Genomic DNA, 209,334 nt, shown 5'->3' on the forward strand with positions numbered 1-209,334 from the left:
TTATTGGAAGTTGTCCTCTTATCGTCTCACACACACACACACACACACACACACACACACACATACATACATTATAGTACATACGCACACACTTAATTCATTTTTTTGCAACTTTTTTTAAGATTTATTTATTTATTATGTATACAGTATTCTGCCTAGATGCATGCTTGCAGGCCAGAAGAGGGCACCAGATCTCATTACAGATGGTTGTGAGCCACCATGTGGTTGCTGGGAATTGAACTCAGGACCTCTGGAAGAATAGTCAGTGCTCTTAACCCCTGAGCCATCTCTCCAGGCCCCACTTAATTTATTTTTAAGATGGGGCTGGGTATGATGACACTCACCTATAACCCCAGCACTCTGGAAGCACTCTGAGTTGAAGGCCATTGTGGTCTACGTAGCAAGTTCCAGGACATTCAGAGCTATGAAATGAGACCCTGTCTCAAAATAAAATAAAGATGTTCAGGGGTGTCGTGCTGCTTATTTTTTATTGTGAGTTTGACATGGCCTAGACTCACCTTGGAAAGAGGAACTTCAGTTGGAATTGCCTTGATCTTATTGATCTATTGGTGGGGCCTCGCTGTGAAAGACACTGGTGGTTGTTGGGGGGAGGGCCTATCCACTATTGGTAGCACCATCCCTAGGCAGGTTGGTCTGGGCTCTTTAACAAAGCTGGCTGAGAATGAGCCAGAAAATAGGCCAGTAAACAGTATTTCTCTGTAGTCTTTTTCTCAGTTCCTTCCTCCAGGTTCTTGCTTTGAGTTCCTATCTGACTTCCCTCTATCTTACTTCCCTCTTTGGTTGGGTATAGTGGTTATCAAGGAGACCTTCAAAACTATTTAAGAAGCATGCCTGGGCTGCTTTTTCATTGGCCGCCAAGTCCATCAGGAAGTTGGTGCTGTCTCCATCCTAGTCCAGATCCATGTAGGAGCCAGGTATATGCTAACATGCCCTGCCTGAATATGACATACAAGAGGAATTGAATAATATGTGATTTTCGAAGGTGGTTGGTAGCACACGCCTTTAATCCCAGCACTGGGAGGTAGAGGCAGGCAGATCTCTGAATTCAAGGCTAGACTGATCTACAGAGCAAGTTCCAGGACAGCCAGGGTTACACAGAGAAAACCCGTCTTGAAAAACAAAAAAAATGTGACTTTCATATCTGCCTATTTTCACTTTGCATAATGTTTTCAAGGTTCACTCATGTTGTGGCACTCTATTCCTCATATTCTTCCTCTTCCTCTTCCTTTTTCTTCAATACTGGGAACAGAATAAGAATCCAGAGCCTTATGCAGAGTGGTGGGTAAGTGCTCTCCCATTGAACTACAAACCTAGCCCAGTTGAGAACATTTTATATAAGTGGATTTATACAGTGGCAGGCTGCTGCATCTTGGGCTATAGTGAAAGCCTGGATGGAAGAGGTAGTCTAAACTGGCAGAGGTCCTGGATTCCATCCCCAACACTGGGGTTGGGGGAAGAAAAGGAAGAAGTCCTGACGACAATGGAAGACACTGGAGGACTCCAGGCAACGGTGATGGTGCAGTGGAGTGTGACACACAGATGCTAGGCCATTTGAGGCCAGCAAGTTTGTCTGGACTACAAAGTTATAGGCCAGAACAATGGCAAATAAAGCTAAAAGCAGAGACTGGGCCTGTCCAGTCCATCAAAAGCTTAAACTCAGGGGGTCTGGGGTGGAAATAGGAGGGGGCATGTGGCAGATACAGCAGGATCTTCTCTTCCCCTAAACATGTCGATGATATCTATGAAAGTCCTGTGCAACTACAGTGATACTGACAAACACATCCACATCTCACACACATTCCAGTCAGAAGCATGGAGACCTGTTGGGGGACACGCCAAAGGCCACACAGAGTTTGTGTTTGGTAGGGTCCAGTGTTGACAGCCTTTGAACATGTTTTCTGTCTCCATAACAAGTTGTATATCTGAAGTCCTTTAGACACAAGGACTGTATGGTGATCATAACAAAATCCTGCTTTTGAGAAGCTTGGAGGGAGGGGACATCTGGAATGTGAATACTGATTTGTTTTTGTACTGGATAAACTAGGGAGATAAATTGGCATTTGTGTTGCCCATTGGTCTTCTGGGAGACAGCATTGTGAACCAATTTGCAGAGATCTGTTCCTTTGAAGGTGCTGATAGAACAGCTGATGAGCCTACCAGCTGAGACCAAAATGAGACTCAACAGTGATGACCATGAGGCCAGCACCAGAGCCACCTTACCAAATGTGCAGATATTAGGGGCATTCCCTAGAGCCAAGGCCAAGAATTAGGGGCTAAGAAGAAAGACCAGTTGCATCTGCAGAAGCAAGGGCCTGCCTTAAGCCCTAAAATGTGACTCCTCACATGATCCCACTGTGATCGCTACGTGGGTGGAGCTTGCAGCTCTCCAGCTCTGAGGTGTACCGTTTACAGAGCAACCAAGAAACACCATTACACCAGGACCATATATAACCTGTCCAGAGAGGCCCAGGGCCACCTGTCTCTGTGGCTTTCTCAATTTATGTGGAAGATGGAAGAGGGAGAACGCAGCCCCTTGTTATCTCAGGTGAGCCAGCATCTAATGGCCTAGTTCAGGTTGAAGATGTTTCTTAGTCCTATGGTCTGCCAGGAGGCCCCTGGACCAGGTTACAGTCGACCTGACTCCTGGCCCCACCCCCCAGTATAGCTGTGTGCTAGGATTTGTCATTAAGCGGATGCCAATGGGTGACCCTCTCAGATTGGGGTGGGGCTTCACTAATCAGATGGCTCCCCTTACTGATGGCTACACTTGGGTGCTAGCCTCAAAGGGTCTCCTGTAGGTCTAAAAGAAACTCCGACATTGGGCTCAGGAGCAGGTAAAGGCAAATGTCCTTTGAAGTTGAATGTGGTCATTTCCATGGCCTCAGACAGTCTTTGTGTTGCCAAGTGGCTCCAGCAGTCTATCCATTTGCTCTGAGAGACTCCAGCTGACAAATAATCTTCATATATTCTGCTTCAAATTCGGGATAAAAAGCCATCCACACAGCTGGACTAGCACGAGTGAAGTGATGGGACTGACTGATGGGACTGACGGAGATGACATGGGACCCTTGCCTAGACACCTGGTTGTAGTCTCTTCCAAGTCAAACTGTCATATTAGAAAAACCATCTGGGCGGTGGTGGAACTCCCAGCACTCAGGAGGCAGAGCCAGGCAGATCTCTGTGAGTTCAAGGCCAGCCTGGTCTACAGAGCGAGATCCAGGACAGGTACCACACAGAGAAACCCTGTCTCGGGGAAAAAAAGAAAGAAAAACCAGGTGGTGGCCGGGGAAGTGGTGGCACACACCTTTAAACCCAGCACTTAGGAGGCAGAGGCAGAGGCAGGTGGACCTCTATGAGTTCAAGGCCAGCCTGGTCTACATAGTGAGTTCCAGGACAGCCAAGGCTACACAGAGAAACCCCGTCTTAGGAAGAAAAAAGAAAGAAAGAAAGAGAGAGAGAGAGAGAGAGAGAGAGAGAGAGAGAGAGGGGAGAGGGAGGGAGGGAGGGAGGGAGGAAGGAAAGGAAAAAAAGAAAAGGAAGAAGAAAATAATAACCAGATCATGAGTGGGGTTTCCCCACCTCCCTGTAGAAGGCCTCTCTCATGTCTACCTGCTCAGCTGAGCCACCTGATAGGTGATGTTTTCCCTGCCTCCTAGTCTACTGGCTGCTCCTCTCCCTGACCAGAAAGCCAGGCAGGCAGGATCCAGACAGTCCCTCCCTGTATCCTCCACACTAGGTCAGGCATAGTATCTATACATGGCCTAGGTTCAGTTGGTGGGTCTGAGGTGGTGCAGAGAAACCAAGGCTGATTTCACAGAGGACGGTAGAATGGTGGTCGCAGGAGCAGCTTCTCGTCCCGGGCAGCCTGCATTTCTGGTTTGGAGAGGAAAGTCCCTCCTGTGACTATACAAAGTCACTGCTGGGGCACTACAGTCTGATGCAAACAAAGAGACCATTCCAAATGCAGGGAAGCAGACCCACCCGTCACTCTTCTGCTTGTGGGAATAACAGAAAGCCTGGGCAAGGGCGTGGAAGAAAGGAAGTGGGTGTACCTTTTTTCTTTTTATTATTATTATTATTATTATTATTATTATTATTATTATTATTTCTAGACAGGGTTTCTCTGTAGTTTTGAAGCTTGTCCTGGAACTCATTCTGTAGATCTTAGTGGCCTTGAATTTACAGAGATCCTCCTGCCTCTGCCTCCCAAGTGCTCGGATTAAAGGCTTGTGCTACCACCGCCCAGCCTAGGTGCATCTTTTAAGTGCTGTCCTGCCTAGTCTTTACCATAGACCTTCCAGGGTGCTGCCATCACACGGCTTCAAAGGAGGTTGACCTCATCTCTACCTAGGTAGGCTAGGACCCTTCACTGCCCATCTGCTCCCTGCCTAAGCAGGATGAGGCCACAAGTTCCCAGGCCCCTAGCTATCCAATTCTCCCTCCCACAAGCTCCCTCCAAGCCCACCCCATTCTCTTAGTTCCTCTCCAGTGACGCCTCACCCCTTGCTGGATGTCACAGAGTCTGAGTGGCTGAGAATTCATCAATACATCCAAGTTTTCTTTCTGACTGCAGGGTACTGCTGGTCAAGCACAGCCACTCCCCAGGAACAGTCCACCTACTTCAAACATCCCAGGTCCAGCACTCCGGGAGGATCAGGTAGGGACCTGGGGTTGCAGATGCTGTCCTGGCGTAAAGCACCAGGCCTGGAGGGAAGGCCAGGCCTCCTTTCTGCCACTTTCCACAGGAAGTAGCTGTGTCAAGTATCTGACTTTCCTCTCCAACTTCCTCTTCTCCCTGCTGGCCCTGTTGGCCCTGGCAGCAGGGCTCTGGGGCCTGACTGTCAAAAGGTCTCCAGAGGGTGGCTGGGGTGGAGCCTTGCCGACGGACCCCATGTTGGTGCTACTGCTGGGAGGCCTGCTGGTCAGCTTGGTGACCCTGTCTGGATGTCTGGGTGCTCTCTGCGAGAACAGCTGCCTACTGCGCTTCTACTGTGGAGCTGTCATCACCTGCCTGGCCCTGGAAGCCCTGGCAGGGGCTCTGGTGGTGGCCCTCTGGGGCCCACTGCAGGATGGCCTGAAGTATACCCTGCATGTGGCCATCATCCATTACTGGGATGATCCAGACCTATGCTTCCTCCTTGACCAAGTCCAGCTGGGGTTGCAATGCTGTGGGGCAGTTTCCTACCAGGACTGGCAACAGAACCTGTGAGTGTCCCCGTACTCCATACGTGCAAGAGAAGGGGTGGTCTGGATGCCTCACTCACCCACTTGAGCATGCATGCATATACATGTGTGTGTTCTTGTGTCCACACACAACCACACGCCTGACACTTCTGTTTCTACATGCCTGTACACAAGTTTCCTTGTGTGCATACAAATGCACTCTCATATATCCCTTTTGTGTAAACACAAAACAAAGTCTCATCCTGAGGCACACACAGGCATGCCAATGTGTGCACTTACTCATTAGGCCATGGGCCTTAAACTTGAATGAGCCCAACTTTTGGCCAACTCTAGAGCCCAGACTCAGCTTCTCCTCCACGATGTCCCTCCACTATGAGGATCTAATGAAGAGGCCAAGCCAGAAGATACTAGGAAAGTAATTTTTTTTAAATCTCAGGACATCTCAGTGTCAAGAAAAATACCGTAGGTTAGTTCAGTTCATGACTCCACAGGTCTGTATGCATGTGTCCTGTGAGTGTGACTGAACTTCCAATTTAGGCATGACACAATATTTTATGTTCTGCTCGAGGATCCCTGTGTTGTCTACATCTGCCAATGCACAGCCACCCTGAGCCACGCCATAACAGGCAGGATAAACACTGTGCTCCCTCCCTGAAGCCTCTGAGGCTAGTTAATATCAAGGGATGGAAACCGAGGAGGCTCTAAGAACTAGTCGTTTGTTCTGAACATAGCCTCAATATATGGCGCCTACCATGCTCCTGGGATCCTACAAAGCACCCCTTCTAACCCCCACTACCCCCATCTTCCCCACTTCCCCCCACCCCCACTCCCCGGTTTCTGGGAGAACCTGGTCACAGAGAGTACACTGTTGTTAGTTGTCAGGGCCTGGTGAGCAGCTGAGGTTCCTTAGCCACCAGGGGGCTCCTCATAGCTCTGAGCCTTTTGCTGCTGCCCACTAACACCCCTTCTTATTACAGCCCATTCTAGACGCTTCTCTGGGGACTCCGTCTACTTCCTCTCTGACACTGCCCGCTCAAGTAAACTCACAGTGGAGATGGGGCAGGGTCTTCTTACCGCCTCGCCTTCAACTAAACATTTCATTGCTGCCAAGATAGATACCCCACCCAATCCCCAACCCCTGTCTGCAAGTACAGAGGAGTGTAAGCACTGTGATTTGTCCTGTGTGTGTGTTTGCATGTGTATGTATATGCCCCTTCATATGTACACAAGGGTGCGTGCGAGCGAGTTTGAAGGCAGGCCTCCTTTCCAGGACTAAACTTTGTATGCCTTGCAGGTACTTTAACTGCAGTTCTCCCGGGGTACAAGCCTGCAGCCTTCCTGCCTCCTGCTGCATCAACCCCCAGGAAGAGGGAGCTTTGGTGAACACTCAGTGTGGCTTTGGGGTGTTGCACCTGGACCAGGATGCAGCTGGACAAGTAGTGTACCTGCAGGGCTGCTGGCCTGTGCTGCAGCAGTGGCTGCGAGGGAGCACGCAGACCTTAGGCAGCTGTGTCTTCACTGTTGCTATGATTCAAGGGACAGAACTCCTGTTGGCTGCCTGCCTGCTAAGGGCCCTAGCTGTCCAAAAGGCAGCAAAGGACACAGAAGCCGGCCCTCTGTGAGGTGCCAGTACCACCCTCCCCACTAAGCAGAGATGAAAGACCCTGGTACAAGATAACTTCCAGGCCTCTCCTCGTCTTCCAGGAAAGGTATCAGAGGTCCCCAAGGAACAGACTCCTGGACTCCACTCCTGGCCAATGCCTCTTTGCTACATCTGTTGGTCCCACCTATGTACCAAGAACCTTAAAGGGTCTTATTAATAAAGACAAACCTGGGCCTGGAGAGGTAGCTCAGAGGTTAAGAGCACTGTTTGCTCTTCCAAAGGTCCTGAGTTCAATTCCTAGCAACCACATGGTGGCTTACAACCATCTGTAATGAAATCTGGTGCCCTCTTTTGGCCTGCAGAGATAAATGCAGACAGAATATTGTATACATAATAAATAAATCTTTGGGAAAAAAAACAAAAAAAAACTGAAGCCAGGTATTGGGGTGAACACTGAAAGATCAGAGAGACAGAACAAGCCACATCCAACCTCACCTTGCCAATTCCTCAGTTGGTCTTGTTTCTTCAGACTGAATGCCTCTGAGTCCTCATCTGGAATGAATCTCAGCTGAACAGCTGCAGAAAAGCCTAAAAGCTTAACCAGCTCTAGTTCCTCGTCCTCACACCTTATATACCTTTCTGCTCCCTGCCATCTCTTCCTGAGATTAAAGGCGTGAGTTACCATGCCTGGCTGTTTCCAGTGTGGCTTTGAACTCACAGAGATCCAGACAGATCTCTGCCTTTGGAATGCTAGGATTAAAGGTGTATGTGCCACTATTTTCTGGCCTCTATATCTAGTGGCTGTTCTGTTCTCTGACCCCAGATAAGTTTATTAGGGTGCACAATATATTGGGGAGCACAATATCACCACACACCTAGACTGACTCTATGCTGCCTCACTCCTGATTTCTCAGGACCCATCAAAGCCCATGAGTGTCTTTTGCAAAGGCTACCATGGTCTGTGCCTTCCAACCTCAGCTACCTACCCTGATCTGACTCACACTGACTGGCTCAAGATTCCCATTTCCACAGGACTGGCTTCTCATGGGCCTCCTCCTGCTTTCTGGTCTTTGGTGAGATGTAGGGTATGGCTCAGGTCATACCCTGTAGAAAGCTTCTTTTGGTAGGAGGAAGACTTATTTATTGGTGTGTGCATTCATAGTTGCATGGTAAACTATAGATTTCATAATGACCGGGATTGTCTTCCTCAAGTCAAGATGGAGATTATTCCTCATTTCCCAGCTAGGGTTGAGTATGGGCAGAGGGCAGCCCAGTTCTGATTTCATCTGTAGAGTTAGCATGGTCAGTCTGTAAGATGAGTCTTTTTCTTCTCTATTCTACTTTCTTTTCCAGACAGAGCCTCATATATTGTGGGCTGGCCTTGAACTCCTTATGTAGCTGAGGATGACCTCCTGCTTACAAGTCTGAGATTACAAGGGTGCACTGCAATGCCCAATGCACAGGGTCCTTCTGAAAGCCATTTTCTGCTCATTCAATGGGATAATCATATGCTTACCCTAAGTATTGTGGGTGCTTTGGGGTGCCCTACCTCTCTGAGTGGAACTCTCAGGTTACTGGTGTGCACAGTGTCAGCCCAGGCTTAGGATGGACTGGGCCATGGGGCTACTCATTAGGTGCAAGTGTTTAGGTTTCTAGTGTTTGTCCTTACCTACCTTCTTGGAGAGTCTGCTTCACTGACTATGGCCACCAGGAGTGAGGGTCGGGGCCAGGCTCATACATCCAGTACCTGTAGGCCAAGCCTCTGTGGAGCATGTGATTTTATGGAGTTTTTTCTTTCTCTCTGCTGCCAATCTCTCCTACTTCTACATGCCCCGAACCTTCCTCCACGGTTCGGATGAAGCAACCCGTCCGTAGGTGCCACGCCCATCAAAGCACCCCAGATAAGCAAGGATATGCTAATTTTATTTCAAAATAGGGACAAGGGACAGAGTATGTTGGGAAGGTTGGTATAATGGGTGGAGTAACCTCGGTCTCTCTCACTACATCACTCCAGGACAGTGTCCCACCCCAAAATACCCATCTGGAAGGGTTGTAGGACAGATGAACCTTCTTACCCACAGAAGGCAGTTCAGGGAAACATTATTGGGGAGTCCACTCCTGCATTCCAGCCACAAGAAGGACAGGAGGTAGGGCTGGGTCCCCTCCCTTCTTTCTTCTGACCAGGGACTTCAGGTCAGCAGAGTGGCCTGTGGGAGGCTGCAGGCTCTGGTAGCTGGTGTCAGGGCATGAAGTTGTCTCACCTGGAGGCCAGGGACAACCTGGCTAGGGACTCATGCTTGGGCTTGGGCAGGGGTCCTGGACAGGGCTTACAGAGGGTGGTAGGGTAGAGTGGGTTTTCAGCAGGCTCCTTCCACAGGCCTCACGTAGCAGGCATTGACTAAATGATGCCGTACTGAGCCAGCTCATGCAGCTCCAGGTGGTTGAAGGCCTCCCAAGGGCAGATGACAGTGATGTCTGTAGGAAAGGTGTGATTAAAGAGGGCTCCACAGCCCTAGTACTGACCACCCCATTCCCTGTTGTCTTGCTTTCCACTCCCAATAGAAGCCATGTCTGCCTAGGATGAGAGTCTAAACTCTGGTTGCAACTCTTCCTCCTAGGCAGGAAGCACCAAGTTTGTCTTCTGGGTCCTGACTCTAGTAGAGAGGAATGTGGCAGGCCCAAATGGGGAGCTCATGGACCTTTTGCCAAAGTTGGAGGGATCAGCAAAAGTTTCTCCTGTGCCTAAAGATTCTACCCCCATGGAACAAGCCCTCTCAGTGGGTTGTGATGTTGGGAGACGAATAGAGGACAGGATGGGAGTCAGGCTAAGCAATAAAGAGAGGAGCCTGGGACCTGTGGGGGTGTGTCTGAGGGATGCAGGGCAGTTAGGAGGAACATCCCGATGCAACAATCCTGAGTTGTCATACCTGTTCCCAGGCCTTCCATTCCAGGGATGTCATCTCCAAACCTGCAAGGACAGAATGGTCAGGGATGATGTCTCCAGGTCTAGATCTAGCCACCCCTGGAGACCAGACTGAAGGCTTCCTCCCCAACATCTGCTATGCAGCAGGGTCTGAGGGCTCCCTTCCACTAACACAGGGCTAGTGTGCTTCCCAGAGATTCACAGGCTGAGGACCAGGAAAGAAAGAATATGCCCAGGTACACATAGGCAGGCACCAACACAATGTTGCCTGGGTGGATTTGGGCTGTGGGTCTCTATAGGAGTATGACATGGAATGTGTGAGTGAGTGTGAGGGTGCTGTGTGTGTCTCTCAATGTGCCAGCTGTGGTTTGTCCCTGAAAGGCACACATGCTAGAAAGTAGTCTTCAGTGTGCAACAGCATTGAGAAGTGGTAGGTCTTTAAGAGGGCTGCCAAGCAGAGAGTGACTGGATCACAGGGGAACATCACTATGGATTAATGCCATCCTCACAGGACATGGTTATAACTCTGTAGATGAGGTGGCTATCAGGGAGAGACTGGCTCCTCTTTGCTTTCTAGTTTTCTCTGTCTCCATATGATCTGGCTCTTTCACCAGCACCCCTGCCACGATACCATCCTGTAGGCTGTGATATAGCCACAGGGTCTTCACCAGAGCTCAAACAGGTGAGACCACCTCTCCTGGAACTTTCTACCTCCAAAGCAGTGGGCACAACAACTCTTTCAGCATAACATGTCCAGCCCCCATTATTTTGACATAGCAACATAGAATTGGCCAAGATGTTGTCTATAGGTGTTCACATGTAGGTGTCTGTGTGTGCACAGCTAAATGTGGTAGGGGTGTACACACATTCCTGAGGAGATTCAGGCAGTCTGCTTTCCAGACCGGCCGGGCTGCATTTACACCTGGAGTAAATGATAGGCCCTTGGTTCCCCTAAACTCTTGAGGCCCCAGTTATCAGGAGGAAGACATACAAAAGAACCATGGCCGGAGCCTAACCCCAGCCTCCACCTTGTCCTCCCATGCAGCTCGGGAAGAGTACTCCTTGTGGGAAAGGCCCCCTCTGCTGTTAGGCTTACCCTTGGACGCCTTTCTTGGGGGGCTTGCTCTTGAACTGCCTGGTTTGCCGTTGCTTAAACTTAGGTGGTCCTTTCCTGGGGGTAACTGGTCCTCCCATAACCCGTGTGGCTGACCGAATCTCGGCCTTGGGTGGCTCCAGGTTCATGGTGAGGCTGTCAGAGACACTTCAGTGACCCTTAGCTTCTGGACTCTGTCAGGCTGGACTGTACTCCTCATGCAGGCTGGGGCAAACCAGACAGATGGATCCCCATTAGCCCTTGCTCTTCCCTTCCAACCTTAGGAGCAGAGTGCCTGGGTCAGCCTCCTCCTTTCCAGAGAGCCACCTGCCAGCTCCCCCAGGGCTCCCTAGCACCCTCCTTCTTCTGGTACCATCTGACACCTCCCACTGGTAGCAGCCACACACAACTCATGAACTCCCTTGTGCCCATCCCATACTCCTAACTCACATCAAACACACCCCTCCCCCACAACATGTCCCCAACCAGGACTTTTTACTCCCTGCCCCCTTCTCATCCACTGGAATCTGATCTGGCCATATCACTCTGTGGAAAGCCTTCTGAGGACTCCTGGGATGTTGAACAAAGAACACTCCTTCCTGATCCTGCAAGTGATCCCCACAGCCTCTTAGCTTCTCTTCCAGGTGACCAGCCCCAGGCTGCTTCCACTAGTACCAGGTCCCTTCTCAGGAAGTCCTCCTCTGATGCTACCTCTTGTCATTCCGTATTCCAGGTCCTAATTTATGTCTTCATATCACATACTGGCCAAATTCCTCATTTATTTACATATGGCCCTTTAAGTATGTTTGTTCATATTTATGTACTTGCTGGTTTTGGCTCATTATCTATCCCTTGGGGTTGGACTTGTTGCTGATAATTAATAATAAATGCTCCACAAAGTGGTACACAGACATGCCCTAAGGAAGGGGCCTGTCTTTGAACCAGAAACAGCTGAACATGGTACCCCTCACTTTCATGGCTCCGTTTCAGAGGGCCAAGCCAGAAGCAGGTCTCAGGGAGGGCAGTTACACTAGGATTGTTCCCTTAGGCTGCTCACTAGCTCACTGACTTGGGGCTTGTTCTTGATTAGACATCATCTTAGGGCTCTGGTGTGGCTGAGTTGCCCTCTGCTGCCCTGTATCAGGCCACAACCCAGAAGACACTATACAGGATGATTCCTCCTCTTCCTAAGAGCTCTAAGCCCCAGTGACTTTGGCCAAGGACAGCACAGCTTCCTGTAATCCTATTAGCACCTGAAGGAGACTCCTAATCTCCCAGAGTTTCTAGGAAGCTGTATAAACCTCACATGCTGCTGAATACAGGTAACCCAGACAGGAGGTGCTGTCCCAACCCTTAGGCATCCCCTTTTCAGAGTCCCCTTTTCTGCTCTGGGTCCTATGTGGTATAGTGTCCATCCAGCCTTAAGCCACCGTCAGTGGTCTGTTGGACTGTCAGGGCTGAGACTCGTCAGCAGATAGGATGGGTCTGTTGTAGGCAACATCAATCTCAGTGGCTCCCCCTATCCTTTCCTAGTTACAGCCTCTATCTCTGAAGCTAGCAACAGCCTAGGAACCAAGACTCAGGAGCTTAGACCAGGCTTCTCAGTCCCCGAGGATCCATCCCTTACTTCCCAGAGCTAAAACACTTCTCTAGCCAAAGGCCATGAACCCCCAACAGAGCTCCAATGATCAGTGCTGTCTCCATGGAAACCATGCCTGAGATGCCCAATCCATACTGACCTGAAGCTGGTGCCATTCAGTTACATGATCAGGTGGCTGGCTTTGGTAAAGCACTACCATTTGATATTGTGGAGAAGCAGGGGAGGTAATTGGCAGAATGTCCTCTCCAAAGGACAGGCAAAGGGGACAGGCACCTGAAGACTCAAAGCTCAGCAGAGGCAGTAAAAGCCTGTTGGCTTCCCCCATCCCAACTCTGAATGAGCAGACACCTGGCTGTCAGAAAGGGCAATACGATGGGTCACTACTCACCAAACACTGGACAGGTCTCAGGGAGCCTCAGGTGCCAGTTGGCTGGACCTGGGTCAGCAGAGCACTGGCCTAGGAATTTATCCTTTTCCTGGTGAGCAGATTATGACTGTCCTCTCTGATGCTACACTAATGAGATTGCTGGGCCTTGAGGGAGCCACCACTGACTGGGATGCTGGGGGTGGGCAGGAGGGGTTCAGGTACAGTCAAGGGCCTGAAGGAAGGACATCCAGTTCCAGAAGGTGGTCAAGAAGGGAAGGAGAAGTATTATCTTCACCAGCTGTGCTACTATGCCTCCAGAAACAACAGGGCCATCTTCCAGAAAGTTCTTGCTTGGGCTTACCCCTCCCTCTCTGTCCCATCTACTGAGGAACCTGTCTGTGGCCCTTGATACTCTATGTGGCAGCCCCTATTTCCCCCCTTGCCTTCCAGCCCTGTCTCTTACATTCCAACCCCAAGGCCTCTGAATGTGCCCCAGTGTCTCAGGGGCCCCGCTAGGCTAGGATAGGATACCTATTTCACATCAGCTTTTTTTTCTTTACACTCATTTGTATGTTTGGATAGAATTGGTTGGGTTTTTTTGTTTTTGGAGACAGGGTTTCTCTGTGTAGCTGTGCACCTTTCCTGGAACTCACTCTGTAGACCAGGCTGGCCTGGAACTCACAGAGATCCTCCTGGCTCTGCCTCCCGAGTACTGGGATTACAGGCATGCACCACCACCACCCAGTATGAATTGGTTGGTTTTTGCTGTTGTTTTGTTTGTTTTTTGAGACAGGATTTCTCTGTGTAGCTTTAGAGCCTGTCCTGGAACTCACTCTGTAGACCAGGCTGGCCTGGAACTCACAGAGATCCACCTACCTCTGCCTCCCAGGTGCTAGGATTAAAGGTGTGTGCCACCACCACCCAGCTAGAAATCATTTTTTGTTTGTTTGTTTTTCTTTTTAAAGACATGGTCTTATGCTGTCCCATGCTGGCCTCAAACTGTAGGACGGTCTTGAAGTCCTTGTCCTCCTCAGCCCCCAAGTGCTGGAATTATAAGCATGTGCCGACACAGCCACCTCTGCATGATTTTGTGTTAACCTTTGTCTTCTACACTGGAGTGGTAGGAGAGACATGTTATACTGCTAGTGTCTGGCCCACTATGGAGCATTTCACAGATGCATAGTGGTAAGTACCTGGGAATAAAATGGATGGATAAGATAAGATGCAGGCCAGTGTGACAGAGTCTGAGAACTTGAGTGCCACATACCCAGAAGCAGACGTGGGCCCACTGCAAAGGGATGGCCAATGACTTTTCTTTAAGGGCAGCTCATACTGCCTGGCTTTACTGGCCTTTGCCACAACTGTCAAATGCTGGAAATGCTTTTTTATAGGACTCACTGGTGTTAACATTTCCTGGAGATGTGAACAAATGTCTACCTACACTAAGTATGGCACACTCCTTTAATCCCAACACTCGGGAGGCAAAGGCAGGCAGATCTCTGTGCATTCAAGGAGTTCAGGACAGCCAAAGCTACACAGAGAAAAACTGTCTAGAAAAGCCAACCATCTTTTGAACCTCTTTTCAGAAGGAAATATTTCAATCCACAGTAAATAGCTACACAAAAGTCTAGGATCTAATAGATGTGGTCACTGTTATGTTTAACTGGGCCCAGACTCTGCTGAGTACTTTGGATAGCATGCATCATCTGTCCAAGATGCCAGCCTAAACTGTCTTCTGTCACCCACTAACAAGTGCCCAGACTTTCTGGTCTTAGTTTTGTCACAGATCTGTGTAAGATACCAAACATTGAAAAAGCCTTATTTATTAGCTTAAAACCAACAGGAAGTCACTCTATAATCCTAGCTTTCCCCTTAAACAAAGTTAGGTAGGTACAAATACATTTAGGCTCAATCCTTGCTTGTGCCTTGCAGCTAATTCTGGAGCCTGATGCCCCAACTGCATCTAACAGTATTCAGACCTCTAAGGGATGACCCTATGCTACTACAGGGAAGAAAGAACATCCCCCCAGGACCCAGCAGGAGACAGGGAGCAGCTAGGCCCCTCCCACATGATGGTTTTCATTTACTACACAGATGGGAACCAGAGCTTACTGTCAGCAGAACATCCCAGGTACACTGGTGCTTGGAGGTGCTCCCGTCACAGGATGCTGAGGGAGATGAGGGTTTTAGTTCATCTTCACCAATGAAGAGAGCTGTGGCTGCTCAGCAGACACACAGCTAGCCTAGCTATGCTTTCTTCGACAACACAGGCAAAGGGACAACACAACTTGGTTGTCACAGGGAATTTATTCAGAGGTGAAGTTGTTACACAATAATTTCTATTCCTGGTGGACATGTGGAATCTCCCAGACTCAAGAATAAAAGTGGCCCTGCTGCTTCTAACGGGTGGCATCTGTCTACAGGAAGGAGTCCCAGGTAAACTGGCTCAGCCTCTACTCTGTGTTCGGAGCCGGATCTCCATTCTGAGGAAGGCCTTGAGGTTCTCATCAGTCACATGCTCCTCTAGAATGGCCAGGGCCTTCTCCCCACCATCCTGGTAGTGCCTCAGCAGGGCTTCTGCATAATCTACCCACACACAGTTAGGACAGCCGCTCATGCAGCAGTTTGTGGGAGGCTGGAGCTCAGGTGACAGAGAGTCCGGGGGTTTTATGAGGTTTTCCGGGGGCAGGGAGGCCTTCGGTTTCCTGTCATCCTCTGTACCCATTTGGAAACCTTCCCTGTGGTCCATCCCCAACTTTCTGCAGCTACCAGAGGCTTGCACTGGAGCATGGTGTCTGTGGAGAACACTGTGTCTTCCTTGGGGAAGACTCTGGCAGCGGTCCCAGCTGGAGAACTGTTGTGTCGCCTGTGAACATGGGATAATCAGTGTGACTCTCCAGGAAGCTGGGAAGGCATTGGCAATGTTCAGCCTTCCTAGCACTGGACCAGTGGCTCAACATCCTTCTCAACCTCCTCACTCCCTGCAGGACCGTAGACAAGTTATTATATTTCACTTCTGTGTACTGATTCCCTGTCTGTGAAATAGACACACTGGTTGGTATGAGAAGACGTTTAAGGGCGTGGTTCAGTGCCAGGCACTGGGCCTGAGCTCCAAACGACTGCACGAGGGAACAGCTTTAGATCAGACGACTAGATCGAGGACTGATCGTGGACAGGATGAGGCGAAGGCCCTAGAGCCGGCTGAGCCTCATCAGCCAGTTTTAACTCAGCACTTGTCTGACGGTTCTGACTATCCGCACCCTCCTCAGTCCTGCATCTTCCTTCCATCATTTCACAAGAGAAGCTCAAAGGATATCGGGTCACCCCACTCTCCGCCTCTAACGCCCCAGACACTTGGGTCTGACGTTCACCCGTGACCCTGGTCACTAGCTGGTACTCTGCCCGCTAACTCATCTGGGGCCCCAAACTGAAGCAAGCTCTCAGTGAGCGCGCTGACCGTGACTCCTCCAAGGGCTGGCTGGCCTCCCAGACTCGGGACACCCCGGCTGTGCGACAGGCTTCCGGCAACCCAGCCGGGGCACTGCGGCCCGAGCGGGCCGCGAGTACTTGCCCAGTAGCAGAGCTCAGTTCCTACCCGGCCTCCCCGGGACAGGCTCTGCAACAGCATTCCCATAGCTAGGGCAGACGCTGAGGACAATGAATTTGGGAAGGCGCGCAGGAAGCGGAAGTGACGTTCATAGGGCGGGGTCTTGCAAGAGGGCGGAAATGGCTTCGCGCAGGGAGTCCTGGAGTAATAATGGCAGGGTCTGGACGCGCAGCCGTGGCGACCGCCCGGTCGGCGGGTCTTGGAGGCTCGGGACAGCCGCACGCGCGGCGGCGGCAGCAGTCGCAGGGCCAGCAGCGCTCGGCCTCGCAGACCGGACGGCGCGGGTGGGTGCGGTCCCCAGGAGAGGCTTCGGCTGGGAGCTCTTCTACATAACTCAGGCCAGGCCCGTTCTCGGCCATGTGTTGAATGAACGGTGTCTCAAGTTTCTTGTGAGACATGTTCTGGCTATGAGGCCATGGCTGCTGCCTCCCTGGGCTTCCCCAGCGCCTTTTGCTTTAGCAAGCTGAGAAAATCCAGTTCAAGGCAGCCTGGGTCAAGAGTGAGGAGAGGACCAACACATGGCCCAGCACGGCTTCTTTACAGGCGTAATAATGCTTATTTTGTTTCTGCTTATGTTGTACTAGGGAAGGGTCTCACTCCTGGGTTATCTTTCCAGCAAAGAAAAGAAGAAAGTGAATTGCAAGCCCAAGAACCAAGATGAGCAAGAAATCCCTTTCCGACTCCGAGAGATTATGAGGAGCCGACAGGAGATGAAAAAGCCGCTCAGTAACAAGAAGAGAAAGAAGGAGGGTATGTACAGCCCTTGCTAGGTGCCAGCCTAGCTTTGTCTGTACCCATCCAGTTGCCCAAACACTTAGAGGTGTTTGAGGCAGGGGTGCAGAGTATGGGAAGGAGCCCTGAGAGGGTGGCACAGCACTGACTTCACAGCATCGCTTCTGTACTTCACCACGCTTGCACTTTTGAGTTTGTTTGTTTTTAAATTATGTACAGACAAGTGTGACTGACTGGTCGGGAGGAATGTGCGTGCAGTTGCTATCAGAGGCCAGGAGAGGGTGCTGGATCTCCTGGAGCTGGGATTACAGGCCTTTCCTCCCCAATGTGGTTGCTAAGGAGCCAAACCCAGGTCCTTGAGGAGTACATATTCTTAATGACTGAGCTATCTCTCCAGTGGAACTGGTGTGTTTTTTATTTTGGAGACAGGGTTTCTCAGTGTAGCCTTGGCTGTCCTGGGACTCGTTTTGTAGAACAGGCTGGCCTTGAATTGAGGGAAATCCTCCTGCCTCTGCCTCCAGAATGGCTGGGATTAAAGATTGGGTTTTGGTTTGGGTTTTGTTTTATTTCGAGATAGGGTTTCTCTGTGTAACAGTCTTGGCTGTTCTGGTACTCCATTTGTAGACCAGGGTGGCCTCAGACTCACAGAGATCCACTTGCTTCTGCCTCCTGAGTGCTGGGATTACAGGTGTGCACTCCTGTAATGCTGGAACTCTGGTTTCTTTGTTCACCTGTGTTGGCAGTGGACCTCTTTGACAGGAGCCAGTGGTCATAAGATCATATCTGTAGGGCTGCTCTGTACTGAACATTTTAGATCTCTGCTTGTCCTTAAGCCTGGCCCTCCCTTCTTGTTGCCGTAGGAGGGAAATGGTCTGCTTACCTGTCACCAGCTTCTTTGTCCTGAGCTTCATCTTACACCTACTCTGGGTGTCCTTTATCCTCAGCTCAGGTGGCTTTCAGGAAGACCTTGGAAAAGGAAGCAAAGGGAGAAGAGCCAGACATCATTGTCCCCAAGTTCAAGCAAAGGAAGGGAGAGTCTGATGTGGCCTACATACAACGCATGGAGCAGGAGGCCCAGCACGTGCTGTTCCTTAGCAAGAACCAGGCCACTCGGCAGCCAGAGGTGCAGGCAGCTCCCAGGAAGGAGAAGTCTGAACGGAAGAAAGCGTGAGTTGAACCTGGAGGCCTAGGGCTGTGGGTTCTGGTGACAGGAAGAGCTGGACAGGAAGGGCACTTGAATACCTTGGGTGCACTGCTGTAGGAAAGTGGAAAAAGATAAACTTGCTGACTGCTACAGGAGAACTTGCTGGATGCTAAGACATTATCCCCAAGGAACTCACCTGTGGAATGACAATGTGAGGCTGACATGCAGCCTGTCACCTGCTCTGTAGTAGGTTTATCTCTAGTGTTCCTCTTGGTTTGAAAGAGACTTGAGTCTGTCTTGTTTGTGCAAGTTGTGTGCTGTTGTGCCCTGGTGCCCTTGACTGTAAAGAAGAGTTTATGGCACTGTCATGATGTTCTGCTCTTGTATCATCCATAGGGATGGTGTCCAACCAATAGAAGCCCACCACAAGCTTGAATCCCCTAACCTACTCAGTCACTTCCTGCTCAGGCCACCCCTGGCTTGTGTGCAGGCAAAAAAAAAAAAAAAAAAAAAATTATTTATATGTACGAACCACAACTTTCAGGGAAGAATCAGCCCAGAATCCAGAATTGCTTCCTTACTTTCTTTTTTAAAAATTTTTTGAGACAGGGTTTCACTGTAGCCCTGGCTATCCTGGAACTAATTCTGTATATCAGGGTGGCCTAGAGCTCAGAAAGATAAGCCTGGCTCAGCCTGGGCTTTCATTGAAGTTGAAGAAAAATTCCAACCATGCATGGGTGGATCATGCCTATAATTCCAAGATCCAGGAGGCTGAGGTTTGGAGCCTGCTGTGAGTTCAGGCCAGACAGGGTCTCAAACAAAAAGATGACCAACAAAAATGGCTACATTGCCTACTTTTCCTCCTCATCAGTACAGGAAACATGTGTCCTTTTTATTCTGATGAGATTGCTTTCTACTTCTTTCTTTTTTTCTGGGGGGGTTGGGTTCGAGACAGGGTTTCTCTGTATAGCTTTGCGCCTTTCCTGGAACTCACTCTATAGACCAGGCTAGCCTCAAACTCACAGAGATCCGCCTGCCTCTGCCTTCCAAGTGCTGGGATTAAAGGCGTGTGCCACCACCGCCTGACTCCTTCTAGTATTATAGTCACATGAACCAAAGCCCAGCCTAAAGCCACAGTGGTTTCCAAATGCTCACAAAGAGGTAAGGTGTGTAAGGTGTGATCAGGGTGGAGGTAGCACCCACCTTTAATCCCAGCACTTGGGAGGCAGAGCCAGGTTGGATCTCTGTGAGTTTGAGGCCAGCCTGGTCTACAGAGGAGTTCCAGGAAAGGTTCCAAAGCTACACAGAGAAACCCTGTCTTGAAGGAAAAAAAAAAAAAAAGAGGTGTGTGTGTAACACATATGGTACTTTGCAAGGCCCTTTTGACCCAATCTCACAACTGACATTCAATATGGAGTGCATTGTTCCAGGTAGATCCATGGATCCTAGCAGTGTGGCCATGTTCACTGTAAGGTACTTAGTTAGCCACATCCTTGCCATCCTTTTGTCATTGTTCCCTGGAGCTGAGAACTACTGACTGGTGTAGCTGAAAGTTTTCCTGTGTTCCACCCAGTCCGCAGCCGCTCAGACCCAAGTAAACACACAGAGGCTTATATTAAAGCTGCTCAGCCATTAGCTCAGGCCTACCACTGACTAGCTCTTACACTGAAACTCAGCCCATTTCTGTTACTCTATATGTTGCCATGTGTTCCTTGGCTTTCCCTTTGTGTCATTACATGCTGCTCTGTGGATGGTGGGCTGTCGTCTCCTGCTCAGCCTTCCTTGTTCCAGAATTCTCCTTGTCTGCTTATCCCACCTGCCTGGCTACTGGCCAATCAGCATTTTATTAAACCAGTGTACAAAAGCATTATTCCACAGCATTGGAAAGCCTGTTGGGTGCAGAGCATGGGTTTGCCTCCTATCTCCACATCTTGCAGTCCTTGAGGGCAGGCTGACCTTTGCTGCCCCTAAGATGGAACAAGAGCTTAGAAGTCTGAAAAGCATGTACTTTCCCCCAGGTTTCAGAAGCGGCGACTTGAAAAAGCCCAGAAGAAAAAGGAGGCAAGAGCCGTGGAGAGACTAGAGCAGGAGCTGCTAACAGGTATCTCTCCCCAGGAGGCACAGAAGCTGAGGCCCCCATGCACTTCACCTGGTCTTTTCCTTAGATCTGCTTGGTGGCACCTCTGGACTCTTCCAGGCTCACTACTAGTAGGCCAGTGGTTGAGTGAGTTCTGAAGCCCCCAAGAAAGGGAGGGTGGGTAGTGAGTCATAAATGGTACGGGCTCTGTGAACAGCGGGCTTCTTTCCACTGTCTTTACAGATACTGTGAAGTTTGGAGAAGTTGTGCTGCAGCCCCCAGAGCTGACAGTCCAGCCTAGAAGGAGCATAAGCAGAGATGTGGTATGTGGGGACCAAGTAATGCAGGGAGTGGGGATCAGCAAGGTCCTTCCTACTTCTGCTGGGGAATAAGTGTCCTGGCCCAGGACCTTCTTAAAGGACTATTAGCTGCTGGACCAGGCAAAGCCTTTTGTCATCTTTGCTAGCTCAGCTTGTGCTACAACTTTCTTTCCTCAGCCTGGCAAGAAACCGCTAATGCTAAAGATGCTTTTGGGCCCTGGTGGTGTGTCCCCGACTCCAGCCACCTCACTGGCCCGCCAGCGGATCCTGGGGGAAGAGCGGGCACGGGCTGTGCAGGCTTACAGAGCCCTGAAGAAGCTGCAGCGACAGGAAGTGACGCCTGCACAGCCACCTGGCAGCTCTTCTCAGAGGAAGCTCCAAACTTGTCTGTGATTCAGAGACCCAGGGGTCCAGTCCCCTGGAAACTGGCCTGGGAGCTGCTAGACCTGGAAAGGGAAAGACAGCAGATGCTTGTCTCTGGATAGGGGCCTGAGCATAAGCTTTCAATATGGGGATGGGGTGCTTTTCTTTCCCCTTCCCCTAAAGATCACCCTTTTAAGAGTGACCACCTATGAATCCCATCTCAGACAGGGCATGTTTCCTCAACACTTGCTTAGACACAGATGGGAGAGCTGGTGTTTTCCCTGAGCCTAGTAGCTTCATTCTGAAACGAGACTCAGGGAAGACAAGCCAGGACCACTGTAGAAAGGACTCAGTTCCTTAATCCAGCTGATTACTGAAGCTGCTGATGAAGGGTCAGCCTTGTGTCTTAAGAGGCTCCCAGGGTTTCAGTGCAGTGCAAGGCAGGGACTGGGCAAAGCAGGCTAACGGCAGTGGAAGAGCAGGTACACCCAGGGCAGGTGTATCAGTCAGGTACCTGGCAGTCAGCACCTTCTTTGCCTGCAGAGGTCTGTACAAGAGGCCAGAGCCCCAGTCTAGGTTTGGTTTGGATAGAGATGGGGTGCCGGCACTAGCTGAGCACCTTGAGGTGTACACATAACAGCCAGGTTTCAGGGGTAGGAGGGGGCAGAGTAGTTACACCAAGAGAGTAGAACAGGTCCATGTCCTGCATAACAGACCTCTGGGAAATAAGGCAGGCCTTCTGAGAGGACCAGAGTTGGAATCTGGTTGAGCATGTCTCCCGCAGTACCAAAAGAGAGGGAGTACCTGATACTAAACTCACCCAAACCTCAGGAGTGTGGTGCCACCCAATAATCCTGGCACCTAGAAGGTAGAGGCAGAAGAATTGGGAGTTCAAAGCCAGTCTTGACTACATGAGACAGTATTTAAAAAAACAAAACCACATGTAGACATCAAAAGAACTAGGGTTGGCCCTCCTGGGGAAGCATAGTCTTATTAAATTTGCTCTCTGATACACTCAGTCCCACTCAGTGCAGGTCAGTGTGACTGGGGATGAGTGTTGAGACACACACCCACAGTAGCATTGGTCACCTGATTTCCTGCTAAGCTCAGGACTAGAACCAGGGCCCAGAGCCACTGTTATCAGAGCTGCAGGCTTTTCTGTTCTTTTCAGAAGCATTGTGATCATCCACTTAAAGCACAACTGGCCAGTTCTGTGAACTGCAGTAAAGAACTCTGGGTAATTGTATCTTAAAGAGCCCATACCCATATGTACTTTAGGTATGTCTTTAAAGAAGCCCACACCTACGCTTTCAGGTTTTATTTTTATTTTTTGGTTTTTTGAGACAGGGTTTCTCCGTGTAGTTTTGGTGCCTGTCCTGGATCTCGCTCTGTAGACCAAGCTGGCCTCGAACTCAGAGATCTGCCTGGCTCTGCCTCCCGAGTGCTGAGATTAAAGGCGTGTGTGACCACCGCCCAGCGGTATTATTTTTTAAAAAGATTTATTTATGACATATACAGTGTTCTGCATTGGTCTTAGTAACTGGCTACAGGTTCTTCTCAGCAGATTTAAGCCCAAATCGGGTACTTAAAGATTATCAGACTGATGCATGGGTCAACCTATTAAACATTCTCAACCAAGCTTTTTTGACTAAGATGACAGTCCTAGCACAATGCTACCACCTCTCTGTGCCATCTGTACCTCCTATGTTCACCTGTGGGAACTCATACCCCTGTACATGTCTTTGAGTAATAAAAGTTCATTGAACAAATGAATCAATGAAAACACTTGTTTCTGGTGAGGTAAAACCTCCCTATCTTTTTTTGGTTTTTTGGAGACTATTTGTGTAGACCATATTGGCCTCTGCCTCCCAAGAAATGTTCCACCACACCTGGTCCCCCCCCACCCCATCTTTTTTGAGAGAATCTCTTCTGACCCCAGTGTTGCCTAGGTTCTTCAACCCCTGAGCTCAATGTAATCCCTCCACTGTGGTCTCTTGAGTAGCTCGAGCCACAGGCCTATACTACCACATCCTGCTGGTTTTTGTTTCTCACGTGAGACACAGCTCAGCTCTTTTTTTTTTTTTTTTGGAGACAGGGTTTCTCTTTGTAGCTTTGCGCCTTTCCTGGAACTCACTTTGTAGCCCAGGCTGGCCTCGAACCTAGAGATCCACCTGGCTCTGCCTCCCGAGTGCTGGGATTAAAGGCGTGTGCCACTACCGCCTGGCAAGACACAGCTCTTATACTCACTTCATGAACTTTATATATATATATCATATATATATTTTTTCCTGGAGAACATGGTCAGGATATCAGAAACTCAGAAGGGCAGAGCTTGTACTACAAGAAAGATCTGGTCTCAGTGGAGCAGTACAGTCAAGTTCTCAGGCTTAGGTCCAGAGTTTGCTGGTGGGAGTCCAGCAGCACTTTTATCTAGACGGCAAGAAGACACCCTGCCACCTGCAGTTCTGTCCTCCCAGTTTTGGGAACAGTCTTCAGAGGCAAGGTGACAGCAGTGTCTGTACGGTGTAGGGATGCACTGGGCGGGTCTGTTTCTATCGGAACAGACCTTCAGAGGCAGCTGTGTCGCTCTTGGTCACCTAGGCACTGGGTGGGTCAGCCATAATTCTCTATCTTGCAGTCAGCTGTTGCTCCTGGAGCCAGAGAAGTACTGTTGCCAAGCCAGTGCCATTCCTGGCACTTATTTCTGCTGTGGTGATGTTCTGCTTGGCACAAGCAATGATGTCTGGAAGCCTCATTAATGACTTTATTTCCTCCGTGGTCATGTGACAGGGAAGGTCACTGTTGTTAAAGAAACACTTCATTAGAAGGTGACTGCCACAAAATTTACCCTACCCGGAAGTTGCACCTCCCCATGTGGATCCCATGCTCTAGGCTGAAGTCAAGGACAACAACTCCTTGGAACATCCTGTCCTTCATCAGTCCCTAGACCCATACGTTTTATTGAAGAGTATCAGGACCGAGGCTTTTGAAAGTTCTTCTGCAGAAAGGAGACCCAAGAGCTGCATGCAGGATGCAGAGAGCTGGGTGGGGTTAGAGGCATCCATCACGAACTAGGGAAAAGGAAACATTTGCTAAGAAGGTTTTCCTGACCAATCCCTGTAGTGATATATTGTGTACCCTAATGAAATTTGCCTGAAGATCAGAGGACAGAACAAGCCACTAGATTAAACACAGATGCCAGGCAGTGGTGGCACACACCTTTAATCCTAGTACTCGGGAGGCAGAGATCCATCTGGATCTCTGTGAGTTCAAAGCCACCCTGGACCACATGAAATTGATTCAGTCTAGGACAGAAACAGGCAGGCAGTGGTGGCACACACCTTTAATCCCAGCACTTGAGATCTCATGCCTTTGTTTGGGAAGCACACATGCTTTTAATCCCAGCACTAAGAAGGAAGTGATATGGCTGGTCGGAGAAAGGTATATAAGGTGTGAGGAGACAGGAACTAAGGCCTTTTCAGACTGAGGAGTCCTAGAGGTGAGACGTGGTAGTTCCTTTGTCTCTCTGACAAGTGACTCAGGAAGAGCATACAGGACTTTTTAAATGATCATTTAGGACGCTGGAGATTGAATTTAGGGCTTCCATGTGACTAGGCAAGCACCTTGCTGAGCTGCAGGCCTGGCCTCAGACTGGCTTTTAAGCAAAAAGGTTTTGGAAACCCAGCAAAGGGAGTTATATGAGGATGACTTGGTGTCACTGGTGCCTTTTTAAGTACATAAAGTCTACACCTCTGGCCATCAGTTCTCCATCCCAGAATTTGGAACCCTTTCCTCGTGGGGATGTGACCGACCATAGGGATATAGAAATGTTGGGCATATTCAGGTACCAAGCCACAGAACAAACAGTGCCTTCAGCAAACCCTCCTGGAGTCTGAGCCCTGCTCAGGAGCTCAGACCAATGCCTAAGAGCAAGCAATGTAGCCTAAGTCCTGTTTCCTTGAGCACAATCATCAAAGACCCCAAACCCTATCCCATATAAAGCATGGTCCACCACTTGATGGCTCAGGGAGACGGGCACACTGCTCCCAAAAGAAGCTCGAAGTATTGACTCACCAGGAGGGAATGGCAGTTTCCATAGTAACTGGACCAGATGGGGCTCATGCAACCCCCGAGCTCTCGGATGGTGATCTTCCTGTGGGCCACGATGTCAGTGAGGTTGGTGCCCACCTTTGGGAAAGAAACACGACGCACAGCGACCAGTGTAAGTGCTGTGCCATTGTGAATTCCTAGCGGGCAGCTGCTCTGCGATGTGTGGGGAGTGGGGGTGGGGGGTGGCTAAACCTCGGTAGTGACCACCGTTCAAGCCCTTGAGCAGAGCTCGCCACCAAGAGCAGCTGCTCTCTGGGGCTCCAGGCCAATGCCAACCACAGAGATGGGCCCTGAGGGTGACAGTGAAAAGAGGGAAGGTGGGCTTCGGGTCCTCTGCAGGGTCAGCGGTTCAGGTCGGGAGTTCTCTCCGGAAGGCAGTACCCAACCACTGACCACGGGCACTGCGGCTTCCGCCTGGAGAAGCCCGAGGCGCTTTCTAAGTCGCAAAGGTAACTGAGAGAGTCAAACCTGGGAGAGGCGGACACCTACCGTGGGCCGCGTGGGCGGAGGCTCCCCCAGGTCGCCCTCGCCATCTCCCGAGCTCAGCTGTTCGGGTGGTCAAGGGCATGAGTGAGGCAGACGACGGAGTTCCCGTGCCGAATAACCCCGGGGTGTCCCCCGCCCTGCCGGGGCCCTGCCCGCCCACACGGTGCGGAAGGATATTCTGCAGGCGTTTCACCAGCAGGGTCTTCCCGACTCCCGCAGCCCCCAGCAGGAGACACATCCCCGGGCCCAGTCAACTTGGCACCCAGTATCTTGGAGCTACGACGCCGTGAGGCCCGCCTCCCCTGAGTTTTCATTGGATAGCCCTCGCTTCCAAATTGCTCATTGGTTAGTCTCACGGTCCAATGGACGCTCAGAGTCAGTGAGCAAGCGCAAAGCCTTGCCTTGGGGCCGCTGTCGGGGTGGCGCGGTGACGTGCGCTTGTGCGCGCAGGAAAAAAAAAAAAAAAAAAAAAAGACGGAAGCGGAAGTTGGGGGGCGCGTCAGCTCCGAAAGAGGGAGCGCCCGCGGCGTCGGTCCGGAGTGGGGTCGCCATGGGGCGAGGCAGTGGCACCTTCGAGCGTCTCCTAGGTAACGCGTCGGCCAGCCAGCTTGCCGTCAGCCCTCTCGCGCACCCGCCAGACGCTGCCTCCATAGGTCTCGGGAGCGGGCCGGCCGCTCCGACCAGCCGTCGGCCTCCGGGGATCACTACACCTTTCGCAGGCCTCGGGTGTGGCGTCGGGGTTGTGCACCGCGACCCTGGGTTCCAGGGAGGAATGCTCTTTGGGAGTCCGCGATGGACCTCGCTTCCTCCGGGTCCGACGCCCCCGAACCGATTGGGCCAAAGTCCTGAGTCATGAAGTGTATGACTCAGATCTCAGCTTCATGCGGGTCCTTTGACCCTAATACCAGCACGAGGGGTGGAGTCGATGCTGCCCTCAGACCTTTTGAGGCCGTCGGGGACTGCCTTCTAGGACCCCAGCCCGCCCCATCCTGCTTATCCCTTGGGCTCTGGAAGTGTCCCTGGGTTTAGGGAGACATTTTCTCTCGTTGAAGGTGTTTGTTGATCCTCCTGGAGAGTGTAAATTTTAGGAGGGACAGTGGGTTTGCCATGCATGCCCCTTCCTCTCAATAAAAATGTCCTGTGTCGAGGAACAAGAGACAGGGTGCCACCATAGTCTGCTCATTTGCTTCCTCCTGAACTAAGGTTTTCAAGGGGACTGTAGATGAAACATTGTCCTTGCTCTCACTTCTGGGGAGGTTGAACACTTCAGGTATGAATCCAGTAATTTGCTGGATCAGTAACGAAATCGGTGTGTCTTGGGATAGCTCTTTCTTATAGGAGGGAGGGATGTGAAGAGTGTTAGCTGGGGAACCCTTGGAGGTTTTGTTTCACCCCTCCACTTGGAGGGGAGTCATAGTCCCTCATCTCTCTAGTGATTGCCTGGCTAAGAGCTAATATAAAGGACAAAACATCTAAATGATGAGACTCTGAGGGTCAGGTGACCCCATTGAGAAGCAGCAGTGCATGACATTTCAAAGTGCCCAGCAAGCTGTGATATAGGGCATCCACTTCCCTCTATCTTTAAAGGGGATGGAGGTAGTGCCTATCTCATTAGGTTCTGAGGAATTAAGAGTTTAAAATGATAGCTGATAGGGAACAAGCACAGCAGCCCTTGTTTTCTAATTTTCACATTATTTGCTTCTTGCATGTGAGGACGCCATTTGCAAAGTTGTCAGTGAGCTTCAGGAGGATTTTTGGATGGGTTCAGCTGTTTAACAAGAGGGAACTTGCTAACCTGGGAGCCACCTAGGAAGCACAACACAATGGGCTGCTTGAGTGATATCTCTCTCTTTTAGACAAAGCCACCAGCCAGCTTCTGTTGGAGACGGACTGGGAGTCCATTCTGCAGATCTGCGACCTGATCCGCCAGGGAGACACACAGTAAGTGAGGGGGGCCTGTCCTGTAAATTGAGGGGCAGCCATGTACGATGCTGACATCTTTTGGTGCCCACTCCTCTTCCAAGATCAAGTTGACCACAAGAGTTCTTTACATAGACAATTGCCTGGTCTGCATCCTGGGTGTTTTATTTTGGAACAATTAAAGCTGTACAGTTTGTAGATACTTAGAGGTCTGAAGGATGGTATATGGAAGGCTGGGCATATAGTTCAGTTGGTAGAGTATTTGCCCAGCATGTAAAACTTTGGGTTTCATCCCCAACACAGCACAAACCAGGCATGATGGCATTGCATGTAGTCACAGCACTTGGGAGGGAAAAGCAGGATAAGAAGTCCAGGGTCGTTGGGCGTTGGTGGTGCACGCCTTTAATCCCAGCACTCAAGAGGCAGAGGCAGGAGGATCTCTGCAAGTTTGAGGCCAGCCTGGTCTACAGAGTGAGTTCCAGGACAGCCAGGGCTACACAGTGAGACCCCATCTCGAAGTCCAAGGTCGTCCATAGCTACACAGTGAGTTGGAGGCCAGCCTGGGCTACATGAAACCCTGTCTTAAAAAATAAATAAACAGAGATGGTGGAGAGCTTTCCTCATCTTACTGAGATGTTCCCCCCTTCCCTCTTACTGCTGTTAGTAATGCTTGTTTTTCTCTTTCAGAGCAAAATATGCTATAAATTCCATCAAAAAGAAGGTCAATGACAAGAACCCACATGTGGCTTTGTATGCTCTGGAGGTAACTAGAACCCTGCTGCAGTATCTTTTGGTCTCACACTCAAAGATTCTTTTCCTACCACTATCTGACAGCCACGCCCAATTTCCAGGAACATAGTGACCAGTGGAATCCCTCTAGCACTAAGTACAGTTGTGAGCATTGCCACTGAGCTTGAGCATGCTTATGGGAAGAGAGGAAGTAGCAGAGATGCTGCTTCTCCATCTGTAGTCCAAACATACACCCTTGAAGGATGAGATGGCAGTCACCTTTGACCACAAGATATTACCAGGGCCTGCAGCCTGTCTTTGGGTGCTGCTTGGGATTACTAACAGGTTGAGTGGGCTCAGAGGCCTGTTGAGGCCTGTCTTCCAGCAAGAGAAAGGCCCTACCCTGGACACAAGCTAGGCCTTTCTCTTTCTTGGGATTTTTAGGTGATGGAGTCTGTGGTAAAGAACTGTGGCCAGACAGTCCATGATGAAGTGGCCAATAAACAGACCATGGAAGAACTAAAGGAGCTGCTGAAGGTATGTGTCCTGAGAGAAGGTGGAGCTAGCTGTACTGCCAGCTCTTGTAAGTGTTTGTGGGCCCCACAGCAAGAGGAGCAGTGAGTGTGCAAGAGGAGGTCCCTGTGAGTAGTCTGTGTGTCTGGCCTAGGCCTGGGGAGAGACACCTCCAGGCTCATGTGCATGAGGAAGGCACTATTCTTCTTGGGCCGGGGAAGGCTTCAGAAGCAGGGCATGGGGCTGAGTCTTTCAGGACTGTGGGCAGAGGTGGTCATGGAGTATCTGTGTAAGTAGGAGCTTGGGGAAGAGGTTTGGAGTAACACATCCAGGGGTGGGAGAGATCTAAGCAATGAAGGTGCAGAAGTTAAAGTTAGGTGTGACAGAGTCAAGAGGGCAAAATGGTAGAGCAAGGAGCTTCCCCAGGGAGGCAGGAAGGGAGCTCTCTGGATCCATGTGAGATTGTCCCCAGGACCACCTGGGGGTTGTGATGTGGATGGTGATACAGCTGGGTTGGTGGGTTGGGCAGAGTGATGCTGTTTCATGTGACACAGCATCAGGCTTTGGTCTCACAGGAAGCTCCACCCTCAACCCATGCTGCCGAGAACCTGTCTCAGTCACTGAGCTGTTAGTTGGGCCCTTCTCACTTGGGGCCTAAATCAGACCTTGCCAGTTGATTGCATAGCCAGAGGAGGGCAAAGCATCAGGAGCCCCCTGCTCTTGTGTTAGCACACTTGGTTCTGGTATCCTGCAGATGCACCAGGCTGCTGTCACGACCTCCCTAGGAGAGTGCCAGTTGTGGACCCCAATTGTGGAACTGTCCCATGGAGCAATGGAGAAGGGAATACTGTACATGTGCTCATACTCAGGAGAGTTGCTCCTGAAATTAGATGGGTGCCTGGCAGCCACCCAGGGACCCTCCTTGGCCTTTGTGCCAATTGTCTCTGTTCAGGGCCGTTGGTCTTGCTAGATGTCTCTTCCCACTGAGACCTCAGACACCTCTCCTGCAGCCCTCCCCACTTCCTTCTTGCTCCACAGAGGCAAGTGGAGGTTAATGTTCGGAACAAGATCCTATACCTGATCCAGGCCTGGGCACATGCCTTCCGGAACGAGCCCAAGTACAAGGTAGTCCAGGACACATACCAGATCATGAAGGTAGAAGGTGAGTTAGAACTGCCCCAGCTCCAGGCTGCAAACAAGACCACCGGGAGCCTTAGGGCTGCTCTGCTAGCAATAAAGCTAAATCATCGTCCCAGTGACAAGGGGCCAGGGAGGGTAGACTGGTTTTCCCTGAGTGATTGGCTGTGGGACTAAGGAGGTGGTGTTCCCCAAATCTTGGAAAGCCCTATGGAGAGAGGTCAGGCTCTGATGAGGTCCTGCTTTTTACACCTCCACCCAACAGGGAGACAGTAGACTATATTTTCAGGCAGGAAACAGTAAAGTCTGGTGACAAGTATACTCAGAGTGATATGCTTCTTAGGGTAGCACAGGATGAGCAGTCTTGGAACACCTCTCAAGTCAATACAGTGGATTCTAGGAGTTCTGAGCAACCCCAGGCTCTTGGCACATTTTTTATTTTGTTTTGTTTTGTTTTAATGTGTATGGATACTTTGCCTGCAGTGTATGTCTGTGGACCACATGCATGCCTGGTGCCTCTGGAGGTCAGAAGAGGGTGCTGGACCTCCTGAGGACTAGAGTTACAGATGGTTGTGAGCCACCATTTGTGTGCTGGGTCAAACTGGGGTCCTTTGGAAGAAGCAGCCAGTGCTTAACCACTAAGCCATCTCTCCAGTTCTGCCTTGGCACCTTTTGTAAAGGACTCCAGTTCAGACCCTGGGGTCAGAGTACACTGGACCTGCTGGAGGGACAGAAGAGTGGTTCATGCCAGAGGAGAGCAAGACTAAAATGTACTATTGCTGTGTGTGAAGCAGGAAGTCACTTTCTTTGGTACACAGGATTTCTCTGTGTGCTAGTTCTGGCTGTCCTGGAACTCGATATGTAGACAAGGCTGGCCTCGAACTCACTAAGATCCACCTGCCTCTGCTTCCCAAGTGCTGAGATTAAAAGTGTGCACTGTTGCTGCCTAATGGCATCACGAACCCTTTTCAACCTGACCTATGGTAACAACTGCTTTTTTTTCTTCTAGGCCATGTCTTCCCGGAATTCAAGGAAAGCGATGCCATGTTTGCTGCTGAAAGAGTGAGTTCTGGGTCAGCCACTGCTAATCAGTCTTAGAAGCTCTTTCGGGGAAGGAGGAGGGAGGTCCTGGGACTTGGTAGGGATGGCTCATGCCTTTTGTCCCAGCATTCCAAAGGAGGATTGCTGTGAACTTGAGGACACCCTGTGCTAAGTATGTAATGAGACCCTGACTCAAAAGAAAGAAAATGTGAATGAAGCCTTGGGGATTTAGCTCATTGTAAAGCTTTTGCCTATCTTGAAAGAGGTGGTTCAGGGTTCAGCACTCAGCAAAGAAAAGCCAAAAAAAAAAAGAGAAAGGACTGGAGAGATGGCTCAGTGGTTAAGAGCACTGACTGCTCTTCCAGAATTTCTGAGTTCAATTCCCAGCAACCACATGGTGGCTCACAACCATCTGTAATGAGATCTGGTGCCCTCTTCTGGCTTGCAAGGACACATGCAGGCAGAACACTGTATATTTAATAAATAGATCTTTAAAAAAAAAAAAAAAAAAAAAGCAGTTGTTCCCATAGGTCAGGTTGAAAAGGGTTCATGATGCCATTAGGCTGTAGCTACTAGGTTTATGTGGCTAAAAAAGCATTTAGCCTTGGAGTGTGCTTCAGGGGTAGAGCATTTACTTAGCATGTACAAGGCTCTGGGTTTAATCTCTAGCACTATTTTTTTAAAAAGAGAAAAGGAAGGAAAGAAAGAAAAAATAAGGGAGTGAATTCCTTTACACAACCTTAGAACTAGGCTAGTTGCAATGGTGCACACCTTTAATCTCAGAACTTCAGAAGACGAGACAGGCATATCTCTGTGAGTTTAAAGCCAGCCTTGCCTGCACAGTGAGTTGCAGGACAGCCAGGGCTACATAGAGACCCTATTTCAAAAATATAACAATAACATGAAACTCCACATCCATAAATCAGGATTATACCTTTGACAGGAAGTCTGTTAGGAGAAGGTTCTTTTTTCAAGCAACTTAACCCTGAGTCATGTGGTTTGGGCTACTGATTTGGGGAGCTTGGCACATTGGGACCCTCTCTGGATGCCTTTCCTATCTGGGACATGGGGTAAGTTCTGCTGTCTCTGGCACTTGGAAGGGAATGTTATGTGATCATGATTGTTGTCCCTAGGCCCCTGACTGGGTGGATGCGGAGGAATGCCATCGGTGCAGAGTACAATTTGGGGTGGTGACCCGTAAAGTGAGTACCCCAGGGACTTAAGTGCTCAGTTCCACGCCCCCGCCATCTTCTCAAAAAGCCATGCTCCTCTTGAGTGATCCTGTCCCTTCTGCTCCAGCCTGATTGTTTTGGAGGCAAATCCAGCTAAGAACTGGTTGGTACTTGAGGCAAGAGCTTGGTATTTGGCCTCTATGATGATCAGTACCCTTATTTGAAGTTTGCCTCATGGGCAAGGCACAGCTTCACCTTGGGGATCTGACATCCCAAGCTTAGGCTGAGGTCTGACTCAGAACCACTACTGTAGTATTTCTCCTGGGTGGGGTGAAGACTCATTTCTTCTTCTTCTTCTCCTTCTCCTTCTCCTTCTCCTTCTCCTTCTCCTTCTCCTTCTCCTTCTCCTTCTCCTCCTCCTCCTCCTCCTCCTCCTCCTCCTCCTCCTCCTCCTCCTCCTCCTCCTCCTCCTCCTTTTCCGTTGAGTGTAGTTCCAGTTGTTCTGGAACTAGCTCTACAGGCTGGCCTCGAATTCACAGAGATCCACCTGCCTCTGCCTATTGAGTGCACTGCCCTGCCTGTTGTTTAATCTTAATTCCTTCTTTTTTTTTTCCGTCCAAATGATGGCTGAAATTAAGTTTCCTACAAGTCTCCATCTCTTTTGCTCTGCTTGTCCTCGTCCCGTCCCTTCTGCTCCAATTGTGACACTGTTCAAGGCAGTTCTGGCTGATGGGCAATCAGTGTAACCGTAACCAATGTCACTGGACCTGTCCTGCTTTATCTCACAGCACCACTGCCGGGCATGTGGACAAATCTTCTGTGGCAAGTGCTCTTCCAAGTACTCCACCATTCCCAAGTTCGGCATTGAGAAGGAGGTGCGCGTGTGTGAGCCCTGCTATGAGCAGCTGAACAAGTGAGTTGTAGACTCCCTGGGCACTCCGTCATGCTTCATGGCTGTAGACTTCACAGGCTCTTGAAGTACTGTCAGAAGTGTTAAGAGGCAAGCCCATGCAGCTATACCAGGCAGCTCCACCATCCCAAATTCTAGAACAGGTGGGTGGGTAGGGTGGCATGGCCCCACAGTAGCCTAATCTACATATCAAGTTCCAGATCAGCTAAAGTCTACGTGAGACCCTGTCTCAAAAGAACAAAAACATAATGCTTACAGAAAAGGGGCAAGTATAGTACAAAGTGTGTCTACGTGTGAACATGGAACTTGTGTGCAAGCCCTTCACTTGGATTTCTCAGCTGTGGTTTGTCTGATCAATCTTATCTTTACCCATCTCCCATCTTTGTGTCTCTATGTTTCTATTTTATTCTAAGTTTTAACATTTGTTGGGGTTGGGAAGGAGACATAATTGCGTGTGAATGCTAATGCTATGGTTGGTGTGCCTATGGAGTCGATTCTCTTCCTTCTGGGGAACAAAATTGGGTCCATCTTGCTTGCTCTGCAGGCACTTTACTCCCACTGAGTGATTTTGATGGCCCTGAAGTGAGTTGTGTGTCCTTCATGGTCCTTTATGCTTGAACATGCCCAGAGATGATCTGAGGAGTCGGTGCTGTATTGTCATAGGTCATGTGATGCTGTGTTGCTAGGCCCTGTCCTGTGGGTATTCCAGTTTGAGCACAGATTTTGCTGAAAGAAGCTCTTTTGCCTTAAAATGGGAAGGGCCGGGGTTGGGGATTTAGCTCAGTGGAAGGCCCTGGGTTCAATCCTCAGCTCCAAAAAAAAAAAAAAGCAAGGGCCTTGATCCCAGTTGAGTCTTAGCCTCGCCTTTTGCACAGTGCTTTCCATCTGTGAAATCCACCCTTGTTCCACAGAGGTCCATTTCCAACCATTGTTTCTGTAATGCTGGCTGCTTGGCTTCCTTCTTCTCCTCAGTGTGTGTAGACATGCTTTAGTGTTTTTTTTTTTGTTTTTTGTTTTTTGTTTTTTTTTTTTAGAAAAGAGCATGTGTGGGTTGGAATCCTGATAATGCTATATACATGTGCCCCTCAGCTGCACTTTGTGGAGAAATCTCTGATCTGTCTCAAACTCCAAAAAATCCCTGGCCTGCCTGGACCTTGCTGCCCTTCCTGGCATCTTCCGAGGGGAAGGCCCATTGCTGGTCATGGTAGATGCGGCAGGCAGTGTCTAGGTGCCATAGAAAGGTCCTTGCTCAGCTCAGCCAGGAAAGGGTTTGAATTGCCATTTCCAGGAGAGGAACTGACTTAAGCCAAGTGACCCACTCTGTTCTGCAGCTGGCTGAGGGGCAAGGGTCCCTCCTGCTGTTCCCTGGAGTGTGCATGTGGAGCCACATGTCCCTGTAGGACCGTTATTGTTGGTCTTTGGAGATGGTGTGAGGGAGTCCCTAGGAGGCTGGTGTCAGTGTATGGTCACTTACAGTGTCTCACCTTGGCTGCAGGAAAGCAGAAGGAAAGGCTGCCTCTACCACAGAGCTGCCTCCTGAGTACCTGACCAGCCCTCTGTCACAGCAGTCTCAGGTACGAGGCCCTCCTCGTCCCCAGAACACCTTTGCCCCTCTTCCCTGGGGCCTTCCTCAGTCCACCCTGTCTGTCCTCAGCTGCCCCCGAAGAGGGATGAGACAGCCCTGCAGGAAGAGGAGGAACTACAGCTGGCTCTGGCCCTCTCACAGTCAGAGGCTGAGGAGAAAGAGAGGATGGTAAGCCATGGGACCCTGTGAGGGCCACCTTGAGTTTCCCCAGATGCTTGGAGAGGAGGTGTGTGGAGGCTCTCTTCCTTAGCCTGGGCCACATGCTCCCCTAATGATGTCTGTTCCTGGTTCTGCTTCAGAGACAGAAGTCAGCATACACAGCGCACCCAAAGGCAGAGCCTACACCCCTGGCGTCATCTGCACCCCCAGCCAGCAGTCTGTATTCCTCACCTGTGGTGAGCCATGTCAGCTAGGCTGGCTTCTCTCTTTCCAGGGATCACCAAAAGGGTTCTGGTTTGGGGCTTTCTTATAGGGGTACAGAGGACACCAAGAGAGGCCCCTGCCAGGGAGATGAACCTTCCACACTTCCTTTCATCTATTAATTATTACAGATCTCGCCTTTTGGAGATGCACCTCACTCCACCCTCAGTCACGTAAATGGGGAGTGAGATGTAACAGACTTAACTTCACCTGGGAACTCTGCGGAGCTCTGTAGAGTAGCCAGCCACAGATGGGCCTGGAGCTAGAAACAGACCTGGTACCTGCTGGTTGAGGAAACCCTTCCTCCTCCCCAAATTTTGAGTACGGTCCACACATTAGGGCTTCATTAGAGCTAGGCACAGTGATGTTAACACCTGTGCTAGGAAGTCAGTAAGGCCTGGCCGGTACTGCCCTGTACCTTATAAAGATTTTAGTGATGCATGACAGTTTCATAACTCAGGATCTTAAGAGTTTATTGCCAAGAAGGAAAGTGGATGCCAGCCCCAAAGGACCTGTGAAGGGAAGGGCTGGCGGTGCCAGACAGGTGGCTAGAACATTGGCCAGCCCTGAGATCTGCTGTTATTTGGTGCCATCCGGGTTCCTGTCTGAATGACTGCTTGGGGATCACATCATTGCCTCCTTCATCCTGTCATTCCTCAGACTCTGCTTGTCTCCCCAGAACTCATCGGCACCTCTGGCTGAGGACATCGACCCTGAGGTAAGCGGCACAGTGTTGGATGTTGTACTCTTCTGCTTCCTACCTCACACCAGTAACTCCCTCTCCCTCCTTTATTGCTTCACAGCTTGCACGGTACCTCAACCGGAACTACTGGGAGAAGAAACAGGAAGAGGCTAGGAAGAGCCCCACACCATCTGCACCTGTGCCCCTTACGGAGCCAGCTGCCCAGCCTGGGGAGGGGCATACAGCCCCCAACAGCATGGTGGAGGTCAGGCTCCTCTGCACTCTTGACTGTCAGTCCTTAGGGCAAGGTATGAAGCTGGCCAAAGAAGCCCTTATTCTCTGATCTCTTCCAGGGCCCTCTTCCAGAGACAGACTCTCAGTCCGTAACTCCCACCAGTGGCCCCTTTAGTGAGGTAAGCTCTGTGTCCTGTCCTGGTTGGAGGGATATGTTAGAGCAAGGAGTCTCTCAGGCTCCAGCTGCCCTGAGGTCCCCAGTGTTCCAGAGAAGCTCAGAGGAGGCCCTCCCTCTCCCTCGACTTCTGAGCTGTCTGCCAGTGATACCCAGGCAGGGGTTTCTCCCCAGCTCTGAGTTGAGGAACGATGTCATGGTGGATGAGAGTCTCAGTTTGTGCTTTGTTGTTTGTGTGAGGACCAGGGACAATGGTGATTTTCACTTGTCAAGCAGGTTAAGGACTAGATCAATTGTCCGTGCCAGGCTCTAAACACAGTGGGCATCGCCTGCCTGCCAGCCTGGCACCTTCACAAGGATGCTTCCTAGGCTTAGGAGGCAGAGTGTTCACCCCTGGCGTGGTGGTACTCAGCCATCTACTTCACATCTCCAGCAGTACCAGAATGGGGAGTCAGAGGAGAGCCACGAGCAGTTCCTGAAGGCACTACAGAATGCTGTCACCACCTTTGTCAACCGCATGAAGAGCAACCACATGCGGGGCCGCAGCATCACCAATGACTCAGCTGTGCTGTCACTCTTCCAGTCCATCAATAGCATGCACCCGCAGCTGCTGGAGTTGCTCAACCAGCTGGATGAGCGCAGATGTAGGTGTCCCAATGCCTCCGGGGGTCACTCTGGAGCCATGGTGGGTGTCACGGGTTTCAGCTCTCACAGGCAGTCATCTTGTGAGCCCTACTCGGTGGTTAACGTAATTGTTCCTGGGTCTTGTGAGACCCGGGGCTCCTTGCCCATACTCCACTGAGGCTCCTGATTCCTCCAGAGAGTGCTCTTGGGCAGCGGTCCCATTGGTGGAGCCTGCTCTGCTCCTTTCCAGCTATAGCCCAGTGCCAGCAGCCCTGCTCAGACAGAGCGGAAGTCCATACCAGCTAGGCCTCCAGGCTGTGAGAGATCTGAGCTGCCCTGTTCTTTGCACACAGTGTACTATGAGGGGCTCCAGGATAAGCTGGCACAGATACGTGATGCCCGAGGAGCTCTGAGTGCCCTGCGTGAGGAACACCGGGAAAAACTGCGCCGGGCAGCTGAGGAGGCCGAGCGACAACGCCAAATCCAACTGGCACAGAAGCTGGAGATCATGAGGCAGAAGAAGCAGGTGTGGCACCTGACTTGGCATGTGGGTGGGGAGGCCCAGGCTAGCCTGACCACTACCTGTCTGTTGGCGTTAGGAGTACCTGGAGGTGCAGAGGCAGTTGGCCATCCAGCGCCTGCAGGAGCAGGAGAAGGAACGGCAGATGCGCCTGGAGCAGCAGAAGCAGACCGTCCAGATGCGTGCCCAGATGCCTGCCTTCCCCTTGCCTTATGCCCAGGCATGTGCTGTCCACCCCGCTTTGCCCCTCATGGGCCAAGGACAACGCCACTGACTGTTGGCTCTTCTTTGTCTCTAGCTCCAGGCTATGCCCACAGCTGGGGGTGTACTCTACCAGCCCTCAGGCCCAACCAGCTTTCCTGGCACCTTCAGCCCAGCAGGCTCAGTAGAGGGCTCCCCAATGCATGGTGTGTATATGAGCCAGCCAGCCCCAGCCACTGGCCCCTATCCCAGCATGCCTGGCACCACAGCAGGTAACCTTGCTAGCTTACAGAGGTCGTGAGACTACTACAAAACATTGTCCAAATTCTCTAAGTGAATATATTTCTACAGTTGTTTTTTCCTGTCCATATGGAAACATCTGTACATATACACACACAACTTCTTTCCTGATCTCTTTTAGAGTGAGGGGCAGGCAGATGAAAGCCCTTCACCCACAATGCATTTCCTAAAATCAGGATGTGTTCACAGACAGGAAACAGTGGATCATAGCAGGTCATGATCACACACTGCCCCAGCGAAGACTTCTGTGCTAATAGAAAAGCCCCTTGTTACTGTATCTGTCAGCCTGTCCCACCTTGTTCTCTTCTGAACACTGCACATTCTGTTTTGTGCTGTGTGGTGCTGACCTGAGCACCTCATGAGCACTGTCCTGAAGTTGGCAAGTTGCCTTCAGTTTGGTTTGTCTGATGTTTGTTACTTGCTTATGCCATGGACTACACCTTTAGTCAAAAAGGCACAAGATGGAGCTTTGGCATGTGAGGTACATTGTGTTGCTTAGTTGCTGCTATGGGGCTGAGGTGGGCTCAGCAAGCATCTCATCCCTTCTGTGGGGGCTGAGGTGGGTTCCACAGTCATCTGTTTCCATTATCAGGTGTCATTTTAGAAAACATCTTGAGATGGCAAATCCGTTGGTACTCAGATCCTGGATCTTCAAAGTTTTGCTTGAACTTGTGTTTGCCGAGTAGTACCTTTCTCTTAGCCACCATCCTTCCTCTAGAGGAGGTACTTTCCCTTCTCTGCCCTTGTCATTTATGTAGGTATAAACTTGTTAACATTTTGTTCAAAGGGGAACAGTTCTTTACTGCTATAGACCGGGTTTCTCTGTGTAGGCTTAGCTGACCTCACAGAGATCCACCTGCCTCTGCCTCCTGAGTGCTGGGACTAAAGACATGTGCTACCATCACCCAGTTGTTTTCTGAGATAGGGTCTCTCTATGAAGCCCTAACTGGCCTTGAACTCATAGAGATCCACCTGCTTCTGCCTTCTGTGTGCTGGAACTAGAGGTATGTGGCACCACACCTGGCCAAGTTTTATGTTTTTAATTATATGTATATTTGTGTCTTTGTCAAAGTATGTGCATGGGAGTGCAGGTGCTTTCAGAGGCCACAAGAGGTAGTTGGATCCTTTGGAGCTGTAAGTACAGGCGATTGTGAGCCACCTGACATAGGAACTAAGATCTAAACTTGAATCCTCTATAAGAGGAGTGTGCTCTGAGCCGGGCAGTGGTGGTACACACCTTTAATCCCAGCACTTTGGAGGCAGAAATAGGCCAGCCTAATCTATTGGGTGAATCCCAAGACAGCCAGGCTACACAAAGAAACCCTGTTTGGGAAAACCGAACAAACAAACAGAGAAGAGTGCTCTTATATCTGCTGAGCCATCTCTCTATCCCAGTTTCTGTTGACTTTAATGCTCATATTATCATTGGTAGGGCCCATGTGAGTCTGCCAACCACTTCTGTAACCTTTGCTAGCCTGTCACCTTTTGACCAGGTCAGCTTAGTACTGTGCTTGGCTTGTCCATTCTTTGGATCTCTGGGATCCTGTTTCCTCTTTGTAGGGATAGCCATTAGAAGCAAAGTCTCAGGCTATGTATGGTGGTGTACAGCTATGATCCAACACTTGAGAGGTTGAGGCAAGACCTGTGTTCCAACAGACAGTAAGACTTGGGTTTTTAGGGTGTGTTTATAGTTTCTAGGTCACAGAGGACTTTGTAGAGTGTGTCTATGTGGTGTGCAGACTAAGTTCACTCTACTTCTCATCCTGACAGCTTGGGGTCTCCTTTATTGTCCCTGATATATTTGTTCATTTCTGTTCTACATAGTCTTTCCTGGAGTGTTAGTCTGGGCTACTGTAGGAGAGAGTGTTTGTCTTTGTTTCTCTTGTCTAGATTGTGAAACTCCAAGTTATGAGATTCAGAATTCTCATGTCAACTCTTCTAGTCCCTTCCCTTCACTGTGACTAGCCCTTGTTTCAATACAGTTTGAAGCGTGGGGCTGTAGCTCAGATAGAGCACCTACCTAGCATGTACAAGACCTTGGCTGGGTTCGGCCCCTAGCACTACCAAAACAAAAAGAATTAGGTTCTTTTTTTTTTTTTTTTTTTTTTTTTCTGCTTTCATTTTCTTTTAGGACCTACTTTCTCCCTGATTGGCTTTACCTACCTTTTTATAAGAATGTGAAACATGTACTTGGTTCTGAAAGACACATCAAAAGGAGAACCCCTGGAAAAAGCATTCTCTTCTCTCCTTTTTTTTTTTTTTTGAGCTGAGGATCGAACCCCCGGCCTAGGCAAGCGCTCTACCACTGAGCTGACTCCCCAACCCGAGCACTCTTTTCGCACTGTCATTCTGAACCACCTCACCTTTTTTTTTTTTTTTGAGCTGAGGATCGAACCCAGGGCATTGCGCTTGCTAGGCAAGTACTCTACCATTGAGCTAAATTCCCAACCCCATCAGCTCATCTTTCTTGTCACAGATCCCAGCATGGTCAGTGCCTACATGTACCCAACAGGTGCCTCTGGGGCACAGACAGCCCCACAGGCCCCGGCTGGGCCCACCACCAGCCCGGCTTACTCCTCCTACCAGCCCACTCCAACCCCAGGCTACCAGGTATGTGGGCAAGGCAACTAACTCCCTCTCACCTGCTCCCAGCCCTTGCCTGTTCCTTCATTTCACCCCTTCCTTCCATAGACTGTGGCTTCTCAGGCCCCACAGAGCCTCCCAGCCATCTCCCAGCCTCCACAGACCAGCACCATAGGCTACATGGGGAGCCAGCCAATGTCCATGGGCTACCAGCCATACAACATGCAGGTAAAGAGACCTGGTCTCTGCTGGGCATATGAGGGGTTAGCACAGGACAGGTCCTTCCATCTTGGGCTTTCTTCAAGCCAGAAGGATCTGTGTCTCTCTTGTCACAGTCTACTCAGTGTTGGGCTTCATCTTACTCTCCACAGAATCTCATGACCACCCTTCCAGGTCAGGATGCATCTCTGCCAGCCCAGCAGCCCTACATGGCAGGGCAACAGCCCATGTACCAGCAGGTGAGTCATCTTCAAGCCGCTTCCCCTGCTTCCTGTGATCTCTTGCACGAGGTTTATACTCGGGCTTTTTCAGCTGTCAGAATGGGGACATGCAAGTCAGTGCAAATACATACACCCATATGTGTGCATAAGAGAAGACAGATTTACAGGAGCCTCATGAGTGCATTGGCAGTGTGGGTAGCAACTGGAAGTCTACTCTGATAAGATGAAGCTTGTTCTAAACAAAAGCTCTTGTATGTGAAAAGAAGAGTGACGAGGTCTGTCTGCTCTTCCTCTCCAGATGCCACCCTCCACTGGCCCTCCCCAGCAGCAGCCCCCTGTGGCCCAGCCACCGCCTACACAGGGACCGCCAGCACCGGGCAGTGAAGCCCAGCTCATCTCATTTGACTGACTTTGAGGCGGCACTCACCATCCAGAGTAACACTACAGTTCACCAGAAACCACTTATGTGTCTAACCTGCCATTTCCTCCCCACTACTGCCCTGTAGTGTCCCTTCTCCTGGAAGCAGGGGTGGGCCTTCACCCTTGGCCCTCTGCCCTGCCCTCAGTGGTCTGGTTCCTGTCACTGGTTCCCTGCTTTGATCCTGATGCAGTCTGACTTTCCCTGGGCCTGGGACTTTGCAGGGCAGGTAGGACCTTCTCTGAGGAGTGCCCAGGTGTGTTGGAGCCTGCCACAGGTGACTGCTGTGAGGATGCTTAGCCTGTCCCAGAGAGCCTGATGTGAACTATGGGGTGTCCAGGCATGGCTCTGGTACCCGGAAAGAACAGCAAGGGTGGAGGCTTTAGGCATCTCTAGCTTCCCTACTCCTCAGTCGTCATCTCCCCAGTGCAGAACAGTGATAATAAAGTGTATTTCAAAAGCTGTCCTGAGTGTTTAGTGGGGCAGCAGGCTCAGTTTTGGACCAAAGTGGGAGGTACTTGTCGCTGCCAATAGTCTGCGTCAGTTCTGCAGTTTGGGAGGTACTGGTTGAGAAGTCTTAGATGTCTCCCTGCTGGTGGGGACTCTTGTATTGACTCACGTGGCACAGGATATCACTCAGCAGTTTTTAAAAAAAGGTGGGGGGCAAAAGTGGGCTTTTACAGCCTTAATGGGTCCAAACCACTGCTTAAGGTTTCAGTTCTCAGTATCTCACCCTGGAATACATTTCAACCTGATTTCTGGTGAGGGCATTGAAGCCCTAAGTGTTGCGTCTTCCCTGTCAGCTAAGTGCCTGCCTTGGTGGAACATGCTTGCGCCTAGTAAAGAGCACCCCGCATTGGGGAGGTGTTCCAAGCTGCTAGAACAATGGACTGGGCCCTTCGCTTAAGCTTAGGGAACTGGACTCCTTATATCGCTAATCTCTTGGACTACTGAGCTGAATTCATGGGTCTACACGGGCGAGCTCCGTATGTAGGGGCGCCTGTGTATTTTGCGGGAGAAACAAAGGGGTTCCCCACAGGGTTTTCGCAGATAACCGCTAGTCCATCTCTACTTCCGGGCCCAGACTGCGCCTGCGCGTCGCGCCGCCTAGTGCGTAATCAGGAACCAACCCAGACTAGAGCAGCCGTCCTCGGCTCCAATGCTTGGAGGCATTGCGGCTAGAGCGGCCCGTCCAGCTCGCCTGCTCCTGGCTAGAGCGTCGCTTCCGCATAGAGCCGCGTGTGACCTTCCCGCCTGCGGAGCTATGCTGCCGGCGGCGGCTAGCCGCCTTTGGGGGCCGCGGCTTGGGCTGCGGGGAGCTGCGCTCCGCCTTGCCAGGTATAGTGGGGGGTCTAGAGCACTGTTGCCGGGACGGCGGGCTGGAGCAGGTCCGAAGGGAATGGGTGGCGGGCGCATGGCCACCTTCTGCGGCCCGCTGGTGAGGTGTGGAGAGGACGGCTCGGCCTGGGCGACCTTGGGCGCAGGTACCTTTTGTCCCAAGCTTCCCGCCCCTGAGACCTATCGCTGTGGACGGCAGCGTAGCCCGAGGCCGGCACTTTGCAATGCTTGGTGCAGCAGAATGCACCCGCTAGGTTGATGTATTTCATTCAACCAGAAGCCTGCTGTTTCATGCAGGATTACCGGCATAATCCTTTGGGATCCTGACACTCTTTGGGAAATGTAGGGAAGCTTTGAAGGCCCCCTAGCCTCAACTGGTGAATTTTGGGCCCAGTTGTGGCGGACTGAACATATGGACCATTTGTGCCCTCGGGTCTCCTCAGTCTCCCCCTTTCTGACGCCAGTTTGCATGGGGGTCTAGGCAACAGGTCCCCGGTGTCTGTGCAGCGCGGCAGTTGAGGAGCAGCAGCCAGCGAAAGAATGAAGCACTCGCCGGTGCACCTCTGGATAATGCTCCCAAGGAATATCCTCCCAAGATCCAGCAGCTGGTCCAAGATATCGCCAGCCTTACTCTCCTGGAGATCTCAGACCTCAACGAACTCCTGAAGGTATTGGGAGAGAGCTCCACAGACCAGGACTAAGGTCCCTGTCTTCTGTTTGTGTTTTGGGAGTTTGGTAATTTGTCAAACCAGGGTCAGAGGTCCCTGCCCATTCTGGATGTGTTTCAGGAGTTTGGTAAATTGTCAGACATGCTTTCCGAGATGCCAGAGCCAACAGGCTTGTGCCTCCATTAGAAAGTACATTCGGGGTTTAACAACCGGCCACTGAGACTTCTCTTCTATCCTACAGAAAACATTGAAGATCCAGGATGTCGGGCTTATGCCAATGGGTGGCATGATGCCTGGTGCCATCCCTGCTGCAGCTGCAGCCCCTGAGGTGAGCCTAGGCAACAGGAAGAGACATTTCTGTGTGCCTAGTTAACTGTTGGCCTCAACATGTGGCGCATTTCTCTAGTTCCTGCTTGGGTCTGCAGCTGTCATTACTGTGTGCCCTTTGTGGGCTCCCCTGCAACACTTCTGGGAACTCCTCTCTGCCAAAGGCATGCAAGATCTTGTTCTATTTATTTATTATTGTACATATGTGTGAGTGTACATGTTACAGCACATGGGGAGAGGTCAAGGGACCTCTCTCAGGATCAAACTCACATCCACTCACATCACATTCTCTACGCTCTGAGCTATGCTGGTTGGTAGACATTATTTCCTAAAGAAGGAAGAGATGAATAGTAACATCAAACAGCAGAGTCATGAGCACTACTGAGAAAGTAGGCAAGGTGCAGGGATGTGTTGTTAGATGTTAGAGTGCCGGCGTCCCATAAAAGGTGTGCTTTGGGTTGGCAGGCCAGTAGGAAAGCAGCTTAAATTGGGTAGAGGGCTGGAATTTCAAGGAAGGCCTCCACAAGGTGACGATCCTGAATGAAACTTGAAGGTGTTGAGAAAGAGAAAGCAAGGCATTCCTGACAGATCTAGCTAACAGAAGGTTTCCGAGCAATTTTTTTGTTGTTGTTTTTGTTTGTTTGTTTTGAGCTGAGGATCGAACCCAGAGCCTTGCGCTTGCTAGGCAAACGCTCTACCACTGAGCTAAATCCCCAACCCTTGTTTTTGTTTTTTGAGACAGGGTTTCTCTGTGAAGCTTTGCGCCTTTCCTGGAACTAACTTTGTAGACCAGGCTGGCCTCGAACTCACAGAGATCCACCTGCCTCTGCCTTCCAAGTGCTGGGATTAAAGGTGTGTGCCACCCCTGCCCGGCTTTCCTTTAAAATCTGAGTAGGGTCTGGGCGTGGTAGCACACACCTTTAATTTCAGCATTTGGGAGATAGAGGCGGGTGTATCTCTGAATTCTAAGCTGTCCAGGACTAGATTCGAGTCAAATGTTTTGTTTTGAAGGTTTATTTTCATTTATGTGTGTGTGTGTGTGTGTCTGTGTGTGTGTGTGTGTGTGTGTCTGCCATAAGTATGTGGGTCCTTAAAGAGGACAGAAGAGGGTGTTGGATTCTTTCCAGCTAGAGTTATAAGCCCTTGTGACCAGCCTGATGTGACATGGGTGCTGGAACTAAACTGATGTCCCTCCAAAAGAGCAACATATTCTCCTAACCTGAACTATTTCTAGCCCAAACTGAACTTTGCTTTTTTGTTTGTTTGTTTGTTTGTTTGTTTGTTTTCTAGGACAAGGTTTCTCTGTAGCTTTGGAGCCTGTCCTGGAACTCACTTTGTAGATCAGACTGGCCTCAAACTCACAGAGATCCACCTGCCTCTGCCTCCACCACCCAGCCCAAACTGAACTTTGGAAGCAAGGGTAGGATTCATTGTCTAAGCTGGAGTACTTTTGAAAAATCCGTTCTGTGCAACCCCAATCCAGTCATGCCCCAGGGCTGAGGTGGGCCATGAGGTCTCTATATATCAGATCAAGAGGACCACGGCCCACTTGTCCCACTGTGAGCTGTCTTGCTATAAATGTTGTCATTTAGCAGCCATAGTAGCACACGCCTTTAATCCCAGCACTTGGGAGGCAGCAGCAGGCGGATCTCTTGAGTTCGAGGCCAGCCTGGTCTACAGAGTGAATTCCAGGACAGCCAGGGACATGGAGAAACCCTGTGAGGGGTGGGGGGGGGTTGTCATTGGTTATTGACACATAGGTTTTGTTGGCTGAAATAGTCCTGATTTTCTATAACTTTATTATCTGCAAAGCATTTGTTATTCTCATAAGTACAATTGCTTGTTACCTGTGCGTGCTTACTGTTCATATGGAAGCCTCTCTTTTTCAAGTACCACTCACCTTATTTTGAGATATAGTTTCTTGGTTAGCCTGGTGTAACGAGCTTTTTCTGTCCTGCCAGTCAGCTCCGAAATAATGACATGGAGAGCTGTTATTATGAAAGCTTGGCCTTAGCTTAGGCTTGTTCCTTTAACAAGTTCCTTAAATTAACCCATTTATATTAATCTACGTTTGTCACATGGCGTTATCTCTCCTTCATCTTGCACCGCCTATTTCCTGTTCGCATCTTCTGTGCCCCTAGATTCCTCCTCTTCCTTTCCCCAGGAATCCCGCCTATACCTCCTTCCTAGCTATTGGCCATTCAGCTTTTTATTACACCAATTACAGCAATATATCTTCACACGGTGTACAAATACCCCACAACAGTCTGGAACTTGCTGAAAAGGCTAGGCTGGCCAGCCAGTAGGCCCTCAGGAGCCTCCTGTCTGCCTCATTGGTGCCAAGGTTACAGACACAAGCTGCCATGCCGGAGCTCAGGAAATCAGACTTAGGTCTTCACACCTGCAAGGCAAATGCTGCTTCATCAACTGAGCCATTTACTCAGCCCTATCAATTTTAAAGAGGTAAAATGAGCCAGGTGTGGTAGCAGACACCTTTAGTCCCAGCACTCAGGAGGTGGAGGCAAGTGGATCTCTGAGTTTGAGGCCAGCCTGGTCTACAGAGCAAGTTCTAGGACAGCCATGGCAACACAATAACTGTCTTGAAAAACCTGGGGGGATGGGGCAAAATGTCAGAAAATAAAGGGAATGTGAGTCTTGTTTCAGGGTCTTACCCTGTGGGGAGATAGGTGCAGATCTAGATGAAAGAGTAGGGTCTGATACTCAGGGCAACCTGCCTGGTACAGCTTTGTAGAGGACAGAGCTCAGAGTATACTTGGATCTTACCTGCAGCTCCTGGTGGGCAGCCCTTACCCTATCCTTCCTCAATTTACCTCTTTGTTTCCACACCCTCAGGTGACTGAGGAAGAAGACATCCCCAAACAGAAAGAACGGACACATTTCACTGTCCGTCTGACAGAAGCAAAGCCTGTGGACAAAGTGAAACTGATTAAGGAGATCAAGAACTATGTCCAGGGCATAAACCTTGTGCAGGTGGGACCCCATTCCCCTTCCTAAGAGCCTTCCCTGTGTTGGAGCTGAAAGGAAGGCCTAGGCCTCCCTTGTTGGGCTTTGTGATGAGAACTCAGTACCCCAAATGTTCACTGCTGTCTCTTCTAGGCCAAGAAGCTAGTGGAGTCCCTGCCTCAGGAAATCAAAGCCAACGTCGCCAAAGCTGAGGCTGAAAAGATCAAGGCAGCCTTGGAAGCAGTGGGTGGCACTGTAGTTCTGGAGTGACACCCCCATTCTGAGGACTTTTGGACTGGGGTCCCTGGGACCTGGGCAAAGGCCTGCTCACACCTGCTTCACTCCCAGGTGGTGTGTTGGGAGCAACAGCTGCTGAGGCTGGTGACCGAATTCTCCTGGGAGAAGGACAGGACGGACCTACTGTGGTGGGGAGGGGCAGTTGCAGCCTGAGAGCTCTCAAGAGATTGCCTTGGGAACTTGTAAATGAACACCTCTCTGGTGGCTACTGAGAAAATACATTGTTGAGGCTGGGTGTGTACAGTGAGTGGTGTGTGTGCTCAGGGCTGGTGGTATAAAGAGTCACCTAGAGGCGTGTGTGTGTGTGTCTGTGTCTGTGTGTCTCTGTGTGTCTCTGTCCCCGCACGCGCACACGTGCCCTGGATCTTCCCCAGGCTGTCTGCCCCTACCACTCCTCCCTGTTGGCAATGTTTGAGGGTCTCCAGCCATCCAGTACTTTTCCGTTGTGCAGGGACCTATCCTCTGGTCCCCACAGTGGGTTGTGTGCATATTGGCACAGCAGATGGATATGGAACTGGAGTTTGGCAAGGGTGGGGTGGGGTGGGGTGGGGTGGGGGATGATCTGAGATTTGGATGGGGAATTCCATTTAGCTACTTGGAATTTTAAAAGTAACAAAGTGTAATACTGTCCCAACCTACCAAGACAGTCTTGGGTCCAGCATCACTCCAGTTGGGGGGGTGGGGCTGAGCTATTCACCCTAATGGCCAAGGCAAGGAGGATGTATGTGCAGAGAGAGGTAATCACACTTAGCTTTCAGGATGGGAGTTCTGGGGAACCCACCCGGCTGGGGCAGGGTGGCAGAGGGGGCCTGTGCTTGCGCATCTTGCAAGACCCTGACTAAGCTTGGGGTGAGTCACCCCACATATGGAGTAGCTATTTTAGTTCCTAGACCTCTAGGCAGAGTCTGGGAGAGGAATCCTCAGTAGTGTTTGAGCACTTGGAAGAATTTTTGCAGTTTCTCTGAGAGACCATAAGAGGGCAATGTGCTCCGCAGTGTTGCTTTGTGAAGACTGCCCGAGATCGGTAGCCACACCCAGCTGTGGGCCAGCCATTCACCAGCACAAAACTAGGAAACTACATCTTCCCTGGCTGAACTCCTGGCCTCCATGAGGATTGCTCATGGCCACACTGTTCTGGTTAATGATTCTCTAGCAGCACTTCAGGGCTGTCACCACAAAGGTGGCTACCAGGAGGCCTAAAGCATGACCTGCCAGATCCCAGTAACACCTGGGGCAGGTAGCAAGTGAGCTCTACAACTCCAGGTTGGGCTTGTCATGTGGCCTGGAAAGTGCACCTCTGCACTGACTATCATCTTAGCCAGGGCCAGAGTTTCTAGTCAGTGGGTAGAGTGACCTTGACCTCTTTGGCCCTTAAGTTAACCTCGTTACTCTGATTTTGGATGCTTTTCTGGCCATGTGCTTAGAAATCTGAAGGCAGGGCCCAGGAGAGATGGCTCAGTGGTTAAGAGCTGCTCTTCCAGAGGACCTGGGTTTGATTCCCAGAACCCACGTGGCAGCTCACAACTGCCTGTAATCCCATTTTCAGGGGATGACACCCTCACACAGACATACATGCAGGCAAAACACAAATAGATTATAGAAAAGAATAGATTATAGAAAATAGGTTATAGAAAAGAGGCAACTACAGCCCCTAGCAGGTGGGTGACTCAGACTGAGGTAAAGCACTTGACTGGTATGTATAAGCTGAGTTTCTTCCTAAGCACTGCAAAGCAAAACAAACCTGGGCCTTTAACTTGACAGGTAAGTACATCCCCGGTCGGGCCCTTGATTACATAACTGTGTGTGTGTTGAGGGAGTACCTTCCCAATAATTTGAGGCGGACCTGTGCTGAATAGTAAGAACTTGTCTCAAAGATGAGATTTTAGTCCTCAGCTCCTGGCTTTCATTCCTCTGTTGGGGCTTGTCCTTGCTCTGTACCTTGTAAGTTTTCTCCTGTGGGTTGAGGTCCTCTGACCCAGCTTTCAAAAGACGGTAGTCTAAATACATACATCTGTAGTCTGGTCATCTCCATTCTGATAACATGATTGGACTGCTGTTGGATTTGCACCAAGTGAGACCAGACAGCTGTGGCCATAGCTTTGTTCCTGTGCTGTGTTGGAGAGCCTAGGTGGACTTGGACATTCCACTATTTCTGTGAAGATGAGGCACACGTCTACCCTGACCCTCAGTTCTGTAGCTCATGATTCTTAGATGTAGCTTTGAAGGTGTTTCCAGTGTTTTAGATGCAATGTCTTAATGAGCACCAGCCAGGCTTCCTCTGGCTTGTGACTTCTGCTCTGCCTAGAAGTTTTCATCTAGTACCTCTCAGTATCTAGGTAGGGCTAGTCTGTGTAGGCAAGACCAAAGGCTGCTTCTGGTCTCACGGTCAGCAATTCAGCTGTTCATTTCCCCAGCCCAGAGTGGCTGACACTAGAGTTACTAGATGCTGGCACCTGGAGACCTACCCAGCCCCCAAAGTGTGCGTGTTGCCCACACCAGCTGCAGGAGAGGAATGGATCCAGTGGGAAGTGACCCTAACCTTAGCCCTTGCTAGGCTTTATCCTCAGGTGCAGTGTACCCGTGGGCATAAGGAGGAATGCCAGGACAGAATAGCCCCAAGTGAGGTGCCAGGAGATCCTCCGCCATGTAACAGGACACAGGTCTTTTTCATTCATGTGACCAGACTTAAAGCAGCCTTGGGATTTGGAATTCACTTTGCCTAGCAGGTGCACCCGTGGCCTAGGAGCACATGGATTTCTTTGCCCATTGCTGGGAGGTGGAGATGAGACCAGGCAGATTGGAGCTGCCTCCTAGGAGCCTGAGCCAGTAGCCAATCATGAGGAATTCACAGCTCAGAACCTCCATGGTGGCTGCTTAGAGCTGTGTCCACAGCAAGGCCTGAGCTGAGTTGCGCTTGGCAAGGACTCCCTGGGTGTAGGCATGGGGGAGGAGCACTGCTACTCTTTACTAAGAGCCTTTTGTCCCTGGTTTCTATTTAATTTGCAAGCTGGCCCCAGGAAGGTTTCCATCCCCCTCTGCATCTGGGCGGGGGCTGGGGGGAACAGAGGTTCCTTGCTGCAACACGTGTCCTTCGCCTGGGTAACACACGAGTCAGCACCAGGGAGCAAGTTCAGACTAGGGTTAGGGCTGGGAGGCTGGGAGGAAACCAGCCTCCTGATGAGTGGAGAATGGCAGAGCACCTTCGGATCTGCGACTCAAGCCATAATTTAGAGTGGCGTGGCCATGGGCTAGCTCCAGAGGTTTCACTGTCGTCTCTGGTGGGCCCCCTACCTCTGCTAGCAGCGGCCGCTTTAAGAGGGCGGGCGGAGTCCATCAGGCCCCACCCCTGGGGCCGCGCGGGCGCATTGGCTGCACCAGGCGCGGGCGCTCGGTGGCACTTTGAACCGAGTGTCAGGCGGCTGGAACCGGAGTTGTGGTGCTGACTGGGGTCGGGCCAGGTCGCTTGTGCTCTGGCCATGGCCGAAGCACGCTCATCTCGCTGGTACTTTGGGGGACTGGCTTCCTGCGGGGCCGCCTGCTGCACGCACCCGCTAGACCTGCTCAAGGTGAGGCTGTTTCCAGGCCGAGCGAGCGCGTAAGCCCCAGTCGTTGGGGACCGTCCCGGGCCTGACGCCTGCTGCGGCCGCCGCTTGCCTGCGCACCCGTTAATTAGCGCCGTAATGCCCACGCCGGCCGGAGCCGGCCGCCCTGCTCTGCGCTGTCCGGTTTGGGCCTGCGGGCGCCACTGACGCTTTCTTCCCAGTAGGCAGCAGGGAAACCCCCGGGGACCCTCTGCAGATGCTTTTCTCAGGTGACAGGCAGCTAACCCTCCGAGGGGACATCCCCGCTCCTCAGCTTACCAGCTGGTGTCCCCAGTCTTTATCAGATGGCTGTCTGTCCCGCCTCAGCTCTGCGCTTTAATACCTGTGTGAACTCCACTCTGAACCACTCCTCGGCCGGTTAAAAGTTGTGGGTAGAGTTGCAGGGACACAGGTGTTGAAACCTAAAGACCAGCCTGGTTCCAGCATACCAGCGTCTCCTGGTATGGTATGGCACCACCATCTGCCTGTGCCTAACACCACCAACTGTGGGGGGCGAAACGGGGCAGTGGGCCAGGTGGAGGTGTGACCTTGGTCATCTGCTTTGGGCTACCTCCGCTCGAATGGTTGCTATGTTAGGATCAGCACACCCCCAGGTGAGCGAGGAGACCCCATTCACTGGGCACTGCCCAATAATACTGGTCGTCTCGACACAAGAAACAAAAGAGACTGCCGGGTGGTGGTGGTGGTGGTGACGGCGGTGGTGGTGGTGACGGTGGTGGTGGTGTCAGTGGTGGTGGTAGTGCAGCCTTTCATCCCAGGACTCTGGCGGCAGAGGCTGGCAAATCTCTGAGTTCCAGACTAGCCTGGTCTACAGAGTGAGTTCCAGGATGGGCCAGGACTACAGAGACTCAAAACACCCCCCCACACACACACACCACCACCACCACCACACACACACACACACACACACACACACACACACACACACACACACGGAAAAAAAGAAACAAACGAGACACGTGGGTTTGTGGTTTTTTCCTTTAAAAAAAAAAAAAAAAAAAAAAAAAAAAAACCCCCGCTTATATAGGGCAGTCTAAGACAGCACTCTTCCTGTTCCCCAGGGCCAGCCCCGGGGAATTTTTTCCTGATTCTGTCTTACCACAGAGAACAAATATTTCTATTGCTGCTACAGGGTGACCCGTGGACAGAGCGTTTATGCCACTTCCCTCACACCCTACATTAGATTGGCCCCTGAGGTTTGACCTGATGATCTAGCCTCAGATAATTTCTACTACTTCAGACTTTCAGGATAGTTTCTGTCTCTGCCTGGGGACCATGTTTCCTAGGAAAAGCAGTAGCTCTTCTTTGTTGTTTATTTGTAGCCCAGGCTTATCCTGAACTCTTTATGCAGCTAAAGCTGGCTTTGGATTCCTGCTCCTTCTGCCTCTACTTTCCAAGGGTGGAGATTTCAAGCGTTCATTAGTGCTCCCAGCTAGCTTTTCTAGTTAGTAAGAATGCTGGCCACTGGGTTCAAGCAAGGACTGAAACCTCACTTGGCATACAGATGTTGAGCCCCTGGACATCACCACTGCAGGTGGTGTCACAGCAAGGGTACTAATTGCTTCTTGAGGTTCTTTTCCTTTACTGGATCTACCTGTATCGGCAGCCTTCTCCATCATGGAGGTCAGGCTAGATAGCTAAATTAGGCGTGGACCCTGGAGGCCTCACAGCCACCCCACTCCCAGCCAGTCTTCTTGGGTGTTGACCACTTGTGCCATGAAAGTCCCAGATGGTTGTTTACTGTCCAAGCTCCCTTTGGGCTTCACTGCTTCTCAGCTCCACCCCAACTCAGGTGGTCTCTTGGCAGAATGGTGCCTGGGGGGGATGAAGAAAGGTTGCCGTGGAAGCAGGGACACTCTTGTTGGACCCATGCCAGGACACAGTGCCCGGCCCCAGAAGAGGCAGTGGTCAGGGAGTCCCAATGAGGACTGCTCACAGAGACCACTTGAAAACTTGTGTGGATTTTGTTTAAGGCAGGATCTTACTGCACTGCAGCCTGTCCCCAAACTCATGATCCTCAGGCCTCAGTCACCTGAGTATTTAGGGTCACATGCCTGAGTTACTATGCCAGCTTTAAAAACTTGTTCTGAAGTTTCTTGGTGTGTCCACTTTGCCCTGGCTTGGTCTTCTCAGAGCCACTGCCCCCGGATAGGCCTGCACCCCGTCCCTCTGAACCCACATTCTGGAAGATGACACCCCTGTTGCTGAATCCAAAGCCCCTGTGTCCTCACCATCTTAGGTGTTAACCCGTCCCCTTTTTGCATGACTGTGACCATGCTTGTGGTCACGTTTGGCTGTGGGCAGACTTCTTTGGGGTCCACCAGTACGGGCGTGGGAGTGAGGTAAGGCCCTGAGAACAGTAACTGTCGTTACTATAAAATAAAAGAGGGAGCAATGACAGGCCTGAGGCCCTTTGGGGCCCCTCATCGTCCCGCCTTAGTGCCCTCGCCATTAGGCATGGGTGCTGACAACCGAGCCCACAGCGTGTGGACCTGGGAATAACCGATGTTGCAGTTACCTCCACAGAGCTTGTATGGAGGCCTGAGCAGCTGTCTCATTGCCTCCTTGTTCCTGCCAGCTTGTGGCCAGGTCAGAGCTCGGCTCTGTGTGGACACTGCGTGCCCTCCCTGCCTCCGCACAGGTTCACCTACAGACACAGCAGGAGGTGAAGCTACGCATGACGGGAATGGCACTGCAGGTGGTTCGGACTGACGGCATCCTGGCACTCTACAATGGCCTGAGCGCCTCACTGTGTAGGCAGGTGTGTTCACAGGTCTTGGCTCTCTGTCAGGGCTCGTGACCCACAAAGTTCTCCCTTTTCTCTTGTTGACATCAGCTTCCTAGGTCTTGGCACCAGCCTCTCAGGTCCTGATTTTGGGGCTCAGTCCTGTGAAGGAGACTTAGGGAGTCCTAGATACTTTCTCTCCCAGCTTCAGATTTATTACAGAAGAGACACAGGGTGGGTATGGGCAAAGGTCTGCCTTCCACTTTCAGATAGGAAAACTGAGGCTAAGGACAGCCGGGGACAGCGCCTCTGGGTTTGTGAATTGGCTGGCTTGGCTGCTTGCAAGCTCGGTAGCTTCAGAATGGCTACTCAGTGTTCCAGGGCCCATGAGGTAATGACTGGGCTGGATAGAGTGCCCAGTCCTCTGAGCCGGGCCCCCTCCCCAGATGACCTACTCCCTGACTCGGTTTGCTATCTACGAGACCATGCGGGACTACATGACCAAGGACCACCAGGGGCCTCTCCCCTTCTACAACAAGGTGTTGCTGGGCGGCATCAGTGGTGAGCACTGGGTAGTCAGGGCAAGGGCGGGGCAAAGGCCCAGAACACAGGGAACCGTCACATATTGGCCCTGGCATTTATATCACCACAGGTTTAACTGGAGGCTTCGTGGGGACCCCAGCAGATTTGGTCAATGTCAGGTGTGTATGTGCCTCTCGTCCCCCAGGGTCAAGGGCTCTCCTGTTCCCAAGTAGGCAAGCCCTTGCTCAGGTTACTCCTGGACTCTGGATTGCACTCAGCTTGAGGCAAACCACTCAGACTCTAAGCCTGGTTTTATGGAGGAGCTGAGTCCCGTGATCCTACCCTAACTTCGGTAGGCAGTCCTGCACTGTTGGCTCCAGCCAGTGAGCTGACCTGGCGCCTAGGGGCTAATGTATGTCCAGCAGCCCACCCCTCCCGCCTGTTCTTCTACTGTTTCAGGATGCAGAATGACATGAAGCTGCCTCTGAGCCAGCGACGAAAGTGAGTAGAAGATGGGGCTCGTCCCAGTGGGGACAGTGGGGGTGAGAGGCCCAGTCAGGGAGGACCCCACACAGCTCTGCTGTGACTTAGGCAGGACCCCCATATTACTTATGGGTCCGATGGCGTGGGGAGCTGGCGGCTTTCGAGTGGAAACCATGCACAATTACCCTGGGGTCACTAAGTGTGTCCCTTGGCCCCTAAGACCTTTAGGTTCTTTGTGGGGAGAATCTCACCAGGCTGGGGGCCAGTTCCTACACTTGCTTTCTGGAACCTGCTGACACCAGGACTGTCATATAGGGCTGGGCCTCTTTGTAGCTGAGGATAGCCCAAGTCAGATATCTTTTAGTATAGGGGCACCCAAGCCTCAAAGCCCATAGGGAGAGGTACACAAAAGAAGGGGTTCACAGCCAGGAGGCCTGGGGTAGGAAATGGCCCTCCTTTCCCGCCCCAGGCCAGCCCCAGGGGCAACATGGGCTTTGGGACCAGGGTCTTCTGCAGGAGCAACATGGGCTTTGGGACCAGGGTCTTCTGCAGGAGCCCTTTGCCCTCCCTAGAAGTGTCTATCGTACCTTCTCAGCATAGTCTGCATCACCTCACTTTTCCCTTCACCCTTGGGGATCCAGGCTGTTTCTAGTGCCCCTGCTTTTGCTCAGGCTGTCTTTGAACCCCAGATCCTCCTGTCTTGGCTTCCACAAAGCTAGGCTGGGCCAGTTTCTTATTTTTATTTTGGTATAAGGGTCTCATTCTATAGTACTGATTGACCTTGAACTGCCTACTGAGTGCTGAGATTACAGGTGTGAACTACCTACCAGGCCTGGATTCTCCAGCCAAGAGGGCAGGTAATAATCTAGTGTTCTGGAAGCCACAGCAAGCCTGGGAGCCTGTGCAGAAAATGGAACCTCTGTCCCAAGGAATAGCAGAGCAGACCACAGACAAGCATGAGCCCACAGGGTTCATTTCCTCAGTGTTTTTCCGTGGGAAAGGTTTACAGGCCTGTGAGATACCCCTGTTGAATATGGTGCCAATGCAGGAGTCCTGTGGCCCACAATGGGGGTGTGGCTTTTCTGGGTCCTAAGGCACACCCTGCAGAACCAGGTGGATGTGGTAAATCTCATTGACCTTCTTTGCCACCGGCAGCTACTCTCATGCCCTGGATGGTCTGTACCGTGTGGCCCGCGAAGGTGAGAGGAGAGGAGTTTTACATTATTGTAAATATGCATTCAGTGTATATGAGCTGGTGGGCTTGGGGTGGAAAAGCAGCCTGAGGAAGCAGGCAGAGTGGGTAATGACATGCAACATAGGGGTGGCTGTTGATGTCACCTTTTACTTCCTCCTGCAGAAGGCCTGAAGAAGCTCTTCTCGGGAGCAACCATGGCATCCAGCCGCGGGGCCCTCGTCACTGTAGGCCAGGTAGGGTTCCTGTGCAGAATGGGGCTTGTGGACAATATCTCTGATCTCTGACCTCTATTCTCAGGGATCACAGAACATAGCAGTGGGCACTGGGAACCTTGGGGAGATACCTGCTCTCCTGGAGAGGGGTGGGCACAGGTGGGCTCAGCATGCAGCTGGCAGACCCTCACCTGCATGACCAGGTGTGGCAGTGGAGGTGATTGCAAGTGCTTGCTCACTGCCAGATGTCACCCTGGACCTGTCTACTCTCCCTGGATCTGGGAGCTCTTCCTTGGCCATAACTGTCCCCGCTCCTACCTACAGCTGTCCTGCTATGACCAGGCCAAGCAGCTGGTCCTCAGCACTGGGTACCTGTCTGACAACATTTTCACTCACTTTGTCTCCAGTTTTATTGCAGTAAGTGTCCCAGCATGGTTGGAGGAGGATAAGGGCAGGTGGGGCACAATTCAAGGAGCAGGCAGGGTGAGCCTGGTGCAGCCTCTCTGAGGCCATGTGTGGGATTCAAGTTCATATGTTAGCCCAGGCCAAGATAATTTCTGTGTCACCTCTCCTGGAGACACAGGTCTTGCAGCCCTGAGACTCCCGTGTGGGGTGAAGGGCTCTTTTAAGGTAGCCTGTGGGTAGGCATGCAGTGAGGCTTTGGGAGTGTCTGAAGGCCCATTGGTGACTAGTTCCCTCCCTCAGGGCGGATGTGCCACATTTCTGTGCCAGCCCCTGGATGTGCTGAAGACCCGCTTGATGAACTCTAAGGGTGAATATCAGGTAAAGACTGAGCTGCAGGCCCCAGGGCTGGCCAGGGTTCCTGCCATCTACAGCCCTGCTCTGTGACCTTATCCTGGAGCTGTGTGTGCTTCCCACTGGGGTATGGAGGCCTAGAGACAAGGCTGTTGTCCTCTGCCCCCTTCTAGTTGCTCAACTCTTGGTAGCACTTGCCTCAGGGTGGGGCTGTACTTTTCCAAGGCTTGGCCTTGGTTTTGCTTTAGACCAACCACCAGTTAACAGAAGAAGCTTTTCACACGGTCGGTAGAATCTGGCCAGTGCCCTGAGAGCCGATCTGGTGGAACCTATGTGGCTTTTACTCTTCTGTCCTGTTGATGTCACAGCCTGAGTGCGCTGCCTTCATTTTGGCTCCTGCTGTGTTCCTGGGAGCACTCAGAGCTACCATGCCCTCCTGTGCCTGGAGGGTTCTCCTGTGTGTTTGAGTGTCCCTCACTGTTTTGTAGGGTGTTTTCCACTGTGCAGTGGAGACCGCAAAGCTTGGACCACAGGCCTTTTTCAAGGTGCGTTGGGGCAGTGAGGATGGCGAGCAGCTGGAGGTCCACTGGGCTGGGTCTCCCTGGACCTGACGTCTCCACCTCTGGTGTCTTTACCCAGGGCCTCTTTCCTGCGGGCATCCGTCTCGTCCCCCACACTGTGCTCACCTTCATGTTCCTAGAGCAGCTCCGGAAGCACTTTGGCATCAAAGTGCCAACCTGACATCACCATGGACACCTGGGCCAAGCTCAGTCACTGTGCTGAGCTCCGTGGAAGAGTGGAGGGGAGTGGACTCCCCTTCTTGGCCTGGGTCCATGTTCTACCCCAGCAGGCCTCTGTTCCTCCCACCCTCGGGCTGGCTAGGCCTTCTGACCCTGCCTAGGCCCATGCTTACTTCATTGGCCTTTGTCCCTTCCTTAGGCCCACTGGAGTGGAACCTCTGCCCTGCTTGCTCCCAGGCTCTCCCCACTGGGCTTTTGCCCTGCATTCCCACCCCATGATTCACTCAGGAGAAGAGGTCTGGTCCAGGCTGGTATAGCTGTTCCCACCTCCCTGGCTGCTGTGCTTCCCTGATCTGCCTGGTAAGCAGGAGGAAGCTGACCACTTCCCGCTCCCAGCCGGCCCTCTCTACACAGCAGCTTCTACCCAAAACCTCAGTAGTATGGTAGGGTACAGAACATGGCAGCTTCTGCTTACCAATGATTAGAGCGTGCACTTTTGTCATGAGAGGGACCATCATGTCATGTTCTTGAAGGTAGTGCCTTCAGGAGAGGGAGCAGGCAGCACGAACCGCCAGCAAATGCCATGACAGTGGAGTCCAGAGAAAGTGCCTGGGGTTCCCATGCACACCTCCTGCATTCAGCCTCGGCTGCTTTTGGTCAGTTTCGCTGACTCCTCCTGGGTCAGGAACGGGCTATGTCCCTCCCTTGCCCGGCTCCCCTGCGGGTAGGGAGGCATGCTGGCAGAGCTGGAACCATGATGGCTTGTATGTGCCCTACAGGGACTTGTCTTTCTAGTATACGGCAGTGGTCACCCCTCACCATCCCCCAGGCTTCAAAGCAGCCTGTTTTCCCCCAGATGGGGTTGGGTGTATCAACATGAGTTTGGGCTCTATACCCATTTCCCCCTCACAGTCCCCTCAGCATGGGGTCCTCACCCAAGAGGTGGCAGTGGGCCCATGGGCACTGTCTGCACCCCTCTTCAGGATCTAATAAACCAAGTGGCCTAAGAGACCGTCATGTCTTCTCTACATGCTCCTCACCTACTACTCCAAGGCACTGGCTGTTCCTTTGAGCTCTCTTGCTGTATAGGACAATGCATCCATCCACCAAATCAGGGCCACCTTTCTTCCAGAGGGAGAGACTATGGGAAGCTTTAGAGGTCAGTAGGAAGGGAGAAAGGGCCACCTTAACCGACAGCAGATGCCTCAAGTCAATTCCTATGCAGTTGGCCAGTGGCCAGCAAGCCCAGGAGAATTAAGGATGCCCTGGGTCTGCAATGAACGCAAGCTGACTTGAGAAGCCCAGGGTGTGGCAGTGCACGGGCCTAAGTGGGAGTATTCCAGATATATAAGCAGGAGCTCCAGGGCCACTCTGAACAAAGCCGATCCTTGCATCGGAAGAAATGCAATGTACTCATCTTCAGGAGCCCCGGGCACTGTTCTATCATAAACACTTAAGTGGACATTCCGAAAACAGGACATTTGCCAGAGGTACAGCTGTAGTTTGTTACACTCGGAAAGTGTAATGTGAGCTGGAAACGATACGTAATACTCTTGAGAATCCAGAGTACTTGATAACTGAACTATGAGGGTTTTAGTCTCTACAGTGCTAGAGGTTTTACTAAGGGCTTTACTAAGTAAACACTGAACTACATTCCCAGCCTTGCCTATGTACTTCCAACAGGAGGGTCTGCAGCCCCAGCTGGCCTCCAGTGATTACTAAGATGACAAGTGTGGACATGTTCAGTTTAAGAATTAGGTTTGTGCTGGGTGTGGTGGCAGCACCGGACAGATCTGAGTTTGAGGAGAACCTGCTTTAGATAGCAAGTTCCAGGCAGCCAAGGCTGCATTTTGAGAGACCTGCCTGGTCTTAGGGGGGGGGAAAGGTTTGTGCTGTATGTGGCAGCTCATGCCTGGAGTCCTGCACTCAAGAGGTAGATATCACCAAGGGTTACAAGTACTGGCTACTGACTGAAGTCCTGACTCAGGGTGGGGTGGGTGGGGTGGAGAAAACTAGACTGGGATCCCACCTGTTGGCCACAGCATCCTGACTAAGCATCCTGCCTTGGAGTCTGGCTGGCTTTCAGTGTGAGGTCAGAGTCACAGATGGGCAGGACACTCTAGCTTAGAAGCCCACTCCTGTGGTTCCCCAGAAGATCTGTTTCTCCAGACCCCAGCCAAAAACTGGCCTAAACCAGAAACCACTGACTCTTCAAGCTCTCTAGATAATGGAGCTCAGAGTAGGTCTTATCCATCCCTGGGATCGTGGCCACTGGGGAAGCCGATGACACCTAATCACTGTTCAACCCTGCTCAGCAAAGCCTCCCTGGAGGCGAGAAAGTACCCAGTCTGGTTTGGTGCGGTTAGGCCTGGCAATAAGCCCAGCAGGGCAGGGTGCATAAAGCCAATCCCTTTGAACTGGCAAGCTCCAGGTAGGTCTAGTGAGACACTACTGTAAAAGGTGGAGAGAGAAAGACACTGAACATTGACCTCTGACCTCTAAACATACACACATGGGCAAGTTCACCCTTACATACACAAAAGCTCTTCAATAAATGGTGCCATGAAAGCTGCCATGTATTCAGGGATGAAGTTGGCTGCTTACCTCACACCACATACACTTATCAGATCACAGACCCACAGGCAAGATGTCAGATATGGGGCTGGGGAGATGGCTCACTGGTCAAGAGGTCCTGAGTTTCCATGTCAGAGGGCTCATAACTGCCTGTGACTCCAGTCCCAGGGCCCTGATACCTTCTGGTCTCAGGTTCTGGCACATGTGGCAAACACACACACACACTAAAGCTAAAAGACAGCAGATAGAAACAGCACTGGTAGGAATAAGTAAAAAGCACCCTGCCCATCTTTGGCCCTCCACAGCAAGTGGCTGGCCACACTTTGCCTTTGGTACAGACTCTCTGGGGGCCCAGCCCCAGGTGCCAGTGATTAGGTCACTCTTGCTTCTGATTGGTCTGGAGTTAGAAGTGGAAACAATGAGGAGGCTGAAATTATGATTGACTATAGTCACTTTGGAGTGTTTGCTGTTGGGGTGTGTGGCTTCCTGGGTCAGGTGGTAGAGCAGTCTCTCGGAACCTATAGCCTTACAAATGGTAAACCCAGTCTATCCCTAAGTGTACTCCAGCCCTCTTTTGTTTTAAGATTTATTTGTTTGTTTTGAGACAGGGTTTCTCTACGTAGCCCTGGCTGTCCTGGAACTCGCTCTGTAGACCAGGCTGGCTTTGAACTCAGAGATCTGCCTGCCTCTGCCTCCTGAATACTGGGATGAAAGGCATGCACTACCACCACCACCACCAAGCTTTAATTCAGTTTTTTAAAAGTTAAAAATGTCTCCCCTGACCACCAGGCAGAGTTCTAGTACAGCCAGAGCTGTTACACAGAGAAACAAAAACAAAACAAAAAAATTAAATGAGTCACATAGACACTAGACCACCCAAGGATCACTGCTCTCCATGTGGTGGTATCTGGTGAGTCTTCAATAAGAATCCATGTCTGAGAACATCTAACCTACTCTGGCCCTTTGAGTTAGATTCACATGGGATATTAGGTGAAAATTTATGTCAACACAGAGGGTCTGAGGTTTAAGTCCTGGAGTGTCAGGGGAGCTGTCTTTGCCAGCTAATTCAGAGAGAGTGTAGGGCCACCAGGGTCCTCAGCCTCTGAAGCTCCGGTCTCCCTGGAACTGTTTATCAATAAAGATTTTATTATTGTTTTAGTGTTCTGTTTTTGAAACCAGATCTTGCTATGTGTGTAGCCTAGGATGGCCTGGTATTCACTATGTAGCCTAGACTGACCTCAAAAAAACATCAAGCCAAGCTCTGAGCCTTCAGGCTCCCAAGCCTAGATCTGTTACTTTTTTTTTTTTTTTAAGATTTATTTATTTATTATGTATACAGAAGAGGGCACCAGATCTCATTACAGATGGTTGTGAGCCACCATGTGGTGCTGGGAATTGAACTCAGGACCTCATGAAGAGCAGTCGGTGCTTTTAACCACTGAGCCATCTCTGCAGCACAACCTGTTACTTTTCTAGTTTCATTTGAAACAAGGCATCTGTCTTAGTTAAGATTTCTATTGCTGTGATGAAACACCATCACCAAAAGCAACTTGGGTTTGTTTGGCTTACACTTCTGCAACACTCCATCATCCAAGTCAGGACAGGAGCTCAAGCAGGGCAGGAACCTGGAGGCAGAGCAGCTTATTACTATAACTCCAGCTCCAGGGAACCTGACACCTTCACATAGTCACACATGCGGGCAAAACACCAATGCACATTTAAAAAAAAAAAATAGCCAGCACAGGAGCCTTGAACTCCAGATCCTTCTTCTGCCTCAGGCCCCATGCTCTGGGATTACAGGCATGTACCAGCACTTCAAACAGTGTTATCAATAAGGTTTATGTTGTTTGTTTTTTGATGTTAGGTACTATTGTATTTCTGGGGCCATTTATCTCATACAAACAAAATAGGTACTTATTTTAGAACATAGTTTCAATCCATCATGGTGTATATAGTATGGGTGATCAGCTCCTATTAGTAGCAGGATAGTGAGGAAAGAGTAAAGGAGCCAGGACAAGATATAACTCCAAGGATTTGACCACAGTGACTATTTCCTCCAACCAAGCTCCATCATTCACGGTCCAATTATTTCAAATTAGTACATTCAAATATTGAATACCCTCATAGATTAAATCATTCATTAGTTCCAAGGTCTTATGATATAACTGTCCTTAGCTACATATCCAAAGACATGTTCTACTCCCCAGGTGTTTCTCACTCTAGTTCAGATCACAATCAAGATCAATCAGCAGACTGTCAATCTGAAACCCAAAACCATCTTAAATGCTAAGATTCCACCTCATGACTAGGAAAGATGTCAATCTCACGGGGCAACCCTTTACAGGCAGCAAACACTGCTTCTCTTCTAAGCAAAGTGTTTTCAAATGAGTGAAGAAAATTGCAGTCCTGAGTCTGTGATGGACACCAATGTCTGAGGTGCTCTTCCGACTCTTTCCTTTTGTCCTAGAATAAAGTTTGACTCTGTTTTAGTGGCTCTGACTTCCTTAAGTTTCATTATACATTCTTTAGCCACAACTTTTACACAGGATATTCTAGCCAAACTGTGGGAATCTTTATGCTCAGCTCTATAAGGTTTTTTTGTTTGTTTGTTTGTTTTTTCTTTCCAGACAGGGTTTCTCTGTAGCTTTGGAGCCTGTCCTGGAACTCGCTTTGTAGACCAGGCTGGCCTTGAACTCACAGAGATCCACCTGCCTCTGCCTCCAGAGTGCTGGGATTACAGGCGTGCACCACCACCGCCCAGCTCAATAAGGTTTTAATGTGGGTTTTGTTTTTTTTTTTAAAGATTTGTTTTGTTGGGGTTGGAGAGAGAGATCAGTGGTTAAGAGCACAGGCTGCTTTTGCAGAGGACTCACTGCAAAAGGACTCAGGTTCAGTTCCCAGCACCCACGTGGCAGCTCACAATGATCTGTAACTAGAGTTCTGGAGATCTCACACCCTCTGGCTTCCTTGGGCACTAGATATGCATGTGGTACATAGACAAACATACAGGCCAACTACCCAAATATGTAGTGTTTTTATTTTATTCTTTTTATTTTATTTGTTTGTTTGTTTATTTATTTATTTGTGTTTTTTGAGACAGGGTTTTACTGTGTAGCTCTGGTTGTCCTGGAACTCACTCTGTAGACCAGGCTGGCCTCGAACTCACAGAGATGTGCCTGGCTCTGACTCCTGAGTGCTGGGATTAAAGACATGCACTACCACCACCTGACAAATGTTTTTAATTTTTAAATTCATTTTCAACCAGGCATGATGGCACACGCCTTTAATCCCAGCACTCAGGAGGCAAAGGCAAGTAGATCTCTGAGTTCAAGGCCAGCCTGGTCTACAGAGTGAGTTCCAGGACAGCCAGAGCTAGTGAGACCCTGTGTCAAAAGTTTTTTTTTTTTTATTTAGCTGGGCAGTGGTGGTGCACACTTTTAATCCCAGCACTGGGAGGCAGAGGCAGGCGGATCTCTGTGAGTTTGAGACCAGCCTGGGTTACAGGAAAGGGTTACACAGAGAAACCCTGTCTTCAAAAAAAATTTTTTAACTTATTTTTGTGTTTGTGTGTTTATTTGTGTGTGTGTACACACATGTATGTAGTTCCTGCAGAAGCAAAAAGAGTATATTGAGTTCCTGTGGAGTGAGTAGCCTGATATGGAATTGGGGTCCTCTGGAAGAGCAGTATGTACTATTAACTGTTGTGACTGTCCTCCAAGCCAAACAACTACTATTTTAGGAATTCAGCTGTGTCCCCACTTTGCAAAACGATCCCAACTGGGCTTATTGATCATTTACATCTACAGAGGGTCAGGGAGGGTCATGAGACCCTCATCCAAGTAGCACCTTCCTAGCACCTGTTTATGCCATGATGCCTTAATTACCTGAGGTCAGGGAGAGGCTGACACATAGAGCAGGGTAGACTAGAAGAGAGGGACTCCATATGTGTAGCTATGGCGAATCCTCCATTCCTGCTGAGTGGCTGCTTAGAGGGAGGAGCACCCACACTCCCATTAGTGACCTTGCACCTATACTCTACAAGGAAGCCAGTAAACTCACTGGTCCCTCAGAGTGAACTTTGACAGAATCATCCCTGGTTTGTTGTTGAATAAATGTTGTTCATGTCTTCCCCAGAGAAGGAATTTTAGCAACAACTGCTGAGCAATCTCCACAGGTTTTAATTATTTTAAATATTTCAGTTTTAAGCTGTGTGTGTGTATGTGTGTGTGTGTGTGTGTATGTGTATTTGTGTGTATGTGTATTTGTGTGTGTGTGGTTGTGTGTGTGTGTATTTGTGTGTGTGTGTATTTGTGTGGTTGTGTGTGTGTGTATGTGTGGTTGTGTGTGTATGTGTGTGTGTATGTGTGTGTGTGTATTTGTGTGTATGTGTGTGTGGTTGTGTGTGTGTGTATGTGTGGTTGTGTGTGTATGTGTGTGTGTGTGTGTGCGTGCATGCGCGCGCACGCACATGCGCACACACATGAGTGCAGGCACCCTCAGAGGCAGCTGACCCCCTGGAGCTTGAGTTACAGGTAGTTGCAAGCTGCCTGATGTGGGTACTAGAACTCAGGTCCTACGCAAGAGCAGTCCTTGCTCATAACTGTTGAGCTATCTCTCCAGACCCTTCTTTAATTTATTCATTTATTATGTATACAGTGTTCTGTCTGCACACCAGAAGAGGGAACCAGATCTCAGTACAGATGGTTGTGGGCCACCATGTGGGTGCTGGGAATTGAACTCAGGACCTCTGGAAGAACAGCCAGTGCTCTTAACCTCTGAGCCATCTCTCCAGCCCCCTTCTTTAATTTTTAATCTTTTTTATTATTTATTTATTGTGTATGGGGATGGGAAGGATGGGTGACTGAGGTCAGAGGACAAATGTCATGAGTGTGTTCTCTCCTCCTACCATGTGGACCCCAAGAATTGAACTCAGGTCCCCAGGCTTGATGGCAGATATCTTTACCTGCTGAGCCATCTCACCAGCCCTTGTTGTGGTTTGTTTTTTGAAACAAGGTCTCTCTATGTATCCCTGGCTGACCTAGAACTCAAGTAGAGCAGGCTAGCCTCAAACTCACAGAGATTCACTTGCCAAGTTCTGAACTTCGCCAACGCTGGAATCAAAGGCATGTGCCACCACACCCACTAGAGTGCTGCGTCTTTTGCTGCTGCCCAGTAACACCTCTTACTGAGACCAACAGGCCATTCCAGAAGGTTCTATGGGAGTTCAGGCTATCTTCTTCCTCTCAGACCACACCCAGATCCTTGCCATCAACTCATGGCAGTGTCATGGAAGGGTTTCCTTGGAGTGGGGTAGCTCTTCCTCACTTCTCCCAAGGTAGCAGCCACCATACTGGTTCCTAGGAATTTCCTTCATCACACTAAAATTAAAAGAAGAAATGAGGGCTGGAGAGATGGCTCAGCAGTTAAGAGCACTAGCTGTTCTTTCCAGAGGTCCTGAGTTCAATTCCCAGCAACCACATGGTGGCTCACAACCATCTATAATGAGATCTGGTGCCCTCTTCTGGCCTGCAGGCGTACATGCAGGCAGAACACTGTATACATAATAGGCCTTTTTTTTTAAAAAAAAAAAAAAAAAAAAAAGGAGAAATGAAAAACAGATGAGGTAGGAGAAAGCCGTGTTCTTCAGAAAAGTATTTTACACAAGAGAAATTAATTCCCAAGAAATGTGAATGCCTTGAGAAGGTGAGCCCTGTGGATTCCTTTGCTTCTGTAGCCTCCTTTGCCCCCTTCCCCGACTCTCTGCTCTTCTTAACTATGGATGAAAGGAAGATCAGGAAGGAGTGGGTATGTACTGACTCCCATGTCCTTGTATCGTAGCCCCTCCACTGTCTGACCTCCTCCCCATGTCTAGAGGTGACCCGCACAGCAGAGGCTCCAGGTCTGTCCCTCCTTTCTCTTCCTGATTCGCTCACATGGCACCCTTCCAGGACACTTCTGGGCCATCAGCACTTTTCTCCTACTCTTGTGGCTAGAACTTCTGTGTTCTTTGCAGATAGACCCTGGCATGCCACCATGGCCTTCCCTGGTGGAGCCTGGTCTTCTTCAGTGAAGTCACCTCAGGCCTTAAGAGGCTTTGCAGGACAGAGAAGGTCTACATGGCTTCCTGGAAATCATTGTGGGGGTATGCATCAAAGAAGGCTTATTCAGATGGCTCAGAGGTTAAGAGCACCAACTCTTCTTCCAGAGGTCCTGAGTTCAATTCCCAGCACCCATATGGTGGCTCACAACCATCTGTAATGAGATCTAGTGCCTTCTTCTGGCCTGCAGTCAAACATGCTGTATACATAATAAATAAATAAATCTTTAAAAAAAAAAAAAACATCCACAACAAAGAAAGAATCTATCACTTTACTATTTATCTTGAAAGTTAATCTTATAAGGAACCTTAAAGGCATCAAAAACCTAAACTTTTATGCATAAAATAGTCAGCTGTTTCTAGATCCTTAAGATCCCACTCATCAATAGTTTTTTGTGTTTTTTTTAAGATTTATTTATTCATTATGTGTACAATGTTCTGGCTGCATGTATACCTGAATGCCAGAAGAGGGCACCAGATCTCATAACAGATGGTTGTGAGCCACCATGTGGTTGCTGGGAATTGAACTCAGAACCTCTGGAAGAGCAGCCAATGCTCTTAACCTCTTGAACTATCTCTCCAGCCCTCATCAACAGTTTTTTATATCATGAGATTGAAGGCAGAAATGGGTACAAGGAATTAATTGTTACCTTTGGTCATCAACCAACCCTAACAAGAAAATATGTCAGTTAGTAACAGTTGGGCTGCTCTGTATTTTGACCTTAGCTATGTGTCCCTGTGAACATTAAATTGTTTTCTGGAATTTTCCATCTTAAGGCTATTATCAAAACATCTGATTTTACCTTAAGTTATTATGAGGCTTTGTTTCAGCTAATTTTGCACATAGAAACCTTTGACTGTACCTTTTAGCATTAAGATTAAAAGAATTTGAGCCAACCTGGCTCCTGGGACTCAACTGTTTCTCATAATCATTAACTTGAACTATGATCCCTGCAGCTCCCTAGGTGAAACTCATAGTCCCCATCTGTGCAACACCTTCACTCATCAAAACTGTATAAGCCAACACCACCACTATCAATCAGACAGTACAGCTTAGGAAGAAAGCCATCCACACAATAACAACCCACAGGTCAAAAGACATTCCAGGGTCTATAGTCCCAGTGCCCCATCTAAATGAGATTCTTGGGGTGGAGTAGGGTGGAATGGGGTGGGCTGGGGTGGGCTGACATCCCAAACTTCAACTGCCACAGGCTGCTCCTCTGACATGGCCACTGGCAGTCATTATTAGCCAGCAGGTAACTACACAGCTTGTTTGTGGAGGCCCACAAAGGTTTTCTAGAGAGATCTGAGCTTACCTTACCCAGCAGGGCTGCATTAGAGAATTGCTTGACCATGTGTGTGGTTTCCAGGTGACTGGAAAGGGTCTGTGCTTCGCTGAGCTGGGGGAGATCTTTTGCTCCACCCCTTGGCGTTCCTATAAAACTTTAGAGGCTGGTGGATAATGATGCAGGCCCTCCCAAGCTATCCTGTCTTTCTATATGTCTCTCTTCCCCTCTATCCTTCTATCTAAATATTTCTCCCTCCTCCCTCCTCAAGAGTACCCCGGGAGGCTGGGCAGTGGTGGCACACGCCTTTAATTCCAGCACTCAGGAGGCAGAGGCAGGCAGATCTTTGTTGAGTTCAAGGCTAGCCTGGTCTCCAAAGTGAGTTCCAGGACAGGCTCCAAAGCTACAGAGAAACCCTGTCTGGGGGTTAAAAAAAAAAAAAAAAAGAGTACCCTGGGGAAAAAGTGGGAGCGGGCCTCCCACACTTATTCAGGATCCCAATGTAGCCCCGAACCTTTCTTAGGGTGAGCTTTTAAGTACAAAAACCGTGTACTGGGTTGACATTCTTCAGTTGACAAGAACAGTTAACCAGAAACAGAAGCCAAAAAACAAGATTAGTACATTTAGAGACTTCCCCAGAACTTTGGACTTTGATAGATTAGGTTTTGTTTTTGTTTTAGCAGTCTGTGTGCTGAGTTTTATGGCCTGGTGGTACTTCCATAATGGAGTCAGTTGTGCTAAGGTCTGGGAGCCTGTTACAGAAATGACTTGGGTGCTCTTCATGAAGTCACCTACCAGGTTCCTCCCTCCTCTTCCTTCCTTCCTTCCTTCCTTCCTTCCTTCCTTCCTTCCTTCCTTCCTCCCTCCCTCCCTCCCTCCCTCCCTCTCTCTCTCTCCCTCCCTCCCTCCCTCTCTCTCTCTTTCACCACAGTTTCTCTGTGTAGCCCAGGCTGTCCTCGAACTCACAGAGATCCACCTGCTTCTGCCTCCCTAGTGCTGGGATTACAGCCGTGCACCACCACTGCCCAGCTTGACCTGTTCTTTCTTGATAAGTTGTTTTAGGAAAGGCTGGGTACTCTCTCCTGGAAGCCTGTGGCCCTGGAACCTTACTGGGCCAGCCCCAGCCCTCTCCAGTGTCCCTTCCAGTGAGGAGCGTGAGGACTGTACACAGGCTGAAGAATTCAATTCTCTCATTTGTGTTGTTTTGGTTGTAATTCTTTTCAAGGACAAGGTTTTACAAGAGAGCCTGTCTAACAACAGAACAAAAAGCAGCTTCCTTTTTATTTTTTCCTTTTTTTTTTTTTCTTTTTTTTGTTGCATAAACTCGTTGATTGCTCCAAGGTATGGTTGAGGTTGGAATGTTTTTATTGTAGATATGAGTGTAAGTACTGCCAGAGGCACCTGGAAGAGTCCAGAGGGAGAGAAAGTAGTAGACTGAACACGGCCAGCAGACTGGACCTGGTCATGACAGGATGGGTGAGCAGAGCCAGAGAGGAAGTCCGAGAGTTCAGGCAAAGAAGACCAAGAAAGAGGGGCCAAGACAGCGTCTGGCCAAATATCAGGGTTGTATAGGAACGAGACGCTGGAGGAGGGAAGCCCATGACTGGAGAAGCTGAGAGTGGAGGGCAGGCTGGGGAGTGCTGAGAACAGCCAGAATGCCAGCATGGTTCTATGCCAGCAACAGGTACTTGGGGTTCTGAGAGCCTGGAGTTCAGCATGTGCTTTAGTACTAGGCACCACAGGTAGCCATTTGTCTTGAGTTTCTTTTGAACTGCTTTTGGGTCTATCCTGTGTATCCCTAACTGATCTGGAACTCACTACATAGACCAGACTGACCTTGAACTTAAGATCCACCTGTCTCTGCCTCCCAAGCACTGGGATTAAAGGCATGTGCCACTATGCCTGGCCTCTCCTTTTTTCCCCTTAAGTTTATTTATTTTATGTATACTCAGGTGTTTTGCCTGCATATGTCTATCTATGTACCATGTGCATGCCTGGTGCCCGTGGAGGCCAGAAAACAGGTTGAATCCTCCAGGACTAGAGTTACAGACAGTGGTGAGCAGCCATGTGGGTGCCAGGAACTGAGCCCAGACTCATTGGAAGAGCAGCCAGTGCCCTTAACCACTGAGCCATCTCTCCAGTCCTCAGTTTCCCTTGTGATCTGTGAGGCAGTCTCTGCATTGCCCTTAGATGTTTGGAGATGCCTTTCCTGCCTCCAGGGAAGAATTTTCCTGGCAGAAAGTCCTTTCCAGGGGCTTTTGGTCTTCACTTACGGTCTTTGCTCCCTAACCATTCCCATCTTGGTCTGTTTTTTCTGTGGTCCCTATAAATGCCTCTGCCTGTTCCCTCTTGGGCTGACAGGAGACTTCGGGTCTATCCTTGGCTGTCCTCTGTTCCATCTGCTGTTGATTCAGACTAGCACCTCCCCCTTCTGGTTCTTTTTCCTCTTCACCTCCATTAGGGTGGTCCTTCCCAGGTGACAAGAGGTGAATTGTAGCGACCCAGTCTGCCCTTTGCCTGTCACTTGAAGCTGTCAAAGGCCAAGCCTAGACAACCTGCTGCCCTTAACTGGTTTCACTTAGATTCCAGCTGCAGGCAAGGATTTGCCGAATGAAACAGCTTGCTCTGTAGGGAGAGAAAGAACGGGAAAGCAGGAAGGGAGAAAGGTGGCTGTGATTTCAGTTATGTCTGTGTAGGGAAGTCAGGGAGTAGAAACACTGGGAAAACAACCACGCCTAGCAAGAGGATTAGGGCAGAGGGGACTTCCTCCTCCTCCCACTGTGGCCTGGATCTAGGTGTGCTGTTTGCCTGTAATCCCTAACCTAGAGGCCAAAGCAAGAGGATTAGGAGTCTAACCCTCATTGGTGGATTGGAAACCCCTGGACTAGGTAACAGCCTAAGGCAGTGTGTAGCAAAGACCACTGGGGAATCTGGCTGTAGCGCACTGGCCCCGGTCCTGGTTAGTGTCGGCCTGGTGATATCTGGAGCTGGGAAGCAGTGACTCAGCACCTGTCTTAGTCACGGTTTCTACCACCTTCAAAGATACCATGCGTAAAGGCAACTCGGGGAGGAAAGAGTTTACTTCAGCTGACAACTCTTAGGTTGTCACAGTCTGTCTCTGAGGAAAAAGTCAGGGACCTGGAGGCGGCCCTGGAGCAAGGTGTCTATTGGATTGCACTCTACAGTTTGCTCAGCTTGCTTTCTTATACACCTCATTAACTGGGTGTGGCACCACCAACAATGGGCTGTGCCCCCACCCCCATCAATCACTAATTAATAAAATTCCCCACAGGCTTACCTACAGGCTAATGTTATGGTGACACAGGGTTTTCAAAGCACACAGTTTGTCTCCTAGGCTCAGGCCAGCTGACAGCTGCTGATGTCCTTAATGGTCATCCATGGTACTGGCATCTCAAAAATGCTGGGGTTTCCACTGCAACTAAGACCATGCCTTCACCTGACCTCTCATGGTGCCAAGCCTCAGCTGCTCTCCATGATCCCTCATATCTTCAGAACCAATGTCTTGGGGCACTTGGGAGGAGGCACTTGGGAGTCAGTGGTGGCTGAATCTCTGTGAGTCCAAGGCCATCCTGGTCTAGTATCGAGTTTCAGGCTAGCCAGAGAGCTACATGGTAAGACCCTGTCTTAGAAAACAATACTACTTGGGAAAATCTTTTACATGACCAAGTTTGGCTGCCAGCATGAGATACAACCTTCACCTGCTCTGGACCTCAGCTTTTGTGTCCTTGCCCTAAGGAAGTATTCACAGATTTATGACCTCAATGATGATGGTCTTTTTATTTGTTTGTTTTGAGGCAGGGTTTCTCTATTTTGAAGTCTGGCTGGCCTTGGACTCAGAGATCCATCTGTTTCTGCCTCCTGAGTGTTGCTGGGGTTAATGGCATGATCTGACCAGATTTTTTTTTTTTTTCAATTTTAGCTTTAGATTTATTTATTTAATTTAATATGTATGTGGGAACACCCACAGTTCCACTTGTACATGAGTGAGTAGTCATAACAGATGAATGAATAAATAGTGTAGCACGAGAGAGAGAGAGAGAGAGAGAGAGAGAGAGAGAGAGAGAGAGAACATTCATGGATTCTAGAAGTAAATTTCAGCTGTCTTCCTTAATTGGTCTTGGTCTCCACCTTATTTTCTTGACGGTCTCTTCTGAACCTATAGCTTACTGAATCAATAGACTGATTGGCCAGCACACGCACTGAGGACGGCCTCCTTTCTGCCTCCATAGCTCTGAGGGTTCAGATATGTGTTACCACGCTTAGCTTCATACACAGGTGCTAGGGACCCACACTCAGGTCCTCTGCTTGCAGAGCTGTAACTAGTTTTCCTGCCTGGCCCATGGTCAGGACAAATCTCTCTCACCCACCTGTCCCACAAGCCGCTTGGACCCAATCAAACACACAGAGACTTATATTGCTTACAAGTTGTATGGCCTAATGGCTCAGGCTTCTTGCTATCTAGTTCTTACATCTTAATTAACCCATTTCTATAAATCTATACCTTCCAACACGGCTCGTGGCTTACCAGTATCTTACATGTTGATACTCATGGCAGCGGCTGGCAGCAGCTCCTGACTCAGCCTTCCTGTTCCCAGAATTCTCCTCTCTCCTTGTCCCACCTATACTTCCTGCCTGGCTACTGGCCAATCAGTGTTTTATTTATTAACCAATCAGAGCAACACATTTGACATGCAGACCATCCCACAGCACAGAGTGAGCACTCTCCCAATGGCTCTAGCTTCCCAGCCCCACTACTGATTTCCTCCCAATATTGTGGTTTGCTTTTTTGAGATAGGGTCTTACTATGTAGCCCAGATTCACTACATAAACCAGGCTTGGTTGATCCTCCTGCTTCTGCCTCCTGAGTGCTGGAATTACAAGCAGGTGCCACTACACCTAGCTTAGTAGTGAGGCTTGAACCCAGAGTTTCATATGTATGAGGCTAGGTTTTACTACACTCAATCCCAGTCTTACAAAGAAGTGGGCCCTGCCACCTGCTACACATGCATAAAAAGCATGGACATTGTGCACAAGAAGCCAGACACAGGACACATGTGTGATGCCACTTGCAGGTCCATACACTGTAAGCAGACTTTCTTTAGACCACCAGTTCCCAAATAATGACTTGGAGACCTCTTATTAATTATGAATGCTTGGCCTTAGCCTAGGCTTGTTCCCAGCTAGCTCTTAAAACTTAAATTAACCTGTTTATATTAATCTACATTCTGCCACGTGGCTCATCTCTCCTCCATACTGTACATCTGACTTTCTCTGTGTCTCATTGGCAAATCCCAATCTCTCAGATTCTTCCCAGAGTTCCTATCTCTGCCTGGAAGTCCCGCCTATCCTTTCCTGCCTGGCTATTGGCCATTCAGCCCTTTATTAAATCAAGCAGAAGATGCCTTGGCAGAGACACATCTTCACAGTGTACAAAATGATTACCCCACAATAACATGCTAAGAACTACAGAGAGTGTCCCAGGCAAGTGTTGCTTAAGGCTGGAGGAGGTGTGAGGCAGGAGGTTGGCAGCTGAAGGGTAGGAGTTCTTTCCTGGAGTGATGAAAAGTTCTACAATTGACTGCAATAACCTGGTTAGGGGGCACACACCTGTAATCCTAGTACTGAGGGGGTAAAGGCAGGAAGATCTAAGCCATCCTGTGCTATACAATGATACCCCATGTTAAGAAACCAGGAGCCAAGTGGTGATGTCCCATGTCTTTAATCCCAGCACTTGGGAGACAGAGGCAGGTGGATTTCTGAGTTCAAGGTGGTCTACAGAGTGAGTTTCAGGACAGCCAAGGCTACACAGAAACCCTGTCTCAAACAAAACAAAACAAAACCCAACAACAACAAAACCTTTTTCCCTTTTATTTTATTCTATGTGTATGGGTGCTTTGTCTGACTATGTCTGTGTGGCACTTGCAATGTCTGGTGCCCACAGGGGCCAGAAGAAGGCATCAGACCACCTGGAACCTGAGTTACAGGTTCCAGGGGAACAGAATCCTGGTCCTCTTGAGCCCCTGGAGCTAACAGCTGGGCCGTCTCGGTGACTGCTTCCTCCCTCCCTGACTCAATAACCCTTTAATTACGTGTTTAGTGGCTGTCAGAGCTGGATGGGGAGGGCTGAGGCCAATATCTGGTGTCCACACTGACACCTACTGGAGACTGGGTGTCTGACCAGCAAGCAGGCCGCCACCTAAATTTAAGGACAGTCTGTAACTACTAGAGTGGCCTCTGGGTGGCAGCCACGTAGCGTCGACTGGTCTGTAGGCAGCAGTTGGAACCGGACTGGTCAGGGCAGATGAGGAGGTAGCCCTAGAAAGGGTGTGGCTCAGGCAGATGGAGGTATGGCCTACACTCAGAGGTGCCACGCTAGCCAGGCCCAGGAATGGACGTGGCAGTCCAGGGTCCAGACTGAAACAGGAGCCCAACCCCAGGCTGGGACTCAGAGCTGGGCCTGCTCTGGCAGAACACGGCCTGTTACAGGTGGAGCAAGGAAGATCCAGCCAAAGTTGGAGAGTTGGCAACGTGTTTTCTGGGTTTGCTTGGGAGCATCAGCAGGGCAGAAATACAAAAGTACAAAACTTTGGGGCAGCTGGGGATGTGAACAGAGTAAGTTCTAAGGCAGCCAGGGCTATAGAATAAAACAGTCTCCAAAGGAAAACAAAACTTATCTGGGGCATACAGATTCAGAGGAGGGATCAGCAGAAGAGGGTGGGCCAGGCCGCCCTTGGGATCTAGAACTCAGGCCTGTGGGGTGGGTGACCAGGAGCAGTGTTACCTGAACACTGGGTCTGATGTGAGTACCAGGGTGTCGTTGGTGGGGGACAGAAGCAGAAGCCAGATGAGTCAGCTGTTGTACTGATTAGTTTTTGTAAACTTGGCACCTGGGAAGAGAACACCTCAATTGAGGGAGCAGCTCGGCCTTGATGGTGGGTCCTCTTGTCCACTCAGTGGGACATCTTGGGCTGAGTGCTGGCCTGGCACTAGAGCATCCTATGTCTCCTTAATAACAGGCATATGAGCCCCCACCCAAAGGGTCAACTCAGACCCCTACCAGGCTTAGCTGGGTGAGACTAGTCTCTCTGTTAAAGCACAGAGTCTCCTCAGTGCATGTCTGGACCTCTGATGTGTTTCTGGAGGGCAGAACATCTGCTGGAACCCTCTTGCAGCCCCTTCCTTCCTCTATGTAGAGATGTCAGGAACAGCACCCAGAAGAACGCTGTTTTCTCTGCGTCACCTCCTCCTGCCCAGGATCTTCCCCATGTGTCCTTCAGTAAGTCGCAGAGAAGGGCCCAGGGAAACTCCTGGGAAGAGTACCCTGGATCCACCCCCATCCCTGGCAAGACACTTTGGACAGCTTGTGTTTGCACATTCAGGCCCCCACAGCTGCTTATTTGGATCACCCACTTCCCCTCCCTCCTGCCTGCCAGTCCCTGGGATTTCCCAGCCTAACGGACTCAGCAGAAGAGTATGTGACCTTAACTGGTCTACTCTTGGGCAACTCAGAACTGGGGGGAGGGAAACACTTCCTCCTGAAGCATGGAAGCAGGCAGAGAAAGATAACATGACTCCTGTGGTAGCCCAAGAAAGAAGCTAACACACAGAGCTGACAAAACAGTGAAGAGGCAGCCAGGGCCCTGAACAACACTTTTCTGAAGCCCACCTCAACTCATTTAGTGCCATGAACTATTTCTCCTTCCAGCCAATTTGAGGTGTGTTGCTAAAGACTCATGACCAAAAATGTCATAATTCCCATGGCCTGTGCTCATATGTACTCGAATTGTTGGTGACTGTAGGAGCATTAAGCCCCTGGGTCAAGGTAAGTTACAGAAATGGCTTCTCCTCTAGCGAAGACTGAGGACACAGGTTGAGCTGCGTGTTGCATGCCAGGCTGTGTGTGTTGCTTGGTTCCAAGGCTCAGCCTCTGTCGCAGGGCTACCCTGGCTTACCTTTACCTGTTAAAAATAATCTTTTTGTATACTATGAAGATGTGTCTTTGCCAAGGTGCCTTCTGATCGCATTAATAAAGAGCTGACTGGCCAATAGCCAGGGGTGTGGATCTGGGAGGAGATACAGGAAGGAGTGGGAGGTTAAATCAAACAAAATACATTGCATGAAATTTTCAAAAAATTAATACAAGCTGGGCGGTGGTGGCACACACCTTTAATCCCAGCACTTGGGAGGCAGAGCCAGGTGGATCTCTATGAGTTCAAGGCCAACCTGGTCTACATACAGAGAGATATCCAGGACAGGCACCAAAACTACACAGAGAAACCCTGTCTCGACAAACAAACAAACAAACAAAATAATAATAATACAAACATTATATTTTAAATATCTCTTTAAAAAAAACAAACAACAACAACAACTAGCCAGGGTGCTGGTGCACGCCTTTAATCCCAGCACTAGGGAGGCAGGTGTATCTCTGTGAGTTCGAGGCCAGCCTGGTCTACAGATTAAGCTACAGGACAGCCTAGATCAAAGGCATGTGCCACCACAGCACCCACAGGGAAACTCACAACAATCCCTGTAGGTCCATCTAGTTCCAGAGAGAGGCCACAAGGACTTAACTTCCTTGGTACAGCCCTGCTTTCTGAAAGCTGTAATGGAACCTTCTTCTGGGACCACTCTGGACAGGTCACCTCCCACCTCCAGATCTTTAGGGACCCTGTCTGTGAGGGTTCTAGCCTCCTGCCACAACAAGGCTCCACCTACCTACCCCATCCCAGCTGAGGATTCTGAGGCAGGAGTCAGTGATTTGACCGCTCTTTGTCCCCATTGCATTTCCTGTCTCTGCCAAGCTTTGGGAGGATTTCAGGGTTAGGAGTATGGAAGTCACTCAGGCCTGGCCCCAGGGGAGCTGAGATGTTGGAGTGGCCCCTGGAGCCTCTCAGGCTGATTAGACCTCAGGAAGTGACAGTGTCTGGAACAGTCTAGGAGCCCTAGATGATGCCTCTATGGGGGAGGGGAGACTGGCCAGCAGTCATGGGGTTTGGTTTCTCTCTCTTGGGGTTCATGGCCCTTTAGGCTGGGTTTTGGCAGGGTTGGACATGAGGTAGGCTCTAGGCCTCAATTTAGCTTGGCAATATGGATGAAAGAGTTTTGCTGCCTTTCACAGGCCAGTTACCTGAACCGCACTTAGCCCCTCCATCCCCCTTGCCTATACCCAGGCCTCTCGATAACAGTGGCTCCTCATGTCAGGGGGCTCACAGGCCAGCCCACCACACTCCATCACTCAACAGCTCCAAGACATACAGTCATAGTGAAACACACACAAATTCAAACAGACATAGGCACGCACAGCACACACAGATATGCCAGAATAAGTAGCAGGGTCCCCAGGCTGGGAGTTCTGAGCCTTCTGTGAAGAGAAGAACAGGCCTGGAAGGCATCTGCTGTATGAGTCTCCTGTTCTCTTCAGCTGAAATCTAGGTGCCAGTTGGCCAGAAGGGCCTGGGTTTTTGCCCAGCTGAAGGGCCATCTGGGAGGATGCTTTCCCAGAGGAGCCTCTAAATTTGCCTCTGGCTAATAGGACTTGCTGTGGCCAGAAAAGAGGCCAACTGGAAGAGATATGGGCTTGTCAAAGACCCAGATTCAACCTGCTGTGGTACAGAGACTCAGGAGGCAGGGGCAGGCATATCTCTGTGAGTTTGAGGCCAGGCTGGTCTACAGAGCAAGTTCCAGAACAGCCAGGGCTGTTACATAGAGAAACAGAGAAACCCTGTCACAAAAACAAAACAAAACAAAACAAAAACCTTAAAAAAATCAATAAAATAAAATTTAAATTAAAAAATTCTCAGAAAACTAGTAATGACTGGAAACATTCTCAGAAGGTAGGAGATAGGACTCAGAGAATAAAAATACCTGCCAGGAAGTCTGAGGACCTGAGGCCCATCCAGAGCCCATATAAAGATGGGAGGAGAGGACCAACTTCACAAAGTTGTTCTCTGACTCCCCACATGCATGCCACTGTGCCACACATATAATATATAATAATAACAATAATAATAATAATAATAATAATAATAAAAAAAAAATATAATAGCCAAGTGGTGATTATGCACATCTTTAATCCCAGCACTCTGGAGGTAGAATCAGGTGCATCTCTGAGTTTGAGGCCAGGCTGGTCTGTATAGTGAGTTCTGGGCCAGCCAGAGCTACATAATGAGACCTTACATCAAAAAAAATTTAAATAATAAAACCCAGAAAGTGCCTCTGAGTACTCTGACCTCTAGCATACCTCATGTAAAAACTGGACATCTCTCCTCAACAGCTAAGAAAAAACACCAAATGCCTCTCCTGCTGCTCCTGAACATTGTACTGCAGGTCACAGTTCCAACAATGAGTTACCAAAAAGTAAATAAAATCTTGCAGATTGTGAAGAAAGAAAATGTATTTTTCACACACAGTGCACAGTTGTCTTCATAGAAAAACCTGAGGAATCTACCGCTATGAGATGAGAGAGCTATTACATGGATTTAGGAAACCTAGAGACCAAAGACCTATTGCAATTCTATGAATTAGTGGTGAATAATTGGAAATAAAAGATTTTAAATATCACTGTGAACATCTGTGGTAAGGAGACAATGCTATTTTTGCCCAATTCTCTGAATGCCAAAGTGGGGGAATCCAATAAAATGCTAATAAATATTGAGTAACTATGACTCCAAATGCCTCATTAGCTAATTAGTTTTATACATCAATCAGCTAAGGGAAGGAAGGGGCTTGGCAGGATCAGAGGGGTGTGTGGACTTATAGTTAGGAACACATGTCAGGGGGAAAGCATTTGCCTAGCAGTCCTGAGTCTCTGGCCTTGGAAAAAAAATCATTTACAGTAGTATAAAAATTATGGAACCGGAAGAAAACAAAAAAAATATAATTCATATGCTAGCAACTACAAAACACTACTGAGGGAAATTAAAGAAAATCCCAATAAGTGGTCAGTTGCACAGGTGTACTATGTTTGTGGACTGGGTAATGCTAAGATATGTGTCTCAAATCTGCCTATAGTGTCTCCTGCCTATTTTTTTCTTTAGTGCTGAGGATTAACCGGGGCCTTACATATACTAGGCGACCAGTCTACCACCAGAAAACCTCCAGCTCTCCTACCAGATCTTTTTATTTATTTTTCCACGGTGTTTTACCTGTATGTAAGTCTGTGTGAGGGTGTCAGATCCCCTGGAACTGGAGTTACAGACAGTTGCGATCTGCTATGTGGGTGCTGGGAATTGAACCCGGGTCCTCTTGAAGAGTCACCAGTGCTCTTAGCTGCTGAGCCATCTCTCCAGCCCCCACTGAGTCTTAATATAAGGATATTTGTACCAACTGACCAGCTGACTCAAAATTTTAAATAAGGAGTCACCTGCAATCCCAGCACTCAAGAGACTGAGGAAGGAAGGTAGAGAGTTGAGGACAGCTGAGCTGCATAGGGAGATTCTAACACACATATATAAAATTTTGGCTAGATGTAGTGGCACACTCCTGTAATCCCAGAACTTGGAAGGTAGGGGCAAGAAGATTGGGAGTTCAATGTGATTCTCAGCTACACAAAGAGGTTGAAGTCAGCCTGGACCATGAGATCTTGTTTCGAAAACAAAACAACATAAGTAACAATTCCATGAGATGGAACCCCATGCTTGACACAACTAATGTGGCCAAGAACCTGAGACTAGATAGGTCCTGGATCTGGGGGAAAGCCTACTATTATTCTGTTAAAGGAACATCACAATAAAATTACTCTTAATGGCATACTATGGCACTCATAATCAGTGCCTCACTCAGCCCTCATCAAGAGAAGATTTTTCTTGTAGTAGATAATAACACAGAGACCCACAACTGGGTAGTTGTACAGTGAAAGACTTTGGAGAATTTATCTTTAATGGAATTTTAAAATATTAATTAATTAATTTATTTATTTATTATGTATACAGTGTTATGCCTGCATATATGCCAGAAGAGGACACCAGACCTCATTGTAGATGGTTGCTATATATGTGTTTGTGGGGAATTGAACTCAGGACCTCTAGAAGATTTTTTTTAATCAAGCCTTTCTCCTCAAGTTTCAGGGATCTGCACAGAAGAGGAGGCGTAAAGATTGTAAGCCAGAGGCGTTGGTGGAAGTTTCTCTGTCCTGATTGCTCCCAAATAACCACACAGAAACTTAATATAAATAAAAATTCTAGCCGGGCAGTGGTGGCACACGCCTTTAATCCCAGCACTTGGAAGGCAGAGCCAGGCGGATCTTTGTGAGTTAGAGGCCAGACTGGGCTACCAAGTGAGCTCCAGGAAAAAGGTGCAAAGCTACACAGAGAAACCCAATCTCAAAAAACCAAAAAAAAAAAAAAAAAAAAAGAAAAAGAAAAAGAAAAGAAAAGAAAAAAGAAAAAAAAAATTTTGGCCAATAGCTCAGGCTTGTTACTAACTAGTTCTTACAACCATTTCTATAATCTATGTGCTGCCCTGAATCTCAAGGATTTTACCTTTATTCCATTTTGTGTGTCCAGCTCATTCTCCATCTGGCTGGAGACTCCTCTGACTCCACCCTTCCTCACCCATCATTCTCAGTTTGGCTTTCCTGCTTGACTTTATCCTGTTCAGCTTTTAGCCTGTCAACTTGTTTATTAAACCAACCATAGAGACATCTATTCACACGGTATACAGAAGGATTATTTCACAGCACAGAGGTAGTGGAGGATTTCAAGGAGGTGTCATCTTCTAGACACAACAGGACTGACATACGTATGAAATCAGACTGTAACAGTATGAACAAGAGCTGCACAGACGAAATCCCAGCTGAGAAAGGGAAGTGGACACAAAGTCCCACCCTTATCAAGAATCTGTCTGCAATTGATACCTGTTGGGAAAGGGTTGCTCTAATGGAGTAACACTGGGTACCACATCTCATGGCAGGCCCTATTCCCAGGAGTAGTTGACTAAAACACAGTGGCTTTCATGTTTGTGTGTGTGAATGGGGGTTCGCTGTTTTATGCTGTTTTGTTTGGATATTTGCATCTTATTGGTTGTTTATTTTAATTTTCTCTTTCTTTTTTTTGTTTTTGTTTTGAGAGGGAGAGAGAAAGAACACGAAGTTGGATTGGGAAGGAGTTGGAAGGATCTGACAGGAGTTAGAGGAAAAGGAAAATCAGGCTCAAAATATATTGTATGAAAAAATTGAAAGAAAGAAAGAGAAAAACTATCAAATAAAAATTCCATGAGGACCAAGTGTAGTGGCGCACACATTTAATCCCAGCACTTGGGAGTAGAGGCAGAAGGATGTCTGTGAGTTCAAAGCCAGCCTGGTCTACAAAATGAGTTCTAGTACAGTCAGGGCTGTTATACAGAGAAACCCTGTCTTGAAAAAAAATCCATACATATACTGAGGTAACACACACACACACATTATAAATATATGGAGAGACATTGCCTCAAAAAATTTCATGAAGCCGGGCGGTGGTGGCGCACACCTTTAATTCCAGCACTCGGGAGGCAGAGCCAGGCAGATCTCTGTGAGTTCAAGGCCAGCCTGGGCTACCAAGTGAGTTCCAGGAAAGGCGCAAAGCTACACAGAGAAACCCTGTCTCGAAAAAAAAAATTCATGAGACTATGAATCCAAGCCCCCAAATGTACTATCATTTCAGGCACATTAGTTTGAAGTCACAGGGACCGTTGGATCCCTGATAATGACACAGATATTTATCATTAATTATGAAAGCTTAGCAAATAGGGCTTAGGCTTGTTTCTAACTAGCTCTTATAACTTAAATTAACCCATTTCACCAGACAGCGGCGCACGCCTTTAATCTCTACACTCAGGAGGCAGAGGCAGGCAGATCTCTATGAGTTCGAGGCTAGCCGGGGCTACAAAGTGAGTTCCAGGAAAGGCTCCAAAGCTACAGAGAAACCCTGTCTCAAACAACAACAAATTAACCTATTTCTTTTACTTTCTGACTTGTGGCTTTATTACCCCATCTCTGTATTGTCCATCCTGCTTGCTCTGCATTTTCTGGCATCTCCACCTTCTTCCCAGCATTCTCTCTGCCCAAAATATCCTGCCAAGCTATTGACCATTCAGCTTCTTATTAAATAAATCTGAGTGACACATCACAGTGTACAAAAAGATAATCCCGGGGTTGGGGATTTAGCTCAGTGGTAGAGTGCTTGCCTAGCAAGCACAAGGCCCTGGGTTCGGTCCTCAGCTCTGGAAAAAAATAAAAACAAAAACAACAACAAAAAAAGATAATTACACATTTCCCCCCTTTTTTTTTTCTAAATAAAAAGGAAACATTTTAACTCTAGCGCAGTAAAACTATATTCAATAAGAACAATTACCAGGTAAGAATTATATTCACAATGTCCAGTCCATTTGTGTTTAGCAAATTTGGAGAAAGTACTGTATTACTTATCCTATCTTGGTGAGTCCAAAGTTTTGTACCTAATTTACTTCTGTCATGACTAAGGAAAACTGTAACTATAACTATCTAGTCTTTAGCCCCATCAGAGACCTGAGAAGGATAAAATATTACCTGAATAAACAGAAAGTGCAGAGCAAGCAACTTCTAAAACTATGAATTAACAGAGACATCTGGTTGCCTGGGCAGTCACCCAAGGTTACTCTGTAATGTTGAGGCATCCATCTTTGGCCTACAGACCTAGAATATCTGCCAGACTTTTTTGTCTAATCTTTTTCTTTCTTTCTTTCTTTCTTTCTTTCTTTCTTTCTTTCTTTCTTTTTTTTTTTTGTGTGTGTGTGGTTTTTCGAGACAGGGTTTCTCTGTGTAGTTTTGGTACCTGTCCAGGATCTTGCTCTGTAGACCAGGCTGACCTCAAACTCACAGAGATCTGCCTGGCTCTGCCTCCCAAGTGCTGGGATTAAAGGCGTGTGCCAGTGCTGCCCAACTGCCAGACTTTTTTGTGAAGCAGGATTTTGAAGGACTGTCCTACCTTGTCTTGGCAAAGTTTGGCAGTCACTTTTTTTTGTCCTGCTTGTCCAGTTTGGACGACATACTGTCAGCAGTTGAGGCAAGGGCAGTTTCTTTGCCCAGTGACTAGCTTTCACCACAAAGAAAGCAAACTCCATATGGAGATTCTTCAATGTGCATCATCCTCTTTTGAAGTAAATTGGTGCTGCCAGGAGCAGACATGTCTCACTGTCATAAAAAGTCTTATGTTATTAAAACATTTAAAATGTCGTATTCTGTAGGTCTTTGAAGTGTTTGAAGATCACATATCTATCTAATGTATATCTCTATATGACCTTGAAAACATATCTAACATGACTTCTATAAGTTTGATGTAATAGATGGCTAACTATTAACCTGTATTTCTTTATTTTCCTAAATAGCTTTCAAGGGCTAAAACTTTACAATATATTTTTAAATGAGCTCCATAGGTACAATACCTTAAACAAGAGTAGAAATATATATACAATATAACAAAAATAACCATAAATTTGTATCAAAATCCAAAAATCTATACCAATGTAAAATATTTGTGACTAGTGGTTCTCCAAAAGTAGACTCAACAATCCACACTTTCATCTCATTTCTATACTAAATCCTCCTTTTTCCATTCAGAAAGAGATCCCTGAGTCTAATCTTCTTTGTTTAGTTTTCTCCCTGAGCATGACCAGTAACAATTTGTAAACAACCCCCCTAAATGATGACAAACATCCATAATCCACCAAACAACCAAAAACCATCCACCTCACCTCTTGGGAATATGAGTGCTTTGTGTTCTCTAGATTGCTTCCTGTTGTCTGGGGGGTACTGGCATCTTTAGGGGACCCTGGGAAAATTGGGATAATGTTCAACTCCTGGGAGAGTAGCTGTTGTCTAGTCTCAGTGTGATGGGAAAATGTAGAGCTTATCTGAAGTCTGGCTAAATTAGTCTGTGATGTTGGACCATCTCAGCCAGCATCCCTGATGCTGTTCTGGATGTAGAACACTGAGGAAACTGCAGCAGAGGCACCCTGAGAAGACTGATTGCCTGGGCCACACGTTTTCATTGGTGTTTGGTGCCCTTGCTCTGAAAACATACAAACTTTTAAGGGTAACATACATATCTGTATTAACACAAGTATGGACTGTGCATTGTATATAAGCCAGCCAAAGATGATTTTTTATTTCATGTTTTAGCAGGTAAAGTATATGTCACCTGTCTTGTAGTTTCTCTAGGTTTATTTCATCTGTAGGAAAGATTTTCAGGGGTTTTCCCCCAATCAAACATGATCTCTATAAACTTTGAATAATCCACCGCTTTCTATTTCCTTTGGAAACAAAAGCAAAACCTCTTCCCAAAAACAATACAGTTTTTGACTTCCATTTTAAAGTTCTTTTTTTTTTTTACATTGAAATAAATTTTAATAAAGAATGTTGAAATGAGCCTACCTATTTAAATACAAAATACTTCTCAACTTGACAATCATTATATTAAAACATATTTGCCAATCTTATTCACAGGTGTTAGAGTTTACAGATCACTTCATTAATATTCCCTCAATTTTTCCTCCTCTTCTTCCCATTGCATGGCTTACACCTCTTTGTCTGTTAAACTGACAACCGTGAACACCTGTCTCAATGTTGTCTGAAGTCTTACTAGTCTGAAAGGTTTTAGCTGACTACTGCTAATATCCAGAGAAGAGCTGGAAGGAGGGTCCTAGCTGGTCGAGGGGAGATCTGGTTCATCAGATGCTTGCACAGGCTCCTCTTCCTACTAGCTATTAATTTCTAGGCCCATAAGGCATTCTTGAAATATCCAGGCTGGTTTATTTCAGTAGTCCCTCTTTTAAGCCCATGTCTCTCAGCAGCTGTCATTTGCTCATTAGCAATCAAAATTTTAAAAGATGCTGGGTGGTGGTGGTGCACACCTTTAATCCCAGCACTTGGGAGGCAGAGGCAGGCAGATCTCTATGAGTTCGAAGCCAGCCTAGTCTACAAAGTAAGTTCCAGGACAGCTAAGGTGGTTACACAGAGAAACCATGTCTCGAGAAAAAGAAAATTAAAAGACAATACAATGCCATACAGGATCCAGACTCCCTGTGTATTTTTCATCTTTACATGACTTATTCTTTTTATATTATTTTACTTTCCTCTTTAAAGACTTTGTTATTTTTAAACTATTTTTATGACTATGTATAACCATTTTCTTCTCTTTCTTAAGCCTATGCACATTTTAAAACACACCCATTCAGAGGGTTTTATTTGTTTGTTTTACTGAACCTACTTTACTGCATATCTCTAGCCTTTTTTCTTTGCATGAGGAAAACTTGAACTGCTTTGCAGCTTAGCTGATGGCACACTGGTGGCTCAGGTCTGCAGGCAGTGGCCGGGAGATGCATCTCTGTACCTTGGCCCACATGAGAGACTGTGGGACTAGAAAGCCATATTTGGCTCTATTTTTGTGTTTGGAAACATTTTTAAGCTTCTCAGGTCTTATGTGGAAATATGTGCCCCACATTGGGGACCCTTTGAAGTCAGACTTTTTTGTAGGGACTGTGGGCTCCCCAATAATGACACAGAGACTTATTATTAATTATGAAAGCTTGACTGATCACTTAGACCAGCTTCTAACTAGCTCTTATAACTTAAATTAACCCATTTCTTTTTTTAAAAAGATTTATTTATTTATTATGTATACAGTGTTCTGCCTACATATATGCTTGCAGGTCAGAAGAGAGCACCAGATCCCATTATATATGGTTGTGAGCCACCATGTGGTTGCTGGGAATTGAACTCAGGACCTCTGGAAGAGCAGCCAGTGCTCCTAACCTCTGAGCCATCTCTCCAGCCCCAAATTAACCCATTTCTATTCATGTACTTTCTGCCTTCTGTCTTTCTACTTCATCTCCATACTGCACATCCTGCTTGCTCCCCCTTCTTCTTCCTAGCATTCTCTCTGCCCAAAAAAATCCTACCTAGCTATTGGCCATTTAGCTTTTTATTAAACCAATCTGAGTGACACATATTCACAGTGTACAAAAAGATTATTTCACAGCATCAGTTACTTTCTATTGTGATAAAATATCATGACTAAGGAAACTTATAAAAGGAAGGGTTTATTTGGGCTTATGGTTCCAAAAGGATGAGTCCATCATGCCAGAAAACACGCAGCAGAGAGGCAGCAGGAGCCTGCAAGCAGGAATAAGAGACTAGAGATGGCTTTAAACTCTCAAAGCCTGGCCCTGCCAGACACGCTTCCTCCAGCAAGGCCACACCTCTGCACCTCCCTGATAGCACTATCAAGTGAATTTTCCTGGACTATGGGACACATGTCATCCAAACCACCACACCAGACATGGTGTTCCAGTCCTGACTATGTAGGGGCATTGAAAGGGAACATACTTACAAAACATGTTTCTAGTGAAAAATTTACCAAAAATCTATAATGAAGCTTGACACCTGATAACTTATTATTTGTGTGTGTGTGTGTGTGTGTGTGTGTGTGTGTGCTCACACTTGTGCCAAGGTGCTCCTGTGCAGGTCAGAGGTCAACTTGAAGGAGTTAATTCTCTCCTTCTACCATGTGGGATCTGGGGATGGAATAATTCTGGTTCTCTATGATAGCAGGGGTTTTACCTGCTGAGTCACATCACACAAACAAACAAAAACGTAATTTAAAACATTTTTTATTAATTAAAGACTTACAGAATGAGTTGAATGTCAGACTGGGCAACTTAATAAAACTTGCTTCCAAAAACAAGTTTTTAAAAAAGGGCTGGGGATGTAGTTCAGTGGTAGCCAGGATCTCACACATTTGCCCAGCATATGTGAAGTCCTGGCTCACTCCCCGAGTGTTGTGATTACAAGTACATAGGTAATGTGGTGGTTTGAAGGGTCCCACATAGTCTTGGTCCCTGGCTGATGGTTCTCTTTGAGATGCATCAGCAGTTAAGAGCACTTCCTGCTCTTTCAGAAGACCAACGCTTTTTTTTCCAACTCCCTCACTGGGAAACTCACAATCTCCAATATCCCTGACTCCAGAGAATACAACGCCTTCCTCCAGCCTCATCAGGTACCTGTATGCATATACACAAACACACAGATATATACACATAAATTAACAAAATAAATATTTTCCCAAAGTACAATGTAGCCAGTCATAGTGATTCATATCTGTAATTCCAGCACTTGAAAGACTTAACTTGGGGCAGCCTGAGCTATATAGTCCTGAACTATCCTTAGCTACAAAGGTAGGCTGGAGGAGGAGTCTTCAGCTGTGCTGAACTTCTGAGATCAGCCTGAGCTACAGGAGATCCTGTCAGCAAACAACAAAAGTACTGTGCTACCCCAGTAAAGAGACCTAGACACTGGGTGGCGGTGGCACACGCCTTTGATCCCAGTACTCGGGAGGCAGAGGCAGGAGGATGTCTGTGAGTTTGAGGCCAGCCTGGTCTACAGAGTGAGATCCAGGACAGGCACCAAAGCTACACAGAGAAACCCTGGAGAGAGAGAGAGAGAGAGAGAGAGAGAGAGAGAGAGAGAGAGCGAGCTAGACAACAGATACCTGCATGCACCAAGACCTGGATTTCATCCCTGCATGACACGAAGGGAACAGAAACAGGAAAGGGATCCAAGCATGGTGGTGAATGCTTGTCATCCCAGCAATCAAGATGTGTTAGCGGCAACATTTTTTGTTCAAAGTCATTCTTGCCTACTTTGACACTTCAAAACTGGTTTGTGGTATTTGGGACCCTGAGGGAGAGGGAGAGAAGAGAACTCTGCTGTTTCAGGGCCCTGCATTATTGTCTTTTGCTCCTTTCCCTGCATTACCACATCTTATTTTCTGAACAAATATACAGCTTGTCTTGGAACACAAAACAGTGCATTTCCTGGGAGGTCCTTCTCACTAAGAACCCCCAACAGCATGGACAACAGGCGCCATCCGGGTCCCAGGCCCACAGACACTGGCTAGCTACACGTGGGAAGGCCCAGCCCCCTTCATTCTCAGCTCCACTCTGTTTATGTCTTTTGATATGAGGAACTCAGAACTAAATGGTCAAGAGGCAGAAACACTTTATCCAGGGTTCTTGTTATGGGGTAGACACTTGCATCTGGAACTGAGCTCAGAGCACATGACCTGTGGGAAGCAACAGCCCATGAGAGCAGATACTGGGGCTCAGGGAACTCTGGTACATCAACCTAACAGGATTCATGCTAAAGGCAGACCAGGGCAGGGAAAAGCAGCTAAGAGAGATGGAGGCTGAGGAGTCTGTGCTCCCACAGACTTCAGGCTTATTGTTAAAACTGGGCGTAGTGGTACAAACCTTTAATCCCAGCACTTTTGAGGCAGAGGCAGACAGATCTCTGTGAGTTTGAGGCCAGCCTGGTCTGCAGAGCGAGTTCCAGGACAGCCAGGGCTACACAGAGAAACCCTGTCTCAAAAACATTACATTTATTTGTTTATCATGTGTATGTGTTTAGTGTGGTGCATGCGTGGCACAGTGGACAACTTACAGCAGTCACTTTTCCCCTTCTACCGTGAGGGCTCCGAGGACCAAACTCAGGTCCTCAGGCGTGGGAGCAGGCAAGTTTACCTGCTGGGCCATCTTGCCATTGCCAAGCAGGATTTAAAAAAAAATTAATTATTAAAGCCTGGGGAGATGGCTCAATGGTTAAGAGCACTGGCTGTTTTTTTTCCAGAGGACCAGGGTTCAGTTCCCAGCACCCACATGGGGCCTTAAACTATCTGTAACTCTAGCTCCTGGTAACCTGGTATCCTCTTCTGGCCTCTGGGGGCATTAGGCATGCATGTGATACACAGACATACATGCAGACAAAACAACCAATACAAATAAAATAAATTAATTAATTAAAAGTATTTTTTTAATGTAACTATTAGTTGGGTGTGGTAGTGTAAGCCTTTACTGTCAGGAGGCAGAGGCAAGTGGATCTCTGAGTCTGAGGCAGTCTGGTCTACATAACAAGTTCCAGGACAGCCAGGGCTACACAGAGTAACTCTGTCTCAAGAAAATTAATTATTAGCCAAACAATGGTGTCATACACCTTTAATCCTAGCACTCAGGAGGCAGAGGCAGGTAAATCTCCAAGTTTGAGGCCAGCCTGGTCTACAGAACAAGTTCCAGGACAGCCAGGGCTACACAAAGAAACCTTGTCTCAAAAACAAAACAAAACAAAACAAAACAAAACAAAACAAAAAACAAAATTAGTTATCGTATGCATGCATGAGTGTATGTGCATACACACACCCCTGCCAGTGGGTGTGATCAGAGGCATCTTCCTCTATCACTCTCTGCCTTCCTCACTTGAGACAGGGTCTGGAGCTCAGTTTTTCAGGTGGGTAGCTGGGTTGGCACCCAACAAGCCCTAATGACTCTCTGTCTCTATAGTCTCCAGCACCAACTTCCAGATGCACACAGCTGGGGTGTGTGCAGGGATTCCAACATAGGTCCTCATGCTTATACTGTGTGCACTGTCACTCACTCACTGAGCCTTTCTCCAGCCCCTAAAACTGGATCTCACAAGGCTGAGCACTCGTGGGGTCACCAACAGGTCCAGGAGCCTGATGAAGCATGAGCAGGCCGACTTCAGTGAGGTAAATAGGGAGCCCACCAGGGGCCGGGCATCCCTTGCAGACAGCCCTGTATTGCCTCACCCGTACTCTCAAGACCCTCTTCCTGCTGCCTCCCCCCACCACACACTCTGTCTCCAAGAAAACAAGGCCAGAGGGTAAGGTCCTCAAAAGATCCCACCTCTATCCTCCAAGGAAGACTTACCCTTGAGGTTCAGGAAGCCTGAATGAGCCACAGAAAATAACAGAGGCAGCTGAAGACCCACTCTGCCCCTGACCACTGAAGAGCTGGTTCCCCCAGTTCAGGGCCACAATGGTGCAGAGCTCATGGCACCTCTCACCCCGAGTCTCATTACCCAGCTCACAGAGGGGCAGCCCTTGGCTGTGGCGCTCACTCTTCCAGCCTGTGCCCCAGGGAGGTGGGACAGGAACTGAAGGAGGGGCTGTATCGGTCCCTCAGCCCCGCACAAGTGGCCCCACAGCCGAAGTAAACAGAAGGTCTTTGCCTTCTAACCTTTGCCTTCTGGTCATTGCCTGGAGCAAAACAGAGAGAGTGGCTCCATGCAGGATTTCTGAAAATGAGGATACAGAAGACAAAGTGGCCAGGAGCACCCCTCTCCCTGACTGAGTTCTCTAGCACAGGAGGAGGGTTAGGTGGCAGGGTTGTCCTGTGGACCTGACACATGTACAAAGCAGGAGCTGCCTACTAGGCCCTGAGGATGGACTGGTTCTCCAATGGGAGGACCCATAGCTTGGGGCACAGAATTCAACAGCCCCTAAAACAGAAATGGGGTCCTGGAGAAGGACAGCATCTGACCAAAGAATTGAACAAAGGTCCAGAGGGGAGTTTGGGAAGGGGGCCAGTGGGTGACAGAGAAGAGACCAAATGTATTCCAGAGGACATAGACACTTGGTAATGGCCTGGGCTCCTGGGAGGTGCCTTGGGTTCACTCCTAGGTGATCTGCACGTAAGAGGTATAGGAGACACCACACAGATAGGCAGCTTGGACCTCAGAGGAGTAGTCAGTCAGTGGGGCGGTGGAGTGGGAGAAAATGTCCTTTCCTGGGCTGAGTCTAGGGGTGAAAGGTGGACGGTTGCTCAGAACATTTGACTTCTCAGAAAAGGACGCTTCGAGGAAAGGAAAGAATGTGCAGACTGAGGTCCGGGTCAGGTCAATGGACTGTCGAATGAGCAGTGTTGGAGAGGCTTATAGGACAGGAAGAGCCCCTGAGGCCCACAGGGGATGTAACCTGGCAAGGGATTAAGAGCCACTCTAGGGGGATCACCTTGTCTGAAACCTGCAAAGCAGTCCATATTCCTTGACCTCCTCCATCTTGCCTGTGGTGCATGTGTGACAGCTGCAATAGTTTCTTTCATTCAGGAGCCAGATGGGGTTAAGTAAGAGATTTAATCCTTCCGGAAAATCATGACTGCAAACTGAATGCAATGGTGCGACCCCAGGACAGCGGACAGGGGACGTCGCAAGAGAAAGGGGCGCGCTGAGTCACACCCTCACTTCTTTTCTTGGCGAGCTCAGATTCGCCAGGACCTGCACCAGCCAGGTCAGGATTCACCCGCGGAGGGTCTCTGAAGTCCAGGTGCAAGATTGGATCTACAGAGTTACGTTACACCAAGCGAGGGTCCTCGGAAAGGACCCGTGAGGTCGGAGTCCGGGTCAGGGCCTGCGCAAGGCTCTGTGTGCCAGAGGGGAGGGGAAGCGGGTGCGCGAGGTGCGGATCCACAAAGCAAGCGCCGCACAGGAGAGATATCCGGGGTTACATCGTGAGCGTTTGAGGGCTTGCAGCAGGTCCGCTGCGCTAAGGCGAAGGCTCGGACCCTCCTCGGCTCTCCCTTTCCCCTGCCGGCCGCTCCCGCCCCCCCCCCCTCCCCTTCGCCGCCACCGCCCAACGTCGCCGCCGGAAAGTTTGCAAGCGGCTGGCTGGGAGCCGGCGCCGACCCCGATCGCAGCGCCCAGGAGACCATTGGCTGCCAGCTTCTAGACCCGAGCGCTCTCGAGGACCGCGAGGAGCCCAGCCCTAACCCGAGCGACTGAGCGCAGTGAGCACTAGGGTCGGGCCCCTTGGGGACAGTCCCAGGCGGTCTGTGGGGCGCTGGAGCACGGGCGTGACCAGGGCGCGCAGAGAGGGTCCTGAGGAGCTGGCCCACGGACCTGGACGTGGCCAGGTGTCCCTGGAGTCTTGGGTGTTGCGGTTCTCGCCCCCGTCGAACACCTCAGTTTCTAATCCCGGGGATGTATCCTACTGGATGGTCACCTGATCCTTAACCGTCTGGAAGGTTAGGGGTCTCAAGCTCTTCTTTCTGTCCTCCGGGAGCGCGAGAGGGTGGGCGCAGGCGTGGGTCTTGCTGCCGCACTCAGCCCCTAAGGCAGTTCAGCTCCGCGCCCCTCCCGTGATGGCTCGCTCATTCCCCTCTGCTGGATCCGCTTTCCCCTCCTATGTGTCCCTAATGCCCAGGACTCCTTAGCAGTGACCCAATCTTGCTGGGATAGGTGAGGTGCGTAGGCACCCTGCCTCGAGGGCTTTTCTTCCGCAGCTCACAATTGTTCACTTTGATCCCTGCTAGCGCGGGTCACTGCCCTTGTCCTGCTTCCGGCTCCCCAGCGACCACCTTCCCACTTTCAGACCTACGCAGTTCACCTCTTGGCTCTGGTATCCTCCGAGGATCGACCAGGAATATTTTGCTGTCCTTGTCCGGTCTTGGAGACATAGGAGGGGGAATCTGAGCTCACTGTGGCGGGTATCTCAGGGCCTGCCCGCCCTCGGGGAAGGATCCAGGAATTAGGTTTTGTCAACAGCCTGTGGACCCTGATCCTGTCCTTACCCTAGGGCTATGACCTGGGCTAGTTTCTCTATTTCGACCAAAACCCTCTTCCAATCGATACCTTTATGGATTCCTCAGAACAAAGACTTTGCTACATCTCCAACTTTGTCTCCTAGGGAGCCAAGAGCCTCCCCAGTGATGCCTCCCTTAGCCACTGGACCATCCATCTGACCCTCAGCCACCTACAGACAAAAATCAGTGGCTCACGGGCCACACTGCAGACACCCAAGCGTCCTTTGTCCTGTTGGAGCCAGCTGGGAGCAGGGGTGGCATGGGGGCAGTGCCATTCTGGCCGGTGTGCCAGATCTGAGCTGTGAAAAAGAGGGCATAGGCAAGAACAGGCTCTAAAGACAAAACAGGCTGACATCTTAGGAATTCAGACTTATATATCTTCGAATTTCACCTACAGTTGGGCCTCATGAAGTCTGAGACCTGAGAGGGATTTCAGCGGCCTAGTCCAAGAAGGGAGGAGGGCAGGGTCCCTGGTCCATTGCCCCTCACTCCCATCTGTCCCTTGCCAGGGAGGGTAATAAGGTGGAAAAGGAGAGAGACCTGCAGACAGCCACAGGAGCAAGGTACCACATCCACACCTGACTGCCTGTCACCGCAGGGCTAGGACTGTGCTCTCATTGGATGGGTATTTATCAGTGCTGATGGGCTGTCTGGGTGTCAGGATTTACCCCCCACTGTGGGAACAGGAGGCAGACTGCACAGGATACACAGACTGAGCAGTCCTATCCTACAAGTCCTGTACCATCCAGTGGTGCATCCCCTCCGTGACAAGAAAAAGGATTCCCTGTTGGACCCTCTTCACAGGCTTCAGCATGGGGCCTGGATGTTCTCTGCAGAGACCCCAGTGTCTCAGCCTTGTAGGACTGAAAATCGGTCCCCATATCCTTGATGTTCTCTATCTCACCATTCAGAGAATTATCTAGAAATCCCCTTGTTGTTATTCCCTTACCACCCACAGGAATGGAAAGTTCACCCACTCTGCCCTTTCCTAATTTCTGTGAGAGACTCAGTGGACGGTTACTGGACCCTTAGTAATCTAGCCCTGAGCGTTTTTGAGCCCACATACCCTGATCTGTGTGGAAGGAAATCCTCAAGGATTCTCAGTCTCACCTTTGTTCTTCATTAATTAATTAATTAATTAATTAATTAATTAATTTTCAAGACAAGCGCCTTTATGACTCTCTGTGGTATGGGAGTATGCCCCTGGACAAGCTGCCCTGAAGAGAGATCTGAGGACATGAGGGTCCAGGACAACCCATCCCTCCTTCTTTGGGGACTTGCTTCTCTCTGAAGTTCCCAGATAAGCATCAGCAGCCCTTTCCTATCATCAGCTCCACAGTCCTCAGGGACTTCAGAAGTTCACATTCCCCCCCACCACCCCCCATCCCCGAGACAGGGTCTCTCCGTGTAGCCCTGGCTGTCCTGGAACTTGTTCTGTAGACCAGGCTGGCCTCCAACTCAGAGATCCACCTGCCTCTGCCTCCCGAGTGCTGGGACTCCAGGCTGCAGGGACCACCCAGCTGTTGAACATTCATGTTTTCAACCAGGGCTATGGAAGCAGACTTGGGCTCTAAGGACTGTTTGCCCCTACTGGACTGATTTCCACCCTTGCAAGGCCTTGGGCCAGTATCCTTCCTCCCCATGCCCCTTCCCTGTATCCCCACTATCCATCTACTCACACTGGTCATCCCTTGTCAATCTCACCGTGCCCCGAAGCCTTCCCATCTCCGCCCTTCCTTTTTCAGGGCCTCTGGGAGGCCCCAGCAGCTCTGGAGTGGGAGCCAGGCATAGTGAGTGAAGGATCAGCTTCTGGCTTCTCCATACCAGCCCACTAGTGACCTGGGCAGCGAATGCGGCTGTTTGATCCAAATCAGGAGAGTAAGGCCACTTGGTGACCTAGAGATAGGAATACCTGAACTTCTTCTCTTCAGCCTATTTGCTGCTTTGTTCCTAGCAGGAACCCTCGACTCTATGGTATTTATTTTGCCCTGAGGTTCAGGTACCAGAGATCTAAAACTCTTGGATCTTGCCTCTTGCCAGACTCAGGAGTCCCATAGTAGGCGGCAAGCCCAGTGTGATTGAGGGGACAGAGTGTTGGAGGGCAGAAGTGAAGGGGAGCCCTATCAAGCTGTTGCCTCTAGAACTCAACAGGACTTACCATAGCAGGCTGAAATCCAGGGGTCCCCCTTTCTGCCAGCTGTGACCCCTGCAAACCCTTCTACCTTAGCCATATCCATGTTCTTCTCTTCTCTTCACCATCCTCTCTTCCCCACATCAAGGTCATCTTGCTATGTAGTCCTGGCCGGCCAAGAACTCACCCTGTAGACCAGGCTGGCCTTGAACATTGGGTGGTCCCCTGCTTCCACCTCCTAAATGCTAGGACTAGAGATATATGCCATAATACCTGGCTCTGTATTTTATATTCTATTTATGGGTACACAGGAGAGAGGCCCATCTCAGCCCTGGGAAGCTCATAGTATGACTTACAGATCCTAAGAAGCTCTTCTGTCTTCTCCCATGAGACTCCATCAGAGCCAAGAAGAGTTCTGAAGCAATGTGGGGCTGATGAGTGAGGTTGTTTCTGCCCAGGACCTGTCACGAGTATTATCATGTCTTGCAAGCAACATCAGGCAGAAGTGTCCCTCATCTGGGCCCTGGCAGCAGCAGTGCTAATCCTAAAAGAATGTGCTGCCAGTTTGGTGCCCCAAGTGACCAAGAGGCCCAGTCTGAGAGCCTTGTACAACACACTGGTCCTGGGAAAGGGGACATACAGGTGGCAGAGACAACCTGAGTGCATGCCCCTCCCACCCCTGGCCCCTTGCAGTCTAGGAACTTCTCTGGCACAAGGGCCAAGTGGTGATGGGCCTAGGCACTCCATCCTCACTCTCTTTATCCTAGGTTAGATTATCTGGCCAGTCAGCTTTCTAAGGGTTAAGAATAGGTGGGGAGGTCTAGGCCCAGCCAGGGCAACAGGATTGAGGGAGGAGGAAGTAACTGAGGTGTTGCTGCCACTCTGAGAGAACAGGGTGGACAGATGGAAGGCTGACTGCTGTCAGCCAGGCAGCCCCAGGTAGCAGGAAAGCAGTTGCCTAAGGTCACCTATCTCTGGCTGGGAGCTGCTCACATGTCTCTTCTGCAAGCCTCAGCTATCAGGAGGCCTGAGGCTCAGAGCTTTAGTCTTAGGGGACAGGATACTCTATAGACTTTTCCAGACTCCACTATTCTGTTTCTCTTTAGCCTGAGGAAGGGTGTACACACCCCCAAGGACCCAGACGTGCAACCCCTGCCAGATGTGGGGGGTGGCTACCCAGAGGTATGCCTCTCACCCAGCTCCATAGTCCCCACCTGCTGCTGCTGCTGCTGTGCCTGGTGAGTGCTGTGCACCCCACACCCTGCATGGAGGGCTGCCTGCTCTGCACAGAAGTGCTGATGGACCTCTGTCCTGTCTGTCTTTCTGGTTGCTTGCCACCTGTCTCCCAGCCAAAGGTACCCTCTGCCCAGGTAATGGACTTCTTGTTTGAGAAATGGAAGCTGTATGGTGACCAGTGCCACCACAACCTGAGCCTGCTGCCTCCACCGACCGGTGAGTCCCACCTACAGACTCCTGTGTCCTGTTACCCTGCCTGAGTGTGCAGTGCAGAGACCTTCTTATGGGAATGTGACAGTAGCACTCAATGCCTTTTTCATGCCCAGCCACCTGCCCCCAGTTACAGGCCAGGTGACTGACCTCCAGAGGAGAGTGGTTTCCCCAAGGCTGCATGGTCAGGAAACAATAGAAATGCAGAACTGCCTTATAGCTGGTGTGCTCTGCTGTCTTCCCTGCTGCAGGGTGTCCCTTATCCCCAGCCAGCTGACACCTCTGCTGTTGCTGCTCACAGTGGGCAGACAGTGGATAAAGTCAGTGATGGGTGCCAAGAGAGATTGGGGCCATATCATTGTTCAGTTGAAGGAGATGATCAGTGCCTAGAAGAGAGGGAGAAGGTTGTAGGAACTGTGGTTGGGACTGGGCCTGGAAAGGATGCCAACCAAACTGGGATCAACATCTGGGAAGGAATGTATTACAAGGAGGGGGTGTGGCCAGTGGGATAGCTCAGCAGATAAAGGCTCTGGGACCCACAGAGTGAAAACAGATAAATGATTCTTCCAAGTTGTTCTATGACCCTATATGCTTAGTCCACACATGTGTGCTTCTGTGTGCTTATACATGTACATGTATACAACACACAGAGACACAGACACAGACACACACACACACACACACACATACACACACACTAAAATAAATGTGAAAAATTTGAAAACTAGTTTTTTAAAAAGGCAGTTTGGGGCACATTTGAATGGGAGATCTTAAAGGAAAGGTACCTTGGGCAAACTCAAGTGTTGGCTGAGCTGGAAGGGGAAGTGGGCATGGAGTCCAGGAGGCAAGATAACTGGCCCCAGGGGCTGTGCCTTGTGCCCCACATCAGGGAGGCAGCCCCTTTGGATGAAGGCTCAATGAAACGATGGTGATGCTCAGGGAGCTTCTGGTCCCACGCCCCTCCATCCTCACAGAGCTCGTCTGTAATAGAACCTTTGACAAGTACTCCTGCTGGCCTGACACCCCACCCAATACCACAGCTAACATCTCCTGCCCCTGGTACCTACCTTGGTACCACAAAGGTAATGATGGAGGGCCTGGGAAGCTGAGGGGGTGGAGCTTAGGGGTGGGCTGATCAGAGCCTTGCACCCATGTCCCAGTGCAGCACCGCCTGGTGTTCAAGAGGTGTGGGCCTGATGGGCAGTGGGTGAGAGGGCCACGGGGGCAGCCATGGCGCAACGCCTCCCAGTGTCAGATGGATGATGAAGAGATCAAGGTCCAGGTCAGCTCTGGAGGGCTCGGGGTGGTATCAGTGGGGCTGGGTGGGACCAGGCGATGAGGCACTGCCCAGCCCCGCTCAGTCTCTGGTTTGCAGAAGGAGGTGGCCAAGATGTATAGCAGCTACCAGGTGATGTACACTGTGGGCTACAGTCTGTCCCTTGGGGCCCTGCTCCTTGCCCTGGTCATCCTGCTGGGCCTCAGGTATACAGCTGTCACTCAAAGCTCATACTCAATGTGGTAAGGGGGGGACAGAGGGACAGGGCAGGGGTGGTGCTGACTTGCTGTTGTATAGGAAGCTGCACTGCACCCGAAACTATATCCATGGGAACCTGTTTGCATCCTTTGTGCTCAAGGCTGGCTCTGTGCTGGTCATTGATTGGCTGCTCAAGACACGCTACAGCCAGAAGATTGGAGATGACCTAAGCGTGAGCATCTGGCTCAGCGATGGGGTGAGCCCAGATCTGAAGGCTTGCCAGCCTGTGTAGGGTGGCAGGGTGTCGTGGACCCCATTCATACCTCACCTTGCTCAGGCGGTGGCTGGCTGTCGAGTGGCCACAGTGATCATGCAGTACGGCATCATAGCCAACTATTGCTGGTTGCTGGTAGAGGGTGTGTACCTGTACAGCCTGCTGAGCCTTGCCACCTTCCCAGAGAAGAGCTTCTTTTCCCTCTACCTGGGCATTGGCTGGGGTGAGTAGGCTCGTGGGGAGATTGGGGAAGCAAGCTAACCAGGGCCATGGAACCACAGCTGTTGCTTCCCACAGGAGCGCCCCTGCTGTTTGTCATCCCCTGGGTGGTGGTCAAGTGTCTGTTTGAGAATGTCCAGTGAGTATGAGTTAACAGGCTGGGCTGGAGCAGCTGGGACTGATGGTGCTGGGCTTTGTAAAGAGACCCTAGGGTCGGGGGAGACGGGGTGAGGGTCGCACTTGGACCAGAGATGTAAATCCAGAGTTCAGGAGCTGGGGTTCATTAAAGACTCTCACTTTTCCTTTCTGGGGGTGTTCAGTAAATCCCAGCAGGTAGGGATAGGGGATGGGGAGCAGGATGCATCCCCAGGATGTGAGCGGCCACCCCCTGCAGGTGCTGGACCAGCAATGATAACATGGGCTTCTGGTGGATCTTGCGCATCCCTGTCTTCCTGGCCATACTGGTGAGGAAACAAGATGCTTGCTGCCCTCAGCAGGGAAAGGGCCACTGGCTTGGCTATCCCAGGTCCTTGCTTCCTCAGCCTTCTAGAGGCTTAGCAGGAGACCACATTCCGCCCAGAGGATGGAGGGTGGGTAATCCCAGCACTTATCCAAGGGCTGTATACCCTGGGCTGTGGGTCAGGCTGCCCATCCTTGGCTGGATGTGTCCAGGGCTCACTTGGCAACAACCCCACCTGCAGGGTGGGGGGTGGGGGAGACACATGAGCACCATGCAAGACACAGGAAGTTCTCAGGCTACCTCTGACCTTTGTCTTCCTCACACAGATCAATTTTTTCATCTTTGTCCGCATTATTAACCTTCTTGTGGCCAAGCTGCGTGCCCATCAAATGCACTATGCTGACTACAAGTTCCGGTGGGCAAGGGCCAGGGCCCAGACCAGAGAGGGTTGAGGTTGGGGGCCAATGCCTTTGTGGGGAGAGCCCAGAAGCCCTGGCAGGTGAGGGTGCTCAAGTTCTGCCTCTGCAGTCTAGCCAGGTCCACGCTGACTCTCATCCCTCTGCTGGGGGTCCATGAGGTGGTCTTTGCTCTTGTGACTGATGAGCATGCCCAGGGTACCCTGCGCTCCACCAAGCTCTTTTTCGACCTCTTCCTCAGTTCCTTCCAGGTGAGTCCCCACCATACCCCATCCCTAGGGCCCAGAGTGCTGCCCCTGACCATCCTCTTTCTCCAGGGTCTGCTGGTGGCTGTTCTCTACTGTTTCCTTAACAAGGAGGTAGGTGAGGCTGTGACCAAGATCAGAGCATGGCACAGAGGCCCTGGTATGACCATACCTTCTTCCCCACTTTTATGGCTGCATGTGTTGTATGTCAGGCCCCCCAGGTCCTCAGGGAGTTCAGTGTGTGAGGTGATCTCCACCTTCCCTGGTGATAAATAGCTCTAATGTACCCAATGTGGGAGTTTGACTTTAGGTCTGCTTAGACTGAAGCTGGGCACCACAGAGTGACCCAGGCAGGATCTCAGCAAGGTAGGATGACAGACTGGCTCTACTTGTGTCTACTTGTGGTTTCCCTAGGTGCAGGCAGAGCTGCTGCGGCGTTGGAGGCGATGGCGAGAGGGCAAAGCCCTTAAGGATGAACAGATGGCTATCAGCCATGGCAGCCACATGGCCCCTGCAGGGTCTAGTCCTGGTGATCCCAGTGAGAAACTTGAGCTTGTGAGTGCAGGCAGCAGCAACGGGACTGGCCATCATGAAGCCTCTGTGGAGATCTCCTTTGCCAGTAGTCTCTCAGGGTTGGCTGACAGCCACACCTGAATCTCCATTGGAGCCCAGCCAGGCTGGATTCAGAAAAGGCCTTACAGGACAACTCAGGACCAGACGCCTGGCCAAGGCTGCAGAGACAATGCAGTCAGACAACAGCTTGTACTGTCCATACTCCCCAAATCTGTCCTGACCCTGCTACAGGCCGCACTGATGGAGTGGAGGTTGAGTATGATGCAGCAGTTGTGGCATAGGCTCTAGGTGTTCCCATGTGTATTGACATGTCCCATGTGCACAGATGTCTGTCCTTCAATAAAGAGCTCTGGTAGTAGCTGCTGTGCATATCCTGGATAGCAGGGCTTGAGGCACCAGGAGAGCTGGGCCAGCTCAAGGAGTAGGCATACCTGTGGCTGGGTACTCACCAGGCAGAGGGCTAATGCAATCCAGGAAATAGCTGTCCCCAATGTGGTGCTTTGGGGTAGGATCACCCTGAGCCCAAGTTGCCCCTTGAGGAAGTATTTTTGATAGTCTCTTGACTCAGCCATGCAAACCAGAGCCTTGTTGGGCAGACTAGGACATATGAAGGACTGTGGTCAACCTCTAGGGTTGTCTTTTGGCCTGTGCTGTGAAGATGGGGTGGGGAAGGAGTCAACCAGGTACATCTGTTGAAGTTGCTAGTAGAAAATGGTGCAGGACCCTGGGGGAGGGGTGCACACAGCCAGCATTAGGCCACGTGGGCTGTAGCTGCTCAGGCACAGCAGGCTAATTGAAGCAAATGAAGGGACAGGAGGCCTCTCAGGAAAGGTAAACAGAATGACTCACCTGCCAGGCTAGGCACTGGGGCCTGAAGGGGGCCTTACCCTGCCACCCTCCAAATGCCTGGGAGCAGCAGGGAGGGAAGTGAGGAGGAGACATGCAGGAGGCTGGATTCGGAGGACTGGTACACCTCTGGCCCAGGTGGGTATTTGAATTACTGGGACTGGTAGGAGACAAAGGGATGGAAGCCAGTGAAGCTGGCTGTACCTGCTTAAGACCATGGGCTTCTGACCTTACAATCTTGGGCAGCTCATCCCAGACCTCCAGACTCCAAGCCCCAGATCCAGAGCTCTGGGTGCCTGGGTGCCTGCTGTGGGTACAAAGCCACTCCAAGCCAGCACATGAGTATGTACATTCTCCTTCACGCCAGCTGAGCTCAGGGTTGGTGACTGCCTTGGGGGATGCAGCTCACTTGGGGCCTCCTGACAGCCCTCCCCATCCTGAGTCCCTCTGCCCTTGTTCTCCTTCACCCCTGTCCCCATCTCTGTCCCCAAGGGAACTGGAGCAGGCTGGTGCAGGCAGGGGAAGAGGTGGGAGCCGGGCAGGTTCACCTAGCCAATGAACATGAACCATGACCTAGCAGCTACACAGTGGTGGAAGAGCTCTTTCCAGCTCAACCCAGGGTCCTTGCAGCATCACTTTTATTTCAGGGGACCCTGTCTCTTCTCCAGGGTTCTCTCCCCTCCCTTAGACCTGCATGTCTCCTTCCCCCCACAGGAATGTTGGGTGCTGTTCAGAAAGTGTGTGAGTGTGCACAGGTACCTCAGAGGGTCACAGGTATGTGAATATGAAGGAAAGGAAATGTAATCCTGTGGCAGGTATATAAATGTTCAGTGTTCCAGAGGAATCGGTGTGTTGTTAGAAGGAAGATGATTTGCATGTGGTCCCCTAGAATCTGGTGTGTGGACATTCATACCACAAAAATGAAGATGGGCTGGGCGGTGGTGATGCACGCCTTTAATCCCAGCACTCGGGAGATAGAGGCAGGCTCATCTCTGCGAGTTCGAGGCCAGCCTGGTCTACAGAGCGAGTTCCAGGGCAGGCTCCAAAGCTACAGAGAAACCCTGTCTCGGGGGAAAAAAAATGAAGATGGAAACTAAGAAGAAAAAAAGACATTGACCATCAAGGATCAAATTTAAGAGAGTTGAGCTGTGGAATGCTGCTTAGAGGAGGGGACCTCAAGCCAGAAAAAGAGCTCCAGAGAGTCTCCTAAAGGGAGTGAAAATGAACAGACTGGAGAGTCAGATGACTGGGTAGCATTCAGGCTTTAGGATTAACATACAGGAAACTAAGCAAACACAGCCAGATGTGGCCATGCCAGTGCTTGGGAGGATGACAAAGACTTGAAGGCCTGGAGCTACATAGCAAGTTCAAGATCAACCTGGGCTACATGAGACTTCCAAGAAATAAAAACCTGAAGGTGCCAGCCGTGGGTCATGGTGCACACCTTTAATCCCAGCATTTATGAGGCAGAAGCAGGCAGGTCTCTGATTTTGAGGCCAGCCTGGTCCACATGGTGAGTTCTAGGACAGCCAGGGCTGTATAGAGATCCTGTCTCAAACAAACAACAACAAAACCCTGAAGGGAAGAGGCTGCAGAGCAATGGTGGAATGCTTGCCTACTGTGTATTAAGTGTTGGGTCCCACAAACAAGGCAGAATGAAAGGGCAAGGTGGTGTGCAAGTGGAATCTCAGTTCTGGGAAAACAGAAGGACCCTGGGGCTTGCCAGCCAGCCAGTCCAGCCTGATTGGTAAGTGCTTCAGGCCTGTCTCAAAGGAGGCAGACAGGCTTCCTGGAGATAGCATTCAAGGTGTTTCCTGTTTCCAATCATGTACATACATATGCACCTGCACACACATAAACATGCACATACACATTTACACACAAAAAGGTAAGGAAAAGAAACAAAGCAGATGGCAAAAGAAGGCAATTAGAAATTCCAAGGGGAAAAAATAGAAAAAACAACTCCCCATATGATTCACCTTTGAATACAAACACAAACATCATAATGTAAGCATTCAATCTTAATGCGACCAAAATTGAGGGAAAACAAAGCATCTGAGGGTTGGGATGTAGCTCAGTTGTGGAGTCCCTTGCTAGCATGATCCTCAGCATAAGTTAGATATGGTGGCATATGCCTACAACCCGTACGTTTCTGAAGCTGGAGGGAAGAAGGGTCAGAAATTCAAGGCCACCCTCAGCTACATAATTAGGGTGAGGCCACCTTGAGATCCCGTCTACAGAAAACGAAGACTAAAGCAGAGCCACTGTGGCTTTGTGGTAGAACACTGGCTACTCTTGCAGAGGACTGGAATTCAGATTCCGGCACTCATATCAAGCTCACAATTGACCCTGGGGATCCAACTTCTTCTGGCCTCTATGGACACTCTCACACATACACATTAAGAAAAAAATTAGCTGGATATAGTGGCATACACCTTTAATCTCAGCACCAGGTTCACAGGTGGATCTCTGTGACTCTGAGATCCTGTTTAAAAAAAAAAAAAAAAAAGAAACAAAACAAAAAATTTAAATAGAATTTTTAAAAAAGTCTAGAGAAGACACTGGACAGTTACAGCCTGGTGCAGCGGGAAGTGGGAAAATCAATAAATGAAAAACTCAGGATATCTGGTTGTGGTGGCACACGCCTTTAATTCCTAGAACATGGGAGGCAGAAGCAAGTTGATCTTTGTGAGTTCCAGACCAACCAGGACCATCTAAAACCAAAAACCAACAAACTGAAAAATCCAGGCTTGCTGTTTGTGCTTTTACTGTCACCACTGGTTGAAAGCTAACTGTGATGTGTGGGTATGCCTCTCTGAACACACTGGTGGAGGAGGCACATTGATCCACAGAGGTGCATGCATCCTTTTGCTCAGCTCACTTTGCTAACCACTAGGCCTGGTAGTCCTCTCCATGGCTAAGGGCTACAAGTATCACGTAAGTACTGCGGTGACAGAGTAGCTTCAGGAAGGGCCTGCAGCCAGGGTGGATGGGAGAGCTGTTGCAGGTTTCCAAACCCTGATCCTGACCCCCTTCTCCACAGGGGGATAGGTGCAAGTATCTCATCAAAGTTCTCACCCTGAAAGGTGAACTCTATGTAGGTGGTGAGCCCGTGGCACTGACTCCAAGGGAAGATGGGTATGTTGTGTGGGGGGGGGGGGCACATAACAAGGGGCATACCTCCCTGAGTCCTTGAAGCAGGTCAGTCCCACCTCCCAAATCCTATTTCCCCCTCCCCTGCTCACCTTTTGACCTGGGATCACCCAGCACAAGGCTCCATGCAGAGGGCATGGGTACTGGAATGTCCCTCTATAGCCCTCCCAGGTGTTTACGGTCTAAGGCAAGGGACTCCAGCTAGCACTGGGTACAAGGAAAAGACTGGTGAACTGAGAGGCAAAGCAGAGTCCTAGGTGGCTGGGGTTAAGGGGAAGAAGGCACAGCCCCAAACAGGACTGATCCAGTTGTTAGGACCCAAATTATATGGCTCTTCCCGCCCCAGACAGGGTTTCTCTGTGTAACAGCCCTAGCTGTCCTGGACCTCACTCTGTAGACCAACCCGGCTCCGAATTCACAAGAGACCTGCCTGTCTCTGCTTCCCGAGTGCTGAAATTAAAGGCATGTGCTACCACTGCCCAGCAATTATATGGCTTTGATACATTTCAGGGGCATTTAGGTATGTCCAAGTGCTGTGTGTCAATGAGCTCACTATATTGGGCTAACCTGTCAGGTGAATCCATGAGTGATTAATAGTGTCAGCGGGTACTTATCCTGGGAACCACACAGGAACCAAGTACTAATCACTTTAAGAGGTTGGGATATGACAACTTCGCTGAAGGTCATGTGTGTGGCACCAGCCCAGCCAGAGTCCAACTCTACTACCCATCCAGGAAAGGCTGGGAATCCCCGGAAGTGCTCTAGTAGAGCTGGTAGGAATCAACCCCACTAGGAGGCAGAATGTTCTCAGGCTAGGACTTTGCTTGATCCTTCAGCGGACATACTGGATCCTAGGCTGTGTGCCCGCCCACCTTGTTCTGACAATGGGAAGCAGATTAGGTAACAATAGCCTAGGACACTGAGCCTCTTCAAAGAGCCCAATAGGCTCCAGGGAACTAACAATGCCAAGTCATGGGGGATGGCTTGGCACCTAGAACAGCTATTTCTCACTGCCCTGTATTGCCTGCACCTCCCTGAGGAGACTTGTCTTGCCCAGCCCACACCCAGGAGATGCCTCTGGGGGCCACTTGAGCCCCGGAATACTCTTCTGGGAAAGCATGTTCCTGAAATAAATTCCGCTTTGGCATCTTCTCAGGAGCAGGAGCATTCCAGGGCTGTTTCCATGACTGAAGGTCAAATGCAGCCAGGTCTCTCATGGGCCTAGCAGCTGCCCCAGACAGCCAAGGAGCCAATGTTCCTCAGAGTTCATAGACCAGGCCAGCAAGGAGTTCAAGGTGACAAAAAAAGTGTGAACTACTTTCAGGGCTCCATATGAGGAATGGCAGCTTGGATACCACGAGGGTCTGGTTTTATCACTCACCAGACTACTCTGGGGGCCAGGGGCTCACAAGGCCTGAGTCTCCAGTCCTGGGCAGCTGTATGGGCTTCAGAGCAGGGCCTAACAGACCGCTAAGACACCACTTCCAGTGCCACCCGCCTTTATTCACAGACCCTCAGCCTCCAACACAGACTCTTGGATTCAGGAGGGCACAAGAAAAGGGTCCTTGGTAACCCTGCCAGTACACCCCAGAAAGCCAGCACAAGACTGGCAGCACCACTCCTTCAAGGTCAGCCTCAGTGCCCCTGCTCAAGGACACTGCTGTGGCCACAGGGCTGCAGGTCCCAGGAGACCAGGCCTGGTTGCTAGAGGCCCCTTCAGAGAGCCAGCACTGTCCTAAGCTCAGAGCTGATTCCACTCTGAAACTGAGGCAAGAAAGGGGCAAGATGGACAGTGGGGATAGGGAGCTCCCCCAATGTCCAAGCCAGAAGTCTCCATGGAGAGACCCATACTAGATGCAGGTGGGACTGCACATGTCCTAATTTCTGGTCATTCAAGGTTCCAACAGCCAAAGAAACAGAGGTCCCTTTTTTCCTTCTGGCCTTGAGTGGCCAGGGAGGAGAGGGGCGAGGCATGGCAGGTAACAGCAGAGAGAGCTGGGTAGGCAGGGCCAGGTGCTACCCAAGATGCAGCTGGCCAGAGGAAAAGGACAGGGGATGACATGGCCAGACCCCTGTCCCCCCTGGCGACAGGGGCACCTTGATACCCTGGAGAGCAAAGGAAGGGCCTTGACCATCAATCTTGCTGGCTCTGGGGATTATGGCCCACTGGAGCACACTCTCCTCCCCCCTCCCAGAAGCAGAGCCACCGGAACAGAGGGAACCAACATCAAGTGCACGCTGATCTTGTGGAGGCCAGGGGAGGGGCGCCAGGCACTCTAGGACTTCTTGGCATCCTGCGTGTTCCTGCGCTTCAGGTCACTCAGATCGATGGGCTTGAAGGCTGTCAGGGGACAGTCTGGTTGGTGGTGGGAACAGAACCCCACCCAGTCCCCACTGCTAGAGGCTCCCAAACCCAGGTGTCTTGGAAAGGACAACAGTGCAGGCCTTCCCTCCAGCTCCCCTAGGTCTGCCCTACTCACTCTTGAGGCTGGGGTTGGGAACCTTCTCCACATATTCCTCCACTAGGCCCCGCTCACCACCAGATAGCTGGCTGCGCAGGTCTCGCTCAACACCCTGCCAGGCTGCAACAAGAGGACAGTGGGTTCAGTGCTCTGCAGCATTCAAGTGACAGAGCATCTGCCCCTGATGCTGGGCCAAGCAGACCTTCCTTCTCTTCAGCAGCATCCATCCCTGCTTCTACCAGTCTCCCTCTGTCAGCTGAGGGTGTCCTGTAGAGTCCCAAACTGTCTTCCCTCTGCACCAGCTCCTTCCGCCCCTGCTCCTCCAGAAGGCCAGTCCCTTCTGTGCAATGGCCTCCCCAAGCTAGAGGGCCACATATGTGCCTTAGAGGGTCCCACCCACCCCCACCTCTTTTATTCACCCTACCTCCCAGTACATGTGTTCCAATTCCAACCATACCACCTCTGTCCACTTCAGTGACACACTGTGTTCACAGCTACTTCCTCTCCCAAGGAAGCCTATAGCCATGGGACTGCCTCCAAGATACTGCCTCTTCTGGGGTTCCACCCACGCCCCACGCCCTCTTCTTGGGTTGTCATCACATGTCCCTCTATCACCAGTCTTGTTTGGTCTAGAGTTTATGGCCATTGGAATATGGTGCCCTTCTCACTGAAGGTCTATTGTCTGGGACCCAGACAGAGTGGGAAGAGTAGGGGGCGGGGTATTCACCCACGGCAGGCAGTAGCTGCAGAGCACAGGTACCAAGGGCACCTACCTTCATAAATGAAGCGTACATTCTCTTCGTGTGCTGGCGTGAAGATCTCACTGCTGTTGGTGGGGGAGCGGGGACTGCTGTTCCTCTTGCCATTGTAGACGACTCTGGAGACAGGAGAGCTGGGGAAAAGCTCCATGTGTGAGAAGGGATTAGTAGGACAGATGAGGTCCCAACTCCCACACAAACCTAAGACCCACCTGGTCATTGCTGGGATGCCTGGTCCTGGTGCTTGGCTGCTGGATCCTGCGGCCTATAAAACAGAAACCCCAAGGCACTGGAGATGTCACCTTTCCAGCAGAAAAGGAACGAACTGTGTGGCCCTGAGTCCACTGGGGACCCTTAGGCTAGGCCCAAGACTTGAGTGGCCAGTGGGCTTCAAGCAATCCTGAACTGCAATGGAGGTATCGGTGTCAGAGACACAAAGGATACAAGCAGGCCAAACACTGCTTAACTTAGCCACTGGGACCATGTGTTCAGCCCCATCTCCCAACCCACTCCTGTCTTCAGTCTGCAGATCCTGCACAGTAGAGCACAGCAGACCCTAGCTCCGCCCCAGAGGGCTACTAGAACTCATTCATGCTTCTGCAAAGCCTAAACTCAGCCTCCTAACTGTCCATGGGAACTGCATGTTGAGAAAACTAGATATCCTGAAGCTCAGTGGCATTTGACAAAGGATCCCAGGAACACTAGAGCATCAAAAATAAAATAGACCAGGAGGAAGATATCTCTGGTGGAAGCAGCCAGACCTGACCCAACCTAGAGACCAGAACCCTGGGGTGCAACCTGTTTATAGGCCAGAGGATTTTTGCTGGCAAGTAGGTGGGGTATCTATGTTTAGGGTCAGAATCTCATAATTAACCAGCTGAGGACATACAACCAAAGACAAGGAAACTAGTCATACAGGGTTAGTTCTAAGCCTGGCCTTGGTCCAGATGGGACAACCCCAGATGCTGAAGACAAAGGAGATTCAGACAGTCCCAAGCATGTCACACCAGGCTCTTCTATTCAGACAGGTGAACACCTCAATGGTATCAATCCCATAAGAGCTCTAGAACCCTGTGCCTCTCCCCAAACCTGGCTCCCAGCCCTCACTCTCTCTTAGTCTTTCCCAAAGCTGCCAGCCCAGGACATCAAAGCACAAGAAAAGCCGAGGTGTGATGATGGCAGTTACAGGCCAGGAAAGAGAAAGGCAGTGCTCAGGGGCCAATCCCTACCTTAGCTGCCAGGGTCCAAGCTGCCTTCTGCCCTTGTAGATATCCTTTTCTGTCCAGGATTCACTGATACTTGTCAGCACCTGCCCCCTAGGCCACTATTCTCTGGTGCCACCTCTACCCATGCAGCCTCAGGGTCTGGTGGTCACATTCTCCAATGCCCTCTGCCTGGGTGCCCCTGCTGGCACCAACCTAGCTGGCAGCAGGCTTTATGTTTGGTGAAGCCGAGAAGCCTGAGCATGTTTACTGGCAAGGAATAAAGTAGTATGATATACCAAATAAGCAGGGTCTCTAAAAACGTTTAATGTGTTGGGGTCCAGGACCAAAGCAGTACAATGGTAGTCTGTTGAAGTGCCAAGGATGTCTAAAAATCTCTGAGATCATAGATTATTGCTCAGCAGCCCATGTAAAGGGGGTGGTGGTCTAACAAAGGGCATCCATAGAAGGGGGGCACCATTTCGAGTGAGCAGCCAGGGAAAGAGCCCTCTTCAAAAGAATTCTTGCAGTACCCAGGCCTCTATCCCCTGGGGCTCCCACCAGGATGATAGCAGGGACAGAGGTCAGGCAAGCCCACCTCAAGCTCCAAACCCAACACTTCCTCGCCCTGTTTTCTTCTCTCTCTCTTACAAGTGTTTCCTCAATACCCTAGCCATAGGTAACTCATTTCATCAGTTCCACTTTTTGGGTCTTTTTGCTGTTTGTGTTTAAAGACAGGAAGTCTGCAGAGCAGTGGTGGTGCACGCCTTTAATCCCAGCACTCGGGAGGCAGAGCCAGGCGGATCTCTGTGAGTTCAAGGCCAGCCTGGGCTACCAAGTGAGTTCCAGGAGAGGCACAAAGCTACAAAGGGAAACCCTGTCTTGAAATACCAAAAAAATAAAAATAAAAAAAAGGCTGGAGAGGTGGCTCAGAGGTTAAGAACACTGGCTGTTCTTCCAGAGGTCCTGAGTTCAATTCCCAGCAACCACATGGTGGCTCACAACCATCTGTAATGAGATCTGGCTCCCTCTTCTGGCTTACAGGGATACATGCAAACAGAACACTGTATAGATGATAAATAAATAAATCTTAAAAAAAAAAAAAAAAAAAAAAAAAAAAAAAAGACAGGAAGCCCAAGCTGGTCTCAAAATCACTGTGTAGGGGTTGGGGATTTAGCTCAGTGATAGAGCCTAGCAAGCGCAAGGCCCTGGGTTCAGTCCTCAGCTCTGGCAAAAAAAAAAAAAAAAAATCACCATGTAGTCAGGGCTGGCCATGAACTCTCCTGTCCTCACCCCCAAGTGCTGGGGTTACAGGCATGAACTACTACTATGCCTGGCACAACTCCACAATACTTTTTCTCTGCATCTTTGAAATTTGTTGTTCCAATGATCCTAAACACCCAAGCCGGGCAGCACTGTCCCTGTAAATCTAGGCCGCGTGCATGCTAGGCAAACTGCCACCTTACTCGTAATTGCTTCCTTCTTTACTTCAGAGACACAGTCTATGTTACCAGGCTGTCTTCGAACTTACTGTTGACTGAGCAGGCCTTAGACTTGCGATCCTCCTGCATCAGCCTCCTGAGTAGCTAGGTTATGAACCTGCGCTACCAGGCTCCACTGTTGTGTATACATGCTGTTTTTAGTGAACGCATAAAATAAGGCACAACTAATAGTGATTGTATCTCAGATCTGATGACCCTCTGACGTATCCCTAGGCCAAGGACTCCCTCTATCGACATACTTCCACCTGTGGCCCTGCCCTCCTGACTTACACACCCACCCTGCTGCCCCAGCTTCCCCCAGCTCCACTGCAGACACAGACAGTTGGCAGTACAGCCTCCTGGCACTCTCACCACCCCCAGTGGGAGCCACCTGAGCTGCATGCTGCCATCGAGTCCTTGGCTCACGAGTTCTTGTGTCACCAGCTATGCCGCAGCCCCCGTAGCAGTCAGCTGCAAGACTACATTTCCCAACTTCCCTGAACAACTATGGAAGGAATTTCTGCCCCTATAAGGGGCCACATCCCATCTTCCTCTGTAGGTATTTTGGCCATCTGCACACCTGGACTAAGTCCCCTCAGACCAAGTCTTTCTTCCTTTAGTTTCTCTGCAGCTGCCTTTTAAAAAATCTAACAGATGGGCTGGAGAGATGGCTCAGAGGTTAAAAGCACTGACTGCTCTTCCAGAGGTCCTGAGTTCAATTCCCAGCAACCACATGGTGGCTCACAGCCATCTGTAATGAGATCTGGCTTGCAGGCAGAACACTGTAAACTTATAATAATATAAATCTTTAAAAAAAAATAAAAATAAATAAAAATAAAAACCTAACAGAACCAGAACCATTTTCTACTCCCTGATCTTCTGTCCAAACCTGTGGCTTCCTCACTGAAAGTGAACTGGTCACCAGGAACAGTTAACAGGTCCTCCTGCTCCAAAGATTGAGGCATAGCCATATGAAGCCTGTACCTCAAAAGAAGGACGTGCAGCTCTTCAGCCAAAATAATGGAATGAAAGGGGATGCTACAGACCACTGAGTATGAGACAGAAAATGCGGAGTCAGCTCATACTTAAACAAGGTGGAGATCCAGAGACTGAGAACCACACAGGCCACAGCAGACCCTTGCCAAGGGAGGACCATGGGGCAGCCGCCGGGCTGGGAACATTACACACTGTTCATGTTCCTACCACAGCTGGCCAGGAAGAAGACATCTGACTGTCACCTAACAGAGGTGATCTGAATGACTCCCAGCCCCCATTCAACCCAGGGCCTCACAGCTGCATTAACTGGCAGGGTGCTAGATGCTAATTATCCATAAGTTTGCCTCAATCCCTGCCTGCATCCTACATCAGGTTCCTCTCCTCTCTGAAATGCCTGCTTCCCAGTGACAACCATGTAGGTGTGCTTACAGTCCTCTATTCCACGGAGAATTCTTACTGAATGGGTTTATTCTATGTAGAACCATCAGCTTCTATGGGACCTAAGGCCTTCAGAGACTTCCTGGAAGGCAAGGCGGGGAGATTGTACAGGGTGCAGGGGATCCAGAACCCACTTCAACTCTTCTAAACACATTCAATATGCCAGGGACATGATGCTAGGTAGTGGTCATACTTTGCTGCCCAAAAAAGTGACAATGGGGGTGGTCCCCACCAGAGCCAAAGGTATAAAGGCCGGTCACTCTTGTTCTTTTGGAATTTCTTTCCTTCCTTCCTCTCCATACCCCTTTTAGAAAAAGAGGACTCGTGTAGCCCTGGCTGGTATTAAATTTCTGATACTCCTGATTCCACCTCACAAAGTGCTGGGATTACAGATACATGCCACCACTCCCTGCTTCAAATTTTCTGGTTCATCCTTCCATGCTTTGTATCCTTTACAAATTGTTAGGCTTTTACTTAACTCTGCTGTGACAGGTTGGGCCTGCTTCCGGGTGATGACAGCAGGGTCATTAGACCTAGAATGAAGTGTGTATCCTCTTCTTTCCCTGGACTAGCAAACCACAATATTCCCTAACTGGACCCCAGGCCCTCATTCTGAAGGACCTGACTCCTGCTGTCCTCCTGTCCTGAATATGTGTGTGTGTCTCTCTCTGCCCTGGACACTCCCCACCCAGAAGCCCACTAGCTGATGCCAACTCACTGGGGACCTTCGCCTGAGCTTGTCCTCTGCCGGAAACGTGGCGTTCAGAGGGAAGATCACCTAATCTAAGACAACCATCCTAGGTCCAGGGCTCTTTTGTCAACAGGGGCATGGCACTTCCGGCCCCCATCCCGTCCACCTTGCGGACTAACAGCGGGCAGGCCCTGGAGCCACACTGCACCTGAACAAAAGGGACGTGGGCAGGGCAGGTAACCAGCAAACCACAGGCGCGGGACACGGGGCAGGAAGAGCCCTCGGAGGCTGCCCGCGACCGCGAGCGTCGTTTCCGCGCGGGCGGCCCGGCAAGACAGCCTCCTCCAGGCTGCCGCCACGTCCGCACCCCGCGACGACACCGGCCGCGGCTCTCCCCGCCGGCCAGCGACCCAGCGACACCAGGGCGGGGCGGGGCGGAGCGGCCAAGGTCCCGCGGAGCCCGCGGCGCCCCGCCCCGCCCCGCCGCGCCGCCCGCGCCGCGCCTTCCTCACCTCGCCCTCCTCGCCGCCGCCGCAGCCGCCGCTTCCAGTGGGCCGGCCGGAAGTGACGGCGCCGCGCAGGCGCAAACTGAGCGGGCCACGTGACCTCTGGCGTACGGGGTATGGCGAGGTCGGAGGCGCGCGAGGTCGTCCCGGAAACGCGGGGTTGGGGTTTTTCCCCGCATCTCTGGAAAAGGACACCGGTGGACAGGGCAAGGGCAGCCCTGGTCCCCGAGGCTCTAACCCCAGGCCTTGCGCCGCCACTAAGCCCCAGCTCAGCTTGCATGGCGATGGTTTTGCACTGGACCGCGCTAATTAGTCTCCATCACAGCTTGGGAATCATGTTTATTGAAAAAGTAAAAAGTATCATAATAAAAAAACCAACCAACCAACAAACCAAACAAACAAATAAACAAAAAAAACCCTGGAGAAAAAGCCAGGCCAGAGAAATGGGTACAGAGGCAGAGGAGTCATGCCCCACTACAAGACCTAACAGCCTGGCTGCCTCATGTTCGTTGGGCACACCCTGGCCCCTGGGGCAAGGTGCTTGCCTGTTCTCCAGGGAGGCACAAACCCCCAAAGGTCAGGGGTGGCTCAGTCCATGCTGGTTCCTTTGAAGAGTTCCACCAAGTCCTTGAAGTCTGGATCAATAAGGTCGAAGGGCAGATCGCCATCATCATTGGCTGCATCTCTGTCTGCTCCCAAAGAGATGAGATACCTGGGGTGTGAAGGACTGTTGGTTAAAGCTTACTCAGACCACCCACGAATAGGGGCTAGAATTCTGGGGTCACCTGTTTGTTTTTTCCAGGCAGAGTAAGGAGGAAGAAACCTGACCCCTTGGAACCTGTGGCCAGATTTTCCAGCCTGCTCTAATGTTGCAATCGAGTAGAAACTGCCAGAATCCCTCAGAGTTGCTGCCTACACCATCAGAGCTATATTTGGGGGTTCACATGCTGGAGACCAATTGAAGCTTGGAGGGATTGGGATGAAGCCTCTGAACCGTATTTCATAGTCTTACTTGGCTATGTCAGGGTACCCATCACTGCAAGCAATATGCAGAGGTGTCCAGCCAGTCTCATCCCGCTGGTGAATGTCAGCACCATATTTGACCAGCAACTTCACACAGTCCAGGTTTCCAGAGAGCACAGCTTCATGCAGGGCAGCCAGTCCTGGGCAGGGTGGGAATGGGTAGGGTCAAAGCTGTAGCCCTCTGCACAGGATTTCCCCTACCTCCTTAAAGACAGAAGACCAGTCCATCAGTGCTTACTCACCTGAGGGGTGGATGGTATCCAGAGAGACTTTCCGAGCCCGGATAAAGCGCCCCACCTGCTCCAGGTCCCCTTGGCGGATATGGTCCAAGAAGAGAACATCATTAGGGAAACGCACACTGCGATCAGCCAACAGCCGCCGCCGCCTTTGTCTGGGGCTGTAGCGGGCATAGCGGGCAGTTCTGCTGGGCATCCTGGGGATTGGGATGGGCTATCTCTGTGGGGACCCTACTTCAGTAGGTAAGAGTGGGAAGTATGCCAGCCAGATCAGATAGGTGTATAGGCTCTCTGGCTTGACAGAACCTCAATTCCAGCTTATATAGGGCTTGCGGGGCTATATAAAGCCACACAGTCATGCTTGCAGTCGCGAGGGGCTGAAACCGAGCTGCTCCCCCCTCCCGGAGCACAGGATCATGTTTAGTGGCTCATCTTTCAGCACACCTGTCGCTACGTCTGGCCAAAGGGGTCAGATCCTTCCTGGCTACTACTCTGTGTCTGCAGCTGGACCTAGAAGGTGCCTTATAGAGGACAGGAGAAGGACTAGGAGAGTGTCCATGAGAAAAGCTGTGGATGTGGGCTTAAGAGCATCAAGAGGGTCTGAGCTTACCTGTCTACCTGCTGGAAACTGAGTCCCCTCCCCATCTGAAGAGCACTGATCCATTGTCATTTAGAAGGCCTCAGCACTGTCCATTTCCCAACATGTTGCTCTTACCTTCCCTTGTAGCTTCTAGAGAAGATTCCCAGAACTGCCTTCAGAGTATTTCATACTGTTAGGAACTGCTGCTGCCCAGGCTAGAATCTCAGTCCTGCAGGCCAACACCACCAGTCCTAAGGCACCCACCCTGTGCGCACACACACACACACACCCTGCCTCTGGTTTCTGGACCATTTCTTAGAGGCTCAGGAAGGACCCCGTATGTTAGCTTTCTGCCAGCTATCTTGCTTGTGCAACAGCTTCAGCCAGGTCTCAGGTGGTGCTTGGCTTGGGGGTGTGAGACTATCTGGTAGATGGAATGCAGGTACAGTACAGCTGGGCCATAGGAGCCCAGAAACTTGGTTATGGAGATGTGGATAGCCCAATTCTACAGCTTCCTTGAATGCCTGAAAGCTAATGGTTGACTCTGTTAGAGTTGTTATGACCAAGTAACTCAGACCCAGGTCTCAACTCTCAAACAAGAGTTTGCCCTCATGGTTCCAGAGGTTAGCAGCCTGACGCCAGGGTGGACTCCTGGGGGTCTGAGAGAGCCCCTGTTCCAGGCTTCCCAGGCTCTGGAAGTCAGTCCAGTCCTTGGTGTTCGTTGGCTTCTAAAAACATTTGCCCGATCTCTACATTCATCTCTAATGGCTTCTGTCTATTCCTGTGTCCAGTCCTACCCCTCCACCTTTTTTTTTTCTATTCTTTCTTTTTTTAAATAGAGTCACTGGCATTGAACTCCCTTTTAAACTGCAAATCAGAGAAACTCCTGAGCATCCTGCCATCAGTTCCCAAGCTCTGGGTTTACAGGTGTTCACCACCACACTGAGCTGCCCCATTAATTTTTTTATTTCTATTTTCCTCAGGAAAGGTAGTTGTTTTCCAGGTTGGCCAGCCTTATACTCATAATTCTCCTCTCTCAGCCTCCTCAAAACAGTACTGGAATTGCAGGCATGTTTCATCACATCTGGCTCAGATTTCTCTCTCTCTCTCTCTCTTTTTTTTAAGACATGGTTTCTCTGTGTAGCTTTGTGCCTTTTCCTGGAACTCACTTGGTAGTCCAGGCTGGCCTCAACTCACAGAGATCTGCCTAGCTCTGCCTCCCCAGTGCTGTGTGGGATTAAAGGCATGTGCCACCACCGCCTGGCCAGATTTCTCCTTTAAAAAAAAAAAATAAATAATTTATTTAACTTTATTTTATGTGCATTGGTGTGAAGGTGTCAGGTCCCCTAGAACTGGAAGTTACAGACAGTTGTGAGCTGCCATGTGGGTGCTGGGAATTGAACCCGGGTCCTCTGGAAGAGCAGCCAGTACTCTTAATCTCTGAGCCATTTCTTCAGCCCCAGATTTCTCCTTATAAAGACACCATCTGTAGATGTTCTTACAAAGACTTAGGGTACACCCTTTTCCAGTGTGACCTCACTTTATCCATTTATACTAGCAATGACCCTATTTCCAAAAATGTCACACTCAAAAGTACTAGGAACTAGGACATGAATTTGGGAAACACAACCTACTATACTGATGAGATTCCTAGGTGGTCATGGGAGGCCTGAGACTGGGTAGCTCCTTGGCAGGCTGGGGAGCTAAGAAGGCAATGTGATCAGCAGCAGGCCTTACATCACCTGGCTGCTTTCTAGCCTTAGTCAAGCCAACGTTACACACCTTGTAGGTGTAAAGCTGAGGTCTATTGGCTACAAGACACACTGAACAAGGTGCTTCCATATCCCTCAGTGCTCACAGGCTGTTCCCTGAGTTTGAGTGTCCCAGAAACTTGGATGGGCCCTGAGAGAATCTGCTGTGGATGGTTCTGTGACACTGCATCTCCAAGGCTCGGTTCTAACTCCTGGTCACTTGAGAGGAGTCAGGTACCCACGACTTCTAACTTGTTTACCTAAAGTGAGGAAACTAAACGTTCCGAACCATAGCTGGGTGATAGAACCTTGCTTAGATGTGACGGATTGTCTTCTTTTGTGTTGTGGAAAGGTTCAGTCTGCACTCCAAGTGTAGAGGATCATATGAAAGCATGTGAAAAAAGGTGCTACCATCAGAGCAACAAGGAGGACTGGCAGAACTATCCCTTTCTCCCCTCAGTGAATGGCCTCCAGTGAGACCAGGTCTGGGCATAGTTAGCACATGAGGCCTCTGGTCATTTAGAGCACAGAGGTTCTTGAGTTTGGGGTTTCTGTTTGAATCACAGTCTCGTTCCCAAAGCCTTACAGACAATGTTCCTGGGAATTGTGTGTTCTGAGCTGAGGTCTCTGCCTAGTTTACCTCGACTTTCAGTAGGAGCCACAATATGCTGTGCAAATCTTTTATAGTGGTTGATGTTAGAACAAAGCCTGGAATTACATGCCTCTATCCCTGATTCCTTCAGCCAGTATGGACTTATAAAGTGACTAGTTTATGAGGTTTAGATTTTTTACTTTTTAGAGAATGGACTAAAACATCTACACAAAGCTGGGGTGGTGACAATTTCTGTAATTCCAGCGCTTGGGAGATAGAGGCAAGAAGTTCAAGGCAAAAAAAAAAAAAAATGTAGCCCTCAAGCTTTCAATCTTCCTGCCAGCAGGGCAGTGGTGGCACACACCTTTAGTCCCAGCACTCTAGAGGCAGAGGTGGATCTCTGTGAGTTTGAGGCCAAGTTGGTCTACAGAGCTAGTTCTGGGACAGCCAGAGCTACACAGGGAAACCCTGTCTCAAAAAAACAAAACAAAACAAATCATTCTTCTTTCCTGAGCTTCCTAAGCATTGGCATTACAGGCTTGTAATACCTTACCCAATCCCAATTTATGAAAGTCCAGAACATAGTTCTGGGTAAAGCATTACCTAGTAAAACAGCCAGCCTCTGTCTCAAAAACAACAACGAAGAGTCCAGCACAAGTTTGACATAGTAGCACAAACCTGTAACCCCTGCACTCTGGAGGCTAAGGCAGATGGTTTGCCATGAGTCCAAAGTCAGTCTGAGATACAGAGTGAGTTCAAGGCCAGCAGAGATGACACAAGCCTAAATTAAACCAAACCAAAAAAATTAAGAAGAAAAAAAAGTCAGACAATGCCACTCAGCAGCAGTGACATGTACCCAGTGCCTGGGGGCTGTTAGGTGTTAGGTAATCCGGCATAGGCATGTGGAATGGTCAGTCTAGAATTAAACTTCAAAGCCTGAAGACCCCTTAGGGCAGTACTTTTTTAAAGTTCCAAGCTAATGGCTCTGGCTACCTGGGGGGAATTGGGAAATTCCAGTCAACTAAACCTTCACCACTGCCCTAAAGAGCCTTCAGTTGTTTTACTAATCCACTAATCTCAGACACAGAGGTTTTAGACACCACCCTGTAGCTGCCCTGAACAGCCTGGCTTTGGAATGCTCCATTGGCTGCCTCTGCAAAAGGGGGAAGATATCTGTGAGTCATGCTCCTCTCAGAAGCTCAAGACAGTGGCTGCCTGGTTTGGGCTTTCTTATCCAGAGACCAAGTGCCTGCACAGCTGGGCAGTGGTTCACTGGCTGTCTCTAGGGTGGGATGCATAGCATACCTTTTTATCTGGGACTGGAAACAATCTGCTCACAGCCCTGCTGGGTTTTCTTCCCTGGAAGCCCTGTGTCTTCCCTTAATGGCACGTCAGCTCCAGAGCCTTGACTCATTTTGGGGACAGAATTTGCACCTTCCCATGTCAGACTCCAAAGTGACTGTACCTACTTTAAGATGATCATGGATCATTGTGTCAGCAGGTCCCTGCTGAAGCTTCTGGAACTGAAGTAGCTGGAAACCAGCCCTATAATGAGTTGCCAACAGCCAGTGAAGGCAGCATAAATGGACAACTGACCTAATTGTGAGTCAGAATGGACAGCATCAAGAATGGTAGATACCTGAACAATCTGGTGCTGCTTGAGGAGGTGACAGAGGGTCCTCTTCCCCTGCCTGTGTGCCAAATCAGCTAGGAGCATCCATGGACTTATGGAAGGATAAGGTAGCCATGGAGGAGATGACCACACCCCACACTCCTAGACCTGGGAGATAATCATACGGTAAGTCCTTCAGTCCACATGTGTAAACACAGGCTCCTAAGAATTCAGGTAAGGCCCGGGTCTCTGTCTGACCTCAGGCAGCTTGTAGCATTACTGTGTCAGGGCCCCTGTGAACACCCTGAGCCCTGTGACCCTTTGACCCTGTAAGCCTCTACTCACTACCCTGAGACTCTCAGATACTGCAGTGCTCCCAAAGGTGTCCATACCAGAGGGGAAGTCTGAGAAACCCAGACTCAGGAGCATTACCATCCCCATTGCACATAAGGTGGTAGCTTTAAGCCTGGGGGAAAAACTGATTCCAGTCTTAGTTTCTCTGTTTCAATTGCCTTTTTTTTTTAATTTTGCATGCATTGGTGTTTTGCCTGCATGTGTGTCTGTGTGAGGGTGTCAGATCTCCTGGAACTGGAGTTACAGACAGTTGTGAGCTGCCGTGTGGGTGCTGGGAATTGAACCCGGGTCGTCTGGAGAGCAGTTAGATGGCTCTTGACCACTGAGCCGTCTCCGCCCTTGAACTGTCTTCAAGTTAAACTTATTTTTACAGTCTCTCATGTAGCTCATGCTGGCTTGGAAGTGTGTAGCTGAAGATGAGTCTTTTTACCTGCCCTTCTCAAGTGCAGGATTACAGGTATGCACCACCATGCCCAGCCTTTTTCCCCTCTTTTTTTGAGACAGGCCTGGAACTCATTATGTAGCCCAGGCTGGCCTCAAAGTCACAGATCCACCTGCCTCTGCCTCCCAAGTGCTGGGATCAAACGAGTGCGCCACCGCGCCCAGCTTTGCTTTCCCTTTTGAAACATTTTCATTTATATGTGTATGTGGGGGTTGGGGGAGAGGTACCCTCAGAGGCCAGAGGACATCAGATATCCCCAAGCTGTGAACTTGTATAAACAAGGATGACCATAAATTTCCAATTTTCCTGCCTACACTTCCTAAGCACTAGGATTATAAACATGCTCCACCATTCCTGATAAAATATTCTAACACAGGCTTTCATGTAGCCTAGGGTGGTCTTGAATGCTTCAAGATGTGGATGAGAATAACCTTAAACTTCTGATCTTATTGCCTCCACATCCAGAGCTAGGGTAACAGAGATGCTGCAGTGCTGGGACTAAACCTTGAGCTTGAACTCTACCAACTGAGCTACATCCACAGCCCCAGAAGTCTTTTTTTTTTTTTTTCAATTTACTTAGAGATTACAGGCAGTTGTGAGCTGCCATGCGGGTGCTGGGAATGGAACTTGGGTCCTCTGGAATAAGAGCCAGTGCTCTTAACTGTTGAGCCATCTCTCCAGCCCCCAGAAGTGTCTTTTTTAATTGGTTTTTCAAGACAGGATTTCCCTGTGTAGCCCTTTCTAGAACTCACTGTGTAGACTCAAACTCAGATCTGCCTGCCTCTGCCTTCAAGCACTAGGATAAAAGGTATGCCACTACTACCCCGATTATCAGATTTTTCTTTCCTCGGAAAGCTGCATGCCTAGTTTCTGGATGCCTACTAGAGGGCTCAATCCTGAATTTAAAGTTACTGTGGCCTGGCTGTGGTGGTATTGTGTTCCCCGAAATATTGTGTGCTCCCCGAAATAAATTTATCTGGGGTCAGAGAACAGGATGGCCACAATATTAAACATGAGGATAGGCAGTGGTAGCACACGCCTTTATCCTAGCATTTCAAAGAGACAGAAATATTTCTGGATCTCTGAGTTCAAGGCCACATTAGAAACAGCCAGGCATGGTGACTCACGCCTTCAATCCCAAAAATCCAGTCTTTAATCCCAGGGACTTATGGTAGAAAGTAGATTACATAAGGTGTGAAGACCAGAAACTAAAAGCATTTGGCTGGTTAAGCTTTTAGGCTTTGGAGCAGCAGTTCAGCTGAGAGCCATTGGGATGAAGACACAGAAGCTTCCAGTCTGAGGAAACAAGACCAGCTGAGGAACTGGCGAGGTGAGGTAGCTGTGGCTTGTTCTGTCTCTCTGATCTTCCAGCATTCACCCCAATAACTGGCCTTGGGTTTGATTTTTATTAATAAGACTTTTAAGATTCATGCTACACACTGCCTTTAATCCCAGCACTTGGGAGGCAGAGGCAGATGGATCTCTGTAAGTTTGAGGCCAGCTTGGCCTACAAAAGTGAGTTCCAGGATTGTTAGGGCTACACAGAGAAACCCTGTCTCAAAAAAGTTATCATGTATGACATTATGTGTATGCAGACATGCATGTACTACAGCATGCATAACAGGGTAACTTGAAGAATTAGGTCCTACAATGATCCAGTACCCATCAACAGCATCACCTATCAGTAACACCTGCATCCAGGGTTGTGATGTGGTCACTGTACTGATTTAGACATAGGAGGGAAGCAGTAGAGTCAAATAGCCTGTATGGTGAGTAGTGAGCTGTCATCATGGGTTCTGCATTTCAAATACAATACAATGGGGTAGTGGCATCCTCTTGACAAAGGGACCCCATCAAGCTCACTATCTCCTTGGGTAGCACAATTTCAGCTCAGTTCCCTTGGCTCAGAGATATAAAGCAGAGGTGACCATGGGTAGTAAAATTTCAACTTTATTTAGCCAATGTGTTCAATTCCAATATTATGGTAGAAATGCCTCAAGAATGGGCGTTTGATTCAGCCCCAGTGTCCTTGGCTGACTCCCAGCCTGGGAATCAAGGGTCCCAGTTCTGCCTCACACAGGCCACAGGCCATGCTGGAAGAAAATCCAGCAGTCAGAGTGACGTGCCCACAGCCAGCTGGTCGGGAGCCCTGACTTGAAGAGCAAGAGCTGTCCAGGCCTGGCCTGGGCCCAGCAGCCAGCCACACAGTCTCTTCCACATGTGGGGGACCCACCCTCTGACAGGATGCATTAAGTCCCAGGGATAACCGAAAACTACAAAAGCCATGCTGCCATGGCAACACTAGTACAAGGTGGAGAGTGACTGTATCCAACCCAGATCCATCACTTCCTACACGGGGCAGGAAGGAGTCTCAGGGAGACTTTTCATGGTGGAACAAGTGTCTCGATGTCAAACACTGTCTACAAGATGAAATGTCTCACAGATGAAATTTGAAGCGATAGCATAAACCTCTCTAACAGGAAAGACATTACCAGTGTGAGATCTCCAAATATTTCAGTGAGCACTTGGGACAAAATCCACATATAAAAAAGTACATCACACACACACACCAAAAAAAAAAAAAAAAAAAAAATCAAAAACAAACTAACAAACACACCAAAAGATAGCTCTTTAAGATGGGCTGGCCTGGAGAGAAATCCCTTTCCAAAATTGAAAAGCAAAAAAGAGACAGGTTTAAGTGTACGTGTGTTAGATGAGTGTGGCTTCAGAAAGATTCCCTGGGTTCTGATGACACTCCCGCCTTAGGTGAGGCTCAGGCTCCGGAGACGTGGGCTGCTGGGAGCATGGCCCACCGAGGTTTGGGTTCAGGTGCCCAGATCTGACTTCTCCACTACAGTTCATCCTTTACCGTTTTCTGATCGTCGTCTTCCTCCATGTCTGGCTCTAAAGCTTCTTCTAGGTCCACGTCCTGGATGAAGGAAGAAGTTCCAGTTAGAGTACCAAAGCTGCAGTGTGTCTGCCCCAGTGCGACAAGCCGTCATACTAAGGACCTGGCTGCCATCACCAGGAGTGGCTCTGGTTGATGGGGGTTCTGAGTATGGTAAGGCAAGATACAGCATGGCTTCCAGAGCCAGGAACCCCAGCTACGTCCTCATGACCTTCAACTGGGCACGGCTCTAGGAACTGTGAAGTTGCAGACCTGGTAGGGATAGCGGCCCCAGCACAAGCCCAAACCCTGACTGCTGGTCACTTCCCTGGCCGTGTGCTGCCGTGACAGGAGACGCCCTTCACTCTACCCTACTGCTTCTTGCTTCACTAGTCCTCCCAGGTGGACCTCAAGGACACATGCCTCACATGTCCTCAAGTCCCGCCTAATCAAATCCCGACCTGCCCTCTCCTTCCCCCAAATTAGCAACATCAAGTCTCCATGTCAAAGCCCGAGATGGTGGTACCTCCCACAAGGACCCCCAGATGATCACACTCACATCATCATCTCCTGCACCATCCTGGCCACCACTCTCCAGGAATTTCTTAAAACCGTCTAGTGTTCGCTCACCGTTATAATCAATGACCTGTAGGAAATGAGCACAGAGGGTGTACTGGGCCTGCACCACAGACAGACAGCAGCTTCCCCTCCATGCAGAACAGCAGGCGCTTCTGAAGAACTGCCTGCCCAAGAGCCCAGCTGAGCCCTGGATGGGAAACACACCGTTCTATCTGCACTTGCTGGGAAGAACTTCAGTGTGGGGAAGCTATGCACTTTGACAGCTTCCACCTCATTGGCTGTCGAGTCCATCTTAGCAATGATGATATTCTCATGATCCTTGTACGTCTCTCCCAATTTATCCCAAATGGGGGCCAGCTGCTTGCAGTGACCACACCAAGGGGCATCTGAAAGAGAACAAACAGTGCTGAGGGTCTGTCTCGGACAGAGCTACTTGCAGATGTTTTCACTGTATGCCATAACCTGTAAGCCCTATGGGGGACGAAGCCAGAGACCCTCACTTACAGAATTCGACAAAGACGTTCTTTTTCTCATCAAAAGCAACCTCTTCAAAGTTTTTCCCAACTAGCACTTTTACTGGCTGTTTGTCCCAGTCTTCAGGCAGTTCCTGGCTCATCAGGTGGGGCTACAGGGGAGAGAGGGTACCGTCAGGGAGAGCACTGCCCCATAATCTAATCCTGGCATAGCTGAGATACACACATCCTCCAGAAAGCACCAGGGCTGATGTTGCCAGGAAGCTGGTGAGAAAGCTGAGTCTTCAACATAGACCAACTGAAATACAGATGGTGTCCTGGTGCTTGAAGCTTGGTACATGGCAAGGCTAGCACACAAGGGGGAGTTTGTCTATGGTCCTCTGGGGCACGTGACTAGAATGAAGACCTCAAACCATCACAGGCTCTGGGAACTTATGCTAATGTCTTCAGGCTTTGAAGGCAACACTGCAGGAAGCACAGGACATGAGATCCCAGGGGTAGATCCTACTCTGCAAGGAGAGCTGTCAGCACAACCCAGGCCCAACTCCACACCTTGATCTTGCCCTCCAGGAAGCGGTGGCAAAATTCGGTGATCTTCTCAGCTGTTAGCTCATCTGACTCAGGTTTGTATTTGGTCATCTCTTCCTCTAGGGTAATAAGCCGCACAGCTGGACACTCCTCCTTCTTCAGGCCAAAGAACTCAAGGATGCGCTGGTTGTCAGTATGGTCGCTGTCGATGAAGATAAACAGGATCTTGGGGGAGAAAAGGCACATTCAGACGGAACCTGGACACATGCTCACACCAGAAATTGGGGCTGCCTCACCAGAGTTAACAGTTGGCCCAGTGGACCCCCATAATGCAGACCCTAACGGGTAGCAGTGCGGGAGACTAGGCAGGCTTCTAGCACCTGTAAAGGAGACCCATGTCCTAAGGCGGCCCACCTTGCCCTTGAAGCCCTCAGCTGCCTTCTTGAAGTTGCCCAGCTTGCCATCGTAGTCTGACACACTCTTGGGCAGGAACAGCAGAATGTGTGTCTTGATTTCACCTCCAAAAATCTTTGGGGCTGTCTGTGGGACAAGTAGCAGTTAGTGGGTTTGAGTCACAAGCAGTTCTCAGACTATTCTCTCAGTGGCTCTAGGGTCCCCACCACTCTGCCTTCAGAAAGGCCTCACCTGTTCGGTAAACTCGATGACCAAAGGCAGCTGGTTGTGCTTAATGAAGTCCAGCAGCTTCTCCTGGGTGACCTCACCCTCAAAGTTGTTACGGCCTTCATCAAACTACAGACAGACAGACAGACAGGAAAGGGAATGTGAGCTTTGCTGTGGCTAGCCAGTCTCAAAGGACAGGCAATAACTGTCCCTGAAGGCCTAAACTAGAAATAGCCATCACCTGGAACCAGCAGCCAGTCCACAAACTTGGTGACTTGTTCACACCTCATGCTGGCTGGCTGCTCATGGTCCTGCTGCTGCTTTGACTGAATGGCATAGGCTTGAGCTAATGCAGTCTCTACAGGCCAAGGCAGCAACATCACTGCAGAGACTGCATGCTCTACAGAACACAGAGGAGGAATCTTCAGAGCTGAGTGCTAAGAAAGTAGCCACTTCTGCTTCAGAAACAGTGGCTCACAAAGCATGATCCTCCTAAGGATGAGGTGGAGTGGGGGCCACAATGATGATAGAGGAATTCAGACCTTCTCAGGACATCTGCTAGATAAAGCTACTTTGCAGAAAAACAGAACGCTGGCTGGAGAGATGGCTCCATGGTTAAGAGCACTGGCTATTCTTTCAGAGGACCTAAGTTCAATTCTTAAAAATTACAATGGCAGCTCACAACTGAGTCTAACTTTAGTTCCAGGGGATCCACTGCCCTCTTCTGGCCTCCAAAGCAACAGGCACATACATGGTGGTGCATAAATATATATGCAAAGAAATAATATATATTAAGTAAGTAAATTAAAAAACTAATGCATTTTTTGAGGGGTGGTGCATGCACACATGTTGAAAGTCAGAGGACAATTTGTGGAGTCAGTTTGTCCACCTACCATGTAGGTAATGGAGGATCAAGCTTGGGTCATCAGGCTTTGTAGAAAACACATCTATATGCTGAGCCATCTCAATTGCCCTAAACTACTTTTTTTCTTCAAGACAGGGTTTCTCTGTAGTTTTAGATCCTGCTCTGTAGACCTGGCTGGCCTCGAACTTGCAGAGATCTGCCTGGCTCTGCCTCCCAAGTGCTAGGATTAAAGGCGTGCGCCACTGGGGCCTTGGCCCTAAACTACTCTTGAGAGGCACTATAGCCCAAGCCGGCCTCAACCTCACCATCCTCCACCTCAGCCTGCTGAGTGCTAGGATTACAAGCATACAGCACCATGTCCAGTCAAAGCTACTTTCAGAACCACACTTACTGGTGCCCATCTTCCCACCATGTCCCTAGTTTGCAGCAAAAGTTGAGGGGCTTGTAAGACATGTTCAACACAGACGAGAGGAACAGAAAGAACTCGGCTACCTCCCAACACACCAGATACAGAAAGAACTGGTGAACACATAAACACCACTTAGTCACTAAACTGACTTGACATGGAAAATAAAGTTTCGCATAAATGTTATACCTGATAACATGTAATGAACTTATTTATTGATATCTTATTCTGATTTACTTGAGACAAGTGTCTCACTATGTTGCACTGGCTGTCCTCTAAAGCTTGCTGTCAGATGATTCTCCAACCTCAGCCTCTGGAGTAGATAGACAACCACACATCACAAGCTCATTTACTGTAAAAAGAAAAACCCACTCATTCATTTCCAGTAACACCTTAGGTCTATCCATCTGTTATGTAGCACTGGCTAGTCTTGAGCTCTCAGCAGTTCTCATGCTTCCAGAGTCCTGGGATGACAGGTGAGACACCGCGCTCAGCTATCAGCTCTAACCTCTAACATAGTATGTATGACAATGGAATACACACACACACACACACACACACACACACACACACACACACACAGGCTCTTAGGATCCTCCTCCTCCTCCACCACCATCACCACCACCATCACCACCACCACCACCACCACCACCACCACCACCACCACCACAGATCAAGGCATTCTGAGGTCACAAGGCAATGACAGCTATCCACCCCCACAGCTTCGGGACAGGATCGCTTAGACCATCCAAGGCATGGCTTCAGATGTGGACAAGAGACAAGTTCTACAGAGAAAGTGCTTCCTGGCTTAAAACTCGTCAGGTGAAAATTCCATGAGCCCATCACCACTCTGAAACTTCTGAAATGAGGCTCCAGAAATAAAATCACACCCATCCCTTAGTGTCTGCATGGGCACCTGGTATTCTTTAACTCCTCCCATCCAAAATCCACACACCAAGCCCCTTATATAAAAGGTTATAGCATCTATGACCTGCTGTTTACATCCTCTCCAGATGACTTTTTGTTTGAGACAGTGATTAGAAAGCCCTGGATGTCCTAGAAGTTACTATGCACACCAGGCTGGCCTCAAGCTCACAGAGATCCAGCTGCCTCTGGAGTACTGGGACTAATAAAGCCTATGCTACCATGCCTGGCAGATAACACAATCCTTTTTTTTAAAAGCAGGGTTTCACTGTGTAGCCCTGGATGTCTGGAACTCACTCTGTAGATCAGGCTGGCCTCAAACTCAGAGACCAGAGATCCACCTACTGAGTGCTGGGATTAAAGGCGTGGTCCACCACTGTTAGGCATAATGACATAATTTTTTTTTTTTGTTTTTCGAGACAGGGTTTCTCTGTGTAGCTTTGCGCCTTTCCTGGATCTTGCTCAGTATACCAGGCTGGACTTGAACTCACAAAGATCCACCTGCCTCTGCCTCCCGAGTGCTAGGATTAAAGGCATGCCACCACCGCCAGGCAACATAATTTTTAACAATGTAAATACTCTATGATTAGTTGTTACATTGTATGGTTTAGGCAATGACAAGGGAAAAAAAAGCCAACTCATGTTAGGTACAGGTATAAACTCTTCATTGTTTTCAGGTCTCAATTTGTAGCCTTGCCTGGCCTGGAACTTCCTATACAGGACTTGGCTGATCTGTGGTGGGATTAAAGCCCTACCACACCATGGCCAGCTTTTTTGATTTATTTGGGAATTTTTGTTTGTTATTTGAGACAGGGTTTGTCTTGTACTCCAGGCTAAACTTGTAATGCTCCAGCATGTTGAGTGCTGGGATTACAGACATGTGCCACCATGCCCAGCTTATTCCAAACACTTCTGAGCCAAGACAGCTGGATCCAGGGAGGCAGAAGGCTGACTACTCATCTTTTCTTACTGGCCACCTTCTACTACACTTCCCAAAAGTAACTTCAGGACGAGGTAGGTGCTGGAGAGACAGCTCAGTGTGCACACTACTCTCTGGGGAGCACAGTGACACTCCAGCACCTACACTGGTCAGGTCACAGTTGCCTATTAACTCCAATTCCTGGGGATCCGAAGCCCTCTGTTCTGTACTTGTATGCACATACCCGTACAGCAGGTGTACAAATACACACATAACTAAAACCTTTTTAAAAAGAAGAGGAAGAGCAGGCAGTTGGGGCCAGGGAAGGAACCCAGAAGTACTCATTTCAAACAACCACAGGTGACGGGCGCGGAAATGTGGAAACTAGCTGAGCCTACAGATACAGGTGTCCTTGTTATCTTCCCCAAACCAGCCACAAAGGAGAGGATACTGAATGGAATGCATTTGGAAAACGAGTTGGTTAAGGGTTCCATCAGACACTCTCTCCAGGTATGATACTGAGTCACCATTACCAACCAACAAGGCTCCTCCTCCAGCAGAACAATTTACTCCCATAACCTTTCACTGAAGGTTGCAAGCAAAACTGACTACCTGGTTTGGGCTGCTATCCTCTTGGCAATATAGCCACACAACTTGCTCTGTCTACTACTACTAATATGGCAAAAAAACCAGCTCTCATTCAGTTGGGGACTGCTGCAAAGGCCTGGCTTGAGAGTTGCATTCAGATACCACAACACTGTCTCTGCTATAAACAGCAGATCCACCAGCACCAGGTCATGACAGACATACCTGCGGCTCTGGCTGCCTTCCCTAGTTCCAGAGCTCTGTCTTCAGTCTAGGATGCATGTCATCTTCCAGGCAAGACAGAAAGTAAGCAGTGGCTGGCTGGCCTGACTGGGAACTATCTGGCCCTGCTAGTCTGTCTCAAGGCAGACAGGAAAATCCAGCTCCTTTGGTGGAAGTAGAGCTAACATCCCAAAGAGAAACAGTAGGAAGCCAGCCTGGGCAACAGAGTAAGTCTATAACTTAAAAACAACAAATAAACAAAAAAACCAAACCAAAACCAAATCACTGGGTGTGGTGGTACACTCTGGAGGATCAGGAATTCAAGGGCAGGCTCAGCTACACATAAGAGTTCAAAACTAGCCTAGGGTATATGACACCCTACCTGGGGGAGGTAAAAAAGAATCAAGGGTTGAAATGATGGCTCAGCAGTTAAAAGCACTGGCTGCTCTTCCAGAGGACCTGGGTTCAATTCCCAACACCCACATGTCAGTTCACAACTGTCTGTAGCTCCAGTTCCAACACCCTCACACAGACATACATGCAGGCAAATGCACATAAAATTAAAATAAGTAAATTTAAAAAAAACGATCTTTAAACTGGGTGGTGAGGGTGCATGCCTTTTTGTTTTTGGTTTTTTCGAGACAGGGTTTCTCTGTGTAGCTTTGGAGCCTGTCCTGGAACTCGCTCTGTAGACCAGGTTGGCCTTGAACTCAGAGGTCGGCTTGCCTCTGCCTCAAGAATGCTAGGATTAAGGCATATGCCACCACTGCCCAGCTAGATGCAGGCCTTTAATCCCATCACTCGAGAGGCAGATCTCTAAGTTTGAGGTCAGCCTGGACTATAGTGTGAGTTCCAGGCAGAGCTACAGGGTAAGACCCTATCTTAAAAAAAGAGAGGGAAGACAGGGGAAGAGAGGGAAGGAGAGAGAGAGAGAGAGATTCCAACAGCCAACTTGGTTACAACTTGCCATAACTACCACTTTGTGTTGTTCAGGAGACCTAGTGTACTGGCTGTCACAGGAAGCTGGTCCAAAGGCCACAGTATAAGGTGGTTGCCATAGTAATGACTCCAATGATACAGCAGAGAGCCTTCATCACCATCCATCCCATCAGCCCAGCTTGGTTCTTCCTAATATAAGCAGGCAACACCACCCCCTGCAGACCAACATCTGAACTGCTCTGGGCACAGCTGCCCAAGGGCCACTCACCTTCTTAAAGAGGACCACCCCATCCTTGTCCAGCTGGTACTTGGAGAACACACCACTGTTGGATGTGATTCCAAAAGGTATGTCATCAACCGCCTCTGCTGCTAGCAAGAACTGCTTAGCAGAGTCTGACTCTACATCCTGGAAGAGGAATGGAAAGCAGAGGTGACCACACACCCCAACCTTGAGCAGTACCCAAGTTGCCAGGACCCCTCCCTCTGTAAGGACAATGGACAGGCCAAACACAATGCTAAAGCTTTACCTTGAAGAAACCAATGACAACCACTTCACTTGAGTCCACCAAGGACTCTGCAGCTGCAGTGTCAGACAGGGTTGTGGCAGCAGGGCCTGTTCTCTTCTTCAGCCAGTTCACAATGTCGTCAGCTTCCCTGCCAGCTACACCACAAACAAATGCAAGTTTTGAACTGTGCCCAGGAGGCTCAAGGTAGGCCAGCCCGTCCTTAAGAGCAAGATGTTCTCCTATAGAGAATTGGCTAGCCTCTGGATTCCAGAAGGGGCTCCCACGATTGTCAAAGGAAAGAGTGCACACATCTGGAAAGCAGGGCTTCCTCCTACCCATTTCTCCCCAGGCTGTGTGCATTTTCCAAATTTCCTTAAATACTAAAGTTTATTCAGTTCAGTTTCTGCTACACAGTGCTCTCACACCAGGCTACACCCTGGAGATGTGGTCAGTCAACTCAAGTGCTAGTTCTGCCAACCCTAAAACAGGCTCGCCTAGACCCCAACGCCCAGGGTGGGCCAGGCGTTCCTGTCTGGAAGTTGCCCTATCCACTTCCCAGATGGGTAAGAGCTGGAAAAGTATCGTGTGCTTGAGTGCACCCAAAGCAGACACGGTGAGGACAAAGAAGACCTGCTCCTTCCTCGAGGTAGAGGCTGATAGATGACTCTTTCCTCCTGGACTGGCCACTTGGATTAATCAAGGTAGGTCTATACATTAAATTTACCATGATTCTGGAGTGTACCAATACTACCCAGCTAAAAAAATTTTTTTCTTTGAATTTTTTATTGTGAGGGCTTGGAGAGATGTCTCAATTATTAAGAACACTTGCTGAAGCCAGGCATAGTAGCTCACATCTTTAATCCCAGCACTTGGAATCCCAGAACAGCCAAGGCTACACAAAGAAATCCTACCTCAAACAAAAACAAAAAAGAAAAAACAAGCGGGTGTGTGTGTGTGTGTGTGTGTGTGTTGGTGACGCACGCCTTTAATCCCAGCACTCGGGAGGCAGAGGAAGGTGTATCTTTGTGAGTTCAAGGCCAGCCTGGTCTACAGAGCGAGATCCAAGAAAGGTGCAAAGCTATACAGAGAAACCCTGTCTCAAAAAAAACAAAAACCAAAGAAGCAGAACTTGCTGCTTTTCAAGAGGACCTAGGTTCAGTTGTTAGGACCCACAATGGATGGCCCACAACTTCCTGTTCTAGGAGATCCAACACCCTCTTGTGGCGCAGAACACATAAGAGACACATATATACTAAGTTTCAGGAGCGTGTGCACACAAACAAAAACTAAAACAAAAAAAAAAAAACCAAGCTGGGTGGTAGTACTGCACACCTTTAATCCCAGCACACAGGAGGCAGAGGCAGGCAGATCTCTGTGAGTTCGAGGCCAGCCTGATCTACAGAGTGAGTTCCAGGAAAGGTGCCAAAGCTACACAGAGAAACCCTGTCTCAAAACACCAAAATAAATAAATAAATTATAAAAAAAATGCTGGGCAGTGGTGGTGCACAACTGTAATCCCAGCACTTGGGAGGCAGAGGCAGGTGGATCTCTGTGAGTTCGAGGCCAGCCTGGTCTACAGAGCTAGTCCAGGACAGACTCCAAAGCTACAGAGAAACCCTGTCTCGGGGGGAAAAAAAAAGTCACCATGCCCAGTTTACTCGGTGATAGGGACTGTATCCAGGTCTTCATACATGCTAGGTGAGAACTCTATCAACTGAGCTCCATACTTTTCAGATGGTTTTTTAGTTAACTTTTTTTATTTTATGTGCATTGATGTGAAGGTGTCAGATCCCTCAGAACTGGAGTTACAGACAGTTATGAGCTGTCATCTGGGTTCTCGAAGAGCAGCCAGTGCTCTTAACCAAGTCATCTCTCCAGCTCCCTCAGATGGGGTCTTACTCTGTAGACCTGGATGGCTTGGAACCAACACTAGGCTGGCCTCAAACTTCTAAGATACTCCTGCCTCTGCCTCCCAGGTGCTGGCCATAGGTATGCCAACATATGCAGTTCCAGACCAGGAACTTTCTACTCCAATGGTGAACTCATGTAAAAAGTAGAGTCGTCCCAGGGAGGTGACCAAAGTGGCTGACACTGAACAGAGCGAGGCTGCTCAAGGGATATTTTATGAACACAGGCTATTCCATGAAACTGGCTTTGGAGTCCTAAGTCGTTTTCTGCTAGTAGTAACTAATGAGCTGCCTACATGAAAACTGCTTTAGCAATGGCTGGGTGAGCTTGAAGCTTGGATTTGCAGTCTGTAACCAACAACTAGGACGTTGTGACTGTGAAAGGGTCCCAAAGGGAGAAGTGCAATGAGAATCATGAATGCGTGGCCTGGTATTGGCACACTATGAGTGATACAAGCCACCCAAGTGTCACGCCTACACTATCTAGAAGCACCAATAGTTCAAAGCCCCGTGCATTCAGAGAGGCACTTGCTTCCTTTTCCTCATTGGTCAATCCTAAGATAAGCCTCAACCAACAGGCTCCTCTGTAGGTCATCCTAAATGTGACGTTCTTCCTGCCAGGTACTCCAAAAAGGGAACTTTCTTTCCATGGCCCTCAGATGCAAGAGTTGATATAGACGGGCTGGAGAGATGGCTCAGGGGTTAAGAGCACTGACTGTTCTTCCAGAGGACCTGGGTTCAGTTCCCAGCAACCACATGACAGCCCACAACTATCTGTAGCTGCAAGATCCAACACCCTCACAGACATATTTGCAGGGAAAAGACCAATGCACACTAACTAAATTAAGAAAATTTTTTTAAAAAAGCTGATCTAGAACCCTTCTTCGAACAGGGTCCTCTCTAAACTTCTGAAAAGATTCCCTACCTCTAAGACACACTTCTGGTCAGCTCCCAAAGCCCACACAATCATTAAAGGGCAGTGCTATGGTCACACCTGTGTATTCCTTAGGAGAGGCCTTGTCTCCATTCTTGAAGAACTTGATTGTAGGGTAGCCACGGACGCCATACTGCTGAGCCAGGTCCGACTCTTCTGTGGCGTCCACTTTTGCCAGTCGGATCTCAGAACCTTCTGCCTTCAGCTTCGCAGCAGCTTTGGCATACTCAGGGGCCAGAGCTTTGCAGTGGCCACACCATGGGGCATCTGAAAAAGAAAGCAGGACACTGGAAGGCCGTCCTTGACCCACGTCTACTGCTTCCCTTCCACTTTGAACTTCCTTTCATAAAAACCTTATCAGCACACTAAGATAACCCTCTTAACGCATACATGAGCCTGAGCTGATAGCTGGTGTTCTTGGGCAATATCAGGACAGAGGCCATGAGCAACAAACCAACTCCAACCCCTACTTTGTCCTGTGACCCCCAACAAGGCAAAACAATCCTGCCTTGTAACTTCCTACTGCCAATGTATCCCTAGGATTTCCCTTTAAGAACCCAGGGAAGGTTAAAAGGTTGCTGGCCCAGCACTATATACCTAGCAAGAACGAGCCCAGATGCCTATCTGAAGCTGCTCTTTCTAGTGTGGGAATATGACAATCTGTCAAGGCAGCCTGGCAGCTGTGTTGGAGTTCACATACTTGTAAAAAAAAGTAAAGCTTAGGATCTGGCCTGCTTCCCAGTGAGGAGGATATGGCAGGTTAGGCGTAGGGTGGGCATAGTAAATAGTGTTGGACCTGTTCTATCGGAATTGCTAACGCTCACACAGCCCGTCCTGTTTTCCCCGGCTAACAGAAGGATCGGGCCATGTGGACGTCGGACATAGAGACACCTTCCTGATTCTCAACCCCTCAGTCACCCTCAAGGAGCCCTGAACACAGCGATTTCCACTTCGGGTAGGAAGTATGCTCTCTGGACGGCTGGAAGCAGCGAAGCTGACAGTAGGTGCTCCCAGCGAGGTGCAGCCCAAGACCCGCCCGCCTGTGCTCCACGGGGCAAGCCGGGAGCTACGGGCCACCGCACCCAAGAGGGGCCGGCCGCGCAGGGCAGTGCTGGGTGCCACCGAAGGCGGCACGCAGCTGCGGTCTGTGGACCAGGGGCCCTGCCCGCCCAGGCCCCGGCTCACTCACAGAACTCCACCAGCAGGTAGCTGTGCGCCGCCAGCGCCTCTTCGAAGTTGCTCTTCTTCAGCACCAGGACGTTGTCCTCCTCCTCCGGGACGTCGGCGCCCACCCTGGCCACCCAGGCCAGGGCCAGGCACAGCAGAGAACGGCGCAGCATGTCGGACGTCGGCAGCAGGTAGGTCGGTTAGGTTGGCGCCGCCGGGACAGCCGAGGCGACGAGAGCGCGCGTAGGTCCAGACCTCGCCTTTATAAATCCTGGGCCGGGGACGCGCCCACACCTCCCCCTCGCCGCGCGCGTCAGGCGCCGCGCGCATGCGGCCTGCACCGTCGTTTGATTGGTCGAGGGGCTGAGAGGCCCGCCCCCTTCGCGCAAAGACTGGACACCCACTCGAGGCTCAGCCGCAGGGTCCGGAAAGACCGAGGTTTTCCAGTTCTCGCCTAGGATTGGCCGGAGTGCGCGCGCGTGCGCGCACCCACACGGCATCCCCCAGCCTCTGATTGGCTGGCAGAAGCGAACTTTCTCTTTCTGGACTTCTGACTGGCGACTTTTCCCACGCCTTCCACACGTCTGGAATGGCCGCGGTTTTCCACGGCCGGCCCTGCGGCTCCTGATTGGCCGAGAGATGCGCGCTCCCTGCGCGTTTCTTCGTCGAACGTGGCAGTGGGGTGGAGTCCCGGGCCCTTGGGCGGAGCTACGCCTGCGCCTCCGAAGCCCCTCGTGTTGCATTCTGACTGGGCCGCGTTTCCGTACTGGCGCCGCCCCCGCTGTGCCTCCCGGAAGCCAGGTGATACAATTTCCTGTATGCGTGCGGCCCGTGCAGCCTTGCCCACGTCTTGGGCAATGTGCCTCGAGGCTCGGGGGTCCATCTGCTTCCAGCTTTCTTCTCTCTGGGTGTCTCGAGAAAAGGCTTCTCTGTAGCCCTGGCTGGCCTCGAACTCGCAGAGCGGCACCTGCTCCTGAGTGCTGGGATGAAATGCGTGCGCCCCCGCCGTCCCAGGCTCCTGTCCGCGGGAATACGGCCCCCGGTACGCTACGCAGTGGAGTGTGCTCCAGACTTCGGACGCCCGAAGGAACGGAGAGCGGAGAAAGCAGTACCTTGTCAGGCTTCGGATGTTTAGACGACGTGTTGAAAGGGCACTTGTGTGTGTGGGGTTGTGTTAATAATGGAAACTTCGGCTTCTGTAAACCAGCATTTAGCGTCTCCTAGGACTCACATTTTGTTTCGGCTTATTCCAGAGTCACCTATCTATTCACCGTCCTTTGGGTTTGAGTCCCTCTAGCCCTGATTTGCTTGGAATTCCCTGGCCTCGAACTTGAAGCGATACTTCAAGCTCTGCCCCAGGCTGCTGAACGCTGTGGTTACATCAGTGAGCAGTCCTCGTCAGCGTTCGGTCCACCCTTTCTCCTTACTGCTCAACGCCTGTCATCCGACTTCTGCACCCCCACCCTCGGCCGCTCTACTCGCCTCTTCTAGCAGTCTCCCCTTTTTTGCGCTTCCTGCTACAAAATCAGTGCAGCTAGTTAAGGGTCATTAGAAAAGGGAGACAAACATATTAAGTGCTTACGTTGACTAATATTACATTTATTACATTATTATTATAGTTATTACATTGACTAATATACTGCTCTCAGAAATGGTGAAAACTGAAATATGCTCTTGTATTTTGATAGTTTCTTTTGGACGCACGAGTCACCTTTCCTACATGGAACTCCCTTTAGAGTTTCTTCCCTTAAAAACCAAGTCTCCTGTACCTCAACCACATCCAGTGTAGGAAGAGTGAGATCAGATACTGGTTGTGCCCGCTGGGAAACCATGTGTCTAAAAGGTGATTTCAGGGTTGGGGATTTAGCTCAGTGGTAGAGTGCTTGCCTAGCAAGCACAAGGCCCTGGGTTTGATCCTCAGCTACATACATACATATATACATACATACACACATACATACATACACACATACACACACATACACACACACACATACACACACACACACATACACACACACACACATACATACATACACACATACATACACATATACATATACACATACACACACATACATACACACATACATACACACATACACACACATACATACACACATACATATACATACACACACACACACATACACACACACACACACATACATACAGGCCCAGGCCACTCTGAGGACACTCTCTCCTCCCCGGTCCAGCAGCAGCTGGGTTAGTTGCTTGTCCCCTTCTCTGCCTAACCGCAGTGCCTGTGCACACTCCTGCTTTTATAATGGAGGTTGCTTCCGGCCTCTGCACCGTCTCCCAGGGGTATAGTAGTGTTTCCTTGTAATCCCAGCGGGACAGAGGCAGATGGAGAATTTGTTGGTTTGTTTGTTTGTTTTTTTGAGACAGGGTTTCTCTGTGTAGTTTTGTGCCTGTCCTGGAACTCACTCTGTAGACCAGGCTGGCCTCGAACTCACAGAGATCCGCCTGCCTCTGCCTCCCAAGTGCTGGGATTAAAGGCATGTGCCACCACCGCCTGGCTTAAAAATGTGTAGCCCTGGCTGGCCTCAAACTCGTGATCCTCCTGCCACCACAGCCACATTTTTTTTTAAAGATTATTATGTATACAGTGTTCCTCCTGCATGTGTCCCTGCAGGCCAAAAGAGGGCGCTAGATCTCATTATAGATGGCTGCGAGCCACCATGTGGGTGCTGAGAATTGAACTCAGGACCTCTGGAAGAGCAGCTAATGCTCTTAACCTGTAATCTACTTCACCAGCCCTATAAATTATGTTTTAAGTCTCTCTCATTCTGTAACCCCTCCCCTCCCCCATCCTCTACCCCACTTGAAACTTAACCATCGAGGCCCTGAATTTCAGCCTCTGCCTCCTAACTCACTGGGATTACAAGTATGTTCAACTACACCTGGTGAATACCAGGAGCTGAAGGACAGCATGGGTTACTTGAGACCTTGTCTCAGGGTTTTGATAGCTACTAGGGGTGGGATGTTTTGTCTATGAAAGGGAACAGAGCAGGAGGGTGTGACTATGTTAAAGACAACTTGCCTCCAGGACACAGAGGTAAATATTAAAAAAAAAAAAAAATGGACGAGTAAAGAAAGAGCATTCCAGATGCACACAAGACAGATGGAAGTAGATAGGCCTGCATCTCAGCTTACCTCTGGGCTGCCAGTGGCAGACACAGGATGGACACAGCTCTCAATGTAGGCAGCTGCCCTACCTACATAACAGGGTAGGGCTACTGACATTGTGTGACAAGAAGGGCCAGCCCTGAAGCATGTTGTCTTCTGTATGGTCACAGACTCTTAGACTGATGAATGTCTGCTCTTTCTGCCTGGGTCTTCTACACAGACCCAAATACAGACACAGCACTGTGAGTTCTTGAGAAGCCAGAGGGAGGCCTGAAATTCTTGGGCCCTCTGGGTTTGTTGAGTAGCCACATAACATACATGTATTATATTATGAATGCAAGTTGGATCATCTGAATATCTTGGCCTTGAGGGCCAAGCTGGTAACTTACTTTTGTTCCCAAGCCTGTCTTATACCTTCTAAGAGCAGCTCCCACTGCGGAAGAGGTAGTTTGGACACCCTAGAGTCCAGGTCTTGCAAGACCCACACTGGCTGTAACATTTCTGTGGCCATTGAAAATGTATCACTCGGGGTTGGGGATTTAGCTCAGTACTCATTAACTAAGGGTTGAGTTATTGATCATTTTTGGTTATTACTGTTAGGAGTTCTCAGAACCAAGCAACTCCTTTTCAGCTGGCAGGATGAGCAGCAGATTGATGCTACCGGTCACAAGATCTGTGCTGGCGACAAGTGGGAAGGACAGGGTACACATGGCCCCATGGGTAGAGTAGCTGGCGACAAGTGGGAAGGACAGGGTACACATGGCCCCACGGGTAGAGTAGCTTTGGTTGGTACAGGATGATGCTGGGCATGGAGAAAGTTCTTGTAAATCAAACTGGCTGATGATTACTGCTCATCAACTGGTACTACCTACAACCCATCACCTTCCTCAGGGAAGGAGGCCTGTCTGGAGGTGGCTGAGAAGCTAGAAACCTGGGGATTTCTGGGAGTCATAGATAGAAGTTGGTGGGGGAAAGAGGTCAGGCCTTGGAATCCACCACAGGGACAGGTTGGGGTGAGATAGGGAAGATCTAGTTAGACTTGGGACCTAAGAAACACGTCATGCACTTTATTAGACCATCGTAAGTTAACCTGCACAGGGAGGAGTCAGAGCAAAGTCCTAGTTGTTGGCAGCGTGCTTGCACACTTGGCAGTTAGGGTCTGAGTTCACACATCTACCTGGCTAGGACAAACCTAGAGTTGTAAGATTGTTTCTTAGTCCAATTCGAGCTTCAGAAGGTCGTGTTTGATAAACAGAATTGCTGACAGAATAAAAATTAGAAGGGTGATTAGGAGAGTTGACTGGCTGGTCCTGTATTTGTAAGGCTGCAAAGTTTGGGGAAAGGGCCTCACCCTGCTCAGGCCTGTCTGACTGCTGGTGCCAGGAACATTTCTGGGAGAGGCTTGGATCAACAATTTGACTGCCTACTGCAAGGGGCTGCTATTACCAGGTTAGTGTCTGGTATTCTGTGGGCTTCCACGGACCTGGTAAAGATGGTTGACATGGCCCGACTTGTGATCATCTGTCAGTGGCAAGATAAAAAAAAAAAAGGCATTGCCTGACCAGCTCCAGTGAAGTTTCACCCCACTGGTCAACATTGGTGGACCCCAAAGGCTCCAGGAAAGCAGCTGACCACTGAGCTGCATGAACAGTACAACCACTTTACTGAAGAGCTTAATCAGGGTGGTTTTCAAAACTCAACCACTTTACTGAAGAGCTTAATCAGGGTGGTTTTCAAAACTCAACCACTTTACTGAAGAGCTTAATCAGGGTGGTTTTCAAAACTGGCATCAGGCCAAAAATGGAAGGTTCTGGAGTGATTCCTGCTTGATGTTCTCCGGTCACCGTACACATGCCTGTAAGGGCAGGGTGGGGCTTCGAGGTTACTAGATGTCTTTCAATGCGCTCAGAGGCAGACAAGTAATCCTGCCTCTCTGTGGTCACTTCAGAGGACTATGCAGGAGCTACTGTTGCACTGGTTAATAACCAGTGGCTTTTAGGGTTCCTCTACCAGCTTCCATGTAGTGCAATCGTCCTGTCCCTGTATGTAGCCTTGTAGGTACTCTAGAGAGCCCTCTACTGGAGATATGGAGTGATGCTTCCATGGCATTGACTTCCTGATCCAGCCAGGACAGAACACTTCAGAGTTTATGCAGACCCACATCAGTCTCTCAAGGTTATAGATCTTTCAGCAGGGTTCCTATTCCATAGACATCTCCTGTGAGATAACCCAAATGATGTACCCAGAGGTGGCATGCAAGGCTCCAACACTGAGGGCAAGCTCCTGCTAGGGTATGCTGATCCAAGCAATCCCCCTCTACGCCCAGGGCCAACAGTGTAACCCTTAACTCCAGTCCCAACTGCCAGCCAGGGTCTAGACTTATGAGTCATGTCACTCATGGATCTGGGGTTTGTTTTATACTCACTTCTCTACAGGAAGCCAGTAGCAAAGACACAGCAAGGCTGTTAGCAGCAGACAACCTCCTAGCTAGGGAATACCACCTGAGGGACCTCCACCCTCCACTGGAGTCTTGCCATTCCCCCCAAACCCAAGTAGCATAGACCACAGTACCCCAGACTCCTTCAGGGTGTTTATTTCCCAGTCAGAAGAAGCAGGGACAGGCTCCTCTGCCTGTTGAGGCCTAGGCCTGGCAGACACCACACGGGGACCGGGGATGGGGAGGGGAGGCACAGGAGACAGTTCCCAACTGTGTGCACTTGGTCCCACGTTTGTCCTGGCTGGGTCCGGGGAGGGCCTGCCCAGGGATGGTGGCACCAAGAGCCAGGGCAGAGGCATCAGGCCAGCTGGCCCAAATGGAGGCAATAAATACTGACAGGCCAGGCACGAGGTCAGGCCATAGGGCCCAGGTGAGACAAGTAAGGCTCGGCTGGCTTTGTCCCTCGGCTCTCTGTGGGGACAGGGGCTTTGAGTGCTGCCTACAAGGACAGAGAAGGCAGAGGAATGAGGCACCCTATCCTGCCTCCTAGATGGGGCTGGAGGCATTGAGTTTTGGCAACTGACCCTCCCCTAGCTACTGGAGCCACCCTCAACCCTGGCCATTGGGAGTGGGAAAGAGCTGGCCAGGCCTTCAGGAAGCAACAGCAGCACACCCCAGGCCTCTCAGGGTGGGTCACCAGGATGGGGATGGCAGACAAGGCAAGGACAGGGAGACCACATGCTCATGCAGACAGGGGAGTTAAGAGTTAGCGACGGCCCCCAGTACATGTTCCACATGTTAAGGCATCATGGTTAGACAGTGACTGACAGTGATGGATGACCTGGCCAGGGAGTGGTGGGGCTAGAGGACAGACAGACAGCCCTTCCCCATGCTGAGGAACCTAGCTCACTTGGGGCAGAGACAAAGTTGGCTGGGTAACCTAGACAGTGTTCCATTCCATTCTAGAAGCCAGGGCCTGGAGGAAGGGAAGACAGAGGGAACATGGAGGTACACAGCAGATTGGAGGCCTAGGCTGGAACCCCTCCCCCACTGCACAGGCAGAAGCAGCAATGTGACACTGGAGACCACAGGGGCCTGCAGGCAGGAGGTGGAGGAGGGGCAGACAGAAGAGCTGCCCGCCTGAGCGGACCAGGGAGGAACGGTGAGGGAGGGTCCTGTCAGCACTTTGGTTTGGGGTGGGTAGGGGTCTAGGGTGGGGCATGTCGGTCCTTCTGTCTGTCCGTCGCCCTGCCCGCCTCCCAGCTGGAGCTCAGTCCTTCCATTCCTTTTTGATGGTGAGATTCCACTCCCAGGACAGGTGGTCAGTCTTGTCATCATCTGTGAAGCGGGACTTGATGTTGTAACTGCCCCGAGCAAGCATGCCTTTGGGGGCCTCCTCCATAGGTGTCAGGAACTCATACTCCTCAGCCCGGGGCCCATAGCTCCCGACCATATAGTCAGTCTTGTCAACTGTGGGACAGGAAAGGCATGGTTACTGGTGATGCAAACCCCTCCCAAACCCACAGACTCCCCTCTACAGGTCCATCCACTTACTTTTGACCCCTTTCCTGTATGTGTGCTGGATGTACTTCATGCCTGACACGATCTCTCTGTTCACCTGTGGGGGCACAGAACGAGGGTCAGCTGGCTCTCAGTCCTGCTCCTCTGCCCCTTTGCCAGGACTCTCAAGGCCTCCATCTTACCCGGAAAGAGATTTTTATCCGGTACTCCACACCTTCCTTCAACACAAATGACTGTTTCTTGAAGCTCTCTAGATCACCTGTATTGGGGAGAAGGCTCAGTTGACTGCTTGGAGGCTTTCCACTCTGCCCCTACAATCGCTTTCCGCAGGCCCTTCCTTGACACAAAGCAGAGTTTTGGAGAGCACCTAGCTGCACTTCCCCTCTGCCCCACCAGAGGGCACCAGTGTAGAAAATTATTTTTAGGGGCAGTGGCTGGATGCCAGCTGGCCCCACCCAGGAGCTCCAATACCCACTCACCTGTCAGGTCCAGTTCCAGAGGGCCAGGGGCAGTGCTGCACACCAAGGTCAGGCGAGTCACAATGACGTTGGGGACATTGGGGTCTGAAGAGTGAGAGTCAAGAGTCAGGGACTACAGAGATGGCTCAGAAGTTAAGAGCACTGATTGCTCTTCCAGAGGACCACGGTTCAATTCCCAGCACCCACATGGCAGTTAACAACTGTCTGTAACTCCAAGATCTGACACCCTCACACATACATGCAGGCAAAACACCAATAAAAAAGAAAAAAGGTCAGATTCCCATTCCTTAGATTGCCAAACCCCACCCCCCAACTCCCTGGAAGGAGGGAGGCAGACTATAAAGGGAGTGGTGATAGTTAGGTGACATCCTTACTCCTACCCAATTACCTGCAGAGACAGCCACTCGGCCCAGTAGGGCTTCCTTATACTTTCGAAGGCTCTCATCATCCTTGTCCAGTTCCTGGATCTCCTGGATGCTCTTCTGGGCTGGGGGCTTATAGTTGACCGAGTGCTCATCTTCCTCATTCTCAGCCGCTATCTGGGCAAGCTGCTCAGCTGTGGGTTCCTGTTCTGCCATGCTCACCTCTAGCCTGGGACACCTGTGGATGGGGAGTGAGCAGGACTGTGACAGCCTGGAGGCATTCCAACCTAGAGAGACCCTGACACCTGCAGGGAATGATGGAGGCAGCCATGCCAGGAACTTTGAGTGAAGAAGCTGCTCCACTGCCCAACTCACTCAGAGGCTCATTTGAGAGGGCGACACCCCAAGTACATTATGAAGCAACAAAATGAGGACCACAACCTGTTCCTCAGAGAAGCAAAACACCTTTCCTCCCAGTAAAGACTAAGTCGCCTCCAGACCGAACTAGCAGGCAGACGCAGCGCTAAATCCCTTGGGTCCTGCTCCTGCCCCTAACTGCCCAAGACACTCTGCTCTATGGTCATGGAGGTAAGTTCTCTTAAAGCGGGATGCTCTATGTCTTCGCCACGTGCAGGACAAGGGTCTGTTCGTTCCTGCCAATGGAATACTGTCCTAAGTTCAACTATGTGGCGACCGCTTAGAGCCCAAAGGAGGCCTTTTGGCTAAGATCAAGTGTAGGAGATCCTAAATACGCCAGCCTGTCCTCGATTGTGAGGGTCTGCAAATGCAACTTGGGAGCTGGTGCATCGCTTGCAAATAATTTCAGGAACCTGTTTCAGGGCCCTGACTCTAACGCGTCAGCGGCGGTGCAGAACCAACCAGGACGGAAGAGCCTCGGGTCCCTTTCAGTTCCGCAGATCCCCAAATGTCTCCCAGAAACCCACTCGGATCCCTGCAGGCGATGCGCAGTGGTCAGGGAACAGCCCTGACACAAGGCCCCACGCCGTGGTCCCTCTGAGAGGTGTCCGCCAAAGGAACAGATAAAGCGGCGGTCCGGTCCGACACCGGGAGGCTCCAGGCGACCCCGCCCGGCGCGGCCAAGCGTGGCCGCGGGCGACAGCATCCAGGGCGCGGCCCGCACTTCCGCAGGGCCCGCAATCTGGGCGGGGCGGGGCCGCGCTGCGGGAGCTCCGGGCGAGGCCCCACGCCGGACGCCGCCCGCGCGGCCCGGGGCTGGGTCCCACTGGCACCTGGCGCCCGGGCCTGAGCAGCGGCGGCCTTCGGGCAGCACCGACGAGGCGCCCCCGGCCCGCCCCGCCCGCTGTCGTGACCGCGCCCCGCCCGCGCGCTCCGCAGCTGCCGGGGTCGCGGCACAAAGCCAGCCCACTCCCCCTGCCCGCGCGCCGCGCCGCGCCGCGCCATGCAACGCGCCCACTCACCGGAGGCTCGACCGCCGCTCTCGCGCTCCCTCCCGCACCAAATGACGAACGTCGTCCACCGCCCGCCGCTCGGACGGCCACTTCCGGGGTCACAAGACTTCCGCTCTCGCGGGCGGGGTCGCCATGCGCATGCGCCGGCAGGGGGCGCCGGGCGGCGCCGTCGCCATTTTGCGGCGGGCCTCGTGGGCGCGTCCCGCGTGGGCTGGCGGAGTCGCGCGGTACATGGAACGTGTGGTGCTTGTGTTTGTGTGACGGGGGCCTTTTCTTCCAGACCGGCGTCGCGCGGCCACTTTGTGGCTCCCAGGGTTCCGTGATTGCCGCGCCGGGCCTCGCCCCATTGTCCCTGGAACCAGCAGAACCAGGGCCTCGGAGGCCGCAGCACCTTGTAACCCTGCCGCCCGGCGCGTTGCCTTGGAGGCTCTGGGCCCTCCGGAGTCCCCGTGCATCTCAGTTTTAAGGACAGGACATCCTACTGGAGGGAGGGCCTGGCCGGATGGAGCCCGCAGCTCCAGTTCCTCCCGAGGATTCAGTTCCTGCTACTCCGTAAGAGCCCTCCAGTGAGAGCAGGCAGGAACTTAAGGGAGTCCACAGGAATTTCTATAATCACTTCGTCCTCTGTTGGGCATTCCTGCCCGGTGGCATCTAGGAAACAGCTGCTGGCTCCAGTCATCAAATTTGAAAATAACATCAGCAATCCAATGGTCCCTCTGTCTATTTTTAACAATCATGGCCGAGTTATTTCATCCAAGCCCTTATATCCTCTGGCCACACATCAGCAACTTCGAAACAAACCAACTATTGTCCTTTCAAAATTGACTATTTCATGTAGTAGTTTTGTCTCTAAGGAAGATGGATCTGCAATTCCTATTCCTGCTCTTCTATGGAAAACTATTTCAGAACCAAACTCCATCCAACACTTGATTATTCCCAGTCTTAGTCTGTGATTTGGCACACACACAGGTGTGCTCAGGAGTGTGTCAAGCTAGCTTTTCAGGAGGCTCTTGGCTCATGGTCCTGAACCAGGATGGGCCTAGCTGATTGAACTTTGACTCACTCACAACTTCCTAGTTTGAAACACTTGGCTCCAAGTACAAATCTTCCAAAGAGGCTTTTTGTTGTTGTTGTTGTTTTTCGAGACCGGCTTTATCTGTGTAGCTTTGGAGTGTGTCCAAGAACTCACTGGCCTCAAACTCACGAGATCTGCCTGCCTCTGCCTCCCAAGTGCTGGGATGAAAGGTGAGTGCCACTACCACCTGGTTCTTTTTTATTTTTTTGTTTTGTTTTTTGAGACAGAGTTTCTCCGTGTAGTTTTGGTGCCTGTCCTGGATCTCCCTCTGTAGACCAGGCTGGCCTCGAACTCACTGAGACCTGCCTGGCTCTGCCTCCCGTGCTGGGATTAAAGGTGTGCACTACCACTGCTCGGCTTTTTTATTTTTTAGATTTATTTTTATTTCATGTATATAAATGAAGCGCAAATCTATTTAGTCTTAAGAAAATAAAAACCCGGAGTCAGATATTGAGAGTGAAAGCTAAAAGATCAGAGAAGCAGAGCAACCAGCCACCAGAGAGTTCTTACCTCTATGAAATCTCAGACTGAATGGGGAGCCAGCCGACTTCCTGATTCCACCCTCCTTATATTCTTGTCTCCACTTCCCATGTGCTGGATTCAAAGGCTTGAGCCTCCCAAGTGCTGGGATTAAAAGTGTGTGTCACTACAGCCTGGCCTCTATGGTTAACTAATGGCTAGCTCTGCCCTCTGATCTACAGGCAAGATTTATTTGTCAGTACACAAACAAGATATACAACATGTAAATGCTTTGCCAGCATGTATGTCGCTGCACCATGTGTATGCAGTACCCACAGAGGTCAGAAGAGGGCGTTGGAAGCTCTACAACTGGAGGACCCAGAGCTCTAAAATGCTGAGCTACCATCTCTCCAGCCTAACCCTGCCTCCTCCAAGCTTTTCCTTCTATGGTGATTGACATTTGAAAAAAAAATTAACAAAAATATTTTAAAATTCAGTCAGTATTTTCCCTGATTGTATTGTGAATTTTTTTAGTTTGCATCATAATTTGTAAGGTTTGATGCTTAAAAATACTGATGGAGGGTGGTGGTGGCACACACCTTTAATTACAGCGTTTGGGAGGGAGGCAGATCTCTGAGTTTGAGGTCTACAGAGCGAGATCCAGAACAACTTAAGGGTATACAAAAGAAGCTGTCTCTCCAGGCGGTGGTGGCACATGAGTTTAATCCCAACATTCAGGAAGCAGAGGCAGAGGCAGGTGGATCTCTGTGAGTTTGAAGTCAGCCTGTTCTACAGAGTGAGTTCCTGGATAGCCAGGGTTACACAGAGAAACCTCTTGAAAAGCCAAACAACAATAACAACAACAAAGCAGCTAAGACATACATATAGTTAGGTATGTACACACATACACATCTACAAAATAATAAGGGTCTGGAGAGATGGCTCGGTTGCTCGCAGCATGCATATCAGGCAGCTTACAACCACTTGAATGGTTGGGGACTTAGCTCAGTGATAGAGCCCTTGCTTAGCAAGCTCAAGGCCCTGGCTTCTATCCTCAGCTCCAAAAAAAAAAAAAAGAAAAGAAAAGAAATTCCAGTTCCAAAGGATAATACACACTCTGCCCTCCGAGGGTACCTTGATGTATGTGGTATAAGTAAAACTCATACAGCCTTCATCCCCCCAACACATACATAAATCTTCAAACAGTACAAACTCCAGCATTTTCTTTCCTTCTTTCGTTTTTTTCTTCTTTTTCTTTTTTTCTTTTTTAGGATTTCTCTGTGTAACAGCTCTGACTGTCCTGGAACTCACCCTGTAGACTAGGCTGGCCTCAAACTCACAGAGATCTGCTTGCTTCTGCCTCCCGAGTGCTAGAATCAAAGGTGTGTACCACCACAGCCCAGCCCAGACTTTTTTTAAATTTTGTTTTTGGCACTAGGGATTGAAACCAGGGTTTCCCACTTTAGGCAAGCTGTCTAGCACTGTGCTACATCTCCAACCCTATTTTTACTTTTGTATGTGTAATGCATGCACATGAATGTGCAGATGCGTGTGCCTTTGTGTGTGCATGCAGAGCCCAGAGCAGGACATCAGGTGTATCTCTCTACTGTTGTCTCCTTTATTGTCTTGAGACAAGGTCTCTCACTGAACTGGAAGTTTGCCATTTTGAGTTGGCTGGCAAGTTCTCAGGATCTGCCTATTTCTGCTTTCCTCTCCAGTTTCCTGGGTTACTGGCACCCAAAGCCATATCCAGCATTTTTTTTCCTTGCTTGTTTGTTTTTGTTATTTTTTGAGGCAGGGTTTCACTGTGGAGCCCTGGCTAGCCTGCAACTCACTCTGTAGGCCGGCCTCAGAGATCTGCATGCCTCTGCTTCCTGAGAGCTTGAACTAAATGTGTGTGCTACTGCACCAGGCTCATACCCAGATTTTTATGAGGGTTCTGGGACTCACTCAGGTAAGGTTTTGTGCTTTGTCTAGAGCAAGTACTCCTATTAAGTAATCTTCCGGAATCACCCATTTTTATGTATTTCGAGTGTAAGTGGGTCTTTGTTGTGTGTTGGTGTTTGTGTGTGCACACAATTGGAGGCACAAGGTCAACTTTTCAGTTTTGTGGGCTTGTTTCCTAGATAGCTGCTCACTATGTAGACCTGGATGGCCTGGAACTTTCTATATAGATCAGGTTGATCTGTTTCTATATCCCAAGTGTTTAAAGACATTCCCCAGCAAGCCTAGCTTGATGTTACTCTGATGGAGCTGTCCATCTTGGTTTGTTGTTGTTGAGGCAGGGTTTTTCACTTGGCTAGGAACTCGACAGTTGGCTAGCTGGCTGGCCAGGAAGCCCTAGGAATCTCCTTGTCTTTGCCTCGCCAGCCCTAGCATTACAAGTACATATCACTGCACCTGTTTTTGTTTTTGTTTTTGTTTTTCTTGTTTTCCCACTTATATTCTGGAGCCTTTAACTCAGGTCCTTGTGCTTGAATAGCAATCCCTTTACAGCTGAGGTATTTCTGTCCCCACTGTGTGACATAATTCCTGAGAAGACATTAATGTCTACTGTCTTAGTCATTGCTCTATTGCTGTGAAGAGACACAATAACCATGGCAACTCTTACACAAGGAAGCATTTAATTGGGGCTGCCGTACAGTACAGAGGTTTAGAGGACTAAAGTCCATTATCATCATGGCAAGGAGGATGGCGGCACGCAGGCAGACATGATGCTGGAGAAGCAGTTGAGAGTTCTACATCCAGATCCACAGGCAGCAGAAAGAGAGTGACACTGGGCTTGGCTTGGACTTTTGAAACCTCAAAGCCCACCCTCAGTGACACACTTCCTCCAACAAGGCCACACCTCCTAATCCTTCTCAAGTAGTGCTACTCCCTGATGACTGTGCATTCAAAAGAATGAGTTTAAAGGGGCCATTCTCTCAGACCACATCTAATACCAGAGACAGCCAGGAGGTGGTGGTTGCACACCTTTAATCCCAGAATTCAGGGAGGCAGATCTCTGACTTAAAAGGCCAGACTGGTCTACAGAGGGAATTCCAGGACAGCCAGGACTACACAGAGAAACCCTGTATCTCAAAATCAACCAGACCCTGTATCTCAAAAAAAAAAAATCAACCAACCATGGGTGTGTGTGTGTATGTGTGTGTGCATGTGTGTGTGTGCATGCCTGTAATCCCAGCACTCAGGAGGCAGAGGCAGATGGATCTCTGTGAGTTCCAGGCCAGCCTGGAACTAGTCCAGGACAGGCTCCAAAGCTACAGAGAAACCCTGTCTCGAGAAACAAACAAAAAAGAATACCCAAAGTCCAACTTGGTGAAGCATTGAGGTTTATTGGGGTTACTTCCAGAAGGATGGGTTTAGGTATTACAGGAGCAGAAATGACTCAAAGTCACCAAAAGCCCACACCATTCCAGTGTGGTAGTTCACAAAAGCTGGAAACCTGGAGTTCACTGCCTGACTCATAGGCAGCTCAACAAGTTGGAGACTGTCTCTTCCAGACAGTTCAACTGGTCTCTGCCTCTTGCAGGCAGTTTGGCTTATTCGCTTGACTGTCCCTAAGCAGTCCTTACTACTTATATAAGCTTGGGAGTGGTGGTGGTAGTGAATCTGATTAGATTTAGGGACTTTTTTTTTTTTTTTAAAGGTTTATTTATTATGTATACAGTGTTCTACCTGCATGTGTCCTTGCAGGCCAGAAGAGGGCACCAGATCTCATTATAGATGGTTGTGAGCCACCATGTGGTTGCTGGGAATCGAACTCAGCACCTCTGGAAGAGCAGTCAGTGCTCTTAACCACTGAGCCATCTCTCCAGCCCTTACTTGGGGACTTCTTGAAGCTACCTAGTTGTTTACTTCCTGAGATTTAATGAACTGCCCTGAAGGATGGAGTGAATTTTTTTTTTTTTTTTCCGAGACAGGGTTTCTCTGTATAGCTTTGGAGGCTGTCCTAGAACTTGTTTTGTAGACCAAGCTGGCCTTGAACTCACAGAGATCCATCTGCCTCTGCCTCCCAAGTGCTGGCGTGTGTCACCATCACCCAGCTATGCCTTTAATCTCAATACCAACCATAGAAGACCTGGAGGTCTGTACAGACAGGCAGTGATGAGGAGGTCATGTGGTTGGGTTTACAACCAATGAGAAGGCAGAACAGAAAGTCTATAAAAAAGATAGACACAGGAAATAGGCCTCTTGGGGAGAGGAAAGACAGCAGCAGCAGTGAAGGGTAAGGTTTTCAGCTCTCAGCTATTGCTGTGACCTCTTGGCTATTAACTCTGTATTTGGCTCTGTGTTTCTTATTTAACAAGACAGTTACATCTACACCTAATATTAACTCTTGTTAATGTGTATGTGTTGGGGTTAGAAACCAAGGTCTCATGCATGCTAGGCTACATGCTATCCTGTTATACTACCAAAAAATTTCACGATACAAATAAAAATATACATGGGCAGTCAAGCACAGTTGCACATGCCTGCAATTCTAGCACTTGGGAGATGAAAACAGGAGGATCAGGAGTTCAAAGTCATCTTCAGCTACACAGAAAATTTGAGGCCACGCTGAGATATGTCTCAAAAACATTCATCAAAATAAAGTTTATCATGGAAGTAACAAATAAGTGTTTCCAACGTGGGGCTGGCAGAATGGCTCCCTCAGAGATGGGTGGTGAGAAGGAATTTTCTGCCATTTATAATAGAGTGGTGACGTGAGAATATATCATTGGCATTTCACAAGTGCATCCATGAAGTGGGCTTCAAGAAACACATCCCTGCCGGGCGGTGGTGGCACACACCTTTAATCCCAGCACTCGGGAGGCAGAGGCAGGTGGATCACTGTGAGTTCGAGGCCAACCTGCTCTACATAGTGAGTTCCAGGAAAGGCGCAAAGCTACACAGAAACCCTGTCTCGAAAAACAAAAACAAACAAACAAAAAAGAAACACATCCCTTAGTATACAAAGAATTCTGGATATTTGAATGAAGGAAACAGGAATTTAGATGTGTTTTGATGCCAGGATCAACAAAGACATCTGGCCCAAAGGAATAAGAAATGTTTCACAGTATTATCAGGGTATATTTGTTCAGAAAACAAAATAAGGACCAAGAATCTCTGAATAAGCTCTATACTTTGGCAACCTGTGTCTCTATTAACAATTTAAAAAAAAAAAAAAAACCCAAAAAACTGGGTTGGGGATTTAGCTCAGTAGTAGAGTGCTTGCCTAGCAAGCGCAAGGCCCTGGGTTCGATCCTCAGCTCAAAAAAACAAAAACAGGGCTGGTGAGATGGCTCAGAGGTTAAGAGCACTGACTGCTCTTCCAGAGGTACTGAGTTCAATTCCCAGCAACCACATGATAGCTCACAACCATCTATAATGAGATCTGGCATCCTTTTCTGTATACATAATAAATTAAAAAAAAAAAAACAAAAACTAAAAACTACAGACAGTCAATGTGGATCTGTGAGTTTGGGGCCAGCCTGCTCTACAGAGTGGCTTCCAGGATAGCCAGAGCTACACAGAGAAATCTTGTCTTAAAACCCCCTCTATTTTTTGTTTGGTTGGTTGGTTGGGTTTTTGAGACTGGGTTTCTCTGTGTAGTCTTGGTGCCTGTCCTAAATCTGGCTCTGTAGATCAGGCTGGCCTTGAACTCAGATGTCTGCCTGACTCTGCCTCCTGAGTGCTGGGATTAAAGATGTGCGCCACCACTGCCTGGCTTAAAACCCCTCTAAAACTAAGATTTAGCTCCTAGTGCTGTTAATAGCTTTATTTTTTACATTAAAATCCTTAATGATGGAACTGGGAAACTGGCTCAGCAAGTGCTCTTCCAGAGGACCAGGTTCAGTTCTCAGCACCCACATGGCAGCTCACAACCATCTGTAAATCCTGGTATAGGGGACCCAACATTCTCTTCTGGCTTCCGTGGTCACTGCACGGGCATTTTTAATGTATGCAGGCAAAATCCACACATGCAATAAAAACAAATCTTGAGTTCAAATTCCTAGCACGCATGTAAAAAGCCAAGCATGGGGCTAGAGATGGCTCAGTAGTTAAGAGCACTGGCTGCTCTTCCAGGGGTCTTGAGTTCAATTCCCAGCCACCAACAACCATCCATAATGAGATCTGGTGCTGCCTTCTGGCCTGCAGGCAAACATACAGGCAGAACACTGTATACATAATAAATACATCTTTTAAAAAATAGAATTAAAATAAAAATAAAAAAACCAAGCTTGGCTACACATGTACACGTCACCTTATTGTTTACCATGGGGAAGGAGATTTGGAGGTAGGGTGGGGATTGGAACAGGAAGATCACTGGGGCTTGCTGGCTGACAGCCTAGCTCTAGGATAGGTGTGAGACTGTCTCAAAGGTGTAAGGCAGAGTAATACAGCAAGACATCTGACATCCTTCTTTGGCTCTGCATGCATGCACATGGGCGCACACACACACACACAAAAGAAATTTTTAAAAATCTTTAATGATATATTATTTGCTATTTTCCAACAAATGGCTGGCCATTTGGCACCAGAGATTCAATAACAGTTAGTAAATGTAAATCATATAAATTACAAATTTATAAAAGTGACATAACCTTACATAATTCCTGAAAAACTAACATTGTCAGAATAAACTATGGCATAAAAAAAAAAAAAAAATTGCCAATAATCATGAATTGGGCACTTCCAAAGCAGACATGGGTCAGCTTTCCCAAGGGAGCACCAGGACAGCCCATTTCAGGATAGAGTGCAAAGCAAAGCAAGCATGGGGCTGGCCAATCACAGCTGGTTATTCTATGGGACAGACAAGCCCTAGCTAAAGAATTACAAGTTTGTCTATTTCCTTTTCTTTTTTGGAGACAGGATTTTACTATGTAGCCCTTGCTGGCCTTGAACTCAGAGATCTGCTTGCCTCTTCCTGCTCTGTGCTGGGATTAAGGACCTGGGCCACTATACCAGTTTGGTTTGTTATTTCTGATTGAATAGAGTGGTATTTGATATGGGCAATTGCAAAAAGCATAAACAGTTTAGTAGAGGTCTTTGGTCATTTAAAAGGCCAGAGTTTTGCTCCTCAGGATTCTTCAGACCTATTCAGTTGTTTTAGTTAAGTGTGTGTGCTTTGCCGTTGTAATGTTAAAATTAGTCAATGTAAGGCGCTGAAACAGAATACCAACTACTGTGATAAATTAACTTGTATACAAAGAACAAAAAGGCAGACAGAGAGACCCTTTGGATTTTTAGGGGATGGTGTTTTGAGTCACATAGCCCAGGCCTTAGTGTCCTGACTGCAGAGATTCTAATCCTTAATATGGGTTTCACTTATATCAGGCTCACTGCAAATTCCCTATGTAGCCAAAGGTGACCTTGAACTTCTGATTTTCCTGCCTGTACCTGGTTAGTGCTAGAATTATAGACATATACCACCAGGTCTAGTCTAGGGGTGCTGGAGATCAACCCCAGTACTTTGTGCATGCCAGCTCTGCCAATCGACTATACAGCTCCAGCTTTTTATTCCCTGACAACTTTTTTGTTTTTGTTTCTGAGACAGGGTCTGTTTGGTACTTGCTATGTTTACCAAGCTGGCCCCAAACTCACAGAGATCCTCCTGCCTCTTGCTTCCTGAATAATGGGATTAAAGTGTGTGCTATCACACCCAGACCCAGAAAACTCTTGAAATCAATACTTCTACTGCATCCCAATAAAGCTAAAACTCAAACACTTCAGGACACTGTAGTCTACTGAATCATGTAAATGAATAATCTGAGTCTGGGACAAAGCAATCACAAGTAAGAGGAAGCAAGAATGGGTCCTGGGGTGTTGGGAGTCAGACACAAGGAAGAACTCATGGTTGTTCAATTGTATACACGACTGGACACACTACAGAAATAAACACAGTAGTGTATACATGTGTTAGTACCCAGGTTTTCCAGCTCTGGCCGGAGAGAGCAGTAAACAACAAGCTCACCCAGTGTTCAGATCTGGTTGCAACATGCTGGTCTCCATTAACGGAGCCCACGCTCCTTGGAGAATTGGTGGCTCCAGGTGTGGGCACGGAAAACAGAAGGTGGATCTGCAGCATCTTACAGTGTCAAGAAGGAAATTATTAAAGATGTTATTGGAGCACAATGGCATAGATGGCCATCTCAAAGAGACCCAGAGACCAGAGATAAAGCTATTTGAACAATAAAACCCACTTTGATACAAAGGGCCAAGTGAATAAGTGAAGATCATCATTTATTCCAGTTTAGCCTACCCAGGACAACTTGAGCTATAGTTACTAAGACCTTGTTTCAAGAAGAGAGAGAAAAAAAAGAAACAGGTAGTCCCAGGTATAGTGGCATAGAGGCTAACGCAGGTGGATTATGAATTAATTCAAAGATAGTCTGGGCTATAAAGACTCCATCTCCAAAAAGATTCAGGAGTGAAGTTATTTTAATCTACTTATCCAGGCTAGAAAAATTACAGGATAACTGTATGTGCATTCTTGTAAAACCTAATACCTTCAAATGGGAGGAAGACCTGGAGTTCAAGGCCAGAGTAACCTACATGTAACCCTGTCTGGAAAACACAAAAACAGAAATAAGCACATGGCAAATAGTCTACAACAGAATGTCTAAGTAGAGTTACACAAGAACTCTTTACCTTTTTCTATAAGCATGGACATCAAATTAAACAGTAACGTTAGAATATTCACAATTAAACAGAGCACCTGCCACACAAGCCTGGGACCCACATGTAGAAGTGACTCCACAAAGTCCTCTGACCTCCACATATATACAGCAGCACGTGCATGCCCACACTTAAGGAACATCACGCACTCACTCAAACACAATAATCAGTTTAAACTTTTAAAAAGAAAAACAGGGGCTATGGATAAAGCTTAGTGATAGTGTTTGTCCTGTAGGCATGAAGCTCTGGTTTGATCCCCAGTATTACATAAATTACTGTGAACAATCCCCTCATTGGGGAGGCAGGAGGAGCTGAAGTTCAAAGTTAGGGCTAAGGATGTAGCTCCTTGGTAGAGTGCTTGCCTTGTATGCATGAGGCCCAAGTTTTAGTCCCTATTACTACTACTACACACAAAGAAGTCAAGGTCACCCTCAGCTATATATGTTCAAAGCCAGCCAGGGATACATGAGATTCTCTCCTGTAGAGGGGGGAAAAGCCCAAAACACTATGTAGATAGCTAAGCCAGTGAAGTGCCTGCCATACAAGTAGAAAGACCCGAATCAAGGATCCTCACACCCATGTGAGAGACAGGCATACAGAGATGGCTCAGTAGGTAACTGCACCTGCCACCAAACCTAGAGCACTGAATTCAAACCTAGAACCCACATGATGGAAAGAGAGAAGCAACTCCAAGTTTTCACCGGGGTCCACATGTATACTGTGGCACATGTGTAGTCTCCCTCCAAATAAGTATAAATTAAAGCCAGGCATGGTGGAACACACCTTTTAATTCTGTCACTCAGGAGACAGAGATAGGAGGATCTCTGAGTTCTAGGCAGCTACAGTTATAGAGTAAGATTCTGTTTCAAAATAAAAAAAAAAGATAGGGGCTATAGAAATGGCTCAGTGGTTAACATCATTTGATGCTCTTGAAAAAGATCCAGGTTCATTCAGTTCCTAGCACCCACATGTCAAACCTCTGTCATTCCAGTTAAAGGGGTTCCTTTTCTGGCCTCCACAGGCACCTGCATATACCACCCCCATCTACATGTAATTAAAAATAAAATCTTTTTTTTTTTTTTTTTGAGACAGGGTTTCTCTGTGTAGCTTTGTGCCTTTCCTGGATCTCGCTCTGTAGACCAAGCTGGCCTCGAACTCACAAAGATTCACCTAGCTCTGCCTCCCAAGTGCTGGGATTAAAGGCGTGCTCCACCACCACCTGGCTTTAAAAAAAAAAAAAAAAAAAGATGGGCACGGTCATTTTTATTTTTGCAGACAGGTTCTTTCTATGTAGCTTGGCTAATCCGAAACTGGCTATGTAGACTAGGCTGGCCTAAAAATCATAGAGCTCCAACTCTCTCTGTCTCCTGAGTGCTAGATTTGGGCCTTAATACTCACACAGCTGCTCAAAACCACCTAACTACAATTCTAGGACACCTGACACCCTCCTCTGGCCTCCAAGAGCTCCTGTACATACATATAAGGTATATATAAACTTACTGGGGCTCAAACACACACATAAAAAAGGTAGAGTGGGCCAGGCGGTGGTGGTGCACTCCTTTAATCCTAGCACTTGGGAGGCAGAGCCAGGAGGATCTCTGTTGAGTTCCAGGCTAGCCAAGGTCAGCCTGGTCTACAGAGCAAGATCCAGGATAGGCACCAAAGATCCAGGATAGGCAACAAAACTACACCAAGAAACCCTGTCTCAAAAAACCAGAGGGGCGGGGGAAGAGTGATCCAGGGAAACACCTGATGTCTCCCTGTGGCTCCCACATTCATGCATACAAGTACATAAGCATTGACATACACATGTGCAGTCTTGCTTTAACACATATATATATAACCAGACACACATTAATGATATAACTGTTCTAATCAATGTTTCATAACTATGACAAACATATCTGAGATTATCAACTTTACAGGACAAGCTTAAGAAGGTAGTTCATGCCTAAAGTTCTAACACTCAGAAGGCTGAGGCAGGGGGATAGTTGTCAAGTTCAAGGCCAGCCTGAATTATATAGCAATGGGTTACTATCTCACAAAAAGAATCTTTCCTCTAAGAAAGAACAGACTATTTTTTGCTGGTCTGGAAGTTTCTTTGGTACTGTCAACAGCACAGTTCATTACAGTGGAAGCCCATGGTAGAAAAGTTGTTTACTTCACAGTTGCTAGGAAGCAAGAGGGATCAGCAAGATGGTTTAATGGGTAGACACTTATCACAAGCCTCAAGTTTGATTGCTAAAACCCACAGGATGTTAGACCTCTGGCCACACATATGCCATAGAACAGGTGTAAATATATGTCCATACACCCAGTAAATAAATGTAAAAGAACATTAGTACAAAGAGGTAGGGCTAGGTGTTAGTATCTTCAGAGGCATGGTTCCAATGACCTACTCTCCATAAGAAAAGTTCTACCCATTCATATAGCACTGTGGGCCAAGCTTTCAAAATACAGGTCTTAGGCAGACACTGCAGATCTAAACTTTAGTAATGACAATAAGCAATATAAAGAGATGAGGTGTGATGACCTGTGATTTTTGTACAACTTGAATATAGACATTCATCATATCCAATTAAAAACCAAAAAAAAACCTGGCTGGAGAGATGGCTCAGTGGCTAAGAGCACTGATTGTTCTTCCAGAGGACCCGAGTTCAATTCCCAGCGCCCACATGGCAGCTTACAACTGTTTGTAACTCCAGTGCAGGCAAAACACCAATGCATGTGAAATAAAATAATTAAAAAAACAAACAAAACAAAAACAAAAACAAAAAAACAAACAAGGTCTTGCTATACTACCCAGACTGGTTTTTAACTCCTGGGTTTAAGTGCTTCTCCTGCACCAGGCTCCTGAGTAGCTGGGATCCCATGGGTGTGTACCACTGGGTCCAGCAACAATATCAACTTGTAACTCCACTGGACATCCAATTCAATACTTCTAAATGAAGAACTGAGCTACTGAGGCCTAGGCTACCTTGGACTCCACATAGCAGGTCAGCTATATAATAAGTCCTAGTCTCAAGAAACCAAAAACTAAGATGTTACAACTATTTAGAAGAGTTTATATAGTTCCTTGCTGGGTGGCGGTGGCGCATACACCTTTAATCCCAGCAATCAGGAGGCAGAGCCAGGCAGATTTCTCAAGGCCAGTCTGGTCTACAGAGCAAGATGCAGGACAGGCACCAAAACAGAGAAACCCTGCCTCAAAAAACCAATTAAAACAACGTTTATAGTTTCTCAAAAGTTGATTATGGTGATACATGCCAGGATTCCCAGCATTTGGGAGGCTGTGGCAAGAGGACTGCCAACTCCCAGAGCAACCTAATGACAATAGCAAAGGAAAACACTTGGGCTACATATCAAAAGCACAGCACAAAGCTGAAACACTTGTATGTGTTGGGTGAGTACATAAAACTTCATTTTGTTTTGGTTTTTTGAGACATGGTTTCTCGTGTAGCCTTGGCTGTTCTAGAACTTGCTTTGTAAACCAGGCTGGCCTTGAACTCACAGAGATCAGTCTGCCTCTGCCTCCGAGTGAGTACTTGGATTACAGGAATGCACCACTGGCTTTTAAAAAATAATTTTAAAAATTCTGTAACTGATTCTGGGGAGGAGGGAGATATTCATGTAGAATATCCAATAGAGTCCACCCAAGGCATAGAGGCTAGGTCCCTGGCAAACACCACGACCACAGAGCAGATAACAGAGAAATATTCCAGGCCTTACTCCGCTTTTCCTTCTGTTACACTGTATTACAATTTTTCATTTTTGTACTGTCTACTCAACTATTAGTTTGCTAAAGGGAAGCGTAAAACAGTATTTTCCTACAAGATACCATGAACCACTGAATCTAATACTGCTATGTAAGATTTAACACTTGATGCCTGAAGAGAGGATTACTCCTTGGCTTAGGTGGTTTGTAAGACCTTTGATCACACAAACCAAACTGAAGACTCATCTACCTGATGTGTCACCTGAGACCCATCTCCAATCACCTCAAGTGAAAACAGAGATGGCAAAGTGAGGAATATGGGGTAAGCTCAGATCCCAAAATCTTCAGCAATTATATAAAAAACAAGGTGTGGTGGCATGCACTTACAATCCCAATACTTTGGATACAAACAGAATGCTAGCCAACCTAGCCTAACTGGGAGTCCAGGTCCAACCAAAATATATTAAGAATCATGATGTGTACTTCATCCTACATGAGTCAGAGGTCCTTTCTGAACACTGAAGCAAAGGCTTCAGCAGCCCTTAAGAGTACTGCCTCAGCCAGGCAGTGGTGATACACGCCTTTATCCATCTCCATTTGGGAGACAGAGGCAAGAGAATTTCTGTGAGTTGAGGCCAGCCTGGTCTACAGAGTAAAGGAGTAACAGGACAGCCAGGGAGCCAGGAGTACACAGATAAACCCTGTGGAGGGGGGGGGAGCAGCTTCTGGGGCTCGTCACTCCACTATATTCACCCACACTCGGTCCTTCAGGTATCCCCAGCAGCCAGACAAGGACAAGTTTTGAGCTCCCATTTCTCAGCTCTTGCTCAAAATCCTGCTTCCAAGCTTTGTTAAGCAGCCCAAGGTATTCCATCTTTAACCCCAACCCTCTTGAAAACTGGGTTCTGCCTCAACTTTCATTGGTTATTTTACAGCTGTCTCTAGAGCCAACCAAAGACAAAAATAGCCCAATTGAAGATTACACATGTGCTAGACATTTGAATCTTGTCTGTTCTCCCTAACAATACAACATACCTTGAAAAAGCCTCCAAGAATATATGCACAGACTCTAAGCAAACACTATGCCATTTTACATGAGATTTGGGCATCCTCAGATTTTAGTTCTGCAACTAGCATCACCCAAGGATACCAAGGATTGACTGCTAACAAATAAGGAAGCACCCTCCTTGTCTTTGTTCCCTGTCAATGTAACACGACAGAGAAACTAGAAACACACAGGGGTTCAAAGCCGAAACCAGATTTCTCTGACACATCATTAAGTCAAAGGAACAGCCCAAGAATTTATGGGTCACATCTCTAGACACCATACAGCACATACAGCAGACTCCTCACACCCCCTTATCACCTCATGGTGCAGGCAAATGGACAGGCAGCTCCGGGCAGAAAGGCCACTACTGCTCTGAATTTCCCTCCTATCAGGCTAGAGTGAGGCATTAGAATAGCAGGAAGGAGACAGAAGGCCTCAGCTCTGGACCCCCAGACATCTCACAATTCTAACCTCACATCAGGAACAGCGACAGCCACAGACAGCCAGCTGTGACAGAGGATCTTAACAGCAGGATGGACCAGACAGCTCCAGTTCTACACACAATTCTATTTTATTATGGCAAAGGTGAAAATGTCACCTTCTCCACAACAGCAACCAGTAAAATTTATCCCAAAAATAACTCGGTACAAAACAGGTTTGTTTCAGAATTTAAAAAAAAAAAAAGGAAAGAAAAAAAAAAAAAAAAGCCTTTACATGAGTTTTTAGATCCTATTTTAAAACAGGAGGAAAAAAAAAAAAAAGAAACAAAAAACAAATCCACCATTGTCTGCACAGTCCAGTTGCCAACCCTCCCTCTAGGGATCATGACGAGGCTTCTGAGTCCTGTTACTTGTGTGGATTTGCTCGGCTGTTTAACTGGTGTCCATCTGAAAGAGAGGGAGAAGGTTTGTTAAGGAAGCCCTTGTTCCTACTGGCTTCAAGAGGTCACCACAGGCGTCACTCAGTCCCACCCAGTCTTTTCTGAGCCCCAGGACTCACCCTTGCATTATAAGCATCCAGTTGTGCATCCAGCTCCTCCGCAGAAAGTTGCTGCTTTGAGTTCCTGCCGGTACCTCTACCTCTTCCCCGGCTGCCTCCGCGGGTTCCTCTCCGGGTCCCACCACCACCGAAACTCCCAGAGCCACGGTTTCTTGTCATGCCACCTCTGTTTATGCTAACAAAGGAAAACAGAACTCTGAGATCTGGAAAGGCTTTGTGGGTGGCATTATCACAAACCACAGGCCTTTTCCCATCCTCAAGGGCCCCAGAACCTACCTCTGTGGAGGTCTTCTTTGCGTATCAATTTGTGATGTGACGAGCTGGATGTTCATGGGACGGCCTATGGTAAAGAATACAAGAAGTCTCATTCCAGAGGCTCTGAAGTTGACCCAGAGGGCACCACACCCTGGTCTCCATGCAAGCTCTGGAAAGGGCCTGTGTGTGTCTCCAATGCCCCCAAGGTATATGGCCTGGAGAGCCTGGTGGGAAAATAAATTGGAATAATAAACCCCACCAACACCTCCTCACTCCTTCTCAGTTCAGGCTAAGAGGGCTGTTTGATCAGGTGTCCAGGGTGCTCATGGGTGGACAGGTGTGGGTGACCTGACGGAAGAAGAACAGGTACCTTTGTCTTTACGACTACAGCCCCGCACTCAGGTTGTACTATGGCGGTTCTGAGAAGGCTTCACAGAAGTGAATCTTCCGGAAGGAGCTGAAGGAGGGGAGGGATGTAGCTTGCTGGATGGGGGTTCACAAGAGGTTGGTCCAGATGTGTGGGGCAGCATGAGAGGTGGCAGAATGGAAGAGAGAGACAAAGGGGCAAATGCAAAGTGTCCTCAGCCACAGGGGCAGCCCATATTCCTACAGGGAGAGGTGCCAGCCCCAAACTCCATAAGCCCCACAGCATCCTGGGCCCAGTCCCATACTCACCATCCAAAGGGACACCATTGTACTGTTTCATAGCCTTCAGGGCATCTGCCTTCCGTTCAAAGTGCACATCTGCTGTCCCTAAACTTCGTCCAGAGCGATCGTAGTGCACAGCTGCTTTCTTTAACGTTCCAAATTCCGCAAAGAGTTCCTGGGAAGTGGAAAAGGCGACAATTAGCAAAGTAGTCAAGGTTTTTTTTTTTCCTTCTAGTGGCTCAGTAAGTAAGTTGCTGTGAGTATGCGTGCTTTGGAGGTACTTTACTGACAGCCACCCAGGAGGGGGCAGAGGTGAGGAACAGGGCTGCTGCAGAAAGGACAACTGTCACCAGCACCTGGGTTCCTGTCCACTTGGGGACTGTGTAACTGCACCACGATGCCAGTGAAGGAAGCACAAGCCCCGACACAGAAAAAGGTTAAGAACTATCAATCTTTATCTCTTAGCAAGTATACTCACAACGTGATCAACAGCTGTTTCACCTACAGCAGAAGCCAAGAGTAAAATCAAGGGCAGTTGTTCATAGAGCAGACAGCTCAAAGGGCCCACTGTTTTGGGGAGCTGTGACCCCAGCCCCTCCCCCAAAGGCAGATTCTGGCTCACCTTTCCCTCTCCTCCTACTCAAGCCTGCTGCAAAGTCTGAAGTCAAACACGCCATGGAAACTGCCCTGACCTCAGGCAGGCTGGGAGTTGGAGAGGGAACCCAGAGTGTGGGGCTACTTCGGCTGCAGGCACACAGCGGGAAGTGGAGTTCACCAAAAGCGGTTTCCAGTGGATGCCAGAAACCACCTTTAAAAAAGTGTTGAGACACTGTGAGTGCTCACTGGCCTTGTTCTATCCTCCCATGGCAAGGCCAAATGGCTGGGCCCTGAGAAATGGAACCCAGAAAGGCCCAGCACCACCGACCAAGCCATCTCCAAAACTAATTCCCAAAAAAGTTGCTTCATAGTTCTAAATGCCCTGAAGGCCCAGTCAAAAAAAAGAAAAAAAAAAAAAAAAGGAAAATGGAGAAAGACTTCAATCAAAGGAATGAGGACCATGCCCCTGACAAGACCCAGGAAAGGTCACTAGTTAAGATCCCAGGCTTCAGGCTGTAGAGCACACAGCCCTCATTCACCCCTGTGCTGTCAGACATCTGGGGCAGACCTTCCTTCTCCAATCAGCTCATCACAGAGGCACAAGATCTGAGAAGCAAGCCCCCCGGCCACACAGGGGCCGTGCTTGCGACCAGTCCGTGCCCGTTAGGATCTGCTTCTCGTTCTGAGGTCACCCTTCGGTGGCACTGGCTGGCCCGTGGGCAGCGCGGGGAGCACGGGTTCCAATCAGACGGGACTCTGGACGGCACCTCGCGTCTCCTACCTGAATATCGGCGTCTGACACTCCGAAGTCGAGGTTTGACACCAGCAGCTTGCCCCCCGTCTCCACGCCGGCTCCACCCCCGAAGCCGCTGTCGAAGAGGTCGTGCTGCCATTTGTCTGGAAGTTGTTTCGGCTGGAGGAGGGCGGTAAGGACGGAGGGATCGGTGAGCCCAGCCCCGGGCGCCCGCAATACCGCGCCGACACTCTCTCCCGACGGCCCGCCGCGCCGCCACGAGGCGGGACCACGACCGGACAAAGCGCCCCGGAAGACCCCGGCCTCCGGCCCGGCCTCGCCGCGCGGGCGGCCTCGCCCCCGCCCACCCTCCGCCCCGGAGCCCGCGGGCCCGGCGGGGCGCTCTCCCCGCTCCCTGCAGCCGGGACCCGCCCCCGGCAGCGTCGCCCGCGCGTCCCGGTACTCACCCTGCTGTAGGGTGCCGGCCGGTTCCTGCCGCCGCCGCCCGCGGCGCCGCGAGAGATGGCGGGCCGGTTCCTCATAGGCCCGCCGCCTCGATTCACCCGCGCGGCGGCCTGCACTGCACCGCCGCGGCCGCCCTGGGAGCCGGCCCTGCCGCGACCCCGGCCTCCGCCGCGACCGCCTCGCTGGCTCCGGTTCAGCTTAATGATGTCGTCCAAAGACATATCCATTTTGTCGGCCATGGCGGGCGCGGAGTCGGGCCTCGGATCGAGCCCGCGCGTCAGCACGCTGCGGCGTCACTTCCTGCGCCTCCCCCGGCGTTCCGGCGACGCTGCCCCGAAGCCGCCACTGATTGGCCTCGCTGCGCGCGGAGCTGGCAGGCGGGCGCGTGCGCACTGCTCCCGGACGCGGCGGGCACGGCTTCTGAGGAGCCGGACGCGGCACGGTCGTTTTTATACCTTCCCGCGCGGAAGCAACGGAAGGGCGGGGCGCCTCGTGATTAGGTGGAGAAGGTGCGAGGGCGAGGGTGGGCGGGGCCGGGAGTCCCCGCCCCCGGAGGCCGGAAGACGCGGGGCTGGCCGCGGCGGTGCGTTCTGTCGGCGGATTGTGCGGCTTAGGTGCGACCCCGGCGGCGGGGGCCGGGCTGTGGGTCTGCCTTTGGTTCCGTTTGCTCGAAGGCGTAGTTTCTTTTTAACGAGCTGTAATTCAGCGAGTTAGTGACCGTCGCTCTTGCCTTCTCTTGTTTAAAAGCAAAGCACTGATGATACGTTTGCCATGGGTGCAGAGGTTTTTGTTGTTGTTGTTGTTGGGGGTGGGAGGGGAAGGCTGACGACGGGATTAAAGGCGGGTGTCACCTCGCCCCACTGCGCGTGTTCGGATCTCTAAAGAAATCCTTACACATGGCGAAACATAACTTGGAAGCGCCTAGCACTTGTCGCAGCTCCGCGACTGAAACGCGCCAGTGCTGTGGTACTCCGGACTAATTTAGCCAGGTCCCTCTTCCCTCAGGTCACCGTCTCCACTGCCATGAAGGTGAAAATTAAGTGCTGGAATGGTGTAGCCACTTGGCTCTGGGTAGCCAATGATGAGAACTGTGGCATCTGCAGGATGGCGTTCAATGGCTGTTGTCCAGACTGTAAGTCTCCCTCTGTGCTCTCAACTTGGGCATGCTCCACCAGCCTTAAAAACCCTGGGTTTCCGGGCACTAGGGAGGCAGAGGCAGGAGGATCTCTGGAAGTACTAGGGCAGCCAGGGTTACACAGAGAAATCTTGTATGGAAAAACTTAAAACAAAACAAAACAAAAACAACCATGGGTTTTAGTTTCCATTTCCTGAAGGAAAGTTGAAAAAAAAATACTTAAATACACTTTATTTTGTTTTATTTTATTTTATTTTATTTTTGAGCTGAGGATCGAACCCAGGGCCTTGGGCTTGCTAGGCGAGTGCTCTACCACTGAACTAAATCCCCAACGACTGAACTAAATCCTCAACGACAGAGTTTCTCTTGTAGTTTTTGGACCCTGTCCGGGAAATCACTTTGTAGACAAAACTGGCCTCGAACTCACAGAGATCCACCTGGCTCTGCCTCTCCAGTGCTGGGATTAAAGGCGTGCCCACCACCGCCCGGCTTCAATGCACTTTTCTATAAAGACCTTATCCAGCATGGTGGCAAATACCTGTAATATCAGCATTTGGAAGTAGAAACAGGTGGATCTCTTGAGTTGGAGGCTACATAGGGAGACTCTGTTGCAAAAACAGAGAGGAAAAACAACAAAAACACTTGTTTTTGCCAGGGCATGGTGGCACAGAACTCAGACCCATAACAACAGCACTTGGAGACTGAGGCAAAGGGATCTTGAGTTTGAAGAGCCAGCCTGAGCTACAAAATGATAATCTGTCATTCTATTAACTACTTAAGATAGTACTTTCAGTTTGGAATTTCTCCAAATAAAGCAGAACAAATTGGGATACCCCTGCCCAGCACATTGAAGTTTAGACAATGGCTACCATGTTGTCATGTTTGCTGGGCTTTCGTGCTTAAGTATTATAAACATTAAATAGATGCTTATAAAGTATGAGCACACTTTAGCCATGTGTCTTATAAGCTGTTCTAGCATCCTTGTTGAAACATCTGTCCCCAAATGTCTTTTTTTTTTTTTTTTTTCTTTGAGACAGGGTTTCTCTGTGTAGCCTTGGACCCTGTCCTGGAACTCAGTAGACCAGGCTGGCCTTGAACTCACAGAGATCCGCCTGGCTCTGCCTCCCAAGTGCTGGGATTGAAAGTGTGTGCCACCACCACCCAGCTCCCACGTCTTAGTATTGGGGTTTGGGACATTCCCAACATCTCAGTATTCTTGGCCTTTCAGCTCTGTGATCTAAATAGCTTCTTTTTACTCTTTTTTTGTTTTCAAAGCATTTGAATTTTATGATCTTAATGTGTTTTGCAGAATGCAAAAGGTCTTACACTTTTTTTGAATTGTTCCTATGTCCCCAATATGTTACATGAAGTAGGAATGTTTGAAACATTGAAATGAAAGCAGATTCTATCTTATCTATTTATTTATTTGTTTTGAGACAGGATCTCATTATGTAACCCTGGCTAGCCTGAAACTCACTATGTAGACCAATCTGGTCTCAAGGTCAAAGAGATCTGCCTGCCTCTGCCTCCAGAGTGCTGAGATTAAATCATGTACCTCCAGGCTCACCCAGCATGAGTTAATCAGCCAAGAGTTAATCATCTTGATGTAATCAAAGAATTGTGTAGACCAGGCTGGCCTCAAACTCACCAAGATCCGCCTGCCACTGCCCCCCAAATGTTGGTATTAAAGTCGTGCACCACCACTGCCCTTCCAGTTGTGAGTTTCTTAGGAAGTAGTTGATTTTTCTAATTTAAGTTTTATCTATAGCATTTGTGATTAGTAACTAAGCACACAGTTCTAGCTTTTATTTTAAGCAGAACAAATGTAGATTATTTTTTATTTTTGGTTGTTTGAGACAGGGTTTCTCTGTAACTTTGAGCCTTTCCTGGAACTCACTTTGTAGACCAGGCTGGCCTCAAATTCACAGAGATCCACCTGCTTTTTGCTTCTGAGTGCTGGGATTAAAGGCGTGTGCCACCACAGCGTGTCACAAATGTAGATTTATTAAGGAAAGATGAAAAGGAACTCCCAAGAGTGTGAAGGGTTACAGGGGAGGAATACTCTTTTAATCAATCAATTTCTTATTTAATGGTACTGGGGATTGAACACAGGGCCTTTCATGTGCTATTCAAGCTCTCCACTCCTGAGCTGTATTCACAGCCCATGCTTTGCTTTGAGACAGGTTTTACTAAATTGACCAGGATTGTCTCAAACTTGCTCTGTCTTGAACTTGCAGTTCTCCTTCCTTGTCTTCCAGAAGAGTTAAAGGCTCGCTCGCCAACTGTTCATTTCTTTAAAATCACTGCTTAAGGCACCCTCAAGAATGCTACTGTTGTGTCATAGAAGCTGCTCTTATAGGGATCAGACATAGTGCCTTCACTAATCTGCTGGGCTCAGAGACTCCTCACCTAGGCTTAGAAACTTCTCCCCGCTAAAGTCTATAAATGTGAGAAATGTTTCCTTTGTTTTGCAGATCGCTGTTAGGTCTTCTGTCCCAGCCTTCTGTGCTACAAGTGGCTATTGTTATTCAATGACCCAGATTACCTGAAGTGTGGTATCTCTAACCAATTGGGAGGATCTTTATTTCGCAGAGCTATAAAGAGGAGAGGACTTCATAACATTAGACTGTTAACTTTGTAAAAACTTTGAGGAAGTCTTATAGCAATCCCCACCTTCAGGCAAAGGGTGGACATGGAATCTGTAAATTGAAGGTGGTTCCACTGGCCCCAGAGCTGCCCATTCTCACCTGAACATAAGTGACCCACACAGGGAACACAGCTTGGATTACCCAGCTAGATCTATGACAAAGGGATGACCAGAAAGTGTCTTAGATGGCTAGGCACTTATTGTCCATACGTGTGAAGTAGACTCAGGCTTTCTTAATACAGGACCTGTTAGCTGTGCAGAGTGGGAGACACTCCAACTTGTGGGCCATTTAAATGAGAGGGGTTGACTTTAATGTGCCGAGTGTTTGACAGGCCCACTGTGCTTTCTGGATAGATTCTATAAAGCACCAGGTTTTCTCATGGATTAAACTCCTGTGGAAATTAAGTTACCAAGGCCTGTAATAAATCTGTTCCAGGTCCCAGGGGGCTTTGAGGTAAAGCAGTCTTATCATGAGGTGTTTTAATTAAAAAATAATTTCCTCAAGGCACTAACAAATCCTTGAGTGAATCATCCTCAGTGCACTAGCATGCTCATCAAGTACTCTGGCCTGCTGCCTGTAGGGACATCTTGAGAACAAGCAAGGCAGCACCTTCCTCCGAATGACTACCCCACAAATGAGCCAGCTCAGTGATCCTTGTTGGTGATCTAGTTGGGTCCAAGTCTAATTGGAAAAGAGTGATTTCAAGCAGAGTTCTGCTAAGTTAGGAGCCAGCAGTGGTGCACATACCTTTAATCCCAGCACTCTGGAGGCAGAAGCAGGCAGGTCAGAGTGAGTTCCAGGACAGCCAGGGGTACACAGAGAAACCCTGTCTTGAAAAACAAAACAAAGAAGAAAGAAAGGCTCAGTAGTGCTGACAGTGTGACAGACATAGGGCTGGTACCCCGGGATAGATTGGGTGCATTGAGGTTTAGCTCTTTGGACTTGGGCTGATACCCATGTGGGACAGGACCTAAAGGTGTCCCTGTGCTCTACGTTCTTCAGTAGGGTTTTCTTGTTTGTTTGTTGAACAGGGTCTCATGTTTCTTGTATCTTAGGTTGGCTTCAGAATCCTTATGTATCGAGTATGGCTTTGAATTCCTGAACCTCCTTCTTCCATCTCACAAGTGCTGGGATCATCCGGTTATACAAAGCTGGGGGTAGAATGCAGGGCTTTGTGCCTACCAGGCAACCATTCTACCAGTTGAGCTGCATCCCCAGTCTCCCTTTTTGTTTTAAATTCTTACTTAAAGCTGGGTGGTGGCGCACGCCTTTAATCCCAGCACTTGGGAGGCAGAGCCAGGTGGATCTCTGTGAGTTCAGGCCAGCCTGGGCTACCAAGTGAGTTCCAGGAGAGGCGCAAAGGTACACAGAGAAACCCTGTCTCGGAGGAAAAAAAAAAAAATCTTAAAAAAAGATTTATCTATTTGTATTGTATGTGTATGGGTGTCTGCCTGAATGGCCATCTGTACCTGTACTACATGCATGAGTGTCTGGAGACCAGAAGAGGGTGTTGACCTCCCTGGCACTAGGGTTACAGATTGCTGTGAGCTGCCATGTGGAAGCTGGGAACTGGATCTGGGGTCCTCGGCAAGATCAGCAAGTGCTCTAACTGCTGAGCCACCTCGATAGCCCTGATTAATTTGATCATGATGTGGGCTTTGTCCATCTTTAATTGGGCTTTCTCCATGGAAGAGGCATTTCCAGGCTTGCAGAGTGGGTGCTTGCAGCCTGTGCCCCTGGCTTTGAATGGAGGTGGGAGAGTTGAGGGTTCAGGTGAGAAAGAGAGGATAACACATGCTGGTATCAAGCCCCATCAGTAGCTATTCCGGGAACACCAGGTCCCTCAGGCCCTTGTAGTGCAGTAGATCTCTGGTGTCCCTGGAAAGAGCTTTCTAGGTTCCGAGAGGCTTTTACTGAAGACAGAGAGTTACCTACTCAGGTTGTGAATCTTTGGTACCTTGACCGTTTTAATGTTACCTTCTGGGTATGATGGGTCAGTTTTCCACAGAAGGGGCTAGGGAGGCACTGGAAACTAGTGGACCAGGCCAGACCTCCCTGCTCTGAGAACGCTTGCCTTGGAAATGAGGGAGTCTCTGTAGATCTTTTATGCAGTGGGCCATAGCTGGGGATGATTTGGGTCACACTCCTCCTTTTCGCCGCCTCTGCCTGTGGGCTGGAGCTGTTACTAGTGTCCTGGAGATGCCTGCTTTGCTTGTCACATGCTCTTATGTGTCTTGTCTGGTTCCTCTTCCTAACACATTCTCTCATGGCCCTCCTGCAGGTAAGGTGCCTGGTGATGACTGCCCCCTGGTGTGGGGGCAGTGCTCCCACTGCTTCCATATGCACTGCATCCTCAAATGGCTGAACGCCCAGCAAGTGCAGCAGCACTGCCCCATGTGTCGCCAAGAGTGGAAGTTCAAAGAGTGAGGACAGTGCTGTGCCCAGTCCCCTCTCCCAGCACTATGCCAGGCTCAGCCCCTTCCCTTCACCAGATATGGCATCCTGAGACCCCCTCCTCACAGTGGTACCCAGGGACCTTATTCTGTACTGGAGACAAGGATGTGTTCCTTTTGGCTGAAACAAGGTTCACTTGTTTTTTGTTTTTCCCATCACATCACTGACACTTTTATTCAATAAGTAAAACTCATTAAAGTTCTGAGCCTTGCTGGAGGCCTCTGTTGCCTGTTTTCTTGACATACTGATACAGCTTCAGCACGTTTTCGTATGAAAGCCCTTATGAATAAACATCTTGATGAAATAACTGCCAAGGCCTCCGTGATAACATGAGTCACAGCTCAGAAACAGGAAAAGCAGAAGAGACAAGGCAGCACCGAGCTGAGCAAAGACCTTAGCGTGTATCTGTGCAAAAAGGACTGGCAGGGGGACATAGCCCATGAGCTGCCCTAACCTGGTGGAAACCCCACGATCTCTCTTGATCCCCAGCCCTAGTGAGCAGAGCTGGCAACCACCCTTCAGTAGTCATTTTGGTTGGAGGAAGAGATAGCTAAGCAGGTGCTGGTCATGCCCAGCGATCTTCCGAGAATACTGCAGCAAGCCATTCAGAGTCTCTTGCCTTTTCCTCAGACTGAGGGCTAGATCTAGTGGGTCCTCTGGTGTCTTAGGGAAGGACAGCCCTTTGGACACGCCTTTATTCCCTACATCTGGGGATTATCAGCCATTAGGGGAACAATAGCCCAGCCTCAGGGTGCCTGGAAGCTTCTGAGTGGAAACCAATTTAGGGTGGCATCTGGGAATTCTGGTCAATTCATCACCTTGTCCTCACAGACTCAGTGGCCATTGCCAGTGTGAACACGTTTGCACACCACATGTGCCCTACACCCTGGAGAGTAGACCAGCAGGGCAGGGCTCAAGGCCATCTGTGTCATCTATGTGTGTCAGCTGAGACCTGCTGTCTACTCTGTATGGTGCCCTTGAGGTGCTCCTCCATGAGACAGATCTGTGCTTCTGAGTGACTAACTCCATAGAGATAGCACTCAGTTATCTATAGTATGCTTTCCTGGGACTGGCACCAGCTATCAGGAGTAGAGGTGGAGTGTAACTCGGCCTGCGGATACCCAGAGCTGAGAGGGAGCCAAGATTTGTGGATTTGGAGCTCCTTGGGTTGACAGGTCTGGTCCATCCTAGCTTGTTTTTTTCCATCCCCAGCCTGCTCACTCTCTTGGAGTGCCCTCTGTGCTTTTCCTAGGAACCTTCTGTGGGGCATTCATCATTTTGGTCATCCTCTCTGAAGCATCTTCCTGTTCATGAGGTTTTTATTTTCCCAGGCTCACCTCAGTCCCCTCCATAGCTACAAGGCTTCACTCTGGGTTTCTCAACACTTAGGTCTGTACTCTGTTATCTCAGGGTTAGTCCTGTCCTCAGCGTCCGCTCCACCCGTCTCACATCCCCATCTCTCTAGAGATTAGAAAACTATAAACCTTGGGCATGTACCTCCCTGCATCTGGGGTCCCTGACTCCTTCCTACCTTTTTTCTTCTCCATTGTTCTTCTACCTCCTTCCTCCAAAAAGGTTGAGACACCTGATAGAATCCAATTACTACAGCTTGTACTCCCAGGCAGGAACAGAAGGTCCTGTGGGAAGCTCATGCCATAGGCTTTCTCCATGTCCTTCTCTTCATTTTTTTTTTTTTGGTTTTTCAAGACAGGGTTTCTCTGTAGCTTTGGAGGCTGTCCTGGACTAGCTCTCTAGACCAGGCTGGCCTCAAACTCACAGAGATCCACCTGCTTCTGCCTCACGAGTGCTGAGATTACAGGCGTGCGCCACCACCGCCCGGCTATGCCCTCTTCTTTAATGCACCTCTGCCTGCCCTGCCTAGCCAGGGACTATGTCCTATTAATGTTCTGGCCCCTGCACACAACACAACACATGTCTCTTACACATTACCACCCTATGTCCAGTATTCGACACCACTGTTTTCTAAGTACAGGCAGAGAAGTCCTAGCCACAACCTCCTTGGGCAGAGTGGGCAGGGCAGGACCTGGGGTCTGGAGTTGTTTGCTCAGATTTTTCTGAAGGTTGGAACCTGAGTTTGATACTTTCCCTGCTCATAAAGGACAAGTCTGGTAGCAGAACCTTTCACCATGAGCACAAAACAAAGTATCCCAGCCTGGCACTTGTGAAGATGGCACAGGAGTAACTTTACCCAAGTTCAAGGCCAGTCTGTGTCACAGACTGAGACCCTATTGTTGAGACTGGCACACGACCTGTGCTGTGCTGGCTAATTTAATGTCAACTTGACACAAGCTAGAGTCATCCCAGAAGAGGAACCTCAATTGAGAAGACGTCTCCATAAGATCGGCTGTGGGCAGGCCTGCAGGGCATTTTCTTCCTTTTTAATTCTATACAATTTGTTTTATGTGTTTATATGTTTTGCCTGCAAGCATGTCTATGCATCACATGCATTTCTCCAATGCCTGCAGAGGCCAGAAGACATATGATACCCTGGAACTGGAATTACAGACAGTTGTGAGCTGCCATGTGGGTGCTGGGAATTGAACTCAAGTCCTCTGGAGGAGCAGCCAGTGCTTTTAACCATTGAGTCATCCTCCAGCCTGGAAATTTCCTTTTCTTTTCCTTTTTGTTTTTTGCCAGGGTTTCTCTGTATAATAGCCCTAGCTTCCTTGAACGTGCTTTGTAGACCAGGCTGGCCTTGAACTCACAGAGATCCACCTGCCTCTGCCTCCTGAGTGCTGGGATTGAAGGCATGGCCACCATACCCAGTGAAAATTTTCTGAGTTAATGATAGATCAGGAAGGGCCCAGCCCATCGTGGGTGGTCCTGGGTTCCAGGCTGAGGAAGCCATGAGGAGCAAGTCAGTAAGCGGCCTCTGCGTCAGCTCCTGTTCCCAGGTTCCCTGTTTGAGATCCTGCCTTGGCTTTTCACAGTAGACTGTGACTGGGCATATGTAAACCAAACGAAACCCTTTCCTCCTGAAGTTGCTTTTGATTATGATGTTTCATCACAGTGATAGTAATCCTCAGACAGTCCCGCATCCCACCCTTGAACGATGATACTTCTGGCCAATAGTAAGTCCTGGACCTGAGAGGGCAGGTCAACTTCAGGAAGGAGAGATTGGCCCTCTGCCCACCGTGACCTGAGTATTCCGGCCAGGCGAGGATCCTTCGTGGACCGCCTGTGCTCCACTGCCACTCTTCCCTGTGGCTCCTCCACCCCCCCCCCGCCTCTGTCCCCGCCCCCACTGCAACTATAAAACCCAGCCTGGTTCACAGACTTCAGCCACTTTCCCCCTGACCCTGCCACACAGCTCCATGGCCCAGTGTGGGGCGCTGGTGGCCGCAGCCCTGGCGCTGCTCTTGCTGTCCCTGCCGCCAGCCCTTGCATGGTACAAGCCTGCGGCGGGACCCCACCACTACTCGGTGGGCCGCGCCGCGGGGCTACTCTCCAGCTTCCACAGGTTCCCATCCGCAAGACGCTCTGAGTCCTCAGCACTCCCCGTTGGAACAGGACCCCTACGCTTGGAGATGCGCTCCAGCCTAAGGAGCCTTGTGAGTGCAAGCCGGTGGGTGGTGGGTGGTGGGAGCTGGTGGGGCAGGGGCGGGCCGGCCCTCAGCCTCCACCACCTACCCAGGCCCTGTGTGTCAAAGAGGTGACCCCGAACCTGCAGAGCTGCCAGCGGCAATTCAACAGCCCAGGGACTTTCCAGTGTAAGGCGGACGTCTTCTTGTCGCTGCAGGAGGCTGAATGCCAACGGCCTGCACCCTGAACCCCAACCCAAACCTCGCCTGGCTGTGGTGGGTGAGCCCCGTGCCCAGTCTTGCTTGATGCTTGAAGCAGTGCAGGCGCTGTCATGTGGGTTGGCACCTGTGGCCCTCTAACCCTATCACGCTCCATATCAAATGGCTAAATGAATAAAAAAGCAAAGCTGTCTCTGCTGAGCGTTGCTGGTGAAGGTAAGCACAGACACCGGGAAGTGCTCCTGTGAGTGGGTGATGGGCTGAGCAGGCCCCGGGGGGGGGGGGGGGGGGGGGGGTGGGCTCTGCTTGGTTTCTCGACAGCATGCCCTTCTCAGGCCAGGCTGGGTCTTTCCCTCTAAGCCAGAACAGGTATAGAGGCCCCACCACCACGACCCCACTCCACAGGTGACCCTCTACTTTAGCAGGCACTGAGCATAGAGTTCCTAGCCGCCCCAGAGGAAACAACTCCCAGAGGATCCTCAGGCCCTACCATACTGTCCCTCAAAGTCTTCCAGAGACACCCATAACAGTCCAAGTTCATAGGTTCTTTTAGGAAGCCCTGCTTTTTTTTTTTGCCTCACCTCGGGTGACTCTCCTGCTTCTGGGATTCCTATTGCCCCCAACCCTAACCTTGTCTGTCTCCACCCTTTAAAGTCCTCCAAAAGACCTTGAGGTACTAAGCACATAGCTACTGTGTGCTCAACAAATTAGAGGACAGGAAGCGAGGCATGCGGACCCAGAGCAAGGGTATAACTAACCGCACAGGAGCCCTTAGACCCACCCACAAAGAGGGGTACAAGCCTGGCCTGGCCCTCTTTCAGTCCTCACAGATCCAGGCCACCCTCCCCCAAACCCCCACCGTCCTGAGGGCCAGAGGGACTATAAGGCTCAGTGACCTGCCTGGCTAGCCCCTCGCGTATTCTGGGTCACAAAGCCATGTGGGCAGCTGACTTGAGTTCTGCCTCTAGCTGCTGCTTTTTTGCCCTACCTTCTTCCCTCCAGCCCAAAGCAAACACTTCCAGGTGCCGACTTCAGTACCGGAGCTCTGGTCTGAGAGGCCCTGAGCCTGTTGTTTAGGGCATCTTCTTCTCCATGGTGCCCTCCCCAGCCACACCTCGCTCAGTCTAGGTAGCAGCACACCCAGGTGGCTTCCTTGACCTGAGACTGCTCAGGGTATTCCTCAGCTCAGGGATCCTAGAGTGGGCACCACCCCATTCCTAGTAGGCAGCAGGGTTGAGGTGAGGAATGCTGAGCACCACCCAGGCTGGAAGTATGTGTGTCCCTCCTCCAGATTCTGACTCTAGGTCTGAAACATTTACAAAGGCTCTCCTGTCTCAAAGGGAAGAGAGTGGGCACGGGATAGGAAGGAGCCGGGGCTTCACCATTCTTGTCGGCTGCTTCAGCACTGCGCCAGTCTCCCCACAACCAGCCACCAAGAGGCAGCTCCAGGAGCCTCAGCAACTGCTGGGCTCTAAGGAGACCTGGTAGGGTGCCAAGATCTAGACCCTGTGGCCTGAAGAAGAGCCAGGGCATGTGCACAAGCCACCCAACTCCCTGGCCTGGATCATTCTCCCTTTCTTAAAAGAATTCTTGCTGTGGATGGGTTTCCTGCTTCTTCCCAGGGCTAGGAGCCCACGGAGCACATCCCACTAGGCTTTATTCAGTTGAGCCAAAGAGATTTACATCAGCCACGGAGGTACAAAATGAGAACCAGGAAGTCTGTGCCGAAAACAGTCAAGCTGGCCCAGCCGTCGGGGCAAGTGCATCTTCTAGGAGTCAGGAATGGGGTGCTAGAACGTGCCCCAAAGTAGAGGGTACCCACTTGTAGGGTGACACAAAACAAGAGGTCCCCAAAGTCATCCCTCTGTACCTTTCACCAAAGCTGGGTGGGCAGAGATATGCAGCTTCCAGTCAGGCAGAGGGGTGTCCCCAGGCAAGACTGACTGGGTCAGTGGCAGTTGGAACTGTGGATGCTAAGGACACACAGCAACACTCCTGTCACGGGTGCCCTCTGCTTATCCTGTCCACTGGGCTGCATCACTGTGCTAACCACCCTCTCTGAGCAGCTCAGTCGAGAGGACTGAGTCTGCTGCAAGATAGGCGGTGCCTCCCTCACAGGCAGGCAGGACAGCACCCTCCAGCAAGGCCAGCTTCCTTTGGAATTGTGTGAGCTGACACCAAGACACAGAAGCAGAGCAGGGCAGGGATGGGCACAGGGCAAGGGCACGAGCAACATCCTCCAGGTCAGAAGCTAGTCAGTCTCCCCTGCAGGCTGTGCACCCTGCTGCCTCATGGCCTCCAGAAAGGCCAACTCCTTGGCTTCCTTCTTCTGATTCCGGGCTTCGTACTCCAACCTGGGGCCAGATGGACATAAACTGGGCCTTTCCAATACTGGGAGCTGCCCACTGCCAGCCCAGACAGAGTGGGTGGGGAACACACCTGTTCTTGATAATCCTTTGCACAATCAGGTCTGTAGTGAGGTCGCTACCACTGTCAATCTGGCGGAAGATTCCTCTTCTCTTGGGCTCCTGGAGGCCTCAATGCAAAGAGAAGAGGGAGGTGAGAAACCTCCAGACTACAAAAACACCCCTCCACCCATGGGAGACCAATACCAGTGAGGATGGTTGTTCCTGCTTCTCAGAGGCAGCCTAGGCTGGGGCAACCCACCTGGTAGGGGTCAGAGCCATCTCTGTCAGGTACAATTTCTGTCTTCCCATGACATACTAGGTCCACCTGGGGGAGGAAGCAGGGTCAGGAGCCTCCTCAGAGAAGCTGTACCACCACTGACAACCACCTAGGGCTAGCCCAGACCTGGGAAAACCATCCCTGGCTGACCCAGGCAGGATCCTCCAACCTTGGCATCATGTTCTGCTCGGCTAGAGAGAAGCCTCACCTTGAAGTGACTCAGGAGCTCTGCTGTGACCGAGTATGGCGCCCCAATCACCACTTCTGAAACATACTGCAGAGACAGGAAGTAAAGCAACTCACTCAGTCCTCATTTCTGGCAAGCCAGGGGTAGAGGGTGGCAAAACGGCCCCAGGGGAGCCAGCTGGGATGGGGCAACACTGCAGGGGCCAGTGGGCACAAGGGAATCCTCAGACTCCTCAGCAGGGGAAAAAATTGTACCAGTAGGGCCCAGCCACCCTCTACCCACCTTACCGGGCAGGTGGATGCCCTGCCCTGGCTCAGGGAAACATTGCTCCCAGCCCACTCACCCGGCAGGCCAGCACACTGAGAGTCCGCTCGTGCAGGTTCATGATGGGGTAGTTCTTGCCCTTGTATCGGTTTACTTCCTAGGGCCAGGAGTGGGGCTCAGCTAATGGACAGTGCCCTCCCTCCCAGCTGGCCTTCCTGGGCAGAAGCTGGGAGAGGTGCCCCTCACAGGAACACCCTAGGCAAGGCTGTCCTGGACTCCAGAAGAGAACCATGCTTGCCTTCACTAGACACCTGGAGCCTCACTCCTTTAGAGGCCACCTGTGCCCAACACTGACCCCAGCGAGGCCCTTTGAGAGATCCCATGGCCCATCAGCTGATGGGGTGCTGAGAAGCAAGCAAGCAGAAAGGCAGAGACCTGGTCAAAGTGTAGGCCGGCGATGACGTAGGGCCTCTTGGCTAGCTTATGCACCTTCTCTAGGAAGTCCACGTGCCCGATGTCTACATCCGGATTAAGAAGCAGTAACTAGGTGTGTATGATGGTGTTTTCCTGTAAACCCAGTACTTGCATGGTGGAGGCAGGAGCATTGCAAGTTCTAGGTCAGCCTGGACTACACAGGAATATTCTGTCTCAAAAAAGGTGGGATTGTAGCTTAGCAGTAGATCAGTTGTTTCAGATACAGAGCCCTGGGTTCCATCCCCAACCCAGAGGGGATAGGGGGAAAGAGGCAGCAGTAATGGGTTAGGAAGGGAGGGGCTCTGTCCTCTGTCCTCAACAGCATGTAACCAAGGGACTCCTTGCCATTTTCCCTGATGAGGGCTGTACCCGCTACAACCCAGCTCAACCCTGGAGCCTTGGAGTCTATGGGTTCCACTCTGTGGTATGAATGTGGGGCAGCAGGGGCTCTAAGAGGATACGGAACAGGTCAAAGGCACCGGCCACGTAGATGACTGTCTCCCCAGGCTGGGGCTCCTTCCCAGAAGCAAACTGGATGATCTTCTGGGATGTCTGTAGAAACTGGGACACCCCTGTCCAGGGGTTCTGCCCCCCAGGACACTATTAGCCAAGAGAAGGAACCAGTCAGCGGTAGAGGCCTCTATGTGTGCCTCTCACCCAGCACCCTCCCCAGGGCCACTCTTCTGAGCCCAGGGCTCCCTGTGCCCCTGTCATAGGTGTGGGTGACGGGAGCATGTACAAAGAGCATTAGAGGCTGGACTCCCCCCCAACCCCAGCCTGCGAATAACCCAGCAGCATGGCTATGGGCTCTGTCCAGGCAGGCACTTGCAGCAGGGGCAGGGACACACCATGGTAAGGCCAAGCAGGACCACTGTAGCTAGCAGGACTGTGGTTCCACCCGGTGGCCACAGCAGATACTGCAGTCAACACCAGCTCTGCCTGGCACCACACCACCAGGAGCAGGCGTAGAGCCCAGTGGCCAGCAGACACAGCCCTCTGAGGGACCCGGCACCCTGAGGCCACCATCTGGTCACCTGGGAGGAGACTTCTGAGGAAAGTGTGTCCCCGGCAGGTGTCGGGTGAGGGGGCTACAAAGGGAGAGAGGGCCAGGCCATTTGGTTAGATGCCACCTATAGGTGGGCAGTCCTTGTTCCTCCTCCAAGAAGTGGCTGCTGGGACTGGCCACCTCTTGCCTGTCCTCCCTCCCAGCATCCACTAGCTGGCCAAGCCTGGTGGTCAGTACCTGGTCAGCATTGGGAAAGAGAGGGAGGAGGGCAGACAGTGAAGCTCTGGGCCAACCTTTCCCCATGGGAAGCCTAAGGTGGGTGGATGGGGAGTGCTGTGTGGTGGCTAGTCAAATGTCAGCTGTATTTCCAGAGTGGCCTCTGCAGCCAGGCTGTACTCACCTTGCCAAAACTGTCAGCATACTCCCGATACTCGGAGGACATCTCCTGCACACAAGGGCAAGAGACTAAGAGACTGTGCCCTCCTGACTGCCAACCCTGGGACCAGCACCATAAGCCCCAGAGCCCAGTGACAGGATGGTCGGAGAGAGAAACTGGATAGACCCAAGGGTGGTTAGGAGGTGCCCCTCCCTCCATATTGTGTCCTCAACCCAAGGACCATGTCCCAGACCCCATTCCTTTGGACTCACCTGGCTGCTATGGTGGGCCTTGGTCACCAGCAGCATGCGGCCCACGAGGTCTGTGGTGGACACACCCTGGGTGCGTTTGCACTCTCTGGGGCAGAGGTAAGGTGGAGGTTTTCATCTAGGATACACTCCTGAGGCTCTGCTATAGGCGGAACCCACCTGAGGGACATGACCCTAACCCAGTCCCCCCACAACAGAAAACCAGACTGGGACAGGAACAATGGGCCCCTATCAGTGACTCAGCTACACAATGTAGCACCAGGGAGTAGGCAGACCACATCTGGGGCACAACAGCTCTGGTTCCCATTCTGACAGTGTACCCTCTGGCCTCTCTTATACCCAGGGCCCTATACCCTGCTATACATGCTCTGCCAAGGGAATTCCAGGCTGCTCTGTCTTCTGTAGGAACCACTGGCCACAGCTGGCTCTTCAAATTACAGTTGACTAAAATAAAAAAACAGTCTATGGATGCCCTACCAACAGTGGAGGTCAAGAATGTTGCCATTTGTGCAAAGCTCTGGCTGGCCACACAAAGGTCACCAGGTCACAAAGGTCACCCCACAGGCGTTCCTTCCTGTATCTTCCAGTCCCAACTGTGGGCCCAAATGCCTTGCAGGCTACTTCAAAGCAGTAATGAGAGCTAGGAAGGGATCCACTTGAGTGTCACAGGACCTACCTGTACCTCCCAGCCTGCTTCACTTCCTCATAGGTATCTCGGCCATCTACTGTCAACGTGATGTCATCTAGGGGTGACATGCACACAGAAAAGGATTTGGTTTTGGTTGTTTGAGAGAGGGAGAGGATCTTGCTATGCAGCCCAGGCTGTCCTGGAACTTTCGTTTTGTTTTTGAGACAGGGTTTCTCTGTGCAGCCCTGGCTATCCTGGAACTCTCCTTGTAGACCAGGCAACTCAGAGATCTGCTGCCTCTGCCTCCCGAGTGCTGGGGTTAAAGGCGTGCGCCACTATCGCCCACCTGAACATTTACCACTTGAACATTTAACGTCCCTGTTCAGCCTCCCCAGTACTAGGATGGTGTATGTGCGCCATCACACTGGGCTCATAAACAAGGATTCTTAGCTCAGAGCACCCTTGGGACCAGAACCACCCTTTCACTTGTATCGTTGCTCTCTGGGGAGTGCATCCAGCGCTTTCTTGTAGCTGCATGGGATGAGGAGCCCTCTATCTCTGAGATGCTGTCAGCTGTCAACTGGTCTGATTGAGCCCAGCCCCCACCTCCAGGCCCCGCCCACTCACTGCCATGAACACAGAAGTCACAGTTGTACTTGTCCAGTGTCTCCAGTGTGGTGACGTAGGGAGCAGCGGGTACCACCTCATCCACCCACTTGATGGCCTGTACCATCTTGTACCTCTCCTCCTGGGTAAACACTGGGGGCCCCTTATGCTTGGCAATTTCCTCTAGGGACAGAGAAAGGAAAAATGACAAAACAAGACGATTGATGTCCAGCCCCAAAGCCCAGGCCTTGGGAATCCACTCGAGTACAATGGTGTGCAGCAGTTCATTTCTGCTAGCCTAGCCCACAAGGCAGGACCCCATGTAAACAGCATTGCCCTCTAGCCAGCATGTGTGCTCAGAGCATCTGCTGGTTAACAAGGATGGCCTATAACCACAAAAAGCAATCAGTCTCTTCTGGTCTCAGAAACCAGGGTAGGGGTGGACAACACAGCTGATGAAGCTCTGCCCAGTGCTGCACAGCGCTCTATAGCTGGGACCAGGCTGCTTACTAACTGAACTCTGAGTCACCACTATGCCATTCCCCACCCCTACTGCCTCACAGGCTCGGTCAGTTGGAGTAGGTCCCAGACACAGCCACCCACACCTTACCATCAGTATGCACGCCCACGATAAGGTAGTCCCCCATGGCCCGTGCCTGGCGCAGCTGATTGGAGTGACCATAATGCACCATGTCGTAGCTGTGAGGACAGACAGGACAGTCAGGTCCTGCACTGATCTTGGCAGGAAACCGGGGCCTTGTGCAGGACACAGCTTTGGTCCTTTGGAAGCCCCCTGGGAAGCCCCTATGGGGTTATTAATCCAAACCCCTGGGGTTGGCCTTACAGAGGGAAAGTTGGTTCTCAGTTGTCCATACCCTAGATACTGGACTTAGGGCAGGACTCAGTCAGGTCTAGCAACAGTGGCAAAATTCGGGTAAGGTCCAGAGAGCTGGTGAGTTTCCAAGATTCCAAGACAGTTGTTCACTGGCAGATATGTAGCCATTTCAAGTGATGCTTTTGTTCTTTTTTCTTTTCTACCTTCTCCCCCCACCCCTCCTCTCCGAGATAGGGCTTCTCTGTCCTGGAACTCACTTTGTAGACTAGGCTGGCCTTGAACTCACAGAGATCCGCCTGGCTCTGCCTCCCAAGTGCTGGGATCAAAGGTGTTTGCCACCACCGCCTGGCATGGATCTGTTCTTTTTTCAGAAGATAAGATCTCAGGTAGCCCAGGCTTTCCTCAAACTCACTGTATAGCCAAGAATGACCTTGAACTCCTGACCCTCCTCACTCCACCTTCTGGGATTACCACCAAAACCCTTCTATCTGAACCCCAGGGAATAAATGCAGGACTTTGTACATACCAGGCAAGCGTTTTACCAACTGAACTATATCCCCAGCCCACAAAATAGAAGAACTTGTCCAGGAATTGAACGTGGGATATCTTGCACCCTAAACAAGAATTATATCCCCAGATCGACAAGCCACACTCAAACTTTGAAACAAGAAAACAGTCCTGAGTTGGGAGTAGACTTGGTTCTACTAGAGTCAAGCAGACAGTTCCCCACCCCCATCCACATGGCCTGGCTTAGCTCTCTGAGAGAACAAGTGCCTGTCACCTGGTTCTGGAGCTTTTATCCTCAAATCTAGGTCTGGCCCTGACTACACTGTCAAGGTCAAAGGTACCCAGAACCCAGCAACATGCTAGGCATTGAGGGTGTACCAGTGTACACTTCTTCTCCATGGGCCAAAGTCTCTGTTCAGTTTCCTCCAGAACACCCGAGCAGCCTCGTATAGCCACAGTACACAGAGTGGAGGCAGGAAAACAGACAGCCCTGACAGGCTCAGGCACCATGGTAATTCTGGGCCAGCCCTTGTGCTCACTAGACAGGCAGGGCAAGATCAGAGGTCAGAGTTTGCATCAGGGATTATGGTACAGTATTGTGGCTGGGCCAAGGTCATAGTCCACTGACACGAAGTCAAAGCCACTGCTGGTGATTCAGGTGCCAAAGAGCATAAGGGGGCTGAAGTTGGAGTTCAGTGGTGGAGCACTGCCTAGCATGTACAAGGCTATGGCTCGCACCCTCAGGACCCACCAAACCAAAAACAAACGCACCAAGTCCAGCCTACCCCCCTCCATTCTCTCCTGAGGACCCTAGTGGCCACGGCGCATCTCTTCTCGAAGGGCTGAGGACGGTAAGTTACAGAAAGGCCAACATCTCCTGCTTGTTGACAATTCCACGACTTTCTTAAAGCAGCGTCACGGGCTGACTTGCCAGAGAAGCCCACGGCCTCCCAGCTCCGGTAGCCTGGGTCATGACTCCCGCAGACGGACGGACGCATTTCCGGTGTTCGGGAGCGCACTGCCGATGCACCCGCCGGCACGCTACACTCTTGTGACCGGAGGCTAGATTGCCTCGTGCGGTCTCAGAAGACTCGGGATCCGCCAACTGCCGGAGCGTGACCCCGGGTTGACCGCCCGCCCCTGCCGCCGGCCCACTCACCAGCCATCGCACCACACCCGCACTGCGCGCTGGCCCGCCGGGATCCTCCGCCCAGCAGCGCCGGCCTCCCCGTGCCCGTTCCGGATCATGGCACCACAGGACCCGCAAGACCGGGTAGCTCCCGCGACTCGCAGAACCTCAGCCCCGCCCCCGACGCTCGCGCGTGCTCACGCGGGCCTCACCCGCCTGTCGCAGCCAATTGAGTGCGCTACGATAGGTCCCGCCCCCGGCCGGCCCCGCCCCCGCCGCCCAACCTGCGCGGCCAATGGTCTGTGCCGCAGGCGTAGTCCGCCAGGGTAAGCCTCGTCTGGGTGTCTGGCAGAAATCCCTTCAGGTCCTGGTGTCCAGAGGGAACAGGCTAGTACCGCAAGTATGCGGGTACTCGGGCTTGGCTCGCCCCGATGCCTGAAGCATTCCTAGGGACTGGGTTGTTTATCTACTTGTTTTGGGGGGCAGGGTTTCTCTGCGCAACAGCTCTGGCTGTCCTGAAACTAGTGCTGTAGCCCAGGCTGGCCTCGAACTCACAAGAGATCCGCCTGCCTCCGCCTCCTGAGTGCTGGGATTAAAGGCGTGCGCCACTCCCCACCACCCCTTGGGTGTAGCTGGCCCTCAGATATGTTGAGGTATTCCGTGGTGCAAGTAGCAGGCATTGGGACACCAAGGCAGTAGAGAGATGTTTAATAAGACTTGCTCAGACTGGAGGCTTAGATCCGCCCCTGTGCCGCATACTCAACACAGAAAAAGGTTTCTATAAAGTGAACACTTTTAGTAGTTAAGTAGTAGAAATAGGGAGGCCCTGAGACTCGCCTGGAGAGTGAGGTAAGGCAGTGGTGGGCTCCTCTGCTGGCCAGGCCGGAAAAGACCGGAGCTCTGTTTTCACAAAGGCCTTGCTGCCACCTTTGTACAGGGGTGAATGGGAGGGAGGTGTCCTTGAAAGTCAAACCCATATTGGGGCAATCACAACAGTGCAAGGGGAGCTTCCCACAAGGACAAATGGCTAAAAAAAAAGTCACCGTGAAATGTCACCTGCAAGAGCCTTCCCACTAGACCCTGTGGGGCCCTGCAGCCTTCACAGTGACATAGGCCCCTGAACAAGAGTCAAAGCCGTCTGCAAGGTGCCATCTGCTCTTTGTCAGCCCCTGGCTATGGTGCTTTCTTCCTCTTTGCACGCTTGGCACAGCCCCTGCCAAACCAGCCTCCCAGGATGGGGGGAGCCGAGCTAAGCGGGGCGCTCTGGTCCCCAGGTGGGGCTTCTTCTCTGCTTCTGCACAGCGACTTCCTACTGTGGCTGCCTTCTTCACCAGCACGTAGGGGAGTTGCCAAGGAGAAAATGGGGTCTTGCCACCTAACAGAAAGAAAAGCAGCATCAGACAAGTCTGAGACTCTCTCAGTCACAACCCTCCCAGGCACGGGAAAGCCATCTGAGGCCAACTGTCTCCTCCCCTTCCCTCGCGTCTCAGTGGTGGTTGGGCTTTGGCTATAGCAGCAGCTCCAGTGTCACCGAGCTATGGCAGAGCTGCAGGGGTAACCTCCTTGGGTGGCAACTCAAAGGCCAACAACAGCCCTAGCTGGTCTCTTCAGTGTCTCATCCATCATTAGTGGCTCCACACACACAGGAGGGGTAGAGCTAGCTGCAGGATGGCTCCATCTCCAAGGAGAAGTCGCTAGCCACTCTGGGCCCCACCTTTCACTTGTACGGATGGGGGCAGGTGGATCAGACCCTTTTCCCCTTCCCAGACTGCATGACAGGGATGGGAGTGAAGGCCAGCTGGCTAGGGAGGAATGGCCTACAGACTACACCATGAAGAAATCATGTATCTGATTGAGATGCAGAACCACATATTATAAACGTAAGATAAAGATAAGCACTGATTAAAAACATGAGCTAACTTAATGTTAAAAAACAACAACAACAACAACAACAGTACAGCACAGGATAGGCCCACGTCACAGAACACCACAAACATAACATACAAGAATTGCCAGGCCCAGAGGTGAAGGGATCCTTAATTTCTTGAACCCTTTGATTAAAAGAAGTTACTGATTTCCCCTATAAGACCCTGAAAATTCACAGAGAAAGAAAGTGTAAACTTTTCACTCAAAATACACACCAAGTCTAAATTATCACAAATTCTGTATCAAGGCAATTTGATTAAGCTTTCCCCAAATATCCCCAAACCAAGGACACAGATTCTGTCTGGCCAGTTCTCATCCCTCACAGTTGTCCACCCAGGCTGCAAGAGATCCGTGGGGAAACATCCTACAGAACACCGGCAGACCCCCCCTCTCCTCACAGAGATTCGGGCACCATACCAGTCAGGGTGGAAGAGTGTACACATGTGGTGGAGCCTCGCCTCAGCCAGTCCCTCTGGAAGCTCACAGAAGACAGACATAGCCCATCACACAGAAGGGCAGAAATGGGGCCATACTGCACCCACTCACCGACTGTAGACAGGGATCTCCAGGCCCAGTTCATCCATGAGGAGCTGCATTACATCATCGCATTTCCCATGAAGCTTCAAAGCAGCCCAGTCATCCTTTGGTGTCCACTGAAGATAAGAAAGGCAGATGAGAGTAACTTCCCACCCTTTGCTGGTCCCCTGCAGGCTGGGTCAGCCCTCTCTAGGAACATGAACCTGTACAAGACTTCCAGGATGGACGAACATGGCACATTTCCCTGGCTCCTCTGATCTAAGACCCAGGTATAAGGATTTGGAAGCTCTAAGTACCCATGTTACCTGCAAGTTCACAATGTAGAGTTTAGGCCGCCGGTTTGGAGGCTTCGTCATGCACCAGAGGCGAGGATACTTCTTTAGTACCTGTAGGAATGGACAGACACAACACACGGTATAAGGATGAAAACCAAGACAGCAAATCTAATGCCCATTAATAGTTCTGGGTAGGCTGGCCCGTAACATGCTCAACCCACAAGGAGTTCATGGTATTGTCAGCACGTACCTTCAAGCTGGACCCTAAACACAGGATCGTGTCTGCTTTACTAGCAGCCTCGGTCGCTGCCTCCCAGTTCAGAGGCTGCCCTAATGTCCCCCTCTCCCCGAAGTGCACAATGGTATCCCGCAGCTGAGTCCCACACTTATGGCAGGTCCGGCCAGTCTGGTGTCGGTGAAGGGCAGTACGTTCTGTCACATCAAACACTCGCACATATTCCCTATTAGGGATGCAGGAAGTGCAGACCTGAGGATGAGAGGGCATAGTGAGTGAGATCTGCCTGTCACCCGGGCCCTGTGTCCCTCTGGTACCGCTCACTTCTATATACATATTCCCATGGAGCTCTGAGATGGCAGTCCGTGGCAGCCCGCTGCGTAGATGGAGCCCATCACAGTTCTGAGATACCACATGCTGCACCTGGAAAACAGAACAGGGTGGCAGTCAGTAGGGGACAGAGGAAGCACCCTGTGGCAGTGAAATTATCTTCAGCCCAGTCTGGCCAAGGGCCAAGGTTCCCAAAACAAACAGGCAACTGTAACCCAGGAGGGCCCCGTGGCCCGGAAGGAGTCAAGTACCCCCAACTAGCTCTGATACACTGGTAACACCCAGGAGAGAAAGCATCTGTGTGACCCTTGCAAGGTGGGTAACAGCTCGGGGCACTGGAGCAATACCCTCTTAGGTCATTCACTTTCAGGACACTCAAGAGCCTAGGCAGATCCCTTCCCTACTCGCTCAGCAGATCTCTGGAGGTTTCTGACAAACCTCCACTGTAGCTAAGATGTTGTCTCAAGGTCCCCCACCCCCAACCCCGCCCCTGCCGACACAAAAGAGATTGAATGGTGAGCTGCAAGCTAACTGTTCAGGACAGGCGCTACTCTTTCTTCTTGGAAAGAAAGCACAGCAGGGATCAAACAGGAGTCTGAGCTCCTGGAACTGTTTATCACAGGGCTGACTGGGCACTGAGGTGCAGCTTTGGGCTCTCACCAGTTTTTGCTCATGTAGACGGGTGATGCTCATGTGGGTGAGAGTGGGCTCTGCTTCACTTAGGTCAGCAGCACTGCAGGGTACGAGAGAAAAGAGAGGTGAAAGAACTGTGCCATGCAGGCACAGCTGTTGCCTGAGAGGGCTGTGAGATGCTCACCTCACACTTCTTCCTTTCTGAAGCAGTGTCCACACTCCATTGGGGCCCCGATAATCTGGGATAGAAGCTGCCTGCACAATTGGACAAAAAGATATGTCTAATGGAAGGGAGTCACCCCAGGTACTGCAGAATACCCCATATGGGGCATGCCACATTCTAAGTTAGCCGATAGACTAGTGTCTGTTCTGTCCACTGCTGACCTGTCTGATCCCCAAGTAGAATGGACCCAAGTACGTCTCTTTCTGTCTATGCATATGACTTTCCTGTCCTGTCTAGTCCAGCTCACCCTTCCACACTCCTCAGAACCCTGCCCTACTTCAGGGTCCTTTCTAGCAGTGAGCAGCTATGTCCACATCTGTCTCAAACACTGAAGGGCTCATCAGTATCCAAAGGAACAGGTCTTAGTGTTTTCAAGTTTGGAAAATAGTAAGCTCCAGGAGGAAGCACACCTCTGTCCAAATACTTATATCCTGGCTCTGAACAGTTTTCATTCCGACTTAGCATACATATAAAAGCCTCTAAGATGAGATAAGTGTCAGTTAAATTTCCACGAGAAACAGAAAGCATATAAGATCTAAGAGTCTTTGGATCCTGGCTGGGGAAGCCCTGTATCTTCACTGCTGCTTAAGCTCAGAGAGGTGCCCACCCTGACCAGCAATCCCAATACATTAAGGGCAAGAACCCCAAATGGTGCTCAGACCACATTTACAAGCTGCACATGGGTATTTAGTTGTCACCAGATTTGTAGAGGTGACATCACTGCTGTAAAGTCCTAACTGGATGGCCCCGAAGGTCCCAAATGCTTATGCCCCGGATGTCTAAGAGTTAGAGCAGCAAATATTCCTTACACTGCCACTGGCCACACTGCTGTCTGTCTGTCATGCTTCTCGTCCCCAAATTTCCCTGCAGAACCCTACTCAATGCCACTCCATTGCCATTTTATATTTCTGGTTGTGAGCCTAGCCTTTAACAGCTGAGCCATCTCTCCAGCCCATCCATTGCCATTTTAAAGACAAGGTCTCTACGTAGTCCTGGCTACCCTGGAACTTCCTATGTAGACCAAGTTGGCCTTAAATTTACAAAAACGGCCTGCTTCCGAAGTGCTAGGATTAAAGGCTGGTGCCACCCCGCTGCGCTTGCCTTAGTTAAATCTTAAATCTAGAGTTGCTTCGGGTCTAAGAGGACACCTTGGAGCCTCTTCAAAGGTTTGAACAAATTCCAGCTTGTTCAGTCCGAGTTTGTGTCCCAGAAGGGGGCGCCCCACACCCAACCCAGCCCGCAGGCCCTCCCTCGCCTACCGTGCTGATCCCAGCGCCCGTGTAGACCACCAAGTGTTTGGCATTCCGGACAGCTCCCGCCAGTTCCCGGACTTTCCTCCGCAGCTCCTCTGGGTCATCACACACCTGACAGGAGCCGGGGCTGGTCATACCGGCCGCAGCCCGCCGCCTACAGCCCGCCGCCCGCCGCCCGCCGCCCGCCGCCCGCCGCCCGCGACTCGCCTCCTCTTGGCGCCGCTTGAGGCCCTCACGCCGCCGGCTCCGACCCTGCAGCTCGGTCACCAGATCCTCGCTCTCGGCCAGGAGCCGGCCCTCCTCCGCGCTGCGTTCTGCAGCCGCCTTCCTCAGAATGCGTGACACCTGCGGACGAGCGAGGGATGAGCGCCTGCACGCGCGGGTACGGCCGCGGGCACGACGGTGGCCTACCTGGCGGAGACGCTCCCGCTGCTGCTCCTCTCGCAGCCTCCGGACCCGCTCAGCCGCCTTGCGCTCCGAGCGGCTCAGACCGCCACCGGCTGCCATCGCTCCCGGGACTGCGCTTCCGGCTTCCGCTTCCGCCTCTCCCGGCAGCCACAGAGACGCATGCGCGCGCCCGACCCACCCCCGCCCCTTCCGGCTCAACCTTCCCACCCTAGTTTCGCCTCCCCTCCTTGTTGCAAAGAAACACCAGCAGGTCTCTTTAAAAGGCGTTTATTGATCATATACAAAATAAAGAAAACCTTATATATCACAAACATACACTATGTACAGCAATAAATACCCGGGGGGCCAGGCCCAGCGCCGCCCCTCCTGGACAATAATTTAGCAATAAATACTGCGCAGGGCACGGGTGGGCACCAAGGCTGCTGTCTGCTGAGACCAGACGGCTGATTGCTCTGCACTGGTGCGAACGCCCAGGCCTCACTTCGCAGCCAGATCCCTGATGACCCTACCCAGGTGCAGGAGACCGGTTCTCACCTTGCAGCCACATCCTAGCCCCTCCTCACTTAGATCTTTATGGACCCCCATTCCATTTAGGGTACTCTCTACTAACCTCCACCTGGCTTCAGCCCTGCAGGGCAGGCAGGGACTGATCAACTCTGCTTGGACACACCTCTCAGCACCAGGAGACCAACAGAGCTGGACACACAATAGCCCTTGTCCTGTTGCCCTAAGTTGCCAGGAGAAGGCTTTCTCTACCCACTCCCATTGGTTAAAGGCTTCAAGGACTAGCAGAAAGAGGATGGGAGGAAAGACATGACTGGGGCATAGAGTTGCTGGAGGGGCTGAAAGCCAAACTGGGGTCAGATAACAGGGAACTCCGTCAGGGACACTTCCAGACACCCATGCTGCTGCTCCAGGGACAGGGTCGAATGTGTGCAGCTGGCCCAGTAGGTAACAGCACACGCCTGGGACACATGCCAGAAACAGGCAAGCCACGAGCAGCTCTCACAGTTCCATGCCTCTGTGTGGTACTGAGTCTGTCCTCTTCTCCACAACTGCTCCCAAACCAGGCAGCCAATGGGAACATGAAAACATGCCAAGAAGAATTATTCAGTGGCTTTTGGGGAAAAAAATCGTTAATGTGTTGGTTCCTTTTACCAAACCACAGCCTAAAAAAGTAACTCAGAAGATCCCAGAGCGGAAACAGTGCAGCAGGCTGTGGCTCAGACATCCCAGCTGTGGATGGGAGCTTTGGCCAAGTAGCCACACCAGAGAGGGAGGCAGCAGGGAAATGGCCTCACCATCTCAAAATGGGCTGTAGCTTATGAAAACTGCACACCCTGGCACTGGACACCAAGGCTGCTGCTAACACACACAGAGTACACACAGACCTGAAAGGTGGACTGAGAACAGCCTGTAGGGAAGCCTGGTGATGACAGGGAACTCAGAGTAACTCAGTGTTGCCATGGAGGCCCCACACTAATGGTACAACACCCAGGTTAGCAGCCAGACCAGACACAACGGATGGGGAGGACTCTCTGGGACCATGTTCTACAGAAAACTGATCCATCTCATGTGGGGTTTTCTTTGAAATCCGAGTGTCCATGTCCAAGGAAGGAGGTCAGGCAAAGTCAGGGTAGGAGGGAAGTCGCACAATAATGGTTTACTTAGCAGAGTAGTCTGGGAGAACTGGCTTCAGCCAAAGCTCTCCATTTGCTGTGTCAGAAAGTCAAGCACAAGACCCTCACAGTAGGAAAACAGAATTAACAATGATCAGAAGGACAGCCACAGTCACACTTGGACATCAAGAAGGGACAGGATGGCACTGAGGGCTGGCTTACCAGGAATGTTCCCCAGACTCAAGAAACAGATGCTGCAAACCTGAAAACCATGAGCGTGGCCCTATCCAATTCAGAAGCTAAGATCTGCTACTTCTCTTCAATACATGTCCAGCCTCAGCCTCCTCTTCCTCTTCCTCCCAGCAGGATGGAGCTATGCACATGGAAGGCCATGCTCCCACTCAGCCAGGACCAAAGACCTTGGGAAAGCCTGTCCCTCTCCTCTGCAAGGCATGGGCATAATCCACTCCAGCTCTGCTGCCAGTCAGAATCAGCAACTCATCTGGATACCAGTTTGAGAACCAAAGGGAGGGGATGAGGTCACCTGGTAACTTATAATCAACAGTCCAGACTTCCACTCATATCTGACTGAGGCATCAATGGGAGTGTCTGAGCACCTTGAGCCAAAGAAGCCCACCAAAATGCCAGGGCTGGCAGAGGCCCTGCTCCCAGAGCACTGCATGCCAGGTCAAACTGAGTGAAAATCCTGCTGCCCTCGAGGTAAAGGCCTATCAGGCCATTCTTTCCTTTCATCAGCTCACACTTCTGTGCTTTTCAGGGATCCAGGGCCCCCAAGAACCAGCAATGCCAAGGGCCATGTGACCAGACAGGGATACAGCCTCTTGCAGGTGGGCATCCGCCTATGAGGAGCTTCCTGAGCCAAGCCTGGAAGGTGGGTGGCCCCCACTGGATCGCTGGATTGAGGAGGCAGGCGTGGGCCCTGCAAAGAAGCACCTCCAAGTCCAACAGCGGATCCCTGGAAGACACAGATCCTGAAGGGAGGCATAAGAAGGGCCTAGAGCTAAGAGCTGCAGACAGTGGGGAAGAAATAGACCTGGCCCTGAAGCCAAAGCCCTTGTCTGACAATGGTGGAGGCCTCCAGGCTCTCACAGTGAGGCAGGGAAGAACAGGTTACCCCAAGTGGGGCCCCTGACCAATCTGCCTGGGGAACAACACCCCACAGAATGGGATTTTAGGGATAGGTGGGTGGTTGGATTCCCAACCCACAAGGTAGGCAACTGGGGTGGCCTAGCCAAGGCCCCAAATGAAGTCTGTAGGAACGAAGCTGAGGCCAGGAGGAAGACAGCAAGGGACAGGTAGGACACAGCCCTGTGGCACCCACAGTGACTCCCTGTCCCTGCAGCGCCACCACCCAGGACCAGAGGTGGTGGATATGGAAGCAGCGTAGGGGCCCAAGGCAGCTCCAAATTTCACTTACTCTGTGCCACTGTATCAACCCAAGCCCTAGACCCATATGCGAAGCCAAGGCTCAGGGGGACCGAGTAGCAGAGGAATGGAACATGGGCAGAAGAATGTGAGCTGGCAGGCAGTGCCCTCCACTCCAATGGAGTAAGTTCTGCCTGGGACCCCAGCCCAACCCAGGTCCAGCAAGCCAGCAGAAGCAAAACCACAACAAAATCCAAAAAACAAACCCACACACAGACACACACACAGACACACACACACAAACCCACACACAGGGACAGCCACAGGTCAAAGGTCACCAGAAGCACCAGCACTTTACGGCTGCACAAAACCTTACCAGGCACGGACAACACCACGGCACCGGCAAGACGGAAGCAGGAAGGGCAAAGGAGTAAGTCACTTTCGGTACAATTGCAAAAGAGATATCAAAGAGGACGGCCTCTGGTCGGCTCGCAGCTTGGCTTTTTTTTTTTCTTTTTCTTTTTTTAAACTAAGTTTTATAAGTAATGTCTGTTAACTCTGTGTATAAAAACTAAACTCCAACAGCCACAGAGCTGTCCCCAAGTTTACAAGAAAGGGATTTTTTTTAACTAGCAAAGTTTCTACTATACTTTCTTCCCTTTTCCATTTATACGGTCAAATGTTTTTTTTGTTTTTTTTTTTTAAAGACAATTTTATAAATACTCTGCAGCTTTTTTTTTTTTCCTTTTTAGCTCTTAAACATATAATTTAATAACTTCGTAAAAGGAACTTTTCTTTTAAATAAAGGGCTATATAACCACACAAATAGGTCATGTAAACAGTGACACCGGACCCATCGCAGGACACACTGACACACCTTCCACCCACACTTATAACCGGCGATTTGGTCTTATCCAGTGCACTGTGCCAGACTCCAGCACCATGGTTCCTGCCCTAGTGCCCAGGCTGGTGGCCTATCCATCCAGGGCCTTCAAGACATAACCACTTTTCAGGGCAGAGCCCGTCTCTTCCTTTCTGAATCAAGCTGAGAGGCCCACTGGAATCTGAAGAGAAAGCTCTCAAGTCCCACTGCAGACTGGCAGCCTGTACAGCCTGCAGACCACCAGAGAGAAAGGTAGATCTAAGCCCAGTGCACTCCTGTCCATTCCCACAGTGCCCACTCTGGACTCCTAGCCTGCATGGCCTTGGTACAAAGGGGTTAGAGGCAACCCAACATCACTGTTGAACTGACCAATCCCAACGTACAAAACACACGCGTGACAACAAGGATGATAACAATGGGGCTCAGCCCAATGCCCCTGGGTGCAGGTTGTGCTTTGCAGGGAAGGTAAGGGGGAAGGGAGAGGAGAAGAGACAGGAAAAGGAAAGGAAGAGGGACAGGGCTGCCAACTTTGCCACGCACTTAGTGGCCCCTTAAAAGACCTGCCTGGCAATTGCACGTGTCCCTATGACCGAGCATCTGTCTTGGACTTTACTATTGTGATGACGCTGGTGGCAGCTACCTTGCCAGGGACCAAGGGCCCCAGACCAGCAGCAAGGGGACCGCGAGCTGGGGCCACAGGGCTTCGGGCCACGGTCCTGGCAAAGTTCTGCAGGGCCTCATACTTGGAGCGCAGAGCATCAAGCTCCAGCTTCATGCTGGCATTTTCGGAGGCCAGCTTCTCCACCTCCTGCTGTAGCTCCGCCTTCTGCTTCTCCAGCTCCTCCTTCTGAGTCACCCGCTTCACCCGACAGCTGGCTGCGTAGCCACGGTTCTTGAGTGTGCGCCGGCGCTGCTTCAGTTGGATGATCTCTTCCTTGGATAGGCCTCGCAGGTGCTGGTTCAGCTCTCGCACCGACATGGTCACCAGCTCCTCATCAGTCAAGCTGGTGCCATTCTCGCCCGGCTCCCGCTTCACCTGGAGTAGAACAGCACACAGGCTCATGGCAGAGCTGGAAGGAATGCTGTCCTTCCATGTCACCCCATCACAACCCAAACCCAGCTTCTTCACTCACCTTTAAGGCCTTGTTTCCTTTATTGGGGGTCGTCATAACCCGGGGGCACAATGAGCAGGCACTCTACAAGACACAGAGCAGAGGTCAGGACCCTGTAGACTCCCTTTACACCCCAACAGGAATGTTGCTGTCCAGGGCTCAGCCCACAGAACCTTGCCCCTCACCTGACCTGAGGACAGCCCTTGCTTGCACCTGGCTTAGCCTGAGCTGGACTGCTTCAGCAGGCCCTTCCTTTCCCCTGAGAGCCAGGTGGGAGATCAGGAGGCTCTAACCAGGGAAGAACCAGCGATGTGAAGGCAGAAGACAAAGGGAGCTGCGAGAGATTAGAAGGTCTGGGCTGCAGGAGGGGCAAGCCTAGAAGGAAGCTGAGCTTTAAAAATAACCCCAGTGCTGCCCCAGAGCACACTGTTCCTGGCGAGTCACGCTGACTCAGCATATTGCCTCCCTCTCTTCCTGAGCTGTTCTCCCATTCCTGAGGCCAGCCAACAGTTCCCCAGGAGACCCACTACTGGGACCAAGAGCAGGCAAGGGTCAGTCAGGGACTGTGTCCTCCAGGACCCTACTTCCCATGTATGCTTCTGTAAGCTGGCCCAGGACAGAAGCAAGCCCTTTCTCCCTCTAGGGCTTAGGAAGTTGCTTCTTGCCTCCTTTTGGCAGAGGACCAACCATGTCTGCTCCAACTGCACTTACTAGGAATCCTCTCACCTTCCAGGTAGCAGGCAATCCAGCTGGGAGCAGCTGAGCCCGGGCCCTCCAGTCCTCCCTGTCCACCTCCTTTACAGATGGGGTAACCATCCTGTGGCTTGGTTGCGGCATCCTGCGCTCCTGCCCCACCCGACACTGGATGTTTCACAAGGGCCCCCACAGTTAGCAGAGGGAGGGCACTGTTAGCTGGAAGCAGGCAAGAGCCAGCCCCTTTGGGTCACTGGCTGGTCTCTGGCCCTCTGCCTAGGGTCAGTGACCACAGGGCCAGGAACAAAAGCAAAACAGCTATCTCCTACAGTCAGCCACCCCTCTGGCAGGCAATCTCATTTTCAGCTTTCTAAAGCCTTGCCATGAACATTTTTGTAGACCCAGACTGGGAATCCCCACTTAGCCCAGCACCTCTCAGTCCCATGGGTAAAGATGCCTCCTCCCCTCTCCAGTTAAATGCAGGGAAATGGAAGGAATGGCAGGTGAAGTTGCTGCAGCCTCTTTCAGAGGAGGCTGAAGGCTGTAAGCACTTCAGGCAACAATGTGTTGGAGGGGGGGGGGGGCAGGGTGCTTATTACACTTATCAAGGGAACTAAAGTGTGAGCCAGGGAAGCAGAGGCACATGTTCCCATTTGAGTAGAGGCCCTACCACTCTTAACCTTGTACAGGAGGTGTGGCTACATGCAAACATCAAGCACAGCCGCCAGAGACACTTCTCCAAGACCAGATTAAGGGCATTTTCAGAGGCAAGGGTCCTGCTAGATCAAAGAGAAAGACAAGAGTCAGAACTAGAGGTCTGAAGGGGATCTGCCTTTCTTACAAATTGGCCCCAGACTCATACCAGGAGCGCAAGGTGAGGTGAGAGAGGCAGCCCTAGCAGGACCTTCCCTCACAGACTGCTGAGCTCAAAACGGCGACTTCCTGAGATTGCACAGAAAAGTGCAGAGTGTGGTGGCTGGGAGCTGAAAAGTGCCTCCTCAACAGATTTTACCCTCTACTGAAGGCCTGAACTCAGCACAAGTACGGCCAATTGCCTCCTGATCAAAGGTGTGTTTGTGTGTGCGCGCGCGCGCTTAACCAGGAAGAGCAGGTCTCAGCAAAGCCAGTGCTTCCAGCTGCCTGCCTGGCTTCTACCAGCCTACGGTCATAGAGTGACTAGGCAGACAGTTTCGGGGGACAGCTGTGCTGAGAGATAGTTCAGAGCCTAAGAAGCTCAGGGAAGCTAATCAAGACGAGCTGTCTCCCAACCCCGCCCTCCTCCAAATACTGACAGCTATGGATAATCACGAAGCACCAAGGGTCTCCGGGCGCCCACTCAGACTGACAAGTAAGAAAAGGTTTGGACATCTCAAGGGTTACTCAGAAAGAAAGCCTCCTTCCCAGGCAAGCTGGCTCGGCCCACCTATGTCCTCTCACATTAGACAATCTGGATGTTAGTCTCAAGCAAGACAGTGACCCTTGCTCAACCTTGCCTTCAAATTCCACTGCAGGAGACCCAGACTTAGGTCTCTTCTCCTTCAGATACTGACATTATCTGAAAAGAACTTAAGACTTTATGTTCACAGAAGCATAGTAACTCCAAAGCTTAAACACCTTTCTGGGATCTTGAATTTTCATAGGGAATAAAGTTCCAACCCCAATGAAAACACCTGGCACCTACAAGCAGCCTAGGAAAGCAGTGCAAAATAGAGCTCAGGAACCTTTACAACAGAGAAGTCAGCAAATATCCACACAGCCATGCAAAGGTGAAGGCCACACCCCACACAGGCTGTCACTTCCCAAGAGTTCGCAGCCATCACCCAACAGGGCACACTTTTTGCCAACTTCAGGCAACAGTGGGACCCCAAACTCTTCTGACATGGATAACATAGAGGTAAATGAGAACTACACTCTCCACTCCATGACTGCGCCTCAAAACTCCCACCGGCGACCTAGATCCACCCTTTCCTTCCAATTGCTGGTGGAGCAGCCCCGGCTTCCTTCCAGCCACACACCCTTCTCCCCTGGCTCCGGGTCTCTTCCGTCCAGGGCCGACGCAGCACGGCCAGCCAGGGGTCACTCAGAAGGAAAGCCTCCTTCCCAGACAAGCTGGCTCGGCCCACCTAAGCTCCTCCCCTCGGCCTCCCAGTTTGGGGAACTGGACCAGGAGACGGACCTGGACCAGAAGCCCAAGATCCTAGGAGGGATGCGTAAGCCTGGGACTTTACCTTCCACCCTGGGAGAAAGAAACCTGCTGCGCGCCCCAGTAATGACGCCCCCTTTGAGGCCTCTGCCTCCAACTTACAGGTCCGTCAAACTTAAACACGACCCCGGATCCGGGCCCGACCTTCGCCGCCCGGATCGAGCCCTGCCTCCCACTCCGGCGGCCCGAGAGCGGGCCCGCGCCCCCCGCCCCGGCCCAGCGTCAGCAGGAGCACCGAGTGACCTCATGCTGATGACTCAGCACGTCTCGCTGGGCTCGCACGCGCGTGGCGAGCCCAAGCCGCTCGCAGGGTCTCCCCGCCGCCCCTGCCACGGCGCGACCCCGCCCGCTCGGAAGCCGACGGACACCTGATGAGTCAGCAGCTCGGTGCAGCCACCCCGCTGACCCCCGCGGACGCGCGGACCTCGCCTTAAATCGCGCCCCCCGCGGGGCACCCGGGGCCCGTCGCGCGCACGCCCGCTCCCAGCCTCGCCCTCGCCCGGTCCACCAGCTCTGGGGTGGCTCCGGCGAACAGCCGGCTCCCGACTGGCGGGGAAACCGAGGCACGCGCCGCCGTCGGGTGCGCCGCAGCCCCGAGGCCAGGCCCTGCCGCCCGCCCCAGCCCCGCGCACTCACCACACTGCGGGCCCGGGCGGGCCAAGGCGGGGCTGGGGCGGGGCCGCGCGCGCGCGCTCCAAGGCTGCGCGGGGCTGGGGCGGGCGTGCAGGGTCCGGGCCGGGGGCTCAGGGGGACTGGCCGCTTGCGCGGGCCGGGCCGAGCGCGCTAGGAAGGCCGGGCCGGACCGGGCTCAGAATCCGCCGCCGCCGCCGCCGCCGCCGCTCCTCAGACGTCACATGATGTTTGGTCACGTGGGTTCCATTCATGAAGCGGCGACGCGGCTGGCCTCAGCTTAAAGGGAAAGGCGCGGCGGCTGCCTGGCGAGCGCGCCCCCAGCACGCCTGCGCAGCCCCGCGCCGTCGTCCTTGGCAACCCGCCGCGCCCAGGCAACGTCTCGCGGGACTAGTTCCGGCGCTCACCCGGTCGACCGTGCTCTGCCGGGTCAGGTTCTGAGCGTATTTGCTTTTTTCGCGGACCTGGACACTGATGGATGAAGCTCCCTTCATACCTCCATGCCAACTCAGGCCGAGGTCTATGGGACAGAACCTGCATGGGTATTTTCTGTCTTGTTTGTTTTTGCTTTTGTTTTTTCACTTGGATACAAGGTTTCACTATACAGCACACGCGGACTGGCTTTGAATTCCGGGCGATACTCCTGCCTCTGCCTCCGGAGGGCTGGAATCGTGGATGAGCGCCACCACGCGGGGCGCTGGTTGCTGTTTTGATGATGTGACACGGTGGTGTGATTTCTTACCCCATTCTGCTGCGATGTCCTCTCATTGCTAAAAGGGTCAGAGAGCTGAAAAGGACGGGGCTGTTGAGGGGCACAGCCCAGACAGACCCCAGCCCAAGTTCCCAAGATGGCACTAAGGCTCGGAGGATGCTCACTAGGGACTTCACCCGCACCTGTGGAGCATCTTTTTTAGTAGTATGCATGCACTGCAATTAAGAGTTGTTCACACACACACACCTTTTCTGACACATCTAAAACTACTTCCAGTGCATTCTGCTGCTACTCTTTCTGTGAGGAAACTTCCCACTGCTGTTGAAAATTCTGAGAATGAAGTGAAAAGAAGGAAATGGAAGGGATCAAGTTTTCATTTCCAGTTTCAGAACTTTCTACTTGGCCTTCCCTTCTCAGGTGTAAAGCCAGGAAAGGTGACTGACTCATCCTGAAAGCCGGATGACAAGGGAAAAGGGACGAGCGGGCTGGGGATGGGTTTGTGTGTGTTCTTTGTGATTCACTGCCGCTGAGTAAAGGGTGAAGGTATGATCGAAGCTAACTAACCCAGGATCCTCCGTCCATTCTACCAGCTTCCAGGAACTTTTTTTGGAATCCCACACTCCAGTGGGTAGGGCTAAAAGTAGTTCTTAACATTATTTCTTTGGGGAGTGTTTATTTCTCACTGGGTGTAGCTAGAGTCTCAGAATACAGGGCTAATGTGCACGTTGAATTACTCCTTATGCCCTGAAGGTTTCTGTTATTTATCTTCATCCTTCTTCCCTTTGCTTTTTGTTGTAGTTGTAAGATAGGGTCTCACTCTGTAGCCTAGTTTGGCTTAAGCTCAGCAGCAACCCTCTTGCTTCAGCCTCCCAGTGCTGGGATTATAGGCATGGGCTTCCCTGACCTCCTTGTTATTGCCTTTATTTATGAGGATGAGTCTTACTCTGTTGCTCAGAGTAGCTTCAAACTCCTAGACTCAAGATTAACTGGGACTTGCTGGGCACGGTGGTGCACGCCTTTAATCTCAGCACGTGGGAGGCAGAGGCAGGTGGATCTCTGAGTTTGAGGCCAGCCTGGTCTACAAAGCAAGTTCCAGGACAGCCAGGACGACACAGAGAAACCCTGTCTTGAAAAAACAACAACAAAAAGGAACTGGGACTCCAGGCATGCACCACAATCAGCAAGCCCCCAAGTCTGCCCCTCTGCAATGTTAAGGGTCAAACCTAGGGTATTAGACATGCTAGACAAATGCTCCATTACTGGACCACATCAGAGTAGAGGCCTGGTGCATCCTTGTGTGCTGTATCTTCATCCTCAACACTGAGTGCTGCTGGTTCAGGGGAGCCCCTGAGCCACTTCCCCACCCTGCTCAGAGGGACTGGGGGAGTGAGTGTAGTGTTAGACTCTGAAGACACCAGCAGCACAAGGGCAACCTGGCAGAACATCCGGGTTCACCTCAGGACTTGTTCTTTCATTTGCTGTTCCCCATCCTGGTACTACCTGCTCAAGTATCCTTGGGAAGTACATGCGATGGGGTCCTGGGTGTCTGTTTGCTGGGCTGATCCCCGTTCATGTTCCCAATCCCCTTACATTGTGGTCCTCACAGCATTCAGTCTGGCTTTCATTCACACATTAGTCATCTTTCTGAGTCATCTGGACTAAGGTCTTCCACCTTCAGGGAGTCTTGTTCCCCCATCCTTTCTCGGCATTCGTAAAAACCTAGTCTTGGTACAAAGTTTGAGCATGTACACACAGGGCCACAATGTCCACAAGAAAGAATCAGCGATGAACTCTTCTGGAGTCCGTGGTGTGGTGTGGAGCTACTTCATTGGGATGCAGAGCCCTGGGCTTCGGGGTTAACCCTGAGGCCGGTGCTACATGTCATGCCACTCATCCCAAGGTCCCATGGAGAGGGGAACACTCCAGGAGGTGACCCAATCTCCAGAATCTTCCTCAGAATCGACAGGGTCCTGACAACTATAGAGCAGTGGTTAATGTGCCTATATTCATGGAGGGTGCTGAGAGAAAGTAGAATCCATATTGAAACGACCTCAGGAGCATATGTGGATCTCCGGGCCTGCCATTGGTGAAGGGCAGAGCTGCCTCATTGTAGAAATCTCACCTACTCAAGAACCCTCCCCTGGATCGGGATCTGTCCCTGGTCTATGGACAGGCTTCTGAAACCTGGTGCCTGTGGTGTGACACCTTGCACAGCCTTGGTGCAGATGGAAGGGGCTTGGACCTGCCTAGGCTCAGTGTGCTGGGCTCTGCTGACTCCCCATGGGAGACCTCGATTCGGGGGATGTGGGGGTGTGGGGTGGCTTGGGAAAGAGGGCTGGGGGTGGGAGGAGGGAGGAGGAGGAGGAATCTGTGGATAGTATGTGGAGTGAGTAGAAAATTTCTTAATAAAGAAAAATGAAAAAAAAAAAAAAAAAAAGAACCCTCCCTGGCTCCCCACACAGGCTTAGGATACTTGTCCCTGGGAACAGTAGTGGAGAATAGAGGAGCTGGAGTCTTAGGGAGCATAGAGGTTCTGTAGGCTCATTGCATGCGTCTGGCAGACAAGGCTCTGTTTTGCAGAGTGGCACTTAAGTTTCCAGGCAACCCATCTGCCACACAGCATCAGTACAACCAGCGCTTGGGCAGTGGCTCAAACCTCTGGTCCCCCATGCCTCCAGCATTGTTTCTTACCACAGCTGGAGTGTGTCTTCCAACCCTCTCAGCCAGCCTTGGTTCTGAACTGTTCATGGGATTCTAGAAGGAGGAGAGAGATCCTGATGTGAAGCCCCCACAGATCTCTTGCCTCTGACCTGCTCCCTGCTGCACAGGAAGCTGCTGGCTCACCTGTGCTCTCTTTCTTCTTCACAATCAACTCTCAGGCTCCCTGAAGGCTTGTATAGATAACCTTTTGATGTGGGGACCTCATCTTCCTGTCTCCATGCTCAGTGACTTCTAACTAAAGAAACATCAGCATGTATGGCCTCCATAAAAAGGTCTGTTGTGGTTGGGGATTTAGCTCAGTGGTAGAGCACTTGCCTAGCAAGCACAAGGCCCTGGGTTCGATCCCTAGCTCAAAAAAAAAAAAAAGGTCTGTTATGCTAGGTGGTGGCACACACCTTTAACCTCAGCACTCGGGAGGCAGAGGCAGGAGGATCTCGTAACTTTGAGGCCAGCCTGGTCTACAGAATGAGTTCCAGGACAGCCGGGGATACAGAGAAACCCTGTCTCAAAACAAACAAACATGCCACCACCATCCAGCCTATTTGTTAATTTTTCTATAATATATTTTCAATTTTTTATGAACATGAATGTTTGCTCACATATATGTATGTGCACCTCATGTGTACCTGGTGCCCTTGGAGGCCACTGAGCTCAGATTCTCTGAAGGATGAATACCATTGCCTGCTACCCTGTCCTCTGGGACTTGTGGAGAGGCGGACACTCCAGGATGTGACCCAGACTTCCTCTTATCTGCTGAGTCATCTCTCTATCCCTAAAATGCTGTTCTTAACATCAAAGTCTACTAATTTATTATGTATTTATTTATTTATTTTTGATTTTTCAAAACAGGGTTTCCCTGTGTAGCCCTGGCTGTCCTGGAATTCACTCTGTAGACCAGGCTGGTCTCAAACTCAGAGATCTGACTGCCTCTGCCTCTCAAGTGCTGGGATTAAAGACATGTGCCACCACCCAGCTAAAAGTCTACTAACTTAGATGTGTTTTTGTTCGCTTGTTTGTTCAGTAATTCAAACATTAATCTTGTATGAAAATACTTCGGCCAGGCAGTGGTGGTGCACACCTTTAATCCCAGCACTCGGGAGGCAGAGCCAGGCAAATCTCTGTGAATTCAAGGCTAGCCTGGTCTACAAAGCGAGTTCCAGGACAGGCACCAAAACTACACAAAGAAACTATCTCAAGAAGAAAATACTTAAAATATCTACCCTCCCTGTAGCATAGTCAAGGGAATACACACACACACACAGTGTCAGCCCTCATATATCAGCTTTTGGAGTTGTAGCAGCAATGAGTTTTTGTTTTGTTTTGTTTTGGAGACAGGGTTTCTCTGTGTAGCCATGGCTGTCCTGGAACTTGCTCTGTAGATCAGGCTGGTCTCAAACTCAGAGATCTGCCTATCTCTGCCTTCTGAGTGATGAGATTAGATTAAAGGCGTGTGCCGCCGCCGCCGCCGCCGCCGCCGCCGCCACCACCACTACCTGGCATTTTTTTCTGTCCCCCACCCCACCCCCAGAGATAGGGTTTCCCTATGTAGCAGCCCTGACTGTCCTGGAACTTGCTTTGTGGACCAGGCTACCCTTGAACTCACGGAGATCCGCCTGCCTCTGCCTCCCGAATGCTTCAGCGAATGCTTCTAATCCTGGTACTCAGGAGGCAGAGGCTCCCTACTGTTTCTATGCATATGTCCGTCCCTGTGATTCTGTCCATCTGGAAAGTTCTGACACTTCCCTCAAAGGTTTTCTCCTCACCAGGAACTTGACCTTGCACAGCCTGGATCCGCTAGCAAGACATCTCCCTCTGGCAAGCTACAGGGATGGGGCAGAAGAGGATGGTGCCCTCACCAAGTCGGTGTGCCAAGCCCTGTTATGGTGCCAGCCTTCAGGCAGGTTTGTTATGATAGAGGCAGTGAAGCTCTGTAGCCCTCTGCTCTATGGGGGACCTTCAGCCTGGCCATAGCCAGCTTTATGGGACCTGTGTTACTGGCTGCTCCCTCAGTATTATGCTCCCCTGTCCAAGCAAGCTTCTCTCCACAGGTGAAAAATAGGTAAATGGGAACATTTGGGAATTTTTTTATTCAACTGAAAGGATAGGAAGAGAAGTAACAGTATTTGGTGAGTTAGTTCAGGAACAAGCCAAGGTTTCATGAGCTACCTGAGAAGTCCTAGATGCCTAGTGGGATCCTTGGTAGAAGATGAAGTCCCTAGAAGGAGGTACAGGATGTCTGGGGCTAGGAGGTCTTCACAGAAAGGACAGGCAACCACAAGTGAGTAGATCACAGGAAGGGGCCACCCAAAGCTGGCTGGCCTTGGAGCTAGGGAGGATGAAGACACCATAGGCCTAAGCTACAGAGGAAGCAGAGGAGATCCCTGGTTGTAAGTGATCTTCCCCTTCCTGGCTGACCTGGCTATGGGCAAGGGCCTGCTATGGGGATATTCTGTGTGGTTTCGAGCTAGAAAGCCCAGAGCAGAAACTTCAGGCAAGGAGAGAAGAAAGTGAAGAACTGAGTCAGCCAGGTGGTGTGCACTTGAGGGGGCTGACATGGGAGCATGCCCTTAGCTGAGAAGTTTGAGTCTTGTCTAGGCAACATATCAAGTCACCATCTTAAAAGAAAAAAGGAGCCTGGCATGTTGACACTCACCCATAATCCCAACATTTGGGAAACTAGAGTGGAGGATTAAGAGTTCAAAGCTAACCTGGTGACATAGCAAAACCCTGCTTAAACAACAACAAATAAAAACAAAAAAAAACCTGTGAGTTCGAGGCCAGCCTGGCCTACAGATTGAGTTCTAAGCCAGGGCTACACAGAGAAACCCTGGAGAGAGAGAGACAGAGAGAGAGAGCAGAGAGCAGGAGGAAGATGGGCAGATGAATCATTCCGTGCCTGCTGGGGCCAGGCTGCAGGGCAGTGGCTTAATATGGCCAGAAGACAGGGAGGCCCCAGCAGGGGAGTCCAGTTTCACCTTGTCCAGGACAGTCTTTTTGATGGCAGCAGGGGAGACGGTTTCCTGATCAGCCATGGTCTGCAGCTCCCTGGAAAAGCAATGAGACACTAGGTCTGAGTTTCTCCTCCCAGAACCCACAGTTCCAATAGCAGCTGTGGTGGGCAGTGCTATACCAGCACCCCATCTCTGGCCTTTTACACCTGCAGTCCTCCTGTCTCTCTCTTTTTTTTTTTTTTTTTTTTCGATACAGGGTTCTTTGTGTAGTTTTGGTGCCTGTTCTGGATCTCGCTCTGTAGACCAGGCTGGCCTCGAACTCACAGAGATCTGCCTGGCTCTGCCTCCTGAGTGCTGGGATTAAAGGTGTGCGCCACCACTGCCTGGCCTCCCCTGTCTATTATACAGCAGCACAGCCACTTCTTACACCATTTAGAGTGACTCAGGGTCACCTCACCGTGGCTACAATATCAACAACATCAAGATGGCTGAGCACTCCTATCCCTGAACTCTTCACTGTCCAGCTTGTGGCAGGATCTTGCTCCTCCTGTTTCCTTTACAGGCCGTGCTAGGTGGCTAGGTCCCATGTCCAAGCCTTGTGCTAGAGGGTGGACACTGGCAAGAAAGATGCTGTTGGCTTACTCGTGGACATGAGCCAGGGACAGTGATTCCCAGCCTCGGTTTGCCTTACACCAACTGAGGGAACCGAGGCATGTTTCACTCAACTCTCACCAGGCTATCTTGCTGCCAACATGCTGCCAGCTTAGCTACCTCACTTAACTTGGGGAAGGTCACAAAGAAGGTGCTAGACCAGGCTCCCTAAACTGCCCAGCCACCCTTCTAGCCTGGCTCCCTGGCTATGATGGTGAAACTGAATGGAGGCTGTATTTCAGGACCAGAGAAGGTCTACAGACACATGAGGATACCCCTTCTCACAGAACAATGGAAGGGAGCTAGAGGCATTGCATATTGTGACCCAAGGAACCTTGAAACTTCTAAAATCATGCTCAGGGCCAGGACAGGGCCCAGTGGTATCTGCTAAGTGATAACTGCACCGAAGCCTTTGAAGCCAGGATTCTGTAGGTAGCAGGTGGCTGGGGAGTGGGCGACAGCAGGACCTACCGTGTGCGGATGCAGGAGGCCTCCACGGCATTGATAAGCAGTGAACGAAAGCCCCCACTCTCCAGCACATGCAAGGCGTGGATGGTGGCCCCACCAGGAGAGCAGACATTGTCCTTGAGCTGGCCTGGATGCTGTTCTGAGTCTAGTAACATCTTAGCTGCTCCCTGTGACAAGAAAGAGGAACTGATGGCAGCAGGGCACCTAACTACTTGCTTCTACAGAGTCCCCAGCCACCAAAGTACCTGCTGACTCCCCATTCACATGTCCCCGAGACACCAATTTTGGGTTTAGCAAGGAACAGCTCCCACAAGTATCTCAAAACACTGACCAGGAGGGCCTGGGCCCCCAGGCGGACAGCCAGGCGTCTTGGAAGCCCCATTTTCACACCACCATCAGCAAGAGCATCCAGAGCTGTGAAAGCCTGTGGGGAGAATGCTTTCTCAGCCACTGTCCTACCCTCTTCTCTGGGACCCAGAACAGAGGGCAGCAGAAACAGGTGCACAGAGGCCCTGGGAACTGCCCATAGCCCTGACGACCACCCATCGCTCCAGTTCTCACATAGGCAGGGCCGCTGCCACTGAGCCCCGTGACAGCATCAATCAGATCTTCCTCCACCTCCGTACAGAAGCCCACACTGCACATGAGCTGCTCCACGAGCCTGCCATCCTCCACCTGAGCATGAGTGCCTGTGGCATACACAGTAACACCCTCCCGCACTACGACCGGGGTGTTGGTCATACAGCGGATGACTTTGGGTGCTGGCTGGAATGTTGTCAGCTTCTGGAAAAGAAACCAGTTCTATCTCTCTGGCCTGGCCATTTGTCCTCACCCCAGGCATGGAAGTGAGTATGGACCTGCTTGCTTCCCCAACTGAGCACTTCCTGGGTTCTTGCTGTGGGCTGGGCTACTATACCCAGGTCAAGAAGCCTGACACCCAGAGCAGAGCTCCCGACCACATGTTCCATGCCCCCATCCCTGCAAAGCCCTATTGATCATGACACCCACCTTTTCAATGGAGTTGATGGTGACACCCGCCGCACAGGACACCACAATGTGTCTGTCCTCAATGTTAGCACCAATTTCATCCAGGATGAAGGGGATGATGTGTGGCTTCACAGCCAGGAAGAGCACATCACTGTGGCGCACTGTCTCTTTGTTATGAGATGTCAGGTTCACCCCTATCCTCTGCAGGAGTGCAAGGGGACTCAGCTTGCCTCATGGGCTGTCTGCCCACAAAGCTGAGAGCCTTGTGTTCAGAGAAGCCCAAAGGCTGCTGGGCTGTGGTGCAGGCTGGGTTGGAAGTCAAAACCCACTCAGCTGTCCTTACCTAGAAATGGAAAGAGCACTATGCCCTGGAATGTGTCCCTTTTGAAACAGAAAAGTGACATCACAGCCTTCTAAACCACAGCCCAGCTCATCCTACCTGAGAGTGTCATGACTGCAATCTCTGCAGCTGCCTGCCTTCTAGAGGCGGGTGGTGGTCTCAAGCTGGGAGCCTGACCCCCACATCTTGGTCCTGATGAGCCATAGCAAACAGAAGTTGTAGTTACCACCTCCCCTGGCCCACTGTCTGGGCTCAATGCTGCCTAGCCTTCCGGAGGGCTCCTTTAACTCCCATCTAGGTAATCCCATTCCAGACTAACACCCTCTCCTACCAGCTGTATTCATGACAGGGCAGGGAGGCAGCATCTGGAGGTTTGCTTGCCCACTGGAGTAGGGCTACAGTACAGCTGCTCTCCACCCTGGCCCTCAGTCAGGTGTGTTGCACACTTAACCCCAGACTTCCTATCTGCTTTCACATGGCACCTACCCTGAGGGCAGAGACTGTGGCTTGGTCCATGTCTGGGGAGCTGGCCATTATCTTGTGAGCAGCCAGAACACCTGTAAGGGACAGAGTTCCTCCTCAAAACTAGTTCTAGCCTCTCTGCCCCACATTGTTAGGAAGAAGACAGCAGAGAAACACTCCTCGCCTCATTCAGGACTGCAACTCCAAACATATGGCAGCTGCCATTTCCCAAAGGACTGAAGCCTCTAACCCAGACACTCTATGTTAGCACCCTCCCCGGCCCTAAAGGAATCTACCTGCTGCTGTGAAGCCCTTGGCTAAGGCAAAGGCCAGCTGCCCTGCCCCGATGAAACCCACGCTCATGTCCGGAGGTCCAGTACCCACAGTCTTCACAGCTAGCGCCGGCTCTGCGGGGCAGCTACAAACTGGACCAGCAAAATGGAAAGCAAGAGATTGGATGGGTAATACCAGTTCTGGCCGTCCCTGGCAGCCAGGTGCTCCCCCACCCCCATACCCGCCTGCCTAATTTCTATGTTGCTCCTCGGCTAGCCGGGGTGAGAAGTTATCCCAGTTCCCCAACACCCCGAAACACAACCACCTGCTGCCGAGAACCAGGATGCCTGGCCTCTAAAAAGGGCACATGGAGCCGCAAGGGAAGCGACTAATTGTAAGAAAGGGCTCGGAATCAAGAGTACCCTCAACATCCAAGTCCCCCGTCCGCCTTCAGCTTGGCTCCCGGTCCTGTCTCCGAAGCCTTGATTACAGAAGTCTCATCCCCAGAGCCCAGAGTCCCACAACGCCCAGTGTAACCTGGGCTCAGTTACACCAGCAAGGGCCCAGCCCTCTGCATCTGCCACGCGGCACCCACGCCCACCGGCCCCGCCCCACACTCCACTTCAGCCAATGCACGGTGCGGCCTCCAGGAGCTAGCCAATCTAGAGGTGCAACTGGAGCCTTTTCATTGCATCATTTACGCGGCCAGGACAGACACGCCTCTCTGCTCCTTCCCAGAGGTGGATGATAGTTGGGAATACAAATCAGTACCTCAAAGCCACGAATCTTCCTCTCCTGTAGTCTGTAGTCTCATTGCAAGTGTTCGTTTGAAAGCTAGGCACCTTCTGCAGCCACAGGCCCATTACTTCCTGAACCTCCTCCACCCTACAGCGCTCCAGTTCTCTAACCATGGGTTTTAGTGATAATGGGCTCTGGGCATCCGCAACCCCCAGAGGTGCTCAGGGCCTATCTGCTGGTCTTGAAGCTGCAGAGCAGTCTGTGGTCCCCCAAATTCACTGTATCAAAGTACGCATGATTCTGGCGCCTGTCTCTCCCACTCCCATCAGAGGTTGCTTGATTATCCCCCCCCCCCGCCCCCCAGTCGTGTTTTTGCCTTAGATAAAGACAAGCCGCTTTAGAAAGTAATTTCAAGAATCACTAGGAAGCTTCTATCCTGCAAGGTTTGGATTTTCGTTCCTTCTCCTTGACCATAATGACCACCACTCAAACTAGGAGACGACTCCATGGTAATGTCTGGACGGCCAATTTGGTATTTACCCTCTAAGAAAAAGGCTGGAACACCTGTGCCAAGTTGACAGCTCAAACCTATGCACAAACCTAGAAGTTCGGTTTCCTAAACTCAGCTCTCTATTTCAGATACTTTCCAGGGTTGGAGAGATGGCTCAGCACTTAAGAGCATTTGTTGCTCTGGCAGAAGACCTGGATCCTGTTCCCAGCACCCATATGGCAACTAACACTACCCAGATCTCCTCTGAATTCCTTGGTCACTGGATACGCAAGGGTGTGCATACATGTGTGTAAAATAGTTATACACATAAAATAAACCTAAAAAAAAATTTGAAGGGATGCTTTCCTTCAAATGATAATAAGCAACATCCTTAAAACCAATGAAAGACACTTGTGTAGTCTAGGGAGCCCCAGAAACCTTTCTCCCATTTTCCTCTTTCCCCAGGACCTCTGAAATTCAGGTTGGATATGATGCTGGGAGCAGAAGGCCACTGAACAACAAGAGCACTGAGGACTTAGACACAGATGCATGTTTCAGAGTTTTAGCTAGTAAAAGAATGAAAGGGACACACACACACACACACACACACACACACACACACACACACGCAAAATTAAAAAAAATAAAAAAAATAAAAGTCAACCTTGGTGAGGTATCACAAACCTGTAATCCCAGCACGAAGCTGGGAAGCTGAGGCAAGGGAATGTCCAGCTTGGACTACATTGTGAAACCCTGTCTCAAAGGGGAAAAAAAAAGAAGAACAAAAGAGTTGTTAAGTTGTACGGCTCAGTGGGAAAAGAGCTTGCTTTGAAAGCCTAACAACCTGACCACCTGAGTTGGTTCTCCTGAACATATAAGTTTCCTTCTGACTTCAGCACATGCATCGTGGTGTCCCCCATCACACATACATCATACATGTATAATACTAATAAATGAAAAAGAAAAGAAAAAGAAACAGTAGGCCCCTCTCTAGACAGGACATGCAGGGCTAACATATTCCTTTTTTGCTTTGTTCCCTGAAGATGTGGCTTTTTGATGTTCAAAACTTTCATCATTCAGGGAACCTACAGACCCAGAAGCTAACTATACCTACCCATCCAAGTAAAAGACATTAATCCCAACTCAGTTTTTGACTGACCCAAGTGTTCCTTCTCCAGCTAGCCAGCAAGGGCCACACAGTACCACACAAGGCCTGGCTCATGGCCCAGAGTCTAAATGTTGTCAGTTCCACTGCCCAGAAGGCAGCGACCTCTCTCCCTGTGATCTGGGCCCTGAAGACCTCTGTGTGGGGCTTTGGATGCCTTTAGGAACAAAGTGATTGAGCTAAAATTGACCTCCCTTTTCTACATTTTGCCTTTTGAGCCACCCTGACCTGCTACATTTTCAGAAGGCCCAGACAAGGCCAAGCCTTGTCCTTATCCCAGGATCCAGGGTACCCTCAAGGACATATCCTCCTTACAATGACCTGGTTTAGATCTTTTCTCAGAGCATGCAATGAGAAGGTAGCTTGTCTAGGTATTCATCAAAGGTAACAGGCCAGATGTAAATGAACATTCACCTTTTATTTCCTGCTGGAGGACCTGGGGGACAGTCAGTTAATGGGCTGAAGGGCTTCCCAAGGTTAGTCCAGTCTGGGCTCTTGCATGGAGAAGCTGAATCAAAAGTGGAGGAGGAGGATGCCAACAAATCCTAGTGTTCAGGAGCAACTGGCTAACAAGATGCTTGAGTGGAGGCCCAGTGACCAGACTCCATGACTCCATGAGCCCCAAGATGGCTCTTCACTGTGAGTCAATGCTGCCAACCAAGCCAGCCTGCCAGAACCCATGGTAGGCACTGCAGAAGCATCTGAGTCAGTCTGTGTTGGGTGTCTAGGCAGAAGCTCCATCACTGTCATGAGATCATCTTCTTTTCACGGTGATTCTAGTGTTGACCTTTGACACGAGGCCACCTGAGAACCACAGCACAGTCTTTTCTCTGTTTCAAAAGGTTGAGACCACTGGGATACTCCCAAACACAGATGAGGTCCATCCTAGTTGCCAGGTTTCTCTACAGACAATCACGATCACCCCAAAAGAGACTTCTCTCAGGGTTCTAGAAGCTCCCCCCAGACAAGCAGGAGGTGCCAGCCCCAGCATTCCTTCCAGTGGCCCCTGGTGTTCTTGGCTTGTTTTCACCCATTTCAACCTAGGGAAATTGCCCGATTCCTAACTGATATTACCCTAGCTAAATGCTATCTCAAGATACCAATACTGGCCCACCTCTGAAGTTCATCTAGCTTCACTATTACCATCTGCAAGATGAATTACAGCAGCATCCGCTCCAAAAAGGTTCCATTTTGTACAGCAACTAGCACTGAGCCTAAGAATGGCCAGGAAACGGAGAAACAGAGACAAAAAGATAGAGACAGGGCTGGAGAGATGGCTCAGTGGTTAAGAGCACCGACTGCTCCTCTAAAGGTCCCGAGTTCAATTCCCAGCAACCACATGGTGGCTCACAACCACCTGTAATGAGATCTGGTGCCCTCTTCTGGCCTGTGGGGACACATGCAGGCAGAATACTATATACATAATAATAAAATAAATAAATAAATAAATCTTTAACAACAACAAAAAAAGATAGAGACAGGAAGAGTGAGAGCCCATAAGCCACCCTCTTCCCTGCTCAGGGCCTCCTGCCCCTCTCTCTGTCCTTCCTCTTTGCCTCTCCTATTGATATCCGATGTCCAAGAGCAGACTTGCCTGAGCCCCCAGCCTCCCTCATGTTTCCACTTGTCTTCGTTCACATTGGTCAGCCTTAGGTGCTCTCAGCCAGAGAAAGGAGATGGATCAGGCTACAAGGTAGGCACGAAACGGATCCTCTGGGAGTAGGCGAGGTCGACGATATAAAGGAGCAGGTTGACGTAGGTGAAAATAGCTACCACCAACTGGCTGTCCCAGGGGCAGCTGCCTCGGGGGCAGCCAGGGGGCCGTCCTGGCTCTCCATATTTGGGGTCAAAGCAGAAGACCGGCCAGATGACTGCGGCACTGAGGTACAGGAGCACAGCCAGGAAGGTGTATACTACCACTAGGTGGTCAAATGGGCATCCCAGGCCCCCGGTGTGTCCCATCACACTCAGGGCCACCACGGCCACTGTGGCCATGAAGCACAGGCTGTAGACAGCCACGCACCACTGTGTGGCCATGTAGCGCCCATAGCGACTGTCATGGACGAGTGCCCCAAAGATGATGCAGGCCACAAAGGCCTGGACGATCTTAAGGAGTCCAGACACCGTAGCCATGTAGCTGGCTACCTGACCTGGCCGTGCCCGAGTCAGGGCCACCTCAGCAGCGTAGGCCAGGAAGAGGAGCCCCGCGAAGACGCTGGCTGCCAGGCGGAAGTTTCTGGCCATGCATCCGGCAGGCTCAGGTGGGCACTCCAGCCGGGTGAAGTACAAAGGGTAGATGACGGCGGCCGTGGCACACAGCAGAGTTGCCAGCATAGCAAAGGCTGCTGTGAAGTTGCCCCAGGAAAGGCGCAGGCAGCTGTGGAGCCTCGTGAACTCACAGGCCACCACCAGCACTGAGAAGGCAAAACAGAAGCCCCAAGCAGCCATGCAGAAAGTGCCCTGGACACCCCCAAAACCACCACGGTGAGCAACCAAACTGAAGGTGGTACAGCCGAAGGCCAGCTGCAGCACTCGGGCTGTTCCTACCGGGGAGGTCACAGCGCCTAAGTGCAGGTATGCACCCCCTGGGGGTTCCATGGTGCTGCCCATCAGGCTCTCTACCTCTGAGCCTCACACAGTGGCCCAGCTGCCCTGGGGATCTGGCCAGCTGAGAGACCTCTGTCCTCTGCGGAAACGGCGGGTGCTGGCGGTCTGCAGTGGCAGTGTTAACAGTGACATTGCAGCAGAGCAGCCTCTCTGCTTGTGCTGGGAGCCCTCCCCCCCAGCGCTATAAATAAACAGCCTGATCAGAGCCCCGGAATAGCAGTTCCCATTCTGAAGGGACATCTGACCCCTGCATCCCACGAAGATTCCCTGACGATTAGTCTGTGGATGCTGGACACCCACCTCCTGCCTCTGAAGCACCTGCATCTGTCAGTCTGGGTCAGTATAGTGTGGGGGAGGGGCTGGTGAGAGCGCGGGGGGGGGGGGTTCTCTCCGGGGGTCACTGCTAAGCATCAAGCAACCTCTGGGTCCCGCATGCTAAGAAAAGGGTACGGACAGGTGGGGGAACAGAACAGCAGGAGACTCTAGAAGGCATAGGAGGGATTCTTTTACTGCTGTATTACAGGCCGGTGTCACCTGGCCTAGCTCAACTCTCCTTTTTTTCTTTCTTCCTGTTTTGCAGAGCAACAATGGATTTAGTGAGAAAAAAGTGAGGATGAACTCCCCAGAGTAGGAAGGCTCCAAAGAAGAAACACCAACCCTGCCTTTGTTTTTTCCCATTTATTACCTTTATTTTGGAGACAGGGTCTCATGCAGCCCAGGCTAACCTCAAACTCACTAAATAGCTAAGATTGACCTTGAATGTTTTTATTAAAATAAAAAAAATCAGATTTACTTATCTTTATTTTTTAATAATTTATTTTTATTTTAAGTGCATTGGTGTTTTGCCTGCATATATGTCTGTGGAGAGTGCTGGATTCCCTGGAGCTGGAGTTATAGACATTTGTGAGCTGCCATATGGTTGTTGGGAATTGAACCCAGGTCCTCTGGAAGAGCAGCCAGTGCTCTTAACCACTGAGCCATCTCTCCAGCCATTTTTTTTTTTTTTTTTGAGCTGAGGATTGAACCCAGTGCCTTACGCTTGCTAGGCAAGCGCTCTACCACTGAGCTAAATCCCCAACCCACAGCTTTTTTTTTTTCTTTCTCTCTTTGTAGACCAGGCTGGCTTCAAACTCACAGAGATCCATCTGCCTCTGCCTCCCAAGCGCTTGGATTAAAGACA

At 50.3% G+C, this 209,334-nt stretch overlaps 21 protein-coding genes across 44 annotated transcripts; 8 read left to right on the plus strand and 13 right to left on the minus strand.

Annotated features, from left to right (window-relative positions):
- The first annotated feature begins 2,530 nt into the window (after positions 1-2,530).
- On the plus strand, positions 2,531-7,021 carry Tspan10 (tetraspanin 10). Its single transcript, XM_036194791.1, has 3 exons — positions 2,531-2,566; positions 4,595-5,226; positions 6,500-7,021. Exons 1-3 carry the CDS (start codon positions 2,531-2,533, stop codon positions 6,825-6,827), a joined length of 996 nt encoding a protein of 331 aa, XP_036050684.1. The 3' UTR covers positions 6,828-7,021.
- A 1,674-nt stretch (positions 7,022-8,695) lies between these two features.
- On the minus strand, positions 8,696-16,450 carry Pde6g (phosphodiesterase 6G). Of its 2 annotated transcripts, none has more exons than XM_036194484.1 (4): positions 12,813-13,421; positions 10,828-11,049; positions 9,736-9,776; positions 8,696-9,283 (listed from the first exon to the last, which is right to left on the minus strand). In XM_036194484.1, exons 2-4 carry the CDS (start codon positions 10,971-10,973, stop codon positions 9,207-9,209), a joined length of 264 nt encoding a protein of 87 aa, XP_036050377.1. In that variant the 5' UTR covers positions 10,974-11,049; positions 12,813-13,421; the 3' UTR covers positions 8,696-9,206. The 2 variants fall into 2 exon arrangements, with proteins under 2 accessions (XP_036050377.1, XP_036050378.1); XM_036194485.1 differs by lacking the exon at positions 12,813-13,421 and adding an exon at positions 16,387-16,450 and having other exon boundaries at positions 8,730-9,283.
- Oxld1 (oxidoreductase like domain containing 1) lies at positions 15,080-16,462 on the minus strand. Its single transcript, XM_036194483.1, has 2 exons — positions 16,249-16,462; positions 15,080-15,657 (listed from the first exon to the last, which is right to left on the minus strand). The coding sequence occupies exons 1-2, from the start codon at positions 16,423-16,425 to the stop codon at positions 15,238-15,240; spliced, it is 597 nt and encodes a 198-aa protein (XP_036050376.1). The 5' UTR covers positions 16,426-16,462; the 3' UTR covers positions 15,080-15,237.
- A 56-nt stretch (positions 16,463-16,518) lies between these two features.
- Positions 16,519-22,390, plus strand: Ccdc137 (coiled-coil domain containing 137). Of its 2 annotated transcripts, none has more exons than XM_036198085.1 (6): positions 16,519-16,682; positions 17,015-17,148; positions 18,075-18,297; positions 20,293-20,498; positions 20,595-20,674; positions 20,849-22,390. In XM_036198085.1, exons 1-6 carry the CDS (start codon positions 16,549-16,551, stop codon positions 21,062-21,064), a joined length of 993 nt encoding a protein of 330 aa, XP_036053978.1. In that variant the 5' UTR covers positions 16,519-16,548; the 3' UTR covers positions 21,065-22,390. The 2 variants fall into 2 exon arrangements, with proteins under 2 accessions (XP_036053978.1, XP_036053979.1); XM_036198086.1 differs by having other exon boundaries at positions 20,293-20,375.
- Positions 22,391-23,276: 886 nt separating this feature from the next.
- Arl16 (ADP ribosylation factor like GTPase 16) lies at positions 23,277-25,931 on the minus strand. The gene is made up of 5 exons (XM_036196544.1): positions 25,808-25,931; positions 25,634-25,692; positions 25,109-25,222; positions 23,990-24,105; positions 23,277-23,833 (listed from the first exon to the last, which is right to left on the minus strand). Exons 1-5 carry the CDS (start codon positions 25,866-25,868, stop codon positions 23,662-23,664), a joined length of 522 nt encoding a protein of 173 aa, XP_036052437.1. The 5' UTR covers positions 25,869-25,931; the 3' UTR covers positions 23,277-23,661.
- A 169-nt stretch (positions 25,932-26,100) lies between these two features.
- Positions 26,101-41,696, plus strand: Hgs (hepatocyte growth factor-regulated tyrosine kinase substrate). Of its 2 annotated transcripts, none has more exons than XM_036195898.1 (22): positions 26,101-26,217; positions 27,487-27,571; positions 28,238-28,313; positions 28,724-28,816; positions 29,831-29,954; positions 30,939-30,991; positions 32,104-32,172; positions 32,931-33,055; positions 34,548-34,626; positions 34,707-34,805; positions 34,937-35,032; positions 35,737-35,775; positions 35,861-36,004; positions 36,093-36,152; positions 36,582-36,792; positions 37,126-37,298; positions 37,372-37,512; positions 37,591-37,765; positions 40,270-40,403; positions 40,485-40,604; positions 40,748-40,834; positions 41,115-41,696. In XM_036195898.1, the coding sequence occupies exons 1-22, from the start codon at positions 26,181-26,183 to the stop codon at positions 41,223-41,225; spliced, it is 2,331 nt and encodes a 776-aa protein (XP_036051791.1). In that variant the 5' UTR covers positions 26,101-26,180; the 3' UTR covers positions 41,226-41,696. The 2 variants fall into 2 exon arrangements, with proteins under 2 accessions (XP_036051791.1, XP_036051792.1); XM_036195899.1 differs by having other exon boundaries at positions 36,585-36,792.
- Positions 41,697-42,156: 460 nt separating this feature from the next.
- Positions 42,157-47,119, plus strand: Mrpl12 (mitochondrial ribosomal protein L12). The gene is given in 6 exon segments (XM_036195900.1): positions 42,157-42,352; positions 42,354-42,572; positions 43,054-43,240; positions 43,482-43,568; positions 46,421-46,558; positions 46,685-47,119. Coding segments are annotated over 6 exon segments (903 nt in total). The 5' UTR covers positions 42,157-42,197; the 3' UTR covers positions 46,802-47,119.
- Positions 47,120-49,965: 2,846 nt separating this feature from the next.
- Slc25a10 (solute carrier family 25 member 10) lies at positions 49,966-58,072 on the plus strand. Its single transcript, XM_036196069.1, has 11 exons — positions 49,966-50,394; positions 53,072-53,191; positions 53,602-53,716; positions 53,808-53,856; positions 54,137-54,178; positions 55,316-55,359; positions 55,518-55,588; positions 55,892-55,984; positions 56,273-56,350; positions 56,812-56,868; positions 56,963-58,072. Exons 1-11 carry the CDS (start codon positions 50,305-50,307, stop codon positions 57,062-57,064), a joined length of 861 nt encoding a protein of 286 aa, XP_036051962.1. The 5' UTR covers positions 49,966-50,304; the 3' UTR covers positions 57,065-58,072.
- Positions 58,073-90,300: 32,228 nt separating this feature from the next.
- Positions 90,301-98,999, plus strand: Gcgr (glucagon receptor). The gene is made up of 14 exons (XM_036196911.1): positions 90,301-90,627; positions 94,660-94,791; positions 94,903-95,005; positions 95,974-96,081; positions 96,160-96,281; positions 96,375-96,481; positions 96,573-96,729; positions 96,811-96,970; positions 97,045-97,105; positions 97,361-97,430; positions 97,753-97,841; positions 97,955-98,093; positions 98,160-98,201; positions 98,502-98,999. The coding sequence occupies exons 2-14, from the start codon at positions 94,738-94,740 to the stop codon at positions 98,739-98,741; spliced, it is 1,452 nt and encodes a 483-aa protein (XP_036052804.1). The 5' UTR covers positions 90,301-90,627; positions 94,660-94,737; the 3' UTR covers positions 98,742-98,999.
- A 5,142-nt stretch (positions 99,000-104,141) lies between these two features.
- Positions 104,142-111,256, minus strand: Mcrip1 (MAPK regulated corepressor interacting protein 1). Of its 3 annotated transcripts, none has more exons than XM_036197674.1 (5): positions 111,200-111,256; positions 106,092-106,144; positions 105,895-106,013; positions 105,140-105,241; positions 104,142-105,000 (listed from the first exon to the last, which is right to left on the minus strand). In XM_036197674.1, the coding sequence occupies exons 2-5, from the start codon at positions 106,097-106,099 to the stop codon at positions 104,936-104,938; spliced, it is 294 nt and encodes a 97-aa protein (XP_036053567.1). In that variant the 5' UTR covers positions 106,100-106,144; positions 111,200-111,256; the 3' UTR covers positions 104,142-104,935. The 3 variants fall into 3 exon arrangements, with proteins under 3 accessions (XP_036053567.1, XP_036053569.1, XP_036053568.1); XM_036197676.1 differs by lacking the exon at positions 111,200-111,256 and adding an exon at positions 110,896-111,098; XM_036197675.1 differs by lacking the exon at positions 111,200-111,256 and adding an exon at positions 110,715-110,871.
- Positions 111,257-111,781: 525 nt separating this feature from the next.
- On the minus strand, positions 111,782-112,648 carry Ppp1r27 (protein phosphatase 1 regulatory subunit 27). The gene is made up of 3 exons (XM_036194783.1): positions 112,459-112,648; positions 112,206-112,356; positions 111,782-111,905 (listed from the first exon to the last, which is right to left on the minus strand). Exons 1-3 carry the CDS (start codon positions 112,646-112,648, stop codon positions 111,782-111,784), a joined length of 465 nt encoding a protein of 154 aa, XP_036050676.1.
- A 7,067-nt stretch (positions 112,649-119,715) lies between these two features.
- Positions 119,716-132,585, minus strand: P4hb (prolyl 4-hydroxylase subunit beta). Its single transcript, XM_036197959.1, has 11 exons — positions 132,268-132,585; positions 131,139-131,345; positions 128,259-128,392; positions 128,000-128,137; positions 122,896-123,000; positions 122,665-122,790; positions 122,275-122,475; positions 121,754-121,874; positions 121,454-121,635; positions 121,230-121,316; positions 119,716-120,712 (listed from the first exon to the last, which is right to left on the minus strand). Exons 1-11 carry the CDS (start codon positions 132,416-132,418, stop codon positions 120,635-120,637), a joined length of 1,530 nt encoding a protein of 509 aa, XP_036053852.1. The 5' UTR covers positions 132,419-132,585; the 3' UTR covers positions 119,716-120,634.
- Positions 132,586-137,970: 5,385 nt separating this feature from the next.
- Arhgdia (Rho GDP dissociation inhibitor alpha) lies at positions 137,971-141,731 on the minus strand. 2 transcript variants are annotated; one of them, XM_036198056.1, is made up of 6 exons: positions 141,634-141,731; positions 140,221-140,432; positions 139,833-139,916; positions 139,536-139,612; positions 139,387-139,450; positions 137,971-139,302 (listed from the first exon to the last, which is right to left on the minus strand). In XM_036198056.1, the coding sequence occupies exons 2-6, from the start codon at positions 140,408-140,410 to the stop codon at positions 139,103-139,105; spliced, it is 615 nt and encodes a 204-aa protein (XP_036053949.1). In that variant the 5' UTR covers positions 140,411-140,432; positions 141,634-141,731; the 3' UTR covers positions 137,971-139,102. The 2 variants fall into 2 exon arrangements, with proteins under 2 accessions (XP_036053949.1, XP_036053950.1); XM_036198057.1 differs by lacking the exon at positions 141,634-141,731 and adding an exon at positions 141,074-141,464.
- A 15,400-nt stretch (positions 141,732-157,131) lies between these two features.
- Positions 157,132-160,592, minus strand: Alyref (Aly/REF export factor). Its single transcript, XM_036197395.1, has 6 exons — positions 160,282-160,592; positions 159,863-159,994; positions 158,512-158,659; positions 157,858-157,921; positions 157,582-157,756; positions 157,132-157,469 (listed from the first exon to the last, which is right to left on the minus strand). The coding sequence occupies exons 1-6, from the start codon at positions 160,516-160,518 to the stop codon at positions 157,455-157,457; spliced, it is 771 nt and encodes a 256-aa protein (XP_036053288.1). The 5' UTR covers positions 160,519-160,592; the 3' UTR covers positions 157,132-157,454.
- Positions 160,593-160,624: 32 nt separating this feature from the next.
- Positions 160,625-166,560, plus strand: Anapc11 (anaphase promoting complex subunit 11). Of its 2 annotated transcripts, none has more exons than XM_036197397.1 (3): positions 160,625-160,788; positions 161,285-161,411; positions 166,344-166,560. In XM_036197397.1, exons 2-3 carry the CDS (start codon positions 161,303-161,305, stop codon positions 166,487-166,489), a joined length of 255 nt encoding a protein of 84 aa, XP_036053290.1. In that variant the 5' UTR covers positions 160,625-160,788; positions 161,285-161,302; the 3' UTR covers positions 166,490-166,560. The 2 variants fall into 2 exon arrangements, with proteins under 2 accessions (XP_036053290.1, XP_036053289.1); XM_036197396.1 differs by lacking the exon at positions 160,625-160,788 and adding an exon at positions 160,798-160,893.
- Positions 166,561-169,373: 2,813 nt separating this feature from the next.
- On the plus strand, positions 169,374-170,454 carry Npb (neuropeptide B). Its single transcript, XM_036197994.1, has 2 exons — positions 169,374-170,088; positions 170,172-170,454. The coding sequence occupies exons 1-2, from the start codon at positions 169,852-169,854 to the stop codon at positions 170,304-170,306; spliced, it is 372 nt and encodes a 123-aa protein (XP_036053887.1). The 5' UTR covers positions 169,374-169,851; the 3' UTR covers positions 170,307-170,454.
- Positions 170,455-171,877: 1,423 nt separating this feature from the next.
- On the minus strand, positions 171,878-179,453 carry Pcyt2 (phosphate cytidylyltransferase 2, ethanolamine). 9 transcript variants are annotated; one of them, XM_036197034.1, is made up of 14 exons: positions 179,274-179,453; positions 177,383-177,471; positions 176,794-176,955; positions 176,215-176,281; positions 175,542-175,626; positions 175,294-175,338; positions 174,922-174,975; positions 174,349-174,487; positions 173,849-173,931; positions 173,493-173,570; positions 173,171-173,236; positions 172,945-173,010; positions 172,717-172,805; positions 171,878-172,631 (listed from the first exon to the last, which is right to left on the minus strand). In XM_036197034.1, exons 1-14 carry the CDS (start codon positions 179,360-179,362, stop codon positions 172,529-172,531), a joined length of 1,215 nt encoding a protein of 404 aa, XP_036052927.1. In that variant the 5' UTR covers positions 179,363-179,453; the 3' UTR covers positions 171,878-172,528. The 9 variants fall into 9 exon arrangements, with proteins under 9 accessions (XP_036052927.1, XP_036052924.1, XP_036052930.1 ...); XM_036197031.1 differs by lacking the exon at positions 179,274-179,453 and adding an exon at positions 178,886-179,249; XM_036197037.1 differs by lacking the exon at positions 179,274-179,453 and adding an exon at positions 178,886-178,949 and having other exon boundaries at positions 176,823-176,955.
- A 481-nt stretch (positions 179,454-179,934) lies between these two features.
- Sirt7 (sirtuin 7) lies at positions 179,935-185,204 on the minus strand. Of its 4 annotated transcripts, none has more exons than XM_036196051.1 (10): positions 185,067-185,204; positions 184,863-185,000; positions 184,662-184,766; positions 183,364-183,434; positions 183,207-183,279; positions 182,541-182,639; positions 182,232-182,468; positions 182,012-182,092; positions 181,716-181,822; positions 179,935-180,618 (listed from the first exon to the last, which is right to left on the minus strand). In XM_036196051.1, the coding sequence occupies exons 1-10, from the start codon at positions 185,160-185,162 to the stop codon at positions 180,417-180,419; spliced, it is 1,209 nt and encodes a 402-aa protein (XP_036051944.1). In that variant the 5' UTR covers positions 185,163-185,204; the 3' UTR covers positions 179,935-180,416. The 4 variants fall into 4 exon arrangements, 3 of the variants coding, with proteins under 3 accessions (XP_036051944.1, XP_036051943.1, XP_036051946.1); XR_004945644.1 differs by adding an exon at positions 181,248-181,333 and having other exon boundaries at positions 180,557-180,618; positions 182,232-182,639; positions 185,067-185,191; XM_036196050.1 differs by having other exon boundaries at positions 182,232-182,639; positions 185,067-185,191.
- A 110-nt stretch (positions 185,205-185,314) lies between these two features.
- Positions 185,315-193,832, minus strand: Mafg (MAF bZIP transcription factor G). Of its 2 annotated transcripts, none has more exons than XM_036195707.1 (3): positions 193,596-193,832; positions 190,085-190,147; positions 185,315-189,987 (listed from the first exon to the last, which is right to left on the minus strand). In XM_036195707.1, the coding sequence occupies exons 2-3, from the start codon at positions 190,118-190,120 to the stop codon at positions 189,535-189,537; spliced, it is 489 nt and encodes a 162-aa protein (XP_036051600.1). In that variant the 5' UTR covers positions 190,121-190,147; positions 193,596-193,832; the 3' UTR covers positions 185,315-189,534. The 2 variants fall into 2 exon arrangements, with proteins under 2 accessions (XP_036051600.1, XP_036051599.1); XM_036195706.1 differs by lacking the exon at positions 193,596-193,832 and adding an exon at positions 190,249-193,273 and having other exon boundaries at positions 188,791-189,987.
- Positions 193,833-199,846: 6,014 nt separating this feature from the next.
- Pycr1 (pyrroline-5-carboxylate reductase 1) lies at positions 199,847-203,735 on the minus strand. 5 transcript variants are annotated; one of them, XM_036196823.1, is made up of 8 exons: positions 203,577-203,735; positions 203,178-203,306; positions 202,906-202,976; positions 202,101-202,280; positions 201,654-201,872; positions 201,424-201,516; positions 201,096-201,259; positions 199,847-200,067 (listed from the first exon to the last, which is right to left on the minus strand). In XM_036196823.1, the coding sequence occupies exons 2-8, from the start codon at positions 203,242-203,244 to the stop codon at positions 199,908-199,910; spliced, it is 954 nt and encodes a 317-aa protein (XP_036052716.1). In that variant the 5' UTR covers positions 203,245-203,306; positions 203,577-203,735; the 3' UTR covers positions 199,847-199,907. The 5 variants fall into 5 exon arrangements, with proteins under 5 accessions (XP_036052716.1, XP_036052715.1, XP_036052717.1 ...); XM_036196822.1 differs by having other exon boundaries at positions 201,654-201,875; XM_036196824.1 differs by lacking the exon at positions 203,178-203,306 and having other exon boundaries at positions 201,654-201,875.
- A 3,257-nt stretch (positions 203,736-206,992) lies between these two features.
- Positions 206,993-208,481, minus strand: Myadml2 (myeloid associated differentiation marker like 2). The gene has a single exon (XM_036196744.1). It carries the CDS (start codon positions 208,155-208,157, stop codon positions 207,234-207,236), a length of 924 nt encoding a protein of 307 aa, XP_036052637.1. The 5' UTR covers positions 208,158-208,481; the 3' UTR covers positions 206,993-207,233.
- Between the last annotated feature and the right edge of the window lie 853 nt (positions 208,482-209,334).

This window comes from Onychomys torridus, chromosome 8 (genome assembly GCF_903995425.1).
Source record: "Onychomys torridus chromosome 8, mOncTor1.1, whole genome shotgun sequence".
NCBI classification, from domain to species: Eukaryota; Metazoa; Chordata; class Mammalia; order Rodentia; family Cricetidae; genus Onychomys; species Onychomys torridus.

Excerpts from the sequence above, each read along its gene's own strand:
- Mafg (XM_036195707.1), bottom strand. The coding sequence starts at position 190,120 with ATGACGACCCCCAATAAAGGAAACAAGGCCTTAAAG. Across the intron at positions 189,988-190,084 it reads AAGGAAACAAGGCCTTAAAG|GTGAAGCGGGAGCCGGGCGA; the intron begins GTGAGTGAAGAA and ends GTTCTACTCCAG.
- Arhgdia (XM_036198056.1), bottom strand. The coding sequence starts at position 140,410 with ATGGCAGAACAGGAACCCACAGCTGAGCAGCTTGCCCAGATAGCGGCT. Across the intron at positions 139,917-140,220 it reads CCGAGTGGCTGTCTCTGCAG|ACCCCAATGTCCCCAACGTC; the intron begins GTAATTGGGTAG and ends CTCACTCTTCAG. Across the intron at positions 139,451-139,535 it reads GGATAAAAATCTCTTTCCGG|GTGAACAGAGAGATCGTGTC; the intron begins GTAAGATGGAGG and ends GTGCCCCCACAG.
- Ccdc137 (XM_036198085.1), top strand. The coding sequence starts at position 16,549 with ATGGCAGGGTCTGGACGCGCAGCCGTGGCGACCGCCCGGTCGGCGGGT. Across the intron at positions 18,298-20,292 it reads AAGTCTGAACGGAAGAAAGC|GTTTCAGAAGCGGCGACTTG; the intron begins GTGAGTTGAACC and ends ACTTTCCCCCAG. Across the intron at positions 20,499-20,594 it reads ACTAGTAGGCCAGTGGTTGA|ATACTGTGAAGTTTGGAGAA; the intron begins GTGAGTTCTGAA and ends CTGTCTTTACAG.
- Pde6g (XM_036194484.1), bottom strand. The coding sequence starts at position 10,973 with ATGAACCTGGAGCCACCCAAGGCCGAGATTCGGTCAGCCACACGGGTT. Across the intron at positions 9,777-10,827 it reads CCCAAGAAAGGCGTCCAAGG|GTTTGGAGATGACATCCCTG; the intron begins GTAAGCCTAACA and ends CTGTCCTTGCAG. Across the intron at positions 9,284-9,735 it reads AATGGAAGGCCTGGGAACAG|ACATCACTGTCATCTGCCCT; the intron begins GTATGACAACTC and ends CCTTTCCTACAG.
- Npb (XM_036197994.1), top strand. The coding sequence starts at position 169,852 with ATGGCCCAGTGTGGGGCGCTGGTGGCCGCAGCCCTGGCGCTGCTCTTG. Across the intron at positions 170,089-170,171 it reads GCTCCAGCCTAAGGAGCCTT|GCCCTGTGTGTCAAAGAGGT; the intron begins GTGAGTGCAAGC and ends CCACCTACCCAG.
- Tspan10 (XM_036194791.1), top strand. The coding sequence starts at position 2,531 with ATGGAAGAGGGAGAACGCAGCCCCTTGTTATCTCAG. Across the intron at positions 2,567-4,594 it reads GCAGCCCCTTGTTATCTCAG|GGTACTGCTGGTCAAGCACA; the intron begins GTGAGCCAGCAT and ends TTCTGACTGCAG. Across the intron at positions 5,227-6,499 it reads CAGGACTGGCAACAGAACCT|GTACTTTAACTGCAGTTCTC; the intron begins GTGAGTGTCCCC and ends TATGCCTTGCAG.
- Anapc11 (XM_036197397.1), top strand. The coding sequence starts at position 161,303 with ATGAAGGTGAAAATTAAGTGCTGGAATGGTGTAGCCACTTGGCTCTGG. Across the intron at positions 161,412-166,343 it reads CAATGGCTGTTGTCCAGACT|GTAAGGTGCCTGGTGATGAC; the intron begins GTAAGTCTCCCT and ends GCCCTCCTGCAG.
- Slc25a10 (XM_036196069.1), top strand. The coding sequence starts at position 50,305 with ATGGCCGAAGCACGCTCATCTCGCTGGTACTTTGGGGGACTGGCTTCC. Across the intron at positions 54,179-55,315 it reads CCTCTGAGCCAGCGACGAAA|CTACTCTCATGCCCTGGATG; the intron begins GTGAGTAGAAGA and ends TGCCACCGGCAG. Across the intron at positions 55,360-55,517 it reads GTACCGTGTGGCCCGCGAAG|AAGGCCTGAAGAAGCTCTTC; the intron begins GTGAGAGGAGAG and ends TTCCTCCTGCAG.
- Mcrip1 (XM_036197674.1), bottom strand. Across the intron at positions 105,242-105,894 it reads TGTACGCTTCATTTATGAAG|CCTGGCAGGGTGTTGAGCGA; the intron begins GTAGGTGCCCTT and ends CTCTTGTTGCAG. Across the intron at positions 105,001-105,139 it reads TCCCAACCCCAGCCTCAAGA|CCTTCAAGCCCATCGATCTG; the intron begins GTGAGTAGGGCA and ends GTCCCCTGACAG.
- Pcyt2 (XM_036197031.1), bottom strand. The coding sequence starts at position 179,112 with ATGCGTCCGTCCGTCTGCGGGAGTCATGACCCAGGCTACCGGAGCTGG. Across the intron at positions 174,488-174,921 it reads CCTCAGAAGTCTCCTCCCAG|TGTCCTGGGGGGCAGAACCC; the intron begins GTGACCAGATGG and ends CTTGGCTAATAG. Across the intron at positions 173,932-174,348 it reads CGGTGCCTTTGACCTGTTCC|ACATCGGGCACGTGGACTTC; the intron begins GTATCCTCTTAG and ends ATCCGGATGTAG.
- P4hb (XM_036197959.1), bottom strand. The coding sequence starts at position 132,418 with ATGCTGCGCCGTTCTCTGCTGTGCCTGGCCCTGGCCTGGGTGGCCAGG. Across the intron at positions 128,138-128,258 it reads TTGTCATTGGTTTCTTCAAG|GATGTAGAGTCAGACTCTGC; the intron begins GTAAAGCTTTAG and ends TTCCTCTTCCAG. Across the intron at positions 120,713-121,229 it reads ATGGTGCAGGAGATGATGAT|GACGTGGACCTAGAAGAAGC; the intron begins GTGAGTGTGATC and ends TCCTTCATCCAG.
- Alyref (XM_036197395.1), bottom strand. The coding sequence starts at position 160,518 with ATGGCCGACAAAATGGATATGTCTTTGGACGACATCATTAAGCTGAAC. Across the intron at positions 159,995-160,281 it reads GGCCGGCACCCTACAGCAGG|CCGAAACAACTTCCAGACAA; the intron begins GTGAGTACCGGG and ends GCCCTCCTCCAG. Across the intron at positions 158,660-159,862 it reads TGTCAGACGCCGATATTCAG|GAACTCTTTGCGGAATTTGG; the intron begins GTAGGAGACGCG and ends TCCACTTCCCAG.
- Pycr1 (XM_036196822.1), bottom strand. The coding sequence starts at position 203,244 with ATGAGCGTGGGTTTCATCGGGGCAGGGCAGCTGGCCTTTGCCTTAGCC. Across the intron at positions 201,260-201,423 it reads TGGGGGCCCAGGCCCTCCTG|GGAGCAGCTAAGATGTTACT; the intron begins GTCAGTGTTTTG and ends TTCTTGTCACAG. Across the intron at positions 200,068-201,095 it reads GCCTCCTGCATCCGCACACG|GGAGCTGCAGACCATGGCTG; the intron begins GTAGGTCCTGCT and ends TTGCTTTTCCAG.
- Arl16 (XM_036196544.1), bottom strand. The coding sequence starts at position 25,868 with ATGTGTCTCCTGCTGGGGGCTGCGGGAGTCGGGAAGACCCTGCTGGTG. Across the intron at positions 25,223-25,633 it reads CTCCGCCCACGCGGCCCACG|GTGGGCACCAACCTCACTGA; the intron begins GTAGGTGTCCGC and ends TCTTTCCCAAAG. Across the intron at positions 24,106-25,108 it reads GAAACTGCCATTCCCTCCTG|TTCGTGATGGATGCCTCTAA; the intron begins GTGAGTCAATAC and ends CCTTTTCCCTAG.
- Oxld1 (XM_036194483.1), bottom strand. The coding sequence starts at position 16,425 with ATGGGAATGCTGTTGCAGAGCCTGTCCCGGGGAGGCCGGGTAGGAACT. Across the intron at positions 15,658-16,248 it reads CAGCCCTTGGAGGAGTCACG|GCGACACAACAGTTCTCCAG; the intron begins GTCAGCGCGCTC and ends CCATGTTCACAG.
- Hgs (XM_036195898.1), top strand. The coding sequence starts at position 26,181 with ATGGGGCGAGGCAGTGGCACCTTCGAGCGTCTCCTAG. Across the intron at positions 34,627-34,706 it reads CTCTGTCACAGCAGTCTCAG|CTGCCCCCGAAGAGGGATGA; the intron begins GTACGAGGCCCT and ends GTCTGTCCTCAG. Across the intron at positions 37,299-37,371 it reads TCATGAGGCAGAAGAAGCAG|GAGTACCTGGAGGTGCAGAG; the intron begins GTGTGGCACCTG and ends TGTTGGCGTTAG.
- Myadml2 (XM_036196744.1), bottom strand. The coding sequence starts at position 208,157 with ATGGGCAGCACCATGGAACCCCCAGGGGGTGCATACCTGCACTTAGGC.
- Gcgr (XM_036196911.1), top strand. The coding sequence starts at position 94,738 with ATGCCTCTCACCCAGCTCCATAGTCCCCACCTGCTGCTGCTGCTGCTG. Across the intron at positions 96,282-96,374 it reads ATGAAGAGATCAAGGTCCAG|AAGGAGGTGGCCAAGATGTA; the intron begins GTCAGCTCTGGA and ends TCTGGTTTGCAG. Across the intron at positions 97,842-97,954 it reads TATGCTGACTACAAGTTCCG|TCTAGCCAGGTCCACGCTGA; the intron begins GTGGGCAAGGGC and ends CTGCCTCTGCAG.
- Ppp1r27 (XM_036194783.1), bottom strand. The coding sequence starts at position 112,648 with ATGCCCAGCAGAACTGCCCGCTATGCCCGCTACAGCCCCAGACAAAGG. Across the intron at positions 112,357-112,458 it reads GGATACCATCCACCCCTCAG|GACTGGCTGCCCTGCATGAA; the intron begins GTGAGTAAGCAC and ends CACCCTGCCCAG. Across the intron at positions 111,906-112,205 it reads GGGTACCCTGACATAGCCAA|GTATCTCATCTCTTTGGGAG; the intron begins GTAAGACTATGA and ends TTCACACCCCAG.
- Sirt7 (XM_036196050.1), bottom strand. The coding sequence starts at position 185,162 with ATGGCAGCCGGTGGCGGTCTGAGCCGCTCGGAGCGCAAGGCGGCTGAG. Across the intron at positions 183,280-183,363 it reads CAGAAAGGAAGAAGTGTGAG|TGCTGCTGACCTAAGTGAAG; the intron begins GTGAGCATCTCA and ends CGTACCCTGCAG. Across the intron at positions 182,640-183,206 it reads GTCTACATGAGCAAAAACTG|GTGCAGCATGTGGTATCTCA; the intron begins GTGAGAGCCCAA and ends TCTGTTTTCCAG.